This window comes from Heloderma suspectum, chromosome 2 (assembly GCF_057233095.1).
Source record: "Heloderma suspectum isolate Gila_16-S chromosome 2, 16-S_ref, whole genome shotgun sequence".
NCBI classification, from domain to species: domain Eukaryota; kingdom Metazoa; phylum Chordata; class Lepidosauria; order Squamata; family Helodermatidae; genus Heloderma; species Heloderma suspectum.
Window position 1 is genome coordinate 344,803,234 of NC_139459.1, and position 280,948 is coordinate 345,084,181.

The window sequence follows — 280,948 nt, forward strand, 5'->3', positions numbered from 1 at the left end:
GCCAAGAGAACACGCTGATCATAGCAAACACTCTTTTCCAACAGCACAAGAGGCGACTCTACACATAGACATCACCAGATGGTCAATATCGAAATCAGATTGATTATGTCCTTTGCAGCCAAAGATGGAGAAGCTCTATACAGTCGGAAAGAACAAGACCTGGAGCTGACTGTGGCTCAGATCATGAGCTTCTTGTTGCAAAATTTCGGCTTAAATTGAAGAACGTAGGGAAAACCACTACACCATTCATATATGACCTCAATTATATCCCTTATGAATATACAGTGGAGGTGAGGAATAGATTTAAGGGATTAGACCTGATAGACAGAGCGCCTGAGGAACTATGGACAGAGGTCCGTAACATTGTTCAGGAGGCAACAATGACATCCATCCAAAAGAAAAAGAAATGCAAGAAAGCAAAGTGGCTGTCTGATGAGGCTTTACAAGGAGCTGAGGAAAGAAGGGAAGCGAAAAGCAAGGGAGAAAGGGGAAGATATATGCAACTGAATGCAGATTACCAGTGAATAGCAAGGAGAGACAAGATGGCCTTCTTAAATGAACAATGCAAAGAAATCGAGGAAAACAATAGACTGGGAAAGACTAGAGATCTTTTCAAGAAAATTGGAGATCCCAAGGGAACGTTTTGTGCAAAGACGGGCATGATAAAGGACAAAGAAGGCAGGGGCCTAACAGAAGCAGATGAGATTAAGAAGAGGTGGAAAGAATACACAGAAGAACTATACAGGAAAGATCTGAATGTCCCTCATAGCCATGATAGTGCGGTCACTGAACTTGAGCTGGACATCCTAGAGAGTGAAGTCAAGTAGGCCTTAGGAAGCATTAGTAACAACAAAGCTAGCGGAGATGACAGTATTCCAGCTGAGCTATTTAAAATCCTAAAAGATGATGCTGTTAAATAGGTATGTACGAAAGTCACTTACCATTTTGTGGATCTGCTTCGCGATGGGGGGGGAGGCACTCCGTCCCTCCTCCCGAAATCCTCGATGGGGGGGAGCTCCGTCCCTCCCCTCGGAGTCCTGCCCAGCCGGCTCCACTCCACGGGGATTCCACGGAGCCGCCGGCCGGCTTCTCCTGCAGCCGGACATCCGGCCGCTGGGCAGCAGGGATGCAAATGGCGGCGACCATAGCCGCTGCCGTTTGCATCCCTGTACTTAACCGTGATAGGCTACGTAAACATTTACGTAGCCTATCACGGCAAAGTAAAAAAAAACATGAATGCAACTGGCGGCGGCTACGGCGGCCACCATTTGTGTTTGCTATTTTTCGCCGTTCTAGCCTACGTAAATATTTATGTAGGGTAGAATGGCGAAAAATAACAAACGCAAATGGCAGCCACCGTAGCTGCTGCCATTTGCGTACATTGTGCCCGGCCTCGGCCGGCCAGGAGACCAGCCGCTGCACCAGCCGCCACCGCCACACCCGCCGCACCAACTGCCACCACACCTGCCGCCACCGCCGGGTTCTACAGAATCCGGCCTCACTGGAATCCGTGGCGGAATTCTCCGCCATCCCTACTGTTAAAGTGCTGCACTCAATATGCCAACACATCTGGAACACTCAACAGTGGCCACAAGACTGGAAAAGGTCAGTTTACATTCCAGTTCCAAAGAAGGGCAATGCCAAAGAGTGTTCAAACTACCGTACAATTGCACTCATTTCACATGCCAGCAAGGTGATGCTCAAAATCTTACAAGCTAGGCTTCAGCAGTATGTGAACCCTGAACTACCGGAAGTACAAGCAGGGTTTCAAAGAGGCAGAGGAACTAGATATCAAATCGCCAACATTCGCTGGATCATGGAGAAAGCAAGAGAATTCCAGAAAAATGTCTATTTCTGCTTCATTGACTATGCTAAAGCCTTTGATTGTGTGGATCACAACAAACTGTGGCAAATTCTGAAAGAGATGGGGGTTCCAGATCACCTTACCTGTCTCCTGAGAAACCTGTATGAGGGTCAAGAAGCAACAGTAAGAACCAGATATGGAACAACTGACTGGTTCAAAATTGGGAAAGGAGTACGACAAGGCTGTATATTGTCGCCCTGCTTATTTAACTTATATGCAGAGTACATCATGAGAAACGCCGGGTTGGATGAATCACAGGTCGGAATTAAGATTGCTGGGAGAATGGTCAACAACCTGCGATACGCAGACGATACCACCCTAATGGCAGAAAGCGAAGAGGATCTAAAGAGCCTCTTGTTGAGGGTGGAAGTGGAGAGTGCAAAAGCTGGTTTGAAACTCAACATTAAAAAAACTAAGATCATGGCATCTGGCCCCATCACTTCCTGGCATATAGAAGGGGAAGAAATGGAGGCAGTGACAGATTTTATTTTCTTGGACTCCAAGATCACCGCAGAAGGTGACTGTAGCCATGAAATTAAAAGACGCTTGCTCCTTGGGAGGAAAGCTATGGCAAACCTAGACAGCATAGTAAGAAGCAGAGACATCACCTTGCCGACAAAGGTCCGCATAATCAAAGCTATGGTTTTCCCAGTAGTAACGTATGGCTGTGAGAGCTGGACTATAAGGAAGGCTGAGCCCAGGAGAATCGATGCTTTCGAACTGTGGTGCTGGAGAAGACTCTTATGAGTCCCCTGGACTGCGAGGAGGTCAAATCAGTCAATCCTAAAGGAAATCAACCCTGAGCGCTCATTGGAAGAACAGATACTGAAGCTGAAGCTGAAATATTTTGGCCACCTTATGCGAAGAGAAAACTCCCTGGAAAAGACCCTGATGCTGGGAAAGACTGAAGGCAAAAGGAGAAGGGGACAGCAGAGGATGAGATGGCTAGATAGCTTCACCGATGTAATGGATATGAACTTGAGCACACTCCGGGAGACAGCGGAGGACAGGAAAGCCTGGCATGCTATGGTCCATGGGGTCGCGAAGAGTCGGACACGACTTAACGACTGAACAACAACAATTAACTGGAGATGCCTTTTTAATCTAACTCAGCTGTCCCAAGCCTCTGATGCCCTCTGGATGTGTTGGATACAACAACTCCCATCATCCCCAGCCAGGATTACCAACATCTGGGGTACACCAAGTTGGGGAATTAATTGCTTAAAGGCTGCAGGCAACCTAAAAACAGATCGCAATGTGACATTCCAAGCGAAACCTCTAGAACATTGTACTTTGCTAGCTCTGGCAGCCTTTACTAGTGTTCCCAGATGTTTTGGTCTGCAACTCCCATAATTCCAGACTATGGGCTGTGCTGGCTTGGGCTAATGGTTACGGTAGTCTAAAACATCTGGAGGGACCCAGATGGGGAACACTGAGATATGGTTTGGGGGGTGCATCCACAAGTTCAGACTCAGGGACCCCTGGAGCAGTGCCATTTCAAGTGCTCTTCCCAGCAGTCAAGGACGGTGTAATTACAGCACTTTTACACCCTGCACTGTAAAATCTTTGAAGGGCACTATTCCTTTCAGTCCTTAAGGGTGCAGTCCTGTGCATGTTTAGGCAGAGAAAAGGCCTACAACTTCCAGTATGTCCCAGCCAGGATGACTGGCTAGAGCATGCTGGGAGTTGTAGGCCTTTTCTCTGTCTAAACATGCACAGATCTGTGCCTTAAGGGGTATGAGGGGAGGGGGGCAAGAACAGAGAGGAGGATCTCCCGTCAGTGCCACCAGAGAGCCCCGGCTGTTTCTCAGGGAAGGGAGGCAGTCGCTGTCTTTCTCCCTCTCTCTGCAGTAAACCCCCAGGTTAGGTTTCCTAGGTCAGGCGTCGCAAGGAGCAAGAGATGCCTGCGCGAGGCAGGCAGACTACAGCAGGGCGTGCCCGGGAGCATGCAAGCGCCTTTGTCCCCCGCCACTGCAGGTGGGAACTGCCTGCACGAGAACGGGGATTTCCAACACATCTAGAGGGTGCTAGGTTGGGGAAGGCTGTCAACTGTCAAAAAATCAATCATGGTGCAATCCTATGCACATCTAGGCAGAAAAAAAGTCCTACAACTCCCAGCATGCCCCAGCCAGCATGGAAGGCTCATGCTGGGAGTTGTAAAACCTTTTTCTGTCTAAACATGTATAGGATTGTGCCCTAACATGGTTTAACCTTTACCCTCTCCAAGTTCTGCGTTATCTTTCCTGTACCCCATTGAACCAGGAACTTTTTTGCCAGTTTGGTTCTGACACTGGAAGTGAGCCAGGCTGAGAGAAAAGTGCAGGAAGAGGGTGGGGCTCAACCCAAAAGAACTATAGGTTGAGCAACCCACGCCACACCACTCTTACCATAACACGCTATGCAGTGTGATGTCTACCTTTTCATCTGAACTGGCCCTTCATTCTGGAGGGAGAGAGATGGATAAGAGGATTGGTTCAGGTAGAGGATGATCAGGGAGCTGGTAGTGGTTTTGGAGTAGAGGAAACCAGAAACAAAAATCCACTTTTCATTCATTTGGGGCGCAATCCTATGGGGATAGGCAGCTGCCTCCGAACTCGGAGGTGACCACCTATCCAATGCAGAGCAGGAGAAGCATGGAAGGGATTGTCTGCTTTTTACACTATGTACTTTTGGATATGCCAGAATCATTGAGTGAATCCCCCAGGTTGAATAAGGAGAGTTTTGCTTGTTTGTCAGAATGCTATTGGTGCATTGTACCCACCACCCCAATGAAGCAGAACTGAAAGTATTGCACAGACCTGAAATTTGGCAAGATTTCAGCGTCGGAGGTTTTGAATTTCCAGCCTGTTCAGCGCTTGCTTGTGACAATTGACTTGACGTTATTTGTTTTAAAAGACTGCCTCCACCATCTATCCTTGCTAAGTGAGCCATTTCACACACAACACCCATGCCCCCCACCCTCCCCCTGCCCCCAGTGACCCCCAGCCAAATGTGTTGCTCCTGTGGTCATCATACTGGAGCACACCTGGCCATTAGCAATCAAGAGCCTAATTGTGCCTGGGCTTCAGAATGAATGCAGGTGGTGGTGGGGCTGGTCACATGATCAAATGCTCTTTCATGGAAAAAAGTCTCTGCACATAGAAAGCTAGTATGTCAATACAATGGTTTTAGCCTAGCCTCCCTCATATGCCAGCTTTCTACATGCACGAGTTTTGTTTTTTAGAGAGGAGCATCCAAAGGGAGGCGCAGCCAATCATACTTGCTGTCTGAGGTGCTATAGCTGAAATAGAGGTTTACTACTACAGTGCGCAGAAGGCCATGGGTAGTCCTTCCATGCTTCACATAAAAGATGTCCCCACAATGTGCAGGCTATTCCCCCACATGATTAAAACAATTTCTGTCCTACCTTTCCACTAAACATGCCTTCAAGGCGCCTTACAAAATCCATAAGAACAATTACAATGCCATTCAACAAATCAAGAGTTAAAAGATGTTTCTCTCCAGATGTTTTTAGCCTCCAACTCCCATGATTTTTTTATTTATTTTATTTACAGCATTTGTATACCACTCCACATCCAAAGACCTTGGAGCAGTGAACAGCAGACAGGGTAAAAAAGAAATACACCATGTAGAAAGAAAGAAAGAAAGAAAGAAAGAAAGAAAGAAAGAAAGAAAGAAAGAAAGGAGAAAGAGTTCTGATAAAATCAAATGTACTAAAACCTGGCTGGTCACTTGAGGAAGGCTTCCTGAAATAACAGTGTTTTCAGGAGGCACCAAAAGCAACACAATGTTGGCACCAGCCTGACCTCCAAAGGCAAGGAATCCTATAGGAAGGGGGGCACCACACTGAAGGCTCTTCTCCTGGTGGACTCCAGTTGGGACATAGGTCCATGTGGAACCACCAAGAACAAGCCCTCTGATGACCTCAAATGACCAGGCAGGTTGGTAAGGGAGAAGGCGCTCTCTCAGGTATCCTGGTTCCAAGTTGTTTAGGGCTTTGTACACTAGTACTAAAACCTTAAACCTGGCCCAGTAGCAGTAGTGTAGTGGCAAATTCAGCAGTGCAGGGTCCCTTCATGATAGTCACAGCCACACCCCCTTCTAAAATTATACAACCTTGTAAGATTATACAATACAAATGAGCTTTTAGTCACTTTGTTTAGAGTATCTGCTCACCCTAATTCAGAATTATTAAAAGGTCCATTTGAAACACACACACACACACAGTTGTGTCCAGCAACTTGCTAGAAAATAATATTGGTTAATCATAGAATCATAGAATAGTAGGGTTGGAAGGGGCCTATAAGACCACTGAGTCCAACCCCCTGCTCAATGCAGGAATCCAGGTCAGAGCATCCCTGACAGATGGCTGCTCAGCTTCATCTTGATTTGAATGCCTCCAGTGTGGACTAAAAAGGTTAGTTCTTTTTAATTCAAGAAACATGTAGTAGTAGTAATCATCACCATCATCATCATATTTATTATTATTAAGAGCCATTGCAACCCGGTGTGAAGCAATGCCCCATTAAAATAAATGGAACTTAAGTCCATGGGAACCCACAACTCTTTTAAGACTGCAATCCTATGTACACTTATTTGGGAGTAAATCCCATTGAACATAATGGTACTTACTTCTGAATAGACAAGTAGGATTGCCCTACAAGGCTACAAGCATAACTACACTCACTAGTGTACTTCCTGACTGTTAGAGCAACATGACAATGGAACCAATGACCTAGGGAGGTGGTGGGCTCTCCCACACAGGAGGCCTTCAAGACGAGGCTGGAGAGCCATCTGACAGGGATGCTCTGACTTGGATTCCTGCACTGAGCAGGGGGTTGGACTCGATGGCCTTGTGGGCCCCTTCCAACCCTACTATTCTATGATTCTATGATTCACTAGGGGAGTAAACTGAAGTCCAAATTAGTCACGCCCCCCCCCCCCCCGTCAGTAGCCATAGATGTAGACAAAACACACTCAAGTGGTGGGTTAGGAACAGACTATTACTGGAGATATAACAAACTTCCATCTCAAGGTAAGCTGGGTGAAGTCAGCATCACTTGCAGGAGGAAGAAGGAAGATGATAGGAAAGTAGAGGGAGGAGCAAAGGAAAAGGCAGAAGAGGGCGCTCATTCCTTCCCACCTTACACATATTAACCTTTCAAGTTCAGGTTAAGTCCCTCCAACAAAAACTCCACTGAATGCATTGGGACTTCTGAGTAAACAAGCCTAGGATCCTACTGTCAACCAGAGGGGCTGGATCCGACCCCAGGCCCCCTCCTGCACCTTGAAGAACAAACTTGACAAACAAACAGCAAACAAACAGCAGGTGAACACTTTTCACTGCATGGTGCTAAAACATGATCCCCTGCTAATGTCTGCACATCAAGCCCACTAAAATCCCTCTCCCACACACAGCAAACCCCATACAGAAGCATGAGCAGCAGACAATGGCTGTCGCAGTGCCCCCCCCCCCCGCCTGCTCCTGCCGTGGCCAGCAGCAGCCCTGAACAGGTGGCCAGTGCTGCAGAATGATGAGGGCAGCGCTGGGCACACAGGCACAGAGCAGGATGGACAGTAGGGTGGGAAAGGGGTCAGGAAGCTCAGAGACTGGCTGGGGATAGTCGAGTTGCGAGGCGTGGCAGCTGCTCGGGGGTTGGAAGGTGGAGAAGCCGAGAGCTGAGGAGAATAGGGGGCATGAGAGGAGGCTGCAGAGCTCCCTCAGGCTCCTTCTCTCACCCCCCTTTGTCTGGCCAGCTCTGCGTGGTAGGCGAGAGGCAGCTGCCAGTCACCCACACTCGCTTCCTCTGCTCCATCCTCCTCCCACAGCGTTTGCCCTACAGCAGCAGCAGACTGCAACCCAGCTGGGAGCTGGCTCCCATAAAAATGCAGGAATGAAGCCCCGGTGCGACCCCAGAGCACTACACTCCTGCACGGTAGCGAATAGGCAGCCAGTGCAGTTCCCTCAGCAAAGGAGTTGCATGCTGAAAAGGGGCAGCTCCTGACAAGAGCCGAGCTGCTGCGTTCTGCACTAGCTCCAGCTTCCGGAGCAGCTTCAAGGGCAGCCCCACATAGAGTGCATTGCAGTAATCCAGTCTGGAGGTTACTAATGCCTGTACCACGACGATCAAACTCTCCCTATCCAGGAGAGGCCTTAGCTGGCAAACCAGCCGAAGCTGGTAAAAGGCACTCTGAGCTGCCGCGACCACTTGGGCCTCCAGCGACAATGATGGATCTAGGAGCACCCCCAGACTATGAACCTGATCCCTCACCGACATTGATGGGAGCTAACTAACATTGATGGGAGTTGTCAGCCAAAGTATCTGGAGGGTAACCAGTTGCCCACCCCTGGCCTACAAAGATCTAAAGAAGACAAAGGTGCAGTGCAGCAGTAAAAACTACTCCCAACCACCACAAGATCAGAGTTCCACAGTCAGGGCACAACTGTGGTAAAGGCCTGAGCTCTGGAAGCCACCTGCACAGCCTCCAAAGGTGAGGACAGCTGGAGAAGAGCCAATGACAGAGTTCCTCCGCTGACGGGCAAGGACATATGCGAGAAGGCAAGCCTTTGGACACCCTGGTCCCAGGTCATTTAGGGTGCCTGGCTGAGGGGTATTTGGGAGGAATGGGGTGGCTCAAGACACAGGGCTCCTTCACACCGGGCTTTTATCCTGCGATTGAGATTGCTCCTTCACAGAAGTTTGCGGGCTCCTTACATGACACCATGACCGTCCAAGGCATCTCCTGCACTAAATGCCCTTTGTTCCATTTTTAAATAGATCACAGATAATGAGCTATCAAATTACCCTGTTGTGTTCCACTTGAGTTCCCCCCGTGAAAAGAGGAAAAACGGCAAGAAGAGGAGCGAGATCAGTGAAAGATATGGAAGACTGAGATACAGGGAGAAGGAGGGGGAAAGGGAGGGTGAAAAGGAAGCGGGTGAAAAAGGGAGTCATCATGATTCTGCATTTAAAGTGGAAGCAGAAAGCCCCATTTTAAATGCAGGATTTTAGGCTGGTGCAGAGATGCCCAGAGTTGAGGTTGGGCTTTTGCCAGGACCCCAAGACTGGCAAGCGGTCTACTGCCCCATTAGTGCCACCATTCTGTTTCTACAGAGCCCCAGCAAGGTGGAAAAAAAGCATGAGAGAATTCTTGAGTTTACATTACCCCCCCCCCCAGGTTAAGACAGCTCACTCAAGGTGCCTGCCCAATCCCCTTTCCCCTCTAAAAACCTTGATCCAGCACAGGACTTCCGATAGAGAACCCCTCCCTCATGCTCAGAGCTGCATGCACAGGAGGGGTGGACTGGGCGGTGCACTAACCACCTCCTCCCTGATTTGGCTGCTGCTAGAAGAAACGGAAGGCAGAACCTTTGTTCGAGCAGGAAGGTCACACAACATCAGAGGGATGACGCAAAGCTCGCCCCTTTGCAGTTTATTCCCACTTGCTGAAATGAACAGCGTAGGCTTTGATAGGTAAAAGCTACACTGAAGTTGATTTGCATCTTCCAATAATTCAGAGTCCTGAGACAAAAGCCATTCCTCACCTCAACCTGCACCCTCCTGGCAGGAGCCAAATGCCAGCAATATCGGATGTTGCTGCCAGGGACGTACCGATGCTGTTAAATCTGTTCTGTCTGAGTTTCACAGGTGGTCAGGCATCTTTTGTTCAGACGTCCGCTCATTGACAGAATAGGATTTTTGAGGGATGTCTGAGAATTTCGTTCCTGTATGCAAGTGCGCATTCGTGCTAATGTGCATTTACTAGGGATGGGTGGATGGCTTACCTGCCGTTCCAGGGGGGGTGTCCGCAGGGGGAGGGAGGTGATCTGTCCCTCCCCCTGGAATCCTCCCCGGCCAGCTCCACTCTGCAGCAAGTCTGTGGAGCCACCGACCGGGCCCGTCTGCAGCCAGACTTCCGTCCGCAGACCAGGGTAGCAGACAGCAGCGGACGGACCCAGACCGGCTGGCGGCAGGTAGGGTCCATCTAGGGGGAATTTTGCGGAGTGGCGGGGGGGAGTAGTCTGTTCCGCCACAGACTCCGGGGGGCCAGATTCTAAAGAATCCGGCCTCATTGGAGTCCATGGCGGATTTCTCCGCCATCCCTAGCATTTACACAAGTGCACACTTGTACTAATGCACACTTGCACAAATCCCACACACCCAAGTAAAAAAACAACCACAGTCTGCAGAATCTGCATGACTTGGAAAATACTGGTCTGCTGTGGAACCCACAGGCTGGATTCACAGAAATCTGAACTCATTTAATTCCATGACAGATTTCTCTGACATCCCTAGTTGCTGCACAGTTACAAAGATATGGGGGATTCCTTTTCTCTCCACGCCACTATTAACCCGAGTGAATATTTTGAACCATTAGTTATTGTCACATGTGAATTCCCAGATAGGAATCTTAATCATTGATACCGGCCCCCTAAATGACAGTAATGATTGCCACATGTAAATATCTGCAGTAATGACAGCAGAGGCTTCTTTTTAAAAAAAAAAAAAAACTGGCCCTGTTCCTATGCTTTATGGCTACTTGATGCACAAAAATTAAACACGAGAAGCTTTCTCCATAATTGGAATGGAAAGGATGAATCAAGCAACATAGACGTAAATACCTGTCTGGATCTAATTCCCAACCCTGGCTTTCTACTAATCAGGTCTCCACCTGCACTGATCAGGTTGCTGGGAAATCGCAGAAGAAAGGCAGCCACCCACCCAGCCACACCTGTACCTGCTTGGCTGGTTCAGAAGCAGAGGTCTGACGAGTTACAGAGAAGCACGCTGAGCCTTCACTGCACCTTTAGGGTTCTCCAAGACTGAATTCCACCCCAGGAATACTCCGCATCACTCCTGTATGGAATTCACTGCCACCAGGTGTGGAGACAGCCGCTGGCTGAACTGGCTTTCGAAGGGGTTAGACAAATGAATAGCAATATACAATACTGTATTGTATTCTTTTAAATATATGTACTGTGTTTTATATTTTTAACTGCTTGTACAGCATTTTAGTCTTTTAACTGCCTGCAATCTTCTCAGAGAACACTGGTTGTTGGGTGGATTAAAATAACAACAACAATAAAATTAATATTAGTAAACAACAACAACTAGCCAGGCTGGCGAAATAGAACCTCCATGTTCCAATGCACTATGCTGGGAGGCAGTACGAGGGAGGGGGATTGCCTTCAAGCCCTGCTTATGGGCTTCTCAGAAGTATCTGGCTGGCTACAGGATGCTGGACTGGATGGACCTTTGGTCTGCCCCAGCAGGGTTCTTTGTACGTTCTCAGAACCCTGGGGATACAGGGATTATGGGGCTGATGAATGAAGGATTCTGCAGCTATGGTTTTTGGAGGCAATGCAAAGGGCAGGGCTGGCCCCACCCTTAGGCAGAGTGAGGCAGCTGCCTCAGGTGGCAAATCCTGTGGCAGCAAGGTGTTAGAGGACAGGCTGTGGACAACACAGCCCATCTTGACCCCCTCCCCGTGCTCAGGTGCAGTAAGGGCAGCCAGCATTGAAGTAAGATTCGACTCCCAGTCTGGTTGGCTTCTGAACATGGAATGGGGACTGGGGGCATCTTGCCCTTCCCCTCAGGCAGCAAAATGTCTTTGGCCAGCCCTGGCAAATGGGGATACTGTAAGAATAGTAGGGTTGGACTCGACGGTCTTATAGGCCCTTTCCAACCCTACTATTCTATGATTGTATATGCACAGTAGCTGAGGTGATGCTCACCAGTCGCGCAATACTGTCTTGTTAGGGTTGCATGTGCACAATGACTGATGAAACAGGAAATGCAGCAGCCACAGGTTCTCCCACTCCTTTCCCAATCCAGTCACCTGACCTCTTCTCCAACTGCTGCACTGCACACCTGCTGGAGTCTTGTCAGCTGCAACAGGTCAGGAAGAGGAAGAGGAAGAGAAAACTCTGTTGCCAGATGTGGGGGTTCTGAGCCTGAAGAAGACTAAAAGATGTCTATTATCAACTAACTAGTGGTCATCTGCAAGCCAGGCTTGGTCCATGGGCCATCAGTTGCCCATCACTAGGTTTAACTGACAAATAAGCTTGTCCCCCGATTCCAATGGAAGGAAACTGACTTTACCATCTGGCATGTTCGTTTTGTAATTCCACTTCCATAATTGAATCAAGTGGTGATTTTAAGGACTTCCTCTTCTGAAAACTGTCATACTTGCCACTGACACTGAAGAAGAGCTCTGGAAGATGGAGGATGCAGAGGGATATATGACTATAGACCCAGGAAGAAGGGCCGTGTTCCAAACACCACCTGCTCCCAAACAGACCAAAGGTATTGAGCTTTCTCATTTTGTCCTCTCTCTGTGTGTGTGTGTGTGTGTGTGTGTGTGTGTTGTGCATGTGTGTAAGCAGTACAATTGCAGAAATTTAAAATGAGGACATGTAGATATGTTTTAAAAGAATCTTGACTATATAATGAACCTTGTCCATAGGACTTCTTTTTTTCTTAAAAATATATAAATCAGAAAGTGCTTTGTATTTGGGGTGCATGTAAGAGAGACACGCACAGAGAGAGAGAGAGAGAGAGAGATTTGAGTGCCTTCTTCCCATCTAGAGATTGTAGTCCCATTCCAGGAAAACAACAACTGCATTGTGTATTGAACTGAACACCATGAAGCTTAAATTGGTTGCCAATCTAGTCCAGCATTCTGTTTGCACAGTGGCCAACCAGATGCCTATGGGAAGCCCACAAGCATTTCCTGCCCTTCTTCTCTCCCCCCACCTCCCATCATCTACCAATAAAATTGTGTTAGACTAGGGATGGTGGAGAATTCTGCCATGGACTCCAATGAGGCCGGATTCTTAGAATCCCCCCCCCCAGAGTTCGTGGCAGAACGGACCACCCAACCCTGCCACCCTACGAAGTCCGCCCCAGCCGGATCCTACCTGGCACCACTGGGTCCGGGTCTGGCCGGGTCCATCCACTGCCCGTGCGCGGATGCAAATGGCGTCTGGCGTAGCAGACGCCATTTGCATCCCTGTTCTTTGTTGTAATAGGCTACGTAGCCTATCACAGCAAAGCGCAGGGATGCAAATAGCATCCACTATGCCAGACGCCATTTGTGTCCGCAAGCTGGCAGTCTGGCAGCGGATGGACCCGGCTGGCGGCTCTGCAGACTCGCTGCAGAGCGGACCCAGCCAGAGAAGATTCCGGAGGGGCAGAACGGATTGCTTCCCCCACACACACAGATCCCCGGCGGACTCAGGTAAGAGGGATTCGTACATCCCTATGTTAGACAGGACAAAGGATAAAAAGAGAAGGAGACGGAATGCAGCATGTCATCAGAATAATCCAAGGTCTCTGGAGATACACCCTTGAACACTTCAATATAATCTTTTCAGATGGGGGGGGGGGGTTGTAGTGATAGTAGAGTTGTATCAAATGTTCAAATGTAAAACATTTTTGTTATGGAAGTAGTATTTGATGGGGCGGGGGGAGGAATGCCCCTCCTAATCCCCCTGGAGCTCATATTTTACTTGTTGTTGTTTCTGAACTGCCCATATGGCATTAACAAAACAAATGGGCTCCTTTCATTTTCTTCATCCTTGGAAGTGATCCCAGCCAATCAGAGGCAACAGAGACAATAGGATCCCATATTCAGCCATCACACTGAACAGGACAGATCACCCGGGGAAAACATCAATGCTGGAAAGATCGCCAGAATCATTTTTTGCAGCTGGTGAAAGCTTTGTGACTCTGTCTTAATCTGGAAAGCCGCATCAGTGGTAATTACCTTCTCACATAATAAAAGACTGAGCATGTCTTGCTTACATTTGTTTATACCTGGAGGATCAACATCAGTATTATATGAAGCCACTTAGGATGCTTTGGTATTAGCTATATTGTCAGAAGTTAGCCTAGAAAAGCTGTATTTTAAAGGAGAGGGGCTGGGGCTGATTTTTCCACACGTGTTTGAGGGAAACAGACACGAACAGAAGGTTGAAAAGTAGAATTCAAATTCTGAAAACAGCCGAAATATTTTCACTAGAACCAAAATGCATTGGGGGGGGGGAGTCTTAAGCAAATTTTCTTATATACATTTATTTTCAGACATTCAAATGTATATCCAAGGTGTTCGGGTTTTAAAAATAACATTGGGCTGGATCCAGTTTTAGGTGCATGCAATTGGACTGACAGAAGTGGACCCCCACACCCCACACACAGAGCAGTCCCTTCAGCCCCTTGACAATGCCACACAGACAGACAGGAGACCCTGCTGAATGGGGTGAGCTGTCGTGTGGGGGAAAGATCCCTGAAAATTGGGCACAGGCAGCTTTCATAAGCAGAGTCCTTCCACCCATTCTTAAGGCTTCCTCACACGGAGCTTTTATCCTGCTATTGAGATTGCCCACTCACAGAAGTTTGCAGGCCCTTTAGATGATGTTGTTAACCTCCAGGGCGTCTCCCACAATTGAATACTGGGTTTGATCTGGGAGGAGGTCTGAGGGGCAAATTAAGTAAATTGACCTTTGCTGCAGCCTGTCTGTGTAGCATCTTTCCGAGATGGGCTTGCCTTCTTCCCATCTAGAGGCTGTAGCCCCAGTCTAGCCGAAATGATTCACGGGTATGTTCCAATCAATGTAATGGGACTAACTTGATTCACTTGTTCTAATGAAGAACTGAAATCAGTGGGTGTTACTCCCAAGTAGCATGACCAGGCTGCACAAGTATTCAAAATATGATCTTGTGATTACATTATTCCTACCTGTGCTGCAACTGAAGAATGGGGAATCACCTAATTTATATCTCATTGGTTCTTTTGTATACTAGCACATGGCCTATTTTTGTTATCTCCTAAGGGACACATCCGCTTTTTCTTAATGTTCAAGGAGGAAGGGGTCAAAAATGCTGTTTCAACCATTTTGATTGCCGTTTCAGCACTTCTGCTTACGGGGTACTTCCTGCCAGCAAAGCACATTGCTGGCAAAAATCAAGGGAATGCCAGCATGGTTTGTTTTTGTTAATGTATGTACCATTTCCGTGGCACTCCTACTGCTAGCTCATAAACCCTAAAGGCCTTCCCAGAAAACCTTATTTAAAAAGAAGGCCCCTATAGCTTTGCATCGCTTTAAAGAAAAGAAAAAACACAGTACGTTTCTTGAAAAAAGAAGACTGCCCAGAGAGTGGTAGGCAATGAGAGCATCAGGGCAGCAGAGGCAAACTCCATTTTATGCCTGTTGTCATCCTGGTGCTATGATTTAAGTGAGTTCAAATGCAAAACTGCACATGCTCAGAATATTATTATTTTTAAAATCAGGGTTGTTATTATTCCAACATATCAGTAATGTAGAAGCAGTTTTAAAGCACTGAATGATGGTTGGAAGGGGGCGGGATTGAAATGTTATAACCCCACCACCACCACCACCACCAAGACCATTAAGTCCAGGGTCTAAAATCACCTAGCTAAAATTACTCACACATGCATGTACAAAAACACAGAGACATGTTGTCAGTTTTTGGATGCAGGGCCTCTCAGCTGAGCATCCCCATTCCCTCTTAAGTGATATGAAAAATTGTCTAGAGAAAAGCTTTCCCTTAAGTGTGCTCAGCCTAAGTTGGGCAAGTCTTTATATCTCAAAAACTAGCATCTTGAATGGGGAATATAATTTACAGGTGAAGGAGTATGAAAGTATCATCATGTTTTCATATCTTCTCTGCATCATCGGACTCTTTTGTTAATAATCATTTAAACCAGGATTTGCCTGCTGACCTGCCTAAATATTTAGAAGAAGGGGTTATTAATAACCACTGCCTCTGGACATGTTATATTCAAAGAGAGCTTCTAAGTTTCGAAAGACTTATGATAGCACCTTCTGCAAAGAATGTCAAAGCTGTATAGCTGATTTGTGTGACCCTCGTATCTTGAACACTTCTTATGGGAAGATTGATTAAAGGAAGACATGGTTCAGGGGGCATTTGGCTGTCTATATAGCTTATCTCTAATACAACACATAGCGTCCTGTCACTAAGTTATAGGAGCAGGAGCATCCAATGGCCACAATTTGGGCTGAGACACTAATCATAGGTATCCAGTACATTTATGCTTTTGCCCATGTATGGTGGCTTACAATGGCCACCTTTAGCTACTTCAGGTATGAACATAATGTTATTTAATGGTCGTCGACACTGGCGTGTCAGCCTGCTTCCGTGTGTCAATCTCCCTTACTGGATTGGGACAGATGCCTTCCACTGAGCATTCAAGTCATTGGGCCGGTTCGCACGATGAGCTGTGCTGAGTGCACGTGATTGCTGTTGGACTGTATCACCCAAACCCGGTTATTGTGGGTTATGTGAGGGTTAAACAACTCTTGCTTAACCCCTACGGCAAACGGTGGGTTAAGTGAGGGTTGTTTAAATGACACAGGATGAATCAGCTGTGTCATGCGAATCGGATCATTAGGTCTCTCTTGGGCCTCAGTGGCCTTAGTAATGGAACCGAGCACAGCTACACACCCAATTGAAGTGTGTGAGGTGGGGGGGAGGAAGCTAATCCTGAATTTCACTGTTGACTTCCAATTCCACAGATTCTAACTTGAATCTTCTCTGGTGGAAAGTTGGTCTTGGCATTGCAGTGGCAGGAAATGTTGCTTTGGCCGTCGTTCTGATCCTTCTCACTCTTCTGGGTAAGACATTTCTGCTCTGTTCCTTCAGCTTCCTAAGTGCTTCCCCGTGCAATCAGGTTGTTGTTGTTTTCATGCCATGATACCCAGTGCTGCTGTGCCCAAATGGCCTCTTGAAATTTTCCACCCTATCTGTGGGCAGAGAAATTGGGGGTACAATTTCACCAAATTTCTCCAGCACAGGAGAAATTCTTTAAAGGTTTCTCATAGGGAGGGTACACTATCGGTAAGAGTTGTAGCAAAACGTATTTCTTTTTTCCTAAGGGTTTTTTGTGCTGCCACTGTAAGTGGCAACAGCATCAACTGTACTGGCAAACTAGCCCCCATTTTGCATCCACCACAATACAGCTGTGAGGGGAGCAGTGTTGTGTCTTGCTCCAAAGAAGAGGTGGAGCTAGTACTGTGCCAAAACCAAAATCTGTCCCCCAGTTTCCTGAAAGTTTTCTTCCCCCTATGAAAGAGGCTTCCATAATTCTGCCTCATTTTCAGGGCATTTTAACATTTATTTTTGTGGTGTGATTTTTAACTTACCTAATAAGCAAGAAATTGCAAGTAGATAAATAGGTACCGCCTCGGCGGGAAAGGTAACAGCGTTCCGTGCACCTCGGTGTTCAGTCATGCCGGCCACATGACCACGGAAGCGTCTTCGGACAGCGCTGGCTCTTCGGCTTAGAAACGGGGATGAGCACCGCACCCTAGACTCGGACACAACTGGTGGGGGACACCTTTACCTTTTACCTTTAATCATTGTGAGGCAGCCAAGGGTGCTGTGTGTGTGTGTTTTCTTTCTATTACACATCTCTCCCAGGCTGCCTGCACTTCCTTATCTGAAAAGCCCTGTGGTAGAAATTGCCTCATGATGTCTTTCTCTGGGCATTTATTGAAGTATAGAAAGCTGAGGATGCTACAGGCTGCCAGAGAGATGATGATACAATGAAAGACAGGACACTTGTGCACACTTTTCAGCCACCTCCTAAGTAAGGTAAGCACAAGAAACCTGAACCCAACCCACGAGAATTTCTCCAAAAATTTCTTCCCCTTTTAATTTCTTTGAAAGCAATTTCTTTTCTATCACATTAAATGAGAATGGTAAAAAAAAAAAAATGGGGGAGAAGTTTTCAGTGGAGCGCTAGTAATAATACCTAGTTGAAGTTAATTTGTTGAACAGGAACCAAAATTTCCCCCTTGCTTCTTCTCCAAGGAGACTGCATTTCCCCCAGTATTCAAATGCCAATATCTTGTTCTGGGGAAAATTGTGTTCTTCCCATTGCCGAGGTAGTATTGCACATTGTTATTTTTGCTACAGTGCCCTTGTTTGCTGCTGCCATTTTCTAACCCATCATGTCTTCCGAGCTTTTAGGACTCCCATGAAACATGTGGAAGGTCTCCTAACATCCAGTACTTTTCCCCAGTACATTTAATCCCCCAGTGCATTTAATGACAGTAGCTATTCCAGCCTTCCTCAACCTGAGGAAGTTGACATCTTCCTCCAGATGTGCTGGACTGCAACTCCCATCACCCCAGTCATCCGGACTGATGGGGTGATGGGAGTTGTAGTGCAGCACTAATGGAGAGCACCGGGTGGGGAAGGTTGTTCCATAACCTCAAGTATGCATGGGTAACCTCTTAATTTAGTTGTTATTTAGCATCTAGGCTTTACCGCCTGTCTGTATCTGACTGTATCCTGTTAAACTAGATAGCATGGAAAACTGAAATGTAGGGATTGTATCAGTCTTTGAACCACACTGAAAAAAGGGTTGAATATATGAATTTTATTAAGGCTCACCTGAGACTGCTGTCCATAGCCCAGTCCTGAAAGTATGCAAGTAGAGCTGAGTTTCCATGGTTCTCTACCTAATGCACAGTAGGGTTGTTCATCACTGGGAAATCTGTCCCTTTTGGGGCCCAACAGATCCCTGTGGTTCCCCTGGCTCAGCTTGAATTTGCGAGCCGAGCCACAGGCTAGTCCCAAACCCAGGAGTTTTATCGGTTTTAAAAAATGTGCACAAATTGTGCAAATTTGCACAAATTAGTTTTCACCCACAATTCTGTGCAAATTGAGCTGTTTACAGCCGCAATTTTGTGCAGATTGTGATTTGCACAGATTAAAAAACACCTGAAAATCTGCAAGCTGGCCCAACTTGTCACGCACTGAGTTGGGCCAGCTCATGGAGGAGCATGCTGGAGTCTGGGGGGCCAAGCTGGCGAAAATGTGCTGAACTCCACCCCCCGAGAGGAGACCTGTTCTCCAACATCCCTAATGCACAGACGGCAGGGGTTGTCTGGGTGCAGTCTTGCTCTCTCCATGCAGGAGGGATACTAGCATGGAAGGATAAACAGCTGAACACCCCCTTTCTATGGTTCTGTGGCAGGCGTCCAGGGTTTCCTTGGCCCCCTGTGTACATTGCACTTCAGAAAGAACAGGTCTAACAGGTCCCTACCCCAAGGGGCTTAAAGTCTAGAAATAAACCCAGGGAAACAAAGGAGGATTAAGAAGGAAATGGAGGTGGGAGTAAACACGGGAAGAATGTGTGATTATTTAATTTGACATATTTGGCTCAGTTACTATAGGATACTGAGGCGACAAGGTTGTTCCAAAGTGTTCTGGAAATGGAGAAGGGTTTCCTGAAAGTAGGAAGTCTGAAAGAACACACTTGTAGTGTAGGCCCACCTGTGCCACCTTTTAATCTGCCCAGCCCAGACATTCACCACAATGAATAAGGACATCAAGGGGCTTCTACGAAGCACAATGTCATCCTGCACCTCTAGTCACGTTATTTAATTATAAAACAAAGAAGGTCAATGCCTCTGTGGTAGGACACATGCTTTACACCTAAAAAAAAGATATTGTAGAGCTGGAAAAAGTGCATAAAAGGGCAACTAAGATGATCAGGGGGCTGGAGCAGCTCCCTTTTGAGAGAAGGTTAAAAAATCTGGGATTGTTTAGCTTAGAAAAAAGGATGGTAAGGGATGGTAGAGGTGTACAAAATTATGCATGATGTGGAGAATGTGGAGAGGGAGACATTTTTTCTCCCTCTCTCATAATACTAGAACCCGGGGTCATCGCATGAAGCTGATTGGTGGGAGATTCAGGACAGATAAAAGGAAGGGCTTCTTCACACAGTGCAGAGTTAAACTATGGAATTCGCTACCACAGGATGTAGTGATGGCCACCAATTTGGATGGCTTTAAAAAGGGGTTCATAGAATAGAATCATAGAATAGTAGGGTTGGAAGGGGCCTACAAGGCCATCGAGTCCAACCCCCTGCTCAATGCAGGGGGTTGGACCACTTCCTGGAGGAAAAGGCTATCAATGGCTACTAGTCTTGATGTGCTACCTCCAGTACCAGAGGTAGTGAGCCGATGTACACCAGTTGCTAGGGAACATGGGCAGGAGGGTGCTGTTGCGCTCATGTCATGCTTGTGGGTTCCCGGTCAACAGCTGGTTGGCCACTGTGTGAACAGAATGCTGGACTAGATGACCCCTTGCTCTGATCTAGCAGGGTTCTTCTTATGTTCTTACATGCAAGAGGTCCCAGGTTCAATCCCCAACATTTTCAGGTAGGTCTGGGAAAGACTCCTGACACCATGGAGAGCCACTGCCAAGCAGTGTCCACCAGTGGAGGCTGGTGTCTCTGATTTCAGTGAGGCTGTGAATCCATTCTGGGTTTCAGTCAGAAGCTGAAGCTGAACCCTGACAAGACCAAGGTACTTTTGGTGGGAGACAAGAGGAGGCTGGGGGATGTTGACCTGGTGTTGAATGGGGTACGGCTACCCTTGAAAGATCAGGTCTGCAGCCTGGGGGTCATTTTGGACTCCCAGCTGTCCATGGAGGCTCAGGTGTCAGCTGTGAGCCGGACAGCGCTGTATCAACTCCATCTGATACGGTGGCTGCGCCCCTTCCTTCCCGACCATCTGCTCCCATCGGTAGTACATGCCCTGGTCTCCTCTCGTTTAGACTACTGTAATGTGCTCTACGTGGGGTTACCCTTGAAGATGGTTCGGAAACTGCAGCTGGTACAGAACGCGGTGGCTTGCCTGATTAAACGCAGCCGCCGGTGAGATCACATCACTCCAGTGCTGAAGGAGTTGCACTGGTTACCAGTTGTTTTCCGGGCCAAATTCAAGGTGTTGGTTTTGACCTTTAAAACCCTATATGGTTTCCGGCCCAGCCTATCTTAAGGAGCGCCTCCAGCAGCACCAGACAGGCCGCTTAACAAGATCAGCCTCGGGTGGCCTTCTCTCTGTCCCATCAGTCAGGACACCTAGACTGGTGGGGACGAGGGAGAGGGCCTTTTCTGTGGTGGCCCCCACTCTGTGGAACTGCCTCCCTAGGGAACTCCGTCATGCCCCCTCTTTAATGAGCTTCCGTCATGCATTAAAAACGTGGCTGTTCAGGCAGGCATTTGGGGTGGGTTAGGGTATTTTAGAAAATGTTTTTATTGTAAAATTTTATTGTTTTAAACTGTTTTTATTGTATGTTGTACATCGCCCAGAGTGGCTGGGTGACCAGCCAGATGGGCGATTAATAAATTTAATAATAAATAAATAAATAAGCAGCCAGAACTCTAAAGTAGCTATCCAAGCTGCTCAACCCTATCCCCCAAAATAGGTTCAGCACCTTGGATAATGCCTTTAGAGGCCTGGCTGGTTCTAACTGAAATCCAGAATGGATTCACACACAGGCCCATTGAAATTGGAGCCACCGGCTTCCACTGGTGCTGACAATACTGAGCTAGAAGCTTATTAAGCAGCTTCCTATTCAAGACAATGTAGGAGACACAGTCTGCCAACCTGATTAATGCCACCAACTATCAAAGTGGCAAATACACCATCTGTGATTACTAATGCTTGTGAAATTTGTGCTGGGATCCTAAATGTGCGCATTTGGAAGTAAGTGCCATCAAAATAATTGAATTCTAGGTAAATGTGCTTACCACTGAATTTCTACTGTTATCCACTCGCATTTTGTTTCTTCTGCAAAATAAGTCACGACAACAACAAAGTACAAACAAACTCCATCCATAACAAGCTTTCTGCATATTAAAGACTGCTCTAAACAGGAACAAATTCTAAACATTGTGAATAGATGGCAATCCTATTCTAAAATCAAGCTTATTTTTCTAAGCTCCCCAGAATGTTTCTGAGCTAAGGCTTCCACACAACCAGATCCAGAGTTGTCTGAGAAAATGTACTCCCTGCAGTTCGGCTGTGAAGAGCATAACAGGTATCGCCTGCTCTTTCATCACCAAACAACATATTTCTTCCTCTAGGACAGGGGTGGGCAGCTGAAGGAGTTCCAGGGGCCATTTTCACCCCCCAGACTCACACACACACACACACACACACACACAGCCTGCTGGTAGCATTGAAAGAAATAAAAATGCAAATTAAAAATGTGCCAGTTTGCCACTGAAATTCAGTGGAAAACTGCTCTTGTAGTGCTCAGTAGCATTAAAAGGGTTAAATTTAGCTTGTTTGCAAGCTACACGTGAACCATTTAGTCCTCTGTAACAGCTGTGGAGCATGAAGTTTAGTTTGTGCTTTGTCTGTTTTAGCTTTCCAAAGCGGCTACAGAGTGCCATTTTGGTTTGCATTGTTTTGTTTTTCCAATTATTTTGCGGTATATCTGGGGGTGGCAGGACACAATATGTGGCCTGTGGGCCACAGGTTCCCCACTTCTGCTGCATGGCAACCTTCTAGAATGAGAAAAAAAAACATGCAAAAGCTGGGAAACCACTAAATGATGAATGAATGGTCAGTGGACCTAAATGTCTGTTGTGTGAGCAGTGGGTGCTGTTTGTGCAATGGAATCGGTGGGGCTGGCCACTTGTGGGACAGAAGCAACGGTGGAGTGGACTGCACTCGCAGGTGGGCAGTGTTGGATCCTGCCCACTGATTCAAAATTAAGCCCCACTATGTTCAGTGTATCTTACCAGATAAGCGGGAATAGAATTGCAGCCCGAGTCAGTTAGTTAAGAATAAAACAAAGGGTACTCATTTCTTTTACAGTCCTCGTTCCTGTGCCTTGAATTGCTGCCTGCCATAAGAAATTAAGCCAGGGACATTTCCCCCACTCCTTTGGGCATAATCCCGCTGACTGTTAAATACCTTAACTCTGACTTGTTCCAATGGAAGATATGTAGAATAGAGGTGGTCTCCTTTCTCCCCATTTTCTTTTTTTATTTTTGGAAACTTTTAAAAGCGACAGAGCAGCAGCTGAGCACCGGCTGTCACAGTCCTTTCCATCCCAGAGTGCCTCACAGATGAAAAGGATCCTTGCACAGCAGCCACCACTGAGCCACTGAACCACTGAGGCCAGTGGCTTTTTTACATTTCAGAATATATATATATATATATATATATATATATATATATATATACACGCATGCACACATGCACCAGTTGGGCAATATACACATCTAATAAATTGTTGTTGTTGTTAATGCCCAACTGGCAAATGCTCTTGGTGCAGTTCACAATTATAAAACCAAACAACAAAATCATGGTTGAATGCCCCTTAACCGGACAGATGAACCTTCTCCTAACAGAACCTCTGTCTTGTCTGGACTGAGTCTCAGTTTGAGTCTCACTATTTCTGTTTGCCACTCCTAAGCCCCCTAAATTTCTTTCTAAAATATCTCCAATATGTCCACCTGTCCCACCCCAAATTCAATGTGCACATGTGGAACAATGAGTTTGGATTTCTCAACAGCTTTCATCTAAAATTTCATCATCATCATTTGGTCAAAATTCGAGGAGTTCAAAGCTTTGAGGAAAAGAATAAGTTAAGGGATTGGGGTCTAGCCTTTTCATACTGGAGTCATTACACTCCATTACAGTCATTACAAAGTATCATCTCTGTATGGCTGGACTCTTACACTAAACACTAGTCTTTAAACATTCTCTGTAGTAATATTGAGCTCATTATCCAAGTGTGGATCTTAATGTAGCCAAAACTGCACCATCCATGCGGAAGGAGGAGGCTTCGGGGAACCCCAAGATTTGCAGAAGATACATACATACTCACACACACACACACACACACACACACCTCTAAGGGAGGAAAAGCCCTCTAAAACAACCCTATGAAGTCCAAGCATGCTCAGTCGAATGAAATGTTGTCTGTTAGTGGGGGGGAAACAGAAAGCTGGGTGGGAGGGGAATGGAATGGAGTATCCTGTAAAAGGGCATGGCATGTTGAAATGCTGAGCAGAAGCACTCTGCATTGCAAATGAATATTGTAATTCATATTTTACATTAGAATACCTGACACTCAAGCCTCCCTGAGTGCCATTTTTGGTAGAAAGGCAGGGTACAAATCAATCAAACAGTCAAAAATAAATAAATAAATAAATAAATTCCATGTTTAGAACTCTGACTTAATTGTGGTCTGATTCCATCACTTGTTAGCGAAGTGATTTTGACAAGCACAGAAGAGTTAAATGTAACTATGTGATGACCTCTGATTGCAATGATGATAATAATGTTTATTATTTCTTAAGTACCTAAGAAAAGCTGGATTGAATTCCTTCTGTCCCTTCCCCCCCTTTCTTCCATACAGCAAATCTAAGTCTGGATCCAAATACAGCTCATCCCCAGCTCTATGTGTCTGATGATCTGAAAAGTGTGAAATGGAAAGGCATGAAACAGCATGTGAATAGTGGCCCTTTGAGATATGATGTTATGGCCAGTGTTGTAAGCCATGAGGGTTTCACCTCGGGGAGAATTTGCTGGGAAGTTGAGGTGGTGGAGGGGGGAGAGTGGTGGGGTGTAGGAGTTGTTAGGGCAACTGCAAACAGAAATGGGCCAATTGTCCTTACACCTGGTGGAGGGTACTGGGGGGTACAGCGTATTGATGGACAGTACCAGTCAATCACCGATCCTAGGACGAACTTGTCTTTGTGCCACCCACCCAGTAGAATCCGGGTTTCTCTGGACTATTCAGAGGGGCTGGTGGAGTTTTTTGATGGTGATACTAATGCCCAACTCTTTGCTTTTCCAAAAGCCAGGTTCTCTGGAGAAGCAATCCATGCTTGGTTCTTGATCTATGGGTGGAATGGGGAGCTCATGCTCCATCCATGAGATAGAGGAACATCCTATTGGTTTCAGGAACCTTGCTCCTCTAGGATCTCGGTCTCGATGGCCATGGAGGGCTCTGGGCATGACCTCACCCCTCCTGTAGGAATATCCTTCAGGTCCCAATCTCAATCATATAAAACAGATCCTGGGGAGGCTTTGCTCTCCAGACAGGACTGTTTACCTATGTTTCAGGGCCATATAGGACATGTACCATTTGAAGTGTTTTGTGGCATTATTGAATAAATGTGTGGATTTTATCCTATGTATATGAACTAAGGAAGGGGCCCCTGATACCGCATCTCCAAGGGTGTCCTTGAAGTTCTCCACTCCCTGGCCTTTCAAAAATCTATTTTTAATAAAAATGTGAAAACTTTATGGCAAAGGGTTCCCAATATGGTGCCATGGGTGCCATGGCACCCATGAAGCTCTCCACTCCATGACCCATACAAAATTGTATTTTTAATTTTTTAAAAAAATTCAAAACCATTATGGCATCAGGTTCTCCTTCCTGTTCCTGAACTTGCAGCCAATTAGCTGGTTCAGCAGGCAGGAAGAGAAGGAAAGAGTTGTTTCCTGGCCACACCCAGTCTTCTTCTGTCCCCATAGACCTTTCCCCTTTGCTCTCTATCTCTCCACCTCACAGCCTCTAGCTTCACTATTCCTCTCCCCCAACCCCCTTTCCTCACTATTTCTCTCCCTTCCCCATCCCTAGCCTTCTTTCTCTTGCTTCCTGGCCCCTAGCCTTGCTCTTTGTCTCCCACTTGCCCCTTTATCTTGCTTTTTCTCTCCATTTCTAGCTTCTAGCTTTGCTATTTCCCAGACGCTCACCTCTTACCTCACTATTTCTCCTGTCCTAGCCTCTAGCCTCACTCATTCTCTCCCCTCTATCCCTTTGCCTTGCTATTTCCCCCTGCCTCTCAACCTCTAGCCTCACTATTTCTCCCACCACCACCACCTTAGTAGCTGGACCATTCTAGCACATCCTCCATGGGAGCCATTTTGTAGTGGCACCCAGAGCAGTTTCTCAGATTCCTAAATGTACCCAAGGGTCCAAAAAGGTTGGGGATCCCTGCACTAGGGTACTAAATCCTAGTTAAAGGGCAAATGGGTAAGGATCATTATAACTTCAAGAAGTTCCTTTGTTGATCTACGGCTGAGACAAAGTCTTGCTAAAACTTCTTATGGCAATAATTTCTAATGTATTATATTTTACATGAATATTATGTCTATATACTTGACAGCATTTGTAAGCATTTAGCAATTATGTCTTGTTGTATAATGACTGTGTTGATTTATTAACTTCTGCTCATTTGATTTTCCCTTCTAGTCATTCATGACACCTGAAATAAAAGAAAATACATTGAAATGTGATTTGCAGTTACGAAACTACATTCTTCATTCTTCATGAAATATCCAACATGTCTTGCAGAAGCCAGTAGCTTTCATTTGGCACTAAGCAAGATGCATTTTACACAACAGGACAATATGAGGAATTGTGTATGTAATCTATGTATTGCACTGGAAAAATATTATTAGGTTCTTGCACCCCAGTTCTTGGAGAGGTAAGAACTCCAGGGGCGCAAGTGTGACCTAGGTTTTTGTTTCCTTGCAGTTTTTTGTCATATGTGGTTTATTTACACATATGAACAGGCTGAGAATCAGTACTCTAAAAGATACTGTTCCCTCGTTACGTTTCGGGGCGTGGGAGCAACACCGGTCCCACAGGATGCTTGCAAACAGCAAATCAGCTTTCTCTGTGTCTCTTTTAGTCTCAGTCAAAAACCACAGGCTTGTCCTGTGGCTTACACACAGGCCTGGCTCACCCCCCCCCCTCCAGTGGTGGAAATCACATGGAATCATCTCCACCCATCACTGATGCCTTCTTGGGCCATCTAAGCTCCCATTGAGACACATCAGCTGAATACTACAGGCTATCATCAATCTTTTGCCAGGTCTGAAGAGGTGTTACTTCAGGGCACCCCAAATTGATAGCATCATCCACAGAAATTTTTAAAAGTCAAGCATCACAGAGTTGGAAAGGATCCTGAGGAGACATCTTGACCACCAACCCCTATCCCATACACTAATATGTCACTAGTGACATCATTACCTGTTATATGGCCAAGATGCAAGATGTCTACCCAGGTTTCTTTCTCTTTCTTTCTTTCTTTCTTTCTTTCAACTATACTCCCTTTAAAGACCCTACAATGTTTTCCTTTAAAGACCCTGTCTCCTCTGGACATACAGGTGTACATAGGCAGATATTCAGCTGCAGGGCTGTTGTGGATAAAAAGTCTCGGGGGGGGGGGGGGAGTCTACATGGAAATGGAATGAGAAGCCCTTCTGGTATTATCTGGATTTTCATGAAATCGTTTTTGGTCCAGCCCAGGCACATGAAGCAAAACATGTGGGGTAAACACAGCCTTGAAATCTGCTTTTCACATGTCAAACTGCACTTTAATCGGCCTTACTTTGCAGCTGGATGGGCGGAGTCCAGCTAGTAGAAGTGAACGTCATCAACCCCATAGATGCTGCTCTGCCAATGAGAGAGGCTTGCTCCCACCCCCCTCCACGCTCCACCACTCAGGGAAGTGAGTGAAGAGATGAGTAATGTTGGATAATTTACCCTACACCACTCCCCTCACATCCACCAACTGTGAACCAGTAATATTGAAGCCCAGGGACAGACTGAGGGGCGGGCGGGCAGATAGGAGGCGCCCAGGTCCTGCACAGGGGGAAAGGGCTGGAGTTGCCTTCCTCTGCTAGTGATCTGGAGTCAGCAGCAGTAGCTACTGCTACTCCTCCTCCCCACAAACACACAGGAAAATCACACACGCAGGGGACTATTCTGAAGAGGAGACATGAATGAATCAGCAGCTGCTATCTGTGAACGGAAAAAGCAAACTGCTGCATTACTGAAGGAGTGACCCAGTGCAATTCTGTAACTGGGGAGGCTTGTTTCCAGCCCTGTCCATGCTCCCTTGCTGTACTGGCCACCCTTTCTTCTTCCCTTCTGGGTATTCCTTAGTCGTAATTATCATGTAATTACCATGTAATTATCATGGTAACACAACTGCAAAATACCACTGCGTTTCTACATCAGCCTTTCCTAATCAGGTGCCACCCCCTCAGATGTTTTAGACTTGAAATCCCATCAGCCCTAGAAATAGGGGTGGGCAGATCACTTACCTGGTTCCGTTCCAGGGTGTCAGCTCGGGGGGGGGGGGGAGGCGATCCATCCCTTCCCCCGGAATTCTCCCTGGCCAGCTCCACTCCACAGCAACACCATGGAGCCGCCGGCCAGGCCCTTCCACAGCCGGACTTCCGTCCGCTGCCAGGCTGCGGACGCTAATGGCGTGGGGCGTAGCGGACGCCATTTGCATCCCTGCATTAGCCGTGATAGGCTACGTAAATATTTACGTAGCCTATCACGAAAAGAGTAGCGACACAAATGTCATAGCAGACGCCATTTGTGTCCACAGACGGGGCAGCGGACGGCTGCGGATAGACCGGCCGACGACCAGGTAGGGTCTGTCCAGGGTGAATTCTGCGGGGTGGCGGGGGGGTACCCCGTTCTGCCACAGACTCTGGGGGGCCGGATTCTAAAGAATCCAGCCTCACTGGAGTCCATGGCGGATTTCTCCGCCATCCCTACCCAGGAAACAGTAAATATCATAGCCAGGGATGGACCAATCAGTCGCTTTTGCTTTGTCCCACATTTGCTTTTTGCAAATCTCAAGGTCTTTCCATCCTGAATATAAGAAATTTGCAAATTTTGGTGAACTCTTATCAAAAATGAACTGAAACTAAACTCTTGCTTATCCCTAATCATAGCAAGAAGAATCGGGAAAACATAAAATGTAGTCCTCAGAACTGCACTGTTAATCTCTGATTGGCCCAGTGCGTGCTTTGCAGATCAGGGTATTCCTTTCCTGCAGTGCCCAGCTTCATGTGGCGCAAGAAGCCCCACGGCCTGAGGCGGGAGGGTACACACTGTCATCTCCCAGCACCACCATTGTCTCTGCCCCAAATACCACTGCTGCCATCAACAGTGCTGCCCTGTATCCCTCCCCCAAGCAAAATATTGGATGGGTAGCCTCTCTGCCAGAATGCTGTGCTTTGAGAGGACCTTCCGCAGAGTGAGACACTGTGGGTGAGATGGCTGTGGAGACTCCCTGTGCAGTGTCCCAGTCATGTGGTTGCTTGTTCACTGTAGATATCCATGCTAACATGAGCATGTCTGTGGAAGAGTGAGACAACTGCCTCTGGTAGCAGATTTGGGGTGCCGTGCAAAGGCAGCAAATTGTTCCTTTTTAATTTATTGTCGTTGCATTTTCACTTTCGGGGGAGGCATTTGTGGGCTTTTCTGTCAGAGTTGCCAAAAGAACTTGGCTGGCCTTGGGTATTATGCACCTTGACTTGGGGGGAACCACTTGTGGCTCTGTCTCAGGTAACGAATTATCTTGGGTGGCCCTGGGGTTTACTGTCTATCATTCAGGAACTATGACTGGGCTCCTCTGAGAAGAGGGGGCGTATTATTCTCATTATCCTCGCCACCATCTTCTTGACAGGGTTGACTTCCTGGGGTGGAATTTTAGATTGTAAGCTCCTCAAGGTCAGGGGCCTATCTTTTTGTTCCTTGATAAAGCAGCATGCATAGTGGCAGAGAGCTACTTTGGGCTTGCCCAGAAGGACGCTTGACTTCTGGCATGTGGCTTGACTTATGGCATTTGAAAAGAATAAGTTGATTTCTTAGTTGTGGTTTTGTTTGTTTAAAGAGCTTGCTGGATGTGGAGAGTAATTAGGGTTGCCAAGTGCCTGAAAAAAATTGCCTGCCCTGCTCCTGTGCCTTTAACCAGGGATGGGGAACCTGTAGTCCTCCAGAGGTTGGAGCCCCAACCAGCACGGCCAATAGTCAATGATGATGGGAGTTGCTGTCCATCAGCATCTGGAGGGGTACAGCTTCCCCATCCCCGCTTTAACAGCACCTTGGTCTGGAGGAATCGGCAAGTGAATCTTATCAGGGTGTGGAAAAACCTAACACTGTCCTGCTAAGCTTCTGTGAAAGGCACAGCACAGAACCTGGTAACAACCATGGCAAGCCCAGCAGAGTTCAGCTCATTTTTAAACAAAAGTTCTTTGAAGGCTGCTCATGCCTGCCGTGTAGCATTTCAGTGCACTGTGCAGATCTTACCTGCGTAAAAAAAAATAGCTGTCAATAGCTTTTGATAGCATGGCTGGCTAGGGAATGCTAGCGGTTATAGGACATTTTTCTCTCTAAACGTGCATAGGATTGTGAATGTGATGAAATCACAGGAATGTGATGAAATCACCAGACCCAAAGCTGTCCCTCAAGGAGAGCCCTGATGGAGGATCATGGAAAACAATGGTCTTCCGTGTAATCCCTGGCCAACTGTCTCATCTTTACAAGCAGCAAGTCAACAAGGGAAAAACAGAGCAGATGTCCTGGGGAGAATGAACAGCTGTGGTTGTTAAGAACATACAGTCTCATTGCTTAGGGAAGGAGAGAGACTCAGAATGACAACAGCAATTAGACAGAAATTAGCTTTCTGGAAAACAATACTAAGAGGCAGTCCCTTGGTGCTTGAGGGCACAGCCGCACAGTGACATCTTTGGGATTTTTAATAGAGCAATAGAGAGGAAAGCATCATGCCATGTATATACTAGCAAACCTATTGGGGATGTTTAGCTTGAGACAGTGTGCCCCAGCAGCGAGCTAAGGTAATTATGCAGAATAAAGAACAATTAAATGTGTTTTCGTCAGCACTGAACTTTATTTTACAGAGCTAGAGCCTATGTTTAAGACTGGAGAGAAACTCTTGGAACAATTCCACAGAGTGTAAAGTGCTTAACAATGCAATCTCAGGCATGTCTTCTCAGACACTGAGTTCAATGGGACCTATTCTCAGGTAAGCATGCATAGGATTGCAGCCTAAGAATACAAACCTATGTATGCTTACTCAGATGTAAGTCCCACTGAGTTCAATAAGACTTACTCCTAGGTAACTGTGGTAAGTCTTCTTGATTTCAGTGAGAGAATAAGCACATGCAGTTGAAGATTTTTTAAAAAAAATATATGTTATTGCTTGTCCATATTACATACACAGAATTAGTGTATAAGCATATTTCTTTTTCACTTCATATAGAATCAAACATGTCAGCAAAATACAAAATCAAGGCAAGGCATACTTACTAAGGAAAAATACAGTACATTATATAAAATCAAGTTCATAAAGTGTTGGGCACATTGGTCAAATGAACCAATGAACACAAAAGGGTTCATTGCTTCTGTGCATGGACCTGTATCAGGTTCTGTATAGCCACAAGAGTTAATCATGGCAGAAAGTCCTGCTTCTAGTACCCAGAGCTGTTTGTTTGTTTGTTTGTTCATGTATGTATGCATTTATTGCATTTCTGTACTGCCCAATAACCAAAGCTCTCTTTAGGGCCTGATCCGTTTGTCTTTGCAAGCTGCCTGTTTCATCACATGTGAGGATCTCCGCCTTTCTCCCAACGGCCAGCCATGATGAATATGTTGTTTTCTTTAGCAGTACTGGTCTCATTCTTTGCCTTTGTTCCCCAAGAACTGATCAGCATAGTTGGAAAGGAAAACACCAATCATATCTTCAGTAGGAGAAAGAGGGAAACTCTTGAAGCAATGACATGCTGGCAGGCCAAAACCACTAGTTCTTCTGAGCCAAATGAGTACACCCCTTTCTTAAAAAGACATTTACCAAAAAGAGCAATCAGAACTGAAGAATCCAATCTCTCTCTCTCTCTCTCTCTCTCTCTCTCTCTCTCTCTCTCTCAAAAAGTTATCTTTCAGAACACATCATTAAGGGCAAATGATATAGATATACATACATATATGTGATAATAACAACAAAAACAGTGGGTACCTAGAGTTATCTCAGTAAAGACACAATCCTAGGCATATTTAGACAGATGAAAAGGCTTGCAACACCCAGCATGCCCCAGCTGCTGGGGCATGCTGGGAGTTATAGGCTTTTGGCCATCTAAATATGCATAGGTGGTTGTTGTTGTTGTTGTTCAGTTGTTAAGTCGTGTCCGACTCTTCGTGACCCCATGGACCATAGCACGCCAGGCCTTCCTGTCCTCCGCTGTCTCCCAGTGTGTGCTCAAGTTCATATCCATTACATCAGTGATGCTATCTAGCCATCTCATCCTCTGCCATCCCCTCCTCCTTTTGCCTTCAATCTTTCCCAGCATCAGGGTCTTTTCCAGGGACTTTTCTCTTCGCATCAGGTGGCCAAAATATTTGACCTTCAGCTTGCAACAACCCGGTATGGTATAGCAGCATTGTGTTCCAATGATTACAGATGCAACACTGAAGCTGACAGGCAGAGACTTGTCCAAGGCTATCTAGTGAGGTGATGGCTGAGGAATGATTTCAACCAGGGATGTTGAAAGCCTTGCAGTTTGCACATTTACAACACAATCTTACCCGTGTCTGCTCCGCAATAAGTCCCACTGAATTTATTGGGGCTTGCTTCCAGGTAAGTGGATACAGGGATTGCAGCCTTCACAACTGTGCTATAGCAGCTGATTAATTAGCAACCCTAATGACACAGTTCTAAGTAACTATGCTTCTTGAAAAAGAAACAACAAGAAGAGTTTGAGGCAATAATCTGCGCAACTTTCAAATATGATTTTGCAGTTTTGAAATGTAAGTTAGTATGCACAATAATAAATCCAGGCAATGTAAGGACCCACATGGTGTATCAGGGGCTTTGGCAGCTCCTTCCTCTGTCCTCTCCTTTTCATTTCCAGTTGATGTGCACATCTGCCAGGTTTCAGACTGACTGTACAGTACGTTTTACTTCCAGTACCCAGAGCCCACATCTTCCCCCCAGATACGACTGATCAGCATGAGAAGCCTGATGCATCTGTCACAGCAAGTGACACATCTCTAATCCTTATTTAGTCCAGAGCAGCCTTCCCCAACCTGTTGCCCTCCCAGCACTCCTAACCGCTGGCCATGCTGGCTGCTGGGAGTTGAAGTCCAAAACATCTAGAGGGGACCAGATTGCAGAAGGTTGGTCTAGAACAAATAGAAGTATCTTAGAGGAAGGCAGCCTTGCAAATATTTACAAATGACTTTCCCTTTACATTCAAAGATAGCATGAGTCAATTTTTAAAATGGCATGACCTCCGTAAAACAGGGGGAGGCAACATGTGGCCCATGGGGTACGTGCAGCCCACATCCTCTGGTATGGCGCCTGCTGCAGCAGCAAACAGCTACGCAGGCTTAGAAAGGGCAAATTTAAAGAAACAACATTTCATATATAGCTCCTTTGAGGATTGAAAACTGCCATGCAAAGTCGCGCTTTGTGTAGGCTTTGCTACGGCCTGGTCATTGATTGGGGTGGGTTGGCAGTGGATGCTAATGGCACTAAACAGTGCGACAATATTGTTCCAAACATCTGGATGGCAAGTACATGGAGCAGACTCCCCCACCCTAGTGCCCTCCAGATGTGTTGGACTACAACTTCCATCACCCCAGCCAGCATAAGGCTGACCTTGAGTCACAGCCGCCTTGCAAGTTGGGTTCTGAAACCAATTTTGACAGATCTAACAGAGTGGCTAAGAGATTTCTGGAGAGAAGCAGCTTTTGAAAGGTGAAGTAACTGAAACTGCTTTGATGATACCAGTACCGTTGGCGCACTTGTTTCTGCACTCCATAAGGCCTATTCTTCTGTACTTTATAAATAAGCACGATATTGCATACAATGTAAGTATTCAATTCTCTTTCCTCCAGAGAGAGAGAAAGGAGAGCAAGAAATTCTATCTTTCTGAGGTGTGTTAAATTAAAAAGACTGTTTTCAAAGACATCCTTGCCTCCCCCCCACACACACACACACACACAAATGGGCTTTAATTCTACTGATAATTGAAGTGCTATTGTCGTGTGTTGCTTTCACAAACTAAAAAAACCATGCGGTAACTTACTGTTACTCCTATTTTGCAAATATGGGATGGACAGTGGTGTAGTGGAGCCAGCGCTCACAGGGAGACGGCACCGGCACCCTTTCGTTAGCAGAAACGATGACGTCATCTGCCAACCCCCGCAGAATTCCCTGTTCCCTCTGAGTTTGGCTGCAATCCTCACAATAACTCGGGGATTTTCCCAGCAACAGTATATTGCTCCCAGTTGTAATGTAAAGTATTTGGGGGTAGCCTGGTCTTGAGTGAGCAATTAAAACCCATTAGCTTTACAGAAGACCCGCTCTTAGCAGATTCAAACTCCTAGAACTGGTTTGTTGATGGATCAACACCACTGCATGCAATTTTGGACTCTCCGTAGGGGTGTGGCTATGGGGAGTGACATGATGAGCAACCACACTTCTAAATTTACCACTTCACCCCAGAATGGAGGCTGAAAGGCGGAGATTTGGCCACACCAAGATCCTGTGGAAGAAATGGGTCTTGAACTCCAGTCTGCTAGATTAAAGTCCACTCACAGTTACCAGCCACTGTGTTGCACTGGCTCGTAACTCCCTCCATTACAAAGATGCTCATCTGTGGCCAAATTCTGTGAGCTAGTGCATGAAAAACGGAATTCATGCTCGTTTGTTGTTGCTTCTGGCTTGGTTTGGTTGACTTCGTTCCATTGATACATCTGCTGTCTCTTTGCTATGGTAGGGTATGAAGTACAGAAATAGCATTATGAGAATGAAAGGAAAAACCTAACATGATTCATAACAATCAGACAGGTGTAATCAGAAGTGGGGGGAGGATGAATCACCTCCCCAAGACCGTCATACAACAATGCACACAGGGCTTTTGTGTTAGGGATGTCAGAGGAATCTGTTTGGGGGCGAGGAGTTCGACGAGCTTCCCTTGGTTTGCCCCCCCCCCCCGACTTCAGCCTGTTTTCTTCTCCAGGAACCCCCACCAAAGGAAGTGAGGTGGGTGGCTACCAAGAAGAGGGCCTTTTCTGCTGTGGCACCCCGATTGTGGAATGAGCTTCCCAGAGAAGCTCGCCTGGCTCCTACATTGTGCTCCTTTCAGCACCAGGTGAAGACCTTTTTATTTTACCAGGCATTTTACTCTTTTAGTCTGTTGTTTTAAACCTGTTATTGTATTTTCAATCTCTGCATTGCTGCTAGGTTGTATTTTGTTTTTTACTTTTATACTGTAGTTTTAAATGTTTAAATTTTATATTAAAATATACAGTATTTTATGCTGTATTTTGTGGTTTTCATTGTTGTGAACCACGCAGAGAGCTCCAGCTATTAGGTGTTATAGTAATGTAATCAATCAATCAACTGGTCCGACTCACTCTGCATTGAGTTGGGCCAGTCTGCGGTTTTTCTGTATTTTTTTTATTTGCACAAATAGAGATTTGCAGAAATTGTGGCCAGAATTTGCACAAATTATGTAAATTGTAGCTGCAGTTTGCACAAATCTCTCTTTGCGTAAGTAAAGAAAAATACAGAAAAAGTTCCTGGAATTTGGGAAAAACCTGTAGCTCAGCCTGCCAATGCGAGCCAAATCGGGCATGCTGGAGAACTCTTGTCAAGCCAAAAATGAAATGGATTTCCTGGCAACGGACATCCCTAATCTGTGTGTTTGGTCTGGATTTAGAAGGTTTTTTTATTTCCTTCCACCAAGGACTATTTCCCAGTTCTCCAAAATAGGTTGTTTCAGTGATTGCGGTTGAAACGAGGAGGAGTGAATTGGGTGGCCTTGAAAGAGGGGAGGGGTGATTTTCAAGGGGAATATTCAAAGTGGTTCTGGTAGACTGTGTGTCACATGAACCTTAGATATGTAGCAAGGTGAGGCAGTGGTGGTGATGGCTGCTTCCTCCCCCTGAAAAGGCAAGCCACTTAAAAACAAAAACAAAACCTGAACAGCAGCTTGCCTCTTCGAGTGTAGGAAATATTGCAAAGACAGCATCAAAGGAAGTTCTGGCTCATGTTCTGGCTTTCTCTTATATAAATGGTTTCTTTGGATTGTGGCCTTCATCTTAGCTTGATTTGCAGTAGCTTGGATCCTAAGTGAATGGAAAGAAGCTCACAAAGGAAATGTTCCCCTCCCCTCCTTGCCCCTGCAACCACCTACATTGCCCCCCACCCTTGCTGGCAGAGCTTATCTGGAGGATCAAAGAAGTCCTGAGCAATGTGGAATGGGGTCCAGGGGGCTGCTTGGGGAGAGGGGAATTACAGAGGGATCCAAGACAGTGTGATTAAACCCTAGGAACTGTATCCTTACACAGAATTCCCAATGAACTCAAGAATAGGGATGGGGGGAAATTTAGTTTGGTCTGCAGGTTTAAGTGAACCAACTTATTTGTACTTCCCGGAATAATATACAATTTGGGACATAGTTATTCTTCAGATTGTGCATACTTTGTACAATGGAGTTCTCCACTCCAACATTGTGTATATTAGCAAAGGTGGCATACACAAATGTATATATTAGAGGAAATTGTGTATGAAAATAAATGTGACTTTCTGTATGAATATATATGTTTAAAAATTGCAGACTGATGCAGAAATGGAAGAGAACAGACTTGTGACTGAATATGTGCAATACTGGCATGGATGGGAAACAGACTGATCCCTACACAAATGGCTTAAATCCCAATACACTGATCTCAAATGGAGTTGTGGAATTGGCTGCTTGAGTTTCCACTGGTTCTTTGTTTTGTCTGTTTTATTTTTAGTTTTGGGTTTAAAATAGAACAAATGCACTACTACGGGACCTGGCATATGAAAGGTGAAAAACAGACAAGGAAACCAACAAGTTCAGAAGCTCCCTCAGCTATAGTTACTCACCTCTCGCAGCAACGGCTTGAGAAATTATGTCCCCAACATTCTTCTGTGCTAAAAGTAGGTTTCTGCTTTCTTCAGGATCTCCTGTCATATGCGAAAGGGAGAGAGGGGAGCAAATTGCATGCATTGCTGAGAGGTTGGGGACAGATCAAGATGGAGAGAACCATGCTGACATGGAGATGTGCTGGGCCTGGAACTAGGGATGTTGGAGAAATGCACAACAGATTCAAATGTGTTCAGTTTTCTATGAATCCAACCTGCAGATTCTGCAGCACATGGGCTTCTTCTGAGTCATGTGGCTTCCGTGGACTTGCGGGCTGGTTTTTGACTTTTGGGGGGAATTGGCAGTATTGCACACTTGTACAAATGCACTAATGGGCATTAGGTGATGAACATGAGTACTAATACAATTAACTAATGCACATTTGTACAAGTCCACATTAGTGCTTTATGCAAGTTAGTGCTAATGTGAATTAGTGAATTGGATGAGGGCCAATAAACTGAAGCTGAATCCTGACAAGATGGAATGTGGATTGGTGGTTCCCGAGTCTGGGAATTGAATAAGCGACCTGTCCTGGACGGGGTTGCACTCCCCCTGAAGGAGCAGGTGCATAGCTTGGGAGCGCTCCTAGATCCATCCCTGTCACTGGAGCCCCAGGTGGACTCCATGGCCCGGAGTACTTGGGGCCAGCTTTGGCTGATCCACCAGCTACAGCCTTTCCTGGACAGGGATAATCTAGCCACAGTAATGTACATGCTGGTAACTTCCCGATTAGACTACTGCAATGCTCTTTATGTGGGGCTGCACCTGAAGATGACTCGGAAGTTGCAGCTAGTGCAAAATGCAGCAGCTAGACTGTTGACTGGAACATCTCGCAATGATCACATAATACCAGTCTTAAAGGAATGCTACTGGCTGCTGATATGCTTCCGGTCAGAACTCAAGGTGCTAGTGATATATTGAAAGCCCTAAGCGGCTTGGGACCTTGATATTTGAGAAAGCGCCTCCCCCTATATATGCGTGCCTGAGGTTTGAGATCTGTTGGAGGAGCCCTCCTCTACATCCCACCAGTGCGAGACATACGCTAAGGTGGGATGTGGGAGAGGGCTTTTTCTGCTGTGGCACCCCGGTTGTGGAATGCCCTCCCTCCTCTTGGAGGCCCAATTGGCACAGACTGGTTTCATTTCGGTGCCAAGTTAAAACATGGCTTTTTATCAAAGCCTTTGGGGGCTAAATGCATTCCCTAAAGTAGCACATGGTTTTAACTGTTCTATTGTTTTAGGTGTTAAATTGGTATTAGCTTGCTTAACGGTTTAATATGTTTTTAGCTGTTTAAATTATTTATTGTTTTATACTGTCTGCATTGATTTTATCTGTACGCTGCCCTGAGATCTTAACGATATAGGGCAGGATAGAAATGTTTTAAATAAATAAAATAAGTAGAACAAAATTCTGGTTAAAAAAATCTGAGACCATCAATGAGTGGATGATGGAATGAAAGATGCCTGACAATCTGTGAAACACAGATGGACAGATTTAACAAAATCCATACATCCCTAGCTGAAACACAAGAGCAGAAGAAAAGAGCTCTTCAAATGAGGCTGAAATAAGTTGTGTCAATGAACTGGAGCCAAATTAAGGTTTATTTGAGGCATGTTTGCAGGTTCTAGCTTGGCCAAAGTGTTTGAGGAATTTAATGAAAAACTAAAGCTGTAAATACACCTTTACCTGGAATTAAGCCCCACTGGATACTGCAGAACCTACTTCAAAGTAGACATGCCCTGGATTGGGTTATAAAGCTGCAATGCTATGCAAACTTACTTGGGAGTAAGCCCCATCAAATTTAACAGGACTTACTTCTGAGTAGACATGCATAAGCTTGTGCTTTAAGAGACTGGGGATGTACAGATTGTAACGTCTGTTCCATCTGCATTTCGTGGATTGTCAGGTGCCTTTCATTCTGTCATCCACTCATGGGCGGTATCGGATTTCCCCCCATTTTCCTGAATTTTGCATTTGCACAAATTCACAAATCCCCCCAAAATGCACAAATCCCCCAAAGTATTATGATTATTATGTATTTCATTTCTATACCACCTCCTAGCTGAAGGTTTCTGGGCAGTTTACAACAATTGCACAAATTCAACAAAATGCACATTTTCATGTGTTAGCCTATAGGGAAAATGCGCAATTTGGCCAGTGATTTTTTTTAATGTATTTTTCTGTGACTAGTTTGTGTAAATCCATGGAACCCATTCGACCCAGAAAAAGCTGGTCTGCTGCACAATCCGTGGGTCAGACTCATAGAAATCTGAACTCATTTGATTCTGTTGTGGATTTCTCCGACATCCTATGACACACCAGCATCTCTTTCTTGTAACATCTACCGACATCATCATGCTTACATTGCATCTCTCTGCCCCTGCTTTATATCATTGGGCCTTCATCCATAAGGGTCCCCAGGGCAGTGTACACAACATTTTGTGTGAAAGCACTGTGAGCTCAGTTCAGTTCTGAAAACAAACACCTAGGCTAAGCATGTGCTCAGAGGCACACTGTTCTTTAACTCTTAAGTGTATGCCTTCTGCACCTGGCCCTGGTTGGTGAACCTTGTCCTTGGGGTTCTAGTAAAAAACAAAGTAGATTCAACAAGCATGACTTCTGCCCACACCTGCTCTAAGGCAGCTTTCCCTAACCTGGTCCCCTCCAGATGTTTTGAACTATAACTCCCATCATTCCTGATCATTACTCATGTTGGCTGGGGCTGAAGTTCAAAATATCTGCAGGGCACCAGGTTGGGGGAGGTCACTTTAAGGTCCTTCTAACTTAGGTTATACATCCAGGACTATGTCAGACTGCAATTGGGGTTTTACATGTTTGAATGCTTCCTCATACCTATAGAAAACTAGCATGTCAGAGAAAGATTTCAATGTTCCTGAGGTGCTTATTTTTTTAAGGCAAGGATTGTTCTCCCACCCATCCGATGGGGGAGCATTTGAACTTCTAGCCCCCACTCTGCTACCTGAAGTGGTATAGTCCAGAAAAAAATATTTTCATTTCATTTCATTTATCGCATTTCTGTACCACCAAGTCCTCTGGGCAACTTACAAATATCTTTCAATTTATAACTTGCTCTAACTGTACCAAACATTCACAGAGCTCCACTGTCTCTTACCATCAGACACTGCAAGTTCCACAAAACTGCATGCATCTCTCATGTTGTTGGATCTCACTGTAACTTGGTATCTCCCAGCGTCTCTCTGTTGTACGTTCCAGATAACCAGCCAAGCATTCGTCATGACTGACTTCTTCCACTGATGTGTTGGCATCATTTCTAAAAAGAGGATGCAACTATGTTCCCACCACTTATGCGGGTTGCTGCTTGCATTGCATGACCTTAGATCAAACTTCAGAATGAAGTCATGCGGACTTCCTTTGATGTGGTGCCACTGGATCTCAATGAAGTCCCAATCAGATTTTGGGACTTCAATGAGTACCGTTTGATTGACTACTGCAGTGAAGGAGGCCTTAGGTAAGTGTATGCAGATTTCAGAAGGAGTAGCTACACGTGAAGGAAGGAAGAGCAACAACACTGTAATTAAAACTTTGCAGAAATTAAAAGCATGGTAGGTTCTCAACTTCTGAATCTCACTGTTCAATTTTTGATTTTTAAAAATTCACTCTAAAAGAATGTTTTTTTGTTGCAGAACCCAGAGTCAGAGAGACCACGGAGTGAAGGAAAAAGAGATTCTTTATTTAACGCGCGGGCTCAAGGCTGGAATCATTTCCAAAGAGCCAGAAGCCCCGAAATACATCAGCACATTGGTTTTATAGACATTGTGACACATATGAAACGGCTCCTCCTCCCCCTCCCACGTGGGGTTGCAGTCCTCAACATTTCTTCTCCTAGCACCATTGTTTATAATACAAGAACTGGGTTATAGGGTAGCCGTGATAAGGAGAGAACAGCAGAGAACAAGATATACAATTGTATGACCTTTGACAAGATAAGGAATTCCTGTGTCTCGTCAGCTTACAACAATATATTCAAGGGAGAAAGAGCTCAGCAAGAACATGAAGCATGAGACTGCATGAGGCTACTTAGTCTGACCCCCAATATGGCTGCTACATTCCCCCCTTAAATGCATAATTTCATTACAATTATAGCATTTCTGATAACCATACAAAGCTTTTTGTGACATACATATTACTTAGCCTCTTGTTGGGCTATTAGAGCGTAGAGGGCAGCAGTTTTACTAGCTGAGACATAAAACAGATTGGTTAAACAGCACATAAGACAAGGAACGCGTAGACATAACAGAACTTTTATGAACAACACTGGTAGAATTAGGATGAACAATGCTTCAAGCCAGCTAAGATCTGGAAGCCAAGGGGTTAACTAATTGAGCTAATTGTTTTGTCTTACTGTTTTGTTAGCTACTATATTGTGCAGCTTGTTGATCTGTTCATCTACAGCATCGCCATTATCAGTTAAGTTAAAACAACAGAGCTTTTGGTGTGTCTCACAACTTAAATGATGAAGAAGGAAGAGGTAATCTATACCAGCTCTATTTTCTAGAACTGCACCTCTTAGATCAAGCAACTCTTTATTTAACAATGACAATGCTCGTGAGGTGGCATTTATGCTTTTGGCTAAGCTGCAAGCTAACCGGTTGATCTCCAGACCATCAGCCAAGGCTAAACCTGGAACCCCAACCAGTGTCATTGCTAAGGCCAATTTTTCTGAGTCAGAATATAACTGCACATGACTATTACAATTTTTAGTTAGTTGGAGTGCTCGAGGCTGCCGTCGACAGATTTTCTCGGGCTACAGGGGAAGAATTGGCACCAGTTCAATTGGCGGTGGAGGCAACATGGGTGGTTATTAGACAAGTTGGCAGGAATGAATGACCAAGTGTGGGAACTACATGTCTAAAACCATCCATGAGGCAAAAGTATGTGGGCATCATTAAAAGATATGTTTTGAATTTTATTACAGTGGAAGGGGGCCAGGGATAGCTTTATATTTTCTGGAAATTTTTTGACAATTAAGCATTCGTTCACACGTAGCATTTGTTTCAGCAACGATGGGGGTGCGTAGAGTGAACTCTGTAGGGGGTAGGATCTTTGCAACTCCGCCCCAATTAGCATTTTGGGAATAAGTTAAACTTACACTATAAACTCTTAACATGGTATTTTTTTTAATTTTCTTAGGATGTCTACAGACAGGTATTAGGCAAGAGCTAATAAGCCTGTTTGCAGGTATACCTCTTGGCAAACAAATATGTTTTACTCTCGTGATGTTAGCCAGGTGAAGCCAGTAATTATCAGCAAATCACTGGGACAAACTTTCTTCCAGGGGCAGACCCCCCTTTTTGCACCTTATTAAGGAAACACAATGCAACACTACTAACACTACAACACGCATGTTTGATCTTCTTTGGGATCTGACCGTACACCGGGCAGCTATTCACCTGGCAAGCTGCAGTAGGGTCTAGTCCCCTTTTTCAATTCTCCAGTTGCAGGTCTGACCGTACGCAGGGGGACAGTTTCCTGGTGTGTCTACAGTAAGGTCTAGCCTGAGTCTTCTTACTGCTTTTTCAGAATGATTTTTAAAGGATTTTCAGGATTTCTGTTTACAGTCTACTCTCCCCCTCTCGCTCTCTTGACTCGTGTCCAATGTATCCAGGGTTTAACTCCAGCTGCTTTCATAGCTGCGGGGGTGGAAAGTATGACAGTTCTCAGTCCTCTCCATCTGGGAGTCAAAGGGTTATTTTTCCCTCTTTAACTTATACTTTAACTCTTGGTTGGAAAGGATGAACTTCTGTGATGGGAATGGCTTATTTTCTAAGACAAAGCGACGCTGGGCTTGAAGAACTTTGCTCAGTGTTTGGACTTCTTGTTTAAGGCTAACGTTTGCCTGCTCTTGATGCCACTCCAGTGTCAATCATGAAGTCAATGTCACGGCCCCTCACAGTCAATGTCACGGCCCCTCTCAAGCTGTCTCCCTCTTCGCCCATTCTGGCCCCTTTGGTTTTCTTCTTTGTATTTGATTTATTTTATTTGGGCATTCATGCCACTAATGTCCATCTTGTCCACACTGGGCACACTGGTTCTTTTTTAAGAATCTTTTGCCTCTGCCGGGTCTTCTTCTTTTCTTCTTTCGTCCACGTCTTCTTGGGCCTCTGGGTCGAGGGGGGTGTACTGGCGATAGGCATCTAAAAGACACTCCAAGTACGCTCTGGGGCCTCGGTGGCACCTTGCAGCACTTTAGACACTTTGGTCATATTAACTGACTTCTTCATACCTGCTTTCATGGCTTCTAACAGCAGGGTTTGATACTGGGTGAGGCGCTCTAGCCCCACTTGTGTTTTGGGATTCCAGGGGGGGGGGGTTACTTACAAGGAGACTTTATTGGGTAACTTACAGCACACAGGCGTACTTAATGGTTGGATCAGACAGCTTCTCTGAACCACGAGCTATTGGGCTAAATGGGTTTTATACCATACATGTTACCCATGAGGCAGCACAACACTAGCAAGCATTTTCAGCATAGGCTAGAAGTGTTTGGTTCTCAGGCACAGCTTCCTGTAAACAACTTCGCTTCCCAAAGTGCTTGATAACACTTTTATTCATTATTATGGGAAGACAAATTTTTTCTCTTTCTTTTGCTTTCTTTTTCTTTGCTGATCTGCCTGTATTGCAGATCATGTTTCAAACTTTTATATAAAACTTTCTGCTCTATGCACCAGCCTTGTCTCTTTATTTGTCTTTTTCAAGTTAAACTCACTCACTTAAACCTTTCTGCCTTACACTAGTCCCAATGACACACATTTGGGATAGGCTCTTCTTCTCTTTCTAGTTACATTTTTTTCATCTTAAAGAACTATTACATTATTGTGGCTACTTTATCCCAGGTAATAAGCTCCAGGCACAATCAGCTGCTTTTAATTCACCCTGGGGGCAACTATGGCCACGCTTAAATGTTCTTTCTTCTTTTTTTCTCCCTTCTCTATCTGTCTGCTACTTTCTCTATTCCCTCTTTTCTACTTGCTTCTGTCTTTCTTTACTTGTCTTTGTCTTTTTTCCTTGTCATCCATTGGGAGCCACACACTTAGTATCATTTGGAGTTGCAAGTAACTAATCTGCAAATATCACATATATTTTATGATATTTAAGAAATCATAAAATATACACAACAAACTTTTTCTGCAATTTAACACAATGAATGGAAAGCACTTTTAGCACGGTAAGGCATGATGGAGCAGATTCAGCAATTATACTGCTCTTCTGGCATGCTCAGGGCCCATTAAAATCAAGGGACGGGCATACCCACACACGCAAAGAGTTCTAGGTCACCATTTTTGCATCGGCAACTCTATGCTGCATGAGTTCTAGCAGAAGCAGGGATGGACAAAAGTCACTTACCTGTCCTCGAAGCTTTTCGCGGTGGGGGGGAGGCGCTTCGCTGCTCCCCCCGCGAAGTTCAGGCTGGGGGGGGAGGCTTCCCGCCTCGCCTGGCCGAAATTCAGGCCGGGGGGAGGCTTCCTGCCTCGCCCGGCCGCGAACTAAAAAGTTTTTTTTTTTTTTTAAACGCCCCCGTGATAGGCTACATGACGATTAATGTAGCCTATCACGGCTAGATCTGCAAAGTCAGCCATGATAGGCTACGTTAATCGTCATGTAGCCTATCACGGGTGACTTAAAAAAAAAAAAAGCGTGTACGCAAATGGCGGCCCCCATAGGGAGCCGCCATTCACGTTCCTTATTTGGTCGCTGTAGTCTACGTAAATCTTTATGTAGACTACGGCGAAAATAAGGGCAACGCAAATAGCGTTGCCCTTATTTTCGCCATAGTCTAAGTAAAGATTTACGTAGACTACAGCAACCAAATAAGGAACGCGAATGGTGGCTCCCTATGGGGGCTGCCATTATCCGTACGCGCTTTTTTTTTTTTTTTTAAGTCACCCGTGATAGGCTACGTGACGATTGACGTAGCCTATCACGGCTGACTTTGCAAATCTAGCCGTGATAGGCTACGTTAATCGTCACGTAGCCTATCACGGGGGCGTTTTTTTTTTTTCTTTGATTGGAATGGCGGCGGCAGCCGGTCGAAAGACCGGCTGCCGCTCCCGCCCCGGACGAACACCCGCCAAACCGCCGGCCGGACCCGCCGCCGGGAGGGACATTCGGCAAAGGTAAGTCCCGTCCCGGGGGGGGTGCGGGGGGCGGGGGGGTGCGGAGAATTTCTCCCCGAAACTTGTTCGGGGGGCCGAACACGTTGGCGCTCAGCCCCCCGAAGTTTCGGGGAGAAATTCTCCGCCAACCCTAAGCAGAAGGAAATCTAAAAGTCTGTGTTTGAGCTGACTACAAACACAGACACACGGTCCACAGAGATGAGAGTTCAAGTTTATCAAAAGCTTCACAGCACTGTCCATGGCAAGTCTTTGACAATTTAAAATTTTAGTTCATGTGCAGAGTGTCTCTAAAAAGCCCAGATGATGGAGGCAAACAGAGAAGGCTCTGGGCAATGAAGATGAGATGTTTCCAGCAAAAGCTCTCCACTTTTGCATCAGTTTAAAAAGGGAAAGTGTGGCCCTACACCCCTTCTGACAGACAAGGGCCTTTAACTTTTTAGCAAGGCTTCTGTCTAAACAGAGCAGCACAGCCCAGCTCTCTAGCCGTGACGCTTTAACCTGGCAACTCCTCTGTAAATTTTATTTTACTTCTGTTAGGTTCTCACTGACATTTTAAAAACTTACTCTTTTTTTTTTCTCTTCTAACCTGGTACACGAAAGCACTGAAACACTGAGTGCCGAAACTCAGGACGCTGGGGGGTGATGGGCATCGCCTTATACTTGCATTTTTCAGGCAGCCATTAATCTTTGGGGAGGCGGTGGGGTGATGTGCAGGACTTTAAAGGCAAGCTTCTCAGTTTGTTTGTATTTGTAAATCCCAAGCTCAAAACAGGACATGATGAGGTACAGGGCAGCTAAATCTTTGCTTTGGCACGGGCAACAAATAACTCGGGTCAGCTTTCTTCGCTGGGGTCTCAAACAGGAAAACAGTCTTAATTTAAAGTTGTAACATCACTGACAGTGTCAGCCAGCCAGCTACACAGATCTCATTGTTTTTTAAGACAGTTGCTCCAATATCTTCTTTTCTTCTCAATCAGGTTGGGTCTCCCAGCTTACACAGTTTATTGCAGCTTTCAGGAGCATGGTAGTAGCGTGATTCTGGCTTGGCCAGGAACATGCTGTCTGGCTTCTCGGTCTCTTCAGCACACACACTTAGGCAGTGTAACACTGGACACTCAAATCAGTGAGATTTTTTCATTGCAGGGAATCTCACGGCAAAAGCTTAATGGTTACGCTCTTCAGAAATCATATAGCCGATGGTCAGTAGCTACAGGCTCTATGCAATTCTAACACAGTTCAAAGCTAAACACGGTTACCTTGACAGAGATCTTCATCATGGTCTTTCCGCTTCATTCTGCTTTGGGACAGTCTTATGGCACACTTTTCACTCGAAGAGGGGTCTAGCCTGTGCTCTGGGGGCTGATTCTTCACCTTTATTTTCTATTTTGCCTTCATCTTCTGGGTCTTCATTTTCAGTTTCCATTTCTTAGGGATTTCATCTCAATTAGGCGAGGTGATGATGTTGCACAACTCAGAACGTTGTGGGCAATTTTCCTGCCCCCCCTCTCTCGGCGCGCTAGGCTAACAGCTACTTCTTCGGCCTTACACTCTCACGCTTTGTTAAAAGCCAGACTGTCCTGCAACATTTTTCTAATTAACAGCCTCAGATCTTGTTCTTTTTTTTTCTCTCAGCTCGACCTTGAGCTTTTTGCTGTTTTCTCTCTCTATTCTGAATCTTTTTTAAAAAAACCTTTTTCCTTCTTTGTTTGACATACATCTCAAGGGGGTGCAAGTCTTGAGCAGTAGACGAGCTTGCCTCCCCTTTTTTGTGAGAACACATCTTTTTAAGGGTCACTGCCGATTTTATTGAATCTTCTGCCCAACACTTCAATTCTTCAGTTTCTTTTATTAATGCTGATTGAGGTGTAAGAGGGGAACCTCTCGATCCCGTAGAGATGAAAGTCTCGGCAGACAATATCTGGGAGTTGAGGACCGTAGCTGAAATCGGCAAATTACTGCCGGTGGGGCTTGAAACTGATGGCGACAGTTCTAAGTCAAAGCGAAGGGCAATGCCTCTGTAGGGGGGATGGCAGGGGCTCAGGAGTCACAGGATCTGGATCTCGACGGGGCGGTCTTACAGTAACATGGGCCCGTGGTGGAAGCAGGGCATAAGCAGGTGGAAACGCCGTTAGCTCTGCCAGATCTTTACACGAGGCTTCTAACACTGGTTGTAATTTCTTTTGGGCCAATTTTTCTTTTCTGAGCACCAAAACGTTTGCCTGGGATTCTTGGCATTTCTTTAGCCATGGAGGAGAAGCGCGGACTATGGAATCTCACGAGTTTATGTAGGGAAATTGGTCGGGGTGCCCAGGTCTCCCAACCACAATGGCATATACACGGCTGATTTTGCTGGTCTCTAAAGAGCCTTTAGTAGGCCATCCTACACCAAAAGATGGCCACTCTATTTTACACAAAGTCTGCAACCGTTGAGGATTCATGGGGGGGTCCCCATATCTCCACTAAAACCTTTCTTAAAATTTGCTAGCATACATCCCAAGGGGGCGCAAGGTTTGCTTCCCTCACCACCCATAGCCTCCCTCCTAAATTGAAGACAGACATAATTAGGGAATGGGAATTGGTCAGTGAGTAAGGGGTCTCACTGGCCGACACAAGAGGATTTTACACACCACGCACTTTGCTACTGGCCTGGGCACCCGGACGGTCAACGGTATGCGTCAGAAACCGCAGTAGCCACTCACACAATCATCAATCTCTCTACTGCATCCATATGTCCCTGCCACTAGGGATGGCGGAGAATTTCTCCCCGAAACTTCGGGGGGCCAAGCGCCAACGTGTTCGGCCCCCCAAACAAGTTTCGGGGAGAAATTCTCCGCACCCCCCCCGCACCCCGCACCCCCCCCGGGACGGGACTTACCTTTGGCGAATGTCCCTCCCGGCGGCAGGTCCGGCCAGCGGTTCGTCAGGTCTTCGTCCGGGGCGGAAGCGGCAGCTGGTCTTTCGACTGGCTGCCACCGCCGCCATTCCAATCAAAGAAAAAAAAACAAAAACGCCCCCGTGATAGGCTACGTGACGATTAACGTAGCCTATCACGGCTAGATTTGCAAAGTCAGCCGTGATAGGCTACGTAAATCGTCACATAGCCTATCACGGGTGACTTTAAAAAAAAAAAAGCACGTACAGATAATGGCGGCCCCCATAGGGAGCCGCCATTCACATTCCTTATTTGGTCGCTGTAGTCTACGTAAAGATTATGTAGACTACAGCGAAAATAAGGGCAACGCTATTTGCGTTGCCCTTATTTTCGCCGAAGTCTACGTAAAGATTTACGTAGACTACAGTGACCAAATAAGGAACGCGAATGGCGGCTCCCTATTGGGGCCGCCATTTGCGTACACGCTTTTTTTTTTTTTAAGTCACCCGTGATAGGCTACGTGACAATTTACGTAGCCTATCACGGTTGACTTTGCAGATCTAGCCGTGATAGGCTACGTTAATCATCACGTCGCCTATCACGGGGGCATGGTTTTTTTTTTTTAACTTTTAATTTCGCGGCCGGGCGAGGCGAGGCGCCTCCTCCCCGGCCTGAATTTCGGCCGGGCGAGGCGGGAAACCTCCCCCCCGGCCTGAACTTCGCGGGGGGAGCAGCAAAGCGCCTCCCCCCCACCGCGAAAAGCTGCGAGACCAGGTAAGTGACTTTCGTGCACCCCTACCTGCCACCCACTTTTCCCACTTTTTACCAGAGCGGAAAGCGGCTTCCCCACCTTCCTCAGCTTCCTACTGAGTACTGGCGTGCTGGGTACTGGCGCCCACTCAGGGGTGTGATTAGGCCCCCCTTCTACCCGCAAGGAGTAGGTTCTTTTTGTATACGTATACCACCAACACTGACCTTCTTCACAAGGCGGGGCCCTCTTTTTTTCTGCCCAGTGGCCTGTCTCCCTAAAGACGGGGCCCTCTTTTTCCCATATACTTGCCTTTCTCCTGAAGGCTTCCAATGTGGGTTTTAACTCAATTGCAGCTGCAATACAGGCAGGGCTCAAGTTCCTTCCTCCACTTCTCAAGGTTCTCTTACTGCTCACTGCCATTTGGGCGATCCCGGTGCAGGCTTTCTCCCATTCACTCGACAAAAAGGTCGGTGGCGCCAAAAAAGGGAGGCATGCGCCAAGCTCGTCTTCCCGGTGTGGCGATTAAGAGCAGGCAACTGCCACCTCTCTGTCTCAGAGCCTGCCACATCCGTGTCACGGCACCATTTATGTTGCAGAACCCAGAGTCAGAGAGACCACGGAGTGAAGGAAAAAGAGATTCTTTATTTAACGCGCGGGCTTAAGGCTGGAATCATTTCCAAAGAGCCAGAAGCCCCGAAATACATTAGCACATTGGTTTTATAGACATTGTGACACATATGAAACGGCTCCTCCTCCCCCTCCCGCGTGGGGTTGCAATCCTCAACATTTCTTCTCCTAGCACCATTGTTTATAATATAAGAACTGGGTTATAGGGTAGCTGTGATAAGGAGAGAACAGCAGAGAACAAGATATACAATTGTATGACCTTTGACAAGATAAGGAATTCCTGTGTCTCGTCAGCTTACAACAATATATTCAAGGGAGAAAGAGCTCAGCAAGAACATGAAGCATGAGACTGCATGAGGCTACTTAGTCTGACCCCCGATATGGCTGCTACATTTTAACGAACCCAAACCACCACATAAATATTAAGATTTTGTTCAAAGGCAATAACCTTAAGCATCAACAGGTCATATTCAATATTTTCTATAATATTTTGAGTGGTGATGATGGGTAACTCTACCTCTCATCCCTGGCGAACTTCATGATTGGGCTTGGCAAACAGCTATTCCCATCTCTACCATCCCATCCCAACACTGGCATTAGCTCAATTTATTCTGAGGCCAATGATGAGCCAAATCACATCTAGTCATGTCTCTGTAGAGACTCTGTAGTCTCTGATCCTTTCCCAACACTTCCCTTCCCCTGAAATCTCCAGCAAGGAAGATGAAAAGGGAGGCTCACAGGTGGATGGGAGCAGGGGAAGAATAGATTGTCCCACCCTAGCTAGTGATTGGGTCAGCCTTGAGCAGGAACAAAGAAGGCAAAAGAAATGTTCTGACCTCTACTCTCCATGATCCAGTGTAATCTCCCCAGCCCATGCTATTACAGTATATACACTCCGGGAGAGAGCGCAGGACAGGAAGGCCTGGCGTGCTATGGTCCATGGGTCACGAAGAGTCGGACGCGACTGAACGACTGAACAACAGCAACAAATGATTCCTTCCCATGTTGAGGTCACACTTGACCAAACTGATTCATGCATGAACCAAATTGAGCATCGCACGCCATCCATGGAATCGCAGAGTTGGACTGGGCTTAGTAGCCCATCTATTTTGATCCAGAGGTAGAACAAACCTAACAGATGGCTGTCCAGTCTTTGCTTGAAAAACTCCAGCAACAGCAAGGGAGAGTTCACCCTGTCCCCTAGGTAATTGGGTCCATTGTTAAACTGTTCTTACAGTTAAGAAGTTTCTCCTAATGTCTACCCTCTTGTAACTTAAGTCTGTTAAGTCTTAATGGATGGCAGAGAAGAAGTCTTTGCCCTTTTCCATGTGAGAGCCCTTCTGGTATTATTTGAAGAGTGCAGTTGTGTTCCCCCTCAGTCTTCTCTTTTCCATGCTAAACATACACAGTTCCTCATACATATAAGCTTTCCTCATATGAGTACTGGAGGCAGTGTGCCGCTGTCACCAGTTGCTGGGGAAGATGAGTGGGAGGGTCCCAGTTGTGCGTTTCCCACAGGCAGCTGATTGGCCACTGTGCAAACAAAATGTTGGACTTGGTAGGCTCTGGGTTTGATTCAGCATGGCTCTTCTCATGTTCTTCTGTATGACTGGATTTCCAGTCATTGGTCTTCAACTGGTGGATTGGGACCCATGACTGAACTAAAGTAGACTGCAACAGCAGCACTATCAGCATACAAATGAAAAAAGAAGTAAGAAGTAGGTCCCCAAATTCATGTTTGGACCAAAGCCAGCATCCAGGTTTTTAAAGGCTGAAGGCTATTGCTGAAGGATCAGCTCACATCTTTGCCATTTTTTTTACATTCCCATTTCTGCACAACTACCTGAGCATATACTGGATGGTACCCACTACATGGCAACATGATTGTATGAATGGGCTTTGGGAATGTTTAAACGCTAGGAAACCCATGAATTAATGTGGAGCCTGAATAAAAGGTTCTGTGAACTTGCTTGAGCCTCTTTGTTGTAATATGGACGATGGGGGATTTGATGTGCCCTTCCCCATAGTGGCAAAGAGGGCCTGAAAGAATTAATAACTGTAATGGTGAAGCTGGAAGTCAGTGATGGGGAACCTTTTTCACTCTTAAGGGCTTGATTGCCTCTTGGGACACCTCCCAGGGGCCAAATGACAGCAGTTGGTGGGGCCACGCCTTAAAGTGAGCAAGGCCATTCTCTTTCACACACCCACGCCATTCATACACATGTCTCTCTGTACATGGAGGTAGGGGCTGCCCTGTTCTTGGTGCACAGAGAGGAAAATGGGCAATGGGGGAAGAGACTCGGCTGGAGGTTCCCTGTCAAGTAAGGGGAGGGGAAGTTTCAAGAAACTGCAGCTCATGATGACACGGGAATTTTCAGAGCAGGATAGTGACCCTCCTGCTGCTGTTGCAACTTCAGTCTTGCCCAGCCCACAACTGTCAAAACTCCTATGAGCCATTAAGTCCTCAAAGACATGAAAGGGGTAAGAAAGTCATGAGACCTGGATCAGATTAAGCCCACTTGCTTCACAGGATAGAAAATTTCGCAGGATAGAAAATCTGAAATGGACCCTTCTTTAAGTGTAAGGCTGCAATTCATACAAAAAAATAGAAGACATATGATTCATATGAGAAGCACTTGCAAACCAACAGACTATAATATATTGCAAGGATGGTAATCAAACTGCAAGATAAGAGCCTGCAGCGTTTCTCATGTGGCCTGGTTCGTGAGAGGTTTCCTTGCTCAGCCGTTGACCTTGACGTGACCTAAGCTTTTCCACAGGCCCTGTTTGTTCATCTCTGTGAAGAAGTATTTTGCTCATGTAGGTATATCATTGCACCAGTTCAAGTTCAGTGAAGGGGCAGGTGCTCAGGTTTTCCCAGGCAGGTTTTTATATGGCAACGTTAACATGCTCTGTTACTGGGGGAGGGCCATAGCTCGGTGGTAGAGGCCCCAGGTTCAATCCCCTGCATCTTCAGGTAGGGCTCAGAGAGACCCCTGCCTAAAAATCTGGAGAGCTGCTGCCAGCCGGTATAGACAATACTGGGCTAGATGGGCCAATGGTCTGACTGAATATAAAGCAGCTTCCTTTGTTCCTAACGAGTTGCACATGGGACTGTCTTCCGAAGAGGACTAGGAAAATGCTATGGGTCCAAAATACAGATAGGGTGTTGAATGGGACTGCTTGAATACAACATCTTGTCAGTTCCTAAACAACTTTACTGGTCACTGGTCCATGTCCAAACACAACTTTTTGTATGGTTTAACCATGTTTAAAACCCTGTACAGCATAAAGGACCATCTACTCCCTCATGTACCTGTCCAAAAGTTGAAGTCATCTTCAGAAGTCTTTCACCGCATGCCTTCGCCTTCGGAGGTGAGGCAGGTGTCAGCCAAAGTGAGGCACCCCCATCGGTGGAACTCTCTCCACAGAGAAACACACAAGCTTGCCCACAATTTTGTACCTATTTGGTTGGACCTAAAAATCCACGGTATTGCCTGACTGTGGATTTTGGAATCTCTCCACTGAGAGTCACACTTGGTGCTGAGTCTGATGTCAGGCAAAGACCCTTTTATTTGCTCAGGCTTCTTAATCTGCCTCTTACTGTGCATATTTACTCAGAATTAAGTCCCACTGAGGACTTACTTCCAAGTAAGCGTGTATAGAAGGGGTGGGCAACTTTGGGAGTTCTGGGAGCCGTTTTTGCCCCTTGGACCCTCCTGATGGGCTGCACGTCCCTCCCTGTGGTGTTGAATGAATGAATGAATGAATGAATGAATGAATGAATGAATGGTGTCTGGAGCAGCTACGAAGTGCCAAAAGGGTCAAAATTAGCTTGTTTTCAAGCTACTTTGACCTGTTTGGTACTTGGTGGTAGCTACAGAGTGCCAAAAGGGTATCAACGACTTCAAACTGGCCACTCCAAACATCATTTTGTTTTAAGATTTATGTAGTTTTACAACTTTGGGGGGCAGCAAGGACCATACGCAGCCCATGGGTTGCACATTGCTCACCCCTGGTGCATAGGGACTGTAGTCTCAATCTGCCTTTTCAGTTTGCTTTTAGATTTATGTATCACTGCTGCTCTTTTAGGTTGCCCGTTTTAGCAATTGTCTTGTATTTGATGTACACTTCTTGATTTTATTGTTTTATTTATGAGCTGTAAGCCTCACTAGACATTTTGTTTAAACTGAAGAGTGAGTTATAAAATATTTTAAATTTAAAAACCCAAACAAATAAATAAAATAATATAATTCCATCTTTTCATTTATTTACTCCACTCCTTCCGATCTGATGCCCCATTAATCCAGTTGATGAGACCATTCTCACTTGAAGCCCAAGCTAAAGGTCGATTAAAGACCTTGAACAAAGATCCAACTAATGCCACATTCTGTCTTTGACAGTGTCCTGTCAAATACTTATGGGAAATTCTTAGTGAAGTCATGAAGGGCTACAGGACTTCCCTGTTTATTCCCAATATCTGGTATTGAGTAGGGGTGGGTGAGAATTTTGTTCAGTTCTTTTTTTGTTAAGAACTTACCAAACTTGACAAACTTTTCAAAAAGGAACTCTTCAAAAAACACCCTCAAATGTGGGACAAAGCAAAACTGACAGATTCATCCATCCAGCCCCAGGAATTGAGTGTTTAGCTCTTAAAAGTCTGGGTTTGAATACATGTGTGGTGCTGAATTAGGATCACTGATAGACTCCTCATCTCTAATAGCTACATGGCAGCAGGTACAACATGGGCCTCTCCTTGCTGGAAACAGGTGTACCTATTGAATTTGACTGGTGCAGATGGCTGATAATTTAGTTTCAGTTAGTTTTTTATTAGAATTTTCCAATGTTCACAATTTCTTCATCAAACAGGGTGGAAAGAACTTGAGATTTTAAAAAAATCTCATGAAACAAATGTCCGAGACACTGAAAATGACATATTTGACCATTCCTACTACTGAACAGTATATTGCCTCTAAGCCTCGTTGTCCCCTTCACTATCATGGTTAATGCTCCAAGAATCTATTTGATTCTTTCTAGCAATATACTAGGAATTGTTAGAGCTTGCCATGGCCACCACAACATCTTGGGACAGTGAATGGCATTGTGAGAAGCGGCAGCAGCGGCAGAAGCTTGATGAAAGTTTGTATTTCAGAATGAAATAACTCATCTATCTGATGTGTACATGCCACACAGAGCTGTACTTACATAAACATGAGGCAGAAGCTGATGTACACGAATTTTGTTTTGGGAGTTTATTGAGACGTTCTGTCATACTGCTTTCATTTTAGCCATATAAATGTGTGGAGAAAACCACTGGATGTTGCACGACCATCTGTCTTGTTTCAGAGGAGCCTTGTTGGAAGACACAATGGATTAGAAAATGGCAAGTAGCAAAAAGTAACAACATGCATACTATCTGATGTGATGTGCTGTTCCTTCTTGGCAAATTTTACTTCCTGTTTCCTGTTTGACTCTCAGTTCAATAAAATGAAGCTTACCACGGTGGTTGGACTCCTGTAAATTACTTAGGGTGCAATCCTATTGGGATGGCTGTAAGCCTCTGAACTCGGAGGCTTACACCTATCCAATGCAGAGCAGGACCCCTTTCCCTCCTCTCCAAGGTTGGTTTTGTGAGCTCAGAGAGGCAGCCAGTGCAGTTCTCTCCCTGCTGGCAGGGAGGGGGCAGGGGCAGGGAGCTCAGATTCCTGGCTTCAAGGTTGGAGCGGTGTTTCCGACCGAAGATCCAGGAATCTGAACCATCTCATAGCCCCCAAGACTCTCTCTGGGGGCCATAGGATTGCTTCCTCCAAGGCAGATACATCACATCTGGGAAATGGGAAGAACCTAATTTTCTAAGCAACAAAATGTTGTTGTTCGAGAATTATTTGTTATTGTACCCTGCTTTTTTGGTACCCTTCCCATGGTAGCACACAATTAAAATCTGCAAAAAGTATGTTATATCATGGGTAACTGAAATGTTTATGGCATCTCTTCTGATCCCTCTTCTGATGACATAGTCCAAGTTCTAGGCTCCCCCCCCCCCCGAGGAAGTGTGGCAGAAAGAACTGCAGATGGACTCAGGGGTTGACTGATGATCTGCAGAATCTTCTGGTCCCTGACAGCTGAAGACACCCAGCCTCTTTCCTCCAGAGAGAAGAAACTTCACAAAACAAATCTGTTGCAAGGGAGATTGAAGAAGTGCAATATACCTCTGCAGGCAAAGCAAGGGGGCGGGGGTGGATGTTTGGTTCATGCTCAACAAATAAATAGCAACTAGGTATTATTAATTGTATGAAAACAACCACAACAATGTGTATGGAGAAGCCTTTTCAGATTAGAAGAAGCAGAGCAGGAATAACTTACCAGGAAGACTGAGAAAAATCAAGACCAGGGGCAGAGCAACAATTCCTGCCAGTGAAACGCCAAGACCAATTTTCCACCAGAGAAGGTTGGAGGAAGGTTCTGTGGAATTGAAGTTCACGGTCAGGATCGGCAGTAGCTCCCCCACCATTGAGTGTATACCACAGCTGTTACACAGCCTGGTACAAAGGCCGTTTGAGACCAAAGAGAGGCCCAGTGCTTTGTGGAAAACATAACCTCACTACCCCATTCAGTACGGAAGCAGATGTTCATGAGTTCAGAAGACACCAATGTGGATTATTGCTTTTTTAAAAAATGTCATAACTGAAACAGCTAAGGGTGCTCAAGCCATTGAAGAGGCCCAAGCATTTGCTTGTGAATGACAGTACAAGCTGGACCGATCCCCTATTTGTGTTCCAGAGCTTCAAACATTAAAGAACCTTCAGAAACCAAAAGCACCAGAGGTGGATGGTAGGTGCATATGCCTGAACGTTATAGGGACCTGTATGCACATTCTGTGAGCTGCATGGAATGGGTGCCCCACTAGCTCAAGGACCTGAAAATGGAAGTGACAAACATGCGGGAGGCAATGCACTCACTTGCTGCCACTCAGCCTTGACCATTCCTGGTTTAAACAACCCAGGAATTGTTGTTATGTGAGGACCTGGTCCCAAGCAAGTGTGCATCATTAGAGGATTGCTCCAGTGACCTTGTCTATGCACAGGGTGAGGGGCTCACATCAGCCTAAAAAATGCTCTCCAGCAAAGAGAGAAAGGGAAGGGCAGGGAGAAAACTTAATTGCAGACACGAAAGGTGCTTCCAGATGGACGGCTCTTAGCGCTACCAATTAGAAGGCATTGTGCAGCTATTCCATCCTTTTTTTCTCCCTAATGGATTTTTTGTGGTAACAAAAATGGTGGGGAGTGTTGGGAAAGCATGGCAGGGAGCGATGACATCTGGATGTCCTGTAAAATTCTGTGAATGAGGCAGGGTGAAATAAAAGTCTTGTCTAGAATCAACCTAAGAGTAGTTACACCATAGACTAATTGGTGTGATAGTCAGCAATTCAGTTTTTCCTGTGAACTGTACTTCTGGATGGGGAAGTGGATAGAGTTAAGACACTTATGAAATCATTCTCAGTTGACACCATCACCAAATTAAAATTCCCAGCAACTTTGCAGGGAGCCATTACAGTGACATGTTTTGCAGAAGTAAGTTACTTAAAGATGCAGCTAGCAACTATGTCTTTTTTCTTTTTTTATTCCAGAGTGAGGACAGGGCCCTCAGTCCAGATCTGGACACTAGCAGGAGAGGTAGGGGGCCTTTAACTCTCCCCCCTGCTGTGGTCCCAACCCCAAACATTGTTTTCCTGACCTTGCCTTGTGACAGAACCTCTGTGCTACTGACCTTGGACTCCTGCTTGACTCTGCTTCGTAGACTGCATTTTGTTTCTGACTGTTTATCTGTGCTTGGGTCTTGGCTGCTCTTCACACCTCTCTTTTGGTACTCTCCCTCTTGCCTGGTAAAACTGTGCCTTTGACCATTGCCTGTTTATTGACTTGCTTTTGGATTGCCCCTTAGTTTAACCTAACACTGATCCTGATCCAGCCATAGCAGGACGGATTATTATGATTAATGTTAATATTATTATTTAGTACATTTCTATACTGCCCCATAGCTGAAGCTCTCTGGGCAGTTTACAGAAGTTAAAACATTAAACACAATATAAAAAAGTTTAAAAGCCATTTACATGGAAGCACACAGGCAATATACACAAACATATAATTCCAAACAACTTTGGATAGGATTATTGTGTCTATAGCATATATATTCTTAGAAAGAACTTGTCCTTGGCATCATGGCCATGCATCAAAGGTTTGCTGAGAACCTTCTGCCCACCCCCCGAGCTCTTGAATAACTACAGAAATAAATAAATGGAGCTGACCTCACAGTCCTGACAACACCTGCTGATTTTCCCCCCTCATCAATTAAATAAGCTCTCCGTACAACAACCCACTGATGGGGCCTTGAAGATGCATCTTGCTGGGCACAGTGTCAACAGCTGGCAGGACAGGGCATTTGCTCTGGCCCTCACTGCATCCAAGTGAGGTCCACTGATATACTGGTGCCTGAGGTCAAAACTAGACTAGACCTTTGTCATGTAGTTTCGGATTGTGCAGCTGACTGTCATTAAACCAATAGCTGGTGCTAGTGAAGGAGGGAGCTGGGCCTGGACCATGGTGTGTGTGTGTGTGTGTGTGTGTCGGGGGGGGCTTTAACCTTCTGCCTGTTGAGTCTACCCCCCCTCCCCATCCCTCCAGTCACAGTGGAGGTGAGCTCCCATTGGTACCAATGGGAGCTTTTCTTCCATTGTAAATAGCAGGTACAGAGGGCAGGATCCAATCAGGACTGCGGGGGGGGGAGCGTTAACTTCCCCCCAAGCCATGGTCCCGGTCCAGCTCAGGACCACCATGCCAGTTCTTCATTCCACAAAAATCAGCTACATAACGGCAAACTAGATGTTAACTACCCTGTTCTGTGCAATGACAAGCTTGGTATATATATATTTTTTTATCCCGAGGATTTTCAAACCTCCTCTGCCCGCTCAAATGCTGCACAAATTCAAAGTGAGTCAAACTTGATACAAATATTTAAAATCAAAATCTGGATTTTAAAATTTGACTTTGAGGGGCACTTTATTGAAACACAGGTGCACACATGCATATCTTGGGCACATCCACACATCACAATAAGCCAGAATTTGAAAGGATTCTGGCTTATTCTGAATGAGCCAACATGCTTGTTTATGTTGCACAATCACTCCTGCTTAGCTCCTCCTGCCAGCAGGAACATCAGAAGAACCCTGCTGAATCAGACAAAGGAAAGGTCCATCTGTTCCAGCATTATGTACACACAGTGGCCGACAGATGCCTGCGACATATGCCAAAGCTGGACATGAGTGCAAGAGCACCCTCCTACCCATATTCCCCAGCAACTGGTGTACATAGGCACATGTACCGCCGCTGATACTGGAGGTAGCATATGGCTATCAGGATTAGTAACCATTTTATAGTCTTCTCCATTAATTTGTGTAATCCTCTTTTAAAGCTATCCAAGTTGCTAGCCATCATCACATCCCACAGAAGCAAATTCCATAGTTTAACTGTGCACTGAATGAAGAAGCCCTTCCTTTTATCTGTCCTGAATTTCCCCCCAATTAGCTTCATGGGATGACCCCAGGTTCTAATATTATGAAGGAGGAGAAAAGCTTCACCTTTTCTAGTATTATGAGGGAGGAGAAAAGCTTCATAATGGCTCATTCACTTATTGCGATGCAGAAATGTTGCTGGTCTAATTGGTGATATATAATTAAGTATTAAGGCCCCTCTCTCTCTCTCTCTCTCTCTCTCTCTCTCTCACACACACACACACACACACACCCCAAACGCAAATCACTTTCTGATTCTTTCTTTTTTTTTAAGAAAAAAGAGACATCCAATGGACAAGGTCAAGCTTCTTCCAAATCATGTCTACAGGTTTCTTTTTAAGTTACTGCAACTGTCTTGCATACAAAAACAGGACAAAGTGAGAGACATTTAAGTCAATACCTTTGATCTCATTGTTGTGAGCTTACCCTGTGTATGTTTGACTCCTTCGGTCTATAGTCATATATCCCTCTGCATCCTCCATCTTCCAGGGTTCTTCTTCAGTGTTAGTTATGCATATGACTGTCTTTGGAAGAGGAACTGGGAGTTCCTTAAAGTTCCTGTGAGTGCCAATCTAATGCAATTATGCAAATGAATTTACAACAACACCTACCTAGTGATGCAATCAGTTTTACAACTCAGTTGGAAACAGTGGACAAGTTTGCTAGTTAAAACTACTAATAGGTAATGGATGCCTCATCGGCCAAATCTGGAGCGCAGATGACCACTACTGACTTAGCTGAGAAAAGAAGGGCTTCTCCACACGATGCTTTTATCCCATGATTTACCACCCTTCTTCTTCCAGATCCTCTGAGGGATTTTAAATGGGCTCTTTACACAGCTAGTTTTTCTTTACTGCATAATACTACCTGCCATTTACACTGGTGGGTGGAACCTGGCAGAATGTTATTGGATGTTAGCAGGATTGTATGCTCCACTGTCCACTCCCTCTGGGGTAGCCCCTCCCCACTCTTGGCATGAACTTTTTCATTTCAACTTCCTTGCCTCCCCTTTTCACTTCCGCTGCCTCTGATCCCTACCTCAGCCACTTTATTCCACAGCACCTATGCAACGTTGGAAGTCTGCTCCCCACCACCACCCCATGTCAGGGTGGACACTGAGCCCATAGAATCCCAGAGTAGTTCTGATTCTGAGGTGGAGCAGCCGCTCATGGGAGAGGAGCGCGCTCATCCCACCCAGGGCCAACAGTGGGCAGAGATTCCTCCCGCCGGCATTCCTGACATAGATAGCAGTCCTGGGAGTGAGAGAGTGTGGAAAGCGGGCTTGCTGGACGCACAACGCCGATTCAGGGAGCGGCGCCAAATGGAGGGCGCGGAAAGGAGGCGTAGTGCCCGGTTGGCGCACAAGCAACGGTTGCACCCAGAGGATCCAAGGGAAAAGGGGAGGGACTCTCCCTAGCCCATAAATTCAGGTTCTGCCAGTGATTCTCCTTCAAACGGGGACCAACTGTTCCAACTCAGGGCATAGGTACTCTGCTGCTCATAGCTAGTCGCTGATAGTAGAGTTGTTAAGTTGTAAAAGGAATAAAGCTTTGAAAAGAATCCCTTTGTCTGTGTCTGGACTTGGCTACTGGCTTAGACTGAAAGAGGCCGCCAAGGAGCTCCTGACACCCCAAAACAAGCAGCTGCACGTGTTATTGAATAGAAAGGGTTAAAAGTTTTCCAGGCAGCACTTGCGGAGCAGAGCGATCTCCCGATCCCATTGTGAAGTGCTGAAGCTTGGCAGCTTTGGTAGTCCCCCCTGCCGCTGCCCAAATGCACAAGTCAATATTGTCCTTCTAAAAGCACGCAGTACCTCTTTTCTCATTTGTATATACCCTGGGGGAGGGGATTGAATGGAAAGGGGTTACACTTGTACATAGGGATTGGATAGAAAGGGTAAAAAGCTCTCCAGGCAACACTTGCAGAGCAGAGCAATCCCCCGATCTATTGCAGAGTGCTGCTGGGGTGGCAGTGGGAGCAGGCAAGAAGGAGTAATAGAGGAGAGGCAGCAAAGCCACTCTACCAGGGTTGCAGACTCCCACCACGTTGGGCTCTGCAGGCAACTAACAGAAGAATGGCAAAGAAGCCAAAGGGCGCAGGCGAGGCAGGGTGACACTCCCAGCCCGTCGTTGTCACAGGCATTGTCATGATAACCGTGCTCCAAACAACCACCCACAAAAAAGCGGCTCATTGCGCTATGGCAGAAGTACATGGGCAGGAGGTGGTGGTTTGATGGTGCTGCTTGAGAAAATACTGCATTTCCCTGTTAAGAAATAACACGGGGAAACCTGGGGGAAGAGGCGGGACAACAGCTGCAGGGCAACAACGTCGTGTAAAGCATGTGGGAAAAACCATGACCAAAGAATGACAATTGCACTAAAAAAAACTCAGTGTGAGTGTCTTAAACTTGCATAGGCTCAGATCCCCCCACTTCTGGCAAACGGTGGTGCAGCATGGGCTGAATTTGGCCTGCAGATGACCATTAATTAGCTGATAAAATCATATTTTTAGCCTTGTTTAGGCTCTCATCCCTAGGCATGTCAGAGGAATCCAAAACAGATTGAAATGAGTTCAGATTTCTGTGAGTCTGACCAACTTGACGAAGCCGGTCTGTTTCCGGGTGGACCAGCCTCTGCAAGTCATGTGGAATTCCTGGTTGTTTTTCACTTTTCCAAAATTTCCACAAATTTATTTGTTGGAAAGTACAAAAATTACTAAGGGGAAGAAATGGAAGCAGTGGCAGATGTTATTTTCTTGTGCTCCAAGATCACTGCAGACGGTGACTGTAGCCATGAAATTAAAAGACGCTTGCTCCTTGGGAGGAAAGCTATGGCAAACCCAGACAGCATAGTAAGAAGCAGAGACATCTCCTTGCCGACAAAGGTTCGTATAATCAAAGCTATGGTTTTCCCAGTAGCAAGGTATGGCTGTGAGAGCTGGACTGTAAAGAAGGATGAGCACCGAAGAATTGATGCCTTTGAACTATGGTGCTGGAGAAGACTCTTATGAGTCTCCTGGACTGCAAGGAGGTCCAATCAGTCAATCCTCAAGGAAATCAACCCTGACTGCTCATTGGAAGGACAGATACTGAAGCTGAAGCTCAAATACTTTGGCCACCTAATGCGAAGAGAAAACTCCCTGGAAAAGACCCTGATGCTGGGAAAGATTGAAGGCAGAAGGAGAAGGGGACAGCAGAGGATGAGATGGCTAGATAGCATCACCGATGCAATGAATACGAATTTGAGCACACTCCAGGACCGAGCAGAGGACAGGAAGGCCTGGCGTGCTCTGGTCCATGCGGTCACGAAGAGTCGGACACAACTTAACGACTGAACAACAACAACAAAAGTTACTTGACATATGGTAATACTTACACCATTCTGGAAAATTACAGAAATGTATATGCTACTTTTATTTAGTAATACACAAATACATCCACCATTTCTTAAAAGACACAACTCCCCCCCACCCTCCAGTAGTACTTCACTGATCTCTCTTTTCAGTCTCCACATGTAGCACTCTTTTTATTATGCGCTGTGCTCATCATTTGCATGCTGAGTGTGTGCAAGGCAACATGGTGTTCGTGGAAGCGGATAATGATCCACAGATACTGTCTGAGACATGACCTTTGTTATCTAATTCAGGCTGCAGCTGTTGATTTTTTAGTATTCAGCTGGCTGGGTGATGATCTGTTGTTGTTGTTGTTGTTGTTGTTCAGTCGTTCAGTCGTGTCCGACTCTTCGTGACCCCATGGACCATAGCACGCCAGGCCTTCCTGTCCTGCGCTCTCTCCCGGAGCGTGCTCAAGTTCATATTCATTGCATCCGTGATGCTATCTAGCCATCTCATCCTCTGCCGTCCCCTTCTCCTTTTGCCTTCAGTCTTTCCCAGCATCAGGGTCTTTTCCAGGGAGTTTTCTCTTCGCATGATGATCTGTATCACTCCCTTAATTGTTGGCACTCCTTGGCAGTTAATGTGTTGCTCATTCACTGCTTTTGCAAGCGATTGAACAGCCTCCCCCTGCTTTTGCTGCAATGATGCGATCCTTTCGCTTGCAGAATGGCCCCAAAAGGTGTGATCATTTTTTATTACATTGATTGACTAATGTCTGCCCCCAGTGTCTCAGATTATGCTGCTTTTGCCATTAGTGTCACATATTCACGGAAAGAGTGTTGTTGGATTAGCAACAATAAAACAGCATATTCAGGATGTGGTGAAAGCCCATCACGACAGTATGATGGCAGCTTCGAATAGAGCGTTGGACACCTTTTTTTTCTACTTCTAGTAAAGTAATAAATAGAGCTTGATAATACCATCGCTGTACAACCACCCATAAGTAGAACAGACTCAGAAAGTCTTTTTGAATAAAGACACAAATTTCACACATAAATATAATGGGGGGGGTGAGTGAGGGTGGAATCATGTCCTGTACGCTTCCCTCTCCATCCACATATTAAATGTGGTGCACTGAATTGCATTTTCAACCTCGTCGTGTCTACGGTGATGATGTGTCAGCCTGAGTGTGGTCCACTGTGGTTCTGCCCATGGCGGTCGTTCCTGTTGAATCTTTGAAGATTCACTTATATTTATATACTTATTACTTATTTATTTATATACTTATTTATTTATATTTATATTCACTTTATATTCACTCTTTTCAGTTCCACTTATATTTTCTATGTGTGCACAGTGCAGCATATCCATTAGGAGGAAGAGGGGGGCATTTCTTCATCTCAGTGCAGTCACTCTAATTCCTAATAGGCGCTGTTTGGTTGTACTGCAATCACTGAAATTACATAAGAGTAGATGCAAATGCAACACAACCTGTTTAGTTACCAGATTTGCTATCCTCTTCCAAAAAGGCAACGTAATAAGGTCAATCGGGATTACTTTGGCAGTGGGTGTGACACTCCTGCTGTGGTCTACTGCCAATTTGCTGCACTATTAAGTTGCTAACACACATTCACTTGATCTTTTTTTTCAGGCATTGTTTGTGTTCATCCAGAGCATGATGAATAGAATGTACCAGTAGCCATCTTAATGACCTCACTTAACCTCCATTTTAAGCAGTGCCAAATTCCATCCTTAGTGATTAACATACTGAGGATGTCTACAGCAGGGGTCCCCAGCCTTTTAGCAGACCCCGGTTGTAGGGGGACACATTTGGGAGTTAGAGAAACTGCTCTGGGCACCACCACAAAATGCCTAATCAGTGGAACACCACTCTGACATCTGCCTGTCCCATCTATGGATCTTAGGCTGCGTCTTATTCAGCAAAAACTTTTGTATCTATTGAACACCGCAACATCTCTTTGATAAGGGATTGTCTAATTCAGCTAATTGCTGGCGGTGCAATATAGCTAATGCTTCTTTTAAACATACATTTTGGCAATGTCCAGTACTTGTTTCATTTGAGGGGAGGTTATTACACATAATTTTGTGCTGGAACAGTCTTTAATATTCACTGATGTACAAGCTCTTTTAAATTATTTACCTGCTTCATGGAAATTAACAAACGTAAGCGTAAATTGATTCTCCGTGCCCTTTTGACAGCTAAAAGACTGATATTACAACATTGGAAAGATAAACACTCATCTCCTATAATGCAATGGATTGAGAACCTTACAATGCTTTCAGTATTTGAATGGGTGGCGTATAGATGCTATCTTCAAATGGATACTCATTTGGATATTTGGTCTGATTTTGTTGAAGCCTATGTATAATTGCTAGACTGCTGTATGCATTTCATATATATTCATTGCTGCGGATATAAACAAATCCATGTACCTATATTTAAAAAATGGGGGAAAATTAAAAAGTCCTATGGGTGCCCACAGGCACCACATTGGGGACCCTTTCAAGGGCACCACTGGAGGTGTTCACAGGTGCCATGGTGCCCACAAGTGCCATTTGGGGATCGCTGGTCTACAGGGAGGACTTGAGTGGAATTGTTATGGCAGCATGTGGAACACTTACACCACTTGTTGGCTATGATGGCACTGGGGCCACAGAGAATCAGTGGCCACAGCACAATGTTTATATAATTCCAAAGGATGATCATGACAGTGATGCCAGCGTCAGTCAACCATCCCACAGCACTGATGGGTTATTTATAGGACCATGCATGAGCATGCTGTCTAACAGAGAGAGAGAGGGAGAGAGAGAGATACAGGAGAACCCCCATATGACTTTTCCCTGGAGGGCAATAGTGCCAATAACATTGAAGCATATAGGCCAGTATTTGATTCCACAACAGATGTACAAGTTGGAAGGGCTTGCATTTCCACTGCTCCTGAGCCTGTGAACACCAGTTCCACAAGGTCTGTGCACAGAATTCCCGAGTCTGAGCAACTGAGAACCTTGGGTTCAGTCACCACCCTCAGCAGGCACAGATGAGCAAACCAGAGTTCTTTGTGCAGCTGCTACTCCCATCAACCAGTAACAAAAAGATGGTGGGAGAGTGACCTCTTATGTGTGGCGCTGATGAGAATGACAGGTATGCTGTGAATTCCACTGTTTGCTGGGATCATGTGTGCCTAGGAAAGGAGGGTGGCTGTGGATGAATGGGCACCTCTGCCATGCTGTGACACATGGAGGTGCACCCTCCTTGTACCAAAAGACAATAAATGCAAGTCCCAGCAACAAAGAACATAGCAGAACTGGCTTCTTCATGTCATCTCACAAGGACCAGGTAGCAAACACTACTAAGACTTTGGGGGAGCACACAGAAGGCAACTCACCAGAAAAGGGACAGGTTGTCAGTGGAAAAATGCCTCATGCTAACACAGAAATTCCCTTCAGACAGTGTCCAGGCAGCAAGGCTGAACCGTGAGCTGACAGAGCACATTGCTGGGTGCATGCTGCCCTTCTCCACAGTGCAAGAGGAGGCCTGTCTGGATTTTGTGAAAGAACTGTGCCCTCACTGGGAGGCTCCTACTCGCCTCTATAGTAGTGAAACAGCCATTCCACCTTTGCTTCTAAAACTGGAAGGCAACTCAATCATCATTTGAAATGTGCAGTTGGAGGCAGTGCGCATATCACTAGTGACACATGGAAAAGAAAACAAAGTCATATCTGTGGTTGACCACACAGTGGGTTTCTGCAGATGAGAACTCTAGATTGGCTAGACAAACAGCCACTTTGACCTTCACTATGTTTTCAGAGACTCGCACAGCAGATAACATTGACAAAAAAACAACAACCCACCAACCCTTGGCGAAGTTGTTCAAGACTGGTTCACTCCACTAAATCTAACCATGGGATGTATAGTGACAGATAATGCCTCCAGCTGGCATAGTGTGATTTTATTTTTCCTATTTTTTATGTTGTCTTCAATTTGTGCAAAATTTGGGAGGGTTAGAAAATTGGTCTGCAGAATTCGCCTGACAGGGGAAAAGCTGGTCCACTGCAGAATCTGCAGGCCAGATTCATGAAAATCCGAACTCATTTGGTTCCATTGCGGATTTCTCCAACATCCCCACCTAGAATAAACAAACTACTTATGATGGCCCAATCCATTTACAATGGAACCAGCTCCAGTTCCTGCTCAGCCACATCTCCCCATAACCAGCATCTGGCCTGTGTCTTTGTGCACTCTTATCCTGTGCTGTAACGCCTGGTTCCATTGCCAGCGAGGAGTACATGAAGAGGAGTACGCCTCGGTATTCCTGTTGTTGAAATTGGGTGTGCTGTTGCTGCTGCAGCTGTTCTCTTCAGGGCAGGAAGTACTGTCACTCTGCAATCCATCATCTGGCACAGCCTGAGAGTTTCCTATTTGAACGGTCTTCTTCTCGTAGCATTCTATGATTTTTTTCAGTTATATGGTCATGTAAACTGAGGAAGTCGCGGTCCAATTTTTTGCAGCAGTTCCTTCCTCATGCTGTCGTTGAACCTTGGTTCAAGGAATAAAGCAGCAATGTACTGTATATCCCTCCCCATCAACAGGATGTGTACATTGGCAGAAATCTCCTGTAGAAGAAATTTAGAAAACGGGTGAGGGACTAGAGACTTCTTATAGTTGATTGTAAAAATTATTAGGGGGTGTGTGTGATCTGTTTATATGTTTGTATGTAAACAGTCTTTATATTATGTACAATATTGTATTTTTAAGGTTTTGAATCTTTGTAAACTGCCCAGATAGCTTTGGCTATTGGGAAGTATAGAAATGTAATAAATGAAATGGGTATTTTTGCTGTGGTTAGAAAGTCCAGAACTCCCTCTATAATCTTTAGCCGGGGTAGAACTTGGCCAAGTGTAGCATTCTCTGTGCTAAGTAGGGTTGTGCATTCATCAAAGACCCTTACTATGTCAACCAGGCCCTGCATCAGTACGCACTGATCTGGTTTGACATAGAATGTTGGACACTGATTCTCTAAAACATAATCCTTAACAGCTGCTTTCTGCTCACAGAGCCTCCCCAGCATGTGCAATGTGCTGTTCCACATACAGGACAAATTTGTGTTCTGGAAAACCATGGCTACGTTGGATGGCACATACTGCCTCCATTGAGGTGTAAATGGATTGGGCCATCATAGGAAAATAAGAAAAAGGCCATCATAAGAAAATTTAAGGTGTTGGTTTTAAAGGTCAAAACCAACACCTTAAATTTTCTGGGCCAAATTTAAGGTGTTGGTTTTGACCTTTAAAACCCTATATGGTTCTGGCCGAGCCTATCTCAAGGAGTGCCTCCAGCAGCACCAGCCAGGCTGCTCAACGAGATCAGCCTCAGATGGCCTTCTCTCTGTCCCATCAGCCAGGACAGCTAGGCTAGTGAGGATGAGGGAGAGGGCCTTCTCTGTGGTGGCCCCCACTCTGTGGAACTGCCTCCCTAGGGAACTCCGCCATGCCCCCTCTTTAATGAGCTTCCGCCACACATTAAAAATGTGGTTGTTCAGGCAGGCGTTTGGGGTGGGTTAAGGTACTTTTAGAAATATGATGTTTTAATGTAAAATTTTATTGTTTTAAAACTGTTTGTATTGTTGTACATCGCCCAGAGTGACCGGCCAGATGGGCGATTAAGAAATCAAATAATTAAATAAACAAACGAACAAACAAACAAATAAATTGGATGTTGACATGGAAGAATGACTTTTGCTTTCTTCCTGAAGGACAAAAAGTCCCTAGTTCTTGAGAATCAAGCGGTAACAATGGACTCCTTCACTCCGGGCTTTTATCCTGTGATTGAGATTGCTCCGTCACAGAAGTTTGCAGGGTCTTTACATGATGCCATGACCCTCCAAGGCATCTCCTGCACTAAATGCCCTTTGTTCCGTTTTTAAATAGATCGCAGATAATGAGCTATCAAATTACCCCTGTTGTGTTCTGCTTCAGTTTCCTCCGTGAAAAGAGGGAAAGCGGCAAGAAGAGGAGTGAGATCAATGAAAGATACTGGAAGACTCAGATACGGGGAGAAGAGGGGGGAAGGGGAGGGGGAAAGGGAGCGCATGTAAAGGGAGTCAGTTGTGATCCTGCATTTAAAACAGAAGCAGAAAGCCCCGTTTTAAATGCAGGATTTTAGGCTGCTGTACAGATGCTCAGAAAGACAACTTCCGTCACATATCGCTCTGCCTTTTCTGCTGCCCCCTTCTAACACCAATTATTTGTGTTGTGCTACACCATTTTTTACACTTTGCTATGCTGCGGAAGTGGCTTCTCAAGTGGAACACAGGGCTACTACTGATTTAAGAACATGCAGCATATCAATGCAGTAAATAAATAAACCAAAATCTGTTAAAAAGCAGCAGCAGCAACACCTCAGCAACTTCGGAAGCCACTTTGCACATCTGGAAGTTGCTACGGGGCCCTCTGGTTGTGTCCATAATCAAGAAAGCGTATCTTAGTTCTGAACTCCAGTGCCTGACAAAGAAATTGGTGTTGTTTAAGAGGTTGCTGAACTATTTTTCCGTCAAAAAACTGAAGTTATATAATGGTATAATTCCCTATATTTCCAGGGAGGCAGGCCCAAAACAGCCCAGTGAGGACATGCTCAGTGAGTAACCGCAGAATCCTGGCTGGCTATTAAAAGTGGGGGAAACCAGAAATGCAGAGGGGAGAGGGAATGGAATAGAGTGCCCTGGGAGAGGTCACGGCTGTCTGGATTCCTGAACAGGAGCACTCCACACTGCAACATTTTGTTGCAGGTCTCACTTGTTAAAGCTACTGGCCATGATCTGAAAATACACACAGGTAAAATAAGGTTGTGGGCTTTTTATGTTGGTTTCCTTTTTACTTCAGCAGAATCCCCTTGCACTGAGTTGCCTTTTTACTGCAACAGCATCCCCCTGCCCCACAGCTGCATTGCTATCTACAGTACACCCACAAAGGAGCTCATTTGATTACAGCAATGTTCTTTGACTTTTTTTTCCCCCACCTCTTTTGAGCACAGATAACTATAACCACAACTGTACTTAGGGCAGAAGGATAGTTTTTTAACTACACTCAGATAATGTGGAGGTGATATGTAAGCAAGATAACATGATCAGTAACATTTCCGCAAAACTATGTGGGTGTAAAAAAAAACCCTTTTTGATTTATACATAGACTCACTCCTCAGTGTTTCAGTTCGCCATGGATGCAGCCATAGTCTATGCAGATATAAAGCTAGCAGAAGATACCCTATCCAAAAGAAATGTAGGCTCTGTTCAGCAGCCAGGTAAGTTGAATTTATTTCAGGGCATTCTCCTGAACTTTCTGTCTGTGGGAATAGGGGGCTGAGAAAGATGGCCAGTTTTCTGAAAGATGCTGTTTGATGCCTCTCAGCCTCACTTGGAACAACTTGAGACATACAAAGGACATGGTGGCACAGGATGCAAAGGCCTCTTACCATGTTTCTGAAGGAATGTCCACAAAAGGACTTGCGTAGGTGGAACAAGCAGGTGTTTCTGCATTTCAAGTTTGTCTGTTTCCCCAAAACAAGCTCCTCTTTGAATGTTTCATCAGAAGTGTGGTAATAAGACTTCTTCCATCCTCTCCTCCTGATGCAGAAGAGAAGAGGAACTGCCTGTAGGCATCCTGTAGGCCGTATCAGGCCCACGGTGGCCCTACACATTTTAATCAAGGTGTAGTAGTCAATCTTGCTCACAGATTGACATGTAAAGGAATGGAGCATTACCTCTCCATGTATATTTCATATAATTATTATTGTATTTCTACCTCATGCACATTCTGGAAAAGCAAAGGACCGCTAAGCAATCTGGCTCAAGTATGGGATCTTGCAGGAATCACAGTGGTTCCTCAGCTCTGCTCCCCAGCCAATAACTTGATACTGTTTCAGTGTGTGTCTTTGACTCCTATGAATTTTCTCAGTGACAGGGGTGTCATTAAGGGCACATCTGGGCACGGCCCCCAGATATTTTTTTGAGCTGTACCCCCGATCTTTTGAGCTGTTCTAATTGCTATTTTTATTTTTACATTTTCCCATTGACTTGCATTGGAAAACAGAAACGGCCATAACTTTTTTATTTTGTATGATAAGTACATGACGCTTGGAGACCTGATAGGCCCCATGGAGCTGATTGAACTTGCCCAATTTCAGGCAGTTAGGTCCAGTGGATTTTGTGCTAGTCACAGGTACAGTTTGCTATTTTCAAGAAAATCTGTCAAAGCAAAGAGCTATATATTCTGTGTACTTCCACATCAGTGCATAGAGTTTGGGGATCTGGCAGCCCCTATATAGATGACAGAATCTGCCAAATTTCAGGCAGTTAGGTCAAGTGGCTTTTATGCTAGTCACAGGTAAAATTTGCTATTTTCAAGAAAATCTGTCAAATCAAAGAGCTATATATATATATTTTTGTGCTTCCACATCATGCATGGAATTAACCTGGCAGCCCCTATGAAGCTGACTGAACCTGCCAAATTTCAGACAGCTAGGTCCAGTGGCTTTTGTGCTAGCCATGTGTAAAGTTTCCTTTTCTCAAAGATTAAAACAATAAGTAAAAACTGCCAAGTCACCTAGTAGATTAGAGATCCTAATTAGAAGGTGTTTAAGGTGACTATTATGCAATGAATATGAACTTGAGCACGCTCCAGGAGAGAGCGCAGGAAAGGAAGGCCTGGCGTGCTATGGTCCATGGGGTCACGAAGAGTCGGACACGACTGAACGACTGAACAACAACAACAACAAAGGTGACTATTAGGAGGTCACTATCCTTAATCTCTGGTGTAGGTTTTTTTGGAGGTGCAAAAAACACCTCTCCCCCTACTTTTCTGCTCTTACATGCCCACTGTTGGCAGCTTGCTTGCAATTAAATTTTGAAGAGGGAGAAGGGAGGGAAGAAAGAGCTCCATGTGAAATACTGGTATTCCACACAGCACCTGATTTTACTGCCCCAAACTGGAACCTTTGGCTTCTGCAGAAGTTTAGTAGCTTCAGTACAGCAAAGGATCCAATCAGCCTCCACAAACTTCTTTTGGACTGGGAGTTGGGAGATCCGGGTTCTAGTCCCCACTCGGCCATGGAAGCTCACTGGGTGACTTTGGGCCAGTCACAGACTCTCAGCCCAACCCACCTCACAGGGTTGTTGTTGTGAGGATAAAATGGAGAGGAGGAGTATGTACACCGCCTTGAGTTCCTTGGAGGAAAAAAGGCGGGATATAAATGTAATAAATAAAAATAAAATAATAAATAAATAGCTGTAGGACTCAAATAATCCCAAAGGAAGAGTTAGGACTATGTGGCGTCATGATTGAGAAACTGCTGGGGCTTTTAAATTGGTTCTACAGTTTTAAAAAAGCTAGAAAAAACCCTCAGACACCTCACCTCATAAAGTTCATTTAAGTATGTGCAAGTCTTGCAAACCCTGCACAGCCTCCTACATTCCTCTGAAGTACCACCTCTCTGAAAGGAGCCACTTGGCTTAGGGAATTCTCTCTACCCCCCACCCCCACACACATTTCCAATCACCATTCTTCTTTTCTTCTTCCCTCCCCTATCCTGTTCTTTCTTTCTCTTCTTTATTTCACCCAGAGCATATCTTGGGGAATTCTTAAAGAGAATTCTCTTCAGTGGGCAAGAGAAGTTCTGAACTGTATTTGACTTTATACAAACAGACAAGAGGGTTGGGTTTTCTCCTTCTCACTCAAGACTTTGAGAAAAATGCGTTCACATGATTGCAGAGAAACAAATCTGGGGCTGTTTTGTTTGTCAGTTGCCATTATCCAGCAATAGGAAGGGCCGTAGCTCAGTGGCAGAGCATACGCTTGGCATGCAGAAGGCCCCAGGTTCAGTCCCCAAGGCTAGGAAAGAACCCTGCCTGAAACTCTGGAGAGCTGCTGCTGCCAGTCAATGTCAACAATTCTGTGCTAGATGGACCCAGGGTCTGACGCAGTATAAGGCAGCTTCCTATGTTCCCATGAACAGAAAGCTTTAATAAAAATAGGAGTTTGGGGTTTGTTTTTTTAAGTGGAGGGAAGATAAATACTGCTCATTTATACAATCCTATGTATGTCTACTCAGAAACCCCATTATGTTTAATGAGGCTTACCCTCAGGAAAGTGTGCATAGCATTCCAGCATGAGTTACTTTTGCAGGGAGGTTTGCACCTTGATGCTCTGCATGTATACTCAGAAATAAGACCTGAGTTGTGAGCATGGCAGGCTCAGTACAGTGCCTAAGTAGTGAAAGTCGGTATCTCTCATCAAACTCTAAACCACGCCCCTTTTTCAAAAGTGACAGGTGCCCCGTCCCCTTTGGGAGAGCAGATGTCCCACCCTAGCCGGAAGTCCCACCTTTGGAAGTCCTGCCGGTCAACTCTACCAGCATATACCCCCACCTTTTGGAATACACAGGGGGTGATGATTGGATTACAGCACAGGATGTTTGTAATAGGCTTTGCTTGGCAGCCTTTGTGATTTCTATGCTTATTGCCCTCCTTTTAAGAATACACAGAGAGTGAAGCTTGGTCCCAGCAAACTTAAAGCATGTCCACCTTGAGGGTTGTTGTAACCCTTGTAACCTTTATTTTCTGATTTTTACAAAATACTTAATTTTGTCTACCTTACAGAGTTGTTGCAACCCTTGTGATTCTTACAAAAATGCTTACTTTCCCCACTTCAACTTTACCACTATATCCACCTCCCAGGCACCCATGAACACAGTTGATAGGCTTAAAGCATAGCTACTGGAGTTACTTCATTCAGTATTGTTTACTGAATGAAGCAGGATCTTCTCTATTTTACGTATATATAAAAGCCTGCAAACCCCACCCAACTCTGACTTGCTAATCAGAGTCTCCAAGCACCAGTTGCATTGTTCTACACAGTACAATTTTCCCCTACATATAAATAGATGGGCTGCATGCCGTCTATTTTTATTAATTAAAATGTCACTTTTGTTTCCTATGTACATAACAGCTATTGCAAAATCTTCTGTCTCTCAGGAATTAGGGAACTCCACAATCTCCAGGATCAGATGCTTGGATTACTAAATTTACCATACTGCTAACAGCTAGTTTACAAGCAAAACAGGCAAAGCACATTTAAAATGAGAATTTATTTCAATTTTAGTCTCCCTATCCCAACTCTTGCTAAACAGCACCTCTTGATTCTCCCCCTCCCCTGATTTTTTATTTCATTTTACAAAATCTTAGCGGTGTTTAAAGCATGTCTACCTTGAGGGGCTGTTGTAACCCCTGTGACATTTATTTTTATGGTTTTTACAAAATGCTTAATTTTGTCTTCCTTACCGAGTTGCTGTTTTATTTTTATTTATTTATTTCCTAAATTTATTAATCACCCATCTGGCTGGTCACCCAGCCACTCTGGGCGATGTACAACAAAACAGTTAAAACAATAAAATTCTACATTAAAAACATCATAAAAAATACCCTAACCCACCCTGAATGCCTGCCTGAACAACCACGTTTTTAATGTGTGGCAGAAGCTCATTAAAGAGGGGGCATGGCAGAGTTCCCTAGGGAGGGAGTTCCACAGAGTGGGGGCCACCACAGAGAAGGCCCTCTCGCTCGTCCTCACCAGCCTAGCTGTCCTGGCTGATGGGACAGAGAGAAGGTCATCCAAGGCTGATCTTGTTAAGCGGCCCGTCTGGTGTTGCTGGAGGGGCTCCTTAAGATAGGCTGGGCCGGAACCATATAGGGTTTTAAAGGTCAAAAGAAACACCATGAATTTGGCCCAGAAAACAACTGGTAACCAGTGCAACTCCTTCAGCACTGGAGTGATGTGATCTCACCGGCAGCTGCCTGTAATCAGGCGAGCCGCTGTGTTCTGTACCAGCTGCAGCTTCCGAACTGTCTTCAAGGGTAACCCCCCGTAGAGTGCATTACAGTAGTCTAAATGAGAGGAGACCAAGGCATCTACTACCGATGGGAGCAGATGGTCGGGAAGGTAGGGGCGCAGCCACCGTATCAGATGGAGTTGGTACAGCGCTGTCCGGCTCAAAGCTGACACCTGAGCCTCCATGGACAGCTGGGAGTCTAAAATGACCTCCAGGCTGTGGACCTGGTCTTTCAAGGGCAGCCCCATTCAACACCAGGTCAACATCCCCCAGCCTAGGGATGGACGAAAGTCCCTTACCTGATCCCGAAGCTTGCTTTGCGGTGGGGGGGAGGCGCTCTATCCCTCCCACCGAAATTCTGGCCGGGGGGGAGGCGCCCCGTCCCTCCCCCCCAAAATTCTGGCCAGGGGGGAGGCGCCCCATCCCTCCAGCCGCGAAACCTCCTCTCCTGCTGGGACGCAAATGGCGGCGGCCGTAGCTGCCGCCGTTTGCGTCCCTGCAGTCAGCCGTGATAGGCTACATAAATGTTTATGTAGCCTATCATGGCTGACTTTGAAAAAAAAAAAGCGCGTACACAAATGGCAGCGCCCATGGGTGCCGCCATTTGCGTTCCTTATTTTGGCACGTGTAGTCTACGTAAACATTTACGTAGACTACGGCGAAAAGAAGGGGAATGCAAATAGCGTTCCCCTTATTTTTGCCGTAGTCTACGTAAATGTTTACGTAGACTACATGTGCCAAAATAAGGAATGCAAATGGCGGCACCCATGGGCGCTGCCATTTGCGTACGCGCTTTTTTTTTTCCAAAGTCAGCCGTGATAGGCTACGTAAACATTTACGTAGCCTATCACGGTGTTTTTTAAAAATCTAGTCGTGATAGGCTATGTAAATCTTTACGTAGCCTATCACGTTTGTTTGTTTGTTTGTTTACTTGGAAATGGTGGCGGCAGCGGCGGCCAGTTGGAAGACCGGCCGCCGCCGCCGCGCCACCGCCGGAGCCGCCACTGCCACTGACATTCGAACAAGGTAAGTCCCGTCCCGGGGGGGGCGGGGGGGGCGGACCGTTTCTCCACCAGTTTCAAGGGGCCAAATGCGCTAGCATTCGGCCTCCCTGAGATTCGTGGAGAAATTCTCTGACATCCCTACCCCAACCTCCTCTTGTCTCCCACCAAAAGTACCTCGGTCTTGTCAGAGTTGAGCTTCAGCTTATTCCTCCCCATCCAGCCACTCACCGTCTCCAGACATTTGGACAGGGATTCTACGGCCAACCTTGGTGAAGATTTGAACGAGAGGTAGAGCTGTGTGTCATCCGCATATTGATGACACCGCACCCCAAACCTCCTGATGATAGCCCCCAGAGGCTTCACGTAGATGTTAAATAGCATCGGGGAGAGGATGGAACCCTGTGGCACCCCACAAGTGAGCGGTCAAAGGTCCAAAACCTCCTCTCCCAGTGCTACCCTCTGGTACCTGCCGGAGAGGAAGGACCGGAACCATCGCAATACGGTGTCTCCAATGCCCAACCCCTCCAGGCGGTCCAGGAGGATACTGTGGTCAATGGTAAAAGCTGCTGAGAGGTCGAGGAGAATGAGGAAGGCGCATTCGCCCCTATCCAGAGCCCTCCTCATATCATCCACCAAGGCGACCAAGGTCGTTTCTGTCCCATGCCCAGGCCTGAAGCCCGACTGAAATGGATCTAGATAATCAGCTTCTTGTAAAAGGATTCTTTTGCTTCAGATCTGAAATAATGCAGCTTTTGTTTTTCTGCTTTTTATAAAATGCTTACTTTTTCCCAACGGGAAAATAAAAGGCTGCTGCACTTTGAATAATATAACCCTGATGATCTGCGGGGTAGCTTATACATCTCAAAATGGGAATTAATGATGCAAAGTCACTTTACAGGGGTGAGCATATTTTTGGGGAAACCCTAGCAGAATTTTAAATGTGTCTAGCCACCGCGGCCCCTAAGCTTATAGTAGGTTTTAAATATAAAAACAAGTGCTCTGCAAAAAGAAAAAAAGAAAGAAAGAGGGGTGCTGTTAAGTAAGACTAACACAAAACTCTCTAACAAAAGTGTGTGGGAGGGTAGTAGTTGGATCCTGACAGTTCTATGTAGTCCCTTGCTTGATCTGTGTCTTCTCCATCTCAAAAGTCATGTTAAGGGGTGAGCATAGTTTTGAGGGAAAACTTTAACAGCTTTCTAAATATGTCCAGGGTGATGGGGCAGATTGCAGGTAAGCTTGTAGTAAGTTTTAAGCATAAACACAAGTGTTCTGCAGGGAGAAAGAAAAAAAGGGTGGGGTGCTCCTAGACAGCTTAATATAAAATGCTTTTTTGACTAGGAAACCTCTTTTTCTGTCTCCATAAGGCTTCCCCCCTAGTAGCTCTGTGAAAACTGCAATTATAACTTTTGTGGCAGTACATCTATATAGATGTATGTATTCTCCATAAATGAGCCCTAGTTTTGAAACAGACTCATTGGCTGAAACCTGGTGAAGTCTTGGCACAAATGAAGTTATGGGGAGGAAGATACATTGACAGCTTGTGCATAACAAGGAGGAGGTAGAGGAGAGTTGCACAAAACAAGACATCTGTTTTTATGAAGAGTTGCTGGAGGATGGTAGGATGAGGAGGGATGGCAGCATAGAGGGGAATAAAATTGGTAGGGGGAGACTGTAAGTGCTCAGTGGTGAAAGAAAAACATTCTGCAAATGCTCAGAGGCACTCTATATTTAGGCACTTTATATTTAAGAACATAAGAAGAGCCATGCTGCATCAGACCAAGGTCCATCTAGTCCAGCATTCTGTTCATATAGTGGCCTACCAGATGCCCATTGGAAACCCACAAGCAGGACATGAGTGCAATATAGCACCTTCCCAACCATGTTCCCCTGCAGCTAACATTGGTGAAATGTAAATAAATTCTAGTCATTCTAAATTTGCATGCATGTATATCCTTCAGAAACTTTGCAGGTTTCTTGCCTGGGAGACACTTCTAATGACCTGTGCATTTTCATACAAATTTACCCAAAAAACTATTGGGGAAGGCAAATCACTCCCTTCCCCAAATTGGAGAACTCCCCTTCCACATGAACTGCTGCACCTATCCTTCTGAAACTTTGCTGGTTTCTTACTTAAGTACAACTCTAGGCTGTCTGTAATTTTCAATGGTCCACAAGGAACATAAGGAGAGAAGTATGTCCTCTTTTGGAGACCTCAAAATGTCAAGGCCGCCCTTGCACAAAAACCCTTGTGGCTAGGGATGGCGGAGAAATCCGCCACGGACTCCAATGATGCCAGATCCTTTAGAACCCGGGCCCCTGGAGTCCGCGGCAGAATGGACTGCTCCCCCCCGCCACCCCACGAAGGCCTGTCGGGACGGACCCTACCTGGCGGCGGCCAGTCCGTCATCTTCGTTCTGCAGTCATCCGCTGCCGGGCTGTGGACGCAAATGGCATCCGGCGTAGCGGATGCCATTTGCGTCCCTGCCCTTGGCCATGATAGGCTATGTAAATATTTATGTAGCCTATCTCAGCAAAGAGCAGGGACGCAAATGGCGTCCACTATGCCAGACGCCATTTGCGTGGCAGCAGCCAGAAGTCCGGCTGCAGACGGGCCCAGCCGGCAGCTCCGTGGACTCACCGGGTACTCACAGGAACGGAGCCAGCCAGGGAGGTTTCCGGGGGGAGGGACAAATTGCCTTCCCCCCGCCATGGACCCCTTCAGCGGACGGGTAAGTAGGTTTCGTACACCCCTACTTGTGGCTATCATTCTGAAATTTGGCAGACATGATCTCCTCTGATGGGGCAATGAATCCTGAAATTTTTATCCAATTCTTCCAAGAAATTAAAATGTTATTGGCTGTTCCCTTTAAAGGAAAATCAAAATATAAACCCTGCACCTATTTTTCTGACATTGGGCAGGTATAATCCCCTTCTAGGGGGCTACTATGCCTGAATGATCATCCAGTTCTGACCAAGAGAAAAAGTTACAGGTTTTTAAAAAAATTTCCAATGGTAGTCAACAGGTAGCATAAAGACTCATTTTTCCAAACCTTGACTCAGGTTAGGTGCTGAGCACAAATTGGCCCGAGCAGAAGCCGGATGTTTTCCAAAAAGCTGAATCAGGGTCTGAGTTGAAGTGGGTGGAGGGTCAATGCAGACTTCCTATGTATGTATGTAATCTATACACACACGCAAGCACACCACATGCACACACCACACACACACACATATACATATTAGAGGTGCGCTTAGACACGGATATATATATATATACCCATATATATATGCAAATGTGTGTTATGGGCCTGGGCCTGGATCTTTTAAGAACCTAGCAACGCCCCTGCTCAGTGGTTCAGCTAGGGCTGGACCTTGGGGCTGAGATCCAGGGCCCCACAGCCCAGGTAGCCCCCAAATGACTCCCGAGAGAACAGGAAGTGATGGGAACAGGGGAAAACAGGCCCAGTGTCAGCGCTTGGGCTGGCGTGAGCATACTGGGGCGCACTGGGATGGACACAGGTTGCATCATCCTTTGGTATTTATAGTCACGGGGCAGCCAGCTGCACATGTACATGGTTACAGATGCTCATTTTAAGATTTTGACTTTAAAAATATTTTTGTTATCTACAATAAAATGGTGCTTATTGTGAGGTAAATGTTCTTAGCATCAGGGCAGTAGAAGCAAAGGCCATGTTATTCCTGTGGTTATTATTGTGTTATTGTTTCATTTTATTGTATTATTGTGTTATTATTTCTGAGTATGTACACTTTTGCGTTTTGTATCTTAAAAAAACAAAATGGGTGTTTTTTGTGGGGTGGGGGTTTACTCTAACATATTAGGAACATGTAAACCATAGAATGGTGGGAGTGGGTGAAAGAAGATAATGTTAGTTATGTGCTTTACAATTGTAAAGCTGCGTAAAGCCCCACGCCAGAAAGACCATTAAATCGAGGGTCTAAAATTACTTTGCTGCACCACTGAATTTCCTGCTGAGCTGGAAATTGACCGTAACAACTATTTTAAAGTATACTGTTCTCTCATTGTCTTCCTGTGGGTTTTCAAGCACAATTCAAGGTGCCAGTTATTACTTATACAAGTATAAAGCCCTACATGGTCTGGGACAGATATATCTTTTGGCATGTGTCTTCACCCATATGAATTAATTCCAGTTATTAAGATCTACAAAGAAGGCTTGACTTCAGGTCCTGTCTATTTGGGGTATCAGATTGATGGGAAGGCAGCCTAAAACCATCACCATCTCTCACTCTTTCTGCATTGAACCTCTGGAATTGTTTTCCAGATGAAATTCCCCTGAGTCAGGGTACTTCCAGATGATGTTTTTATCACATCACCCCCTGCCTCATTCACAGAATTTTATGGGCAGTTCAGACATTGTTGAGCATCTCTACACCAGCCTAAAATCCTGCATTTAAAAAGGGGCTTTCTGCCTCCATTTTAAATGCAGGTTCATGAAGGACTCCCTTTTTACACGTGCTTCCTTCCACCTCCTCTTTCCCCCCTTATCTGAGTTTTCCATATCTTTATTTGGTCTAGCTCCTCTTATTGAGGGTTTTCCTCTTTTCACAGACGGAACTCAAACAGAACTCAAATGCTGTACTTTGATAGCTCATCAGATATCTCTGATCTTTTAAAAAAGGGAATAAAGGTCGTTTAGTGCAGGAAACACCCTGGAGGTTAGCGACATCATCTAAAGGATCCACAAACTTCCATGAGTAACCAATCTCAATAGCAGGATAAAAGCTCCATGTGAAGAAGCCCATTGTCTTCCATTCATAACCTACCCGTGTTTTCCCACCATTTCTTACAACTTTTTTCGTACCATGGAAAATCCGTTATAAGAAAAAAGATGGAACAGCTACTCAGGGCCTCCTGAGCAGTAGTGCAAGGAGCTCTCCATCTGGGAGCACTGACAGTCTCTGCCTGCTTTTAGGAGATGTGTGAAAACTTTTCTCTTTTGGTTAGCATGTGGCTTATGAGCTGGTTTGTAGCTTGCTGTTGAGTAGTTTTGTTTTTCTTGATGCTGCTGCTGTGGTTTCACTGAGTTTGGTTTTATGCACTTTCCTGTACATTGCTTTGAAAATTCTCTGGAAAGGTGTGTCAGAAGGAAAGACGTTTCTGTTATTATTAACGTGCAACCCTATGCTTACCGAAGAAGCACTCCGATGTTGGAGTGTTCCAAAAATCCAACGCTCTGCTGTCAGATGCCTGGCAGAACAGAAGGAGCACGGAAGGAAGCAATCTTCGCCTCTCCGTTCTCTTTTCGGTTGCTTTTCTCACTAGATGCGCTTTGGAACTGTGGGGAAAGGATTGGAGCTGGGAGGCTTCAGAATTCTACAAATTGTCAGGACCTCCTCTCCTCTCCTCTCCCCGCCCCCTTCCCCCTCATTTGCATCCGCTTCTGAGGTCAGAGCTCAAACCTTGGGTGAGGAAACCACTACGGTTCTTTCCATGGCACTGCTGGGGGCGGGGGGACACAATCCCCATTCAGGTTTCCCCTTCTGAGGTCATAGCACTGTCTTCAGCCTCAGAAGGTGTAAAGGTTTTGGAATTTTGATCTTTTTAGGTTTTAGTCAAATGAAACAAAGCCATAGATGCATCAGATTAATAGTTTATTGATTATACATAGGTGATAAATGGATGTAGAAAGAAATGCAGAGATAGCTCACATGTCTTGTCAGCCAACAGAAGAAGGCCTTTCTCACAGCTGGCTGTGCTCTGGGGTCCCTACAGTACACAAGATGCCCCTTTACAGTCCAACAATCTTCTTCAACCTGACTGTGCACGTTTCTCCTTTGAGCGAGACCAAACTGGTTTGCTCTTAGCACCAGCTTATATAGCCCTCCAAGCTGGGAGACAATCCTGCCTTCTAGAAGGTGCTCAAAGCATCTAGGCTAGGAGATAAATCACTCTTTCCCTGAGAACAGGGCCCCAACATTCAGGGACTGTGTTTCCATGACAACGGAAGGAGAAGTGAATGGAGGAGTACCGTATATTTTAAAAGGAATCAGCTTTGCTGCGATTTGGTCCATGGAGGGCTCCATGACAGAGTGTCCCACCAGTAAAAATCACTTCACAGAACATACTTCTTGGTCAGGATGGGGGTTGGAGTGAACATCTTCTGACTGGCAGGAGCAGCTCAACCAATAAGAGAGGTTGTGCAAGTTCCGGCTGAACATCCGGAAAAACTTCCTGACTGTTAGAGCAATACGACTATGCAACCAATTCCCTAGGGAGGTGGTGGGCTCTCCCACACTGGAGGCATTCAAGATGAGGCTGGACAGCCATCTGTCAGGGATGCTCTGACTTGAATTCCTGCACTGAGCAGGGGGTTGGAATCGATGGTCTTGTAGGCCCCTTCCAACCCTACTATTCTATGACTCTGATTCTTCTGGTGTTAAACACACTACAGAAGGGGAACTCCAAAAAATCCTATGACCTCTGAGCCACTCTCGGTATGTTTAGCCTTGAGATGAGAAGACTGAGCAGGGATATGATAGCACTAAAGGCAGAAGTGGTCCACAACTTGTTCTCTGTCATCCAAGACTGTAGGACACAAAATAATGGGCTTAAGTTACGGGGTGGGGGGGACAGATCTTGGTTGAACATCAGGAAAAAAACTTATCAGAGAGACTGCTCTGAGGGGCAATGGAACCAACTGCCGTGAGAGGTGGTGGGCTCTCCGTTGCTGGAGGTATTAAAGCAGAGACTGGACAGCTATCTGTCTGGCATGTTTGAAGCTGGATTCCTGCACTGAGTGGCGGGTTGAACTTAATGGTCTAAATGGTCCCTTCCAACTCCATGATTCTGTGATAAATAAGCATTAGAAAGGAGAGCGGGGCATTGAGGTTGTCCATCAACAGTTAGCGCCTGGGCAGCAGACTGAGCAAACTTTTCCCACATATGTATCATCTTTTCTCCCCTTTCTTGGTGATGCGTTAGTGGCCATCCTAATACTCACTAACCTCAGATTTGTCTGAAGATCTCAATGTGCCAGCAGGCTCATATGGGAGGAAGTGATCCTTTAAACAACACTGGACCAAACCATTCAAGGCAGCCTTCCCCACCCTGGTGCCCTCCAGATCTTTTGGACTATAACTTCCAGAATTCCTGACCATTGGCCATGCTGGCTGGGGTGGATGGGAGCTGAAATCCAAAACATCTGGAGGGCACCAGGCTGGGGAAGGCTGATTTAAGGCTTTAAAGGTCATGACTGGCACTTTGAATTGGGCTCAGAAACAAAACAGGAGCCAGTGAAGTTCAAACAGTTTTATATATAGTGGGCCCCGATAACACCCTACCAGCAGCATTCTGCACCAGTTGTAAATTCCAAATTCTCTTAATATTGGAGAAAGAGCTGTAGTAGTTCAGTCACAGGACTCCCAATAATTATGCAGGAGAGATGTGAGAGGTCATGCATGCTATAGGCAATCAATATGCTCCACGGAGCATGGGCAGCAAGGCAAGAGTCTGCGGTACCCCTGGACAGAAACAGGAGACCTATGTCCCAGCTAAGGCATGCAGTCAGGTCTGTACTTCTGCCTTCCTTTCCCATGTTGTACAGCAGGATTGGGAACCTCTGACCTATGGGCCAAATGCAGACCTCCTGGCCTTTCAGTGTGGACCTCCAGATTTTCCCCAGGCCAGACTCCCACACTGGCCCTACTCTGAGTCTTCCATTCCACTCTGTCCCCCAACTACAAAGCTGAAGGAGGGAGCGTTACACAAGATAGGAAAGGAGAATGCCTGGATGCAAATATTTCCCCCACCCCCACCCTGCCGCCACACACACACAATTGCTAAGATTCACATCTGTAACTCCGCTCACTTTTGGCTATGTCCATGCCCACTGCTGGAACATGGACCCCAACAGGTTTTGACCGAAATAATATGGTCGAACTTTGACATAAACAAGGTTCCCCACCGCTGCTATACAGCTCAACAGTGCCTGTGGTGGGGACTGCATATGGAGAAGTGGCTGTGCTAAAATGACACTGCCTTGGGCTAGATCTACACTAGAGCTTTTAATCGCCGTTGTAGTGCACTGACAACTGTTGAGTCACATTACGTATTCCGTATACTGCTTTCCTAGCATTATTTCCTGCTTTTCATTCCGTACTATCCAAAATACCACAACAGATGTCATTGTGTGTGCTACAAGGTATATCTACGCAAGAGGAATATGGCACCACCGTGATAGGATTGTATCGATATGACATGCGGTGTAGATCTGCCCTCGTACTTTGGAATTGCTTTGTGGCACACTTGCCAAAAAAGTTGCCCACCTCTGATCGGTGGAATGGGGTGGTTGTTCCCTCATCACAAAATAAGGGAGAAGGGGTCAGGCACCCAGCTGGAGAAAGATTGAAAATTGTTTGGCCAATGGAGGGTGCAGTGCACTATGTATGCTGCAGAGAGGTTTAGGGCACATTTTGATCTATGGCCAAACGTTGGGCTTAATATCTGTTTGATCTTTTTTCAAATCTGTCATTCTATTATCTGAAAATCACCCTCTTGTCTCTCAGTAGCCCTGTTTTGGCTCCAACTCTGTGACCACCCAACCCCTGAGTTTGCCATTAGAGGGAGCAATGCTTTCCATGTGAAATGTCTCAGTTCAGTCCCTGTCATGTCTAGGTAGGGCTGGGAAAGACTGAAACCTTGGAGAGCCACTGCCGGTCAGTGAAAACAATACTGAGCTAAACAGGCCAATGGTGTGACTTGGTATAAGAGAGCTTCTTGTGTTTCTAGTCCATAAGTAGTATTCCCAGTGGTTGGAGCCCTGCAATGTAGAGTATCATAACATTTGATCCAGTTTGCCTTGGAGCATCAGCCCCAATATTTTCCCCTGCCTTTGCATTGCAGAACACCGATTTTGTCCTCGCTGGCATCGGATTGTCCTGCAGGTTGGATGGACTGGAAACATCATCTTGCTGGTAGCAGTGATAGTGATGGGAGTTTGGGGTGAGTATCATAATGGGAGAGATTTGCATGAGACTCCACAGTTAAGTCAGACATGCTGTATATCAGAGGGAAGAGGGAAACCCAGTGATCTGGGATTACAGCAGCTTTGGATTCACAAAGCCCCTCTGTTCCCCAGAAAGGCCCTAGGATCCATTCCCCAGCCTTTACAGCCCAAATAAAGATTTATAGATAATGGCTCTCAACATAAGAGTTAAACCAGGTTCAGTTCAGGAGCAGTGACACAAAACTCCATGCAGTCCTGTAACAAGCTGGCAGAATAAATCCCAATAAGTTCAGAAAGTCCAGTACAACATAGGGAAGCTTTGCAGGTTATCTAAGCATTGTTTCTAGCAAAGGCTACTGCTAAAGGCTCTGGCTTAAATATAGGGGAGTGGCCACTAAGGATCAGTACTGGACATTTTGTCCTGGCAGGGAAACCGGCCTCTTAGGCGACTGCTGCATCTCAGAGGACGGCTCTGCTCCGCTCTCTTTAACTGACGCCTCCGTAAAGAAGACACCCCTGAGCCACCCTCTCCTGGAGAGATCTCCTCCTGTTGCCCTGTTCCCATGGAAGGCTCCCCTGGTTGAGAAGCGGGGGTCTCCGTCAAGGTCAGGTCTCTCAGCTGTGGAGATAGACAGGCTGTATCAGCGTTCTGCGTCTCTTCCCCTCCCAGCTGGCAAGCCAGTGGGAGGCCTGGTAGCACTGAGTGCTCAGGCTCCTGGCTTCCCACAGCTGGGCCTGATTCTGCAGCGTCTTCTTCTGACTCAGAGTCAGAGCCTATAGCTCTCCCCGAACTGGGCCAAGGTGGCTGCAGGGCAGAGAAGGGGGAAGGAGGAGTTTTCTTCTGTGAACTTCCTTAACTTACCTTAGGATACAAGCCAAGGATTTTAGGGTTTCTCATGGTTTATACTTATGATGTTCTTGTGCCAGAAAACTTACAATCTAGATAGCCACATTTGGGAAAAGGAGAATCATATCACTGGTGTAGAAAAGCATTGAATAGTCTCACTTGCCAACTATAGCTGGAAGATAAAGGCCTCCTTTTAATAAACCATGTCCTTGGTGGTTTCACATGGACCTATGGCCCAGTTGGAATCCACCAGGAAAAGACCCTTCAGGGTGGTGGCCCCCTTCCTATGGAGCTCCCTGCCTCTGGAGGTCAGGCAGGTGCCAACGTTGTGTTGCTTTTGGCACCTCCTGAGGACACTGTTATTTTGAGAGGCCTTCCTTATTTGACCAGCTGTGGTTTATTAAGTTTGGAATCTGTTTCTTTTAATTGTTTTAATATCGTGTCTTATTTTTTTATCTATTATTCACCGCTCTGAAATCTTTGATATGGAGCAGTATATAAATATTGTAAATAAATATCTTACAACATTTCTGAAAAAGTTGAAAAATGAAAACACTAAAATACAACCTCACTTGAGTTTGCTAGATGTAGTGATATAAATGGACAACAATCCAATGTGATAAAATGTAACTCTTAGATTATTTATTTATTTTAAGCATTTTTACCCCACCCTTCAGCTGTAAAAGGGTCCCAGAGTGGCTGACATAAAATCAATAACAAGCGAGACTGTTCCTGGCCACAAGCTTACAGTCTCAAATGCATGACATAAAAGTGATGGGGGTGGGTGGGGTGCTCAGACACCAGTTATAAAGTGACATTATAAGTTATAAAGTTCTTATAATGATCAGACTGAATGGAAACTGTTGAGGGAGTTGAAAAGTGAAATGGAGATGATGGAGTAGGGCCTATTTCTCATCTCTAGGAAATTTTGTGATTGAGTATAACACTCTTATCAAAGTGATCAAATGATAATTGATGGTATCTGAAAATTTGTTTCAGAGCCTATTTCTTATAGTTGGCTGCATTTGTAAATCATTTGATTGTGGTTATATTTTTATAATGGATTATGATGTACAGGCTAATTGCTGAATCAACAATAAAACTAGACAAATTCAATTGACTGATTTATTAGACCATTTTTATGCTACCTTTCCAGTTCCAAACAGTGGTGCTCAAAGCCTGTTACACAACTAAACATAATTAAACAATAACAATATAAATAATAAAAGATAGGCTTGGATCAGAGCTGAAATGAATTTGCTTTTGCACATTTACAATAAGTGCAATACAGAGTCTTTTGGCACTGTTTGTCTTCAAGATGCTACCAGACTTGTTATTGCTTTTGCTGCAATGCACACTATCCCTCTGGAATTTTTAAATGTGCAGAAGAAGATTTAGAAAAGGTTGCCCCTACAGTCTACAAAAGTAAAAAATTACTCCTAAAAAGAAGTAACTTCTACAGGTTTCGTTTTGGTCTATTAAAATGAAAATGCACACATTCTGAGCATGCCCACTTGAAGCCAATCTGAGGAATCCCGGTTTAGGAGAAGGTTGGCACATTAAATCGAATGGTATCAGTCAAGAGTGTCAGCTCATTCCTATCAAGAGCACATGGCCAAGAAATGCCTGAGGGCTCCTCAAAACACTGTTGGGAGGAAACATATTAGCATGGGCATGCAGAAATATATTGGCCTCTACAGGTACTGAGACCTGGATGGTGAGGATTAGGAATATCACTTCATTGCTCTCACTTCTTCAGTGACTCCTCAGTGGTGAAGGAGAAAGCCCAATCTGTGGTATTCAGGCTTAGAAAGGCCCTAATATAACAGTGGGTGACCTCCAGATCTGGACAGAACTCAGAATGGATTTTGATGACCACCCCCATCCCCCAATCTGCAGTGGCTCGCACATTGATGCTGAAATATGGCATGAGTTCTGGCTAAGAGGAAATTGATAGTATCTTTACTTTAAAATACTTTAAGTGTTGAGGCTGTAGGCTGACACTTTCTCTTATTTTATACTCTGCTGTGTTTCGTTTTATGTGAGTTTTATGATAGATTGTTTTACATGGAGATGTCTAATTCCTATATGTGCCTTGACTCTGTTTTCACCCAGTTATGAATAAAAATTCACAGCATCTGGAACAAGGAGCCACATTGTCCTCACATAATGCACATGAATGCAGTCAAGCCAGAGATGAAAGTAACAAAACATTAGAGGATTTCAGGTCTATTCTGAAACAAAATTTGTGTGAGGCTGCAACGGCATCAACAGGTAAGCTCCTTGTAACTTTAGCCACCATGCCCCAAGTTACTGATATGTCCTTGTGCCCCTCATAGGCCACTGCTATAATTTCCAAGACATTACCAAAAATTGTGTTACATATTTAGGGCGCAATCCTATGCAGGTTTAGACAGAGAAAAAGCATTGCTGGCTGGGGCATGCTGGGAGTTGTAGGCCTTTTCTCTGTCTAAAGATGCAAAGGATTGTGCCCTTATTTACTTATTTTCAACTTATATTATATTATATTATATTATATTATATTATATTATATTATATACCAGCCACCCAACATAGTCTTCTTGGTGGTTCACAACACTTAAAATCATAGAACACAAAAATCAAAACATCAAATAGATTAAAATCTCCACTGCAGGACAAACTAAATAGATAAAATAAAACCAGCAACAAGAAACAATAACCACAGCAGAAAGTTAAACGCTGGTAATCTTAAAAACAATCTTAAGAGGACCTTTAAAAGCTCTTAAACCACCTGGGAGAATAAAAGATCTTAACCTGGCACCAAAAAGACCACAACACAGATGCCAGGCAAGCCTCTCTCAGAAGGGCAGTCAACAATTGGGACAGCACTGCTAAAATGTCCCTATCTCTGGTAGCCAGCTGCCAAGCCTCACTTGGCAGGGGCACTCTGATAAGGGCCTCTGAGATCTTTTCCGCACAAGGCATTTATTATGCGCGTATCATTCCTTACTCATGGTTGCTTACAAGTGCTTTAGATGATGACGTGACCCTCCAGTTTTGCTTCAGTTTTTTAAGAGTACTTTCATGGGGGCTTTTGGAATGAGAAAAAAATGCAGTATTTTTTGTTCACCCCAAAACAAAACATGTTATCCCACTTGTGCAATTGCATTATTCTGCTATGCCACGGTGCAACTTAGCAGTTACGTAGCAGAAAAGCAGGAAAGGGAAAACTCTTTGTGCAGAGCTTCGATCTCAGTTCTGCAACAAAACCGGAAGTGGATAAGGTGGATTAACAGCCTCCCATAGAAAAGCTCTTCATGTGCCCTTGGGTAAATATGGAAGGAGGCCATCCTTCAGGTAACCTGGTCTCCAGCCAAAAATTGCATCCTCAACATCTAGGCCTGGCTGGCACATAATAAGCCAGAATTATTTTATTGTGAATGAGCAAGCTGCTCAACGGCTTCCGCTTGGCTCCTCCTGCCAGTGGGAGTGGCAGTGGTTTGTTTAGTATAACATCTGAATCAGGATCTCTGGCTTGTTCCTCCCCTAATAAGATGGTCATAAGCCAGCATGCTGGCTCCTTCACACAATAAAGGGCGTAACAGTCATTACATGCAAATCAGTTCCAGAACGTGCGCCCCAGAAAGCTGTTTTCGACTGAAGTGCTGTTTCTATGGCTCGTATTTTAATATTGTTAGAAACACTGTAGACAATATAAGAGTGGCATCTTCCTTGCCCAGAAGTCTTATATTCTACATTAGAAGGAAGGAAGGAAAAACAACAACCTGCCATTTGTAATAAGTAGGAATAAGCTTACTATAAAAAGTCATTTGACGGTGAAATTTCAATTCCTGTGCATTCCCTCCGTCCATTCAGGGACATACCTTTGCTTGTGTTCTGTGCTTCAGTCCTTTAAAATGTCTAGAATACTTTCACATCATTCCCTCAGTTTCTAATGTCCAGGTGTGAATGGTGTTGCTTATATAGCCAGAACGGCACAATCTATGTACAAGAGGGAGGTATGAGCAGACCCCACATTTTGCAGAAGTACATAAAATATTTCGAAAAATCTTAAAACAGCCAAATGTGAATTGAATATGCTCAATGGCCACAACATTTGGGACCCTAAGCAGCAGCACTCCATGCTACAATATTTTGTTGCAGGTCACACTTGTTTTGTTTTCCTATTGAGTTAACTGTCTTCACCACTTTATGGGAGCAATCCATTGCTGGGAGTTGTAGGCCTTTTCTCTGTCTAAACATGCATAGGATTGCGCCCTAAATCAATTATATTCAAATGAGAAGGAACTGGATGGAAAGATTTGCTAGCTCAGGGGGAACCAAATTTGCTGTCTTTGTTTAAAAATTATTATACTGTTAAGATTTTTGTTATTCTTCTGCCAATAATGAATAACATGTTAACAGTGTATTGTAAACTGCTGAGAGCTCTACTCTAGAGCGTATTGCAACTGAATGGATGAAATAAAATATATTTTAAAACCCACCCACTCTCTTTACCTTTCAGGATGGTGTTAACCTGCCTGAAAGGCAGAGGGAGGGTAGGATATAAATCCAATTAAAAACAATTATTTTCCTTCTTAGAGAGTGGGAGTTGCCGCCTGTGCCCTGTGACGTGGCTGTTGCACAAGCATAAATGTTACTGGTTTTCTAACTCACTTCAAATCTGGGAAAAGAGCAAGGAGGACTGTATAGCAAAGAAGTCTCAACTGCTAGTGATACATGATCAGGAAGAGAAGGTAAACCAATTCCGTTTCAGACACAGGGTTTACACCCTTGTTACTGTGTCACCCTTAATTTCTAAACAGAGAGCACTATGGAAGGATCATTATAAAAGTGAGCTCACACCACATGGTGCTTTGTGCATGCAGGAAACTTGCACGCTCTGCCATACATATGTGCGTGTAACTTCATGTCTGTCCCTGCTGACCGACACTGCAGATGATGATGTGGGACCCATATGGATTGTGGGAAGCTGTTTTTTGTGCCTGTCCGTTGGAAGGCAATGTGCCCAGAGTTCGTTGCACCTCTAAAACCTGTGAGGGTGCAGCACCAAATGACGCTGTTCACACTGCTCCTGACTGTGTACTAATGCAATCACTCCTCTGATCTTGTATGCATGCTGGTGGCCACACAGGCTAAGTTGCGCTGCTTTGCAATAGAAGACGGTAGGGAGGCAAGTTAAGCATTCCAGGTAGGTTTTGGTCTATCATCTCTTTAAGAATCTCCTTTTTTCAGAAGTGAGGCTTAAAATGACTTTTCAGCTTTTCTCCCATCATTTATTTATGTTCATATCTGATCATTAATAATGTGGCAGAAAAAAGAGGGAAGAATAAGAATTTGTAATGTGGGTGAGAATTCTGGCCAGTGTTTTACATTGCCTGCCGCTGCTGTTGCTTGCTGCTGCTGCCACCACCACCACCATCACCGCTCTCCCTGTGAACTTCTGCCTGGCAGACCGCCATTCCCTCCAGGACCAGGCCCCCAGGTACCGAGCCAGCTGTGCTGACTCCCTCCACCTGTCCCTTCTTGGAAGGGCTACATAAGCTGGCTGGCTGAGGTGGCTTGGGAGGGCCAGGATCTGCAGGAGAAGCCACTGCCCAGGGAAGAGGGTGTGCTGCTGCTGCTGCTGCTGCTGCTCTCCCTGTGGACTTCTGCAGGTAGTACTTGTAAAAGGGATGTATTTTGTTGATTTTTGTTTAAGTGTTGGTGGGGGGTGGGTTTTGGGGGGTTCTGTTGTGTTTTTAGGGGTGGGTAGTCTGCCTGATAGGTGGGAGCGAGGGGGCATGTGTCCACCTGATGGAGGCAGTGGGGGGAGTGTTGGGGGCCAGAACATACCAAGGGTGGCAGGTGCTGGGGGAGTGCTAGGGGCAGGCCATGCCAGGTAAGGGGAACAAGGGGGAGATGTGTAATATCTGTGCCCTGTTCCGGACCTGTCCAGAGCCAAAGGATGGCTGGGGGAGGCGTGACTCCACCTTCTGGCCTTTGTTTGCTGCTCTGCAATGCCAGGTCTGTTACCCAGAAGACATCTGTCATCCATGACATGATCCGGGATGAGGGTGCAGACCTGGCATGTATTACGGAGACCTGGCTGGCCAAGGCCACTGCCCCAACTCTTGCGGCCATGTGTCCGGCTGGATTTTCATATGCACAGCAGCCGAGGGTTAAGGATTGGGGACGGAGAGTGGCTGTTATCTACCGGGAGTCCTTGGTCTTCACTAGACCCCCTCTCCGGGAGACCAAGGTTGCTGAGTGCATGTACTGGAGGTTGGGCCTGAAGGGCAGTCTGGGGATTCTGCTTGTGAACCGTCCACCCCGCTGCATGACTGACTCCCTGGCTGAGGTGCTTGAGGTGGTGTCTGATCTGCGTGTGCAGCCCCCTAACTTATTGGTGTTGGGAGACTTCAATGTACTTTCAGAGGCTGTCCTCATGGGCGCACCTTGGGACTTCATGGAGACCATGGCTTCCTGGGAGCTATACCCTGTTCCAACTGGACCCACCCATGTAGCCGGTCATGTGCTAGACCTTGTGTTTGTTTCTGGAGAAGCAGGGAGTGATCTGGAAGTCAGGGGTATATCCACCACCCCCTTGTCATGGTCAGATCATTATCTGGTGATGTTAGACTTCTCGGTTCCACAACCCCTTCGCAGGGGTGGAGGACCCATTAAAATGGTCCGCTCCAGGCGTCTTATGGATCCGAATAGATTCCTGAACACGCTTGGTGTCAGGATGCCCTTTTGTCCCTGCTGAACTTCAAAAGCCAAATCAAAACACAGCAAGAGGCTTCTATCCACGGCTCTTTAATCCTTTACTTCAGTGGGTCATACAGATGCAAATTGTCAGTAACTCACAGTCTACAAAGGAAAAGCTTTCAGGGAGTTCAAGGCGAAGCTATGAAGGTTGAACATTGCCCACCGTTTGAGAAAAGGCAGGGATGCTAATCTAACTTAAGGGGTGGGGGGGATCTCCCTCTATCTCATGAGGTCTCTATGTGTAGCTGTTCCTGCCGGGCCAATCGGGCAGATCACCTACGCTCCGCTCCAGCCACCTCTCTCTTGGCTCTGCGTCTGCGCCTGGCATCTAAGAATTCAGGCTGTCCAAGCCTGACCTCTCCCTGTTTGCTATCTCTCACAGGGTTGTGTGAAGAGAGGCCCTCTCCATCCAGCTTGGCCTTTGAAGCCTGAGGAGTCTCTCCCTGTCTGGAAGAGTCTGGGAAAGTTCCTCCCCCACGTTTTGCGGTTCCTCTTCAGAATCTGAGCTACTCTGCCAGTGCCTATGTTCAGAGGCACCCTTGACACTTGGGGATTCTCTGGAGCATGCAAACAGCCACTTGGTTGAGACCCGGGTGGGTGGGTGGAATGCCGCAATCACTGGAGCATTAGATCAGGTGGCTCCGAAACGCCCTCTCCCCCTGAACAGGGTTTGAATTACACCATGGTTCAATCCACGGTTACGAGCTCTGAAACAGGAGGTGAGAGGATCAGACATGGGCTAGAGCTGTATCTTCAGCCTATCACGTGGCGGTGAAGGCAGCAAAAAAGGAATATTATGCTGCCTCTATCACATCCGCAGAGTGCTGTCCCAGCAGGCTGGTTGGTCCAGTTGCTCCAGAACCGCTGGAGCATTCTAAGGCCTCCTGTGAGGCCTTGGCAAGGCACTATGTGGATAAAATTGATCGGATTAGGAGTGTTATTCCGTGTGCCATGGATACAGTTAGCAAGCAAGAGGAGGCCTGTGGGAAACCAGTTTTGTGGGATAGGTTCCAGGTTCTTCCTTCTGATGAAGTGGACAAGGTGCTTTCATTTGTAAAGCCGACCACCTGCTTCCTTGATCTCTGCCCATCTTGGCTCATTATGAGCTGCAGAGTGTCAGGAGGTGCCCTAGCAGCCTCTTTTGGTAGACTCCAATAGCCAACACAAGACACAGATGAAAGGATTCTTTTCAAGGCTTTAATCCTTTTACAACTTAATGACTCTTTCAGATGCTAATCTCCAGCGACTAAAGCAAGGAACAGCAGAGTGGCCAATGCTCCGAGTAGGCAGTTGATCCCCATTTGAAGGAGAGTCACTTGAGGACCCTGAATTTATGGGCTAGGGAGAGATCCTCCCTCTTTCCCTTGGGTCGATGGGAGGCGGCCGTTGCTTGCGCGCCAAACGGGCGCTACGCCTTCTTTCCGCGCCCTCCATCGCTCGTTGCTCTTTGCGTCTGCGTCGAGCGTCCAGCAAGCCCCGTTCCTGCACTTTCTCACTGCTAGGATCATTATCTATCTCAGGAATGCCAGCAGGAGGAATCTCTGCCAGCTGTTGTGCCTGTGAGGGATGAGCTGGCTCCTCTCCCAAGGATTGCTGATCCTCCTCAGAATCAGAACTGCTCTGGGGTTCTATCGGCTCACTTTCCACCCTGACATCGAGAGAGATTGGGTGAGGGGATCAGGGTGGTGGTAAATGCCTCCCTTGAGGAGGGACTGATGCCATCAGCCCTCAAGGAGGGAGTGATAAGACTACTCTTAAAGAAGCCCGCCTTGATGGGCTTGATGATATGAGGAGGGCTTTGGGTAGGGGCGAATGCTCCTTCCTTGTTCTCCTTGACCTCTCAGCAGCTTTTGATACTGTTGACCACGGTATCTTACTGGACCGCCTGGAGGGGTTGAGCATTGGAGACACCATATTACAGTGGTTCCGGTCCTTCATCTCTGGCAGGTACCAGATGGTAGCACTGGGAGAAGAGTTTTTGGACCCGTAGCCACTCACTTGTGGGGTACCACAGGGTTCCATCCTCTCCCCAATGCTATTTAACATCTACGTGAGGCCTCTGGAGGCTATCATCAGGAGCTGATGGGAAGCTGCAGCTGGTGCAGAACGCGGTGGCTGGCCTGATTAACGGCAGCCGCTGGCGTGATCACATCACTCCTGTGCTGAAGGAGTTGCACTGGTTACCAGTTGTTCTCTGGCCAAATTCAAGGTGTTGGTTTTTACCTTTAAAACCCTATATGGTTCCAGCCCAGCCTATCTCAAGGAGCGCGTCCAGCAGCACAAGACAGGCCGCTTAACAAGATCAGCCTCAGATGGCCTTCTCTCTGTCCCATCAGCCAGGACAGCTAGGCTTGGTGAGGACGAGGACCTTCTCTGTAGTGGCCCCCACTCTGTGGAACTCCCTCCCTAGGGAACTCTGCCATGTTGTTGTTGTTGTTCAGTCGTGTCCGACTCTTCGTGACCCCATGGACCATAGCACGCCAGGCCTTCCTGTCCTGCGCTCTCTCCCGGAGCGTGCTCAAGTTCATATTCATTGCATCCGTGATGCTATCTAGCCATCTCATCCTCTGCCGTCCCCTTCTCCTTTTGCCTTCAGTCTTTCCCAGCATCAGGGTCTTTTCCAGTGACTTTTCTCTTCGCATTAGGTGGCCAAAATATTGGAGCTTCAGCTTCATTATCTGTCCTTCCAATGAGCACTCAGGGTTGATTTCCTTTAGGATGGACTGATTTGACCTCCTTGCAGTCTAGGGGACTCGTAAGAGTCTTCTCCAGCACCACAGTTCGAAAGCATCAATTCTTCGGCGCTCAGCCTTCCTTATAGTCCAGCTCCCACAGCCATACATTACTACTGGGAAAACCATAGCTTTGATTAGACGGACCTTTGTTGGCAAGGTGATGTCTCTGCTTCTTACTATGCTGTCTAGGTTTGCCATAGCTTTCCTCCCAAGGAGCAAGCGTCTTTTCATTTCATGGCTACAGTCACTGTCTGCGGTGATCTTGGAGCCCAAGAAAGTAAAATCTGTCACTGCTTCCATTTCTTCCCCTTCTATATGCCAGGAAGTGATGGGGCCAGATGCCATGATCCTAGTTTTTTTAATGTTGAGTTTCAAACCAGCTTTTGCACTCTCCTCTTTCACCCTCAACAAGAGGCTCTTGAGATCCTCTTCGCTTTCTGCCATTAGGGTGGTATCGTCTGCATATCGGAGGTTGTTGATAATTCTCCCGGCAATCTTAATTCCGACCTCTGATTCATCCAACCCGGCATTTCTCATGATGTACTCTGCATATAAGTTAAATAAGCAGGGTGACAATATGCAGCCTTGTCGTACTCCTTTCCCAATTTTGAACCAATCGGTTGTTCCATGTCTGGTTCTTACTGTTGCTTCTTGACCCTCGTACAGGTTTCTCAGGAGACAGGTAAGGTGGTCTGGTACTCCCATCTCTTTCAGAATTTGCCACAGTTTGTTGTGATACACACAATCAAAGGCTTTAGTGTAGTCAATGAAGCAGAAATAGACGTTTTTCTGGAATTCTCTTGCTTTCTCCATGATGCAGCGAATGTTGGCGATTTGATCTCTAGTTCCTCTGCCTCTTCTAAACCCAGCTTGTACTTCCGGTAGTTCTCGGTTCGCATACTGCTGAAGCCTAGCTTGTAGGATTTTGAGCATCACCTTGCTGGCATGTGAAATGAGCGCAATGGTGTGGTAGTTTGAACACTCTTTGGCGTTGCCCTTCTTTGGAATTGGAATGTAAACTGACCTTTTCCAGTCTTGTGGCCACTGTTGAGTGTTCCAGATTTGTTGGCATATTGAATGCAGCACTTTAACAGCATCATCTTTTAAGATTTTAAATAGCTCGGCTGGAATACTGTCATCTCCGCTAGCTTTGTTGTTACTAATGCTTCCTAAGGCCCACTTGACTTCATTCTCAAGGATGTCCGGCTCAAGTTCAGTGAGCGCACTATCATGGCTATCAGGGACATTCAGATCTTTCCTGTATAGTTCTTCTGTGTATTCTTGCCACCTCTTCTTAATCTCATCTGCTTCTGTTAGGTCCCTGCCTTCTTTGTTCTTTATCATGCCCGTCTTTGCACAAAACGTTCCCTTGAGATCTCCAATTTTCTTGAAGAGATCTCTAGTCTTTCCCATTCTGTTGTTTTCCTCGATTTCTTTGCATTGTTCATTTAAGAAGGCCTTCTTGTCTCTCCTTGCTATTCTCTGGAACTCTGCATTCAGTTGGGTATATCTTCCCCTTTCTCCCTTGCTTTTCGCTGCCCTTCTTTTGTGAGCTACTTGTAAAGCCTCATCAGACAGCCACTTTGCTTTCTTGCATTTCTTTTTCTTTGGGATGGATTTCGTTGCTGCCTTCTGAACAATGTTACGGACCTCCGTCCATAGTTCCTCAGGCACTCTGTCTATCAGGTCTAATCCCTGAAATCTATTCCTCACCTCCACTGTATATTCATCAGGGATATGATTTAGGTCATACCTGAATGGTTTAGTGGTTTTCCTGACGTTCTTCAATTTAAGCCGAAATTTTGCAAGAAGCAGCTCATGATCTGAGCCACAGTCAGCTCCAGGTCTTGTTTTTACTGACTGTATGGAGCTTCTCCATCTTTGGTTGCAAAGGACATAATCAATCTGATTTCGATATTGACCATCTGGTGACGTCCATGTGTAGAGTCGCCTCTTGTGCTGTTGGAAAAGAGTGTTTGCTATGATCAGCATGTTCTCTTGGCAAAACTCTATTAGCTTTTGTCCTGCTTCATTTTGTACACCAAGGCCATGCCTGCCTGTTATCCCGGTGATTTCTTGACTTCCTATTTTAGCATTCCAATCCCCTATGATGAAGAGGACATCTTTTTTTGGTGTTAGTTCTAGAAGGTGTTGTAGGTCTTCATAGACCCGATCAACCTCAGCTTCTTCGGCCTCAGTGGTTGGGGCATAGACTTGAATTACTGTGATGTTGAATGGTTTGCCTTGGATTCGTACTGAGATCATTCTATCATTTTTAAGATTGTACCCCAGTACTGCTTTTCCCACCCTTTTGTTGACTATGAGTGCTACTCCATTTCTTCTAAGGGATTCTTGCCCACAATAGTAGATATGATGGTCACCTGAATGAAATTCGCCCATGCCTGTCCATTTGAGTTCGCTGATTCCCAAGATGTCGATGTTCAATCTTGCCATCTCATGATGAGCTTCTGCCATGCATTAAAAACATGGTTGTTCAGGCAGGCATTTGGGGCGAGTTAGGGTATTTTTAGAAATACAATGTTTTAATGTGGAATTTTATTGCTTTAAATTGTTGTATTATTGTACATCACCCAGAGTGGCCAGGTGACTGGCCAGATGGGCGATTAAGAAATAGAATAAATAAATAAATAAGTTTGTGATCCAGATCTAATGGAACTAAAAGCTAGGGTTGCTGCTTCATATCCCAGACACCAGATGTTGCCCTTTAACTATCTAGTAAAAGCAAGCTACAAAACCTATATGGTGCATCTCTCTCCTTCCCTTGTGCCTGTGGGGAGTAGGACCCTCTGTGCTCCCTACAGCAAATGAAGACGGGGAGCAGACTAGACTGTAGAGAAAAAAGTGTCCGCACCAAATGTTACTAGGCAGTAACCTAGTGACCCACATCACTAGGTTTGCACATCATGGTGGCAATTCCTGGGTTGCCATTTCTGATTTTAATTAACAAACTGTGGTTTATTGTTGGGTTAACTCTGGGTTGTTTAACCCATAATCAACCCAGAGTTTCCAGGTTCAAATGTCAGAAAACAACGCAGGAATGGGGCATTCCTGAGTTGTCCTTTCTGCTTTTAATTAACATGTGTGTAGCTCACACATGTGACTCATCACTGCAATTCCTGGGTTAAATTGGGTCAGCAAGAGCTACTGTAAACCTTACGGATGAAAATTATCTAAGACTTCAGACACAGAAACAGAACCTGTTAAACTGGAGGGTTTCTTATCTTACCAATAAAAGGTGGTCAAATTAACCAGGTGGACAAATAGTGTGGCTGAACCACCATTAAGGTATTTATAGTGGACAGACTGACTTTATGATACAGTGTTGTTGCTCGGCTTTTAAAGTGACACCGCTTCTGTGCCTTTAACAGCAGCCTATACAGTTTCTCCTAGCAGTGAAATAAATGGATACGGAAAACTTTGCTCACTTAGAGTGAAATCCTGTGCATGTTTAGACAGAAAAAAATGTCCTACAACTCCCAGCATGCCCATGCCAGCATGGCTGGCTGGGGCATGGTGGGAGTTGTAGGATTTTTTCTGTCTAAATTTGCATAAGATTGCACCCTTAATTTCTGTATCTTAGGCTGCTGTTAAAGGCACAGGAATAGGAGAGCCAGTTTAAAAAAAATTGCCAAACCTTACTTATGAACAAGGACTAGATAAGGATATAAAGGCCATCCAAGAAAAAGGAAAGCTAATTTAAAAAAAAATTAGCTATTGCCCCCCTGTTGATACAATTGCTATAAGGTTTTGATACTCTAGTAAAAACTCCAGGAAACTCCAGGATATACATGCATTCAGGCTCTGGAGTTGAATAATTGAAGTACCTGTGGTGCCTGTGTGCATGGTGAGGGGGTTCTTCTGTTTTAAGCATATTTATTCCTCCATGCCTTGGAAACTTTAAAGGCACAGGAACTTGAAACCACTGAGAGATGAAGACTCTGTTTTAAGGAGGAACCACCATGTGTTTCTGTTGGCTCAACAGTAATGCCCAGTCATGGTTTCGTGCTACTGCAGGAACATGTCCCCTGCTCATGCATGCTGTCCTCCCTTTACACACTCTGATTTCCTCCCTCACTTCCAATTTAGCAGCAGACCATAGTTTGCTGTTATGTCTGAACTTGGCGAGCCTCCACAAGATCTTTAGAAGTTAGGGCATTTCTACACAAGGCTGTTTATCCGCTGTATCTACTTTCAGTTTTGTCACAGAACTAAGATCCGAGCACTACACGAGGAGCACTTTCCCGCTTTTCTGATACATAATCTCTAGGTGGAACGGCGCTATAATGGAATAGCGCAAATACACAAGAGGAAATCATGCTTTGTTTTGCCAATCAGAAATAATACTCCATTTTCCCTGCTCTAAAAAAAAAAACTCACAGAAAGTGCTATTTACAGACAAGAGGCAAAACTGGAGGATCACAACATTGTGTAAAGAACCCATAAACAAATGTGAGTGCACAACAAATACCTCATGTAGAAAAGCTCTGAATCTCAGAGGGGAGGTGATGCATTTTGTCTCTAGTGCACACTCCTATAAATGCACACACTTGAACGCTTCAGCAGGGCTGGACCTGCCACATAGCTGGGTGAAATTACCTGCTTCAGGGGGCACCATGGGTAGGAGGATAAATGAAGGCAATAATTGGTGTCTAAATGGTGGTGGAAGACTTTTTCAATGCCCTTCCCTGTGTGCTGCAGCCCTGCCCCTGCCCCATGGAAATTAGATGAAAGAGGTGTACGAGTCTGGGGAATGAGGCATTCCCAAATCTCTCTTCTCCTATATGAGCCTGCCTGGGTTGTAATATCTATGAGAGAAGCCCTTCCTTCTGTCCCGCCAACATCTGCATTTGGCAGGACCTTGAAGAGGGTCTTCTCAGCTGCTCCCAGACCTTCCAAGGAGAAGTGTCTAGCCCCTTCTCTGATGACCTTCTGCTGGCAGGTAAAGACATTGTTATTCAGACAGTTTTTTTGACCTCATAAGCTGGCTTATGGTGACGGTAAATCCACTGAGGGCCTATTCACAAGTGCACTGGAGGAGGGTGGTTAGGGTAGCTACGGGCGGGGGGGGGGGGCGTAGCGGAACCATGACAAATGGACCCATCACACAACCAGGAATCACGCACACCATGTGGTTCTGCTACAACCTACCCCCCATTGCCTGGCAAACAATACATCCGTAGAGGACAGGCTAATGCTGAGGAAATGAATGCACATACTGCGAAGTAGAGCTTTTGGTAATGCATAATCATGTGGGAAGGCTCAGGCAACAATCCTTGTTATGAAAATTAAATTGCATTTTACAGGAATTCATCCTGAACAATACAACGAAGGTGGTATGGATTGGACTTAGTGTCGCATTGCCAGAAAAGAAATGGACCTGGGTAAATGGCTCTCCCTTAAATCAGACATTGTGAGTATTCAGACACCCATCTAAAGCAATAGATTTGCAGGATAAACTCACAAGATGGGCTACAAATAATAAAAATGGTTGAAATTACCATGCGTATACAATTCTTAAAGGCATAGATGCTCTGACCACTTTTTCAACTGCCTACTTTGCACAGAGCATACACCAGAGAGTCTTATAGCTCCTTAAAGAGTAACAGATTATTATGGAATGCATTTCATGAATGAGTTCAATTTATCAGGTGAAGTTTCATCCATATGGCCAAACTACACCTTGCATTAAGCACACATGTAAATAAGCATGTTTAAGACTGACACTTTTTATTTTTACCTTCCCCTGCTGCTGTTTGCTCCCAAAGGTTCTGCACCTTCAGGGGCGTAAAGTGGTGGGGAAGGGGCCATGGCCATGCTGGCTGAGTATGCTGGGAGTTGTAGTCTAATATATCTGGAGGGCACCAGGTTGGGAGGGCTGCATGTATCTGGGAGGTATGTTATGTTAAGCATGCTTTTTTTAAAAAAAGCGTGTTTGATGCTGAACCCAGAGTTTTCCACAAAATGCAGTTTCTTGTGCCCCCAGCCTGACTCATACCCATGATGTGGGAGGAAAAGGAGTCAACAGGTTCCTCCTGTTTCCAGTTCCTCCCCAGGAATTGCCCCTCCCTGGTTATTACTTGCTCCTAATAGAGCTGTTTTCAGTAAGCAGCATCTTTGAGAGCAAATACCAGCAGGGCAGGGTAAATAAAATAATGTTGTCAGTCTTAAGCACACTTGTTCACATGTGGATTTAATGTAACATGTAGTTTGGTGACATAGATAAAACTTCATTCACCAGATGAAGTGGATTTGTTCATGAAGATGTATCCCATAATAAATCTCTTGCTCTTTAAGCTCCTACTGATCTTGTTCACCACCTTTCACATGCTGACAGTGGTTTAATCCCTCTCCATAGGGTTCCAGGAATGCAGCCTGAGAACAGCTGTGGTGCCTTAGCAAAGAAGCCTGGCATCTCTTCCGACCTGTGCAGCACAGAGCTTCAGTGGATTTGTCAGAAAGAATCTGTACTCATTTGATGTATGCAAAATAACCAGATATGTTGCCCAGATGTTGTATGACAATGACAGTGCCACCATAAAGCAAATGTGGGATGCTTTCTCCTCTCCTCCATCTCCCTTTGTAGCTAGTGGCCACTGTTACATCTTGTGAATGAGGATTTTGTTACAAAAACTCTATTCAGGTGTTCCACTTACTGTTTAGCTTGACATGTGAGCCTGCAGTGGGGAATGCTGAGTACCTCTGCCCCTGGCATTGTGTAGCCCTCTCCCTGGCATCCACGCACGCATACATTTACAGAGAGAGGACCTCCATGAGTACAGCTGGGCACAGACTCGTGTGGAGGCCTTGTTGGGAATATTGCAATCCCAGCTGCAAATTACAGGAAGGGGACAGTTTGGCAGTTAACTAGTTAAGCACTCTATAGCCCGCAGTGGCTTTCTGTTTCCTGCTCCTTCCATTGCTGGAAGTGCACAAGTGTGCTTGTGCGCTCTCTCCTGCCCAAACACAAAGAAATGCACTAAATAAACTCTTCTTCGAAACTGCAAACTGTGCCTCAATCTTGTGTGCAAGAATAAGTGCGTAAAGCTGTTTTCTTTCTTAACTAAAGAGTGTGGTCTCTTTTTATTAAGATAGCCTTGTGTGTGCAGGTGAGCGGGTAAATGGCTCATTCCGTTTGTGCCTTTCTGCCAAATTGCTTTTCTAAGAAAAGGTAGCAATACCATATACGTAAAACTCATCAGGCCTCTGCATGTGCAGCTGTATGCACGGATGCCAGAGGGAGGGGCTATGTGACATGTGGAACACCAGGGGCAGAGCTACTCACAACCCCACTTCTGGGCCATGTATTCAGCTAAACTGAATGAAACATCTGCATAGGCCTAAGATAATGAGAGGAACTGAAGCTGCTGAATGTTGCTGTCATTCAGAGTACTTAAGAGAGGTGATCTGTATCTTTTTGAATATACTGTGATTTTAAGCTTTATATTGTTTTATGCTGCACTTTGTGGATTTAATTTTTGTGAACTGCCCAGAGAGCTTCGGCTATAGAAATAAATAAATAAATAAATAAATAAATAAACATAAATAAATAAATAAACAAACAAACAAACATATCTGTTATAGCACCGAACTCCTCTGCAGGGTCTTTTTTTACATTTAGGTTGGCACAGAATAACATTCTTCCACTCTGACACCAAGCTCAGGCTATACCACCAGGCTCAAAAGGATTCCTCTTACAGGTGGAGACTGCTTGACAGACACCATCTGAGGGGGCTTTCCAAACTCTCATGCAAAATCCTGCTCCGGAGTCTTGTGCTACCTTAAAGGCTAGCAGATTACGGCACCAATCCTCTGTGTGCTTATCTGGGAGTAAGCCCCAGTGAGCTCAGTGGGACTTACTTCTGAGTAGACATGTGTAAGACTATACTGTAAGGCTGCAATCTTATGGACACTGACTAGGGAATAAGTTCTGTTGGAACCAGTGGAACTTCTGAGTCAATGGGCTTCACCACACAAGGCTAAATTCCTGCATCTTCACTAGTCTTTTGCTTCCAGATTAAGATCGGCTCCTTTACAAGGGCAGGTATGTGCTTTCAATCGTTTCCTGGCAAGTTCTATATGTTTCATTTTACAGCCACTAGATAGCACTGTGGTTATAGCGCAACTCAGCCAATACATTGGATTAATGTTCTTTATTGGGTTATCGCCGATCTTTTTAATGGTGGGATAAAGGTCAGAAAGCGTGGGAGGTGCCCTGGAGGTCAACGTCTTGTAAAGGACCCACAAACGTCCGCAAGTGACCGATCATGAGCATTCAATAAAAGCCTCACAGAAATGCTCAACTTGATTGGCCTGTCACACATACACACAGGAATTGTAACAAGTGGGGTCAAAAGTTAAATAGTCATGAAATACAAGCAAGGTGCCACCAGATCCATTGGTATTTTGTATAGTTCATGCTTCTGCGTATCAGCAGTCATGCTGTACCCACCACCCCGCTCATATTCAGTTGCTAGGCCTGAGGAAGACAGGGCTGAAAATGGGGGTACAGAAGCTCGGGTGCAATGAAAGAAAATGAACATAAGAACATAAGAGCCCTGCTGGATCAGGCCAAGGGTCCATCCAGTCGAGTCAGCATTCTGCTCACACAGTGGCCAACCAGCTGCCCGTGGGAAACCCACAAGCAAGGCGTGAGGGGAACAGCACCCTCCTGCCCATGTTCCCCAGCGACTGGTGTACTAGGCATACTGCCTCTGAGGTAGCATATGGCCATCGGGACTAGTAGCCACGGACAGCCTCCTCCTCTGTGAATTTGTCCAATCCCCTCCTAGAGCCATCCACGTTGGTGGCCATCACTACGTCTTGCGGTTGTTGTTGTTCAGTCGTGTCCGACTCTTCGTGACCCCATGGACCATAGCACGCCAGGCCTTCCTGTCCTCCGCTCTCTCCCGGAGCGTGCTCAAGTTCATATTCATTGCATCGGTGATGCTATCTAGCCATCTCATCCTCTGCCGTCCCCTTCTCCTTCTGCCTTCAATCTTTCCCAGCATCAGGGTCTTTTCCAGAGAGTTTTCTCTTCGCATTAGGTGGCCAAAATATTTCAGCTTCAGCTTCAGGATCTGTCCTTCCAGTGAGCACTCAGGGTTGATTTCCTTTAGGATGGACTGATTTGACCTCCTTGCAGTCCAGGGGACTCGTAAGAGTCTTCTCCAGCACCACAGTTCGAAAGCATCAATTCTTCGCCGCTCAGCCTTCCTTATAGTCCAGCTCTCACAGCCACACGTTGCTACTGGGAAAACCATAGCTTTGATTTGACGGACCTTTGTCGGCAAGGTGATAGCGCATTCCTTTTAAAATGGTTTAAGAGATCCCCCAAAGGCCACAGAGGGCCAAAGAAAAGGGAGCCGGCCCTGCTAACCCGGGGCCACTGGGGCGCGCTTGACTTGCAATTTAATAGTCTCCAGAAAACCCGGAAGCTGCGAGCATAACGGGAAAAATCCGCCAAGGAGGGCGAAGAACCGACCTTCCGGTGGGAAGTCAAGCGGTTCCCGTGCACGGGAGGAGGAGCGCCGGCGATACGCTGCTGCTTCGCTCGGTCGCTGTGGCTGAGACTGTGACGAAGCGCGTTTCGCTGCTGCTGCTGCTGCTGCTGCTGCCTGGCGGAGTTCTCCTCGAGGGATCCCGGGCGACGAGGTTCCGGGACCCCTCGGCAGAAACGCACGGAGGTTCGAGCCTCTTCGGTGGGTTGGGCGCAATGTTGTGGGGCGCGCCCCGCATTCCCGGGGGCGGGACGCGGCAGGGGTGGGGCTTGCCTGAGCGCAGGACGCGGAGGTTTCTCATCCTCTGTCCTCAGTGTGTGTGTGGGGGGGGGGTGCCTGGGGGTCGCCGGCTGTTCGTTAGAAATCCCCCCCCCCGAAACATTCGCCGACCATTAAGGGACATCGACCCTCCCTTTTGCCCCCTGAAGTCCCTCTCGTCCAAACCCCAGAGCCCTTCGCAGCCATCCTGGAGCCGCCATGTGAGGCAGCGCCTTGCTGTCTGCATCAGAGACGCGCCCCGCCTGCAGACTTGTGGGGCCAGCAAAGGAAAGGGGCTCGGAGGGTTGAAGAGGAGGTAGAAAGAGGGATCCCAGAGTGCTCTCGCTGTGGCAGGGCCGCACGCGGTGCCAGGTGGTGGGCCGGGGGCTGCATGCGCATGTGATATGCACACGGGCTCGCGCGCAGATGCGCACTCAGAGATGTGTGCGAAATTATTTCATTAAATATGACATTCTGCACCACCCGATAGCCGAAGCTCTCTGGGCGGTTCGCAAAAATTAAGACAAGTGCACCGTAAAAACAATATAGAATATAAAAGCATTAGGACTACACTATAAAAGTACAACCAGCATAAAACCTAGCAGCAATGTAGAGATTTAAAATACAGCAACCAATTTAAAACGGCAAAGCTAAAAGACTAGAATGTTAGAATGCTAAAGTTCCTGGGAGAATAAAAGGGTCTTCGCCTGGTGCTGGAAGGAGTACAGTGTAGGCACCAGGCGAGCCTCTCTAGGGAGCTCATTCCACAACTGAGAATGCACATATAAAACACCTGTGTACACATACAGTCACATACACACATGCATATGCATTCACAGGGGATGGATTTGCTGGGGGGGGGGCAAAGCCTCCCCCCACCTGAGACCGCAATTGCCGCTTCCCCACTGCCATCAGCAGCACTGCAACAGAGATCCTGGCTACACCAGGGACACTCAAGGGGGGGGGGAGCGAAAGCCACTCCCCACTGCCCCCAGCGACCTTGACTGGGGTAGCTGTTGGCACTGCTAATAGCAGCGTTGGAAGAGCGGTCTTTTCCCCACCGCCCACCTGATCAAATGATTGAAGGTGATTGGTGGTGTAGTGGCAAGAGTGTTGGACTGGGAGCTGGGAGATCCGGGTTCTAGTCCCCACTCAGCCATGGAAGCTCCCTGGGTGACTTTGGGCGAGTCACACACTCTCAGCCCAACCTACCTCACAGGGTTGTTGTTGTGAGGATAAAATGGAGAGGAGGAGGATAATGTAAGCTGCCTTGGGTTCCTTGCAAGAGGAAAAAAGGCAGGATATAAATGCAATAATAAAAAATTTAGGGCATAGTCCAGTGGGGATAGTGGGCAGCCTCCGAACTCAGAAGCGACTGACTGTCCAATGCAGGGTGGGTGGGGCATGGAGGGGATCTTCTCCTCTGCACTCCAGCTGCCCTGCATTTGTGGCTAGACAGCCAATTTCTGCTGTCTAGCCAGGGCCCCTCGGAGCAGTGGGGAGGCCGGAAGGTTCATAGGAAGTATCATACCAGCGCTGCTGCGGTCTCCTCCCCGCCCCCAGGAAGGCCCCCTTTAGGTCACTCCATGCTGCTCTTCCGAGCGCGAAGCCAAAGATGAACCACTCTGCCTGTGAGGTGGCGGGGGGTGTTGGATTTATGGGAACCAACGTGGGAGAGTTGGCTCCAAGCTCGGTTCCCATGAACTGAAAAATCCTATGACTGTCTAGCAGCCATAGGATTGTGTCTTTAAATGACAAGAAAAAATCACTTAAAATAAACCAAGATAAAAGAATTGAAAACACAACTCAAAACATGGCAGCATTAAATAAATCAGACTCCAGCAGCCACACATTAAGAATTAAAAGCCACAAATAGTTTTGTAATTAACTGTTTTCCTACGGCATCTGAAGTAAATTAAATATAGTGCCAGCCAGTTGAATGCATTTGGTGGAAGTATTCTATAACATGGTGCCACCACAGAGAAGGCTCTGTCCCTGGGGACTATCCCCCTTACTTCTGAAGGCAGGGACACCTAGAGCAGGATTTCTGTACATGCCCTCAACAAATCAGCAGGTTAGTACAGGAAATCATCTTTCAAGTATGTAGGTCCCAGGCCCTTTAGGGTCAGAAGAGATAAGGAGTAGCACATTGCATTGCATCTAGAAATGAATTGGGATGAGCAGATTCCTACTATTGCCCTCTTTGTTATTCTGCATTTCCATTAGAGCCTGGCTGGGAAATGAACTAGAGATCTGGGTTCTAGTCCCCACTCAGCCATGGAAGCTCACTGGGTGACTTTGGGCCAGTCACACACTCTCATCCTAACCTACCTCACAAGGTTGTTGTGAGGATAAAATGGAGACAAGGATCATGTAAGCCACCTTGGGTTCCTTTCAAGAAGAAAAAAGGCGGGATATAAATGATATATATGCACATGCGCGCGCGCCCACACACTGATTCCACTCCAATTTACTTCCAGCAAGAAAGGAACATTTTGGAATCTTGTTAATGGGATCCACTCTCCGCTTTCGTGTTTGCACATGTTAAAAAATGCACACCCCCTTCCCCGTTCACATTTTCCTCCAATGTATTTTTTTAAGAGTCTCAGCCTGTCCGAACAGAGCAGTTATGCAGAGTGGCAAAATAAAAACTTAAAAATAAAGAATACATCCCCAAACATGCTTTCTCCTGCTCTTTTAAATATTTTTATTTTCTCTGCAAGAGTGGAGCTGTACACTTGCAGACTGGGAACATGAAAAAAAAAACATAGATAAAAAGAGCAGGAAAAAATTATTGGCAAATCTGGTGTGTGTGGGTATATTAAAAAAAAAAAAAAGAGTGAAAGAAAATGTGTTTGGCTAGCCTCAGTGTTTAGAGTAGTGTGCCTGTAAGTAACACATGCTGGAGAGCATGGGACAGCTTCAGGAGTTGGCATCACTGGGCAACTACCAAGGCTTCAGTGTCCTGGAAGGGCCAGCTGTCAACTCCCGACTTGCCCACAGCCACAGCGATCATTACCTACTCCCTCTCTCTGGGCAACAGTGGGATTAAGCCCCCTTCTGTTGTCCTCTCCATTGAGCATAGGAGCATAGAAGTCTGCCTTAAACAGAGACAGACCACTGGTCCATCTAACTCAGGGGGCCCTAACCTTTTTGGACTCGTGGGCGCATTTGGGAATTTGAGAAGCTGCTGTGGGCACCGCCGCAAAATGCCTAATCTCTGGATCGCCACTTTGAGGTCTACCTGTCATGTCTATGGACCTTAGGCTTCATCTTATTCAGCAAAACTTTTGTTTCGTGTCTGTTCGACCCTGCAATGTCTCTTTAGTAAGGGATTGTCTAATTCAGCTAATGGCTGGTGCTGCAGTACAGCTCATGTTTCTTTTAAACATATGTTTTGGCAATGTCCAGTAGTTGCTTCTTCTTGCAGGGAGGTTGTTACACAGAAAAAACAATTGTACTGGAACAGTCTTTAATATTCACTGATGTACATGCTCTTTAAAATTATTTGCATGCTTCGTGGAAATTAACAAATGGTCCATTTAAATGGATTCTCTGCACCCTTTTGACAGCTAAACAACTGATATTACAACACTGGAAGGATAAACGCTCACCTCCTATAATGCAATGGATTGAGGGCCTAATAATGCTTTCAATATTGGAACGGGTGGCATATAGACACTACCTACAAATGCATACTTATTTGGATATTTGGTCTGCTTTTGTTGAAGCCTATGTATGATTGCTAGAATGCTATATGCATTTCATATGTATTCATTGCTATGTATATAAACAAATCCATGTACCTATATTAAAAAAAAGTTTCGCGGGTGCCCGCAGGCACCACATTGGGGACCCCGTCATGAGCACCATTGGAGGTGTTCACAGGTGCCATGGCACCCACAAGCGCCGCATTGGGGATCCCTGGTCAAATGGATACTTATTTGGATATTTGGTCTGCTTTTATTGAAGCCTACATATAATTGCTAGAAAGTTGTCCATGGATTTCTATAAAATGCATACATGTATTTAAAAGGGTGGGAAATTTGCGGCTGCCCATGGGCACCACATTGGGGACCCCTTCGCAGGAGCCATTGGAGGTGCCGGTGGGCACAGTGTTGAGGGACCCCTGCTCTAACTCATATATAGCCCTCCGGATTCTGCTTTGGGGTATTCATTATTTGATGCTTTCACTTTGCGCTTATGTTATATGTAACTGTATTGTAACTTATATTTCTGCTATGGACAGATAATACATAAATAAACAAACAAACATGTACATGTATTTAAAAAGGGTAAAATTTGCAGCTGCCCGCAGGCACCACATTGGGTACCCCTTTGCAGGTGCCATTGGAAGTGCCCATGGGTGCCGTGTTGGGGCCCCCCTGCTCTAGCTCATTGGCCCACCTTTTGCATGTAAAGCAGCTCTTCCGCTGCCCTTCTTCATCCTAGTGCTGTGCCACTGCCATAGGAGGTGGCAAATCCTCTTCTTCCTCCACCTCTCTACCCTCTTCTGGACAGGGAGCAGGCACGGCTTCTTCTGTCACTTACCGTTACTTACCACTGCTGCCAGCTGTGGGTGGGCAACAAGGGATTCTAGCCGATGGGAGCAGTAACAGGCACCCCCACCCAAAGACAGAAAGGAGGCTGCTACATGGCTTATCTTTACGTGCAGACTGGGAGCTCCAGCTTGTCTCTCCCCCGACAAGCCGGAGTTAGAGTCAAGATTCGTTCCAGTTCTCGTTTAACAAGAAACAAGCCACAGATGGCGGCTCTGTGGTTTGTTTAGCTGTTCCTGCTTGCAGCAGGAGCGATTGGCAGCAGGCATGAGCACTTTGCTTTCTTTTTTTCAAGTAATCCACTCCAAATTTGGATTTTTATTTATTTAACTTTATTCTGTTTTGAAAATTTTTATCTGCTTTTCTTAAGGGTTTGGACAAAAGCAACATGTGACAATAAAAATACAAAAATCAAACATGCAATACTACCAATCAAATTACAAATTCAGAGCAGAAAACCTCATAAAGCAAAGCAGCAGAAAGGGATGCAAATCCCCAGGACAGCAAAAAAGCCCTAAATCAGTCAGCGGAAAGGACTTCCTGGAAGTTTAAATGCGGAGGCTGGGGCAATCACGCAGTATACAGCTCAGTTTTGTAGCCTGACTGGATTCCTTGAGAAGGGCATACTATATGCTTGGCACCACAACTGACAAGGCCCTGCTCCTAGTAGACATCCAGTCTACTATGCCAGTCAGTCAGGGCACATGAAACAGAGCCTCAGATGTTGAATGGAACACATGAGAGGGTACATATTCTGAACCGGTGCCTGGATGCAATTATGGCTGGGATGAGGGCCAATAAACTGAAGCTGAATCCTGGTAAGACAGAGACCCTATGGGTTGGCAGTTCCCAGGTTCAGGAATTGGGGTGTTTGCCTGTTCTGGATGGGGTCCGTAGTCTGGAGGTCCATCTCTGTCATTGGAGGCCCAGGTGGCACGGAGCACCCATTACCAACTTTGATTGTACGCCAACTACACCCATTCCTGGATAGGGACAGCCTAGCCACGGTGATCCATGCACTGGTAACCTCACGATCAGACTACTGCAATGCAGTCTGTGTGAGGCTACCTCCGAGCGTGGTTCAGAAGCTGCAGCTAGTGCAGAATGCAGCAGCCAGGGTGCCCCCTGGGGCACAGAGCTATGCCCCCATAACACCTGTGTTAAAAGGACAGCACTGGCTGCCTATCAGCTACTGAGCCACGTACAAGGTTGCGTTATTATCATATAAAGCCCTAAACAACTTTGGGCCAGCATATCTAGCAGACGGCCTTCCCTTATATGTACCCAGGCGACATGTAAGATCATCAGAGGAGGCCTTGCTGGTCATTCCAAATTGAAAGGCATGTTGCCATGAAGAACCCTGATGGCGGCCTTCCCTGGAGCGGCACCCACCCTCTGGAAAACCCTCCCCTGTGCAGTTCGGGAGGCAGAGAATGTGGTATCTTTCATGCCCCTTCTGAAAGCACACCTTTTCACCCAAGCTTTCCCTGGGTTGTAACTGCCATTGGGTTTTACCTTGTTTTTACATACTACTTTTACATTCGTATATTAGGTTTTATCGTGTTGCATTTTATGGTTTTTAATTGTTGTGAACTGCCCAGAGAGCCTTGGCTGTTGGGCAGTATATACATGTAAAAATAAATAAAGGTAGGGAACGGCTGTCTTTAAGGGACTCGGGTTCCAATCCATTGACGCACTTCCCCTTTCGTATGTTTCAGGTGTGGGTGGACCCAACCATGTGAAGGCAGGTGACACCACCCTAGAGCTCAACTCTGAGGTGGGAAGTTTTTTCTGTGTGAGCAGCAGACAGGAATGGCTCAACTATGATTCCTCTAGCAATGCAGATTTCAGATACTTCATAAGGCAATACAGGACCAAGACTACGTGGGGCACCTTCACAGATCCCAGGCCTTCCATCTTGCCCATCTGGATTTGGGCTTGAAAGAGCCCGGAAAAATCTGGGAGCATGGCAGGTAAGTTGTAAGCAAGCACCAGTGGTGATATTGCACAGCAGCATCACTGCTCATGGGGCACGTCGGTTAAAGCATTGGCCTCAGCCTTCCATTCCCTGGCTTGTGGCGCATGAGGCAACATGAGGTGGCCTTAACTGTAGCAACAAAACTAGCTTGGGCGTACTGGTGACAGTAAATATAATTAGAACCAAATCTAATTATGATTTTTAATCCATACAGTTAAAACATATACATAAAGACAATATAAATACACTGATTGTGCTGTAAAAAATATGCATCAAACCAGTGAGAGAGAATACAGTGGTTTTGTGTTATAAAAACCTAACCATACCAAAAATAACCAATACCAAATAAACCAAACGCATTTCAAAGTTCAGTCTTCCTCAGTGGTTCAGTGCTAAGTATGTTGTTGTTGTTCAGTCGTTCAGTCGTGTCCGACTCTTCGTGACCCCATGGACCATAGCACGCCAGGCCTGCTTATCCTGCGCTCTCTCCCGGAGTGTCCTCAAGTTCATAGTGCTATGTATATGGTCTAGCAAATAAGAGGCATGCTCAAAAATATACACACACATATATAGAAATACATTGTATATCACACATACAGCACAATTATCAGTATGGACCACTGCAGTATTTAAACCTGTGAATACACAAATACTGCTACTTAAAACAATATAAAAACATTTTTATTAAAAGTTAAGGACTCATCAGTTTAAAACCCTTGCCAATCCTTCCTCTCGTACATGTACCTGCAAAGGGGTGTTTATGTTATAATAATGAATAAAGGAGGCCAAAGGCTCCACTATGAAAAACTGTTTGGGGGAACGGCAAAGAACTACAGTGGTCCTAAAAGCAAATATGTAGGAGTAAATACCAATTTTAAAAATAAACCTCAACGTACATATAAATAAAACTGCTTACTCACAAGTGGTGGGCTGATAAGAAAAGAAAATACTAAAACAGCTCTGAACGCTGTCTGGAAAGGAACTTTCAGGCTATCTACACAGCCTGTAGAAGCTTGGAGCTCTCCCTAAGTTCTTAAAACAACTAAGGCACAGATGTAAAGGATGGAGCCTGATAAAGTTGTGATTAGTTCCTTAAAGGGTAATCATCCAAAACTAACTGATAACCATGATTTATTTACAAACATCACCAGTACAACTGCAAATCAACCACATAATGACCAAACATAAAAAAAACACGTACAGAGCGCTGTTCATAGCCCGTCCTAATACATGACCGGCCAGTTCATCTCTTCATTCAGGCCAGCTGGAGATTTGGTCTTTAAAGTAAAAAATCCAGAACATTTCCTGCTGTAGAAGTCTGTGGTACAGCTGATGGCCTTGAGGTTCCACTTTCTCCAAACAGCAGAATGTAATGATGGCCACCAATTTGGATGGCTTTAAAAGGGGGTTAGAAAATTCCTGGAGGATAAGGCCATCAGTGGCTACTAGTCTTGATGGCTATGTGCTACCTCCAGTACCAGAGGCAGTGAGCCTATATACACCAGTTTCTGGGGAACATGGGCAGGAGGATGCTGTTGCACTCATGTCCTGCTTGTGGGTTTCCTATGGGCAACTGGTCGGCCCCTGTGTGAACAGAATGCTGGGCTAGATGGACCCTTGGTCTGATCCAGCAGGGCTCTATTTATGTTCTTAACTTCAAGTTGTTGAGGCTCTTGCAGTCATTCCCACATAGATCTTTTTACAATGGCATATATCACACCTCTAGTACTGCAGTTAAAGCGACCTTGGTATGGATATTGTACATTGTCTGTACGGGTAAATAAAACCTTTGCCTCTATGACAGTTGACACAGACACTGCAATGACCACAGGGAAAATTCCCTTTTACTTCTGCCTGTAGAAGCGTTCTGTCTCTCGATTTGGGCTTAGGCCTGCAGGTACTGTGTACCAAAATACCCTCAAGGTTCTGTTTTGCTTTATATGCAAACATAGGGCCTCCCTGACAGCCAGGTATATCTTTCAAGAGGTGCCAATATCTGCTGATGATATCGCGAATCTTACTAGCATGTCCATCATAAGCTGAAGGGACAACCATTCTATCTGTCTGTCGATCTATCTATCTTTCTGATTGATTGATTGATTGATTGATTGCATTTATACCCCACCTTTTTTCCTCTGCAAGGAACCCAAGGCGGCTTACATTATCCTCCTCCTCTCCATTTTATCCTCACAACAACAACCCTGTGAGGTGGGTTGGGCTGAGAGTCTGTGACTGGCCCAAAGTCACCCAGTGAGCTTCCATGGCCGAGTGGGGACTAGAACCTGGATCTCCCAGCTCCTAGTCTAACACTCTTGCCACTACACCACACTGGCTCTCCATCCATCCATCCAATCATCCATCTATCATTATCATTATCATCATCATCATCATTATTATTATTATTATTATATTTATATCCCGCCTTTTCCCCAATACTGGGACTTAAGGCAGCTTTACAACATTAAAACTTATACAATTAAAACCTATAGATAGAAATATAAATACAAGTGTACAAAAGTTAAAAAATATAATTAAATCATCAATATTAAAATTGTAAAAATATCAAAACATTAAAAACAAAAATAATATCCATCCATCATATTTTCACAGTTCCAGACTAGTTATCCCCAAAGGCCTGCCAGAACAAAAACGTTTTGACATGCCTACGAAAGCATATCAAGGAGGGTGCCACTCTAGCCTCCCTGAGAAGGGAGTTCCAGAGCCTTGGGGCAGCCACCGAGAAGGCCCTCTCCAGTGTTCCCACCTGGCGTGCCTGTGGTGGCGGCAGGACAGCGAGAAGGGCTTTCCCTGAAGATCTCAGGGCATGAGTAGGCTCATAGGGAAGCATAATAAATATGAAATGTAAAATATAAAATATAGACAGGAATATTACAAATGTATGTCTAGGTTACAGATATGGTTTTTTACTTTTGTTGTCACCGCCAGGAAATCAGCAATGTAGGCTCAGTTTTGACACGCTGTCACTAAGTGTTGGATAGTTTGTTTTTCAGCCCCACAATCACAATTTGGTGATGTTGTTTTGCCCCATTTATAAAGGGCATCTGCACATCTACCATGACCTGTGCGAATTCGGTTCAAGGTTGTCCATATCGCACGGGGCTGGTCAAATCCAGGTGGTTTTTCCAAGATGCAGGGCAAGCTTCGGCATTGTGGAGGGCAATTTCCTAGCCAATGTTGTTTCCACGTGTTGTGGATATTGAAATCATCTTCTAGAAGAGCTTTAGCAGTAGAAATGGCTGGATGTCTCGATCGTAACCTGTTTCGCTCCAAGTAGGTTACGTCATTTAATATTGGTAGCTGGAGAATGTCAGTAATCTTCTGGTATTCTTGAAGAAGGGCGCTCTTTCATCTTGCATCCAGAGGTGGTATATGGCTCAAAACAGGCAGCCAGTATGTGGGAGTAGATCGTATCATCCCACTAACAATATGCATTGACTCATGCAGTAGTGTATCGATCTTTCTCGTGTGCGGACTATTAAGCCACACTGGGGCACAGTACTCTGCTCCTGAGTAAACCAGACTGAGTGCGGTCGTTCTTAGCATATCCGCTGTCGAGCCCCAGCTAGCGCCGCATAGTTTGTGTAGAATGTTATTTCTACTTCTCAGTTTGGCAGCAGTTTTCATCAAGTGTTCTTTATAGGAAAGTGTCCTATCCAGTGTGACCCCAAGATATTTGGGATGCATGTTGCGCTTGAGCCGGTTTCCCTTAAATTGAACGTTGAGCTCTCTGCATGCTGATCTATTACAAAGGTGGAAGCATGTTACTTCCGTCTTTGTTGGATTGGGCTGTAACCTCCACTTACAGAAATATTTATCCAGTGTGTCTAGATCGGAAGTGAGGACATCTTCAGTTGTCTCAAAGGATTTATGTTGTGTGGCTATAGCCCAATAATCCGCGTAGCCAAACTTCCTAGACTTTGTGTGTGGTATGTCAGCTATGTATAGATTGAAAAGGAGAGGTGCAAGAACCGAGCCTTGTGGTAGTCCATTGTTTAAAATTTTAGGGACGCTAGTATCCTCTTCTATAGTCACAGAGAAAGTTCTTCCAGCAAGCATATTATCAGTAAGTTGGGCATTTTTTCGGCACGAGGTTACTTGTATTAATTTATAAAGTAGTCCATGTCTCCACACTGTATCATATGCTGCACTTAAATCTATAAAAGCAACTGATGTTTTTTGCTTCGCCTGATATCCTGCTTCTATATAGGTTGTTAGTGAAAGCACTTGGTCAGCGCAGCTTAGTGCGGGGCAAAATCCCTCTTGTTCCACTGGAATTATCTGGAGTATCTTCTGGCTGATTCTGTTATGCAGAAGCCTTTTGAGAAGCTTATAGACAGTGCTTAGCAGTGCGATTGGTCAATAGTTCTTTGGTTGGTCATTTGTTTTTCCCGGTTTGAGTATTGCAATGATTTTTGCTTGCTTCATCTTGTGTGGTGTTATACCTGTTTCCATAATATCTGAAAAGAATTCTGCCAACCATCTTTTTGCATATTTTCCACAATGCAGGAGGAATTCAGGATGTATACCATCATGTCCAGGTGCCTTGCCAGCTTTTACATCCTTGAGTGCGTTTGTAATTTCAAAGGGGGGGAAAGGGCGTGAATATTCAGAATGTTTAGGACAATTAGTTTTAAGAGCACTAAGTTTTTGTCTAATTTGTCTTGTATGGACTTTGTCCCTTGTAGCTCTAGATGTAGACAATATGTGTGCCACGATCTGATTGGCTGAAATGTGTGTCTTATCATTTATTTTCTTCTTACTTCCCCCTAATTTCTGTAGCAAAGACCATGCTTCTCTACTAGACGTTTTAAAATTGAGCGATTCTGTGGTCTCCATCCATTTCTTTCGCTGTGCTATATTGAGGCTATGTAACAAGTCATCTGTGATATCATGGTCTCCATTTTTAAAAAATTCTTGATACAGGTTCTCGCAGGTATCATTCCATCCCAGAATATATTGCTTGCGGTATCCTCTAGGAATACCCTTTCTTGCTGCACATATAAATGCGCCTGTAAGTCTCTCATAATTGTTGGATTTAGGGGAGATCCAGCCCAAGCATTTGTCTAGATTTTCAGTAAAGACATCCCATTTCGCCTTCTTGAAATTCCACCTTGGGCGGGGAAAGGATGACATCAGAGGTATACTTCTGCCAATTTCAATCAGAATTGGGCGGTGCTGGCTATGGGGGAAGTCTGCTAGTACCACTTGAGAGGTTTTCACTGGCGGTTTTTCCTCGTTGGTGGTCACAAAACACAAATCAGGGTTGTATTCCTTTCTCCAAGCTGCTGACTTATATGTTCCTCTGTCCTTTGCATCCAATATCAAATACAAGCTGTTTTCTTCTGCCCAGTTTACAAGTGCCTCACCATTTTCGTCAGGTTCACTGTACTTCTACTGAGTATGATGACTATTAAAATCTCCAAGGTAAACAGCTGGATGTGGGGACAGAGGTATAACTTGTAGGGGCTAATTAATAGCTGGGGGTTTATATATGTTAGTTATTGTTAATTCCCCTATTCTTACAGTTACCTCATGTATATTGTTGAGATTAGAGGCTGAGCACAGTTGGGCATTTTCAGTTGATGACCTCACATATGTTGCCACTCCATAAGCATGGTGGTATGTTGCTCCCAGCAAGTCATAGCCAGGGGTCCTGCCTCTCTGTCTGACTTGGTCCTCATTTTCAGCATGAGTTCCCTGGACTACAACTACGTCGATGTCGTTATCTGCTAAAATCCGTTGTAGGATTTGGCACTTAGATCTACTTATTCCTTCTATATTGATCTGGCAAATCTTGGTAACAGGACCAAGATTCTTTGTCATGGGGTCCTGAGAAGGACCAGTTATGTTCATGCCTTGAGGCATAATTTGATGCAATGTAATATAGCCAGGAGATCACTAGGATTGACTGGCTGCCGTAACTTCGAAGCTTCAGATGTTTGCTTCGAAGTGCTCCCTGTAACCAGCCCCAGTCAGCAGTCTGGCCACAGCTCTTTGAATCAGCTGAAGTTTCTGAACACTCTTCAGAGGCAGCCCCATGTAGAGCGCGTTACAGTAATCCAAATGGGATGTAACAAAGGCATGTGTCACTGTGGCCAAGTCAGACATCTCAAGGAACGGGCGTAGCTGGCGCACTAGCTTCAACTGTGCAAACGCACTCCTGGCCAGCGCTGAAACCTGGGCATCCAGGCTCAGGGCTGAATCCAGAAGTACACCCAAGCTGCGAACCTGTGTCTTCAGGGGGAGCGTAACCCCATCCAGCACAAGCTGAATCCCTATTCCCTGATCTACCTTTCAACAGACCAGGAGCACTTCTATCTTGTCTGGATTAAGCTTCCATTTGTTTGCCCTCATCCAGTCCATTACTGCCAACAGACACCAGTTTAGCACAACATTCCTTGGAATTAGATGGAAAGGAAAAGTAGAGTTGGGTGTCATCGGTGTACTGGTAACACCAAACCCCAAAACTCCAGACAGCCTCTCCCAGTGGTTTCATGTATATGTTAAATAGCATGAGGGACAAAACAGAACCCTGAGGGACTCCACAAGCCAATGGCCAGGGAGTCGAACAGGAGTCCCCCAGCACCACCTTCTGGGTCCGCCCCTCCAAAAGGAATGGAGCCACTGCAAAACAGCGCCTCCAAGTCCCGTCCCAGCGAGGCAACCTAGAAGGATACCATGGTCGATGGTATTGAAAGCCGCTGAGAGGTCCAGCAGAACCAACAGGAACATACACCCCCTGTCTAGTTCCCGGCGTAGGTCATCCACCAAGGTGACCAAAGCTGTTTCTGTCCCATAACCAGGTCTGAAGCCAGATTGAAATGGATCTAGATAATCTGTCTCATCCAGGAATCCCTGGAGTTGGGAGGCCACCACGCACTCCAATATCTTGCCCAGAAATGGAATATTGGAGACTGGCTGATAATTATCCAACATGGTGGGGTTCAGGGAGGGCTTTTTTAACTAAGGTCTCACCACCACCTCCTTCAAGCAGGCTGGAACTCTGCCTTGCCTAAGGGAGGCATTAACCACTCCCCTTACCCACTTGGCCAGTCCACCTCTGGCTGCTTTTATGAGCCAGGAAGGGCAAGGATATAGAACACAGGGGTGGCTCTCACCTCTCCCAGGATCCTGTCCACATCCTCAGGCTGTACAAATTGAAAAGTATCCAACAGCCCTGGACAAGCAGGCGCCAAAGTTACATCCACTGGGTCTCTATCAACTATAGCGTCCAAGTCAGCGCGGATCCGAGCAATTTTATCTGCAAAGTGCTGAGCAAATTGTTCCCAGCGGGCTGTCGAGAGGTTTTAAATTATCCTCTTGTGGACTGGTGTGTAAAAGACCCCTAACCACTCAAAACAGCTCTGCTGGACAGCTCTTTGCAGACGCAATAGTGGCAGAAAAAAATATTTTCTTTGCTGCCCATATTGCCACAGAGTAGGCCTTCAAGTAGGCTCTAGCCCGTGTTCAGTCGGATTCATTCCGAGTTTTCTGCCAATGTCGCTCCAGTCATCTTCTCACTCGTTTCATCGCCGCCAGCTCCTTAGAAAACCAGGGTGCTGGTGCGGCTCCACTTCGTGAGAGAGGACGCTCAGGAGCGATTGTGTCCACAGCCCTGGTCATTTCTCCATTCCAGAGATTGGCCAGGGCTTCGACAGAATTGCCTGCCGAGGCAACAGGAAAATCCCCAAGAGCCATCAGGAAACCATTCGGATCCATCAGCCTCCTGGGGCGGACCATCTTAATCGACCCTCCCCCCCTGCAGGAGTTCCAAGTGCCAGCAAGTCTAAACCCCACCAGGTAGTGATCTGTCCATGACAACGGAACTATAGAGAGTTCTTCCACTCTCAGATCACTATCAGCCCATCCAACACAGAAAATGAGGTCCAGAGTGTGCCCAGCAGCATGGGTGGGGCCAGATACCTTCTGGGACACATCCATGGTTGTCATGGCCAACATGAAGTCCTGAGCCGTTCCCAACAGGGCAGCCTCAGCATGGATGTTGAAATCCCCCAGTACAACAAGCCAAGGGGTCTCCAACACCAACCCCAAGACTACCCCGGCTAGCTCAGGAAGGGAGACTGTTGAGCAGCAGGGTGGATGGCACACCAACAGAATCCCTATTCTGTCCCGGGCACCCACCTTCAAATACACACACTTGAACCCAGCAGACTGCGGGATAGGGCATTTGGTCAGGGGGATCGAATCCCAATAGACCACTGCCACTCCACCTCCCCGCCCCCCAGGTCTTGCCTGCTGCTGGGCAGAGAACCCTGGAGGGCAGAGCTGAGAGAGATTGACCTCCCCCCCCCCCCAGCTTCATCCAACCAGGTCTCTGTAATACAGGCCAGGTCAGTGTGCTCATCCAGGATCAAGTCCTGGATAGCAGTTGTTTTACCGTTCACTGACCTGGCATTCAGCAGCAGCAGCAATTCCAACCCAGGGGGTCTGTTGCCAGGGCCATCCAGGTTATTTGAGTTGGGGGACAGTTTAGGGACAGTCAGCACCCTGTTGTTACACACTTTGCCTTTAGAGTGTGACTGTCTCCCCCCTCCGTATCTCCCTCTGGCCTGTAGAACTGTAACGGCCATTCCCTGGCTCCCAACACCTCCGCCCTTCTATAAAAACACATGTTTAGTGCAGGCAGCCCAGCAGGCCACACTGAGGCAAACAGTCCCCTCCTTTCAAGCAGGGAGACAGGCCCTCCCCCGAACTGGCTCCCCCAAAGGGGCAACCCCTTTTGGTGTCACCCCCTTAGGCGGCAGCACCCACTGGCAGGGGTCCTGCCCCCACCGGGGCCTGGGTTTTATGCCCCAGCTCCCACAGGTGTTGCAGCTGGGAGTGGGGTGGTGCTTGGCTGGACCTGGGTCTGCAAGGAGGCAGAGTAGAAGTCCCCCAGGTGGAGGTAGAGCTCCAGCAAGGCAGCAGCAGCACCGGATCCCACCTGCCTTGCAACACTGATGGATGCTTGCATCCCACCTGCCTTGCAGCAACGATGGAAAGAGTCCTTTTTGCTGGCCCCTAAGCTTTAGAAGCTCCTTCCTATTGCTGTTCGGGGCTCTATGCATAGCCCTTGTCAGTACTTTCATTGGGTACCCTCTCCTGCTTAGCTGTGTAATGAGTGTTTTGCCTGCTTGTGAAAATCTCGTGTACTGCTACAGTTCCTTCACAGTCTCAGCATTTGTGAGTGATGCAAATTGTGTTGCATGCGGATAGGGTGATAGCTGTCCTATTTCAGGAAAGAATTTGCACCTGTGTTTTTTTTAAATACAAATCAGTAGTGAGAGACCCATTTTGAGCTATAACAGCAGCATCCAGAAAATTAAGCCTCAATTTCTTGTAATTAATTTCAAACTTAATGGTTTCATGTTTAGTATTTATATGTTGGAGAAACTCCTGAAGAGTCTCCTTATCTCCTTTCCATAACATAAAGATATTCGGCACATGTTTGGTTTATTTGGTATTGGTTATTTCTGGTATGGTTAAGTCCCTCTCTGAAAATAGTAGAACCCAAGGTCATCCTATGAAGCTGATTGGTGGGAGATTCAGGACAGATAAAAGGAAGGACTTCTTCACACAGCACATAGTTAAACTCTGGAATTCACTGCCACAAGATGTAGCGATAGCCACCAATTTGGATGGCTTTAAAGGGGCGTTAGATAAATTCCTGGAGAAGAAGGCTATCAATGGCAACTAGTCCTGATGGCTATGTGCTACCTCCAGTACCAGCGGCAGTAAGCTTATGTACACCAGTTGCTGGGGAACATGGGTGGGAGGGTGCTATTGCATTCCTGTCCTGCTTGTGGGCTCCTGGTTTACAGCTGTTTGGCCATTGTGTGAACAGAATGCTGGACTAGAAGAACCCTTGGTCTGATCCAGCAGGGCTTTTCTTATGTTCTTAAGGTGATTCTAACAAACCTTTAAAAAATGTCCAGTGTAAACATTAACAGTGCAAACTTATGCATGTTTACTCGGAAGTCCCATTGAGTTCACTGAGGTTTTCTCACAAGTATGTGCACATAGCTTTGCAGCCCAAGTATTCTCCACCAATTATAGACATTCTTAAAGCTTTTGGAGGCCCCCTGTTTGGGGAAACCTGTTTTAAATAGAATGCCAAGCCAAAGAGTAGCCAGGTGACTGCCAGATGGGGGCCTTTGACAGCTGCCCTAAACTGCAGACTCCTTTTGTGAGTGTTAGATGACATTTCTCTCTACATACGTTCTTGCCCGTTTGCAGGCTGGAACTAATGTGAGATGTTTCAACAAACCTGCACCCTACTGATGTTGTGAAATAAACTGGCCCCATATGAAAAGAAATAGGCATTCTGAGAATCTCAGTCTCCCACCTAGTCATTTTCACATCAGCATGTTTCCTGCCCACACTTCAGTATCTGCTTTCTGGGAGATCCTTCAGTTTATGCCTTAGCAACATATTGTTTTCTGTTTCCACACAAACAGAGACTGCTTACCCAACAGAGGAAAGCACTGTTAATGCAAAATATTGACTTCAGTGTCAGGGACACAGCTGAAGTGGAGGAGGGATCAGAATGTGCTCTATAAAGGGACAGGAAAACCCAAATCAGTTACATGGTCCAAGAGCCAAGATAAAAAAAGACAAAGCCCTTAGGCCCACAAGAGCTCCTAGAGTGCTGCCCCCCTTCTTCCCTGTCAGTAGTTTTTAAAAAAAATCTGGGGCCCCTCTCTGCACAGTCACTTTGGATTCTGGCCATTTTGTTTTGGCTGCTTTTAATCTACCAAAAGATATTAACAGATTTAAAACACCATGTTTAAGGTGCTGTTGTTGACATATGAAGCCCAAACAACTTGGGAGCAGGTTATTGTCAGGACTGCCTCACCCCTTATGTCCCTGCCTGATCTTCGCCATCATCAGAGGAAGGACTCCTGAGGGCTGGTTCTTACGACAGGGTGGTGGGTGCTGCACCAGGAGAGAGTCCTCTGTATCTGATGAGCCAGGTGAAGATCTGGAAGGACCTGCTAAGGGGATTGGAGATGCCTCGTCCAGGTCATCCTCTGAGATGGAGGAAGGGTCCAGGCCATCAAACATGACAGTGTCCCAGCTGACACCTGGGGTTCTATCCTGAGTGCCAGTTCTGTCCTGAGTGCCATCAGCATACTGAATCAATTAAAAAGGATGAGGAGGATTTTGCATGTGGCACCCTACAGGCAAAGAAAATTGTCTGTGTATGTCTGTGATCATAGCTCTTGACCTCTTCTGCTCTTTAACAGAGAGAGAGACTGCAGGCTCTGAACCACTGAATGAGGAAACAGAGAGTGCAAGGCCTACTGAGACAGCTGGTAGAAGGGGACCAAGAAATGATGGTAAATTTATTTTACATATTCTTATATTGTACTCTTCTTCCAAAGAGTCCAGAACAGCTGACGTTCAGCAGTAGATATGTGTCCTGTACCATTAGACCTTCTGTTTCACCCATTTGGGGCCTAATTAAAATAGTTTCATGGACTAATAGTTTCAAAATAGAATACCACTTCTTTTGTGGCAGGGCTCCTGTGCATGTAACAGTTGCCTGACTCACAGAAAATTATCATACCTCTATACCAGGAAAGGAGGTACCAGCTGAGTTTCTGCCTATCATGAATGAACTTAAGCTGATAAAGGCATGGGAGCCTTCCTGAGAAAAAATTGGCAACTCTGTACTTCAGGGCATAGAAACCATAGTGTTCCTTTTCTCTTGCCTTTTGATTATAGATCAGCGGCGGGCAACTTAATGGCCCTGCAGACGTTTTGGCCTACAACTTGCATCATCCTTCACCATTGGCTATGCTAGCTAGGGCTGATGGGAGTTGTAGGCTGAAGGATCTGCAGGGCCAGAAATTGCCCCCTTGTTATCGGTGAAAAAGATCGCTAGGCTGTGGAGAAGAATTGAATTAGCCCAAATAAGCCTCTTTGAGTTTGGGTCCTCTGTCCCTAAACTTAGTTTAGGGAGTACTCCTAATTTAGTGGTAGAGATCTTGCTGTGTGTATCAGTAAAGTCCCAGGTTCCATGTCTAGCATCTATAGTTAGAAAGGTCTCAGGAGCTTGTCAGTCAGTATCGACCACGCCGGCTTAGAGCTCTGGCCTGTGTTCGTATGCTTACAGAACGGTTACTAAGAAATAGCATTAGGAAGCATGAGGCAGACTATTGTGATGGTTGATGTTTCCAAAACTGACTATGACTTTGAAGTAGCAGGAGGAAACAGTGGGCAGGGATTGTGAGGGCTGAAGGGTTTTAAAGTAAGTAGTGCAATTTGTACTGTAAAGCATCAGCTCAGGAAACAGGCTGAGAGAAGCTAGTCTCTTTCACATTGTAAGGGCATATACAGATGGTGTTATCTCCTGAGTTTGTCCCCAGGAAGAGATTGCGAGGCTTCAGGGGAAATCCTGTTCTGGGGATCATTTCTCACAGAACAAGAGAAGCAACAGAAGGGTGGAGGAAGGGTTTATTTATTAAACCTTTGTACCACAAAGCTCCCTGAGTGATCCACAGCCCCAAGACCCACCCTTGGTCTCTCCCCTAGGGACAGTCTTAGGGTGAAAATGCTACCCAAACATGCATTAAGGATGGTTCTGTGCATTCCTTTCATGCATCCTTCCCCAACCTGTTTCCCTCCAATGTGTTCGACTGCATCTCCCAGCATCCCCCAGCCAGCATAGCCATGTTCATGTGCTTTTGCACTGCCCAACAGTTTGCTTGGGAGGCCCTGCTCCATTGCAGAGCCACGCCACTGGTACATATAGACAGGTTCAGTCAGATCTGTTGTTTTACCCTATAAGTATTGTTTCCAAATCTTGCTCTGATTCTTTTGTACATTATCCCCTTTCCCTTTTTGTAAATAGACTTACCACCTATTCTGATTGACCGTGTGTGCTTCATTCCAATTAAGCTTTAGTACTAAGTCCAGAGTTTCCCTCTTGTTTATTGCTTCTGTTCAGGTTCCAGGCCAAGGACTTTGAAATAGAGGGCGTTGTTGGGCCCTTGTTTCACAAGCCTAGGGGTGTCCTGTAAGGTCTGAGAGTTCCCTGGCTCAGGCTGAGTTGGATGTAAGGCGTGGCGGCAGCCTACCTTGCTGGGTTGGCGTTCAGTCCAAGCAACCTTTTGTCCCTGCCTACATGGCTGGGAGTTCAAGTACCCCCCTTCCTCCCTTCACATAGTTGGCAGGGGGATGCTGGGGGTTGTAGACCAACAAAACTGGAGGACAACAGGTTGGGGAAGGTCGCTTTAATGCACTGTAATTGCGTCTTTCCTTCCTGCATCATGTTGTCTGATGTGCTGAGAGGCACACACGTGCAGCACAAGACTATCATACGACTATCGCCTGATAAAACAAAGAACTGAGTCCTTAATCATCATTGCATGGAAACTGTGGTATGCCCTGGGACATACCTCGTGAAAATCAGCTGATGCCAATATAGCCTAAACTTTGGGGTAAATGTGCCATGTCTTGTCCTGAAGAACAAGTTCTGACAAGTTTGTCGTAACAGTGGCTGATTATTTTGCTTCCTGTGACCATGATTTATTCAGCCCCTTGTGCTAATTGTTTTTCAGCTTTCGTCCAAAAGTGCATTGCAGACAAAAAATACCCTTTAGCAGCAGTTGTCATCTTCATAGCTTTGGTCATTGCTATAATTTCATTGGCTGGTAAGTGGGGAGAAATGTATGTTTTAACGTTGTCCATGGTTATTTGTATTAAGTTAAAATATGTGGATAAAATAAAAGCTAATAACACGACATGCTGCACACTTGAAAGATCACCTCTAAAGTATAGAAATATTTGAAAGGAAATACAGTTGTATGGAAGGAAAGGAGATGATGGATGAATGGATGGAAAAAAAGAAAAGGAGACAGCCTGATCCAACCAAAGTTAAATTATTTTAATCTGGTTGATTTCAAGTGGAGGAGATTTGAGCACATGCTTAAGCACATGGTTAAATCTTTCCCAGTGACATCATGAGGAATTAAAGCAGTTTACCTTTGGCTGGATCTTATCCATTGTTCTGAAATGGCCATTAAAACAGAACACTAGTTAAGGGACATATTTAAACACCCACTGGGTTACAAAAGTGATTTTGGGATTGGCACAAAGGCAGTGTCCATTCAGACTGTCACCAATGTACATACAATATTCAGTTATGCTGAAGAGGGGTGCTAATAGAGTTTTTATAAATTAACTCCCCTCCTGCTAAATCCCCCCAAATTACCAGTGGAGAGAGCTTTTGGACAAGAAGCTCTGAAAAATAAAAGGATCAAATCAGTGCCATAGCTTTTGGTGCCATCACAGGAGTGTATGACAATTTTTTGTCCCCATTTTCTCTCTCACATAAATATATATTTTAATTAAGCAATGTAAACCACAGCAGCATGGATAGATATAAATCCTGTAGTGCAGAGATAGGTTTGGATCCAGACTCAGTCATGACTAACTTAAGTCCCATTGATTTCTGTAGGTGTGTTCTAAGTAGGATTAGGTCTGGATCTGACCCACACAGTATCTACATGACAAACATAGGTCAGTGTGTGTGTGTTTTAAACAAGATTTAATTGTCATGCCTTCCCCAGAGAATCATGGGAATTGTAGTTTTGGTGAGGGTGCTTAACATAGGATGGAATCCAGTGATATTCTTCTGCCCATGGAACTGCTTCCGTCAGTGGAACCAGGAAGTGGGATGAATCTCCCTCCCCTGTAGCCCCTCCACACACTGTCAAAACTTGCACTGGAGACCCTCCGGAGCAGACTTTCAGGGATTCCAGGGGAGAGGGAGGAAATTACATTCCACCCTTTATTGGATTCCACCCGTTATCTATTAAAATCCCCCCAGCACCTCTGAATTATGGATCCCAGGGTTTCCTGGCTCCTGCCCTCAGAGTTACAGTATGATTGTGCACTCTCACATTTGGGCAACTTGTTTTATTTTCAGTTAAGAAAACACTGCCATGTCCGGCTTGTACTCCACCAATTGATGCTGCCTGCCCGGACGGCTGGGTTGGGTACCGAGGAAAATGCTACTATATATCAGAAGAGGAAAGAGATTGGGACATCAGTGCAGCGAATTGTTCCTCATTTGGTGCTTCCTTGGCTGTGATGGATACCAAACGGGATTTGGTAAGCAACAAGTATGTATCATGAGTAGGGATGTCAGAGGAATCCGACTGGGGGGTCAAGACCCCCAGGATTTGGCGGCTCGGCCCCCCTGGACTCCAGCTCACTTACCCAGGAGCTGGCACTACTCGACCTGTGCCAAGTTGGGCCAGCTCACGGACTTTGGCCGCTGCTGCTGTCGGCATTGCCGGCCACTCTGCACAATTCTCTCGCTCAAGAGAGTTGTGCAAAGTGGCCAGTGGGCGATAGCGGCAGCAGCAGGGAGGGAAGGAGCTGTGGCTTTGCCTTTCCTGCCGCTGTCGGCCGTGGTGCGTGAAAGTCTCCCTTCTCCCTGCTGGGGTGCCAGCAGGGAGAAGGGAGACGCTTACACACAACGGCCGGGGCTGGAATTGCTCGCTGCTGGTCGCTGTGCGCAAGTTTCCCTTCTCCCTGCTGGGGCCCGGCAGGGAGAAGGGAGACTTGCAAAGTCTGCAAGTTCAAAGGGGGAGCCTGTGGTTCGGCTCGCAAATTCAAGCTGAGCTGGGAGCTCCAGGGAAATCCACGAACCCCAATAGGGATGGATTTTCCTGCGCTGGACATCCCTGATTGTGACTCATGGGCGAATCACCTGAAGCAAACCAACAGGTTCTGCTGTATGGCAGTTCCTCAGCTCTTCTACTATAGCTTGTATTCTGGGTTTCTTCTTCTGTACTACTGCTACCGCCACCACCAAAGTTCACCGTGCTTTACAGAGAAACATTAGCAGAAGATACAGTTTCCTGCCCCAAGGAATTTACAGTCTGCCTTTCAGCAGTGGCTGAGACAACAAAAGGGGTGGAGCAAAGCGGGGAATGAGAGATAACAAGGGTAAGGATGGTGTCTGGAGCAGACATTCTCATGTTTTCTCACTGCTAAGCTCCCTGAGGCTGTGATTCTTAACACATTTTCTCAAATGCAATGGGACCTAACTTCCAAATGAGTATCTTTAAAATTCTTGCTTTCCTCAACCCTTCACAGTTGGAAAGGAACCCAAATGGAGAGACCGTTTGCTTCTGTGTGGTCCCCTTCGCTCATGATGTTCATGCGAGTGGCCCAGCGAAGAAAGGTGCACTGGAGGGAATAGGCTGCTAACTGACCAACATTTCTTTATCCAAATAAAATCCTTAGGCCAGATATTTATGTAAAAGCTAGAAATTTTGCTGGTTGCTAAAAAATTGTCTGACTAAAGATGGGGTGGGTGGGTGTGCATATAAAGGTAAGCAAAGCGTTTTCAGAGAACATATGAGAAGGAATTGCATCACTGAGCTTCCTGCCTCAGCACTCCGTTTCCCGCACTGCGGCATGGGAGACTCCAGCATGTCTGTGTCTCGCTCCTCTGTAACTACCTGCACAGGCTCTTTTGAGGCGAGGGTAGGTGGCATTGTGGTGTTGCCTGCTGTGTTTCACCTGCTGCCAACCCACTTGAGCTTTCGTCCTGAGGTAAAAAATACTTTTATTTAAGGTAAAAATACCTTTATTTGAACAGCGACGCTGATATGCTGTTTTGCCAATAGGCATTGGTTCTCTTTAGATATCAGAAACAATAAACACAGTAATGGGTGAATGAACTGGCTACTGGTTCATTTCTGGACACAATTCAAAGTGCCAGTTGTGACCTATAAAGCCCTACACGATTTGGGACCAGGCCAGTTGAAACACTATATGAGCCTGCCCATTTACTATCCTTGGAAGAGAAGGTTCAATCTGTCCTACCACCAGTGGAGAGCGGTGGCTCGAATGTCAGTGGGGCGATGAATCCGCTCCGGGTTTCAGTCAGAACTCTAAAGGAGCTATCCAAGGTGCCTGCTGCCAGCAGAGGCATGTTTGGAGGGAGAGGCCTCCTTGGTGGCTGCTCCCAAGCTCTGGAACCCCCTGCCACAGGAGGCCAAGCTAGCTCCATCTTCATTGTCCTTCCACGAACAACCAAAGACATTCTTATTCAGACAGGCATTTGGCCTGTAAGCTGACTTGTTTGCTCAAGGAGGTTTTCACTGATGGGTGCTGTTTATTTCTTTTTTTATGGATCTAATTGATTTTTTTTTGTGATCATTTTGTATTTTTACCTATATTTTATTATTGTTGGCCACCGTGAACTCTGATTTCTAGTGTAAAGATAGAATATAACTTAATAAATAAAAAAATCATTACCTAATTTGTCTATCCTAGGAGTTTGGTATGAAATTGACTCGGCCCTATCATTACTGGATTGGCCTCTCAAGACAAACTCTGGAGATGGCCTGGAGATGGCCCAATGGCACAGAGTTTAACAACCAGTGAGTGTTTTTTCTTCATGCTCCCTCCGTTTGCTTGTTAATATTTGCCTGTTGTGAGTTAGATTGTATAGACGGTTTCCAGCATTAGTTTCCAGAGCTTGAGTGTGTCAGCCACAGTTCCCTGTGTGGATATGACATTATGAAACACTATAGAGGGAACCAAAAGGCACCATTCTTTAGGCTGCTACCCAGGTCATTTTCCATGATCTGCATTTTAAGAGAGTTATTGGGAAGCATTGCAAGGATGAATGAAAACCTGGTAGATACCTCTCAGAACTGACATAGATATTCACAGATAAGTGAAATTTTCCTAAACTTCCAATTTACCATTGAGTTTTTGAATGTGAAAGTTCAGGTTTGCATTGCTAAGTATTCATTTCTGTTCCATCCAGTAGCCAAAGCTCTCTGGGTGGTCCACAACAATTACAAAAACTTAACGTAAAAACTTTAACATACAAACTCCAAAACAATTTAAAGCAGTTAAAAACAGTTAAAATAAGATAAGAGGACCTGATCAAACAGATCTTCAGTATTAAAATTCTGAGTGCCGCAGACTCACTGGCGTTTCTCAAGCGTTTTGGCACATGACAAATCTCATAAACTGTCATCTGTCAGGATACTGTTACATACTACATGCAATTGCTCGCCGTCCAGCAATGCTGTCAAATACTAGTACTACTAAATGGTGACTATCAAATACAGTCAGCTACTAAATACCATTAGATGTCAACTTTCAAATTATGTCAAAAGTTGAAACCAAACATTATACCCAGATATCAAATATTTAGCGAGTATTAAAGTATGAGAATATTCAACTTCAAACTTTGCAGAGAATTCTGTGAACAGTGCTTTGGAGCAATTTCAAGTTCAGTCTAGTTTATTTCACACACACGCACACACACACACCCATATTCACGCTCAGTTTTGGCCTGCCAACTCCCAAGTTCCAGGTCCCGTTGGCAGTTTAAAGGTAGCAGCGGGCTGTATTCTGAACAGTCTTCTTGTTGTATTTCTCATTGTGTTTTTAATTTAATTGTTTTACTACTGTGTTTTAATTAATGGAGGGAGCAATCCTGTGTCCCCTAGACAGCATCTGGGGGGACATAGGATTGTGCGGTTTCCTGGCTCCAAGCTCATAGACAGGGCTCCTAGCAGGGAGCCAGGAAACCGCGCTCCCTGCCTCCTCTCCCTCCTCCTCATAGCTGGTGCAGTGAGAACTGTGCCGGCTACCTCTCCGCGCTCACAAAATGGAGCAAGGAGATGGGGAAAGGGAGGTGTTCCCAGGGGCGGGGAGAGGAGGAGACCGGGGACATGGGGCTACAAGGTATCCCCAGCCATCCCCAGCCTCCTTCCTTCCCCCTCCCCAAGGCCTCCCCTAGATGGGCAGAATCAGCCGGACTCGCCCATAGAGCTAAAATGCAGAGCAGGAGGTGCCAGGCATTGGATACACGTACGCCTCTGAGTTTGGAGCCTCACAAGCATCCAGCGTGCATCCCACAGGGTTTACACCCTTAGATTTTGTTTTTGATCTGGATTTTATTGTTAGCTGCCTTGAGCACTATTCTTTGGCAGACAGGTGGGATGTGAATTAAATAAATAAATACAAAGTGTTCTAACAATAGGGGGAATATGAGTAGAAAAGAGCAGATGCCCACTAGATGTCTCAGCTGCCACCCTTTGAAATCCCTGTTGTGTGCCGAGTGCAAAAAGAACAATATGTTCCATCCGCTAAACTACAGAGCTCTTGGGTGCCTCTAACCCACCCTTGCCCAACCTAGTGCTCTCGAGATGTGTGAAGCTATTTATTTATTTCAAGATTTCTAGCCCACCCTATATCAGGTGGGTGCAGTATTAAAAACAATGACACAGACAACCAGTCCAATCAACTGTCCAAACAAAAAAACCCTGAGCTGCAGTCAGTAAGACCCCAAGGCTTGGGTGAACAGCCAGGTCTTACCTTGGCCATGAAATGAGCTCAGCCTTGGCGCCAGCCGGGTCTCTGAGCAGAAGGCATCCCATAATGTGCCTCCACATAAGTACAGCTCCCAATGGCGAGACACAGAGGAGAGCCCCCTTGGCATATTTCAGTCCTTGGGCGTGTAGTTAAAGGGACAGGCAAATTCCTACAACTCCCATCATCCCTGATCATTGGCCATACTGGCTGGAGATCATGGGAGTTGTGGTCAAACACATCTGCAGGGTGCCAGTTTAGGGGAGGCCGCTCTAACCTATCCTAATTTAACGGAAACTACTTGGAAAAACATGTGTTGCAGTGTTCACTCCAGGCCTGCAGATGTCACTGCAGTGCAGATAATAATACCTTGTGTGTACCGGTGCCTATTCCAGGTTTCCAGTGCGAGGACAAGGTTTTTGTGTGTACATAAATGACGAAGGGCTCAGTAGTACCAGGTGCTCCACGGAGAAGAACTTCCTCTGCAGCAAGGACGATGCCTGCACCAGGAGGAGAACAAGAGATGCCTCATCATCTACATCCGTGTAAGTGCCAGCTCTCCAGAGATCCAGGACACCGTGGAGGAGCCGTCCTCTTTCTGTGGAAACGTGTTCCCGATGCTGGAACGCCCAGGCCCATCGCTATATTGTTCCGCACCTTAAACCCATTGTCTGTCCATAACTCAGATTATGAATGTGAGCGATAGCATCACTGCAAGGCCCAAGGGCCACCGAGGGCTCCCAGTCACCTTTAGTGAGGCTCTCCCCCTCCTTTTGCAGTAGCTCTCATTCTCAGCCCGCGCTCTCCAGCTTTGCCTCGTCATTTCCTATAGCTGCTGAGGTTTGGGGTACTAGAGGAGGCTTCGGAGGTGGGGGGTCAGGAGACCTGCCGCTCCTGAGCTGTAAGGGGGCGGCGGGGGGAGAAGTACTGTCAATTACCTGTGGTGGGAAGGAGCCCAAGAGGTAAACAGCAACGTGACTGGCTAGCTGCAGTGGGGCACTGGAGAGCGGGAGGGTAAGTTGAACAGGCGGGCAGGAGAGAGAGAGCAGTGAGGACCTGTACTGGGATATTCTGCAGGACTATGTAGAACAAAACACTACTGGTGATGAGAAAAAGATCCATCCCAATCTAAGGTCCAAGAATGAGCCTGCAGGAATTCGCCTACCTGGTGACTTGGAATATGACTAACTCAGGTTTTGCTTGCATTAAATGGAAGGGGGTGGGGAGGAGACGCCCCGGAAGGCTTCCAGATGAATCGGGTGCCTAGTGTCACCACTGGATGGAGCGGGGAGAGGAGAGCCCCCCCCATAACCCAGGAAAGGCCCCCCAGTGGCCTCAGCAGCAGCACTTACAAGCAAAGTGGCTCATGCTTGAAAAATATTGAAGGTCACTGGCATAGGGGCCACAAGGCCGAGCTGTGAACTGGGAAGCTCCTGTGTTCGAATCCCACTGGTGCCATAAGCTCACTAGGTGGCCGTAGGCGATACCATCCTACCTTACAGGATTGTTGTAAAGAACACTAATTCACTTAATGTGTGAATTAATGTGTGTGCATGTGTGTAACATTTATTTATTTAAGGTACTTCTATCGTGCTTCTCCATCAGAAGAGGTTCCCCGAGCAGCTTATGTGCAAACCAAAATCCCTGCCCACAGGCTTACCGTCTAAAAAGACACAATGCACAAGGAAAAAGGAATGGGGAGGGAAGAGGAAAAAATTAAGCAGTCTGTCAGTAGGGCTGGTGGAATGGCCCTGCTCTCCCTCTCGTCCCTCTCTGTGCAGCCAGTTGGAATGGCTTGCCTTTCATAATAATGAATAACGCTGTTAATGGACATGCCAACCTGTGTCAGCTGTAGAGATAATTTTATGCGTGAAATACTATTGCTTTAGGTACAGTGCAGTCCCACCACATAGTGTCAGGAATGCCTCTGTTGCCTACTAATTCCTCCAAATAGCCAGAATCAACAGTCATACAAAAGGGCTGCTTTCCGAGGCATTAATTCCATTCAGCCTAATGAAGTTTACAGATGCTAATTGCCTGAGACTCAGGGGGAATACAAAGGGACAGCCAACTAAGGGAATCTAAGAGTTAGGACGTCAGTTGGTCTCCGTTTGGGGAAAAGTGCGGCAACTCTCCGAACTTAAGGAGTGGGAGGAGAAGATCTCCCCCTCTCCTGTGGGGCGCAGCTGTTGATGTTGAGCCAATCGGGCCGAGCACCTAAGCTCAGCTCCAACCCTGACACATAGAAAAGATAAAAACAAGATGTCCCCCACTGCATCAGGAGATGAAACATCAGTGTGTCGTCGTCGTCCCCCAGCTTCCTTTGCATGCTGTGTGGAGTCCTGCTTTACACAGCAGCACAAGGAATGCTTGTAGACATAAAAAGAAAAGGTGAGCAATGAATAGGAGAAGCTGTGGCTGCCTTGTCTCCCACTGCATCATGGGATTTAAGGATACAGGGTTGATCTTCCAGTTGCAACCTGACAACCCCAAGATGTGAGTTATTGTTAGAATAGTTTGAATGATTTTATTAAGGGCATTGTGTTTGAATTTGCTGTGCACTGCCTTGCTGCCTTTTGACAGAGAAGGCAGCTTAGAAATAGTAAGTTGTAGTATAATGGGAGGAGAGAGAGGAGCATTTCTGAGGTTATGACCTCACTGTCAAATGTATGAGGGCTTACAGTGGGGTGGGGATTTGCAGGCGCTTCCCAAGACTGGGCCTCTTCAATAGGCTTGGGCACCTTACGGGTCTCTTGTGGATTTTCTTAAGCCTGGTTTCCGCATGCATGAGTGGTAAAATGCCAATGTGGAAGAATGGCTCATACCATTTCAGACTGCAGGTGGGGGAGGGGAACATTTTTAATGCTCCGCTACATTAAGCAAAACATAACTCCATCCCAAAAACAAAACTCGAACAGCACTAAGGGGTGAGCTGGGAGTGTGACGTCTGGGGTTGACTATTCCCCAAAATTCAAGTGGCTGGTTTCACGTCTCCTAGTGTAATGTCTCCTAGCTTATGTATGCATTTCAATAAATCTCAAGGCATCTAAGTATTCTTCAACATTTCTTTAGGCACTCGGTAAGAGATATTTTACTGTATGTCTATTGTATGTTTATGTTTTGTTTTTAAAAAATAAAAAATGACTATGAAAAACAACAACATTTATTTAGATGGCCAATACAGGAAAGACCTCAACAAAACACTCAGACCAGGACTACCAAACACTGAGGATCTTTTTGCTAGTTTTGCATCTATATTTGCTGGATGAGAATTTCCTACAGTTCTCTTAAAGAAACACGTAGAGACATGAAACATCCAGGCAGCCTCCCAGCCGGGGCATGCCCGCCTCAGAGCTGCCGAAGTTCAGAGAGGATGAGGTCCAGCATTTTCAGACCATTCTCAGAGCTACCTAGGAATACAAGATTAATAGGGTGGACACCTAAGAATCACCCAAAGAAGAGGACAAATGGGGACAGTGATTTTAATAACATTTGCATATGCCAATTTATACATACACATACTAATTTAGAAATTATTATAATTTAAATAGGAATGCAGCTCATCTCACCACAGTGTGGAAGACTGTGTCTAGGTCACCTGTGGGCTTGCCTATTCTGTGTGCTGTCCAGGTGCGAACTTGATGGGCAAACAGTTCTTACGGTTCATTACCTTTAAACCGGAATTGAACAGGGCAGCCCTTCCAACACAGGGCGGCTTCAAGTAGAGGCTAATCTGGCAGACCTTCAAATTGAGGACTGTCCTCTGTAAAAGAGGACACCTGGCCACGCTAGGTATTGTATGTGGGTTCAGCTGAGCAAAAAATACAATATTGTATGTTTCTACTTTTTGCCATTTTTTGATGTATTTTCTCTCTATGTGTGTGCGTGTTACTTTCATGCTGTGTTAACTGTTTTCCTGTAAAATAAAATTTACCTTTTAATCACATACCATGCTGTGGGTTATTAAAGCCACAGTTGCTCCATATCACCTCATTGGTGCATGTGTCCCAGACTTGAAGAGTCACAGAGCCACCAACAGACTTTGGTTTATGTTTTATTCTTGTTTTTACTTCCTGGTACCATTTATCACAGCAACTTGAGTCTTGCAAATTGTCCAATCACTCTTTCTCACTTCAGCCCTATCAGAGTCAGGTGTGCCTAAGCCCATTGATCTAAGTCTGCACAAGATTGGGTTACATGTCACAGGCCAAGATCCAAAGAAGTTATCTGTGCATGCAGCCATGACACATGAGCACTGCTGGAGTTTTGCATCCTGTTTCTTCTGCAGAATTTCATTCTCCCCCCATACATCCACGTCACTCCTGCAGATCTTTGCCCCAGTGCTCTAGCTGCAGTCTAAGCTTGTAAACATCCTCTTCTCCTTCACCTTACACACCCACATCCTTTTCCAGCAAGACCATTACGCAGAGGAGGCCATTTCTGGTTGTAACTATAGAGTTTGTCTGCCAATCAGTCATCACTCGCTAACCATTGTGGCCTGTTCCCTTTCTAGCTGCCCAGCAGAATTATGACTCATTTTTTCCATTGCAACCTAAGGCCAAGTTTGAACATTTCATGGTCACAGTGTTTACCACATAAGTTCTTTCCACTTCGGTTTTAAGTCTCTGTTAAAGAGTATACGTCTTGATTTACTATTTGATTTTTAAAAATAAAACTTAGGGAGCAAATTAGCAAAATACAAAGTTCAGTCTATCCAAAATTTCAATACACTTATGTTAAAATGTCCATATGCACGCTTCTCTGTTGTCCAAGCAATTCACAAATGTCTATTTGTAAGTTGTCTCATTACTTGCAAAATAATTTGCAAGATTATTTTGTTGATAACCGTTCAACAGTTTTCCCTATTTGTATCCTTCTAGGCAGCATTTTATGGTTCAATCAGTCTCCATCTCCATTCCACTTCTACATCTCCATTCCACTTCTACGCCAGGGCCAGCCCTACCATTAGAAAGAATGAAGCAGTTGCCTCGGGCAGCAGATGCTGGGTGTTGGCAGCAAGGTGTTGGGAGAACAGAGCTGTGTGCCATGTGATCTGCTCTGCGCCTCCTAAATTAGCTTGCTACCTCCTGGTACAGCGGAGAATGCTGTCTTATCAGTGTTGACGAGAGATTCATCTGCCAGTCCAGTCAGCTTTTGTACATGGAATGGGAGGGGGCGCCTTCTTGTCCTTTGCCTCAGGCAGCAAAATGTCTTGGGCAGCCCCTGCTTACGTTATTAATTTTGTTATATTTCTATTTACAAAGCCAATTGTGGATAATCTGTGATGGGACCTACTGGACAGAAATCCTGCCCATAGGTTCCAGAAAATCCTTCCCCCTGCGTAAGAGGGGGAAATTTTGCTGCTTTAAGGGTTGTACAGCGAGGGAGTTAATGTAATACAAGGTGTGCGAGGGTTCCTTTCCTCATTTTTTTTCAGTTTTATAAAAAGCCTTGTGTCATAAGAACATAAGAGCTGTGCTGGATCAGACCAAGGTCCATCTAGTCCAGCATTCTGTTCACACAGGGGCCAACCAGCTGCCCACAGGAAACCCACAAGCAGGACAAAGTGCAACAGCACCCTCCCACCCATGTTCCCCGGTAACTGGTGTACAGAGGCTCACTGCCTCTGATCCTGGAGGTGGCATATAGCCAGCAGGACTAGTAGCCATTGATACTCCAGGAATATGTCCAGTCCTCTTGGTGGCCATCGCTACATCTTATGGTAGTGAATTCCATAGTTTTAACTACGCATGGTATGAAGAAGTATTTCCTTTTATGTGTCCTGAACTTCCCACTTCAATTTCATGGGATGCCCCCAAGTTCTAGTATTATGAGAGAGGGAGAATAATGTCTTTTCCACTTTCTCCACATCATGCATAATATTGCATACCTGTGTCATCTCTCCTCTTACGTGACTGTTTTCCAGGCTAAACAATCCAAGCTGTTGTAACCTTCCCTCATAGGAGAGATGTTGCAGCCCCTTGATCATTTTAGTTGCCCTTTTCTGCACTTTTTCCAGCTCTACAATATCCTTTTTAGGGGCGGTGACCAGACCTATAAACAGTATTCCAGGTGTGGTCACACCATAGGTTTGTAAAAGGGCAATATGATGTTGGCAGTTTTACTCTCAATTCCTTTCCTAATTATGTCTAACATGGAATTTGCTGTTTTCACAGCGGCCGCACACTGGGTTCAACATTTTCATTGAGCTGTCCACCACATCCCCAAGATCTCTTTCTTGGCCGGTCACCATGAGCTCAGATCCCATCAAGTGTCAGCTTGTAGTGAGTTATGTCTAGGGAGGCTGGCAAAACCCCCGACACCCAGCCCCTGCTCACCGACCTCCAGGGAGCTGATGGACTCAGCTGACAAGCGCCCTGGAGCTCAGCAAGTGGCCAGGAACAGCTTGGATCTCTTGCCGCATGCGCCCCAATGGCAAGAGCAGCTAGGGCATGCACAGCGCCTCTTCCTCCTCCTGCCCAGCTGGCTATCTCCCTTGACAGCCGACAAGGCAGGAAGAGCAGGAGGAGGTCTGGCGCACGCTCTAGCTTCCAGGAGACGGGTAGCGACTGGGGCTCCAGCCGAGGCCCCATTCTGCCCAGTCGGCTGTCAAGGAAGGCCTTGACAACCGACGTGGGCAGGAGGGGCCTTGGTTGCCCCCCAGCACTCTAGCCCTGGCCTCTTTGGGAGGAGGCCGGGGCTAAAGCACTGGGGAGTGGCTGTGCCGAGACACCCCCCTGCCTCTGCTGGCTGTCAAGGAAGCCCTTGACAACTGGCACAAGCAGGAAGGGCCTCAGTGGCACCCCAAAGCACTTGCCCTGCCTTCCTCCTGAGGAAGCCGGGGTGAGAGCACCGCGGGGTGGCCATGCCAGGGCCTGTCCTGCCTCTGCCAGCTGTCAAGGAAGCCCCTGACAACCAGCGTGGGCAGGGAGGGCCTCAGCAGCACCCCAGTGCTCCAGCCCTGTCCTCAGGAAGAGGACAGGGCTAGAGCACTTGGAGGGTGCGCCGTGCTGAGGACTCTGGCATCCAAGCCCATGTGCACATAAAGCACAAGGGCTTGACTTCCAGAGTCCTTGGCACTGAGACGAGGGGCGGCTCGGTGGGCGGTGTGAGCAGGGAGGCTCGCCGAGCAGGTCCAGGCCTCGCAAGCAGGGCAGGAGGGGGAGCTCGTCAAGCTTCCCCACACCCTGGACGGAGGGGGGTCCGTCCATCCCTAGTTATGTCCCCTGTGATGGACACGATGTTGGAGATGGGGACCCAGAGCTATCTAGGGGAAATGCAATTTAGGGATTTTATTTTATTAAGCAGTATATAAGTATTACAAACGAACAGGTGATCGCAGCCGCTGGCCAGCCTGGTGCTTCTCCATGCAGCATAGGGCCTTTAAAATAAGTATTTCTTAAAATATATGCAAAAATTACACTTTCAGTGGCCCTCTGGGGCGCCAGCACTTGCCCCATGTTCACACCAGGCCCCAAAGCGTCCAGCAACATTGCTTCACACAGAAACAGGCCACCGGGCGCAGATTTCCTTGCTGGATTTGATTTACTCAGAAGGATGGCACAGAGTAAAAACAAAAGCCCTGTATTCAGCGTCAGGTGTATCATGTTCAGCAGAAGCAGAGGGACAGGGGGCACTGTGGGGGCAGCCCCAAATCTTTGCTGCGGGGGGCGGGATCTAGGGCTCGGTGCATGCACACTGCCTTTTTCTTGTTCGAATATTTTTCTCTTTCCCCAGGGGAAGGGCGAAGGCGGAGCAAAGGAGCCAACTGTGACCATCTTCTCCTCACTGCTGTTTGTTTGTTTGTGATTGATTGACTGGTGGCGAGAGTGTACTGGGGCTCTCTGATTGATTGCCATGGGGCCAGTCAATGGCTACCAGCAGCTCAGAAAGAGAGAGCGGCAGGGCGGCATTTTATCTCCCTCGGCCTCCCCCTCTCAGGTCTCGGTGCAGCATGGGCCCAGTTTCCACGACAACGGAAGGAGAAGGGAGGGGTGGCTCACCCGCATTTTTGCAGGAGCCGCTTTTGGTCCGGGCAGGGCTCCACAAGGGTGTACATCGCACCATTCTAAGTGGCTTCACATAACGTACTTCTGGGTAGGAGTGTGTGTGTGGAGTGAACGTCATCTGAGCGGCAGGGGCTGCTCAACCAACAAGAGAAGCTCCCCCCCACCATAAGGAAGGTGCAAAGTAGTTACTTCCCCTTGTGTGCTTTTGTAAGACATGCCTCCCAACGAGACCCAAGCCTCATTGAACACAATGGGTGTTGCTTCTGAGTAGACACACATATCCTTGTGCTGGGAAAGGTGTGTGTATGGGGGGGGGGAGAACACAGGGATGGGAAACCAACCAGTCCCCTTCCTAAGCAAACCGATACTGCGCAGGATCTCTATAACGAAGCTGTGAAGTAGTTACTTCCTAAGGCAATAAACCAAACAATAGAGAATCGGAGCTTCGAGATTGTGCTTACCACACTTAGGGAACTGGGCTTTAAGCAGTGCCATTTCAGAGGGGGATCTCTGTAAGTTCTGATGTGGGCATTCAGAGGGCAAGTCTCATTCAGCACAATGGGAGTTACTTCTGAGGAGACACTAATGGGTTTGTTGTGGGAAAGAGAGCAGTAAGCACAAAGACAGAAACCAGCCCCCATTCTAACCTGCAGGATCTCTGTAACGAAGCTCTGAAGTAGTTACTTCCTAAGGTAGTAAACCAAACAAGGCGAATCACAGCTTCAGGAAAGTGCTTTACAGACTTTAGGGAATTAATGCTAAAACATGTCTTTTTAGCACAGCCTTTGAGGGCTAAATTCCCTAAAGTAGCATACCGTTTTAACTGTTCTATTGTTTTAGATTTTAAATTAGTATTAGCTTGCTTAATGGTTTAATATGTTGTAGCTGTTTATATTATTTATTGTTTAATACCGTCTAAATTGATTTTATCTGTACACTGCCCTGAGAGCCTATAGGGCGGGATAGAAGTGTTTTAAATAAATAATAAAATAAATAAATGTGTTTAACATCAGGGTAGCAGAAACAAATTCTATTTCAGTCCCAAAGGTGTGATGGTGCTATGATTTAAGTGAATTTAAAATGCAAAACTGCACATGCTCAGAGAGTATATCTTTTAAAAATCTGTTTTGGGAAGCTATGCTACCTTAGCTGCTAAGTGACTGATGGTATGGGCGTAGAACACTTGCTCTCCATCTGATCTTATACTGGGCCTGCAGTCCTATGTACACTTACCTGGGAGTAGTAAGCCCCACTGAAAATAGTAGTAGTTACTTCTGAGTAAACAAGCTTGTGTTGTGTGGACAGCAGAACTCCCGGAAAAGGCATCTTGAGAGTGAGGGGCATACAATATACAAAAGGGTCGCTGCACAAATGTAATGGCATATTTGGGATACCTTTCTATATTTGTTTGATTACAGCAATTTTGCAGAAATCTCTGGGATGGGGCAAAAGAGAGATAGCATAGGGACAGGGCTGTAGAGCCCTGTGGGTTGGGAAAAGGTAGCTGGGATGGTACAGGAAATTAAGTGGTGTAGGAAAAAACTGGGGGATCTGTGGATGGGGAAATATGTTCAAGATTACATCAGTTGTATTGTGTAATCCTAAACATGTTTATTTAGAAGTAAGTCATATTGAGTTCAGTAGGATTTACTCCCAGGTAATTGTATGCACCTAAATTGTATAACCTAAATTGTATGACCTAAATCATATCCCTTATGAATATACAGTGGAGGTGAGGAATAGATTTCAGGGATTAGACCTGATAGACAGAGTGCCTGAGGAAGTATGGACGGAGGTCCGTAACATTGTTCAGGAGGCAGCAACGAAATCCATCCCAAAGAAAAGGAAATGCAAGAAAGCAAAGTGGCTGTCTGATGAGGCTTTACAAGTAGCTCACAAAAGAAGGGCAGCGAAAAGCAAGGGAGAAAGGGGAAGATATACCCAACTGAATGCAGAGTTCCAGAGAATAGCAAGGAGAGACAAGAAGGTTTTCTTAAATGAACAATGCAAAGAAATCGAGGAAAACAACAGAATGGGAAAGACTAGAGATCTCTTCAAGAAAATTGGAGATCTCAAGGGAACGTTTTGTGCAAAGACGGGCATGATAAAGGACAAAGAAGGCAGGGGCCTAACAGAAGCAGATGAGATTAAGAAGAGGTGGCAAGAATACACAGAAGAACTATACAGGAAAGATCTGAATGTCCCTGATAGCCATGATAGTGCAGTCACTGAACTTGAGCCGGACATCCTAGAGAGTGAAGTCAAGTGGGCCTTAGGAAGCATTAGTAACAACAAAGCTAGCAGAGATGACAGTATTCCAGCTGAGCTATTTAAAATCCTAAAAGATGATGCTGTTAAAGTGCTGCATTCAATATGCCAACAAATCTGGAACACTCAACAGTGGCCACAAGACTGGAAAAGGCCTGTTTACATTCCAATTCCAAAGAAGGGCAACGCCAAAGAGTGTTCAAACTACCGCACAATTGCGCTCATTTCACATGCCAGCAAGGTGATGCTCAAAATCCTACAAGCTAGGCTTCAGCAGTATGTGAACCGAGAACTACCAGAAGTACAAGCTGGGTTTAGAAGAGGCAGAGGAACTAGAGATCAAATCGCCAATATTCGCTGCATCATGGAGAAAGCAAGAGAATTCCAGAAAAACGTCTATTTCTGCTTCATTGACTACGCTAAAGCCTTTGATTGTGTGGATCACAACAAACTGTGGCAAATTCTGAAAGTGATGGGAGTACCAGACCACCTTACCTGTCTCCTGAGAAACCTGTACGAGGGTCAAGAAGAAACAGTAAGAACCAGACATGGAACAACCGAGTGGTTCAAAATTGGGAAAGGAGTACGACAAGGCTGCATATTGTCACCCTGCTTATTTAACTTATATGCAGAGTACATCATGAGAAATGCCGGGTTGGATGAATCAGAGGTCGGAATTAAGATTGCTGGGAGAATTATCAACAACCTCCGATATGTAGACGATACCACCCTAATGGCAGAAAGCGAAGAGGATCTCAAGAGCCTCTTGTTGAGGGTGAAAGAGGAGAGTGCAAAAGCTGGTTTGAAACTCAACATTAAAAAAACTAAGATCATGGCATCTGGCCCTATCACTTCCTGGCATATAGAAGGGGAAGAAATGGAAGCAGTGACAGATTTTACTTTCTTGGGCTCCAAGATCACCGCAGACGGTGACTGTAGCCATGAAATTAAAAGACGCTTGCTCCTTGGGAGGAAAGCTATGGCAAACCTAGACAGCATAGTAAGAAGCTGAGACATCACCTTGCCGACAAAGGTCCGTCTAATCAAAGCTAGAGAAAACTCCCTGGAAAAGACCCTGATGCTGGGAAAGACTGAAGGCAAAAGGAGAAGGGGACAGCAGAGGATGAGATGGCTAGATAGCATCACGGATGCAATGAATATGAACTTGAGCACGCTCCGGGAGAGAGCGCAGGACAGGAAGGCCTGGCGTGCTATGGTCCATGGGGTCACGAAGAGTCGGACACGACTGAACGACTGAACAACAACAATGTATGGCTGTGAGAGCTGGACTATAAGGAAGGCTGAGCGCCGAAGAATTGATGCTTTCGAACTGTGGTGCTGGAGAAGACTCTTACGAGTCCCCTGGACTGCAAGGAGGTCAAATCAGTCCATCCTAAAGGAAATCAACCCTGAGTGCTCATTGGAAGGACAGATACTGAAGCTGAAGCTCCAATATTTTGGCCACCTAATGCGAAGAGAAAACTCCCTGGAAAAGACCCTGATGCTGGGAAAGACTGAAGGCAAAAGGAGAAGGGGACGGCAGAGGATGAGATGGCTAGATAGCATCACTGATGCAATGAATATGAACTTGAGCATGCTCCGGGAGAGAGCGCAGGACAGGAAGGCCTGGCGTGCTATGGTCCATGGGGTCACGAAGAGTCGGACACGACTGAACGACTGAACAACAACAACAAAATTGTGTGCAGGATTTGGAGTCTTACTCCTTAGTAAATATGCTCACAGCTTCAGCCTGCCTTATCTGCACTGAAAACAGTTCCAGGATCTGGATCTGGAGAGAAACGCAGGGAATGAAAGCTTTCGTAATTTGAAAAGCAAACAGCCAAAAAGCCAATCTTGTGGTGCTAGTCCATGGTGGTAGTGGTGGGGACACCAAATCCAAAGCTGAGCATACCTTTAGAAGGAAGTTTGGCAGGTCCTAATAAAGATATCCAACTACACATTCTAGTACTTTCAGAGTCCTATGATGATGAGGTTGCAAGCAATTTAATACTGCAACATTTGGTGTAGATTTTAGGATTACAAGAATTTGGGCCTGAAAGACCCAGGAAAAGTTTGGGTACAGGGAAGGTAAGTTGGAAGCATGCACAGTTTGAGACATTGCACAGTTCTGTCCTGAGAGCAAGCAAGAAGTAAATAAGGTTGCCTTCTTTAAAATGTAAACTATAGTAATTAAGTCTAATTGTGCACATATATTTGCATATGTAAATTAGCACATGCAAATTTGTGCATTTTTTTGCCCTTATGGGCCTGAGCCCATCTTTTAGGTACCTAGCGCCACCCCTGATGTTCAGTAATCTGAGACAGATCACACTGGTGTGGGTTTATTAACAAATAGTGGCTGAATGGTGCCCAATACCGTCTGCTCTAGCCAGCCTGACCAGAAGGGAATATGGTTCATTGATTCAGAGGGGGTAGTGACATATCTGTGGCACTCAACAGAGGCTTCTACATTTAGCCATGACTTAGAAACTGGGTGAAGGCTGGGGAGGAAAGGAGACAAAGTGAGAGATGCAGTGGGAGAAATCCTAACAGGAGCCACAGGTTGACCACTATGGGCCCAGCAGCAGCACAGCAGTAACAACGGGGGCAAAGCCATCAGCAGTCAATTTGTGGCAATACCTGTTCCATGATCTGACTTGTCCTTGAACAAAAGAACTTCAGAAACAGGTTTCAAATGGGGAATTGTTGAAATACAATTCATCAGGAGGTTCAACTCTCTCCTGGGGCTTGAACAGGGACAAAGGTTTTTTGTTTCAATCATACTACATGTGGGTTTGCATGTTCACAGAGTTCACACGTTGCACCTTCCTGCGCATGTGGGTCATGAGCCACCTAATTAGCATCGTTGCCTTTGCTGGGTGCGACTTGTTGTGATGTCCGAACTTGCCACGGATGGGTGGCCGGGGTGGTTAACGAACAACCTTGAAATCCCCCCTCCACCCCCAACAGGTTCTGAGACATCATGACAATCTGTGTCCAGTGAGGGTAATTCTGCTAATTAGGCAGCTTGCAATGTGCAGGGAAAGAAAATAAGTCACTTCGGCTTGTTAGTTTCCCGCCATGATCCAAGGTCAACATGTGTTAATCAGCTCATCATTTCAAGATTGTCAGGTCATCATCCAGCAACTGTTTTGTGAATGGCCACCATTAAGGTAATTACCACCGCTATACACTTTCTGCATTTCAGTTCCACTCCCACTGTTTACGGTTCCACCCCACCCCCCACCACATAAGACAGGAAAAACTTTATGCATCTGATGAAGTGGACTCTAGACCACAAAAGCTTATGCCATAATAAATCTGTTATTCTTTAAGGTGGCACAAGACCCTTTTAAGAGTGTCCACTGCAGTATTGCATCTATCTGGAGTCTTGGGTATAAGCCAGGCTCAGAAAGTTACTAAATAAATAATTACAGCCCCCACAAACAGCAGGCGGAATTCAGTATCTGGGTGTGTTTAGCACTTCCTGACCATGGATTGTGTCAGGTAAATTCACATACCACTCACTGACACTAGCTGGTTTCCCCTTGACACAGAGAGTCTACTATACTTATTCACTGCTTCTACCATGGCTGGAGAAATAGTTTATGCTGATCTCAACGTCCCTTCTGAACCACACCCCTCAAGGCTGCTGTCCCCATCTCAGCAGCTCAGTGAGTATTAATGTCATCTGCTTGTTTCTTTTTAAAAGTTGGTTGTCTTGTTGACATGAAGCCAGAAAGCAGGTACCTGAAGCCCCCATCAGTATGTTGGGTTCCTTTAGAATCCCATGATTCTATCATTCTGTACTGATTTCTATGATGCTGTGTATGTGGTTGTGTTAGTACAAATTATAGGAATTATCCTAGTTTCTGCAGGAAATATATTCTGTCCAGATATAAGCTGCACTACTCCACAGTTGAATATTGCTTTTGAGGGATAGAGGGAAGGATGAAAGCCATGTGTATATGTAAGGGGTGGGAATGTGTGTACGTGGAAATGTTGGTCTGATTGTTAGGTAGCTCCTATGTGGAATGGGAGCCTTCATAAATGTTATCATAGTCTCAGCTTCAAACTTGGAACAAAATGACGTCAGTGTCATACTTGGAAAAATATAGCAGATATGTGCATTGCAATGATCGGAGCTCTATAAATTATAGCTCTTTTTCTGCGGCAAATTAGGGCTTTTAAAAATTAAAAATTAGGGTTTTTAAGATGTTGTTGTTGACAGTAATGATAATTATGAAAAGCAGCTACAATTCTATGTGTGCTTTGATTATTTTCCTTGAAAGAACTCTGCAGTTCTACACCCAGTGATCAAAATTCAGTCTTTGATTCAGCAGCTATTTCTCGGGAAAATTTTGTGTTTGTTATTTTGGTTTGCAGAACACCATTTCATTACATTTATTACATTTCTATACCACCCAATAGCCAAAGCTCTCTGGGTGGTTTACAGAGATTAAAACTTTAAAAATACAATATTGTACATAATATAAAAACCATTTACATACAAACATATAAACAGACATGACATCCGAGCATATCTAAACAATTTTAATAATCAATAAGAAATTCAGGACCAAAATTAAAAATGTTTTATCACATGCTTCCAAATGCCTGAGAGTACTAAATTTTGCTGCCAGAAAATGGAGCATAAAACACAAACAAAATGGTGTGACCTAGCCATTAATTAATTAATTATTTATTGGGATTTGAAAATGTCTGTGGGTTTGTGAATTACACTGCCAATAACTATCCTTAAACCTGCCGAGGAGCAAATTCGGTATATTGGTAAATGTGTACATGTGAATGTCTGATGTGGTAACTTTCTGTAGAAAATCCCTTAGCTTCCTAAAGCAACTGATCACTGCAGTGTACCTCATCCTACAGTCAGTTGGAGGGAAGCAAACTTAAGATGCTTCTTACACACATCCTTCAATTAATAAATTAGCTGTCGCTCTTTACAGCTGCTCCCAAGCATCCCCATTGGCTCCTGATCACTCTATGCATTGGGAATGTCATTCTTGTGGCAGCTGTGATAACCCTGGGTGAGTATCCTAGTGCAATATATTTATAATTACTTGTGCTTTTAGTGGGGTCCTATGAAAAATATTTAGATGCATTAAAAAAAACTACCCTACTCTTTTCTGATGTTTTTATTATGAAATGAAAATAACAGCTCTTGTGAATATTTCTGTGAAAGGTTTAAAGTCTTTTAAAAATATTATTCTATTTTAAAAAATAAACCCTTGTTTTAAAAAAGTATTATCAGTTGTTGATGAGAGCTTTCATGCCCTTATTACAGTTGTTTGTTTTGTTTTAAACATTTTAATGATATATTTTCATAACACAAACCGCCTTTGTGTGCTTGTGCATTCCATGGAGCTGACTGGAAACTGAGATTCAGGACAGATAAAATAAAGCACTTATTTACACAGCACATAGTTAAACTATGGAATTTGCTACCACAAGATGTGGATGGCCATCAATTTGGATGGCTTTAAAAGGGGGCTCGACAAATTCTTGGAGGAGAAGGCTGTCAATGGCTACTAGTCCTGATGGCTCGATGCTACCTCCAGTATCAGAGGCAGTATGCTATGTACACCAGTTCCTTGGGAACATGGGCTGGAGGGTGCGTTGCACTCATGTCCTGCTTGTGAGTCTTCTGTCGACAGCTGGTTGGCCACTGTGTGAACAGAATGCTGGACTAGATGGACCCTTGGTCTGATCCAGCAGGGCTCTGTGGGAGGTCATTGGGGGCTGCTGGGGGGAGGGAGGATTTGCAAAAATAGCCTCTTTCCACATCTGCAAGTAGAAGCCTCTTCTGGATCAGAATCTCTTCCATGGATGGAAAGGCAAATCAGGATCTACTGACTGGGTTCACAATAACCCATACTCAGTGGGTTGAGTGTGGGTTGTCGTTGAACCATAGGTTGTTGTTGAAATGTGGGTTATCATTTTATCTGAACGCAGCTGCATTAACAAATTATAGCTTGTTAACTATAGCTTGTTAACAAACTATAGCTTGTTAACCATGCACAACCCATGAATAGAACCTATAGGCTGGGTTTGGACCATCACAGGGGGAAAAGATGCCACCGTGACTTCTTTTCCCTGCTCCACACATGCCAGTCGCATGACCATCATTTCCTGCAATGCAGGGCGGGTTATCGTGTCATCCGAACCTGGTGAGACGCCCGGCAGAGGTTGCTTCTAAATCACCCCACAACCCCTAAAACAAGCCATGGGTTTAGAAGCCCCCTCAATTGTGCATTGTTACTGGGTTCAGACGACACAATAAACTGTGCCATGTTGCAGGTAATTAGGTAAATGGCAGTTGCACGAGCAGCACAGGAGGGACAGGGACAGAAGCCACAGGGTGGCTTCTCCCTCCCCTCCATGATTGTCTGAACCCAGCCATAGTTTGCTGTTGGTTTGTGAACTGTGGGTTGTTCGTGGTTAACAAGCCATGGTTAACAAGTTTGTGCTTAACAAGACAACATGATGACCCACATTTCAACAAGAACCCATGGTTCAACAACAACCCACACTCAACCCATACTCAACCACTCAGTGCGGGTTATTGTGTTGCGTGAACCCAGTTACAGGACCTCCTTATTCCTATGGCAGGGGTGCACAACCTGCTGTACGCATGCCGCCCACCACCACCTCCTGTGTGGAATGCTGATCCTGTAGGTGCCCCATCCATTTTTCTCTGCAGACCAGCTGAGGGGGAGCCTCCCCCTCCCTCACAAATCCTGAAGCAGCCAAGAATGCTGCTTTCCCACTGCTAATGGCAGCAGGCAAGCAGCGATCCCTCCCAAGTGATCCCAAAGCAGTGATTCCAACTATGGTCAGTGTAGAGATGGTGGAGAATTCCGCCACGGATTTCAGTGAGACCAAATGCACTGGCATTCGCCCCCCCGAAATCTGTGGCGGAACGGCCTGCCACCCCCCGCCCCCGCACGGATTCCTCCCGGGACGAGGCTTACCTGGGGCGGATGTTCCGGACAGTGGCGGCTACGGTGGTGGCTGGTCTTTCGACCAGGTGCCACGGCCGCCATTTGCATCTTGGTGTTTGCCGTGATAGGCTACGTAAGTATTTACGTGATAGGCTACGTAAGTATTTACGTAGCCTATCATGGCAAGCCAATTAAAAAAAAAACGCGTACGCAAATGGCGGCGGCTATGGCAGCCGCCATTTGCATTCCCTATTTTTCGCCGTTTTAATCTACGTGAATATTTACGTAGGCTATTATGGCGGGAAAAAAAGGGGAATGCAAATAGCGTAGTGGGTGATATTTGCGTTCCTTTTTTCCCCGCCGTTTTAGCTTACACAAATATTTACATAAGCTATTACGGTGAAAAAAAAAAAGGAACGCAAATAGCGCCCACTACGCTATTTGCATTCCCCTTTTTTTCGACGTAAATATTTACGTAGGCTAAAACGACAAAAAATAGGGAATGCAAATGGCAACCGCTGTAGCCGCCGCCATTTGCATATGCTGTTTTGTTTGGGTTTTGGGGGGGTTGCCGTGATAGGCTACGTAAATACTTACGTAGCCTATCACGGAAGCCTGTCTGGACACAAATGGCAGCCGCTATGGCAGCTGCCATTTGCGTCCGCAGCAGCCCGTCTGCGGCTGGAAATCCGGCTGTGGACAGCCCTGGCCAGCTGCTCCACGGAAGCAGGAATACTGTCATCTCTGCTAGCTTTGTTGTTACTAATGCTTCCTAAGGCCCACTTGACTTCACTCTCTAGGATGTCCGGCTCAAGTTCAGTGACCTTTCCTGTATAGTTCTTCTATGTATTCTTTCTACCTCTTCTTAATCTCATCTGCTTCTGTTAGGTCCCTGCCTTCTTTGTCCTTTATCATGCCCATCTTTGCACAGAACGTTCCCTTGATATCTCCGATTTTCTTGAAGAGATCTCTAGTCTTTGTCATTCTATTGTTTTCCTTGATTTCTTTGCATTGTTCATTTAAGAAGGCCTTCTTGTCTTTCCTTGCTATTCTCTGGAAATCTGCATTCAGTTGGGTATATCTTCCCCTTTCTCACTTGCTTTTCACTTCCCTTCTTTCCTCAGCTACTTGTAAAGCCTCATCAGACAGCCACTTTGCTTTCTTGCATTTCTTTTTCTTGGGGATGGATTGAGTTGCTGCCTTCTGAGCAATGTTATGGACCTCTGTCCATAGTTCCTCAGGCACTCTGTCTATCAGGTCTAATCCCTTAAATCTATTCCTCACCTCCACTGTATATTCATAAGGGATATGATTGAGGTCATACCTGAATGGTTTAGTGGTTTTCCCTAGGTACTTCAATTTAAGCCGAAATGTTGCAATAAGAAGCTCATGATCTGAGCCACAGTCAGCTCCAGGTCTTGTTTTTACTGACTGTATAGAGCTTCTCCATCTTTGGCTGCAAAGGACATAATCAATCTGATTTCGATATTGACCATCTGGTGTTGTCCATGTGTAGAGTCACCTCTTGTGCTGTTGGAAAAGAGTGTTTGCTATGATCAGCGTGTTCTCTTGGCAAAACTCTATTAGCCTTTGTCCTGCTTCATTTTGTACACCAAGGCCATGCTTGCCTGTTATCCCGGTGATTTCTTGACTTCCTATTTTAGCATTCCAATTCCCTATGATGAAAAGGACATCTTTTTTTGGTGTTAGTTCTAGAAGGTGTTGTAGGTCTTCATAGAACTGATCAACCTCAGCTTTTTTGGCCTCAGTGGTTGGGGCATAGACTTGAATTACTGTGATGTTGAATGGTTTGCCTTGGATTCGTACTGAGATCATTCTATCGTTTTTGAGATTGTACCCCAGTACTGCTTTTCCCACCCTTTTGTTGACTATGAGTGCTACTCCATTTCTTCTAAGGGATTCTTGCCCACAGTAGTAGATATGATGGTCACCTGAATTAAATCCACCCATGCTTGTCCATTTTAGTTCGCTGATTCCCAAGATGTCGATGTTCAATCTTGCCATCTCATGTTTGACCACCTCCAGCTTACCTTGATTCATTGATCTGACATTCCAGGTTCCTAAACAATATTGTTCTTTAATTTAGAGTAAAAAATAAAGTGTAGCTTGGTTCTGAGCTGACATTTTCACTGAGCTATCCACAACAACTCCAAGATCCCTTTTCAGTCACCACCAGCTCCAACCCCATTAGCGTATATGTGAAACTGGGATTTTTGCCCCAGTGTGCATCACTTCACACTTGCTTACATTGAACTCCATTTGTGGTTTTAATACCTGTTTCCCCAGTTTGGAGGGAACTCCTTTTGGAGTTCTTTGTTGTCCCTTTTTATTTTATCCACCCTAAATAATTTGGTATTGTCAGTAAACTGGTCAACTGGGGGAATGATAGGAATTGTAGTCCAATATCTGGATGGCACTGGACTGGGGAGGCTGGTCTAGAACTCTATCATGTAGCACCACTATTTGATTCAACAGCTCAGACTTTTTCTGAAAATATCAGTTCAGGCATGGCATCTGCCCTACATTTTCTGCAGTGAAGCCAGATGAAAACAATTCATTCAGCTTCTCTGCAATCTTCATATCCTCCTTTGGTATTCTTTTAACTCAGTTGTCATACACCAGTCCAATAGCCTCCCTAGCAAGTTTCGTGCTTCTGATGTATTTAAAGAATTTTTTATTGTTGGTCTTAAAGTTATTAACAATATACTCCTCAAAATCCTTCTGTGCTTCCTTTATTGTCTGCTTGTATTTCTTTGCTGGTACTTCTGGTACTTCCAGATGGAGGGCTCTTAGAACTACCAATCAAGAGGTATTCCTTAATGGATTTTCTGTGGTAAGGAAAAAGACAGAAGATGTAGTGGGAAAACAGCATGGATGAAGACATCATCTAGACCCTCTATAAAATTCTGTTAATGAGGCTGGGCAGTGGCACAATGAAAAGGTGAAAATACCTTTTATGTTCTTTTTGTGCAAGTTTGCCCTTCAGTGCGAGTTTTTATGCAAGATTTCCATTACCTAAAGGAAGCCTTTTTTCTAATAGTTTGCTTGACGCTGCTCATTAACCACAACAGTAATCTGTTGGACTTGGTGCTACATTTCCTGACCTGTGGTATTCATTCTAGGTGAGCCTTTATTACTGTGATTTTGAGTACCATCCAGTCCATTCTGAAAGGATTTAACCCTTCTTGGGTTAAACCCTTCTTGACTCTCCCTTTCAGTTTCCTTTTTACCAGTTCCCTCATTTTCAAGAAGTTTCTTCTTGAAGTCAAATGTGACTTTGTTAGATTTCCTTGACAATTTTCCACTTAAATATATATTAAATCTGATAGCACTGTGGTCACTGTTTCCAATCAGTTCAGCAATACTCACATCTCACATAAGGTCCTGAGCAGCACCATTTAGGATTAAGTCCAGGGTCACCTCCCCTGTAATTGGTTCCATGACCAACTGTTCTACGGCTTAGTCATTTAGGGCACTAAGAAATTTAACCTCTTAGTTGTGACCAGAATAGATATTCCGTCAATGTGAGGTTAATTGAAGTTTGTATCCAGCAGAGATTACTTTGGATCCTTGGTTTATTTTATTTTTTACATGAGTTTGTATGGGTTAATTTTATACTTTTCCTACCTTTGTATTCTAGTTATTACCCAAATGAACATTGGTTGGTTGCAGCAGCCAGATTAGGTAGCAGTTGTATTTTACTTAAGGACAAAAACATGCGGTTTGGCATTTCAAAATCTATTGTACCTCCCTATTTTCAAAACTGTTGGTATCTATCCAGGTTAAATATCAAATATAGCAAATTCATTTTTAAAAAATCATCATCATCATCATCAGTTCTAAACTTCAGTTCATCGTTAGCATATAAAAATGATGTCAGATTTCCAAAAGAGAATTTCCAGTGCACATAAAACTTAATGTGACTGAGTAGGATCACCATGGAGTCAAATAGTTGGAGTCTGCTGGTTTTGCTTCGGCTACTTAGAAACATAATTATTTTAACTGGGTCAGCTGCTGCCCACACTTTCTTCCTGTCACCCTACCATTCAGACACTTCTGCCCAATCATTTAACACCATCACAGAAAATAAGGCCACCATATCAGCAAGTCTATACATACCTTCCTTTTCAGGAAGATGCTTTGCTAACCAGCTTCTTAGAAATGGAGTTGAAGGGGAAAATCCTTGTGCAATTTCTGACTTGTGAGGAGCCCCATTCTATATTCAAGTTCAGAGAATAATGGGAACAAATCTTTTCTTATCCAATTCTGCAGAGCCAGGGATTTCTGTTTAGTTCCTTTTTGTGTGTTAATTTTTTGTATATGTATGCCCCCTTTACATTTTCATTAATTTTAGTAGAATGCAAGGTGTGCGTTCACACTCTTTTACTTCTGGCAGGGGTGGGGAACCTTTTTTCTGCTGAAGGCCATATTCCATTGGGGGGGTGATTTTTCTGAGGCTGTATGCTGGTGGTGGGTGGCCCATTCATTCAGATGTCAATGAAAGGATCACTGACAACTGAAGCAGATGGTCTTTTCTCCCTCCTCTGTCTGACAGCCCTTTCTCTCTCTCTTTCTGACAGACACCCCCTTTTCTCTCTCTTTCTCTCTGAGACCCCCCTATTTTTCTGAAGCCCCTCCTCTCTCTTTCTGACACCACCTCCTCTCTCTCTCCCCCTGAAATACTCCCTTCTCTCTCTGAGAATCCCTTGTCTTTCTGACACCCCTTCTCTCTCTTTCTGACACCGCCTTCTCTCTCCATCTCCCTGACACACCCCCTTCTCTCTGAGAACCCCCACTCTTTCTGATACCCCTTCTCTCTCATTCTGACACCTCTTTTCTCTCTCCCTGAGACACCTCTTTCACTTTCTAAGAACCCGTCTCTTTCTGACATCTCCTTTTCTCTCTCTTTCTCCCTCTCTCTCTCCTCCATCTTTCTCCCCACCCAGCAGATTGCCAAAGGAAGGACAGATCACTTGCAGTTGCAGACAGCTATTGAAGTTAGGCAAAGAATCACATGAAATTAGGCTAAGGGCTGGATGCAGCCTTAGGGCCACAGGTTGTCCACCCCTGACTTGTAGAATATATCCCAACAATGGCTAGTGCTGTTTGCAGCAAATCCCAGATGGAGTCACTGTTTAGTGCTCTGCTTACGGGTTTACCATAAAGAAGATGTCCCCATCCTCAGAATGTTCTGCATAATAACTGAACACACTTCTCAATGAATGTCAGATCTGCTGGCTGAGAGGATTCCACCTCGAAATGGACCCCTCCCCAGCTCTTCTTGTGAACTGCCCAGAACTGCTATTGGGTGGTATAGAAATGAAATAAATAAAAATAAATTCTATAGCTCTTGCAAATCTACCAGTTGGGGAGGATGCTGATTCAACTGGCAAACCCTTCCCCATTGGGCTCCATTTCAACAAGACACTGGGTGTATTGTAAACTATTTGCCCATGCTGAATTCCACATGGCTGAGGGTCGTTTATAAGGGGCTATTGATTCTGTGCTCAAGACCTGTATATGTTTGCCAGTGTTTTCCTGCCAGCACAACTTTCCTCCAGGTCATAAATTGCTGGTGTGCAAACCCTGTACATCAGTGCACAAGCTAAACCTCTGTTAAAAATTTATGGAGCAGTCTTTTGTGGCTACAGGTAGGGAGGAGAGGAAAGGAAAATGCTATTGCACGAGCAGACGTGCACTTATGCAATGTTGGATGCAACTCAGTATGTTCCCTTTAAAAATTGAACATAGAAAATATTGTTTGACACATTGCTTTTATAGAGTTTTTTAAGGCTTCTAAAAACCCAAAAGAAATGGAAAAGGAACTTAGGAAAAGATAGAGGAGCAGATAAATTCCAACAATAACGTTAAATACTGAGTTAATCCATACAAATTTAGAGAATAAATATGTTAAACATAAAATATTGATCTTCAATATATATAAAGAAAAAGAAAAGGGAACACAGGTGGAAAAGTTACAAAATGAAGAAGGGCCCCCAGGCCAAGCAAAACCTATGAAAATTCAAGAACAGCCCAATCCTAAGAATAAAGTCAAATTAAAATGCAATACACTCAAAAGCAAAAAGAACAGCACAAAATATATTTTAAAAAACCCTCCACAAGGCTTTAGCAAATAAAGCATTATTTACTTGACACCTAAAAGAAATCAGAGCTGGTGTCAGGAGAATATGTTTGGGGAGATCTTGTCCCTGGAAGCCACCCACCTAACTTCTCAAGGTGGGGCACCTGGACCAGGGCCTCAGTAGATTATCTCCATGGAGGGGCAGGTTCCCACATGACAGGGGTGCACAACCTTTTTGGACCTGAGGGCTGCATAGGACATTGGGTGGTGGGTTGGGAGCAGCACGTATGCGCGCACACACACACACACACGTGCTAAAGCCTCCTCCCCGCCCCACTGATCTAGGGATGTACGAAAGTCACTTACCTTTTCGCAGAATTTTTCGCGGTGGGGGGGAGGCGCTCCGTCCCTCCCCCCGGAATCCTCGACGGAATATCGAATCCTCGATATTGAGCTTCAAATATTTTCAAAAAAAATATTTGAAGCTCAAATATTTTGGCCACCTAATGCGAAGAGAAAACTCACTGGAAAAGACAAAAGATTGAAGGCAAAAGGAGAAGGGGACGGCAGAGAATGAGATGGCTAGATAGCATCACCAGTGCAATGAATATGAACTTGAGCACACTCTGGGAGAGAGCGGAGGACAGGAAGGCCTGGCGTGCCATTGGTCCATGGGGTCACGAAGAGTCGGACACGACTTAACGACTGAACAACAACAAGCTTGGTGAGTCCAAGCTAGATAGAGGACCCTAGCATGGGGATTGGGGAGCTTTAATTCTTTGCCCCTGCTTCAATCCTGATCCAGATTGGGTTGTTCACACCTGCAATTTATATTGCCAAAAAGTGATCAATTTATTTTAAAGTAAAGTGTCGTGTGCGTCTCATTATGAAATACTATAAACGCAAGACACCATCATTCACAACATCCCAATCCAGACCAGTCAAGATAAAACACAGAGCAATGAAAGTTTAAAACTTATCTAGTAATTACATTTTTAATCTATTATTTTATTTTTATAAATGAAATAAACACTACCAACAACATAATCAGAATCTTCAGTTTCGAACATTACAGTATTCTAAGAAAAAGAAAAAAGGGAGGATAGCAAAAGAAGGAAGAGGAAAAAAGGAAAAAAAGAATTATATTAAACTTCAATAAGACCAAACCAAATATCCAAACAGTCTTATAGCAAAGGAATAGGAGCAAACAATCCATTTCCATTAGCCAAGCCATATGTTACCATTCAGTTAACACGTATTAATAAACATTAAAAGTTTAGCCAACAAGAAATAGTAATAATAATAATCCCATAATAATATCAATAATAATACTAATGAAAAGAGGGGGGAAAGTTTAAGAAAAAGATAAAAAAGCAAATCATTTGTATATTTTAAGTAATATCATATCTAAAAACATATTTATATGTATACCCATACACACACAAATAGGCATTCTATTACAATATAACACAAAAAAAAAGGAGAAAGGGAAGAAAAATATGCAAACATTTATTCTGGCATACTGCCTCGACATCTTATCAGCTATAGTCCAAGCAACACTTCAAAAGATGGCTAAGTTCCAACTCTGGAGGCTGAGAGAGTTAGTTCCCTTATTTTTTAAATACCAGTTAAAAATGATTCTGCAGCATCAGGATCCAAACATCTTTTCATCTGGCCTTCAAAAGAATACAAAATGTAGCCGGATATAAAATTTGTCTAGTAATAACACTGAGGCTTACATGCAGGGTTGCCAATATCACATCCGAGTTCTTCAAATCTAGTCTGCATAATTTGCACATTATACACATTATTTGCTAATTATGCAAAAATTACCCTGATAGTGTATGATTTTTACAAAATCAAAGTTGATTTTGTCCAGTTTTTAAGCATCCAAAAAATCTGGCAGACATGTGCTTCCCTGCATGTAAAGTAGCTTGCATCTCTCTAACGCTGGATATATTTTTATTTATTCTGCCAGTAAAAACTAAATAATGTATATTTTAAAGATGCAGTACAATTTAATGTGTTTTCTTAACTTATAACTAAGTTATACTCAGTTATTTTATGCTCTTACACTGTAATCCTATACATTACTAAATCCTATTTAGTTCAATGGGTCTTAGTAGTCCTGATGGCTATATGTTCCCTCCAGTATCAGAAAGACAGTATGCTCTATACCAGTTGCTGGGAAACATGGGCGGGAAGGTGCTATTGCCCTCATGTCCTTCTTGTGGGTTTCCTGTGGGCAGCTGGTTGGCTGCTGTGTGAACAGAAGGCTGGACTAGATAGTCCTCTGGTCTGAGGAAGCACAGCTGTCCTATTCACTAGACAGCGATATCAGAGACCTCCAACAGTAAAGGCCATTTCCTGAACATGAATATGAATAAGATAATCATATTGCTTGTAGGGTAGGCATGCCAGCAAATTGACAAGTCAGCTATGATGTAGCAGTGTGTTCCCAGCTTCCCCCCACTTTGTTGCAATTTCTGGGTGGTGGAGGTGAAAAAAAAAAAGTCCCCAAATGCTGAGATGGGGCAAGAGACATTTTTATGAATTTTGAGGGATGGATGTTGGAATTCCTTACAGATGAGGTGCTTGAGGGAGGCTTTTCTTCTCTTTTTTACAGTTTAAAACAGAGGTGGGCAACTGTGGCCTTATGGACACATGGAGCCTAATTTCACAGGCCCCCTGCATGCAATCAGTTCAAAACTCCAGCAAGAGCGACCTGTCTTTTCCCTGGCAGTCTGCTGCATGGGAAGGAAGAGAGAGGGGGAGGAAAGGGGTGGCAGAGAGAGAAAAGAGAGTGGCAAAAAGAGAAAAGAGGTGACCCACACTCTTTTGACTTTGCTCACACCCACCCCTGACATGTGGTCCCCAAAAGATTACCTACGAGGGAATGCAGCCCTGAACAGAAATAAGCTTGCCAGGCCCTGGTTTAAAAGCAGGCTCACTAGCCACGATCTGGCCGCATCCCTCTTCCTGTGCCAGATCACCATGGAAACAGTCCTAGATTGTGTACTTTCCATAGTGATCAGGATGAATCAGGAAAAAAACTCAGAAGGCTGCAAAGACGGGAGGCTACCAGCTGCTGCTCACAGCTGGTGAGACTTCTTTTAAAGTCTCTTTAAAACAGAGTCTCTGTAAAGTCTCTGTAAAAACAGAAAAGAAAAAAACCTCAACCACCTCCTTTGTTGGATAAGATAAGCCAACCCCCACCGTGGAAAATTTCTTAGAAATTCTCCTGCCTACCATGAAAACAACAGAAGGTATTTCCTCATGCTCCCCACCACCACCACGCCATGATGGACCCATAAAAATAGAGAGGGAACTGAGGCCTAGCACTAAATTTCTCATGTCCTAATAGGAGCACTCCTGTCCGGGGTCCTAATCAGCCATGCTCCTTCCAGAATACTTTGTTCCACCATCACATGCTCAGTCTCCTTGGCCTCCTTGGGGGAGCACCCTTAGGTGTTTTTGTAAAGGCTTTTTGTAACCTTGGAATGCCCCCAAGCATGCTGGAACCTCTTGTTTCTAGGTGACCCTCTTTTTGGCTCCATTTTTGTCAGGACTCAATACCTAAGATTGCTATTAGAGAGAGTGATATTGTCAACAGTCCACAAAGACAAGAATGCCTTTATTTCATTTCACCGTGGCAGGGATGGGCTGTAGGCCAAGTTCAGTCTGCCAGTCCTCCCCATCCAGCCCCCAAAGGCCTCCTCTGAGGCCCTCCCCTCAAAGGCACATAGAAGCTCCCAGGGCTGGCACAAGCTCTCCTCCTGCCTGAGGCAGGAGAGCACACGTGGGTTTCCCCTGTGCCCCCCATGTGCCATGTCCCCCCCCGCACACTGCACACCGCAACTCCCTTTGGTATCAACCCACTATGCCTTCCCCCCACCCCCACATCTTCCATCTTCAACCTACCTCCTCATTGCCACTGCCGCCACTACTGTTGTTGTTGCTGCTCTCTAAAGAGTCACGTCAGCCATTAAAAGCAGTGGTGCAGCTCTGCAGAGAGATGGCCAGGCCCAAATGCCTGGCTCTGAGGTATCGTTCCTTAGCATAAGGCATTGTGGGAGGAGGTGTCTCCAAAAATCAGCCCTGTCACAGGTGGTCTCCAGGGACACCCTCTCCCACAATGCCTGACTCTAAGGAAGGATCCCTCAAAGCCAGGCATTTGGGCTGGTTGAGCTGTGCCGGCTACTTTTTACAGTTGCTTCGGCTTTTCAGAGAGACCATCTGCTCACCCGTCCTCTGGATCACCCTGAGAGGATCCTTAGGGCGAGCCAGGAGGCACATGTCTGTTCCAGAGAGCACCACTGGTTGCTCACCCCCTATGGTAGTGGGGGAATGGGCCCGTCTGGCCTCTCCGGAGCACCCTTTGTTGTGCTGCTGGGCCAGGCAGCAACTCCAAAACAACCCCGGTAGTACCCACCCAGCGGTACCCGTGAGTGTGTGTAGGGGAGGTTGCAGTGGTGGAGGGAGTGTGTAATTCATCACTTTTCCCACTCCACCTGAGGTGGGGATTCACCTGGAAGCCCCTTTCATACCTTGTTGCTCAATGCAGCAATGTTGGAAACAGAGGGCAGGACTGGTGCACATGGGGAAGCTGGGTTGGAGGCAGCTCCTGTGTCTTTGTCCCCTCTATACAGGTTCAGATATCCTGTTCAAGGCAGTGCCCCGACAGGGCTGCAGAAACGGGGGAGCAGGGGTGAGGTTTTTGGTCTCTGCAAGTTCTGGAAAGTGCATTTTGGGGGATGATGTCTCTCCCTGGAGATTTGATGTGGGGCAGGGATTTGACTCTCTGCTGGAGTGTTAGGTTGTTCCTCCATCTTTGTTCTGCCTGCATATTTGTAAATAAATATTACAAAATGCTGCAAGCCTCCAGGGGCCTCCTTCAAAAGGAAGCCAAACCTGGGTTAGCCCTCCACCCCAGGAACTTCTCTGCACTTGGAGGAGCAGTGTGAGTGTAATATTTAGCCTTTGAAAGAAAATGGGTTTTTCAAAAACTCTATTCAGGTAAATTCTCATTAGTAGGTGGCGTAGCCAAAGAAGGCCAGGACTCCTTAATAACTTTGTAGGAGGGAATTCTGGCTCGTGCAGCTTCTTTCATCACTGCATGACAAACTGTACCTGCCAAATGCCCTCATCATCAGAACTACAGGAGTCTTGTCCTCTTTTGCAGCTTGTCCCCCCATCTTACTGACATTCATCTTGTTTTCCCAGTCTCTGGCATCCATATTTCAAGCCTTAACCGTATGCCTATTTATTTAAATGTCTGGATTTTCATTTTGGGTTTTTGGAAGCTCTGCAACTGGAGGCTGAGAAAGGAAAACCTGGGACTGAACTTGGCAGATCTATTGGCACATGCTCAGCAAACTGCAGTGTCTCTTTGGAAAAGTTCCAGTCTCGTCTAAGAAGCAAAATATGCAACCAACACCAAAGCAGCTCCTCAGGTAAACCCGATGTATTGTAGTTTTCTTCTGTTGTCCCTTTATCAACAGTTGACAATGAAACACAGCAGTTGTGTGAAAGTGCTTGTCTCTGCTCCATTACTGGACATTGTTGTTGTTGTTCAGTCGTTCAGTCGTGCCCGACTCTTCGTGACCCCATGGACCATAGCACGCCAGGCCTTCCTGTCCTGCACTCTCTCCTGGAGCGTGCTCAAGTTCATATTCATTGCATCGGTGATGCTATCTAGCCATCTCATCCTCTGCCGTCCCCTTCTCCTTTTGCCTTCAGTCTTTCCCAGCATCAGAGTCTTTTCCAGAGAGTTTCCTCTTCGCATTAGGTGGCCAAAATATTTACTGGACATTAATCTGTGCTATTTTGTGGCATCTGACCTTCTGTGAACAAACATGCTTCACTCACTATGGGTATTTGTGCCGTTCTCAAAAACTAGTAGTTTTGCAGTAAAGAAATTCAGTTTGTACTGCTCACACAATGCCAACTCACTCTCAGATACCAATTTCCAGAGGACTGCTTAAATTAAGGTGCCACAAGACTCTTTGTTTTCTCAGATATCAGTAGCGTGACATGTATGTTCCATGCGGAACCTTGCCCCCTAGAGGGCTCCAGTTTGCCTCTCTGTATGCTAGCTCAGACCCACCAAACATGTATGCAAGCAAACCAGCCAGCTAGCAATGTATTTGCCTCCTGAACTTCCATTACCTAATGCAAGGCTAGGGGGCCGGTGGACCTCCAGTTGTTATTGGACTACAACTCCCATCAGCCCTAATCACTGGCTGGAGCTGATGGGAGGCACAGGTTCCCCACGCCTGACTTAAGGGCCAGACTAGACATGATGTGGGTGATCCATGATCTGATTTCTCCATATCTTTTTTTTAGACTTAAAAGCTGTTGGAGAGCCAGGGGTAGGGGGCATGAATTGCAATTTGGCTGCAGTGTTGTGGGAGGTGGTTAACCCTTTCCACTTCACCATTTAGCATTGCCCATATGGGAGTAGGCTTGAGATCCAGTGGATGCTAAGGTTGGTCTGTTATGGCTTTTCCAGCGTATCTTCTTTGGCTTCATGGCAGTGTGCATCCAATATGTATTAGCTGCACCAAAATCATTTGGGAAGCAGCACCAAAATAAATCACATTTCTTAGGTTTTGCTGGATTCTCCCGTTGGGGTGATTATTTGTATATATTGTATTCGGTAAATACAGGTGCTTCAGTGGTGCAAAATGTCCTTGGGAAGTGGCAATTTGCATCATGTATGCAAGCTGCTTCCCCTTTGAAATTGCTACCCAAGCTGTTCTCTCTCTCTCTCTCTCTCTCTCTCTCTCTCTCTCTCTCTCTCCCTCTCGTTCTCTCCCCCCACCCCATCCCAAATTGGGATTCCAGACCCTTGCTTACAAAGCTAAATCTAGGCCACCGCCACTCTGGATTCCAGAACCCCAATGGGAACGAAATCCACTTTTCCCACTGCAAGTCACTCCTTCCTGAGAACACTTTGTAGTGGAGCAACTGTCAGTCAGGCTAATGTTACGTGTAGATGTATTGCAATATGTAGTTTGGCCCAAAGATGTCTTACAATTGGTTTAATATGCCTTTCTCATTTTCTGTGACTAATTCGGACAGCCAGTAATATCATCTCATCTCCCCGCAAACCCGGCCTCCATGGGTGCTTCTAGACAAGGCTTTTATTGCACCAACGCCTTGCCTCATGCTTTCTTCCTTCTCCCCCGCTTTCTCCTTTCTCCTGAAAGTCCAGATGCACCTGCATTTCAGGATCAAGCCTCACTGAGCACAATGGGAGTTACTTCTGAGTAGACACACATATGCTTGTGCTGGAAAAGTGTGTGGGTGGGGGAAGAACACAAAGAGGGAAACCAGCCCCCATTTTAACCCAGAGGACCTCATTGACCACAAAAGGAGTTACTTCTGATAATGGGTTTGTTGTGGGAAAGAGAGTGAAAGCAGCTCCCATTTTACTGCACAGGATCTCTATATGGAAGCTGTGAATGAGCTACGTCCTAAGGCGTCCAAAAGCTGTGAATGAGCTACGTCCAAAGCCTCGCTATCCCGCTTAATCTCATTTAAGGAATTGGGCTTAAAAGTGTGCCATCTCAATTGAGTGGGAATCTCAGTAAGTTCTGATGTAGACACTCAGAGGCAAGCCTCAGTCAACACAATGGGAGTTACTTCTGAGGAGATACTAATGGGTTTGTTGTGGGAAAGAGAGTAGTAAAGACAAAGGCAGAATCCCCATTGTAACCTGCAGGATAGCTATAACGAAGCTGCGAAGTACTTTTTTCCTAAGGCAATTCATCTGGGCCTTGGTCGCTTAAACACATTTAAGGAATTGGGCTTTAATGTGTGCCATTTCAATTGAGGGGGAATCTCAGGCTCATCCACTGCAATGGGAGTTACTTCTGAGGAGACATTTTAACACACAGGATCTCTGTATGGAAGCTGTGAATGAGTTACGTCCTAAGGCAATGGACTGAAGCCTCCAGATCAGGCTTAATCGCATTTAAGGAATGGGGCTTTGATATGTGCCATGTCAATTGAGGGGCTTCTCTGTTATTTCTGTCATCATTGAGAGTGCAAGCACAATGGGAGAACAACGCCCCCCCAATTTGGGTCGGGGGCTGTGTTCTAGTGCTTATTTTCAATGATGTTTTAAAAGTTGGTCCCTCAGCATCCTGCTCCAAAACAGAGATGAAACTTCGGGAAAACAGGGAGGGAAAGGGCTGGGTCACTGAGGTCAGAATGACACACCCACAAAGGCTGGGCTATACAGCCCATGGGCAGGGCTAAGACAGCGAACCCAGTGCGATTGTAGAAATAGGTCAGTAATGGAGCCGCGGTAAGCTGGAAAAGTTGGACTAATAAGCAGTCTCAGAAGTGGTTTTTCAGCGATAAAATGAGGGACTGGTGCTGAATGGCCACAATGTCATGGAAACACAGTGACCTCACCGCACAGCCAGGTTGGAGCAAATCGCTGGTGGAAACACAGCCATGGACAGAATTTTACAAGGGGTCCAGATATCTTCCACTCTCACTGTCCTATGTTTCCTCACAGCCTCTTCTGTCTTTTTTCTCACTGATGAATCTATTAAGGAAAAAAAGAGGAAATAGCTGCACAATGCCTTCAGATTGACAATGGGGCTAGGAGTCCTCTGTCTGGAAATACTGCAAGTAATCAGTTACCAGTTTATGGAAGTAGAGTAGCAGAACTAGGTTGAGTGAAATGATCCCAAACTGCAAACATTTAGCTTGCTGAAACGCTGCAGCACGCTAGAAACCACAGTATGCTGGACGACTGTGGGTAGCCTAAAGTCACTGGATTCCTACTTTTGCTGACTTCTAAAGAATATTCCACATTAGAAATGGAGGCCTGGCCAGAAATATTAATTATGGGGGTGTGTGCGTCCCTCTCTCCCCTTCCCAGTGAATTCCACTTGCAGACTCTGCCCCACACGCTGGCACCTCCACAGGGACAAGTGCTACTGGACATCAACAGATATTACATCCTGGAACAAGAGCCGAGATGATTGCACAGCAAGGGATTCTCAGCTGCTCGTGATCCAAGACAAGGAGGAGATGGTAAAAGAAACAACTGTGCATTCATACAATGCATTTTCTACAGTGCACATGCTTATTCTGAAGAAAGTCTTGAGTCTGAGGTTGATTCCAAGTAAAACTACATAGCAGCACAACCTTACATCAGTGGCATGATGGTTAGTGAACCATCATGTGAGCAATCATGTGAGCGTAGCATCCAGTTCAGTGCTCCATCCTTTCCCAAGCTATGGTCCATTCATCAGTGTTTCAATAATTCCATGAAACCCCAGTAGAACAGGGCTTGAGAACTTAATTAGAGCCAAGGCAAAGCTTCATCTGGTTCCTGCCTGGTCCCATAACTAATAACAACGAACAGACAGCATGGAAAATGCAACTAAACTAGACCAAGTGCTTTGTCCCTAAGAGTGGCCATATCGAAATTACTAAATTGTATAGTTAGGGAATGTTTCCAAGTACCCACAACAAGATATTCCTCCTGATATAACAAGTGCATAGACCAGCCTCGTGTTCAAGCACTCATCTGCTAGCCAGAAGCGACATGGAATCGTGTGCAGATGGGGGAGTGGGCCGGTGGAGGAAGGACAGACTGCTCTGTCCCTCCCTCTCTGCCCAGTTTATAAAGGAAATGGCTGCCAGAGGAGGGAAACCCCCTCCTCTGCCCCAGCATAGAAATGCAGTGGGTGGGACTGTTGCAGGAGGGGCAGAGCCTCTACACATGTCCCTCTACACACTTCACAGCAGGGATGCATATAAAACCTTGGCATCACTGATTTCCCCATTGTGGCGATGCTGATAAGCTTCCAAAGAACTTGGTCTGAAAACCACTGCTGTAGACAAACAACTTGCCATATGATAAAAGGTGTTCCTGAACTATCACCTGAAACGGTGGGGCGTATGTGTGGGGGTGTTGCATGATAAAAAATGCAGCTCACATTCTTTAAAAACATCCGCACTGTATATGGAAAACTCCACATTAGGAAGGAGGGTTCCTGTGTGGCCCTTTCCCTAACACGCTAGCTTTCAAAATGTTCAGGAAGGTTTAATGGAAGAACTTTCACCTGGAGCCTGAAGCGGAATAGTTCAGTTTTCAGAGGCCAAAAGCAAAATAGGTGGGGCTAAAGACAAATGGAGCAGGGCCCCAAATACCAGCATATTCTAGTTGAAAGCTCTACTGCCAATAACTAAGCCTTAGGAGAGGCATTTCAGCCTTTTAGGAAGGGGAGGAAAAGCTGCACAAATGCTGAGCATCCAAATTGGTGGTTGGGAGGAAGGGGCTGAGGCCAGGTGTGTCTTTCTGGGGAACCCGGGCTAGCGGGCTGGGACCTCCCATGGGCTGGATTTGGCCCCTGCGTCTAAGATTCTGCACCCTTGCTCTAAGCAGTCATCTGAGCTGGTATTTATTTAATTTAAAGTATTTCTTAACTGCCCTTCATCAAGGGATTTGAGCAAAGAGGAATTCCATCCAGTAAGATTAGCTTATGGACTTGGGCACGCTCCAGGAGAGAGCACAGGACAGGAAGGCCTGGCGCGCTATGGTCCATGGGGTCACAAAGAGTCGGACACGACTGAACGACTGAACAACAAGAAGATTAGCTTTGTGTTGCCCCTGGTTTGGGATCCATAGCTGGGGCTCCAAAGGGTAAGACACAGTTCTAGAAAGGCTTCTGGCTCATCCAGGACTGGAGCTGCAGCCTTGGTGCTGGTTGGGGTGGTGTTTAACTACATCCCGACCCCAGAGCCAGAACTCTGCTGTCTGGAGCGTATACCTGGGGCTGATGCAGAAATAATAGAATACACATTCAGATACAAGAAACCCAACTAGTAGGGGCTGTGATTGGTCTGGATACACAGTTCTGCTTGGATGGAGACACGTGGAGGGGAAAGGAGTTGGGCAGGAGGGAACAGTAGATGGAACAGTAGATGGAACAGTAAACAAACAAAAAAGCATTAAATGGAAGGACACAGGATCATACTGAATTCATGAACAGACAGGCAGTAGCTCTGGTGCACAGAACCCCTCAGCTTTCCTGCAGTAGGCAGAAAAAATGCATGTAACAAAAGAGCAGTAGTGCCCCCAAATGCTTCCTCTTTGATACAGGAGTTCATTACAAGCATTATAGCGCCCGGACAAAGATACTGGATTGGACTCCACCTATCCTCATTAATGGAGAAGAAATGGGTGTGGATTACAGGCTTGCAGATTGATCCCAATGTGTGAGTTTCTCTTTTATAGTACCTTTCATCTTTTGGTTGATGGAGGAAAGTATGGAGCTTTTAGAGCTGAATATAACTGGGTTTCGTCACAGTCCAATATGAAGGCAGTGGTCAAACCCTGGCTGAAAAAAAATCAAAATTGGATTCTGATTCTGGATAATTATTGCCCAGTATCTCATACTTTACCTGAGTAAGATACTGGAAGAGCTGGTGGCTTCTCAATCCAGGTGGTCTTGGAGGACACTGATTACCTGGCTCTGCTCCAATCCAGATTCAGGCCTGGTTTTGTGACAGGCCTTTAGCCAGGAGTGTTCTTAAAAGGCCCAAGACACTCATGGGAGTTCCCGCCTTTGCTGTCTTCCCCCCACCCCGAGGCCTGGCAAGCTACCCGCAGTGGGTGTTCTCAGGCTCCTTGTGGAGAAGCCGCTGCTGTCTCCTTCCCCTGGACGTCAAGGCAGAGAAAGGGGGAGGAGTTGACAGTCACGGTATCAAGGTGAGCAGGGATTTGTTCACCCTCTCTGCTTTGATACGACTTGTGCATTTTTGAACTATTCAAATTCCCACAAAGACCTTATCGCGAGGTTTGGCACCATCCCCGCTTCCTATGAAAACAGAAGAGTTGCTGCAGCCCTCAGCTCCGCTAAGCAGGCTTTCCCTTTTCTTTCACAGCTTGCAAGAACCAAAGGATGCTACAGGAAACTATTGTGGTATAGTGAAGAATACAAATACAATAAAGTCTGAAAACTGCCAAACAGAACTTTGTTGGGTTTGCCAGAAATTTGCTGTGATATTTTAGTTGATAAATAAGAATTATGTAGTTTTCTTATTTGCTACAAACACAAAATAAAAACGGTGAAGAAACAACTGTCCTTATGTAAGGAACTTCTTTGTCTTCATCAAAATACCTCTTTATGAAACTCAGGAAAACAGACTACGAGGGAAATCCTATGAGCCTCTGATATCAGAGGCTCAGACCTACCCAAAGTCCTGAGTGGTTCTTGACGGCAGGGCAGATGTCAGGAGGAAGGGAGGGTTTCCTGGTTTTTTCTTCATACATGGAAGGAGAAAAAAAATTCCCTCCTATTGCAAGTAATGGGAAGGAATACATTTAGATCAGCTCCTGAGTTGGTCTAAATATTCCACGTGGGGTGTGGTTGGGGATGGAGAGGGTTGTGGAGCCAGCGGATTCAGGTCTGCCCCCTCCCCCAACACACCTCTTTCCCTCACTCTACAGTCAGAGTTCCAACCTAGTAGAGAAAACCTCCACAGTGGCTGGGAGGTTCAGGCAGTCCTGTAGTAGTAAATTTGGAAGTGCAGGCACATAGCCACATCCCCAAGAGTCCAAAAATACAGGCAGCTGTGTTGATCCATATGAACAAACCAGTTCCACTCCGCTCCATCAGGAGCAGGTCTTTTGTAAAGCAAATGGGACTTACTTGCCCATTCAAGACCAAGCCACCCCAAAATATTTGCATTACAACAGGGAACAAGATATTTCTGGGAAAATCCATTCCTCCTCCTCAGCTACTGTGAGGGTTGCAGCTAAGCCCAGAGGAAACAGGGACATCAGAGAGGTGGCGGAAGACATCAGCATCCCTGCTAATAAAAAGTGCTGGTGCTGCATCCCTGAGCCCTGGGTGCACTACACCACTGGGTTCAGGGAGTGGGAAGTGGGGCTCAAACCCCGATTCGTTGGGCCCCTCAGCTGCTACCCTAATATGCAAACAGCATACTATTTGTGTCATGCATCTAAAGGGTTCCTGATCCTGTTGGAGGATTTATGCCGGCATGTTATGTCAGGTAATTTTGGTCACTAAAGTGTATGGAGCAGGTACTTCAAAACAAGACCCAAAAGGAATTGATGTGGGAAGGGTGTCAGGGCCTATCTACATGTTTAAGTTTCTACCACTGGGCACAGTACCAGGATCTTCAGTGAGTAACAGAATATTGAGCAAGCTCAGCTGCGTGAAGAATATGTCATTTAGGGCACAATCCTATGCATGTTTAGACAGAAAACATATGCTGCCTGGGGAATGCTGGGAGTTGTAAGACTGTTTTCTGCCTAAATATATATTACAATCCTATGCATCCGTGAGCATGGTCAGGTCCTGGCAGCCCTGATGGGCAAAAGCGACATCAAGTTAGCCTTCCAGCTGCTGCTGTGTACATGACCTTTTGTAACATCCTACTGGTGAGTACTATTGTCTCCAAACTTAATCTCTGACATCCTGCACCCCTGCCAGAATACACACACACTATTGCAAATACAGAAATGTATATATACACACCTAGGGCACAACTAGCTGAAATAAACATTTACCATTTCTGGATGTTTATAGGCTTCCGTTTCATATGTTGAAAGCAGCTTATAAATAGGAAGAAATAAGCTAATGGTCACCAAAAAGCACTCCAGCTCACCACTTATAGCTGCCATCAGCCAAAATAACCCAAAGCCTGTCAGACTACATAAGTCTTCCAGGTCCTCCTAGAAATGTGTGACACATCTCAGGTTGAGAGCAGGAGGTCATTCCATGACCTCAGGAGTCACTAAAAAAGCAGAATGGATCTCAAACAGCAGTAAGAATATTCAGAGAAAGAAAACTGCATGGATTGTTCTTTTTGTATTGAAATGTATTGGGAATTATCTTTTTCAAAGGAAAAAATGTTACCTGTAAATACAGACTCAACAATGAGAAATAGTCAACACCCATCAGAATAACTTTCATACATTTAAACTGAATATGATAATCTAAAATCCTAATAGGTTTCATCTGAAAACTCTTGTAATATTTTTTGAGTCCCTTCAAAATAGCCCCATGTACAGCATGTTATAACAGTTCAATCTGAAAGTAACTTAGGCATGTGTCATCATAGCGACTGATATTCCTCGGAATGAGCACAGTTGATACACTAACCTAAGCTAGAAAAGCAGCAAGATCAGGAACGGACAGACCCCATGCAATAAACACAACTGATAAAGTGCAATCCTAAATTAGCCACCTCAGCTACCTGCTTATCAAAAAGCAGGGCCAGGAGTTCTGAACCTTATCATAGAGAAGAATCGCACCCCATCCATTTCAGGCAGATTAGTCTCCCCACCCACCCAAGCCCCAAGAGATACCCACTAGGACCAACTCGGATTCAGTTTCCAAATACGTCTTTGTTCACCTGAACACTGCCTCCTTGCAGGGTCAAGAAGAGACAGCAGTACATATATAGATAAAGATACTGAGCTAAACAGTACGCTGCAATTATGTATGCCATCTACAGTACAGCACAAAGAAAAGGAAAAATTGGGTCTTATGACAATTCTTTACATGGTTGACACACATGAAAATACGAATGTATTCATTTGCTTTTTAAATCATTTATATTGGTATCATTGTAAGCTGTTTTGATGATGATTTGGCAGAAGAATTGCATACAAAGGTTGTGTTCCTCCTTTTGTTTGTTAATTCGAAAATATTTGTTGAAGCCAGTTAAAAACTTAATGTAAGCAAAATTTGTAGCTTCACCAATATTTCATTAGGAAAAGAAACAAAACCAGACCACAATTCCTCTTTTTTCCTCCCCTAAGAAGTAAGAACATAAGAAGAGGCCTGCTGGATCAGACCAAGGGTCCATCTAGTCCAGCATTCTGTTCATACAGTGGCTAACCAGCTGTCGACCAGGAACCCACAAGCAGGGGAAGTAAACTTGCTGTCTAATGCTTCACTAATTTCATGACAAAAGGTTTTTTCTCATCCTAAAATTGGTCAAACTGAAGTTCTTCTTCACTGAAAAACTACATAAACTTCACTAGAAGATCTGATGAAGATCAATATAGAAATATTTTAAATAAAGAGGGGATTTCCTCAGCCCCCCAAAGTGAGTTTCTGGTGAAGTTGGGCATTCAATGAAAAAGTTATGTGGCTGGCACTTCACGGCTGCAAAACCATCCAACAGTTCAGTGAGACTCATGGGACCTCATTCTACTGGCAGCGTATAGTCTCTGGAAATCTGCTCTTGTTCTTTCAAGGTCCACAAGCCTGGAATCATGGAGGTCCACTGCTTCCCTCCTTGCATCTCCCAACTGCTGCACTTGCACCACTGGAAGGCTGTGCAAATGGCTCATCACATCTGAGGAGAAAGAAAGGGACACGTGTGCATGTTCAGGTCTTAAACTGATTTAGTAGCATGTCTTTTAGGAGTCATTTACATCATCCTAACTTCCAAGGGTGCTGAGCTTCAGACATGCTTTCAAGAGTTATCATTCCCAAAGGGACTATTGGATATAATTAGGCCCAGAGAGCATGCTTTGTATATTGTGTGTATAACTTTTCTGCATGGCATCAGGTAAAAAGTAGATTATCCAGTTTTGTTTGACTCTTTTTTTGTTCCAGATGTTAGGACCTACTATGATTCTGCTCTTCTAAATGCTGGTGTGGAAATCCCTGACTTGTCCCAAAATGTGGGCAGCTAGACATTATTGGCTATTTCTTCTTCCAGGAGGCAAAATTCTCAGCTATTGTAATATTTTCCCAATGTCCTAGCTGCCCATGGCAGAAGTGATATTGTCATGCAAAGCACATGCGAGTTTAAAGACATAGCTAGCAACTATGTCATTTTCTTATTTATTTTACAGTTAAGTGCAGGGGTCTCAGTCTAGATTTGGACCACAGACTGTGGGGGGAGGGTATGGAGGGCTTTAATCTCCCCCTCTCCCATGGTCCTGATCCAGATTGGGTCCCTGTACTTGCAATATGTTGATAAATAGTGACCCATCTGCATTAATGAACCAGTATTTGGCAGTGCAAATTGCAAATTGTCAGGGTCCCAATCCAGATTGGGTCCACAGCAGGCGAAAATGATCAAAGCCTCCTGCTTCCCATGCTATATTGCAGGTATGAGAAGTAATCCTGATCCAGATTGGGACCCCTGTGCTTATCCTAGAGTAAACAAGAAGAAATATGTGGCTGCTAGCTACATCTTAAAGTAACATATTCTTTCACTCTGTAAGCTGCAAGATCCCATTATGCAAAGTGGCTCCCCCTTTGGGGTTTGGATAGCTAGTTAACTACTGGGGGACAAATTATACCCATCTGTCAAGGTGGAAGCAGAAAGCAAGTTTTTCTGCATCTAGAGAGTGTATGGAAGGACTGCTGAATAAAAGCAGTTTTGGATGGGGAAATGCCTTAGAGTTCTGATGCAATACGATGCATAGTGATACAGTATTGTGAACCACCCTGGGAGCTGCTGGGTTTGGGATGATATGCAAGTATACTAAATCAATATGCTCTGCCTATTTGCTTGTTTCCAAATCCCTGTAATTATATTTGTAAGTAGATTATTACAAAGGCTCTTCTCTTCTGAAGGAAAGAATAAAGGCTACATTACTGTACTTCCCACTCCTTGGTAAAATGGAAAATGCAAAACAGCATTAAAGCATAAATTCAGGACTTGAATCCTTGAAAAATCAAGTATGGAGAGTTTCCTCAGCCAACATTCACAGATTCATCACACAAATTGCATAGTTAGGGCTGTCGTAGCACAATGGTATTATGGTCTCTCATGAGTACCTGAAATCAGTGTGCTCTGTATCACTTAGAAGAAAGCTGCACAATGCAGCATATGTGATGCCTGTTGTCATCTGTTTACTGGCTTGCTGCAGATCCAGGGCAGTTCTGTTACACAGCTGGAGCTGGCAATTCCTTTATGGTTCACGTAAGCACATTTTCCTCCTCCACGAACTGAGAACCTGAAGAGCAACAAAACAGATGTCCAAACAATTTGCAGAAACAGTAACCCTGGGAAACAGCATAGAAAAGACATAGCAGAACTGAATCCCAAAACATCTAGTGGCATGACAACCTGGAAGCTAATTTTCACTTGAAGAAACTGCAGAGAGCTTCTTCAGTTGTATTAATAATATTCCTATTTCTAGGCTGCTTTTCCACCAAAAGGCCATCAAAGCAGCTTAGAAAAATCAGAATAAGACAACATTTTACCATCATATGGAGGACCCAGGACGGCCCAGCTTTCTCCTGGCCCTTTGTAGGGTTACAATGGTGGTTAATAAAAATGTATACCACCCTTCAATCATATTCCAAGGGTGGTTTACATGAAAAATAAACAAAACCCCAATAAAATATATAAAAAAGCTGATTTCAAAGCAGCATAAAACAGTCACCAGAACAGAAAATTAAGGGCTAAAAAGCTAATAAACACTCATTCACTTCCAGTCTTAATATTATAGAGTTGGAGATTTCCTTTCCAAGCCAGATCCTCAAGACAACCTTTGGATACTCTCCTTGTATAGAAAATAATTCAATATATAGTGTTCTGGACTTGCTGTGAGTAAAGGTGGAACTGTGTATATAAAGATATTTCTTTAATATCAATCCTTTGACAATTCACACAGCCACATGTACCCACGGTGAAACTGTAATGCAGTTATGACAACAGAATTTGTGGTTATAGGGCTGTGTACATAAACCCAACCTTCTCTCCATATTGACTCCAAAATGTTCACCTTCCATCCTTTTCATTCAGTAGAGGAAAGCCAAAAATCACATATTGCATGGACCTGGGAATTGGCCTAGGCCTGGAAAACTGCCAGAATAGGATGGGCTCGAATGCCAACATTACCCTTCCAAAATGACAGAAATCTAAGGATGTACGAAAGTCACTTACCTTTTAACGAAATTGATTCGCGGCGGGGGGGAGGCGCTCCGTCACTCCCCCCAAAATTCTGGCCGGGCGGGGGGAGGCGCTCTGTCCCTCCCCCCCGAATCCTGGCCAGCCGGGTCCGCAAATGGCGGCTGCCGTAGCCGCCGCTGTTTGCGTCCCTGCAGTCAGCTCTGATAGGCTACGTAAATGTTTACGTAGCCTATCACGGCTGATTTAAAAGAAGAAAAAAAAACTCGCCCATGGGCGCCCCCATTTGCGTTCCTTATTTTGACACGTCTTAGTCTACGTAAACATTTACGTAGACTACGGCGAAAATAAGGGGAACGCAAATAGCGTAGCGTCTACGCTATTTGCGTTCCCCTTATTTTCGCCGTAGTCTACGTAAGTGTTTACGTAGACTAAGACGTGCCAAAATAAGGAACACAAATGGCGGCGCCCATGGGCGCCGCCATTTGCGTATGCGCGTGTTTTTTTTTGTTTTTTACTCAGCCGTGATAGGCTACGTAATCATTTACGTAGCCTATCACGGTGTTTTTTTAAAATTTAGCTGTCATAGGCTACGTAAATCTTTACGTAGCCTATCACATGGGGGGGTGTTTTTTTTGGAAACTTGGAAATGGCGGTGGCGGCAGCCGGTCGGAAGACCAGCCACCACAACCGCCGCCACTGAACCGCCGCTGGAGCCGCTGCCACCAGGAAGATTTGCCGAAGGTAAGTCTCGTCCCGGGAGGGGGGCGGGGGGGTGGCAGACCGTTTCGCTACCAATTTCGGGGGGCCGAATGCGTTGGCATTCAGCCTCCCCAAGATTCGTGGCGAAATTCTCTGACATCCCTACAGAAATCCAGATCTTGGGCCTATTGGAAGTTCATTGAAATTGGGGAGTAAATGAGAAAAAAGTCCTAAAGCTAGCCAAGGTTTAAGGCCTGGTCAACAGGGTCATTAATGGCATTGTCAATGGATACAGCATGATAACAGATATTCTTTCCTGGATATCCTTTTGCTCTCTTTATATCATAAGAACGTAACAGCCATGCTGGATCACACCAAGGGTCCATCTAGTCCACACAGTAGCCAACCAACTGTTGATAGGAAACCCACAAGCGGGGCATGAGCGCAACAGCACCCTCCTACCCATGTTCCTCAGGAACTGGTATACGTAGGCTCACTTCCTTTGGTACTGGAGGTAGCACATAGCCATCAGGACTAGTAGCCGTTGATAGCCTTTTCCTCCAGGAAATTGTCCACCCCCCTTTTAAAGCTATCCAAATTGGTGGCCAGCACAACAGCCTGTGGTAGCGAATTCTATGGTTTATGCACTTGTGTGAAGTACTTCCTTGTATTTGTCCCAAATCTTCCACCAATCAGCTTCATAGCATGTCCCCAGGTTCTGCTATTTCTGAATTTCTAATGCTTTTTAGACTAGATTTAGATATAAATGGAAATGAGAGAAAGGTGTGGTGTTGATAAGGAGCTCTAAGCTTTCTTGATGCAAGTATTTTGCAAGAGCGAGAAAAATGTCTCCCTCTCCCCATTCTCCACACCATGCATAATTCTGTAGACCTCCATCATGTCTCCCCTTACCCTCCTTTTTTCCAGGCTAAGCAATCCCAGCTGTTGTAACCTTCTCTCAGGGGAGATGCTCCAGCCTCTTGATCATTTTAGTTGCCCTTTTATGCACTTTTTCCTAGCCCTACAATATCTTCTTTTAGGTGTGGTGACCAGAACTGGACACAGCATTCCAAGTGTGGTCACACCACAGATTTGTATAGGAGCAGTACGATATTGGCAGTATTATTCTCAATTCCTTTTCTAATTATACCTAACATGGAGTTTGCCTTTACAGCACACTGTGCTGACATCTTCACTGAGCGGCCCAACACAACCCAAAGCTCTCTTTTCTGGTTGCTCAGATCCCATTAGGCTGTATTTGAAGTTGGGATTTTTTGCCCCAACGTGCAACACTTTACACTTGCTTACACTGAACTGCATTTGCCATTTAAATGCTCATTCTCCCAGTTTGGAGAGATCCTTTTGGAGCTCCTTTTTGTTTTAACCACCCTAAATAATTTGGTGTCATCTGCAAACTTGGCCACTTCACTGCTCATTCCTAATTCCAGAGCATTTATGAACAGGTTGAAAAGCATTGGTCCGAATACAGATCCCTGTGGGACCCCACTACTTACTTCCCTCCATTGGAAGAATTTACCATTTATTCCTACTCTCTGCTTTCTGTTCTTTAACCAGTTACTGATCCATAAGAGGACCTGTCCTCTTATTCCATGACTGCTAAGTTTGCTCAGGTGATGGACTTTGTCAAAAGCCTTTTGGAAGTCCAAGTAAACAATGTCTACCAGATCACCCGTTTACATGTTTACTGACACTCTCAAAGACTTCTAAAAGGTTAGTGAGACAGGACCTACCTTTGTGGAAGCCACTTTGATTCTTTTTCAGCAGAGCTTGTCCTTTTATATGCTTACTAACTTTATCTTTTATACTGCCTTCAACCAATTTACCCAGAACAGACGTTAAGCTAACTGGCCTGTAATTTCCCAGATCCCCCTGGATCCCTTTTTGAAAATTGGTGTTGCATTGGACATCTTCCAGTCCTCTGGTATAGAGGCTGATCTTGGGGACATGTTACGCAGTTTTGTTAGAAGATCAGCGATGTCATATTTGAGTCCTAGGATGGATACCATCTGGGCCTAGTGATTTGCTTTCAGTTTATCAATAAGGTTGAGAACTTCATCTTTCGTCACCACTATTTGCCTCAGTTCCTCAGGCTCCCTTCCTGAAAACATCAGTTCAGGCACAGGTATCTGTCCTATATCTTCTGCAGTGAAGACAGATGAAAAGAATTCATTCAGCTTCTCTGCAATCTCTTTGTCCTCCTTCAGTACTCCTTTAACTCCATTGTCATGCAATGGTCCAACTGGTTTTCTGCTTCTGATATATTTAAAGAATTCTTTATTTTTGGCTGTGATGTTGTTAGCGATATGCTCTTCAAAATGCTTTTTTGCATCTCTTGTCTACTTGCATCAAGAAAGCTTAGAGCTCCTTATCAACACCACACCCTTCTCTCATTTCCATTTATATCTAAATCTAGTCTAAAAAGCATTAGAAATTCAGAAATAGCAGAAATCCTCAGAAATATGCTGATTAGCCCTGACAGTTTCATGGTTGGTGTTTCTGAATACGTAGCAACACTTCTGGTGTCTGGGCTGCATTTGTTTCTTGAAATACATAGAAAAGTGACTCACCAGTTACTGAAAATGGTACCATTGATCCATCTCCAGGGATCTGTTTCTACATCTCTTTGGAGACCAATCCAGTAGTCAGAAGAAGTTTTATAGCGTCTCAAGAAGTCCTTGATACAGAAAAGAAGTGTGCACACATTACCAACTCCAGTCTGAGTAAGCCCATTTGATTCTGAGTTATTGTACAAGAAACTAGAGGCCAATCAAAATAATCTGAAGAGACACTCTGAACCTTAACAAGACAGAAGAATGCCAAATGGTATGGCTGCACAAAGCCTTTGGCTAAAAATTATGAACCAACTGACATTTTATGATGAACAGTCAAATATCTGAAGTCTGGAAATGAATGAAAAATTGGACTTTTAAAAAATGGGCAGAGGGTAAAAATGCACTAGCTTTCACAGAGCCTGATGAAAGATTTTAAATCGAGGAAGAAATGGATCAGATGTTGGGCTTTTTCACATTAGTTGGGAAGCCATATTTCTCTCTATGTGATCTCTATCTCAGTTATGGGATTGTGTGGAAAAACCTCAGCAGGAATTAACACTGCCCAAAGGCTCAGTTCAAACATAACATCCAGATCTCCAAATCAATCCCAGCTGACTGGGAATATGCTGTGGGCTTGCCGTAGGTTACAGTCCATATTATACTCACCATCTCTTCTTGGGAGTCAACCACAGCCAAAGAGGCATTGAAAGAAGAACAGTTGATTCTGCTAGATGTCCAGTTTCTTTCTGATTCTACAAAATAGTAGCATATTCTTCGGTACGCAATCCAGCCATCAGGACAGCCGTCCACTGGAGCGGGAGTAGAAGCTGGCAACGGTGCTGGTTTTGTCACTAGTGCCAAGAAGGGTTTTGGAAGGTGAGACAGATTATTCTCTATATCTTATTACTCTTCCAATCATGTGGATAGCTTTGCCAAAATTAGAGTGCTGGGGCAACAACGCTCTACCTTTCTAGCTACCAGGAGTGTCGTGTCTCAGCATCTGAGACTAATATGCATTTAAGGCAGGTAGCTCAGTGGTAGATCACATGCTTTGCATGCAGGAGGTTCTGGGTTCAATCCCCAGCACCTCCAGGTAGGGCTGGGAAAGACCCCTGTCTGAAACCCCAGAGAGCTGCCACTAGTCAGTGTAAACAACGCTGAGCTTGGTAGACCAAAGCTTTAAAGGCAGCTTCCTATGTGCCTGTGCATGAACTCTTAGGGAACAGGTTGGATAGATCATGGTGGAAGGGGGACTGGACAGCCTGGTGCCCAACCTGGGAAGTTGCTGGCAGGTGAAGCAGGTTCTGCCATGGCTGCTACCCCTCCCAACCAGGGCAGCTCCCAGGCCAATCAGGGTTCCTCTATTCACTCTTCTTAAGAAACCAGCCAATGAAATGCACAGCCACCCTAAAGATTATTATGCATTTATTTAAAATATTTCCAGGCTACCTTTCAGGGCAGGAGTTATTATAACTCTTCAATGAGATGATGATTTTATTATTATTATTTATTAAATTTCTTAGATGCCTTTCTCCAAAAAGGCTCAAGGTGACTTGCAAAAAAATTAAAACAAAATTTGAACAGCTTTAATAGATTAGCTTTACTAGAATTGTATCCAGCCATGACAACAAAGCAATGAAAAGAACACTAACAGCAAGCTCAGGAAATCTTGAAATTCTAGATAAGAGTAAGACGGTGCGTGGATGGTGTCATGATATAGTTTAGTCACTGGGTGGTGCTGGATGCAGCTGTATCTGGGTGGAGACGAGAGTTTCCTGTGGCTGTTCTGTTCTTGTTTAAGAGAGATAAGGAAGTTCTTGTTTGGCCTTCTGAGTGGTGTGTCCTCTAAAAATCCTTCCATGGCAGTTGGTTTAAAAACACAGAGACAGCATAGACAGCCAAGTTGGTCCATTCAAAAAAATGGAAAATCCATAGAACTTGAAAGCTTGCTGGCTATTTTGTGATATTTTAGTCATAGGAACATAAGAAGCTGCCTTGTACTGTGTCAGAACATCTAGCCCAGTATTGTCAACACTGATTAGCAGTGCCTCCCCAGGGTTTCAGGCAAGATTCTTTCCCCACCATACCTGGAGATTCCGTCATTGAACCTAGAACCTTCTGCATGCTCTACCACTGAGCTACGATCCCTTCATTATTAGTCAGTGCTAATAAAGCTATTGACTTATTGTGGGCTATGATTTAAAGAGTAACCAATACTGTTCAGGAAACTTCCAGTCTTTGAATGTTTGCATGTGGCACTGGCAGAATGAGACTGCTGTAGGAACGAGAGTACATTTTCCCCCATTTGTTATGGACATGACACCTTGCGCAGTGAGGTGGAGAAGGTCAAGCTTGCACACTTCAACTGGCAGCCTTAACTTTCAGGAAGTGCAGGTGTGGGTTCTGAAGAGCGCTATTTTAAATCTCTTTCTGAAACTCTTGCTAACAGTTTCTGGGGGATGTGGTAGAAGCGGGAGGCCAAGCAGAAAGGCAAAATGGGAATTTTGACTGTTATCTTGCTTGTAATTTCATGGTAGTCACAGTTTTGACCAAGACGTCTATCTTGAGCATGCTTATTTGAAATAAGTCCCAGTGAAATCTGTGTGCTTCAGCTCTTAAGAGACATGCTTAGGATTGGGCTGATAAAGGGGTTTCTCACTAGGCTCTTGCTAATGCTCACATCTGTACAAATCTGTTGTTTTGTTGGTGGAATTTTTTTTTGTTCAAGTTTATTACATTCACTTCCGCAACACACTAAACCACTTGAGCTTTGGCCGAGCGCAATAGTGGCCCATCATAGTAGAACATGAAGGCTGCCCTGACCGGGCTGTGGATATCCATCCCTGAGTGGTGCCCATTTCTCCTAGGCCATCTCAATGAATATTAATTATTACATTTATTCCCTGCCTTTTTTCCTCTTGCAAGGCTTACACGGTCCTCCTCCTATTTTATCCTCACCACAGCCCTGTGAGGTAGCTTAGGCTGAGAGCCAGTGACTGGTCCAAGGTCACCCAGTGAGCTTCATGGCTGAGTGGGAACTAGAACCCAGATCTCCTGCGTCCCAGTCCAACGCTCTAACCACACCACCACGCTGGCTCTCACCACCAATAAAGCTAGCAAGTAATATCTGAAGGGAAGAGGAAGACATGTTTGCAAGTGCTGGAAGGCCTGCAGTTAAAGTGACGGACGACACAGCACAGTGGATCAATGCAGCTCTTCACTCACCTGCTAATACAATGATGGTTATGATCAGAATGACATTCATTAGCAAGCTCCCAATTGCTGTATAAAAAGCTGCTCTGGGTGTGACAGAACACTGCAACCCTACAGGAGAAAACAAAGGGTTAATACTTGCCGGGTTTTCCAGCCTAGTTCCCAACAGGCTCTTACAGAAACTCACAGAATGCATAGAGCATATCCAAAATGAATCCATATCCGAGGTGAGTCTATCTAGTTTTTGTAAGATATTTAAAATAAAACAGCAGCACAAGGGAAACACATGTGCTATACAGTCTAGAGCTGCCAACTTCCTATTAGCTACTCCAGATTTGGATTAGTAGGCCTGACAGCAAGTGGAGACACAGTCCTACCAACATTAATTGTAACTCACTTACCATATGGAGAAAAAGTCAAAGGGTTTCCTAGTTTCAGATGTTTCTTGATGTTTCCGTTAAGTTCTTTGATGCTTCCATTAATTCTCCCATTCTCTATTGCACATAAATTCATAGGAAGATATTGCTCTGTCTTTTCATTTCCATGCACAGCCATCTTTTCTCTCTCACCCAGAAGGATGCACAGACCTTAACAGTAAATGCTTCTCAGGCTCCAATTACACTGAATTTCTCAGTTCCTGAACTCCACAGAAAACAGTTCAAAACAGTTCGCCGGATTGCACACTCAAGCACAGTTTGGCTATGTGATGTGATCAGAAAAAACACTTTAAATACCACTTAATTGTGTGTTTTGCTCTGATAACTTGTCCAGCTAAACTGTGCTTCACATGGATTCCACTTTCCTGTTTTAAAATTGTCTTTGCAACTGATGCTATGGTGTAAGCAGAGCCTCTACAACGGGTTGAAGTCCCAGTCTCTAGTTGTGTTGCAATACTTTCACCAGGAGGTCAGTTTCCCTGTGGAGATAAATTACAGAGTAGAAATACTTCCTGTTTCACAAAAGGCTTTCATAGGTGACAATTTTCCTTCCATAACCGGTGTAGTTTTCCCCACTACATCCTAAGAGTGAGTTTATTCATGTTGGTGTTTCTAGGAAAGATCTGATCTAAAAAAAACCCCGCAAAACAAAAACAGCAATATATTTGTTGCCAAAGACTGTGTAACTCTGCCTCTACAACTACATGACAAGACAACACATTTGGCATTGAGATAGAGTAACGGGGGGAAGTCAACTGATTAGGGTCTGCATATTAAGGAAAGATTCCTCCTGTGCAAGCACCGAGTCATTGCTGACTCCTAGAGGGACTCCGCTTGCGCTGGCGTTTTCATGGCAGACTGTAACAGGGTGGTTTGCCATTGCCTTCCCCAGTCGTGACTGCCTTTCCCCCAGCAAGCTGGGTACTCATTTTACCCACCTCGGAAGGATGGACGGCTGAGTCGACCTGAGCTGGCTACCTGAGACCCGGCTTCCACTGGGATCGAACTCAGGTCGTGGGGAGAGTTTTAGTTGCAATTCTGCCACCTACCACTCTGTGCCACATGAGGCTCAAAGGAAAAGTTCCTCCTGTGCAAGCACCGGGTCATTACTTACCCCTAGAGGGATGCCGCTTATGCTGGCGTTTTTGTGGCAGACTATAGTGGGGTGGTTTGCCATTGCCCTCCCCAGTTGTGACTACCTTTCCCCCAGCAAGCTGGGTACTCATTTTACCCACCTCGGAAGGATGGAAGGCTGAGTCGACCTGAGCTGGCTACCTGGGACCCAGCTTCCACTGGGATCGAACTCGGGTCGTGGGGAGAGTTTCGGTTGCAATACTGCTGCCTACCACTCTGCGCCACACAAGGCTCATTAAAGATGCTGGGGCAGGATAAGTAAGTTGGCAGCTCTAGCTGGGATAATTATTTTAGATTGTAAGCTCCTTGGGGCAGGGACTTCTCTTCTTGTTGTGTTTCTACCACACTTGAGACATGGCATGCTTGATGGCATGGCACACTCTTGGCTCTCTTCTTCCCAAAGATTGAACTGATGGCGCAGTTCTTAAGGGGCCACCTACTGCAACAGTATTAGGCAGAAGCAAGGTGGACTGTTGGCTGGAATCCTGCAACCTAGCAATAGCCAGTGCTTTTCTATGATATGTAGCAGAACAGCAATAAATACTTCATGCAGCATCCTTGAAGCTATAAACATGGGGTGGGGGTGGGCTTCACATGACACACAGACAATGAAATAAAGAGGGGGTGGGGTTGCAGGATGTATCTCTGCCCCTGCCACTGATACACTTGGCGGCCACGCTCCCAGCAGTATGCATACTTGTAGTGCACTGGAAGGTGCTCTATCCACATACCAGTGTATGCACATAGAGTTCCTCCGTGTGAGGGGCGGGAGGACCAAGAACTAATCAGGGAGCCCACCACCCAAAAAAGGGACGCATGGACATCAGTGGCAGGATTAGTCTGTATGGCCCCATGAACCCTCCGCCAAGCATTCTTTCAGTGAACCCCCTACATCTGAGCCCCCTACTAAGATTAACAAGGATACATTTCCCACAGTTTTATAGAGTACAACATGATCCCAAGGCACACAACACAAACACTCCCTAGAAGACCACAGATCCCTCCAGAAAATGTTTATTTATGTTTTAATTACATTTCTATACAGCCCAATAGTCACAGCTCTCTGGGAGGTTCTCAAACAAAACAATACGGAGAGAGTTCCCTCAGACACAACTACAAGACCTCAGAGCCGCCACTGAAACAGACTAGCCGCTGGTAGGTGCGGGGCTATCAAGAGGGAGCACGGCACAGAAAGCACAATTAGCTCGCCCGGGTTACAAGCTTCGCAGAAGCGGCTGGCTGGTCATTGTCAGAATCAAAATACCGGGTTAGGCGGATTTATTTTTTCTGATCCAGCAAGGCATTTCCTCCATACTTTAAAGAATGCTGACGTCCAGACACTTCCCCCTCCCGGCTACTTGTGTTTTTCGCAGTATTGAAAAGAGCACAGGTCATATTGCAGAGTTGTTATTTAAAAAAAAAAAAAAAAATTACCTTCAGCAGAAAGCCTGTTAGAAACTACTTTCAGGGGCGTTCAGTGGTGCTGAGAGAAAGCCGATGCCCGGTGCAAGCAGGCTTATATGCAAAGACGAAGGGAGGCGCTGGGTGGGTTGGGGCGGAAGGAAGGAGGCAAGCGCGATTGGCTCATTTGAGGCTAACAGAAAGGGGCCAACGAAGGCGAGCCGAGCTGTTGGGACTCGTCGCCTGCCCTCATTGGCTTAGAGCGGGGCAAGCATTTTTTTAACAGGGCTGGCGCCGCTGTGCCAGGCTCACAATCTCTTGTCAGCTTTTCGGCGGGCAGTCTCAGGGTAACCGAGACTTCCCGAATACGTGTAGGTTCGCTTGGCTTTGTGATCCCTTTTTACAAATGCCTCATATGCATAAATATAAAGTCAAAATGCGACTGCGCACGTGCATCGCGTGTACGTTTGGCCAGAGACTAGCGTTTGTCCAGTCCGGTTTCTCGTGTCCTTCCTCCCCGTATAGTTAGTTCTGCCATTGCTTTCAACAGAAATGTCCCCCTGCCAAAGAGTTTCCTTCTTCGAAACGGGTCGGGGAGCCATGTGCCCCTGCTCCGCGCATCTCCCCCACCGCGCCTCTGGTGCCCGGCGCGATGCTGTGGCCAGTACTCAGGGTGCCACCGCAGCATGCCAGGGGCCAAAGATGCGGCGGGGGGCCACGTTCCCTCTCTTCATCCTGACCCCGCCGCCAGACCAGCAAGCCAGGTAAGTCCGGGGGGCTTCCGGGTGAGCCTGTCGCCCTTGCTCCTTCATGGGCATTTGGGGAAGGGGCAGGGGCGTCGTTAGGAGAAGGCCCACCTGGGCACGGCCCGGATGTTTGTTGAGCTGTGCCCCGGATCTTTTGAGCTGTCCTAATAGCCATTGTTTTTTTTACATTTTCCCATTGACTTGCATTGGAAAACAAAAACGTCCATATCTTTTTTAGTTTGAATGCTAAATACATGATATTTGGAGGCTTGGTAGCCCCCAAGGAACTGATTGAATCTGCTGAATTTCAGGCAGTTAGATCCAGTGGTTTTTGTGCTGGTTACAGGTAAAATTTGCTATTTTCAAGAAAATCTCTCAAAGCAAAGAGCTATATTTTTTTTTGTTCTTTCACGTAAATGCATGAAATTTGGAGACCTAGCAGGCCCTATGGAGCTAACTGAACCTACCAAATTTCAGACATTTAGGTCCAGTGACTTTTGTGCTAGTCAAAGGTAAACTTTGCTATTTTCAAGAAAATGTGTCAAAGCAAAGAGCTATATATATATTTTTGTCATGCATGGAATTTGGGGACCTGGCAGCCCCTATAGAGATGACTGGGCTTTCTCCCCCTCCACTTTAATTTCTCCTAAATAGCTGTAGGACTCAAATAATCCCAAAGGGAGGGTTAGGACTATGTGGCGTCATGATTGAGAAACTGCTGGGGCTTTTAAATTGGTTCTACAGTTTTAAAAAAGCTAGAAAAAAACCCTCAGACAGCTCACCTCATAAAGTTCATTTAAGTATGTGCAAGTCTTGCAAACCCTGCACAGCCTCCTACATTCCTCTGAAGTACCACCTCTCTGAAAGGAGCCTCTTGGCTTAGGGAATTCTCTCTACCCCCCCACCCCCACACACATTTCCAATCACCATTCTTCTTTTCTTCTCCCCTCCCCTCCCCTGTTCTTTCTTTCTCTTCTTTATTCCACACAGAGCGTATCTTGGGGAATTCTTAAAGAAACTTCTCTTCGGCGGGCAAGAGTTCTGAACTGTATTTGACTTTATACAAACAGACAAGAGGGTTGGGTTTTCTCCTTCTCCTCACTCAAGACTTTGAGAAGAGTGGGTTCACATGGTTGCAGAGAAACAAATCTGGGGCTGTTTTGTTTGTCAGTTGCCATTACCCAGCAATAGGAAGGGCTGTAGCTCAGTGGCAGAGCACATGCTTGGCATGCGGAAGGCCCCAGGTTCAATCCCCAGTGTCTCCAGGTAGGGCTACGAAAGAATCCTGCCTGAAACTTTGGAGATCTGCTGCTGCCAGTCAGTGTCAACAGTTCTGTGCTAGATGGACCCAGGGTCTGACTCGGTATAAGGCAGCTTCCTATGTTTGTATGAAAAGAAAGCTTTAATTTAAAAAATAGGAGTTTGGGGTTTGTTTTTTTAAGTGGAGGGAAGATAAATACTGCTCATTTATACAATCCTATGTATGCCTACTGAGAAGTCCCATTATGTTTAATGAGGCTTACCGAGTGCTCATTGGAAGGACAGATACTGAAGCTGAAGCTCAAATATTTTGGCCACCTAATGCAAAGAGAAAACTCTCTGGAAAAGACCTCCCTTGCACCCTGGAGCTGTAGTTGGCTTCTTTGCCGTGAATAAAATAAAGAGTTTGTGTTTACTGCTGAGACTCCTCCAGGCTGCCTTCCTTTTGAGTCAAGGGCGCGGGAGATGAATGTGCGCTTGTGTGGATGTGCGTGCAAAGCGCAGGCCCTGGGTTAGAGCATGCCACACTCAGGGAGCCGCCCTGGAGCTTCTCTCTTGGTCCTGAGTGGGGACAGGCACGTGGCATCACCTGGCCCCACCGAATGCAGGGCAACCCCCCGAGCCAGACTTTCCAGAGGAGCCCACTCCCACCCCCCTCCCATGGACCTGGGCTAGTCCGGATTTGGCCAGGCCGCAAGAGCTACTCCTGCTGTCTTCCATGCCCTTGGGGAAGGGGTGCTGCATTCACCTGTCCTCTGTTCCTCCTGCTGCTGCTGAGAACTGGAGGCAGTGCAGCTACTATATCTCTTGGGGGGCAGCACAGGGGCACGTGGGGCTCCTGGGCCCCGACCCCAACCTGGGTCGTCTGCCCTCTCTTGCTGGTCCGCAGCCCCAGCTGGCCTGGCTTCTCCATTGTGTCCGATGCTTCAAAGCCCCGCTTCTCCTTATGGCTGAGGTGCACGAGGTGCTCCCCAGAGAAGAGGGGGACGTGCTTTTGCCAAGGGAGGAAAGGGGGGGGATTCCTTGACAACAGTTCCCCCTCAAGCTGTGCCAAGCCCCCACTTCTGGGAAAGACTGAAGGCAAAAGGAGAAGGGGACGGCAGAGGATGAGATGGCTAGATAGCATCACTGATGCAATGAATATGAACTTGAGCACACTCCGGGAGGGAGCGCAGGACAGGAAGACCTGGCGTGCTATGGTCCATGGGGTCACGAAGAGTCGGACACGACTGAACGACTGAACAACAACAACAACCCTCAGGAAAGTGTGCATAGGATTCCAGCACAAGTTACTTTTGCAGGGAGGTTTGCACCTTGATTTTCTGCATGTTTACTCAGAAATAAGTCCTGGGTTGTGAGCATGGTATTGCAGGCTTAACACAGTGCCTACTCAATTCCATCTAATGAATTGACTACCCTTTCAGCTCAGTCCTGTGCATGTTTTGTCATCTGTGGCTTTGGGGTTTTTTTTGGCATGAACCCTAGCTTCATTGGTGGGGGAAAGGCACTTAGTACATGCTCAGAGTTTCTCCATAACTGAGCCCTAGTTTTGAAAACAGTCTCATAGGCTGAATCCTGGTGAAGTCTTGGCACAAATGAAGTTATGGGGAGGAAGATACAATGAGAGCTTGTGCATAACAAGGAGGAGGTAGAGAGGGGTTGCACAAAACAAGACATCTGTTTTGATGAAGAGTTGCTGGAGGATGGTAGGATGAGGAGGGATGGTTGCATGGAGGGGAATATAATTGGTAGCGGGAGAATCTAAGGTCCCAGTGGTGAAAGAAAAACATTCTGCACATGCTCAGAGGCACTCTATATTTAAGAACATAAGAAAAGCCATGCTGCATCAGACCAAGGTTCATCTAGTCCAGCATTCTGTTCACACAGTGGCCAACCAGATGCCCATGGGAAAACCCACAAGCAGGACATGAGTGCTGTATCACCTTCCCACCCATGTTCTCCTGTTGCTAACTTTGGTGAAATGTAAATAAATTCTAGTCATTCTAAATTTGCATGCATGTATATCTAGGGGTGTACAAAACCCCCTTACCTTCCGTCTGCTGGGGGCCTGGGGGCGGGGAGGCGATCCGGTCCTCTCACCCCGGAAGCCTCCCCGGCTGGCTCCGCTCCGCAGTGAGTCCGCAGAGCTGTTGGCCGGGGCCAGCTGCTGCCAGACTTCCAGACACGGCCATCTCCGGACGCGAATGGCATCCGGCCTAGCGGATGCCATTGCAGCCCTTCCCCTTCCATGATAGGCTATGTCAGCTTTACGTAGCCTATCATGGAAGGGGAAGGGACGCAAATGGTGTAGCGCATGCCATTTGCTACTACCAATGGTGTAGCGCATGCCATCCACAGCCGAAGACCGGCCGTGGATGGACCAAGCCGGATCCAGACCTGGCGGTGCCAGCTCCCCCCCCAGACCCCCAGCAGACGGAAGGTAAGGGGGTTTCGTACACCCCTAGATATACATGCATGCAAATTTAAAGCTTACGTAGCCTATCACGGAAGGGGAAGGGATACAAATGGCACCCGCTAGGCCGGACCCATTCGCATCCAAAGACCGGCTGTGGATGGACCAAGCCGGATCCGGATCCGGCGGTGCTAGCCTGCCAGGTAGAATCTGGCCAGGTCGGACTTCGCGGGGTGGTGGGGTGGGGTGGTCCGTTCCGCCACGGACTCCGGTGGGGGCGGATTCTTAGAATCTCCCCCCCCCCCCGGAGTCCGTGGCGGAACTCTTCACCATCCCTATGTATCTCCTTCAGAAACTTTTCAGGTTTCTTGCCTGGGGGACACCTCTAATGACCTGTGCATTTTCATACAAATTTACCCAAAAACTATTGGGGAAGGGGTGAATGGAAGGGAAAGCAAATCACTCCCTCCCCCAAACTGGAGAACTCCCCTTCCACATGAACTGCTGCACCTATCCTTCTGAAACTTTGCTGGTTTCTTACTTATGGACACCTCTAGGGTGTCTGTAATTTTCAGAACAATGGTCCACAAGGAACTTAGGGAGATAAGTATGTCCTCAAGGCCACCCTTGCACAAAAACCCTTGTGGCTATCATTCTGAAATTTGACGGACATGATCTTCTCTGATAGAGCAATGAATCCTGATATTTTTATCCAATTCTTCCATGGAATTAAAATGTTATTGGCAGTTCCCTATAAAAGAAAATCAAAATATAAACGCTGCACCTATTTTTCTGACATTGGGCAGGTGTAATCCCCATCTAGGGGGCAACTATGCCTGAAATGATCATCCAGTTCTGACCAAGAGAAAAAAGTTACAGTTTTTTTCTAATTTCCCATAGTAGTCAACAGGAAGCATAAAGATTCATTTTTCCAAACATTGACTCAGGTTTGGTGCTGAGCTGAAGTGGTCCGACTACAAATTGGCCCGAGCAGAAGCGGGATGTTTTCCAAAATGCTGAATCAGGTAGGGATGTCAGAGAATTCCACCACGGACTCCAGTGAGGCCGGATTCCTTAAGAATCCAGCCCAGTGGAATCCGTAGCGAAACAGCCTCCCCCCCACGGAATCCCCCTGGGACGGCGCCTGCCAGCTGGTCTCCTTGGCTGCTGCCGGGCTTCTGCGGCCATCGTAACGGCCGCCATTTACATCCTTGCAGTAAGCCGTGATAGGCTACGTAAGTATTTACGTAGCCTATCATGGCAAAGAGCAGGGGCGCAAATGGCGTAGCAGCCGCCATTTGCGTCCCTGTCTTTTGCCGTGATAAGCTACGTAAATACTTACGTAGCCTATCATGGTTTACTGCAAGGACGCAAATGGCGGCCGCTACGATGGCTACCATTTGCGGCCGCAGCAGCCCGGCAGTGGCTGGAACTCCAGCTGTGGCCAGCCCCGGCCAGTGGCTCCGTGGAGCCGCTGCGGAGCGGAGTCAGCCGAGGAGGATTCTGGGGGGAGGGACGGAGTGCCTCCCCACCACCACGGATGCCCCTCAAGGGAGCCAGGTAGGGGTTTCGTACATCCCTAGAATCAGGGTCTGAGTTGAAATGGAGTGCAGGGGTCAGTGCACACTTCTTATGTATGTATGTATGTAATCTATACACACACGCAAGCACACCGCATGCACACACCACATGCACACGCACACACATTAGACGTGTGCTTGGACTTGTGTGTGTGTGTGTATGCAAATTTGTGTTATGGGCCTGTGCCCGGATCTTCTAAGAACCTAGCAATGCCCCTGGGAGGGCGTCTGTCCAGATGTCGTCTTCTGTTTGTAACCCTCGTGTTTTCCCACCCCTCGTCCGTCTTTTTTTCTTACCGCACAAAAACTGCAAAGGAGGGAAAGGTGGAACACCTGGCCTTCGATTAGTGATCTGGAAGCACCTTAAGGCGCAATCCTATTATCCTATGCATGTTTAGACAGGAAAAAAGTCCTACAGTTTCCAGCATCTCCCAGCCAGCATGGCAGTAGGACATTTTTCTGTCTAAACATGCATAGGGTTGCGCCCTTAAGGGTCTGAATGGGAGTGGGTGGGGGGAGTTTGGAGACTCGCCCAGCATAGTTCCTGATGACATGAGGTGCAACAGGCTGGAATTAACTAAGCTGTTTCTTAAGTTGCCAAAAGGAGTTTGGTTCAGTGGAGGCTGGTGGCTCGGATGTCCGTGGTGCTGTGGATCCGCTCTGGGTTTGAGTCAGAATTCTGAAGCAGCTATCCAAGGTGTTGGTCCTATTTTGGGGATAGGGTTCAGCACTGGGTTCAGCACCTTGGACAGCTCCTTTAGAGTTCTCACTGGCTGCAACTGAAACCCCAAGTGGGTTCACAGCCCGACTAACATCGGAGCCACCAGCCTCCACTGGTTTTTTGTGGGGGGGGTTGTTGTTGTTAGTTTTGCTTTTTGCTAGTAGATTTTTTCAACATTAGCAGTCCCAGAAACTGTTGCCTTGCTGATAGCTGATTTCCCAGAATTGTGTTCCTTGAAAAGGCACAAGTCTCTAACTAACAATTCTGGGAAATCAGCTTTAGCGGCAACCAGCCAGAATAAATATGTTTATGCGGTTCCTCCGAGTTCAAGGAGAGACTAAAATAGGGAGCCTCCCACTTCTGTACATAGAACGAAGGGCAGAGGCTGGAGGCTCAGAGCCAAGAGCTGGGGCAGCAGAATCCAGACTCAAAGGTGCCGAAGGAAAAGTGGGATCTGACCCAGGTTTCCGCATGCGGCAGCAGGCTAGATCTGATGGGCAGGGAGGTGGATCTGCAGTGATCCATATGGGCCTATCTCCCTGTTGAGGTACCTTGTGCAGAAATCTCCAGTACGTCTTTTTTTAAAATGTATCGATTGATTGATTGTAAGTTGTGCCTTCATCCGAAAAAGGATTCCAGGGCAGTGTACATAAAATGACCTAAAAACACTACAGTACAAAACACCTAAAATCTAAATAATTAAAATCAAGATGCATAAAACTATTTCAACCAGCTAAATTGTCAGACTTTTTTTTCACTGAGGCAAGCACCACATGTCTTTGAAGTTTCAATTAGCTCTAAAGCTCAGACCTTTTGCCTTGATCTTGCCATTTTCACGTGGTCAGGTCCTATGCGACATCAGTAATGGCTGAAATGGGGAAATGCACGGGGCAGGCAGAAGACATGATTTGTACTTTCCACACCAGCATCAGTTTTCCCCCTGTTGCCTAGCAGCGTGAGAGAGGTAACTATGTCATACACACATCCCACATGATCCCCCTTTCATATGTTTCAGCAACGGGTGGTACCCACCCACATGGAAGCCTTGACACCACCACACAGTTTAACTCTGGGAAGTTATTTCTGTGTAGGAAGAAAAATGTCATGGGTAAAATGGCGTGAAGGTGCGGCTGGATAGAATGCAAAAGATCTATGAGCAGGATCTTCTGCTTTTAACGTTTTTCATTTATTTTCTGTATTTATCGCCTATGAATGTTCTCAAGGTATTTAAATGAAGAGCAGCCATGGCAGGTGGGGGTGGAGAATTGATTTAGGGCTACAGCACAGTAGCAGGAGGTGAACCCTTCCCCTCTGTGCCATTTTCCCAATTTAAAACCCACCCGTGGCCACTATTTGCTTGCAGCATTTCCCAACCTCGGGTCCTCAGATGTTGCTGGACTAAAACTCCTGTAATCAGCCATACTGGCTGGCGATGATGGGAGTTGTAGTCCCAAAACTTCTGGGGACCCACAGTTGGGAATGGCTGGCATATAATTCCCATAGAGATACTTGTATGATTTCTCTGCAGGGCAAATGGCAGGTTCCAAGGGGGCAGGTGCTGTAGACTGGGAAAACAGCACAGGGGGTAACCCTAATCCGAATCTTCCCCTACCCTGTGGATTTAACTCTTAACTCAATATAGATCCTGATCACGGATGAGTTGAGCCATTCGCTGATTACATGGAAAACAATAAGTGACCCACATCATTCTGTTTCCATTTGGCAGGCTCACTGACGCTAGTGATATTTAACCAGAAAATATGCGCCTATTTCTATAATACAATGAAACCATCTTAATGGTTGACCGGTTTGGTACAAGGACTGTTTTGTGCGTTCCCTATCTCTGACATGCAGCTGGACTCCTGGAGATCACTGGTGTTTACAGTTAAGAACAGAAGAACTGCTGAATCAGACCGAAGGCCTATCTAGTCCAGTATTCTGTTTCCATAGTAGCCAACCACAAGCAGGACATGAGCATGATAGCACCTTCCTGCTCATGTTCCCCGGCAACTGGTTTTCGGAGGCACATTGCCTCTGAAACTGCAGATAATATATAGTCCTCATGACTGATAGCCATTAATAGCCGTATTCTCCATGAATTTGTGCAATCTGCCTTTAAAGCTGTCCAAGTTGGTGGTCACCATTACAACTTGTGGTAGCAAATCCCATGGATTAACTATGTGCTGTGTAAAGAAGTCCTTTCTTTTGCTTGTTCTGAACCTCCCACCGTTCAGCTTCATTGGATGCCCTCTGGATCTAGTGTTATGAAAAAGGAGAAAAATGTCACCCTGTCCACTTCCTCCACACCATGCACAATTTTATTCGCCTCCATGATTCCCCTCTTACTTGCCTTTTTTCTAAGCTAAAGAACCCAAAATATTTTAACCTTTCCTTGTGGATGAATCGCCCCTGCCCCCTGATCATTCAGTTGCCCCTTTCTGCACTTTTTTTAGCTACACAATATCCTTTTTTGAGGTGTAGTGCCCAGAACTGTACACAGTATTCCCAGTCTGGAGGCACCATAGCTTTGTATCCTGGGGTTGCCTCCAGGAGGCTTTGTGATAATTCCCCCAAGGGCTTAATTGTCAGACTTTTCACTGAGGCAACTACCATGCATACAGTTGCCTCCTGCTATATATGGTTAACATATGTACGTTGCCATGTTCTGATGAGCTAGCAGAAAATACGCTGGCACAGCAACTCTATCTCTCTTTCTGTAAAATAGAGATAGCACCCTTAGCAGGTCCCACCCACCCCCATCTGACAGTAGGTGCTTCCAGATGGACAGCTCCTACCACTGTTAATCAAAACAAATTATGCCACAGACCATCTTTCCCTCCATAGCATTTTTTGGTGGTAGGAAAAAGGAGAAATAAGCAGTGGGAAAACACAGGAGGGCTTCAAAAGGAAGATGATGACATCTCCCCGCCACCGCAGGACTGGCCCTATCATTAGGCAGAGTGAAGCAATCTCCTTATGTGGCAGATGTTGCATGGTGGCAGGAAGGTGTTGGCAGAAAGGCCTCTGTGTCCCCTGAGTTAGTCTGCTGCCTTCAGGTGCAGTGGAGGATGTTGTAATAAGATCAGTCTTGAAGACACATTCATCTGCCAGTCCATGTGCATGGCTTTTGTACATGGAATAGGAGGGGGCACCATCTTGTTTTTTCGCCTCAGGCAGCAAAATCATTTGTGCCGGCCCTGACACCACCCCCCCGTAAAGGTCTGTGAATGGGGCAGGGGATTGCACAATACAAGTTTATTTATTTATTTATGTTATTACATGTTTATACTGTCCAACAGCCAAGGCTCTCTGGGCAGTTCACAATCAAACCATGAAATACAACTTGAAAAAAGCATGACATTAAAAGTTTAAAAATTCCAGGGAAAACCCAGAAAAACCCAGCAACAGTTACAGCCTAGGGAAAGCTTGTGTGAAAAGGTATGCTTTCAGGAGGCTTTTAAAAGATGTTACATTTTCTGCCTCCTGCACAGGGGAGGGTCTTCCAGAGGGTGGGTGCTGCTACAGAGAAGACCCGCCGTCAGGGTTCTTCATGGCGACATTCTCTTCGTTTTGGAATGACCAGCAAGGCCTCCTCTGATGATCTTACATGTCGCCTGGGTACATATAAGGGAAGGCCGTCTGATAGGTATCCTGGTCCCAAGTTGTTTAGGGCTTTATATGATAATAACGCAACCTTGTACGTGGCTCAGTAGCTGATAGGCAGCCAGGGCAGTCCTTTTAACACAGGAGTTATGTGGGCATAGCTAGGTGTCCCAGTGAGCACCCTAGCAGCTGCATTCTGCACTAGCTGCAGCTTCCGAACCACACACAATGGCAGCCCTACGTGGAGTGCATCACAGTAGTTTAATCGTGAGATTACCAGCGCATGGATCACCATAGCTAGGCTATCCCTGTGGGCATAGTTGGTGTACCAACTGGAGTTGGTAATGGGCACTCCAGGCCACTGAGGCCACCCGGGCCTCCAGTGACAAAGATGGATCCAGGAGCACACCCAAACTACGTACCTACTCCTTCAGAGGAAGTGCAACTCCATCCAAAACTTCCAGAAGTTTTGTCTGGAAGCACCAAGTGCCAGCCCCATTCACTCTTTTTCTGCTCAGCTATTCTCTGCCTCACGGGTAAGCAGAAAATATATCTCTCTTGATGGTCCTGACCAAATTACTAGTGCAGCATTCTTTATGAGAATCCCAGCAAGCAAGAGGAGCCCAGTGGAAATTGGGTGCTGGGTAGCTGCAGTCTACTTTCTGTTCTGCCCAACCTTGCCCTTGGTTGCTCCAGAACGATTTGTTGTTGTGTCCACAAATGCTGTTGTGTCCACAAACAAGAATAATGGATTCTTCACCAAGGCAACTTGCCACGCACTAGCCTTGCTCTATCATAACTGTTATGAAGAATAATCTCACTGGCTACAGATCAATGTAAATCATGAAGCTGTGTTGATGTAAATGAACTTCAGTGCACTAAACTGTTAACCATCAATCACGATCCAGAGTCTTGCAATCAGAATACAAACAAGTCAAAAGCAGGGTTGTGCAACTAAAAGTATGTAAAAAGTACAACTGGTAGGAAAGCTAATATAATCCATTTAACAGGCAAATTGCAACATCAGTTAAGATGTCCTACACAGCAACCAATCCATATAAGACAGACTCTGAGAGGAAGCCTCCTGAAGACCTCTTTGAGGAGGATCTCAGATTATCTACATGTTGTAATGAGACTTGATCAAAAGGGCGTTGATCAAAAGGGCCTTTCAGGGATCTCTTACAGCAGTACTAGGCAACCTGAGGCTGCCCAGATGTTTTGGACTACAACTCCATGATTTCTAACCATTGGCTGTGTTGGCTAGGGCTTATGGGAGTTGTAGTCCAAAACACCTGGAGGACACCAGGGGTAGTATCCAATTGTGCCCTTCCACGTGCAGCCCAAGGATGGTGGCAGTGGTGTGTGCGCAGCCGACCCCACCAGCGGTCCCACCTGCCCCTTCCAGAAATGAGCATTTCCACTCATTTCGGTGCTTCTCCTTGGAAGTGGTACATGGGTGCTGCCATTGGTAGGGGCTGCGCGTGCGCCACCACCAGCAAGCCTGGACCGCCCATGCAAAGACACAGTTGGATGCTACCCCAGGCTGCCTACCCCAGCCTTACAGCCTCATGACTCTGATTGTGAAAGATTCAGGATAAGTGGGAGCCCAAAGCTGGTTGAGCAAATTTTGCCTGGCAGATTTCCAATGTTTTAGGCGAATGGATCTTAATGGCCAAGCAAATACCTAAAGGAATGCTTCTTCCACCAGCTTTCCCCCAAGGAACTGCACTGTGCTCACTACCGGGCTAGGTTTAAGGTTTTGGTACTAGGGTACAAAGCCCTAAACAACTTGGGACCAGGATACCCGAGAGAGCACCTTCTCCCTTACCAACCTGCCTGGTCACTGAGGTCATCAGAGGGCTCACTCCTGGTGGGTCCACATGGACCTATGGCCCAACTGGAGTCCACCAGGAGAAGAGCCTTCCCCTTTCTTTGGAATTCCCTGACCCTGGAGGTCAGGCAGGCGCCAACACTATGTTCCTTCCGGTGCCTCCTGAAAACAGTTCTGTCTGTTCCAGGAAACATGCCTTAAATGACCAGCCATGGTTTTTATTGACATTCTGTTTTTAATAATTGTAATATAGTGTTTTAGCTTTTATCCTTTTTACTATTGTACTTCTTGTGTTCACTCCTCTGTAATCTGTTTTGGCTGGGGAGCAATGTACAAATGTTGTAAATAACATAAGTAAAATAAATAAAATCTTTCACTCCCACTTTGAGGGTTGTGCTAATGCAAAGGCCTGAGAAAATGCAGTGAGTTGCTGCTGGGAGAAACTGATCTTCTGATCAGGCTGGAGGGACAGAGAGTGAAATGGAGCTGCAGAAGCCTCAGTTTTGCCAATTATTTTGTCAATAGGCAATGGTTCTTTCTGGCTATTCAGAGGCAATGAACACACCAGTGGGAGAAGGAGAGAAGTTTATTTAGCTAAAATAGGCTAATAAAGCAAGAAAAAGCAAGACAGTACATTCAAAGCGTAAAGCATACGTCCTTTCAGCTACTGGGAATGCCGACATCTTATCAACGTAAGATCAACAGCAAAGGTGGCTCCATAATGGCCTGCACCTGCTTTGGACTGGCCCTCGGTGAGGTTCTACCTTGGGGCGAGCGGGGACGGGGGCGTTCCCAGGGAATCATACTATTCCCTTGATCCCTCCCATTCTGGACATGGTCCAACCCTTCAGACTGAATTGGGAGGCGGCCAGCCCAGCAGAGAGCTCCCATCTGCTCTGAGCTGGCCTTGACATCTTGCCCAAGGCCTTATCTACACGCCCCTTCCTGGGATCCAAGAGTGCAAGGCTCTGAATTCACTGGGGCTGTGAATCCATTCTGGGTTTCAGTCAGAACCAGCCAGAACCCTGAAGGACCTATTCAAGGTGCTGAACCCTAACCCCCAAATAGGTTCAGCACCTTGGACAGCTCCTTTAGAGTTCTGTCTGGTTCTGACTGAAACCCAGAATGGATGCACAGCCCCACTGAAATTGGAGCCACCAGCTTCCACTGGTGTAAGGCACAGCTAAACATGCTCAAACAGCACTCTGGATATGGGCAGGAGAACGGATGCACCACTAACTTTGAAATGCATGGTCTTCCACATTTCCACTACAGCATCTTAAGGTGGCCCTATGTCCTACGTTACAGAGGACAGTCCTCTATTTGAAGTGCTGTCAGGCGACCGTCCACTGTTTGAAGGTGTCCTCTGTTTAAAAGAGGATAAAGAACTAAGAAGAAGGGGGAGCAGGGGCCCCCGAAATTGCCTGTCAATGCTTAGGACCCAGATGGAAGACTTAGCAGTTGCATGGGTCTCCCGGTCACATTCTTCCCGCTCTGATGAAACGCATTGCTTTTCTAAATTATAGCCATTATTTCTAAATTTGCACCTATACAAATGGCAGCAAAATGATTTGAGAGGTTTCGAAGCTGAGCCTGAGAAGCTGATAGCACCAGGAGGGGAGAGGGAAAGAGCACAGCCCGCTGGCAGTTGGGACTTGGCAGTTGGGAGTAGGCAGTTAGCCTGAGCGGGAGACGGATTCAATCTAGGCCTGTCCATGCCCCACGTATATATAGTTGCATTGCCCTCTAAGTGGCCCCAGGCGTAGAGTCAGTGTAGCTGGGGCTTGTAGCAAGGGTTTGTTTTTTTTCATTTGCTCTCGAGTTAATGTTCTGGATGTTGATCTTTGTTCTCTGTCTGTAAATGCTGCCTTTTTGCCTATGAAGAAATAAGCCCCGCTTTGAGTATTTCGTGAATCCTGTGGTGTGATCTTAGAGACCCCTTCCTTGCAGACCTCCCCCCTGATGCCTTATCCCAGCCAGGGAAATGTGGCAAACCAGAAGTGGTGGCCGTGACACTACCTGGGCAGCCCTGGGCATAATTAGTTACTTAGTAATGCTATCCAAACAGTCCTTTGGTATTCATTAGTTACTTAGTAACCCAAGCAGCCCTTGAGTATAATTAGTTACTCAGTAGCCCAAGCAATCCTTGGGTATTCATTAGTGACTTAGTAATGCTACCCAAGCAGCCCTTGATTATAATTAGTTACTTAGGGTACAATCCTACTGAGATAGTTGGTGGCCTCCAAAATAGGAGACTCCTGATTTTCCAATGTAGGGAGGATGAAGGACAGAGGAGTTCCTCTCCTCCATGCCTTGCCTGCCCTGCATTTGTGGCTAGACATGCATTTTTGCACATCTAGCTGTGGCTTCGGGGAGGAGGAGGCCTGAAGTCTGGATAGGAAGCTATCGGAAACAGCTTCCGCGGTCTCCTCCCCTCCCTGTCCCTGGGAACACCCCATTTTCGCCCTCTCTGTACTCCGTTTATGAGCATGGAGATGGAAAAAAACCATGCTGGCTACAAGGGGACTGTGGTTTCTGGAAACTGAGGTCGTCCAGAAACTGAAACATCCTATGGCTATCCAAACAGTGTCTAGAGGCGATAGGATTGCTCTCCCCATAATACTGGAGAGCCTCCTTAGTCATAGGGAGTGGTGTGCATCGCACATATATATTCGAATATGCAAACCTGCATCCTCTTTTCTGCTTTTTGTTGGTGATGAGTAAGTGGCCACCCTAAGCATCCAAAGGTCCCGCTACAAACATAATGTGGGAGCAGTATCTGGTAGGGTGTTAATGCTGTGAGCCTTCAACTTATGCTCAGCCTGTTTATTTATGTGTAAATAAACCATATGTTGCATAAATTGCCATAAGCCTCCTGTACCTCATTCCAAGGAAACTGATATCCTGGCTTATGCTCACACCTCTAGAGTTCACACCGCTTGGGCAATTGGTGTGCAAGGAATAATCCATGCCTCAATCATCTCTCACTGACGTTACTGCAATGAGATCTATGTGGGGCTGCCCTTGAAAAGTGTTTGGAAACTCGTGCAAAATATGATAATTAGTTAAATTTCTATATCTCCCAATAGCCAAAGTTCTCTGGTAGTGAGATTATCTGACATGCATTTTACAGACCATGGGTTGGATTCAGGACCTGCCTTCCACAAGAGGAAGGACTCCAATTGTGCAAGTTTTCTCCACCCAATTTTGGGGGATCTCCCCTTTGCCCCACACACCACAGCTTGCCCCATTTGGCAGGGTCTCCTGATTTTTAAGGGGGTGGAAGGAAAGGAGGGGGTGGGAAACTGGATTCAATTCCACTGGCTTCCAGTTTTTCTGAGCCCAATTCAAGGTGTTGGCTTTGACTTGTAAAGATCTAACTGGCTTGGGGTCAAATATCTGAAGGAGCACCTCTCCCAGTACTGGCCTGTCCATGCCTTAACATCTTAAGATCTTCAGAGTAACTTGACATCATCAAAGGAGGCTCTTCTTCGAGGATGCAAGTAAGTGTTATTAAGAATAACATTGTAATTTATTTATTTGATTGTCCTTGCAAACTGTCCTTGCCCTTAGTTTCTCTTACTGCAGCAACTTCCCATCTCAGGACAGTCAGATCTCTAGCCTTTAATTTGCACACACTCTCAAACACACTCTAATTCTTATTAAAACTATAATATGTGGTTTACATATAATTTGTTATAAGTCACTAAAACATTTGTGAGATATTAATACATGAGTATTGCCATAACATAAGCGAGTGTAAAGTGATGCACATGGGGGCAGGGAGGGAGGGCAGGAATCCTAACTTTACATATAATGTTGATGGGAGCTGAGCTCATGGTGAGTGATGAAGAAAGAGCTCTTAGGGTTGTGATGAATAGCTTGATGAAAATGTTGGCCCAGTGTGCTGTGAAAAAGGCAAATTCTGTGTTGGGCATAATTAGAAAAGGAATTAGAAATAAAACTACCAATATCATAACACAATATCATAGTATCCCAGGTGTTGCGAACATGAGCAGGAGGGGTGCTGTTGCACTCATGTCCTACTTGCCACTGTGCAAACAGAATGCGGGACTAGATAGGCCTCTGCTCTGATCCAGCACAGCTCTGCTTATATTCTTATGTTCTTACATTATGTAACAACAACAGAGAGAGCCTTCTCTGTTGTGGCACCTTGATAGTGGAACATCCTCCCCATTGAGGTGTGACTGAAGAGAATGTTATCATCTTTTTGCACCAGGTCAAAATCTATTTGTTTGCCCAGGCATTCTAAGTTGTTTTATGAAGCCGGGTGGTGTAGCTGCCTATTTTATGTATCTTTTGCCTTTCTTGTTGTAGTTTGTTGTGGGTTTATTAGGGTGTGTGTGTGTTTATTACAGTTTGTAAACCACCGTAACACCATAAAATGAAGAGCAGAATATAAATAATGTAAAGAACTAAATACATATCTGAAAGGCTGCCTCCTCCCATATGAGCCTGCCCATAGTTTATGATCTTCATCAGGGCACCTGTTACAGGTCTCCCTACCTCAGGAGGTTAGGTTGATGGGTGCACAAGACAGGGCCTTTTCCGCAGGTCCCAGATTCTGGACCTCCCTCCCTTGGGAGGCTGGATCGGCTCCCTCTTTACTACATTTCAGACAGGCAGCAACAACTGTATTGTTCTGTTGCGCTTTCAACGGATTGAAATGTGGTTGTCGGTGTTTATTGGGGGGAGGCCGCTGGCTGCTCCTGCTTTTAAGCTCAGGAGGCAGCATGCAAGCAGTCCATTCTGCGAGCGGGGCCACCACTGACTCCGCCCCACTGGTGGCAGCCACGGCTTGCGCAACGGGGACTTGGCGCTTCCTTTAGGAAGTCCCGGAATGGGTGGAAACGCTCATTTCTGCATTGGGAGAGTTGGTCGGCAGAGCTCCTTCGTGCGGGCTCTACTGGCCATCCCGTTCCAGGAGTACGCATTTCCGCTCATTTCCCATTCGAAGAGGAGGCACTAAATCCCTGATGCACAAGCGGTGGGCACTGCCTGCAGGATGGGATCAGCGGTGGCCCCTGCTCATGCAATGGCCTGCCTGGATACTGCCCATTGCTTTGATGTATTCATGTTTTCTTTCATTTTATTATCATTGTGGTTGTATATTAAGTGTATGTTGCCTTGTGAGATGGTGAGTATGGTGAGATGCCTGATACCAGGCCAGCCTATTTGTCCGCTTCGCCCAGTATACTCTACTCTGACCAGGAGTGGCTCCTCAGGGTCCTAGGTAGAGTCTTTCCCATTGCCTGTTCTTGGAGATGCCTTTAACTGGAGGTGGCAGGGATTGAGCCTGGAGCCTTCTGCATGTAAGACGTGTGTTCTGCTACTGAGCCATGGTCCCTCCCCACTGGACCTGAGACTTGTGGTCCCCCCTCACAAACTAAAAGTCATCCAGCTGGATCCTATGCACATTTACTGGGAAATTAGTCTCACCGGGTTCTGTGTCCAGTTCTGGGTGCCTCATTTTAAGAAGGACATAGATAACCTGGAGCGTGTCCACAGAAGAGTGACTAGGACGGTGAGGGGTCTGGAAACCAAGCCCTATGAGGAATGGTGGAAAGAGCTGGGTATGTTCAGAACAGAAGATAAAGGGAAGACGTGATTCTTGCCTTCTCACATCTGAAAGGCTATCATGAAGAAGGTGGAGCAGAGTGGTTCCATCTCTAGAGGCCAGGACCAGAACCAATGGGTAGAAATTGCAAAGAAGTAGATTTTGCCTGGACAGTAGGAGAAACTTCCTAATGCTACTTGATGAATGAGTACTCACTTCCTGCTGAGGGGGGACCTATTAAAATGGTCCGCCCCCGGAGATTAATGGATTCCGATGGATTCCAGAGGGCTCTGGGGGATTTTCCTGCTGGTATGGCTGGTGCTCCTGTCGAAGCCCAGGTCGCTCTGTGGAATGCAGAGATGACTCGGGCGGTTGACACGATCGCGCCCAAGCGCCCTCTCCCTCTGAGCAGAGCCCGGCCAGCTCCTTGGTATACACCTGAGCTGAGGGCAATGAAGCAAGAGGGGAGACGGCTAGAACGCAGGTGGAGGAAAACTCGTGCTGAGTCTGACCGAACACAGGTAAGAGCCCACTATCGAGCCTACTCTGTGGCGGTGAGGGTGGCAAAGAGATAGTTCTTTTCCACCAGCATTGCATCTTCTCAGTGTCGTCCAGCGGAGCTTTTCCGAGTGGTTCGCGGCCTGTTACATTCTGGGCCAGGGAGAGAGACGGTGGAACCCTCGGTAGCACGAGGGTGACAAGTTTACACGGCACTTTGAGGATAAAGTCGCTCAGATTCATCATGAATTGGACACCACCATTAATGCAGTTCCATTGGTAGAGGCGTTCAGAGCACCGTCTGGTCCAGTTTTATTGGATGAGTTTCAGTTACTGAGGCCTGAGGATGCGGACAAGGTGCTTGGCCAAGTCCCATCGACCACTTGTGTGCTTGACCCTTGCCCTTCATGGCTTATTAAATCAAACAAGGAGGGGTTGTCCGGCTGGGTCCAGGAGGTTGTAAATTCCTCCTTGAGAGAGGGAGTGGTGCCTGCCGCTTTAAAAGAGGCAGTAATTAGACCACTCCTGAAAAAGCCTAACCTGGACCCAGAGGATGTTAACAATTATAGGCCAGTGGCCAACATCCCCTTCCTGGGCAAGGTGCTTGAGCGGGTGGTTGTAGGACAGCTCCAGGCACTGTTGAATGAAACGGATTATCTAGATCCATTTCAATCGGGCTTCAGGCCTGGTTTTGGAACGGAAACTGCCTTGGTCGCCCTGTGGGATGACCTCCGCCGGGAGAGGGACAGGGGGAGTGCGACCCTGTTGATTCTCCTGGACCTCTCAGCGGCTTTCGATACCATCAACCATGGTATCCTTCTGGATAGGTTGTCTGGGTTGGGAGTAGGAGGCACTGCACTACAGTGGATCCGCTCCTACTTGGATGGCCGATTTCAGAAGGTGGTGCTGGGGGATTACTGCTCTGTGCCATGGCAATTGTGCCATGGGGTTCCACAGGGCTCTATTTTATCCCCCATGCTGTTTAACATCTACATGATACCGTTAGGGGAGGTTATCCGGAGGTGTGGGCTGAGGTGCCATCAATATGCAGATGACACCCAGCTCTACCTCTCTTTTACATCAAAACCAAGTGAGGCAGTGACTGTTCTGAATCAGTGCCTGGGCACGGTAATGGACTGGATGAGGGCTAATAAACTGAAACTCAATCCAGACAAGACGGAGGTACTGTTAGTGGGTGGTTCGTCTGCCCAGCTAGGTGATATTCAACCTGTTCTGGAGGGGGTTGCACTCCCCCTAAAGGATTCAGGTTCGTAGTTTGGGGGTGCTCTTGGATCCAGAACTGTCACTTGAGGCACAGGTGAACTCAGCACTTTTTATCAGCTTAGGCTGGTATACCAACTACGCCCTTATCTGGACAGAGATAGCCTTGCTACAGTTATCCATGCTCTGATAACTTCTCGTCTGGATTACTGCAATGCGTTATACGTGGGGCTGCCTTTGAAAACGGTCCGGAAACTTCAGCTGGTCCAAAATAGGGCAGCAAGATTGTTAACAGGGACTGGCCTGCGAGCTCATATTATGCCAGTACTTTTCCAGCTGCACTGGCTGCCAGTCCATTTCCAGGCCCAATTCAAAGTGCTGGTGTTAACATTCAAAGCCCTTAACGGCTTGGGGCCAGGTTACCTGAAGGATCGCCTCCTCCCATATGTGCCTGCCCGGACCTTAAGATCATCATCAGCGGCCCTTCTCCGTGAGCCCCTGCCAAAGGAAGTGAGGCGGGTGGCTACTAGGAGGAGGGCTTTTTCTGTTGTGGCACCCCGGCTCTGGAATGAGCTCCCTAGTGAGGTTCGCCTGGCACCTACATTGTATTCCTTTCGGCGCCAGGTGAAGACCTTTTTATTTTCCCAGGCATTAGAATTTTAGCTTTCTAAATTTTTATCTTTGCTGTTTTAAATCTGTATTTTAAACTCCTGCACTGCTGCTAGGTTTTATTGTGGTTGTATTGTTATATTGTGGTTTTAATGTTCTGTATATTTTAAATTGTTTTATTGTATGTTGCTTGGATTTAATTTTTGTGAACCGCCCAGAGAGCTTCGGCTATTGGGCGGTATAGAAATGAAATGAAATAAATAAATAATAAAAATGATAGTGAAACAGAATGCCTCAGGAGGTGGTGCGGTGTCCTTTGCTAGAGGTATTTAAGCAGAGGTTGGACAGCCATCTGTCAGGGATGCTGTAGCTCCATCCTACATTGCAGAGCTAGCCTTGAAAGGGGGTTGGACTAGATGATCTTTAAGGTCTTTTGCAACTCTGTGATTCTTTGAATGGGACTCCAAAGTAAATGTGCATAGGTTGCAGCTTTAAAGGTAATGTAACAAAGTAGGATTTTTGTTATAGGCCAGATCATTTGTTAAACTTTTTTTTTTGTTAAATTTCACTAATATTACTGGTTCTCCAGGATGAGTGGGAAAAAGCAGCAGGATCAAGAAGTCTGGGGAAGGGGCCTTTACAGCAACAATCCCCAGGCATTTCTCTTTGGGTTGTCAATGCAAGAAAATGGGCTGACTCCTATATTAAGTTTCGTTTCTTGTCTGACTTTTTGAGCGATAACCATTCACAGACTCACAGACATCCTTCTCGAAACCAGAGGTTTAATCTAACAAAAGAGGAATCACAAGTCTGCTTTCACATTCTCTTCTCTCATGAGAGAGCTGCTTTGTGGCTTGTGATCCCATGCTTGAGGTATGTGAATAATGTAACCCCTGTGGACAGGGTCAACCATGTAGATTTTCCCCCATGCAGTCATAATCTCCCTTCCTGGTGAAAGAAGAAAGACCCACTGAATTCCCCCCAGTGACATGGTAGGGCTCAGCTGGCTTCAGGCTTTGGGGGACGAATGGCCTTTGGTGGGAGCCCCTATTTGTGGGACCCCTGCTCCTCTCTGAGGCACCACTGCCTACTCATTTGCCCTCTCCCTCCGGGCCAAAGAGCGAGTGACTTGTGCTGAGGGCATCTGATATTTTATTTCATGAAAAGCCGCTTCAAGGACTCCCAATTTGGACTGAAGCTCCTGCTCTGGACGAGGAGGGGTTTCCTTCCCACAACTGAAATCCTCCCTTCCATGGATCAGTAGTAAACTACATACTTTGGTTGCAGAAGATCCAAGGTTCAAGCACCAACATTTCCAGTTAGAAGGATCAAATAACAGGTAATCCACATAACAGGTAATTCAGTGTAATAAACCACAATGAGATAAATGAACCGAAGGTCAGATGCCAAGTTGCTATTAGTCACATATATTACATGTTGTTGTTCAGTCGTTCAATCGTGTCTGACTCTTCGTGACCCCATGGACCATAGCACGCCAGGCCTTCCTGTCCTGCGCTCTCTCCCGGAGCATGCTCAACTTCATATTCATTGCATCCGTGATGCTATCTAGCCATCTCATCCTCTGCCGTCCCCTTCTCCTTTTGCCTTCAGTCTTTCCCAGCATCAGGGTCTTTTCCAGAGAGTTTTCTCTTCGCATTAGGTGGCCAAAATATTTGAGCTTCAGTTTCAGGATCTGTCCTTCCAATGAGCACTCAGGGTTGATTTCCTTTAGGATTGACTGATTTGTCCTCCTTGCAGTCCAGGGGACTCGTAAGAGTCTTCTCCAGCACCACACATATATTACATAGAATCATAGAATAGTAGGGTTGGAAGGGGCCTAAAAAACCATCGAGTCCAACCCCCTGCTCAGTGCAGGAGTCCAAGTCAAAGTAAGTGGCTGTCCAGCCTCGTCTTGAACACCTCCAGTGTGGGAGAGCCCACCACCTCCGTGGGTAATTGGTTCCATTGTCGTATTGCTCTAACAGCCAGGAAGTTTCTCCTGATGTTCAGCCGGAACCTGGCTTCCTGTAACTTGAGCCCATGATTCCATGTCCTGCACTCTGGGATGATCGAGAAGAGATCCTGGCCTTCCTCTCTGTGACAACCTTTCAAGTACTTGAAGAGCACTATCCTATCTCCCCTCAGTCTTCTCTTCTCAAGGCTAAACATGCCCAGTTCTTTCAGTCTCTCTTCATAGGGCTTTGTTTCCAGTTCCCTGATCATCTTCGTTGCCCTCCTCTGAACCCTCTCCAGTTTGTCTGCATCCTTCTTAAAGTGTGGTGCCCAGAACTGGACATAGTACTCCAGATGAGGCCTAAGCAGTGCCGAGTAGAGGGGAACTAGTACTTCATAATTTCATCGTCATGCATTAGTGAAGTATGCAAATGACATTGAGGGGTTTCAGGGGAGTGAAAAGTTCCACGGGAAACACTATGACCCAGTTTGCACATCATAGCTACCCAGGGTGTGTTTACACCTGGGGTGGTTGTGAACGAACGGGAGTGAGCGAGCAAGCATTCTGACTCCCATCCACCCGCCTACTCCTGATGAGCAAAACAACCCAGGGATGCTCTCCACCCCTGGGTTGTTTAGCATGATGTTCAAATATAGAATTGTTGGGTTTGGGGAGAGGAACAACCCAGAATTGTAGCCCACTGTTTGTCTTGGGATACAAGTCTGGATTGTTTGTTCCCCAACAACCCACAATTCTGGGTTTGGATATCATGCCAGCATCCCTGGGTTGTTTGGCTCAGCAGGAGTGGGCTCTCTCACCACTTGTTCATGACCACCCATGATGTGGTTATAGGGTCTATAATACTTAGCTCTTCTTTGTGGTCTCTGTGCAGTCCCACATATGGCTGCTCTGCCTATGCAGATCAACACTAGGAACTTGCTAGAGTAAGGTGAAAGAGTTTTGTTGGGAATCCTGCCCACAATTTTCAGTGCGCATGCTCAGAGGGGTGTGGCTCCCAAAGGGAAGATCATTCCCCATTGGGGATGCCACAACTGAGAAGACCCTCCTCCAAACTACCATCAGATGAACCTTGGAACAATGAGCATGGCCTCCCCCATAGAATGTAAAGACTAGGGGCAGGGGGGCTATACAGGAGAAGGTAATCTCTTAGATAACCTGATCCTGAGCTTTTTAGGACCTTGTAAACCAGCAATAATACTTTGAACATGACTCTGTAGCTAATTGGCACCCATGCAGATCCTTCAGCATAGTAAGGAATCATAGTTGTGTGGTCAAAACTTTCACCGCACCATCTACATTAGCTACAGCTTCCAAACCAGTATGAAGGGCAGTCCCACATAAAGCATGTTACAATAGTCCAATGTGGAGGTTACCAATGTATGTATCGCTGTAGCCAAGCTATCTTGTCTAGGAATAGCCACAGCTGTCATACCAGCTAAACCTGGTAACAGGCACTCTTTGCTACCAAGGCCACTTGGGCCTCCGGTGACAATGATGACTCTAAGACCACACCCAGACTAAGTACCTGACCCTGTAGGGGGAGTGCAACCCCATCCAGGACAGGTGAATTACCTAACTCCTGGACCTAGGAACAGGCCATCCACACAGCCTCCATCTCACCAGGATTCAATTTCAGGTTTGGGGGCCTTCATCCAGCCCATTACTGAATCCAGGCACCAGCCTAGGTTGTGCACAGCCATACCTGACTTGGATGTCTCAGAGCAATAGAGCTGGGTGTCATCAGCATACTGGTGACACCTCACTCCAGATCTCTTAATGACCACATCAAATGGCCTGCTGTAGATGTTAAATAGTATGAGAGACATGATTGTCCCACGCAGCACCCTACTGCACGATTGCCAAGGGGCCGAGACATCTCCCAGTGCTACTCTCTGGAACTCTGTTCTGCAGGTTGGGGTGGAACCACTGCAATACAGTGCCACCTACTTAAACCTCACAAACCTGGTCCAGAAAGATACCATGGTCAATTATTGGTCAACCAAAACCTGGTCCAGAAAGATACCATAGTCAATTATTTCAAAAGCCACTGAGAGAAGCAGCAGGATCACACTTCCCATGTCTCTCTCCTAGTAAAGGTTAGGGAGACCAAAGATGAATCCTAAAACCAGGCCAGAACACAGAATGGAATGGGTCCAGATATGCCATATCTTTCAAGAACACTGTAGCTGTGCCACCAGCAGCCTCTGGAACATTTGTGACTGGGCAGCAAAGATTAAAAAAAACTCTGTGTCCAGGGGGGGCTTCTTCAGGAGTGGTTGCACAAACACCTCTTCAAAGGTAGGCGGTACTTCCTTGTGTAAAGGTGCATGGGAAAATGTTTTTCAAAAAGCTTTTCATCTAGGGATGTCAGAGAATTCCACCACGGATCTCGGGGAGGCCGAATGCCAGCGCATTCGGCCCCCCGAAATCGGTGGCGGAACGGTCTGCCACCCCCCCCCCGCTCCCCCCGGGACGAGACTTACCTGGGGCGGATCTTCCTGGCAGCGGCAGCTCCGGCGGCGGCTCCGGCAGCGGTGCGGCGGCCGGTCTTCCAACCGGCTGCCGCCGCCGCCATTTCCAGTTAAAAAAACAACAACAACGTGATAGGCTATGTAAAGATTTACGTAGCCTATCACGGCTAAGTTTAAAAAAAAACTGTGATAGGCTACATAAATGTTTACGTAGCCTATCACGGCTGACTTAAAAAAAAAAAAAAAGAGCACGTACGCAAATGGCGGCGGCCACGGCCACCGCCATTTGCGTTCCTTATTTTAGCACATCTTAGTCTACGTCAAGATTTACGTAGACTAAGACGGCGAAAATAAGGGGAACGCAAATAGCGTAGCATCCGCTACGCTATTTACGTTCCCCTTATTTTCGCCGTCTTAGTCTACGTAAATCTTGACGTAGACTAAGACGTGCCAAAATAAGGAACGCGCCGCCATTTGCGTACGTGCATTTTTTTTTTAAGTCAGCCATGATAGGCTACGTAAACATTTACGTAGCCTATCACGATGACTGCAGGGACACAAACGGCGGCGGCTACGGCCGCCGCCATTTGCGTCCCTGCTAGCCAGTGGACGGACGTCAGGCTGCTGGCGGAGCCGGCTGGCGGCTCCGCAGAATCCCTGCGGAGCACAGCTGGCTGGCCAGGATTCTGGGGGGGGGGGAACGGAGCGCCTCCCCCCCCATCCAGGATTCTGGGGGGAGGGACGGAGCACCTCCCCCCCCACCATCAACATAATCCGCGAAAGGTAAGTGCCTTTCGTACATCCCTATTTTCATCTGGCACCTGCATACACTGCAAGATTAGCTGTCCTTTCACATTGCACACCATACTTTTATGGGAGTGGAGGCATCATATACTACAGCAGTGATATTGTTCCAGACTGCTATACATTTCAGAGAACTGTTTTGGTTGTGTTTAGAAAATATGACCATCCCAGTCACTTTTGAATATTGCTGGGAGCGTTGACATATATTTTTATTGGTTGGCTCACTTCCTCTTCCCCTGAAGCACCAGAAAAAAGGATGACTATATGAGGATTGTAATGGGAACAAAAGAAAGAGAATCCAAACAATAAGTAGGGTAGGGGGGAGAGACATTCCCATTGATTATAAATCCCCATTACGTGATTTCCCCTCTTCCACTTTCCTAACCATCTCATGCGATCGCTTCCTGGAAGAGCTGAGCCTGAGGGCTTTCCATCATTTCCCCTGTTGTCCCATATGCAGCCCCGTCACATGTAGACCAGCTTCCTACTGAGAGTCCAAAAATATCTTCCCACTCCTAAAATTACCAAAGGCGGTATCTCTGAATCCAAACCCAATGGAGCGATATTATGCAAAAGATGCTAACGTAACAATGAGAATGTGAACAAAATACCATCTCAAGATGTTGACAAATAAGGGTCAAACTACAGGTCAAAGTACAGGTTACAACAGTGTTCAAAGTGTGAGAAAAGAGGAAGAGAGATGTTTGCAGGGGGGAAGGGAAGTGGGATGGTTGGTGCACACTCCTAGTTCCCAGAATGCAACACCCAGCATCTAGACATTGTATTGTGGAAATATGGCAGCTGATCAGGGTTGAGAGACTACCCAGCTCTCATTCCAATAGCACCATTGGTGGGAACACCCATTGGGGTGGGGTGATTGATGACTACACAATACTCCAAGGCTAAGAGATAGCAGGCACCATGGGGTGGGGAGAGTGATGTGTGCCTGGTAGTTCCAGGCAGGGCAGTTAGTGGCTCAGTATCAAGACCACACTCAAGGCTGGTGCTAGCCTTACTCCACTACGCCAGTTAAAAAGGGGTGGTTTTAGCGAGGGCAGGTTATCCTTATGGCTGAGAAGGCAGAGCCCCACCTTTGTCCCCCTCAAACCAGATTTGCCGGAGTCCAACTAGATTTTAAAACCCTCAGTTTCCTACTACCAGCACAGCAAGCAGATAGTCCTCTCCTTTTGTGAGGGATCCGACTGGCTGTTGCTCCATCTGTCCCCAACCTGCGCATGCACAGAGAGGACGAGCTTTGTCCGAACTCCATTCTCCTTCTTCTCTGTCAGGGGAGCACTGGCTTGGAAGGCAAGCAGGTGGAGGCACGCTACCAGACACCAGGCAAGGGCGCTATGTGGCTATGCAATCCCCTGCCACCTGCAAGCACCCGATTACTGCTGAAGGCGAGGAACAGAAATGGATGGTAAAGGAGATGCCCACAGCCAAACAGAAAATGAGTATTTATAGAAGATTTCTTCCCATGTATGCACAGAGGAGCAGCAAACTGGTGGCCATTTTCTGTCCCAGTCTGAGAAAATTTTGTGAGAACCAGCAGCAATGCAATGATGAACAGAATTTTAAGTTTTAGGGACAGTGAGTGAGTGTGTTACATTATTTTAAAAAAGTGTGTGTGTGTGTGTGTGTGTGAGCACATCCACAGTAGCCAGGCAGGGGCACCTGAACTCACTGAATTCAAACCTAAAAAGTAGGTAATATTTCCTATTTTGGAGCTATTTTTATTTCAATATTTTTCTGGGTTTTTTTTAATAATTTGTCCTGGTTGGGCTTGGGCCTTTTTTCCCCTTTTAAACAATCTGGTCATGGTTGGTTGGACATGCAGTTGTGGAGGGCGAAAAGAAATTGCACGTGGAAATTGTGGGAAGGGCTGAGAATTTCAGATAAATTTCCCAGGGTGCAGGGCATCAGTGCTTACCTTACTGTGAGGAGGTGGCGGGGGGGAGTCTTTCTTGTACTATCTCCCCCCTTCTGTCCCTGCAGCCCCTTGGGCTGCTTCAGCTTCTCAGAAAGCCCCCTGGAGGGCTTAGCCAGGCCTTCCGCCCTTGGGGCTTCCCAGTGCTGCTGCCTACTGAGTGCCTGAAGGCTGAGCAAGGTGTTAGCCAGGCAGGGGCACCCAAGCTCACTGAATTCCAACCTGAAAAGTAGTAGTAGTAGTAGTAGTAGTACTTCTTCTTCAACAACAACAATAACAGACTTTTAATAGCAACAAAGCAAAACCAAAAATGCCTCTCCCACTTTTCAGGCACTCAGTTGGCAGTGTCACTGGAAAGCCCCAAGGGAGGAAGTCCTGGCTGAATCCTCTAGGAGGCTTCCAAGAAGCTCAAGCAGGCAGAGAGGCTGCCAGGGCGCAGCCGGGCAGCGGGGAACGGTAAAAGAAAGAGCACACACCGCTGCCGCCGCCGCCGCCTTCCAGTAAGGCAAGCACTGAAGCCTTGCACCCGGAACATCCCAATGAAACGTGGAGAAGCCCCATCCTCCGCACTTGGAAGAGGAGCGTGGAGCAACTGAAAAGGGGTGGGGCTGGGGGTGTTCCAGGGCAGGGAGGGCGGAGCTGCATGTAATGTGTCGTACAGAAGCCTCCTCTCCCAGTCGGCGCCCCCGCGACTAGACAGCCAAAAACGTCTGTCTAGCAGAAAATAGCAGGGCAGGAGAGATGCGGAGGGAACGATCCCCCTGTGCCTCTCCTGCCTTGCTTTGGATAGGCGGTTGCCTCTGAGTTCGGAGGTGGCTGCCTATCTTGGTATGATTGCACCCTAAATTTCAAATCCTGGGGTGTTTATCAAGTAAACGTTAACAATATAAAAGGTTAGACTTTTGTGGCATGACCACTGATCAACCATTGTGTCACTCACACTGGCTCTCGAGATAAGCCCTGGAAAAATTTTAAACATATTTAAAATTGCATATGTATATTTATATATATTACACATCACAGCATGTTCTGTGATTCAGATTCACAGCTGTGTCAGTCTCATATTTCCAATTAACAATAAAAATTATGCCAGTTTGCTACAAATAAATAAAAAAGGGCTTTGGATCATATACTTAATATATAGCAACATATAATTATCATGGAAATAACCTTGGGGAGCAAAAAATCATAGTGAGGCCGAAGTTGGTTAGTAGTCCCCATTAATTTCTTATTCCCATGAAACTGATACAGAGCTGAATGAACAGCTGTAATAAGAAAATGAAGTTCAGATGACCCTGCATACACTATAATGATACCCCATGTAATATACACTCAGGGCCAGAAATATCGGAACAAGGATAACTGTTTTGGCAGTTGGCCTCTGTACACCACCACATTGAAGTTGAAAGGAAACACACCCAGATGGGAGCAATGTCAGGACTTTCAGCTGTAATTCAAGGGGCTTGACAAAAGTGGGGCACTAACCACTCAGGCAGTACAGCCAGTGGCATACACACACAGCCATCGTTGGTGGCTCATAAGTGATGGAATGAATGGCTGACAAGCAGCTGCATGGCCAGGTGTGGCCTGTTTCCTGGGCACCCCATGACCAATCAAGCAGATAAAAGGCCTGGAGGTGGTTCTGAGTGTTACATTTGCATTTGGAAGCTGTTCACTGGAACTCCCAACATGAGGTTGAAAGAGGTGTCCATGTGAATGAAGGAGGCCATCATTAGGCTGAGGAAACAAAATAAACCCATCAGAGAGATAGCAAAAACATTGGGAGTGGCCAACACAACAGTTTGGAACATCTTGAAAATTTATTTATTTATTTATTTATTTATTTCATTTCTATACCGCCCAATAGCCGAAGCTCTCTGGGCGGTTCACAAAAATTAAAACCAAACAACACACAATAAAACAATTTAAAATATATAGAACATTAAAACCACAATATAACAATACAACCACAATAAAACCTAGCAGCAGTACAGGAGTTTAAAATACAGATTTAAAACAGCAAAGATAAAAATTTAGAAAGCTAAAATGCCTGGGAAAATAAAAAGGTCTTCACCTGGCGCCGAAAGGAGTACAATGTAGGCGCCAGGCGAACCTCACTAGGGAGCTCATTCCAGAGCAGGGGTGCCACAACAGAGAAAGCCCTCCTCCTAGTAGCCACCCACCTCACTTCCTTTGGCAGGGGCTCACGGAGAAGGGCCGCTGATGATGATCTTAAGGTCCGGGCAGGCACATATGGGAGGAGGCGATCCTTCAGGTAACCTGGCCCCAAGCCGTTAAGGGCTTTGAATGTTAACACCAGCACTTTGAATCGGGCCCGGAAATGGACTGATGAAACCAAGATTAACTTGTACCAGAATGATGGGGAAAGTATGGAGAAGGAAAGGAACAGCTCATGATCCAAAGCATACCACATCATCTGTCAAACATGGTGGAGGCAGCGTTATGGCATGGGCATGTATGGCTGCCAATGGAACCGGGTCACTGGTGTTTATTGATGACCTGACTGGTGATGAAAGCAGCAGGATGAATTCTGAAATGTATAGGGCTATACTTTCTGCTCAGATTCAGCCGAATGCTGCCAAACCGATAGGACGCCGCTTCATATTGCAGATGGATAATGACCCAAAACATACAGCAAAAGCTACCCAAGAGTTTCTCAAGGTAAAGAAGTGGGATGTTCTTCAATGGCCAAGTCAGTCACCTGATCTCAACCCAATAGAGCATGATTTTCACTTACTGAAGACAAGACTGAAGGCAGAACGACCCACAAACAAGCAGCAGCTGAAGGCAGCTGCAGTGAAGGCCTGGCAAAGCATCTCGAGGGAGGAAACTCGGCATTGGTCATGTCCATGGGTTCCAGACTTCAGGCAGTCATTGACTGCAAAGGATTTTCATCTAGGTATTAAAGGCGATCCTTAAGTTTGAAATGATGTTGGTTTGTTCCATTATTTATGAGCCACCAACGATTGGGGGGGTGTATGCCACTGGCTGTACTTCCTGAATGGTTAGTGCCCCACTTTTGCCAAACCCCTTGAATTACAGCTGAAAGTCCTGACTTTGCTCCCATCTGGGTGTGTTTCCTTTCAACTTCAATGTGGTGGTGTAGAGAGGCCAACTGCCAAAACAGTTATCCTTGTTCCAATATTTCTGGCCCTGACTGTATGTTGATGACCAAAGAATTGTCGTCTTCTAGATACACAAGATTTGTCTCCATTCAAAACTATTGATTTTGCTCAGCACTCTAAAACATGATGACCCTTAGACAACACAAATAACAAACTGGTGTGAAGGCACTCCAAACTAAGTTTTGGGCAACCACAGATCATGCAACTACACTTCCGGGAATGTTTCACCTACGAGACACTCCAGCGTCTTGTCCTGCCCAATGCTTTGTTTTGACACACACCATTGTCAAGCATGCTGGGTCAATCACAATTGCCAATATATGTGGAAATGAATTAGAGGTCTGCACCCCACAATAAGAGAGAGTGACAGTGTTTTGCACACAAATGAAGCACTGGGATGGATATATCGCTAGGGCATCTCATAGAGTACGCACTCCATGAGCTTTTCACACTTACATAAAATGCAGCAAGTCATTGAAAGCCTCCTGCATTTGCACATTATTGTGTAGCTTATTTTGCACCAGCACATCGGCATGTTTTGCAGTTCTTCTGATAATGGCATAAAGCACTTAGATGGACACCTACTTCCTCCCAGCTGTAGTCCAGCTGATTCAGTATTTTGTAATAAACAAAGACCATGAGTGACTCCTGAGAGCAAGGACTATTCTTTGGACGTGTCCCGCAATCGAACTGAAGATTCACGGAGGCTCAGCAAGAGATTCAAGTGTATACTGAGGACAAGTAGGGAAAGACACCATCCCTTCTTAGTACCACAACATACTGGAAATAAGGAAGATGTACAGCATAGGATGTGGGTGCTTTGTAAAGTATTTGCACCCACTGGACTTGTCTGTGTCTGGACTTGGCTACTGGATTAGACTGAAAGAGACCACCAAGGACCCCTTGACAATGCCCCTTCGATGGCCGCATTCCCCAGCTCCAGGCCTTCCACACTCAGCCATGGAACCAAGCAGCAGAGACAGCAGTGAGTCCAAACTGAGGGTCAGACCAGAAGATGCAATGCATGTTTGAAGCGTAGGGCCTTCCAGCACTGAGCCATACTCGGGATCTATCTAGCACATGTTCCAGATCAGGGCCGTACTGATGCTCCAGGAAGAGATAGGGCAGCCAAAGCGGCTATAAAACTGCTCAGTTGGTGGCAAGCTATTGCTGGTGCCACACTGCATTCTGCTCTGCTCACAGTTCTGTGTGACTCCAGGGCTGGGCAGCTATCTTGCTGCTTCAGATCAAGGTGTGCCAAATATTGCCCCACCCAACCACTTTTGAAGGGCCATTTCCCCCCCGTAAAAGGGGAGGGGGATATTTTGTGACTTTGGGGTGATGGGATGAGCAAGTTGAAAGAATTTTCAGTTTACCTTAAGTACGAGGCGGTCAGGTTGTTGGTTTTTTCCTTCTCCCCACCCCTTTTTTATTAAACAAGGAAAAAACCCTTGCTAACCACTTCCAAGTTGAGGGTGGAGAGAGAGAAAAGACACCCCACAGCCACCTCATATTTAAAGTAAGCTGAACATTCTTTCAATTTTCCCACCCCCAAAAGATTATGTACTTAATTCAACTGAGTTGCATCCTTTCTCTTTTGTGGCCTGCATTCCTCTTCTCGATTATACTGTCAGTTGAACTTTTGGGTTGACGTGATTCAGTGCTAAAAACTGGGGCACAGTTGGACATTAAAACAAAGTTAAGGGACACTCAGTGAGAAGTTAATGAATAGTTTTCATGGATTTGTGGTGGTATTATCCATTCTCCCCTTCTCCAAGCAGAGAGAAGTTCAAGGGGCAATAATGCATTACTTAGTTATGTTTGGATGAGAGAGCACTGGAGATTTAGGGTGTCTTTGTAATATTTGTTTTATTAACAAATAAATATACAGACAGAGAATACTGAAAGCAAATTGGCATTCCTACAAGAGAGAGCCTAACCATGCAACAGATTCCCCCACACCCCAAAGGCGCTATGCTTTAGCCATCTCACAGCTCTCTGCCCCCATCTTTCAACTCAAAACTGCAAACTAGTTCTGAACTGTGTCTTTATCCCCTCCCACAGTCCAACAGAAAGCAAAACATCAGCAGAAAACAATATGAAACAGTTAGCAGAAAATAAAATAATCAGCAAAAAAACAAAACCCAAACTGCCAATACACAAAAAACACCAGAGAAAGAAACAGTCAGCGGAAAAGTGGGTTTATCCACTTATGAACAGCAAAGTGCCACCTGGTCAGCCTCACCCCAAAAACTTACTTAGGGAGCAATCCTATGGCTACTAGTCAGTAGCTCCAAGGTCGGCTCCCGGAGAACCAACCTTCCCCCTCTACCGCACTACCTCGCAGGCAGCACGGAACAGCCCCATCCTCCGTGCTTGCAAGAGGAGCACGGAGCGGCCAAAACGGGGCGTTCCAGTGTGGGGAGGATGGAAATGCCAGTACGACACATCCTATGTGTTGTCCGGCAGCCTCCTCCCTCGCTCCGCCCTCCTGCCACAAATGCAGGGCAGGAGAAGCACGGAGGGAACGATTCTCCTGCCCTGCATTGGATAGGCAGTAGTCTCCGAGTTCAGAGGTGGCTGCCTATCTGCATAGGATTGCGCCCTTAAAGAGCCACGACTTGGTGAGATGGCAAATGAAGATGGGTCCAGCTGGGCTTCCCTGGGGATGGAATTCTATAATGTTGGTGCCACAACTGACAAAGCTGTGGTCCTCTTATTCATGAATTATTTCTCAGTCAACAGGGGAACCTGGAGCAGGATATCAGATTTTGATTGTGGTGGACTGGAAGCAACATCTGGGAGGAGGTGGTCTTTAAGGTAGAGAGGTCAGGACCACTCTGGTGCTGATCACATGCCTTTGTGGCTAATAAAAGTGAGCTGGAGAGTGGGGCCAGTATGATGATGCCGTGCGTGTGGTAGATGTGTCCTTATGTGATGGGATTGTGATTTAAGGAAGTATGAAAATGTGAACCAAACAAATTCATTCCCCATCCCTAATATAAACTCCACGTACACTAGCTTCCCTTCACCCCTTCCACAGTCATATGATCACTTCCTGAAAGACTCTTTGTTGTTTGTGTATTAAAATGTGTAAAAAATTTGCAGACAAATTTTCATGTCTACAAAATGTCTAGTCACATGATGGGTGCTATACAAACAATATAAATGATAAAGAATCTCTAAACCACCCTGAAGGAGCAACGTTATATAAAACACTCAAATCTCATAAGAAAATGTCAAGAAATCATGCCAGAGAAATAAAGGCTCAACTATAGCACTACTCATTCTCCGCTCCCATGATTATCCCATCACTGGCCCTGTCCTTCTATCACATCCCCATCACTTGCCTTCACTGCCCTCCATGTATTGCAGCGGGAAATGTCTGAAGCGGGGAGACTTCTCTACATGAAGAGGCTTCCTATATGATTTAGGACTCTTCAAAATTAGGTTTCCCAGTTGTGTAGGGAGCCTACATGTATACAACAGGTTCCCCACTTCAGACTTTCAGCCACAACCTGTGGATAGTATGTGTGTGGGGGGGAGGGGGGCTAGCAGGCACAGCTCTCCTCTCCCAGTCCATGTGATTGTAATTGCCTGAATAGGGCTTATATGTCATGTGACAAGCTCAAGTGACATATAAATCCTATTCAGGCATTATGGTATGTGACAAAGCTCCAACATTTGTTTTCATCCAAAGCCGTTTCACAACAATGCAATTTTGAGCAGAGGACGGGCAATGTAGCCAATGAGTGGCTCACCTGGCCAGGTGAAGACTTTTTCATTGCCCCAGCATTTTAGCACTCTAGTCTTTTAGCTCTGCTGTTTTAAATCTGTATTTTAAACTTCTGCATTGCTGCTAGGTTTTATTCTGGTTGTTGTACTTTTATATTGTAATTTTAAGCTTTCATATTTTATATTGACTTATGTTGTACTTTGTGGTTTTAATTTAATTTAATTTTTGTGAACCACCCAGTGAGCTTCAGCTACTGGGCAGTACAGCAATGAAATAAATAAGTAAACAAACAAACAAATAGATGAGTGATCTGCAGAACAAGTGCCTGTCTGCGCTTGTCTGAGTTAGCTATGATTAACTGTCATGATTCATGATGAATTCCTTTTTTTAAAACAGCCATATTTTGCAAGCATGAGCTTGAAGAACGCCCCTGGATGTTGCTTGTCGTGTCTTGCACGGAGAATTAGCCAAAGGATACCAATTTCTTGGGATGTGTCCAGGGCTGGCATCAACAACTGCTGATGCCTGCCCTGGGCCTTCCTTTCATTTCTTTTTTTCTCCAAGCAGTGCCGGGCGGTTGGACCTAGCCACCATTTAAGTGGTATTTATATTGCATTAGTGTATATTGTTCATTTGTTCTTGTATTTTGTGAGCTGGCCAGGGAATTTTTTTTCTTAGAGGGCAGCCTATAAATAAAGATATGCATTTCCACAGTGCCTATGGTGTAATGTCACTCCAGGGCCTGGTGGGAGATGAAAATATTACAAAGACTAGGAATGGGCAACTTGTGGCTGCATTGGCACCCACAGAACCCTTCAGGGGCCACAATCTTTGGATAATGTACCCTCACCCCATTCACGTGCCCAACAGACTCCCAAAAGTGGAGCCAGCCCTGGGTGTGTCTCTCAAAGCCATTTCTGATGCTGAAAGCTTCATTTGCAAAAATGCACCCATGAGTTGCTTCAGTCAGCAGTAATATCAGGGAGATCTATACATACAGGACTATTTGTGAGCCAGAGAATCCAAGACATGCTTGCTCATGATAAGTGGGCAGGTATATAAGGCTGTGATGCTGAGTGCACTTCTATAGAAGTATTTTTCTCGGAAATCATTGAGACTTATTCCCAACCAAATCAAAGTGCTTAAGATCCATGGGTACATCCTCCCCATATTATGCTTCTAATCATCATGGAAAATGATGATTAATGCTCCCCCTATATCTGATGTGGGTGATTTAGGAAGATGAGATGTTTATTATGGGATAGCCATACCTTTATTCACTCGGGGGGGGGGGGTTGGGTTGGGGGGGTGTCCAGAAAACATCACCCTTGTATAATCAACCTGTGTTTTTCTACATTGAAAAATCCGGGTTTTTTAAAGAAAAACAAAAGGATGGAACAGTAGCAGAAAGTCCAAAGGTGTGAATGTTTCTTATCACTATTTCCCCTTAAAAGCATCAGGAATAAAAGAAGTTTATTCCTGCTGGTTTCCACCTGATTAATTACTTTCACTTTCCACCATTCCCAACCTGATTGCCCCACACCCTGTTGTTGTTGTTGTTCAGTCGTTCAGTCGTGTCCGACTCTTCGTGACCCCGCCATGGACCATAGCACGCCAGGCCTTCCTGTCCTGCGCTCTCTCCCGGAGTGTGCTCAAGTTCATCCACACCCTGTTAGGGAGTTTCTTTTCCCCAGTGTTCATGTGTGTGCTTAATTATTTGGGCTGAAAAAAAGAGGAAATGAATTGCACCCTCCCACTTATGTTCCCCTGTGACTGATAGTCATAGGAACACTGCCACTGATACCTGAGGCAGGCAGTATATAGTCATCTTGAATAATAGCCATTAATAGCTTCCATGAACTTAACTACTCTCTTTATACATGCAGGGGGCGGGGGCGGATGACCCTTCACTAATGTAGACGATCTGTTGCAATTCTGGATGCAAAAAAGATGCCCTCCATCTGGAAGCACCCTTAGCAGCACCCAACTGCTGTTGTTTTGTTCCAAGCTGAAAGCAGGACAACAACTCTGCTTCCAGACCTCTGCAATCCAAGTGGCATACTGTTCCCTGGCAAGCAATCCCCCTTTCCCCAGCCCCAAATGCTGGAGGGGCACTTTTCATTGGAACCATGCCATGAGGGAAAGGGTTGGACACTCCCTCGCCCTTCACTGCAGCCCCAGTGATGTTCGGTGCCACTGTGTGGCTGCATTGGAGGGCATGGGGGAAGAAATAAATACAAAGGCAATTCTATTTGGAAAGGGAAGGGTTAAAATGATATCTTTGGTTTGTAGAGAGAAGGAATTGGCCACAGAGAAGGAAATAGCTAGCGGAATCTATATTGGTCATAACCAGAGAAGACAACTGTTGAACACCCGTGTGATGAGTCGTTTACACCTGGGGAGTTTGTGCAGCTGTCCCATTGTGCTTTAAAAAAAAAAGCTGGCTTTTTGGGGCTTTGAAGAAAAGCAGAAGTTTAAGAGGGAAAATATGGGAAGAGAGTGAACAAGAGAATAGTTATTCTACGCTAAATCCCCCACTGTGGAAGCGGTCTTGGCCAGACCACTGCTTTTAATTATGGGTAAGAGCTTCAGGCTGAGATAGTCTCTGAGACTAACACTTCTAAAAGAATGCTTTGAGTCTAGCTTTTCTTTTAATTAAATGTCCACAAGTGATGACTCATGAGCTACATGGGATTATTTCAGAGCCTATAATTTGAAAGGAAATGAGCACAAGTTAAGAATCTCAGGCAAAACAGACTTTTCTAAATCAATACACCTTGAGTCAACTGAAACAGTCCAATCCTGTCCATGCTTACTCAGAACTAGTAAGTCAAGTTTCACTAAGCTCAATGGAAAGTTGGAGCCCTCAAAGGCCTGCTGAGATAATTTTGCAAGGCACTTTGAGAATAAAATTAGGGCTGTGCAGGGACACCCCCCCCCCCCAATCCACCTTAGAGGCCACTTTGGGACTTCTGAGGCGGGCCTGATTTGCTTCGGGGGGCCTTTGGCCTCCAGAGCTGAAGCAGGATTCGGATGGCCAAATCCCGCTTCACCCCTCCCCCCCCGCCTCCATGTCACGCGAGCCCCCAGCTCCTTACCTGGGCCCTTGGGACATGCGCCCGCAGCTGTCCTCCTGTTCCAGGGAGTCATCATTTTTAATTTTCAATTTAATAATAATAATAAAATGGCAACTCCCCATATTTCTAGAAATAGATCCTGCATAAATGGCACAGGAACTATTTTTGGAAATACAGGGAGTCGCCATTTAAAAAGTGGTGACTCCCTGGAACAGGAAGATGGCTGCTGGTGCGCATCCTGAGGGCCCAGGTAAGGAGCTGGGGGTTGGGCAGTGGCGGCACTGCTGGGCTTCAGGACTGCTCTGAAGCACTGCCGAAGTGCTTCAGAGTGACCCGACCTGCTTCGTGCCCCCTCCGCCTCGCCTCTGAAGTGGCTCGAAGCTCCCTGCTTCGGCTGAGAACTCAGGCTTTGGGCTGAAGCGGTGCATCGCCCTAGATAAAATTGCTCGGCGTCATGGCGACTTGAATGCTGCTTGTAGTACAGTATCTGGTGAGGTGTCCAATACACCATGTGGTTCAGCTGTATGGGATCAGTTTCAGTTTTTGAGGCCTGGGGACATAGAGAAGACACTTGTAGCTGTTTGGCCTATGACCTGCCCTCTCGACCCTTGCTCTTCCTGGCTTATTCGAGCTAGCCAGGAGGAGTTGGTTGAGTGGATCCAGGGAGTGGTGAATGCATCTTTGCATGATGGTGCCTGCCGCCTTGAAGGAGGCAGTGGTGTGTCCACTCCTGAAAAAGCACTCCCTGGATCTGGAGGCTTATACCAACTACCACACAGTCACAAATATCTCAAGCAAGAGAAAGTGGTGGCTAGGCAATTACAGGTGTTCTTGGAGGATACTGATTATCTCAACCTATTTTAGTCTAGGTTCAGGCCTTGTTTTGGGAGAGAATTAGCTTTGGTCGCCCTGATGGAAGACCTCTTGTGGGAGAGAGACAGAGGGAGTGTGATTCTGTTGATCCCACTTGATTCTTAGCAGCGTTTGATATCATTTTGGATCGTCTCTGAGAGGTGGGATTTGGAGGCACTGTGCTACAATGGTTCTGCTCCTAACTGCAGGGCCAGTTCCAGAAAGTAGCATTGAGGGACTGTGCCTCAGCTCCCTGGCAATTGTGCTTCAGAGTGCCACAGGATACCATCTCTCCCCCCCTACCCCCCCATTTAACATCTATATAAAGCCCCTGGGTATCAGTATGACACCCAGCTCTATTTCTCTGGAGCAGCTGACTCAGGAGAGGCCGTGAGTGTTCTGAACTGGTGTCTGGATGCCGTGATGGATTGGATGAGGGTGAACAAACTGAGACTGCATCCTGACAAGACAGGGACTCTATGGGCGGGTGGTTCCCAGGAACAGGAATTGGGGAGTGTGGCATTCCTGCAGGGGTGTGGCCCTCGGCAGGTGCCCAGCTGTGCCGAGCCTTGATGCCAGCTCCGCCTAGGCGTTTTCGCACTGTACGCGGGCCAGCCCTGCTCCCTTTCCCATGAGGTGTGTGCACTCCCTTGTTCTTCCTCCTGAACAAGAGGGTTCCACTGCTGCAGGGCAACATGTTGCTCTCAAGACAAAATGCTCCCAACCTTTGGAAAGAACCGCAAGCAGCGGTTCTTTTTTGCTTCACTGTGTGCATCTTACGTCAGAGGGAGCTGTTTGGCCAGCAGTACCTGTACCTGGAGCAGCGTGTTTGGTGGTCACCACCTGGAGCCGGCAAGACACAGATTCAACCAAATATTCATGAGATTGACCCAGTAATCCCAGGAGAAATGGTTTCATGAAATCCCCCCCCCCCACTGAATGATCAGCATGTTTACTTGAGAGCAAGCCCCATTCTTAAAGGCCCCTGACTGAGCGAGCAGGCAGAGAGGCAGCCAAATCTAGCCCCTTTCTGCAGAGGAGACATCACATGTGTACATGTGTTACCCTCCGCGCACACGATACCCACTGCTGCTGCTGCTGCATAGCAACGTCTGGTTGAGTGGGCCATGAGCTGGTGCCAAGTGAAGCAGTGGTGAGGTGCTGGAGGACGCAGCCGCGCATGCCACGAGGGCTGGCCTTAGGGGTGGCCGAGCTGGGTGGTCTCCTGCAGTGCCGAGCTGAAAGGGGCACCAAGGTGAACTGAGGGGTGCTAAAGCTGACCACGGGGGTGGGGGGGGACCAAAGGCACTCCTCCCTCAGGGCGCAATTTATCCTTGGCCGGCCCTGCCTGCCTGCCCCCCCTACGTTAGCCAGCCACCCTCAGGTGCAGCGGAGGACATTGTCCCATCAGCAGTGTTCCAACTGATCCAACTGCCAGTCTAGGGGCATCTGTGCCTGGAATGCTGAGGGGCGGACGGCGTCTTCTCTTTTACCTCAGACAGAAAATCCTCTTAAGCTGCCCCTGCCCCTCTCTGTTCTAACAAGGAACAGTTATTCATCAGAACATCCTGTATTTGTAAATCACTGGAGTTCCTTGTCTGAGCAAACTTCCCTGTGTTGTAACTTTCGGTTGACATGGGGAAGAGTGATGTGTCCTCATACCGTGCATCTTGTAATTTGTACACGTGACTTGAGGAAACCAAATGTCCAAATATTTTAAGGCAGAGCTATGGTGTTTAGACATCACATACTTAATATTTTGGCACTCTGTGGCGAACAATTTTCGAAGGATAGCCATGCTTTGTAAACATTTGTGTTGTATCATTAAACATCTTTGGCTAAGCCAGGGGTGGGGAACCTCTCCTGCCTGGGGACGGAATTCTGTTTCAGAGAAGCACATTCCAGTAGTCCTCAAGGCCAAAGGCCAAAAGGAACAGGGCCAAAATATCAATAATAACTGCATATTTTTGCTTAAAAGCTTTTATTTCCAGTAACTAAGCCTTAGGGGAGGCACTTCCACTTTTTAGAATGGGGGGGGGTGTGACTGCACAAAAGCCAAGAAACCAAGCAATAGGTAGCCAGGGGAACGGGGGTGGGGCCTGGAAAGGGGGTGGGGAAATGGGCAGAGCTGGGGAAGGGATAGGGCTGGGGAAGGGGGCATGGCCATCTGGGGACCCCAGGAGGGCTGGATTTGGACCCTGGGCCTGAGGTTCCCCAACTGTGTCCTGAGCCTATCTTTTTGCCCACATGCTTATTTGTTATACCAGCCCCATTCAGGCCTTCCAAATCTCCCATGTAATAAGGGAGAAGAGGGATGAGCATGTTTGTTCTGCCTCCTTCATTGCCCTCCCCAAATTGGAGGGTGACTGTCAGTAGCAGAGAGCCGGCTCTATTTGTGTGGGCTTCCCATGCAATTTAGAACTGCAGTTTTCCAGGGTCCTAAATTGCCTACGAAGCCTACAAAAGGAGAGCAGTCTCCCAGCTCCAGACACTTGTCCTCCAACTTGTGGAGGATGACAAAGGGGGGCAGGCTAGCATGCTCAGTCCCGCTCCCTCGGGCGCCATCACATGAGGCTTTTATCATGCACTCGTGGTGGGTCACTTATAGAAGTCTGCGGGTCCTTTTCATGATATTATCAACCTCCAGGGCACATCCAGCGACATTTCCCGGTTATTCCATGTAAAAAAGATCTGGAGATAATGAGGTATTTAAATATATCCCAGGTTTTCCCCACGGTGTACATTCATTGTTGTGTTATTAAACAGCCACTAGATGGCGATGTTTCATTGAGGTCAGTGGAACATTGAACATTGAAAACTTCTCTCAGCAACCATGTGGTCACCGTCTGCGAGCCCGCGGTAAACATGGAAGGGCTCCCCAACAAAGAAAGCCTGGCTGGACTGCGGGCTTTTTCTTTAATGTAGAGATGCCCCTTGCATCGCATGGGAGATTTCGAAATGCCTGAACATGACTTTAGTCTTCCTATAGTTCTTCAGTCTTCCAGTCCCCCCACCCCGGGTGTTCTCTTCATCCTATCCTGGTCTGCCTTACTTCTAATGCTTATTCAAATATACAAATGTTTGTACAAATGCTGCCTTACGACAAATGCTTATTGACCATAGCATCCCTTTTGGGCATCTTGCTGTGATGGGACTTGGAGGCTAATAATGGCAGCAGGAAAGCAGTGATCCCAGTCTCCCCCTCCTGCAGTGACCCTAAAGCAACCTCCACACCACCCCCTGCTGCTTGATCAGAATCGCTGGGATGGGTGCAAGTTATGCATCATTATCATTATCTGTACTGTCTTCCTGGAACCAGCCAAGGCAGTTTACAACAGTTATTTATTTATTCATTTATTTATTACAATATTTATATACCGCTCCACATCAAAGATCTCAGAGCGGTGAACAGCAAGATAAAAGAATAAAACCCCATAATTAAGACAATTAAAACATTTTAAAAGAACAGATTCTGAACATAATAAGCTGCGGCTCGTCACTCGGGGAAAGTCTTTTGAAATAATAACATCTTCAGGAGGTGCCGAAAGCAACACAACATTGGCACCTGCCTGACCTCCAGAGGAAGAGGGCTGCCATGCTGAAGGCTGTCTTCCTGGTGGACTCCAATTAGGCCATAGGTCCATGTGGAACCACCAGCCCTCCAATGACCTATCTTCAAAACGGGCAAAATGGAGGAACCTGGGAACTACAGAACAGTCAGTCTGATATCAATCCCTAGGAAAATACTGGAGTAGATTATAAAGCACTCAGTCTGTAAGCACCTTGAAAACAATGCAGTGATTACTCGAAGCCAGCATGGATTTGTGAAGAACCAATCCTGCCAGATGAATCTGATCTCATTTTTTGATCAGGTAACCTCCCTTGTGGACTGTGGGAATGCTGTGGACATAATATACCTCGACTTCAGCAAAGCTTTCGACAAAGTGCCCCATGATATCCTGATTAGCGAACTAGCTAAAAGTGGGGTAGATGAAACAACAATCCGGTGGATCCACAGTTGGCTACAGAATCGGACTCAAAGAGTGCTTATCAATGGGACCTTCTCAAACTGGGGAGAGGTAACAAGCGGGGTACCGCAGGGCTCAGTCCTAGCCCAGTGCTCTTCAATATTTTTATTAATGACTTGGATGAGGAGGTGCAGGGAATGCTGATCAAATTTGCAGAGACACAGAATTGGGTGAGATAGCTAATACCCTGGAAGACAGAAACAAAATTCAAAGTGATACTGATAGCCTGGAGCGCTGGGCAGAAAACAACAGAATGAAATTTAACAGGGAGAAATGCCAAGTTCTGCACCTAGGAAAAAGAAATCAAATGCACAGTTACAAAATGGGAGATACTTGGCTCAACAATACTACAAGTGAAAAGGATCTTAGAATTGTTGTAGATCACAAGCTGAATATGAGCCAACAATGTGATGTGGCTGCAAAAAAGGGAAATGCTCTTTTGGGCGGTATTAATAGATGTAGAGCTTCCAAATCCCGGGAAGTCCTAGTTCCCCTCTACTCAGCACTCGTTAGGCCTCATCTGGAGTACTGCGTCCAGTTCTGGGCGCCACAATCTAAGAAGGATGCAGACAAACTGGAGAGGGTTCAGAGGAGGGCAACAAAGATGATCAGGGGACTGGAAACAAAGCCCTATGAGAAGATTTAAAGAACTGTGCATGTTTAGCCTTGAGAAAAGAAGACTGAGGGGAGATGTGATAGCACTCTTCAAGTACTTGAAAGGTTGTCACAGAGAGGAAGGCCAGGATCTCTTCTCCATCATCCCAGAGTGCAGGACACGGAATAATGGGCTCAAGTTGCAGGAAGCCAGATTCCAGCTGAACATCAGGAAAAACATCCTGATTGTTAGAGCAATATGACAATGAACCCAATGACCTAGGGAGGCAGTGGGCTCTCCCACACTGGAGGCATTCAAGACGAGGCTGGACAGCCATCTGTCAGGGATGCTCTGACTTCCCCCACATTGTAATGTGATACTAGGAATAAAAAGGGTTTTCCCCTGTGTTATAACTGTCTCCATGGGACTGTTGTAACTGTCTATGTGCATGACATGGGAAAGTATCAGATGGTAACCACCGAAATCTCTCTTGTCAGAACAAGAAGAGGCGGTCAAGAGGCAACCTTAAAGGATGTAAGTTGTAAGGCAAGCTTCACCATAGATGAAGCTATTAGGAACACAGGAAGCTGTGCGGTACCACGAGAGAGACCGTTGCTCCATCCAGCTCAGTATTGCCTGCTCAGACTAGAGCAGCAGCTTTCAAGGGCTTCAGACAGGAGTCTTTCCCAGGCATACTTGAAGGTGCCAGGGATTGGACTTGGGACCTTCCACCTGCAAATTATGTGTTCTGCTACTGTGCAACAGTCTGTCCCTGATGGGCCAAAAATATTCTTGTGTCCTGGGGTGACTGAAAATAGCAGACATCAAGGCTTGAAGTCAAAGGTCAGTGCACATTGGAGAATTTTCAGTCTTCCAAGTTCCATGTAGGCAATTAACAAAAGAACTCCCTGGGTCTTCCCGGAATGCTCTCTGTTCCAGTCGTTCAGTAGAAGACATTCCATGGACTTGTGATGCACTGACTTGAAATCAGAGCCTTCTAGAATCCTGGCTAGGATGAAGGGAAAGATCCATCATGAATACAACAGCTACTTCATTCACATGCTATAACACTGAAACTACAGCATAACTACATGCAGGGCTGGCATCTAGGATAGGCATGGTTGGGTACCGGTTGAGGGCCAGCACCCTAGCAGGGGCCTACTGACAAAAGGCCCCTGGAGTTCTTCCTCCTCATCACCATTGCCACCTGCTTATTCATTTGCTTCTCATTCTTGTCCAGGCAATGGAGGTGGTAAGAAGAGGTACAGTAGATGCTACTGCCTATTTGCTCACTGGGTCTCTGCTTGTCAGGCACGCAAATGGTAGCTGTGATGAGAAAGAGGATGAGAAGCAGTAGCAGCTTCTGGCAATGGCAACAAGAAGGTGGACTCACTAAGGGAGAGAGCCCATTGAAGGTGGGTTGCCCAAGGGCCCTCCAAAACTTAGAGTCAGCACAGGCTACATGTTCAACCATGTCTTTAAGGCATAGCCACTGCTTTTCCTTAAAAAAAAAAAAAAATCAGGATGAAGACGAAGAGGGTGCATTTTGCAGTGGAGAGGTTTTGCATTGGAGGTGAATGATGAAACCTTCCCTCACGTATTGGTTTCGCCATGTAATTTTCCCTTCTAGCTGCTTTTCTCCCTGCCCAGGTTCCAGGCTCATTTCCATTGCAAATTCTGTGTCTCATCCTGGGCTGGGAAACAGCAGATGCTAATGGGGAAGTTTAGTGTGTGTGTGTGGGGGGGGGGGACCAGCAGCTTGGCACATGATTAGCTGACTTCTTCCTGCCCAATTTGCACGAGGGAAGCAGCTGCTGGGCTTCAAAGGCACAAGGCGTTCTGCCCTCTGGGCCATGTTGCTTTGAACATGTCACTGGAAATGGGTTCTTCCAATGTGCATAAATGAGGATCAGCATACAATCCCCAAACTGTGGGGAATGCTGTGGGAAGTGCAGATGTGATGCTCGATTGAGCTGGCTTGTGTCCAGTGTCGTGACTGTTATAGCCATGCAAGTTTCACTGCCCTGACCTGGAAGGAAATCCTGTCAGACAGTTCTGGGCAGTGACCAGGCTGAACATGTCAGGGCTGTGAATGGAGGCATCATAGCCCAGTGGTGGAGCACATGCTTTGAATGCAGATGATCCCAGCTTCAATCGTTGGCATCTCCTGTTATCTCAGGTAGTCAGCCTTGGAGAGATGCTGCCTGTCAGAGGAGGTAATACTGGGTGGATGGATCAACACTCTGATTTGGTATAAGGCAGCTTCATTTCTGCATTTACCAGTGACAGCTTTGGAAGTCAGCCTGGCTTTGGAAACCTCTCACCTCAGTCACCCAGAGATGTCCCAAGTATCTGCACCGGTGTTCTTGGTTGGCCATGCAGCTGCACACTCCACTCAAGGTGGTCTCCCGTATGTCCATTCAGCAGTCACAAAGGAGCATGAACACATTAGCCCCATATCTCAATCAGCAGCCTCCATCCAGAGCTTGGTCCAGAGCAGAGGGCTTCCCAGCTTTTGTCATTTCCTTCCAGAAAAAATGAAAGTTCTTCTGCTGGGGCATCTTGAGGCTGATGGGAATACACTGAGTGCATGCAGGATGGAGTGCCTCTCCTAAAAGGACACTTGCTGCCTTCAATTTTATATGGACTTCCATAAAAATAATAATGTTAAAATGTTAAAGAAACATTCAATTAATTTTAGACAATTACAGTTGCAATCAAAATTGTTCAACCCCCATTGCAAATAAGGGTTATTGTCAAAATTTACAGACGTTCAGCTGTTTGCAATGAACAAATTAACAAAAGCAATTGAAATAGCTCAACACAACGAACGCTTCAAGTGGTTTCCCCAAATTCAACTGTAAATGCAATTTATAATGACTTCTCCAGTTTCAAAATTATTCAACCCCTTCATGGCAAGAATCTTTAGTACTTAGTAGAGCACCCTTTTGCTGTTATGACCTGCTGCAAACGAGAGGCATAGCCAGACACCAGCTTCTGGCAGTGTTCCTGAGGAATCTTAGCCCATTCCTCATGAGCAATGGCCTCCAGTTCAGTAACATTCTTGGTTTGTGTGCTGCAACTGTCTTCTTCAAATCCCACCAGAGATTTTCTATGGGGTTCAAGTCAGATGACTGTGATGGCCACTGTAGAATCTTCCAGGACTTCTTCTGCAACCAAGTCTTGGTGGAATTTGAGGTATGCTTGGGATCATTGTCCTGTTGGAAGGTCCAATGACGCCCAAGTTTCAGCTTCCTCACAGACAGCATGACGTTTTCTCCTAGGATTTCCTGATAATTCAATGAATCCATCTGGCCTTCCACACGCTGCAGGTTTCCAGTGCCAGAGGAAGCAAAGCAGCCCCAGAGCATCACTGAGCCACCACCATGCTTAACTGTAGGCAGAGTGTTCTTTTCAGTGTATGCTTCATTCTTCTGCCTCCAGACATACCGCTGATCCATCGGGCCCAAAAGTTCCAGTTTTGTTTCATCGCTCCACAGAACAGAATCCCAAAACTTCTGTGGCTTAATTATTTGATTTTGAGCATATTGGAGCCGACATTGCTTGTGCTTTTGGGTCAGTAGTGGTGTACGTCTTGGAGTTCTGGCATGGAAACCTCCTGCGTTTAGTACGCACCTTACTGTGCTCACTGAAACCTCAGTGCCTGTTGCCACCAAGTCTTGCTGCAGGTCTTTTGCAGTCACTTGAGGGTTTTTCTCAGCCTGCCTTCTCAGAAATCTGGTTGCAGCCATTGATAGCTTCCTTTTTCTGCCCCGTCGAGGTAGTGTAACCACTGTTCCTTTAACTCTGAACTTGCAAACTATGCTTCCAACGGTGTCTCTAGGAACATTCAGTGCCTTCGCTATCTTTTTGGATCCTGTTCCTTGTTTGTGAAGGGCGATGATCTCTTCTCTTAACTTTTTGGACCATTCTTTTGACATAGCCATATTTCTCACATGCAGTCAAACGTGACACTCAACAAACCCCTAGCCAGTTCAGGCATTTCATGTGTTCCAGCTCAAGCACACCTAATGCAACTAATGAAGCCCTTGATTCGTTGCATCAGGTGTGCTTGAAACAACACCTGTTTTGCATATTTGTGCTGTTGTGAGGGATTCTGTTCAGGGGGTTGAATAATTTTGAGACTGGAGAAGTCATTATAAGTTGCATTTGCAGTTGAATTTGGGGAAACCACTTGAAGCATTTGTTGTGTTGAGCTATTTCAATTGCTTTTGTTTGATTTGTTCATTGCAAACAGCTGAACGTCTGTAAATTTTGACAATAACCCTTATTTGCAATGGGGGTTGAACAATTTTGATCGCAACTGTAAATGCTTTTTATCAGTTCATCTAATTGTTTATTTGTAAGACTTCTGTGGCACCTCAGAAATGTGTTTCCTTTCCTCCATACCCTTCTGACAGCTAAAGAAGTGATATCATAACATTGGAAGGATCTATGTTCATCTCCTATAATGCAATGGGCAGAGGACTTAACGACGCTTTCAATATTTGAACAGGTGGCATATAGACACCACCTTCAAATGGATAATTATTTGGATATTTCATCAGCTTTTGTTGAAGCTTATTTATAACTGCTAGAAAGTTGTATTTTCCTAAGTATGCATTTCATATGTATTAATTGCTATGGATACATGCAAATCTGTGGGTTTATATTAAAAGAAAAGAAACAGGAAAACATGTGTTTCCTCTGCCATGCCACATTATCTACTGCAGGAAGCGCAGCTAGAATTTGGGGGATGTAGATACACAAACTGTAATATAAGGAAGGAAAAAACATGCTAACCACATGGGACCTGGCATGCAAAGCACAAAAATGGATAAACACAGGAGACCTTTCCAGGCATTGTTGCTATGCACGCTGCTCCTGCTCCAATGTCCCCTTGCTGACATTGTGAGCCCAATCTTCCCACACTGTGTGTGAGGGTCTGAAGGGAGATTTGTTGCACATTCAGCTGAACATGCTGAGAATCCTTCTTGTGACTGGGAATCCCCGTTGTGCAAGGTTCTTGATAGCAGGGAGGATTCTAAGTGCATTCATCCAAACGTTCAACCTCCCCTTCAGACCTTCATGCTGAATGTGTGAAGGCCTGCAATGGGGACCCTGGATGTTTGCATGCTACCCCCTTCATACATTTGCTATAAACACCAGAAGAGGGCTAGGGTGAACCATGGATATAATAACTATTCTAGGATTCTCCCTCCCCCTTCAGATTAAGAGTGTAGTTAAGGTGCTTCCACAGTCACTCATGCATCAAAAAGCATAGCCACTGTAAGCAGGGGTGGGGCAAAATATCGTGCTACCTGAGGTGGGAGGACACATTCCCCCACCCCCAGGATCTCCCCCCTCAGTTCCTCGCTCTGAGGGGTCCTTCCTCAGAGTGAGGCATTTCCTTGCATGAAAATATGCTTACAAGACCTTTGAAGGGACAAATCACATGTTATACCCAAACATATGTAACACTGTCCCAAACGGTGGAGGCTGGTGGCTCTGATTCCAGTGGGGCTGTGATTCCATTCTGGGTTTTAGTCGGAACCAGCCAGAACTCTAATGGAGCTATCCAAAGCACTCCAAAATAGGTTCAGCACCATGGATAGCCCCTTTAGAGTTCTGGCTGGTTCCGACTAAAACCCAGAATGGAATCACAGCCCCCCACCCCGAAATCAGAGCTACCAGTGTCCACTGGTCCCAAATAGATGTTTTTGTTAAGCAAAGCAGGTATGGAAGGCTATAATTTTAAGCAAATAAACAGTGGGCTGGGAGGAGAGAGCAACAGATGCTCAACACTTTCTGCAGAAGCCACTTTTCTGTTCCAAAACACTTTCCTGGTTGTTGCAAATGAGGGTAAAGAAGACACACCTGGAACTCTGAAGGATAGGAGGGAGTGACTTTATCTCCTTTATCTCTTGCTACAGGTTTTTCTTTTTCTTTTCATCTAGAGTTGAGCAAAAAATTGCCTCCCCAAATTATCCTCTCTATCTGCAGGCAAGTATTCTTATCTAGGGGAGGAGAGGAAAATTTCTCCAAACATTTCTTGGAGTGGGGCTGCCTAGCAGCATCAGTAACAGCTTTTTTTCCCCTAAGGGGCTATGTTGTTGTCGTTTGCTGCTCCAATCTGTGCTGACAGCCAACCCTCACCCCAGAGCATTGTAGGAGAGAAATGGCAGCTGCTGCATATACACACACGAAAGGCTTTGGAGAATGTTCTGCAAAGCGGACCCCTCTTTAGGGGAAGAGGCAATAAAAAAGAAAATTCTCAGACACTGTCTCAGAAAAAAAGATAGTCTGAGAAACCTATCTGCACCAATATTGATGAGCTGCTTTCTGCTTAACCGCAACATCCACCCACAGTAGCATTTGGTCAAATGCGCTTTCCTGTTACACACACATCTTTATCTTACCTTATTATTTGACAGTCCTGAGCAGGTTTATGCAGAAGTCCCCTCAAGTTCAACAGGACTGACTCCCGAGTAAATGTGCATCCTGCACACAACTGCATCCCCATATCCATTCCATTGTTCTCAGAGTGACAGCACAACTCTGAAGTCCTTCTCACAATAGGTTGTGTGCTGAGGATAAGCTCCACTCTCTTAGAAGAGGTACAGATCCCAACACAGTTATAGGAGAAGTCCCTACAGATGGCGATAATGACCTATATGTCCTGTATAGAACATCTGCTAATGGGCAGTATAGAAATGTGATAAATAAAGATATTTAACGCAACACACCCTAACCTACTGGGTAGTATTCAGCAGTGTCATTCCATTAGCGCAAATGGTGTTGCACTAGGGGAAACTGGATTCTGAACTATGGGCAAGAGAAGAATCCAACTACAGTTGCATTTGCACAAGTGTGGGCGTGGAAGTGATTTTGCATGATGCTTGTGCAACGCGTTGTGCTACCTGTTGTACAACTGGTTGTGGAACAGCTTGCACAACCAATCATGTAGTGGGCAACCTCTTACCCAACAGGAACATTCAGCAGAGTTCTGCAAGTGTGATTTGAGTTTGTGGAGTTTTTCCAGCCCTTCCTGGAGATGCTGGGGATTGAACCTGGAACCTTCTGCATGCAAAGCAGGTGCTCTACCACTGAGCTATGGCCCCAACAGATAACTGATCAGATACCCGACAGATCATTTTTAGCCTTTCATATATATTGTAAAACTGGAAGACAAATGAAGACCAAGTTCTCTGCAACAGCAAGGCTGCTACCCTTCAGGTGAATATCTCTGGAGAAGGAGTCTCAATAGACTTATACAAAAACTAAGGGTTCATTGAGGGCTGGCTTTACAGTGGCATCAAATCGAAATGCCTCCTGTGTTTGTTCTTTATTTATGAGAGAAAAAGAGAAGCTTTGTCCTTTCATTTGTATTTACTTAGCAACAGCTGGCAGATGGTGCAGGTGGCTGGCCAATAAAAACAAACAAAGCAGAACAAGCTGTTCAGCTGCAAAATAAGTACTACTGGTTTATAAGAACAGCATACTACATTTGCATTTCCCTTCCATGCACATGAGAATAGACAGCTGTTTGTGGCTACCAAGGTCCAAATTACATTTTACATGCAAACACATGGACAAGAACCCAATGGATCATTTGGACCAAGGAACCCCATATTAGGGGTGGGGAGAGGGAGACTGGGGGTGCTTCCGGGGGGGGGGCTCCAGTGCCACAAATCGGAAGGCATTGTGCAGGTATTCCACCTTCTCTTCCTTAACAGATTTTCCATGGTAAAAAAAAAAAAATGGAGAAAGTGGTGGGAAAATATGGGAGGAGAGTTTCAAGCGGATGGCAATGACATCTGGATCCCCTGTAAAATTCCACAAATGAGGCAGGACAATTGCACATAAAAGCCTCATCTGAAAGTACCCCTCAGGGTATGATGGGAAGTAGGAAAGCCGGTTTTGTATTTTCTTCTCAGTCAGGAGAACCCAGAAACAAGTAATGATTGAATGTAAACAGAATTTACTGAGTTTTTCCTTCCATTCACTTCCTCCTTCCTTATCCTATCCCCCCCCCCCCCCCCGTCTATCCACTGTTTCTCCCTGCCTCCATTCTGGGGCCCTCAGTAATCTCTGTAATGATAACTTCTTCTCATCCTCCAATTTCACTTCATCATCTGAGTAAACGTGATAAGCAATCAACAGTCATATTCTTGGCTCCGGGCAGATACATCGTTTCCAAATCAGATGGTTGCTCGGGAACATAGGCGAGAGAGTGCTGTTGGACTCATGTCCTGTTTGTGGATTCCTAGTCGACAGCTGGTTGGCTGCTGTGTGAACAGAACGCCGGACTTGATGGACCCTTGGTCTGATCCAGCATGGCTCTGATGCTCTCATGTTCTTAAAATCCATCGTTCGCACTGCTCATTTAGCAATCCTTGGGGTGGCTCAGCCTGAACCTCTTGTGGTAAAGAGAGCTGCTAGAAGTTTATGGTCAGACCTTAGAATAAATTTTCTGCCCCATATGAAGATCTTAAGTGTCTCACAGCCCAAACAAATGCCAAAGCCTCTTTTTTGTATATCTCAGTAAAATTTATCTGAATTAGTCACAGCTTAGGAAGCAAAAACAAAGGTAACATCACACCCATTTTTACCTGAGTCAAAAGAGTGCTTAGCCCATACCCAGAAGCATCTACAGTGACTATCATTTGCTTCTCAGAGTCAAAAGGACTTAGTGCTGGGCTAATGGAAATGGAATGTTTAATTCCTATGAAACTTCTTTTGCATCCTATGTCCCATTCAGATTTGCCATCTTTCTTAGGAGATGCTTGTCTCTGCCTCCACTCTACTGGGGCCCTCTAGAGACAAACCTTTTCACAAACTCAAAACGATGTGCCTATAACAAGACAAAACAGGTGGGTGCTTAACGTTTTCCTCATCTGCCATTTCCCCCATCCCAATTGCACCCCTCCCTCTGTGGGGTTTCCAGTAGGGCTGTGCAGAGATCCCCTGATCCAATTCGGAAGCCGCTTTGCAGCTTCCGAGGCGGGCCCGATCCGGCTCGGGCAGATTCGGGGGGGCCCTGACCCACCTCGGCCCCAAACCCACAGCGGGATTCGGATGTCGAACCCCACTTCGGGTCCCCCGACACCCCTGTGCAAACCCCCTTACCTTGCCGCCGCCTCCTCCTCCACCGTTGTCGTCCTCACCGCCTCCTCCACCGCCTTCTCCACCATCCTCGCCACCTTCTCTGCTGATATCCTCGCTGCCTCCAACTGCTGCGGCCTGGATGTGCATGGTGACTCTTGCTGTAGGGAGTCGCTGCACGCGTCCAGGTCTCAGCAGTTGGCGGCGACAAGGACGGTGGTGGCGGTGGCAGCAGTGAGGACAGTGATGGTGACAATGGCGGCGGCAGCTCAGGTAAGCACCTGGAGGCAGTAGGGGGGCCGGGCCAGGGGGGATGAAGCTCTGAAGCGCACCGAGCACTTCGGAGAGACCCCCAACCCGCTCCGGGTCACTTTGTGCCCCCTCCACTTCGCAGTGGAAGGGGCACAAAGTGACTTGAAGTGGCCCGCTTCGACTTGAGGTTTGGGCCTCGGGCTGAAACGGTGCGCAGCCCTAGTTTCCAGCATGCACTTGAATCCATGCAGGGAAAACAAACAACAAACCCTGCTTGGGGACAATTTGGAGCAGGAAAACAGTGGACTGAGTACAGCTTAACATGACAAGCACAGAAAACCTCAGGCATGCATTGAAACCCAATATCTTTATTTTCATATTGCCAGTGCCAGCTGATATAGACAATACCGAGCTAGATGGACCAATGATCTAACTCAGTATAAGGCAACTTCCTGTCTTCCTATCAAAGTTATTACTATGTGCATTGCACTGCATAAGTGGCATTTGCGGGTAAAGAGGGAAGAACCTGGCATATCACCCGATGTGTAGAGGAACAGTGAGGACACTAAGAACCCTGGTAGCTGGAAGCCATCATTTGCTTAAGGGACAGCTGGTAAGGCCTCCTGTGAATATTTTACCCCAAATTAGCCAAATTCACAGAGAATGAGTTTATTAAAGTTTATTAGCCAAGATAGCCATACTTCTCTGAGCTACTGAGATGTTAGAGACAAACAAGAAAGCATGGCCATTAACTACATTCCCTAGTTCTGAGATTCCAGAGACTTCTCAAGTGAACAGAATGGGGAACTGTTTGGCCCGACATTTCCATATGTTGCCTCCCAACTGTGGAGTGGTATAGCCCAGACATGGGTTTACCCACTGAGAATTAGAACAGTGTGATTACCAGATGCTGAGGCTGCCTCTTCACAGCAGGAATTGGAGATTGCTGTCATATCCTGCTTTTGAATTGCCATTTGGCGCCACTGCTCCTCCTCCCATTTCATATTTGCCATCATTCCCTTCCCTCCCTTCCTTGTATCATTCCCATGACCTTCCTTTGTATGTTATTTTAATTAGATTCCCCATTTCTCTAGCTCTCTCGCTGGACAGAAGATCAACAGAGCTGCTCTTTGCTTTGGCCACTCATGGGAACATCCTGCCTAAGTCCAAAGACTCCCTCACCCCATCTCCAGCTTCAGCCATCCATGGCATTGTAACTATCCAGCATACTCCCACGAATATAGTGCATAAGGATGAGCTGCCTTAGCAATGACAAGCATGAGATTTGCTGCTTCCCCTGAATTCTCAGCTATGGCTGCTGAGCCAATTTGCTGAGCTAATCCAGATTCATTCCATCTGCTGTGGTTAGGACATAAGGCAAAGGGTTTGAATTAAAGGGTTTAAATTCAGCATGAGGAAGAACTGGGAGTTCCAGCTTAGGAAGATCTTCTTCCTGGAAAAAGGTTGGGCAACCTGAGCTGGACTGAGTTGATCTCACTGGTGGTCACTGATGATGATGATTTCATTTCTATGCGGGCCCATAGCCGGAGCTCTCTGGGATTACTTCAGTCCTATCTCAATAGGATTTTCATTCTATAAGGCTCCATTGTGAATGACCAAAATCCGCCTCTTTCAGTCTGTGAGGATGCCACCCACATCCAGGCCATTGTGATTTCAAAAAAATATTTACGTATCTGCATGAAGATTAGATTAATCTGTGATCTTATGCAGGTGTTTTGCTAGGCAGATAATTAGCTGGTATGAGGCAATGAATAACATGCTCACAGGGAAGGATGGGCAGCAAGGAGGTTATGGGAGGACAAGCAGCCAATGCGTGGAGACTGAAGCAGCTTGGATGAAGGGCTGTGGAGTGGCACCCCACAGCAGAGGAAATCTGAGAACACAATGTCCATCTGTTTGGGAACTGAGTGTACCTGGCCGTCAGGACCATTGTTAAGGGCAGCCATGGTGGGGCATCTGCCGAGGTCCCACAACCACCACCGTGGAGGCCTGTGGCATCTGTTTGTCTCTCTCTTCACCCACTCCCCATTTTTTCTACCCCATCCAACAGGGGGTGCTATTGCTGCTCATAGGCAGGGGTGCAAAAATTGTGTCCCGCAAGCCACAGGCAGCTGTTGAAATCTCCAACATTTGTTCCGACTATTTACATTTTGTTTTCTTGGAATTGCCTTCATCGGGTAGGTACATCCCTGTCAACACATGTTTTTAATCAGAATAAAACAACAGCTTTTACGTTTGGTTTTCATTTTGCAAACTGTCGCTCTTCTTGTGCTGCAAGCTGCAAATTGATGCAGCTACATCAGGGTTCCTACAGCTGGGAGCCGCCCGCCCCATTCCCCCAGTCCAAGAAACTGACTACTGTTAGGGGCCATCCACAGGTTCAATGAAATTCTGCACGTTCAGTCTAACGTGATACAGGCCTCTCTGCTACCTCAGCATTCTAGCCCCTCAGTCTCTGCTATGCGTGGACCAGGCCTCAGAGAGACTCTTGTCTCTGTGTTATCATGTTGCATGACAAGGTCTGAGCCCAAGCTTTCAAAATAGATTCACGGCCTGAGCCCTGGGGATCTTTGCAACTCTTAAGCCCTATCTAGTTACGGATCTGAGGGTCAAACTAAATGTTCGGGTAAGCCCACGTAGTGGAGCTATGCATGCTAGCTTTTCCTACTCTCCTGTAAGCACATGCAGCCCCAATTCAGATCAGGACTATGGTGGTCCAAGAGGAGGGTTAAACCTTCCTCTCCACTCATTTTTGAGCAAAAAAGAAGAAGTCTCGATTGACTCGTTTTTTAAAAAAAAACAAGATACAATACAAAATGACAAACAGCACAGGAATACATCAATATAAAAATATATTAGAACAACCACAAAAATCTAAAAACTAAGTCTCTAAAATGCCTGGGAGAAAAGGAAGGTATTTGTCTGGCACTAAAAAGATAACAATGTAGGTGCCATGAGAGCTTCCTTGGAAATGGCATTCCATAAATGGGATGCCAGCACTGAGGAGGCCCTCTCTCTTGTAGGCACCCACCTAGTTTCCTTCGGCAGGGGCTCCCAGACAAGGACCTCCAAAGATGATCTAAAGGTCCAAGCAGGTACAAAGGGGAGCTACTCTGCTCCCAAGCCTTTTAGGATTTTAAAGGGCACCACCAACACTTAAACTGGGCTCAAAAAATGAACCCAGTGCAGCTGATGAAGCACTGGTATCACGTGATCATATTGGCCACTCCCACTTCGTAACCTAGCAGCTCTGTTTTGAACTAAGAGAAGTTTCTGAGCCGTCTTTAAATATAGCCCCCCACCCCCCATACACACCACACATTGCGGTAATCCAACTGGGAGGTTACTGAAGTGTGCACCACTGCTGTGAAGCTATCTCTGTGCCCATAGGGTCGCGGCTGGTATATCAACCTGTGTGCTTTTATGTAAATGGTTTTTAAACTTTGTATATTGTATTTTAATGTTTTAATTTATGTGAACTGCCCAGAGAACTTCAGCTAGGGGCCGGTATAGAAATGTAATAAATCATCATCATCTAAGCTGAAAAAAGGCTCCCCTAGCCACTGAGGCCACCTGTGCCTTGATGGATGTTCTGGATCCAGTGATGGATCCAGGAACACCCCCAAGATGCACATCTGATTTGGGCGGGGGGGTGAGTGCTACCTCCTCCAGAATAGATTGAACACTACTCGACTGGGCAGATGAACCACCCACTAATAGTACCTCCATCTTGTTTATTTATTTTATTTATTTATTGAATTTCTTAATTGCCCATCTGGCCGGTCACCCGGCCACTCTGGGCAATGTACAGCAATACAATTTTAAAACAATAAAATTCTACTTCAAAACATCATATTTCTAAAAATACCCTAACCCACCCCAAATGCCCGCCTGAACAACCACGTTTTTAATACGTGGCGGAAGCTCATTAATTGTTTGGATTGAGCTTCGGATTATTGGCCCTCATTCAGCATTACCCTGCTCAGGCACCAATTCAGAACATCTACTGCTTCTTCTGGGCTAAATGAAAAGGAGAGGTATTGCTGGGTGGCATCTGCATATCGATGACACATCAACCCACAACCCTGGATAACCTCCCCCCCATGGTTTCATAAAGATCTTGAATAGTAAAGCAGGAGTGGGGTGGGGGGTAAAATTGAAGCCAGCCAAACCCCAGGACATAATTGCCATGGAACAGTGCAATAATCCCCCAGCACCACCGTTTGGAAACAACCATTCAAGTAGCAATGGCACCACTATTAAACTGTGCCCCCAGCCAGCTCCCAACCCAGCCAGCTGATTCAGAAGGATACCATGGTCAATATACCTGCTGCAGTCCTGCTTCTCTCCTCTAGTTTTGTGTGCAGAAGCAGGGTTATATATTTAAAAAGTAAACTCAGCTGATTGGGCTCTGGGGCCCCTCATGGCTGCCCATTTCCCAAAGTGAAAAGCTGCTGCTGTCCTTCATAACTCTGGGGGCTGATTATGCCCATATACGGAAGTGAGGCAGAGTGGCTCAGGAAAACGCCCTACCTGTTGGCAGATGGCTGACTGGCTTCAGGGAACATTCTGAGCATGTGCAATGAAGAGGAAATGCGGATGCAGCCAGCTAGAACCAAGGATGGATGGGGAAATCTGAGAGTGCACTGTGCACTGAGAAAGTTGTATACTAGCAAGGCAGAAGTCTCTTTTGGAGGTCATTCTCCATGTATAAGTTGTAGGGCTGCCTCTGCCATCCTGGAGATGGAGACTGGAAGACTGAGCTGGGGTGTAGAGAGTTCTCAGTGTTCGTACTCAGCGCACCAGGATGGAGAAAGTCCACCAGCCTCCGTGGAGCCGCTGCTAGTATGGCACAGTGAACAAGCAGTACAAAGCAAGGAAACGAACTTCTTGTTTAAAAGTTCAGCCGTATTAGCCCCTAGAGATGTCACTTTCCAAGGCTCAGTCCTCCCCCCGCCCCACAACTCCTCTCCCCCTCCCTTCTTTAGCAAGTTGTTACATTTGCTCAGACAAGCTCTCTGGGTTTCAGAATTGTCCGAAGCAATCCAAAGCACTTTGGATCTCTCTCACTTGCTTTGGACCACTTCAGACCACTCCGGACTCACTTTGGATTCGGACCAAAGTGGTCCGAATCACCCCAGTCCACTTCAGAATTCAAGATTCGGACTGAAGCAGTGTACAGCCCTAACAAAAACCTCACCTGAAGTAACACCCTTGGTATGAGAAAAAGAGGAGATATTATTGGGTAAATGAAACAACTTCCAGACACTAGGGGGCAACAGAGAAGGTGTTGCATCAGCAGCTGTTTGTGCTATTTTATACAGCTGTGCACAAATGGCCTCCCAAAATTCTCCAGCCTATTTGTGGGCAGAGAAATTGGGCGGACAATTTCACCGATTCTTTCCTAAGGAAGTAGAAATTCTCCAACAGTTTCTCTGTTGGCTGTAGCACATGTTCTTTCTTCTTTCCTAAGGGTTTTTGGTTTATTGCACTGCTTCTGTAGGTGGCAACAGCATCAGTTGTGTTGAGGTTTCCATTTTTCTGAGGCAGAATTGTGACTCTTTCGGTGGTATTTTTGAGCGTACATAATCACTGCGAGGTGGCCAAGGGTGCTGTGTGTGTTTTCTCGCTCTGTTATACATCTTTTCGTTGCTCTGCAGCCTCCCAGGACACCTGCACTTCCTGAACTGAAAAAGGCCCATCGGAAGAATCGCCTCGTGTCATGACGTCTTCCTCATGATGGCTTTAACAGAAGCATGGGAAGCCAAGGAGGCTACAGGCTGCCACAGAGATTACTGTACAATGATATTACTCATGCACACCCCTCAGCCACCTCACAAGTAAGGTAAGCACAGGAACCCCAAACCCAAGAGAACTTCTCCGAAATTTCTCCTCCTTTGAATTTCTTTTTGAAAGCAATTTCTTTTCTATTGAAGTGAATGAGAATGGTTAAAAAAAATGCAGGATAAATTTTCGGCACAGCACTAGTTATTCATTCCCCTTGTTGTCTGATCAGTTCCTTTTTCTTCTCCCACCCCTTCCTCTTTCTACTTTCTCCTTCTCCCCTTGCCTCTGCAACAAGCTCCTTCACACCAGACTTTCCAACAGATATAAGCACATGAAGTGTGCCACTCTTTATCTGTGATATGTTGGAGGGTACAGAATTAAATAAATTGAAGCAAGCCCAGGCAGCTGGTAAAAAAGTGCATCTCGTGCTCATAAACATTCTTCATGGATGTCATAATTACCTGTTTGGTATCTGTGACACCAAGGAATGTAGGATGAAGTTCCACATTTTCAAAGCTGACTTGTATTTTTCCTGGGAAATCAGGTGCCCTTTTCCTGAGGGTGTATGGAAATCCATGCACTGAGAAAGTCACAGGGGGTCATAGCAAAAACTATTTCCTTCTGTTTATCCAAATAGGAGAAGGCGAAAATGACATCTTTAAAGCGAGTTCGGGAGAAGAAAGAAAAAGAACCATTTCCAGTCTCATCATGCATGTTGGCAGCATATATAAAGAAATGAGGCATAATTTCCAAGAAATACTAATACTTGATGGGACAAGAAGGAATAGAGCCACTGAAATCCTGAGAATGTTGAAAGTGGATAAGCACCAAAGGCTGCCATCTCTTGGGGAAACAATGGAAGTATGAAAAGCCCCAAAGTGAGAAATATTCCCCCCATGGGCCCTGAAATGGTAGAGGCATAGCAGACAACAGTGGAATGTGGCCCCCCCTCCGTTCAGTCCTCTGTGTGAGCTAGTTTGGGGGGGACACACAAATGCAGCCTAAACAAAGGAATCACTGATGATTTTTCCCCAAGGGGCTAAGTCCAGCATCTTCCCACCCCTCACAACATTAATTATATGCCAGCAAATATGACCTGTTTTTTTCTCCTGTTATAGCTAGATAAATGTTATTTTTATTTATTTAAGCTGTTTCTATACCACATTTATTTATTTGTTTGTTTGTTTATTTAAAGTATTTTTATGCCTATCCTCAGCCAAAAAGGCCTCCAGAGCGGCCTACACAGAATCACTTAAATCAGTCAGTCCCGCCCACAGGCTTACCATCTGAAAAGAGACGGCACACAGGGGAAAGGGATGGGGAGGGAAGAGGGGGGAGATTAATGTTTTCAGCAGGGCTGGCGGAATGGCCCTGCTCTCCCTCTCATCCCGCTCAGCCCAGTTTGCTGGAAGGGCCGGTGGCGGTGCCAGCTGGGGGAGGTGGACCTTCATGGGGGAGAGTGGGTGCTGGTGGAAGGGCCCACTTCTCGCTCTCTTCTCCCTTAGCTCAGGATTTCCAAGCAGTTCATGTAAAACACATACAATGCAATATAAAACCCAATATAAAAACAGCATAAAATACCTTTAAAACATTACAACAAAAGCAGGAAAACCGAGCAGTGTCCTGGTTGATTTCAAGTCAGGGAAAGCCAGAGTGAGCAAATGTGTCTTCAGCAGACGTTTGAAACTCGCCACAGTTGCCACCTCTCAGATCACGCATGGGGGGTGTTCCAGAGGGCGGGCGCCGCTGCCAAGACGGCCTGCTTACACACCATTACCTGACGACACACCATTGGCTGTGGCACGACTGATAAGGCCTCCTCGGAAAATGCGGGTCAATTTAGGGGTGGGGTGGTCAGCTAGGCATCCTGGCCTCAAGTTGCTGAGGACTTTGGATATCAGCCACAAAACTCTGAACAGGGCCAGGGGCTAATAGGAGCCAGTGCAGTTATTTTAACACAGGCGCAATATGTGTATAGCTGGTCGCTTGACTGAGCATTCTACCCTAGCTGCACCTTCTGAACCAGGCACAAGGGCAGCGCTACAGAGAGTGCATTACAGTAGTCTAATCATGATGTAGGTACACAGGAAGGAAGATCCCTCTTCAAACTAGGGGTGTAAGAAGTATTTACCCCGTTCTAGTCTGGAGCATCTGCAGGTGGGGGGAGGCGATCCAGTCCTCCCTGTCAGGGTGGACACTGAGCCCATAGAATCCCAGAGTAGTTCTGATTCGGAGGAAGAGCAGTCGCTCCTGGGAGAGGAGCGCACCCCTCTTTCCCAGGGCCCGCAGCTGACGGAGATTCCTCCCACCCACATTCCTAGATTAGAAAGCAGTCCAGGGAGTGACCCAGCACAGATAGCAGACTTGGTGGATGCGCGGCGCAGACGCAGAGAGTGGCGCCAGATGGAGGGCGCAGAAAGTAGGCGTAGTGCCCGGTTGGCGCTCAAACAACAGCTGCGCCCAGAGGATCCAAGGGAAAAGGGGAGGGATTCTCCCTAGTCCTTAAATTCAGGGGTCTGCCAGTAATTGCCTTTCAAACGGGGACCAACTGTTCCAACTTAGGGCATAGGGATGCTGCTGCTCAGATCTAGTTGCTACCTGTAGAGTTGTTAAGTTGTAAAAGAAGAATAAAGCTTTGAAAAGAATCCCTTTGTCTGTGTCTGGACTTGGCTACTGGATTAGACTGAGAGAGCCCTCCACGGAGCCCTTGACACTCCCCCTGGAATCCTACCCAGCCGGCTCCGCTCCATGGGGAGTCCATGGAGCTGCCGGCTGGCTCCGGCCACAGCCAGACTTCTGGCCGCGGCCTGTCTGCAGATGCAAATGGCTTCCCCTACGCCATTTGCATCCCTGCTCTTTGCCGTGATAGGCTACGTAAATATTTACATAGCCAATCACGGCCAACGGCAGGGAGACAAATGGCGTCCCCTACACTGGACACCATTTTCTTCCGCAGCCCGGCAGCGGAACGAAGACAGCGACCCGGACCACCCAATGTCAGGTAGGTTCCATCCTGGGAGGGATTTCGGGGAGTGGCGGGGGGGTAGTCCGTTCCACAATGGACTCCAGGAGGCTGGATTCCAAAGAATCCGGCCTCATTGGAGTCTGTGGCAGATTTCTCCGCCATCCCTACTTCAAACTTTTTCCTCATTGCATTCAAGAATCACCTGCAAGGCACCAGATTGCACAGAAGAGTCTATGTGTGCTCAGCTGTACACACATCACCTCCCCCATCAGACCTTCTACCCAACATGTGGAGGTATTGTGTGTGTGTGTGTGTGTGTGTGTGTGTGTGTGGAGTCCGTAGCAGATGACAGGGATGGCAACACTGGGGGCACGCCAGCACAGATGTTCATGACAGTCTGACTAGGAGTCATTTAATGTGCAGCTGTTTACATCTCTCAGCATTTAAAAAGCTACCTCAGCAATCCTCACAAGTTATCCTTGTTGTCCCCCTATGGGCTGTTATTATTGTCCCCATATGGGGATACTGAGGCTGAAAGACTAATGGCTTACCGAAGGCCAACTAATGAGTTCAAATCAGAGGTGAGTGTGAACCAGGGATTTTCCAGCACCCTCCCTGCCACCACATTCCATCACTAAAGCTGCTCACTTTGCTTCAGTAGCCACATAATGACAGAAAACAATAGTCGTGTGGCACCTTAAAGTCTAACAAATTTATTCTGACATAACCTTGTGTGGACTATAGCTCACACCATCAGATGCATGGAGTATTATGGAGAGTTTTAGGTTTTTATACAGTACATGTGGTGGTGGAGGAGAAAAATTGTAAACAGTGAGGTCACAACAGTGAGGTTACAATTCTCCGGCCACCCCCACCCCCCACTCACTCCCACCACATGTACTGTATATAAACCTGAAACTCTCCATAACACTCCATGGCTCTGATGAAGTGGGCTACAGTCTGTGAAAGCTTATGCCAGAATAAATTTGTTAGTCTTTAAAGTTCCACAAGACTCTTTGCTGTTTTTGCTGCAACAGACTAATACGTTTACCTTCTGGAAGCTGTTATAAGGAAAGAAAGAATTCAGACACCTGGAACTCTCTAAACAGGACAACGTTCTGCCCTATCCATTATCTGCCCTTGCTCTCCTTTCACTAGTTTTGTAAACAACAGAAGTCCGATCTTCCTCTTTATTCTTGACATTCTTTCAAGAGGCTCTCCCACCACTGCCTGGCACATCACTCCACCTTGGACTCCCACCTCAGCCAATAAAGGGCTTCTTCACATGGAGCTTTTATCCTGCTATTGACATTGCTCACTCACTGAAGTTTGTGGGCCCTTTAGATGACGTCATGAACCTCCTGCACTAAATGACCTTTATTTATGTTTTAAAAGATTGAAGATAATGAGCTATTAAATTACCCCACTTGAGTTCCACTGGAGTTCCCTCCGTGAAAAAGGAAAAGCCACAATAAGAGGAGCAAGACCAATGAAACATAAGGAAGCCTCCGATAAGTAGGAAAAGGAGGGGGGAAAGGGAGGGAGCAAGCGTGTATAAAGAGAGTCCATCATGATCCTGCATTTAAAATGGAAGCAGAAAGATTAACAAAACGACGTCAGGCAGCCACAGGTTGCCCACATTTATTCCAACAGTGTGTAGGGGGATTCAGATGAATCTCAAGCATTCAAAGAAGGGGTCTTAAGCATGTATCAGCATATGAGTATAGAGCTTCTCCACATATTGAGGGATCCTGATTAGAATCATGGAATAGTAGGGTTGGAAGGGGCCTAGAAGACCATCGAGTCCAAGCCCCTGCTCAATGCCGGAATCCAAGTCAGAGCATCCCTAGCAGATGGCTGTCCAGCCTCGTCTTGAAGGCCTCCAGTGTGGGAGAGCCCACCACCTCCCTAGGGAATTGGTTCCATTGTCATGTTGCTCTAACAGTCAGGACGTTTCTCCTGATGTTCAGCTGGAATCTGGTTTCCTGAAACTTGAATCCATTGTTCCGTGTCCCGCATTCTGGGATGATCAAGAAGAGATCCTGGCCTTCCTCTCTGTGACAACCTTTCAAGGACTTGAAGAGCACTATCATATCTCCCCTCAGTCTTCTCTTCTCAAGGCTAAACATGCCCAGTTCTTTCAGTTTCTCTTCATAGGGCTCTGTTTCTAGTCCCCTGATCATCTTTGTTGCCCTCCTCTGAACCCTCTCCAGCTTGTCTGCATCCTTCTTAAAGTGTGGTGCCCAGAACTGGACGCAGTACTCCAGATGAGGCCTACTCAGTGCTGAGTAGAGGGGAACTAGTACTTCCCAGGATTTGGAAGCTATGCTTCTATGAATGCAGCCCAAAAGAGCATTTGCCTTTTTTGCAGCCACATCACATTGTTGGCTCATATTCAGCTTGTGATCGACAACAATTCCAAGATCCTTCTCGCTTGTAGTGTTGTTGAGCCGAGTGTCTTCTAGTTCTTCTGCTCCTGTCACTCTTTTCCAAGGAGTATCCTCTACTTTATTTTTCCTCACCTCAGCAGTTTCCCCTTCTCCCTTAGCTTGCTGTTGCTCTTCTAGTTTCTGTTCTTCGCTTTGCTGCTGCAGTTCCACCATTCTGTCCAAGAACACTTTGTGGTCTCTTATTCCCTGGAGGGTTAACAGTTGCTGCTCCAGTCCTCTTACTTTTTCTTCCAGCAACAAGTGCAAGTGTGATCAACTTGCACTTGTTGCATGTGTAGGCCATGTTGTTCTCAGGCAAGAAAACAAACATGGCACACACCTTGCAGGTCACCACCACTGGAGAGTCTTGTCCTTCCATAGTCTGTTTTAGGGATGTACGAAAGTCCCTTACCTGAACCCGAAACTTGATTCGCGGTGGGGGGGAGGCGCTCCGTCCCTCCCCCCAAAATTCTGGCGGGGGGGAGGCGCCCTGTCCCTCCCCCCAAAATTCTGGCTGGGGGGGGAGGCGCCCCGTCCCTCCCGCCGCGAATCCTGGCTGGCCGGGATACAAATGGCGGCAGCCGTAGCTGCCGCCGTTTGCGTCCCTGCAGTCAGCCGTGATGGGCTATGTAAATGTTTACGTAGCCTATCACGGCTGAGTGAAAAAAACAACAACTGCGCATACGCAAATGGCGGCGCCCATGGGCGCCGCCTTTTGCATATGTGCGGTTTTTGTTTTGTTTTTTCACTCAGCCGTGATAGGCTACGTAAACATTTACGTAGCCTATCACGGTGTTTTTTTAAAAATCTAGCCGTGATAGGCTACGTAAATCTTTATGTAGCCTATCATGTTTTGTTTTTGTTTTTTTAACTTGGAAATGGCGGCGGCGGCGGCTGGTCAGAAGACCGGCCACCGAACCGCCGCCGAACCGCCACCAGAGCCACCGCCGCCAGGGACATTCACACAAGATAAGTCCCATCCCGGGGGGGGCGGGGGGGCAGACCGTTTCGCCACCAATTTTGGGGGGCCGAATGCGCTGGCATTTGGCCTCCCTGAGATTCGTGGAGAAATTCTCTGACATCCCTAGCTCTGGCCCTTACTCACTGGAGGTTAAAAACAGAGTCCCACTGGTATGGAAGTGTATGTTACAAGACAAATCAATGAAAAAATGTGTGTGTGTTTTAAATATTAGGGGCCTCCCCCTTGACCGCCCGTAGCCAACTTTTGTTTGCTCTCCCGTCCACTCGCTCTGATCGCTCGCTCTCTGGGAGCTTGCTTGCTTCTGTAGTTCCCAGACCAGCTGGAGCAGCTTCCTCTGCTCTGCTCTGCTCAGCTGAGAGGCAGGAAACAGACTGAAGCTTCCTGCCCACACAGCTGCTGGGAGTACTCAGCCCCCCCCCAATTCAGTTGGAGCTCTCAGGAGCACCTGGTGAGCTCAGAGCCACTCCAAAGGACAAAGGAAAGCCCTCTGGGCTTCCTCCAGCCCACTTACCTCTTTGCCTTTGTCTCCTTTGTCAGATTAGATCAGGATCTGACCCCACTCCCCCAATTTGTGTAGAGGAGCTCTATGCACACACACATATCAGCACATGCCTTGGACTCTTTCTCAAATATGCCAAACATAAACTGTAGGGAGAACATGGTCAGCAGGGACAGGACCAGCCTCTGCAGCCTCACACCCCCCTTGTGTGTTCTTTGAACACAGAGGGTTGTCTGAATCCTCCTAGAGCAACCTTCTCCCAACCTGGCGCAGACCAGATGTGTTGGACTACAACTCCTAGCATACATAGCCAGCATGGTGATGATAGTTGTAGTTCAATACATCTGGAGGGCGCCAGTTTGGAGAAGGCTGCTTGCAGGGGGGGCAGGTATACTAGCAGTGGAGTGGCTCCAACTGACTGCAATTCAGCAGGCCCACTCCATAAAATCCCTAGAGCCCTATTCAGGTGTTCTGATTCTGTGTAGAGTAAACACATGAGGGGAGTCATAGAATCAGAATCATAGAATCACAGAACAGTAGGGTTGGAAGGGGCCTACAAGGCCATCGAGTCCAACCCCCTGCTCAATGCAGGAATCCAAGTCAGAGCATCCCTGACAGATGGCTGTCCAGCCTCGTCTTGAACGCCTCCAGTGTGGGAGAGCCCACTGCCTCCCTAGGTCATTGGTTCCATTGTCATATTGCTCTAACAGTCAGGAAGTTTTTCCTGATGTTCAGCTGGAATCTGGCTCCCTGTACCTTGAGCCCATTATTCCGTGTCCTGCATTCCGGGAGTATGCTATCCCTGTTCCCCTCCATCATTGCTTTCATCACCCTGAACTCTCTGAAGAGGAGAGCCGCCTGTACTGTCGAAGCTGTCCACGCGATTCAAACACTGATTTCTCTTGGCATGCTTACCCTTCACAGAATCAGAATGCCTGAATAGGGTGTATCTCTGTCCCCTCATTGAACTCAGGAAACTAGCAGTTTCTAGCACTGCTAGAAACTAGCAGTGTTGGGAAACTAGCAGTGTTGAGAGTGAGGCAAGACTCTCTGCTTGGAAACACATTGGTGTCCTCTAGGCTTACAAAATTTCTACTTCTCATTTCTCAACCTTTTGTTCTTTAAACAATCTGGGATTCATCTTTATTGTGAAACACACCTCTCATTATTCGTTTGAGTGGGAAGATGACATCAGGAGAAAAAGAACAGAGTAAACCTGAGGCATCATTTTCTGGAGGAACTTAAGGCCCCAGTATTCGTTTTTCATTCTTTGGGATTCTAAGGGAGGAATCCCACAGTCCCGCCATCCTGGGACCTGCTAATATTGGAGCAATGCAGAAGTGTAGCCTACGCAGGATTTGATGCACTCTCAGCAGCCATGCTGAGGATAAGAGGGAACAAATTCCCCTGCCAGCAGCACAGAATGTAACGCTTTCCAGAGGGGCAGTCATGTTCATCTGTGGCAGCAAAAACAACAGTCTTGTGCCACTTTAAAGACTCACAAATTTATTATGGAATAAGTTTTGATGGACTACAACCCACTTTGACAGAAGCATGAAGGGTTAGCCTGTGTTAAGTACATATACTAGGGATGTACGAAAGTAACTTACCTGTGACGAAATTTGATTCGCGGTGGGGGGGAGGCGCTCTGTCCCTCCCCCTGAAATTCTGGCTGGGGGGGAGGCGCCCCGTCCCTTCCCCCCTAAATTCTGGCTGGGGGGGAGGTGCCCCGTCCCTCCCGCCGCGAATCCTGGCCGGCCGGGACTGCAAATGGCGGCGGCCATAGCCGCCGCCGTTTGCGTCCCTGCAGTCAGCTGCGATAGGCTACGTAAACATTTACGTAGCCTATCACGGTATTTTTAAAAAATCTAGCCGTGATAGGCTATGTAAATCTTTACGTAGCCTATCACATTTTGTTTTTGTTTTTAACTTGGAAATGGCGGCGGCGGCAGCCGGTCGGAAGACCGGCCGCCGCAGCAGCCGCTGCCGCACCACCGCCGCACCGCCACCGGAGCTGCCGCCACCAGGGAGATTCGCCCAAGGTAAGTCCTGTCTCAAGGGGGGGGGGGCAGACCGTTTTGCCACTGATTTCGGGGGGCCGAATGCACTGTCATTCGGCCTCCCTGAGATTCGTGGCGAAATTCTCTGACATCCCTAACATATACACATGGCTGGGATCAACTCTCAGGTCAGTGGGAAATTACATGCAAAAAGAACAGGCAGCAATAAAGTCTCTCTTCCTGATTTTAAGGGATCCCACACACACACACACACACACCACAGCTCACCCCATTCAGCAAGAACTCCTGACTCTCTGTGCAGGGCCAGCCCTAAGATAATTGTGCCCTGGGTGAAGAGTGTCTTTGGTGCCCCCACCTCCCTGTGGTCAGCTTTGCAGGGCCACCCAGGGGGTTTATGGGGCTGGTGCAGGTGTGATGTTGGGGGCCCTGCTGCTGCCCCCTACAAGGACCCCTTGCATATGTGTACAAAGCTGGGGGCGACATGTGGGAATTACTGCATGCATGGACTACATCAGAGAATTCTTGCCTGCAGCTCCTCCTTGCCCTTGGATCAAGCAGAATGACAGATGTGCTTCAGTTTTTCTTACATGGGGACAAGGAATAGGGATCGGTTGTGCTTCTCCTGAATACCTCTTCCAAATTCTGACAGAGCTTCTTTCTGCTTCCTGGGGCTCAGTCTCCCAGGTCTTCTGGTTGTGTCCTGCTACTGGCCTTCTCCGCTACTCAGGAAGGAAGGCTTTCTCCCTTAAGGCCTGGCCTCACACCACTCCTATGCCTTTCCCTGTGGTAATGACCACCAGTGGTGTAGTGGGGCTGGACTTGCAGGGACACAGCCCCGGCACTTTTTCATTAGCAGGGACTCTGATGTCATCTGCCACTCTGCTCAGAATTCCCTGTTCCCTGTGAGCTTAGCTGCGATCCTCACTGTAGGTGTGTGGGGGGAATGAATTTTCCAAGCAACAATATATTGTTCCATGTTGGAATGCAAAGTATTTTGGATGACTTGGTTTGGAATGGGCAATAAAGACCTACTCACTTTACCAAAGACATGCTCCTGGTGGAGATGAAAACTCCTAGAACTGGTTTGTTGACATGGGTTTGTTAGAAACTCATTTGTCCAACCATGACCTGTAAAATAACTTCGTGACACACATTCAAGCAGCACTCTAAGTTTATTAAGCACATTTGCAAAGGTGGGTGTCCTAGTTGAGTAGGCACACCTGACAATCGAAGCACACAGTTTTTATTCTCTTTCCCCGGCCGCTGAGTCCCTCCCTTGTTTCCCCATTGGCTAGTTACTCCAAGGTTCACAACTTTCCGATCCGCCTATTCACATTATCTCCTTGACATGTTCCCCCTCCCTTTACATACATCGCATGTACATTATAATTACCTTATTAGCTATGCAGGGTGTGTAACATAATATTCATGAGCTCTTTAAGCACGCGCAGTTCTATAATAACCATGTGTCCTAACTCTGGGTTTTTTATCTAATTTTCTAATGTGGTTTCTACTTTGCTTAGCTAACCACACTTCTAACTTCATTTTAAGTTTCTTACCACAAAGTACTGTAGACATGTTTCCACATCCTGTCTCAGCTGAGTTACTGCTCAAAAGCATTTGCAACCTATTTAATGCAAAAGCAACATTTAACTCTTCCCTACAGGTTGACACAGCTGCCTGAAATTTTTGGACTGCCCTTGGAGACTGTCACAATGAGCTTCTGCATTTCCAAATTTACCACTACACCAGTGTGTGTGTGTGTGTGTGTGTGTGTGTTTGTAGTTCAATCCAGCTGGGTGTGTGGTCGTTTCTGTTGGAGGGGGAGTGGGGAGATATAATGAAGGAGCTTAGGGTAGGCTAGTGGGTAATATTGGGGCGCTATGGGAGTGTGCAAGGGGGCTGTTTAAATGAGAAGGGATCTGTCCATGAGGGCTGAGCTGAGAGGGTGAAACTTCCATAGAGTATCATATTTTGAAAACCTAAAATATTTGTGTGTGAGGTAGCGGGTGAAAAACATTAACACCCCTGCATTTTTTCCACAGACGCCCAATTGAAATGCCACTGCCTTACTCTCAGCTGCACTGTTTTTGGGTTCCAGTTGAAGGCGGTATATCTTACAAGGTTGTACAATCTGTGAGGGGGCGGGGCTGTCACTGTCACAAAGGGACCCTGCACTGCTGAATTTGCCACCACACTACCGACGACCACAGAAAATTACTGTGCAGCAGCGCCTTGCCTGGAAATCTCAGGTGCTGTTCATTCATTCACTCCTTGACCTCCTTCCTTGGCGGGCCTGGAGCTTTTCCTGTAACCAGAACAGGCCGCTTCCTCTGCCACAGAATCACTCCTGAAAGCCTCCCCTGGCAAGGGCGAGGTGCGGGCTGGAGGGGTGGGATTGTGGCTTGGGATCGATGGGCATGTGGTCAGGGAGCACCTCATTGCTTTGAATGAGTTCAAATCTCCAGGGCCAGATGAACTGCATCCTAGAGTCATAAAGGAACTGGCAGAAGAACTCTCAGAACCGCTGTCTATTCTCTTTGAGAAATCATGGAGGACGGGGGAAGTGCCAGATGATTGGAGGAGGGCTAACGTTGTCCCTATCTTCAAAAAGGGTAACAAGGAGGAACCTGGGAACTACAGACCAGTCAGTCTGACATCAATCCCTGGGAAAATTCTGGAGCAGATCATAAAGCAATCCATCTGGAAGCACCTTGACAACAATGCCGTGATTACTCGAAGCCAACATGGATTTGTCAAAAACAAGTCCTGCCAGTCTAATCTGATCTCATTTTTTGATCAAGTAACCTCCCTTGTAGACCGTGGGAATGATGTAGACATCATATACCTCGACTTCCGCAAAGCTTTCGACAAAGTGCCCCATGATATCCTGATGAGCAAACTAGCTCAAAGTGGGCTAGATGAAACAACGATCCGGTGGATCCACAGTTGGCTACAGAATCGGACTCAAAGAGTGCTTATCAATGGGACCTTCTCAAACTGGGGAGAGGTAACGAGCGGGGTACCGCAGGGCTCAGTCCTGGGCCCAGTGCTCTTCAACATTTTTATTAATGACTTGGAGGAGGAGGTGCAGGGAACGCTGATCAAATTTGCAGATGACACAAAATTGGGCGGGATAGCTAATAATTTGGAAGACAGAAACAAAATTCAAAGTGATCTGGATAGACTGGAGCGCTGGGCAGAAAACAACAGAATGACATTTAATAGGGACAAATGCCAAGTTCTGCACCTAGGAAAAAGAAACCAAATGCACAGTTACAAGATGGGGGATACGTGGCTCAACCACACTACAAGCGAGAAGGATCTTGGAATTGTTGTCGATCACAAGCTGATTATGAGCCAACAATGTGATGTGGCTGCAAAAAAGGCAAATGCTCTTTTGGGCTGCATTCATTGAAGCATCGCTTCCAAATCCCAGGAAGTACTAGTTCCCCTCTACTCAGCACTGGTTAGGCCTCATCTGGAGTACTGTGTCCAGTTCTGGGCACCACACTTGAAGAAGGATGCAGACAAACTGGAGAGGGTTCAGAGGAGGGCAACAAAGATGATCAGGGGACTAGAAACAAAGCCCTATGAAGAGAGACTGAAAGAACTGGGCATGTTTAGCCTTGAGAAGACTGAGGGGAGATATGATAGCACTCTTCAAGTATTTGAAAGGTTGTCACAGAGAAGAAGGCCAGGATCTCTTCTTGATCATCCCAGAGTGCAGGACACGGAATAATGGGCTCAAGTGACAGGAAGCCAGATTCCGGCTGAACATCAGGAAAAACTTCCTGACTGTAAGAGCAATACGACAATGGAACCAATTACCTGGGGAGGTGGTGGGCTCTCCCACACTGGAGGCCTTCAAGACGAGGCTGGACAGCCATCTGTCAGGGATGCTCTGACTTGGATTCCTGCATTGAGCAGGGGGTTGGACTTGATTGCCTTGTAGGCCCTTTCCAACCCTACTATTCTATGATTCTATGAGAAAAAGACACAATGGGCATGTTCACATGATCATGGAGGGTGAAATAAGCCACTGTGCCTTATTTTACCCTCCCTGATTGCAGATTTCCTCTGCAAAAATAGAATATCTCTGAAAACACTGGAGGACTGGCAGCATTCCAGCTTCAAAGTGAAACTGAGCATGCCCAACATAACTTTGCCAGCAGTTGCTGCCATAGACTTTCATTGGGCAGAAAACCCTTAATAACTCTTGAACTGCTACTCAGCATTTCACCAAACCAATGAAAAGGAGACCTCCTCCACAAGCCAGAATAAGGTACTTCAGTTTTCACCCAGATCTGAAAAAGTAGATCATATGGCGAGCTGCAGCTTGGAATACAAAGTACAAATGTGTCAATTATCAGCACTTTTTAATTTCCTATCAGATAGATCTGACAACTGTTTTGCGCAACTGTAGACCTCATCAGGAAGATCACGGATGCCACGTTGCAAGTTATTTGCTCAACAGGTGTCATTTTGATAAACAGTAGAACTTCAAGGCCTATAACAGCAGAACATGTGTGTGTGTGTGTGTGTGTGTGTGTGTCTCGCCTTAACTAAAGGGGCAGTCCCATGCCCCATAATCCTTTATTTAAGAAGACAAACAAAACAAAAGCTCTAGGTCCTGTCATATGTGGATTTACTTGCCAACAGCTGGCAGGAGGAGCAGGCAGTTTGCCACTAAAAAACCCCAAGGCAGAGCAAACAGCCCACTGAGAAACGTCTGCATATAAGAATAGCATACTATATTTGCATTTCCCTTCTGTATGCATGAGAAGTTAACCACAGAGTCTAAATTATATGTTACAGGCAAAGAGGTGGATGAGAACCCAGTGGAGCATTTAGACAAAGAGAAGCTGGGGGGGGGGGGATAACTGGGAGGGATGAGCAGAGAAGCAGCAAGGGGGAGAGGTGCTTAACCCTTTCCTCAGCTGCCATTACCCCAATCCCAGTTACACCCAGCAGCAGCAGCAGCTTTTCCTTCGGTGGGTTTCCAACCTGCACTGGAATCCCTGCAGAGCAAAAAACTGCTTGGGCACAATTTGGAGCAGGAAAACACTGAGCAAAGAGGGGCAAAATGATGAGACTGGAAATCCCAGACATGCACCAGAACTGACTGAGCCCAACCTGTCTGGAGCTGGTAGCTCTTCACGCTCCTATTGCCTCTGCCTGTCAGCATGGACAATACCGAGCCAGATGGACGAATGGTCTGACTGTGGAGAAGGCAGCTCCAGAAATGGCATTTGGGGGAAAGGGGGAAGAATCTGGTTGTCGGCTTCCAGAGGCATCTTAGGTGGGCAGAACTGGAAATTGTTTGTGAGGCTGGACGTTTAATCATGTGAGCCTTCAACTGCAGTATGGAGAGATATTGCCCAGACATGGATTTACCAACTGAGAATTGGACAACTGTGGCCAGCCGGTGTTGGGGCTGCTGCTTCACATCAGGAAAAGGACGTTGCCATCCTATCCCGCTTTTGAATTTTGGCACCACTGCAACTCTTTCAGTTTCATATGCCTGAAGTACTATATCCCCCACATCTTCCTCTCCTCCCTTCCTCGTATTGTCCCTTCCTGCCCCACCTTTGTAAATTCCTTTAATTAGCTTTTACTTCCACTTCCTTTCTTTGTGACGAATGGAAGACCTTCCTCCCCAAGGCGCTGAGCAAGCCTTACAGATGGCAGTTCCCAGATGGCCGTAGATGGTCCCCTAAGGAGGAGCCAGCTTTTGCATCTGATGAAATTGACTCTTTAAGGGGCCACAGGACTCCTGGAGCCACAGTGTGGATAACCGCCGTGAGGCTACCTCTGTGCAGGGAGGGTCACAGCTGGTATATTGACCTAAACTGACAACGGGTGCCCCAAGTCACTGAGGGTACCTGTGCTTCAGTTAGGGCCGCATGAGAGTCCTGTTTAAGGGGTGACATCTCAACGGATTTTACCAGTTCAGCCCTGGCGGATTTTGCTCCGTTTCCCTCCGCTGGAGTTGACTTGATCTGTACTGCGTCAATCCAATACACGCCATTTCAGATTTTTTTTTAATGTGCACAATTGGCGCAAGTGGAATTGTGGGTTTTGTTCAAATGGGATGCTGGTTCCCCACCCCCACCCCTGGTCTTTAAATTTGTGCAAATGAGGTCATTTTTAAGTATATATATATATATATGCGCGCGCGCGTGTGTGTGTGTGTGTTTATCGGTGGCCTTGTGCAAGTCTGCCTGTCTGCTCTGTACTCCCCTTCTAAAAATCCTGGCCAGTTTCACACCCCACCCCACCCACCCCACCCCACCCCACACACAGTTTTGTTTCGCCCAGCAGAGCCATATTCCACACATGTCAAGGAAAGTGTCAGTGGGGCTCCTGCCAGCATGGCTCAGTGATATTTAATGCAACAGGGAAGAACAATGAGCAACAGGTAAAATCCAGCTGCTAATGAAGAAAACCCCGTAGTCTCCATTGAGACAGAAATCAGAACAAAACCATAATTTCCTGCAGACTCCCTTGGGGAACCAGTCCCTGGTAAAACACTGTCATTATTTTCCTTGGAGGGTGGGACGGAATTTTTGACAACACCTTAAAAACAAGTAAGTAGCTCAAGTATCTTAATTCTATACATGCATTTAAACACATGCACGCAGGCTCAAAATGCCATTTTAAGCCTCCCCCACCCCGTTACTTCCTTAAACATTGCATTTAACACCCTTAATTCCAAACAGCACCAGCAACAACCACCATTATGGTGAGCTCAAGACACAGCAGGCAGGAAAGATGCCTGGAAGCCCTGTAGAATTCTATGAATGAGGCAGGGTGATTTATGACCAAAACCTCATCTGGATGAACACCCTTGGTATGAGAATACAGGAGATATAAGTACAAAAAGTGTTCCTCTCTTTATATGTGATATGTTGGATCATATAGAATCAAATAAAATGAAGCAAGTCTAGGCAACGGATTTTTTAAAAGTGCATCTCCTATTGATCAACATTCTTCATGGATGTCATAATTACCTGGTTGGTATTTGTGTCACCAAGAAATGTAGGATGAAGTTCCACATTTTCAAAGCTGACTTGTGTTTTTCCTGGGAAATCAGGTGCCCTTTTTCTGAGGGTGTGTGGAAATCCATATCGGAGACACTGAGAAAATCCCAGGGGGTCATAGCCAAAACTATTTCCTTCTGTTTATCCAAATAGCAGGAAGGAGAAAATGAAATCTTTAAAGCGAGTTCGGGAGAAGAAAGAAAAAGAACCATTTCCAGTCTCATCATGCATGTTGGCAGAGTATATAAAGAAATGAGGCATCATTTTTAAGAAATACTAACACCTGATGCGACAAAAAGGAATAGAAGAACCACGCTGAAATCCTGAGAAAGGTGAAAGTGGATAAGCATCAAAGGCTGCCATCTAGAGGGGAAACCGTGGAAGTATGAAAAGCCCCAAAATGAGAAATGTTCCCCCCAGGGGCCCTGAAATGGTAGAGGCATAGCAGACAAGAGTGGAATGTGGCCCCCTCTCCGTTCAGTGTGAGCTAGTTTGGGGGACACACAAATGCAGCCTAAACAAAGGAATCACTGACTTTTCCCCAAGGGGTTAAGTCCACCATCTTCCCACCCCTCACAACATTAATTATATGCCAGCAAATATGACCTGTTTTTTTCTCCTGTTATAGCCTGATAAATGTTATTTTTATTTATTTAAGCTGTTTCTATACCATATTTATTTATTTCTCTAAAGTATTTTTATGCCTCAGCCAAAAAGGCCTCCAGAGCGGCCTACACAGAATCACTTAAATCAGTCAGTCCCGCCCACAGGCTTACCATCTGAAAAGAGACGGCACACAGGGGAAAGGGATGGGGAGGGAAGAGGGAAGAGGGGGGAGATCAATGCTTTCAGCAGGGCTGGCGGAATGGCCCTGCTCTCCCTCTCATCCCGCTCAGCCCAGCTTGCTGGAAGGGCCGGTGGCGGTGCCAGCTGGGGGAGGTGGACCTTCACGGGGGAGAGCGGGTGCTGGTGGAAGGGCCCACTTCTCGCTCTCTTCTCCCTCAGCTCAGGATTTCCAAGCGGTTCATGTAAAACACATACAATGCATTATAAAACCCAATATAAAAACAGCATAAAATACCTTTAAAACATTACAACAAAAGCAGGAAAACCGAGCAGTGTCCTGGTTGATCTCAAGTCAGGGAAAGCCAGAGGGAACAAAGGCATCTTCAACAGTCATTTGAAGCTTGTCACAGTTTCCGCCTCTCGCATGTCGCATCACACATGGGGAGTGTTCCAGGGGGTGGGCGCCGCTACCGAAACGGCCTGCTTACACATCATTACCTCACGATACGCCATTGGCTGTGGCACATATGAGGCCTCCTCGGAATACGCGGGTCGATTTAGGGGTGGGGTGGTCAGCTAGGCATCCTGGCCTCAAGTTGCTGAGGGCTTTGGATATCAGCCACAAAACTCTGAACAGGGCCGGGGGCTAATAGGAGCCAGTGCAGTTCTTTTAACCAGGCGCAATGTGTATAGCTGGGCGCTGCACTGAGCATTTAGCTGCTGCATTCTACCCTAGCTGCAGCTTCTGAACCAGGCGCAAGGGCAGCCCCACAGAGCCTGCATTACAGTAGTGGTTAAGACGCTGAACTGCAGACCGGAAGGTCGGCAGGACAGCAGTTCAAGACCCGAGTGCCACGTGATGGAGTGAGCTCCCGTCTTCAGTCCCAGCTTCTGCCATCCTAGCAGTTCGAAAGCAAGAAATTGCAAGTAGATAAATAGGTACCGCCTTGGCGGGAAAGGTGACAGCGTTCCGTGCACCTCGGTGTTCAGTCATGGTGGCCACATGACCACAGAAGTGTCTTCGGACAGCGCTGGCTCTTCGGCTTAGAAACGGGGATGAGCACCGCACCCTAGAGTCGGACACGACTGGTTGGGGACACCTTTACCTTTACCTTAATAGGGGGCGGCCAAGAGGTGGTTTGGCAACCATGATTTCAGTTGATTATAACCCAAATATTTCCCAGATTGATGTAGGTACTAGTAAAAATATTTTAACCCTCCAAATTATTTGGCCTTCAGGTTTAAAAATGGTTCTGATTAATGTATACTGCCCCCCATACAGTTCAAAGACTGAGGGTATTTCAGTCTGGTCAGTTAGATCAATTTGAGTTAGATCAAGTTTATCAGATTTTTGAAAGCAGAAAGAAATGATGGCTTTTCATTTTAGTTTAGATAGTTGCTTAGTCTGTAAAATAACTTGCTCAGAAAAATCACATGAAATGGTATAGTCCTCTTGAGACTACATAATTTCAGAATGCAGGTATGGGATGACATGCTCAAATCCCCCTCTATGTAAAATACTCCATTCACATGAAAAACTAGCATACCAAGCTTTATGGTCATAGCCTAACCTTCCTGATGTGCTAATTTTCCATGTGCAGGGAGGCAGGGGCAGTGCTAAGTACCTAAAAGATCCGGGGCTCAGGCCCATAGGGACAAGAAATGGCACAAACTTCCATATGCTAATAAACATATGCAAATTATGTGCCTAATTAGAAATTACTATAATTTAAATTTTTATAGAAGACAAAGTAATTAACCTCTTGCTTACTTTCAGGACAGATGGTGCTTGCTTCCAACTTATCCTCCACACACCCACACTTTTCCTCTGTCTTTCAAGCCCAAATCTAGGTGGGGAGGATGGAGTGTCTGAGACCACCAAAGAGCTATATGGCACCTTAAACATTGACTGATTAATTGCAAACTAAACATGGGGACACTGGCAAGGGAGAGTGTGGGAATGTTATTTGGACTATATTAAACATACTCTTAAAGCCAATCTACATGGGCGATTTAATGCAGAGGGAGAGCACATCAGGGTCATTTGCAACAGATGACGCTGTCACCAATCCACAGCCAACCAGCAGCTTCCCTCTTGAAAAGGCATATTTCAGAAAGTCCTTTTAGTCCTATGTTTACTTAAGGTGGCTCCCAGGCAGTTCCGCTGCAGTGTGCCCCATCCCCCTGCATTAAATCCTGGGTGTGCCTCTGTGACGTGGCTGTGACCTGGCAGTGTCCTGGTCAAGGGGTGAGGCTACCATTTTCCCCCTGCCCCCATTCACTCTTTTTCCCCATTGGCAGTAGGGCACACAGTCTGCAGACTGTGTTTCATTCAGAATACCGCACTTGCACATTTTTGAGGAGTCAGGATAGTGAAGTAGTGGCTTTCACCAGTCAGACTAACTAGCCCACCTTTCCCATTCATGAAAGCAGTATAGCAAGGTTTCAGAATTGCGCAGTTGTTGCTTTCACCAGTCAGAGTAACTAGCCTGCTGTACAATTCATAAAAGTGCTACAGTGCTGCTCCTAGCCTTCAGAATTGCTCAGTATTACTTTTTTTTTAGCTTTCCCCAGACAGAGTAACCAGCCTGCCTTTCCAATTCATAAAACCACTACAGCACTGTTTCTAGCCTTCACAATTGTGCAGTAGTAGCTTTCACCATTCACAGTAACTAGCTCCTATTTCAAGTGCACTTCCTGTCCTCCCCCAATCAGCCTCCAGTCAGTTAAGTTCGATTAGTTCAGTTAAATCCTGGCATGAGATTGAGCAACATCAACCATGCCCAGAAATCCCAGGCTATACATAAAATATGTGTGTGTGAGGGGGGGAGGTTTGCAGTATATAAAGTTCCAGCCATGGAAAGGGAATGCAGACAGAGGAAAGCTGTGTTCCTCTGTGCTCTTCCCAGGGAGGAAGTCCTGCTGAATACAGTGGGACTTACTCCCAAGTAAAGAGTCATAGGATGACACTTCATGGCTGCAAAACTCAGGTACCTGCCTCCCTTGAACAGCATGAGGTTTACTTCCAAGTAGACACATGCATAGAACTGAGCTGCATGGAACTAAAAAGGGGGGGGGGCTCCCGGCACTGGCCACCCCGATGTCAGGGTGGAAACTGAGCCCAGAGAGCCTCAGAGCAATTCGGATTCTGAGGAGGAACAGCTATCCGTGGGAGAGGGGCCAGCTCATCCCTCACAGGCTCAGCACCTGGCAGAGATTCCTCCTGCCAGCATTCCAGAGATAGAGAGCGACCCGGGTAGTGAGGGAATGCAGAAGGGGGGCTTCTTAGATGCTCGACGCAGACGCAGGGAGCGACGAGTCATGGAGGGAACGGAAAGGAGGCGTAGCGCCCGTTTGGCGCGCAAGCAATGGCCGCCTCCCGTGGACCCAAGGGAAAGAGGGAGGATCTCTCCCTAGCCCATAAGTTCTGGGTCTTCAAGTGACTCTCTTTCAAACGGGGATCAACTGACTACTTGAAACTTGGGCTACCCTGCTGTTCCTTGCTTAGTCGCTGGTGATTAGCATCTGAAAGAGTCATTAAGTTGTAAAAGGTTTAAAGCTTTGAAAAGAAATCCTTTCATCTGTGTCTTGAGTTGGCTATTGGAATCTACTGGGAGAAGCCGCCAGAGCGCTCCTGACACCCTTCTCCTTTTGCTCCCTGTATTGTTTACTTTTCAGCAGATCGCAGTAACACTAATGCGAAATGCCGCTAGTGAAGGCTCCCGCTACTGGCCACCCCCTCGCCTTCACATCTGTGCATCCTTTATTGTGCACAACATATTGTGAATAGCTAGCCCAGGGACAGACGTCCTGCATGGAAGGAAAGGGCTGGAGTTATCTCCCTCTGCCAGCCCCGAACTCTTGTTTCTGCAGGAAAGCCTCTTCCTTACCCTCCCACACACACACACACATGCAGGGGGAAGCATGGACAGGGGCGGGGAACAAGCCTCTCTCATTTACTGATCAAGGTTGATGATGTTCAGTTCTACTCCGCCCACACAGAATGAGAAGCGCTTTCATGTGTCCCAGGAAAGCAGGTTTTTAGATGCTGTATACTCTGCTTTTCCTGCTTCGTGTGCCCAACGGAACAAAGCAATTTCAAGAAAATCCTGGTATTACTAAAAAGTGCTTCTTATTCCCTTTCCGTGTGGATCCCCCCCTTAGGCTGCAAACCCACACAATTACTAGGGGGTAACCTCCATTAAACAGTAGTAGTATTTACTTCTACGTAAGTGCTCACTCACTTCTGACTCCAATCATCAGTAGCACCAGAAGGAAATCCAGAAGCTGAACCCAGGAGCTGCTTTGCTGTGTCTGAGCCCTGGGCCAGATCTACATGGCAATGGAATGTTGTGAAGCGCTTTCATGTTTAATGCGAATTTTCATGCAATCGGCTTTGGTCCATCAGGGACACACGTAGCCAGAAAAGCAGAGTATACGGTACCTTAAATTGCACTTTCACAGGTCACACTGCATGTCACTCCTCCTTACTTTGGGGTCATGCGAGCGGAGCCCCGCCACTTTCACTGAACGTCATTGAACACGTCAAATGCTGCTGAGCAAATGAGAGGCTTGTTCCCCACCCCTGTCCATGCTCCCCTGCTCAGGGAAGTCTGGAAGCGCTGAATCAAGCCCCTGTAGCTGAACACTGCACCTCTCCCCTCTCATCCACCATTGGGATATTATGAAATATTAAAAATTAAAACTGCACTTTTATGAATAGAGAAAACGGGCCGCATTCTATAAATGGGTCAAGTCGCTATCCTGACACACTGGGATTGTGAGACTGCGCCTTTAAGAAGGGAGAAAACAGATTGCATTCTATGAATGGGTCTAATATGAAAGCAGCTACTCAAGGAGGCAGTGGGGAGGGCAGGCAGCAGCAGAATAGTAGCGCCTTACAGCGCCCCTTCACCACGGCTTTGGTTTGCTTTCTTGCCTCTTCTCCTTACTTCTGAGTAAACCTAGCAGGCTATTCTTCCAACCCCTCCCAACCAGGCATGGCCAGGCACAGACACACCCCTAGGCATGCCCAGCATGCGGGTTTTAATTTGGGTGAATAGGGCACACTGAAGCTGAAGCTGACAGGAGCCACATTTAAGGTAAAATATGCACTAAAATGACTTTCAGAAAATGCACGTTTTAGCAGGTGGCTGTGGGGTGGCCACAATGTCTTGTGTCCTGAACAACCCTGAAGCGCTTTCCCTCTGCAGTAAATCACACATGTAGATTGGCTCCTGGAAAAATGTTGAGGATTGTGTGATGACTTCAGGTAGGAAGACTGTGTTCATAGCAGCCTTTACAATACCGTATGCTCACCTGGAGCCCAACAGTTTACTAGAGAGACTGCAAGAGCATTGCATGCACCATGACACAGATTCTGTGATATCTGCAAGTCATGAGGGGCAGTGGATGCCACCTCTAGGAGATTACTTAGGAGATTTCACAAGTGAAATCCCCGCAGATCCATTTATCACAGAGTTTGTGTCAGCAGCAGATCCTACATCCTATAGTTTCAAACTCTCAGGAGGAAAAGTCTTTCTAGAGATCAAAGGCATTACATGCTAACAGTGAAAAGAATAATTTCAGCAGTCTCAAGGACTTGGTTTTTGCCCATCTCCCAGATAGGGAACAGTGCCCACCCCATGAGATTGCCATACAGCAACCAGGTATTGTAAGGAACAAAAGCCAGTGGACTCTTTAAACAAAGTCACTCAGGATCAAAAAGTGGTATATGATAAAAGAGTTATTACCGAAGGGTTTAACACTCTCCCTTATGGTTTTTGAAAATGGATACAAGCTGGCACCCCTTCATGGATCACTGCCTTGTTGTGGCGAAGGGGCTTGCGTAACTCAGTGAAGCCATAAGCTATGCCGTGCAGGGCCGCCCAAGATGGAAAGGTCATGGCAGAGAGTTCTGACAAAATGTGGTCCACTGGAGAAGGAAATGGCAACCCACTCCAGTATTTTTGCCAAGAAAACCCCATGGAACGTATCACAAGGCTAAAAGAGATGACGCCGGAAGATGAGCCCCTCAGGTCGGAAGGTGTCCAATATACTACTGGGGAAGAGCAGAGGGCATTTCCAAGTAGCGCCAGAAAGAGTGAAGCGGCTGGGCCAAACCCGAAAGGACACTCAGCTGTGGATGTGTCTGGTGGTGAAAAGAAAATCCGATGCTGCAAAGAACAATATTGTTTAGAACCTGGAATGTAAGATCAATGAATCAAGGTAAGCTGGAGGTGGTCAAACATGAGATGGCAAGATTGAACATCGACATCTTGGGAATCAGCGAACTAAAATGGACAAGCATGGGCGAATTTAATTCAGGTGCCCATTATATCTACTACTGTGGGCAAGAATCCCTTAGAAGAAATGGAGTAGCACTCATAGTCAACAAAAGGGTGGGAAAAGCAGTACTGGGGTACAATCTCAAAAATGATAGAATGATCTCAGTACGAATCCAAGGCAAACCATTCAACATCACAGTAATTCAAGTCTATGCCCCAACCACTGAGGCCGAAGAAGCTGAGGTTGATCGGTTCTATGAAGATCTACAACACCTTCTAGAACTAACACCAAAAAAAGATGTCCTTTTCATCATAGGGGATTGGAATGCTAAAATAGGAAGTCAAGAAATAACTGGGATAACAGGCAAGCATGGCCTTGGTGTACAAAATGAAGCAGGACAAAGGCTAATAGAGTTTTGCCAAGAGAACACGCTGATCATAGCGAACACTCTTTTCCAACAGCACAGGAGGCGACTCTACACATGGACATCATCAGATGGTCAATATCAAAATCAGATTGATTATGTCCTTTGCAGCCAAAGATGGAGAAGCTCTATACAGTCAGTAAAAAAAAGACCTGGAGCTGACTGTGGCTCAGATCATGAGCTTCTTCTTGCAAAACTTCGGCTTAAATTGAAGAACATAGGGAAAACCACTAAACCATTCAGGTATGACCTCAATCATATCCCTTATGAATATACAGTGGAGGTGAGGAATAGATTTAAGGGATTAGACCTGATAGACAGAGTGCCTGAGGAACTATGGACGGAGGTCCGTAACATCATTCAGGAGGCAGCAACTCAATCCATCCCAAAGAAAAAGAAATGCAAGAAAGCAAAGTGGCTGTCTGATGAGGCTTTACAAGTAGCTCACAAAAGAAGGGAAGTGAAAAGCAAGGGAGAAAGGGGAAGATATATCCAACTGAATGCAGATTTCCAGAGAATAGCAAGGAGTGACAAGAAGGCCTTCTTAAATGAACAATGCAAAGAAATTGAGGAAAACAACAGAATGGGAAAGACTAGAGATCTGTTCAAGAAAATCGGAGATATCAAGGGAATGTTTTGTGCAAAGATGGGCATGATAAAGGACAAAGAAGGCAGGCACCTAACAGAAGCAGATGAGATTAAGAAGAGGTGGAAAGAATACACAGAAGAACTATACAGGAAAGATCTTAATGTCCCTGATAGCCATGAGAGTGCGGTCACCGAACTTGAGCCGGACATCCTAGAGAGTGAAGTCAAGTGGGCCTTAGGAAGCATTACTAACAACAAAGCTAGCGGAGATGACAGTATTCCAGCTGAGCTATTTAAAATCCTAAAAGATGATGCTATGAAAGTGCTGCACTCAATATGCCAACAAATTTGGAACACTTAACAGTGGCCACAAGACTGGAAAAGGTCAGTTTACATTCCAGTTCCAAAGAAAGGCAATGCCAAAGAGTGTTCAAACTACCATACAATTGCGCTCATTCCACATGCCAGCAAGGTTATGCTCAAAATCCTACAAGCTAGGCTTCAGCAGTATGTGAACCAAGAACTACCGGAAGTACAAGCTGGGTTTTGAAGAGGCAGAGGAACTAGAGATCAAATCGCCAACATTTGCTGGATCATGGAGAAAGCAAGAGAATTCCAGAAAAATGTATATTTCTGCTTCATTGACTACGCTAAAGCCTTTGATTGTGTGGATCACAACAAACTGTGGCAAATTCTGAAAGAGATGGGGGTACCAGACCACCTTACCTGTCTCCTGAGAAACCTGTATGAGGGCCAAGAAGCAACAGTAAGAACCAGACATGGAACAACCGATTGGTTCAAAATTGGGAAAGGAGTACGACAAGGCTGCATATTGTCGCCCTGCTTATTTAACTTATATGCAGAGTACATCATGAGAAACGCCGGGTTGGATGAATCACAGGTCGGAATTAAGTTTGCCAGGAGAATTATCAACAACCTCAGATACGCAGACGATACCACCCTAATGGCAGAAAGCGAAGAAATTCTAAAGAGCCTCTTGTTGAGGGTGAAAGAGGAGAGTGCAAAAGCTGGTTTGAAACTCAACATTAAAAAAATGAAGATCATGGCATCTGGCCCCATCACTTCCTGGCATATAGAAAGAAATGGAAGCTGTGACAGATTTTATTTTCTTGGGCTCCAAGATCACCACAGACGGTGATTGTAGCCATGAAATTAGAAGATGCTTGCTCCTTGGGAGGAAAGCTATGGGAAACCTAGACAGCATAGTAAGAAGCAGAGACATCACCTTGCTGACAAAGGTCCATATAATCAAAGCTATGGTTTTCCCAGGAGTAATGTATGGCTGTGAGAGCTGGACTGTAAGGAAGGCTGAGTGCCGAAGAACTGATGCCTTTGAACTGTGGTGCTGGAGAAGACTTTTACGAGTCCCCTGGACTGCAAGGAGGTCTAATCAGTCAATCCTAAAGGAAATCAACCCTGACTGCTCATTGGAAGGACAGATCGTGAAGCTGAAGCTCAAATATTTTGGCCACCTAATGCGAAGAGAAAACTCACTGGAAAAGACCCTGATGCTGGGAAAGATTGAAGGCAAAAGGAGAAGGGGATGGCAGAGGATGAGATGGCTAGATAGCATCACCGATGCAATGAATATGAACTTGAGCACACTCCAGGAGAGAGCGGAGGACAGGAAGGCCTGGCGTGCTATGGTCCATGGGGTCATGAAGAGTCAGACACGACTTAAGGACTGAACAACAACAACATGCTGGCAACACCCTTTCTCAGCTGTTCTAGCACAGTCTAGCAACTGTGGGGAAAAGCTTTTTCATAAAAAATATGCTGGACAATGCTCCCAGGGTGTTTTCACTGAAAATATTGTATGGTGCTGTGGTTCTTGGTAACCTTTGTACAAATATCTCCTATGTAAATGCCCCTTCATTCAGTTTGTGTCAGGTTTGCTGGAGAAATTTGATGATAATTTGCCACCCCTCAATAACGTATTTTTTTTGGTAATAAATGATAATGTTGATGTCTGATAATAGTGAAGTTGAGAAGGCCTTTACTCAGTATGCATACCACAGGATTTTTTTTTTCATTATGCAGAAAAGCAACCGCATCATTGACCTCATGCAAAATATATGGCGCTGTTCAAAACCCCCAGGGATAAATTACAGATTGCTACTGTAGCTCACCAAATGTACCCACAAAACAGCTAGTTCTTCATGGAGACATTTGCAGCATCTACAAGCAAACCTTATGGTTATCTGGTGGTGGGTTTCAATGCAGCCACCACAGAATCTTACACACTAAGAACAGGTCTTTTTCTTCCAGGCTGTCCTGTAGTGCAAACCATGGAAAAAGCCCCATCTGGTGACATAAGGCTTCGCCTTTAGCTCTGTGCCATCTTTTTCCCCACAGCTACTCTGCAAGGCAACATGTCTACCTGTGTAAAGAAAAATCTGGCCCTCTTAAAACTTCTTATTAAGGCCCCTCCACACCAGACGAACACCATTTGATGTGCAGCTTCCGATGACCTGATTGCAGCTGTCTTAGAAACAGCATGCAGTACTTTAAAAGGCAACATTCCTCTATCTCCCCAACAGGTGCACATATTAAGAAACCTCCCAAGAAGGAAAACATCAGAATTGCAGCAATCAGTCCCCTAGATATCGAAACACAGGGTATTCTCCACAGGGGTGACCTACCAGAATATTAAAAAGTTGAATGTTATGATTCTTTGCTTCAGAAATATCTAACTCATGCTAAGAAAGAAAGCCTAAACCTGTTTCTATGTCAGCCACAACAGACCTCTGCGGAAGCATCACTAAATTCTGACACTGTCTTCCAAGAAGTACTGGACAGCCTCCTTGCTAGATATAAGAATAATGCAAAATTTCTGTTAAACAAAATGAAGCAAAACACGGATGTTTCTTTGTGTACAAGGGAGAAGCTATATCCGGTTCCAACATGCTGGATTTGCTTAGCTGGGGTGGGGTGGGGGGTTACACAGAGTCATTCTGTGGAATGGAAGTGGGCCAGACAAGACAAACATACCAAAGAAGAAGCCCACTAAGAGGCGTCAATAGAAATAAATAAATTAATATCATATCATAATATAATAAATTGTAATGCCAAGATGGTGGCGGGTAACTGGGAAGTGCTTTTGGAGAAAGAGGATTGAGTGGAGGTCCTTCCTCCCTTAGTCTGGAGAGCAGAAGGCTCTCTCCCCAGGAGGACATATACAGAAACACGGCCTGGGGCTGGAAACAGGACAACAGTGCCCAGCCCACCAGGGCATATTATTCTTGAGAGAGGACCGTGCTTAGCCCACCAGGCCATATTATTCTTGAGAGAGGACCGTGCTTAGCCCACCAGACCATATTATTCTTGAGAGAGGACCGTGCTTAGCCCACCAGGCCATATTATTCTTGAGAGAGGACCGTGCTTAGCCCACCAGGCCATATTATTCTTGAGAGAGGACCGTGCTTAGCCCACCAGGGCATATTATTCTTGAGAGAGGACCGTGCTTAGCCCACCAGGGCATATTATTCTTGAGAGAAGACCGTGCTTAGCCCACCAGGCCATATTATTCTTGAGAGAGGACCGTGCTTAGCCCACCAGGGCATATTATTCTTGAGAGAGGACCGTGCTTAGCCCACCAGGGCATATTATTCTTGAGAGAGGACCGTGCTTAGCCCACCAGGCCATATTATTCTTGAGAGAAGACCGTGCTTAGCCCACCAGGCCATATTATTCTTGAGAGAGGACCGTGCTTAGCCCACCAGGGCATATTATTCTTGAGAGAGGACCGTGCTTAGCCCACCAGGCCATATTATTCTTGAGAGAAGACCGTGCTTAGCCCACCAGGCCATATTATTCTTGAGAGAGGACCGTGCTTAGCCCACCAGGGCATATTATTCTTGAGAGAGAACTGTGCTTAGCCCACCAGGGCATATTATTCTTGAGAGAGGACCGTGCTTAGCTCACCAGGGCATATTATTCTTGAGAGAGAACTGTGCTTAGCCCACCAGGGCATATTATTCTTGAGAGAGGACCGTGCTTAGCCCACCAGGGCATATTGTTCTTGAGAGAGGACTGTGCTTAGCCCACCAGGGCATATTCTACATGGGGCTGGAAAGAGGGAAACATACCAATCCCAAATGTGACAAGGGGGCACTTTAATTGGGGAGTACCATGAGGGGTGACCGGGGCTGGACCAGCCTGGGGCAAGGAGCAAGAGCAAATGAAAAGCAGATACAGAAAGAAAACTCCCTACATGCCAAAGGGTAGGGGGAAGGGAGCAACAGCGCATTACTCATCGGGACTTGAAACTGGAGAATGACCCACTCTCGTGCAGCTGAAGTAATACAACAGCATACTGTTTGGGAAAAAGAAAAAAAACCCAAGCAAGGCAGGCACCTTGAACTTGAAAATAAGACAGACAATTGTCCTGAGACTCTTTAACTGAGGCAGGAAGCAAACATCCACATAGCAGACCCATGCCATGGGGGTATAAGGCTGTGGTGTTGGAGGAAGACACAGAGGTGCTACAGCATCCCCTTACATTCAGAGGTACTGTCCTGCACTGACAGCACAGCCTTGCATAACGAAGTGATGATGATGATGATGATGATGATGATGATGATGATTTATGCTCTGACTGGAGGACCCACAGGGAGACAGAGATGCTCGGAGCATCCCCTTGGTTTCAGTCAGAGTTGAATTAGTGCAGGAGTTCGGGCACCACCAGCCTTCCGCTTGCCCCTGCTGCCTGCCTGCTGCAGTGTGGGGGCCTCTTCCCCGAGCAAGACCAGTCGGTGCTGCCTCCTCAAGTGCAGGAGCAGGCTGCTGGTGCTGTAGTGCCCTGGCTGTTCCCCCCTGCTCAGAGGTGCCTTGCAGTGGTGGCACACGGCAGTGCTGGGATCCCCTCCCCCCTCAAAGTGGTCCCACACGATGCTGCCGTGACATTTCGGTGGAGACACAGACTGCCTGCCTTGAGTCTCGGGGGTCACCACACGAGCAGGGGAACTATGGAAGAGGGCTGTGGTGCTGGATCCTCTGCCTGCTCTCGTCCTCCCCCACACCCTGGAGGATCTCCTGCTCTTGATCCTCCACCACACTGAGGACATCAGACACCTCTGACATAACGTCCACCAGCGGGCTCCCTTCTTCCACGACAGAAGGAGAAGTTACTCCTTTGGCAACAGTGCTACTGCTGCCGCCTGCACCAGCCTCCTCAAACAGTGACCTCCGGGCACCGCAACTGGCCTCTGCATTCTGATGCCCCAGTGCACCAGGACGCACTGTCCAGATTGGAGAGAGCCAACTTGGCTAGCAGTGCTGCTAGTCCTAGCAGAGCAGAACCTCGCCCACCTCTGCCCCTGCCAACAACACCTCGAAGAGGCCTCATATTGGGCTGGCTTGTTTTGCCACACAGTGGAGTCGTACTGGAATAACAGAAGATAATAAACGTGTGTGTAGTGCTTTGCCCACTGTATTGCAATGTGGGCGTGTGTGTAGTGCTTTGTTTGACCACACCAAGCACATGCACACGCACACACATACACAGACACACGAGCAAAAGAAAAGCAAATCGGAACTCCCTACAAGCAAAGAAAAGGGTTTATTTATTATTTTATATTCAATTTTTTTTAAGGAAAAGATACAGAATTCAAAAATGGGATGGGTAGAAAGAAGTACAGGAAATGAAAAGGGTGACGGGGGTGCGGGATGAGAGCCAAGAGGAAGTAAAGAAAAGGAAACTTTTTAAAAAAATTTCTTTTACGGATCCAGACAGAAAAGGGGATGGGGGGACTTTAAGGCAAGGATGGGTAGGCTACTAGTAATATTTAGTAGTAATGCTTCTTGATTTTTTAATAAAGAACTTATAAAGACAGAAAAATATAAATAGTTGAATAATAATTAAGAAGGACGGGGGAGGGGAGCAAAAGAAGAAGCCAAGAAGAAGCTAACTAATACAGTAAAAATGTTTGTTTTTCAGTTAAAAATCTAGAAAAGCAGGAAGGGTTCAATGGAGAAGGACTGGGTGGGAAAGTATAAGAATGAGGTGCACCCCCTTCCCCCGATCTAACCAAACTCAGCAAACACATGCAGCTCTCTCAGGAACTGAATGAACCAACTAGCTTGCACTCTTGCAATGAACAATAAGAAATGGGGGGAGTGAAAGAACAAGTCAAGAAGGAGCTAACTAATACAGTAAAAATGTTTGTTTTTCAATTAATAATCTAGAAAAGAAAGAAGAGTTTAATGGAGAAGGACACCACCACCCCCAACCAACCAACCAACCAACCAACCTTAACAAACACATGCAGATCTCTTGGTGGTGTTTTCTCAGAATGAGAGGTGGTGAGTAAAGCGGAATCTTATGTTCCTTGTCACGTAACCTAATTCCTTGTAACTCAGAGGATGGGTTTATACATTACGCCAAGCCACCCTGAGAATAAGCCATTATGAGTCGCTTGCTTGATACCCGGACAGAAGATCGGATGCTCTGTAGCTTGCCATGGTTTGTTTCTCTCCTCAGGCCCCCTCATTCCTCCCACTGGCTCCCGGCATGCATCCCAGGTGCCCAGGTGCAGCAGAGGTCCGCATTTCCTCAGTCCCTACATCAGCACCCTTCCTGCAATTGGTCCACTGGGGTTGTTGGCTCCCACCCACCCACCCCATCAGATCACCAAATGGAACTGATTTTCTGAGCCCTGATGAATGTGCTAACACATTCAAAAATATTACAAAAAATGTTCAGGGTCTTGCAACCTTGTGCAAGACTGCCTGTCCACTATTTAGCCAAGCATAGTGATATCCCCCTCTTGTCACTGTCCTTGTCAATTTCATCCTCCATTTCAGGGCTTCCCTTGCTAGAGAACAACTTTTTTAAAAGTAAGGATATGGTAGTAAGAATACCCGCCCCTAAATCTCCTTCCAACCTGCAGCCACCAGCCACTTTGAGCTCCCTCCCCTCCCCCCTCACCCCACTTTGTGCTTGTTGCCTTCCTCCACTGGTCTCCATTGCTAGCTGTCACATATACATATGAGTTGCAGAGCAGTGAGTGGGGTCATATGCAAATGTCATGTCAAAGCAGTAAAACAGAGGGGGAAATTGTGCAAACCTCAAGGCAAAACAGTAAAATTGACAGGGAAATTACACAAATTTCCTAGCAGCAGACATTCACCCCTGTGCACTTGCACAGGACCAGGGGGAAAAGTTGTGAGTGCATTTGGGACACTCTCCACTGTCCTTTCTTCTCAATGTTTAGGAGCAAGGGTTGGAGGGCACCAAGAAGGGATAAGGGAGGATGGTGGCGACACTAGTGAGACCACGAGGAGTGGCAGGGGTTTTCCCTGCTCCTGCTGGGCAGCTCTCTAGCCATTCCCGACAACCCACAATGAAGTTGCCCTGCTGGGTTCAGACATTCATACTCATGGTGGCTTCTTGTGACAACTCAGCAACAAGCCATGGGTTCTCAGTAGGGATGGACGGACCTCAACGTCCGGTCGGGGGGGGAGGTTCTGATGCAGGGAAATCCAGGCCCCTTGGGGCGCTGCAGGTTTCCCCAGGGCCAGGGCGCGTCCACTGGAGTTTGCAAGGCGGCTGTCCAGCATTGTAAAAGGCTGATCAGCCATGGTGGGTTGTCATGTCCTGTGAACCAGGTCAAAGTGTTGCAGGCCAAAGGATTCCAGTACTAAAGGAAAAGGTAATAGAGGGCAACCCTGCCTCATTCCTCTGTACAGAGGAAACAGTGGAGCTCTGAGCCCATTTGTTATTCCCATGACAGCTGTTTTGTTTTGTTTTTATGATATGAATTACAATATTGTAAGCTGCCTTGGGAAAGCTTGGAAATATTTTTTAGGGACGTACGAATCCCCTACCTGCCAGTCCGGGGGAGGGGGAGGTCCGCAGGCGGGGGAGGCGATCCGTTCCTCCCCCCAGAATCCTCTTTGGCCAGCTCCACTCCATGGCGATTCTGCGGAGCTGCCAGCCAGCTCAGAAATGCCAGTGATACAGACACCATGCCGTATCACTGGCTGAAGGGAACTACTGACTGCGGACGCAAATGGCATCCAGGATGCCATTTGCAGCCATAAAGGCCTTAGTTTAGGCTGCAAATGGTGTCCCGGACACCATTTGCATCCGCAGTCAGTCCCCTTCAGCCAGTGATATGGCATGGCGGCCATAGCGCTGGCAATCTGGAGCCAGAGGATCCGGCCAAAGAGGATTCCACACAGAGGCGGGGGTAAGTCTTCCATTCTGCCATGGACTCCGGGGGGGCGGATTCTTTAGAATCCAGCCTCATTGGAGTCCGTGGCAGAATTCTCCGCCATCCCTAATAGTTTTAACAACAACAACAAGAAGAAGAAGAACAATAATAACAAACATACAGAATTGTTACCAATCAAATAAAAGGTGGGCTTGAGCCAAAGTAGGCATAACAGAAACAGATCTGTGTGCAGAATCAGGTCTTCCACCAAATCCCACTTAAGTGGCCGAACAGAGCATGGGCAGGCAGATGTGTGTTGGGGGGAGGATTGAACTCCCCAAGTTGAAACTACTTTTTAGTTTTTCTCCCAGTGGGGCTCCAAGAATTAACCTGACTGTATGAAACCAGCTTTCAAAAGCAATTTGAGGGTGGGGAAACCATGTGCAGAGAGGCCATTCAGCTCCCTTGGTTTCCCGCCTCCCAGCTGAGCAGAGCAGAGCAGAGTAGAGAAAGCTGCTCCATCTGGTCCAGGGACTACAGAAGCAGGCAAGCTCCCAGAGAGCGAGCGAACAGAGCAAGCGGACAGGGGGAGCAAACAGGAGTTGGCCAGGGGAGTTCGGCAGGGGAGGTCAAGGGGGAGGCCCCTAACATTTTTTTGTTATTGTTATTTTTTATTTTTTTAACTAACTTTTTTCCATTTATTTGTCTTGTAACACACACTTTCACACCAGTGGAATTCTGCTTTTAACCTCTCCTGAGCAGAGGAGCAGGCACAGGCTAGACTAGAACAATCACAAAGCTAGACACAAAAAGGGAAAAGAGGCTATGGAAGGACAAGACTCTCCAGTGGTGGTGACCTGCAAGGTGTGTGCAATGTTTGTTTTCTTGCCTGAGAACAACATGGCCTACACCTGCAACAAGTGCAAGTTGATCACGCTGCTGGAAGAAAAAGTAAGTGGACTGGAGCGGCGACTGTCGACCCTCGGGGTAATAAGAGAACATGAAGAGTTCTTGGACAGAATGGGGGAACTACAGCAGCAAAGGGAAGACCAGAAGCTTGAAGAGCAACAGCAAGATGAGGCAGTGGGAAATGCTGAGGTGAAGAAAAATGGAGTAGAGGATACTCCTTGGAAAAGGGTGACAGTTAGGAGAAGAAGAACTAGACGCCACTCTGCACCAGTGGAAGCAGTGGAGCTGTGGAACCGATTCCAGGTACTTGCGGATGAGAATGGAGGACAGCCTGCAGAGGAAGAATCACAGGGGAACCTGCATGAGAGTGAGCAAGAGGCTGAAGGTCAGTCAAACAGAGGCGATGAAACCCAGGCCTACAAGAAGAAGAAGAGAAGAGTGGTAATAGTGGGAGACTCCTTGCTGCGTGGGATCGAGACCCAAGTATGTCGCGAAGACCCGTGGACTCGCCAGGTATGTTGTCTCCCGGGAGGACGGATTAGAGATGTGACTGAAAGGTTGCCTGCACTCATAAAGCCCACTGACAGATATCCCTTTCTTTTCATCCATGTGGGAACAAATGATACCGCCAAGCGGAGCTACGAAGAGATCACGTCAGACTTTGAAGCTTTGGGAAGGAAACTCAAGAACTTTGGGGCCCAGATAGTTTTCTCATCCATCCTTCCAGTAGTTAGAAGAGGGATAGAAAGGGAACGAAAAATACTCCCGGTGAATGACTGGCTACGAAGGTGGTGCCGACGAGAGAGATTTGGATTCTGGGACTACGGGCTATACTTCCTGGAAGATGGGCTGTTGGCTAGGAACGGGTTGCACCTCACAAAGGATGGGAAGAATGTGTTTGGCCACAGCATGAAGAACTTCATCAGGAGGGCTTTAAACTGAATCTTACGGGGAAGGGAGATGTAATGTTGGGGGTAACAATGGACGTAGGCGCATGCACTGCAACAGAGAGAACAGCTCTGATAGCGCCCAATAATAGTCTTCAGACACATGTAGGAAGAAAGCCAGACTATGAAGCACATGTTCTTCGATGTCTATATACTAATGCCCAGAGTATGGGAAACAAACAGAATGAATTTGAACTCTTAATACAAGAGGGAAATTATGACCTGATAGGTATAATTGAGACTTGGTGGGATGACTCTCATGACTGGAATACAGCAATTGAAGGATATAACTTGTTCAAAAAGAACAGGAGGAACAGAAAGGGAGGTGGGGTTGCACTGTATGTGAAAAATACATATATCTGCACAGAAATACAGGAGGAGGAGCTTGGTAGCCCCATCGAGAGAATCTGGGTTGAAATAAATGGAGGAAAGAATAAAAGGAATCTGGTGGTCGGAGTCTACTACCGGCCACCCAATCAAGGAGAAGACAAGGATGAAACTTTTGAAAAGCAAATAGCCAATGTTTTAAGGAAGCATGATGTAGTAGTAATGGGGGACTTCAATTTCCCCGATATTTGTTGGGAGACAAATTCTGCAAAACATGGCCCCTCCAGGAAATTCCTGAGTTGTGTGGCGGATAACTGCCTCCTACAGAAAGTAGAGGAAGGAACTACAGGATCAGCTATCCTTAACTTGATCCTAACCAACAGAGATGACTTAGTGGATAAAGTAGCAGTTACAGGAACTCTGGGGGAAAGCGACCATGTTGTACTTGAGTTCTTGGTTCTAAGGGAAGCAAAAGCTGAGTGTAGTCAAATGAGTACCCTGGATTTTAGGAAAGCTGATTTTAATAAACTCAGAACAATGATCAGTAAGGTCCCATGGCAAGCGACGCTAACGAGAAAAGGAGTCCAAGATGGGTGGGAGCTTTTAAAAAAGGAAATTCTCAAGGCACAATCACAAACAATTCCAACAAGAAGAAAAGGTGGAAGACACCAGAAGAAGCCAATGTGGCTTCACAAAAAGCTTAGGGATGACCCGAAAACAAAAAAGGACACATATAGGAAGTGGAAAGAAGGCCAAGTAACAAAGGAAGAGTACAGGCAGATAGCACAGAATTGCAGAGATGGCGTCAGGAAGGCTAAAGCTGAGAATGAGCTGAAGTTAGCAAGGGATGCTAAAAGCAACAAAAAGGCTTTCTTCAGCTACGTGCATAGTAAAAGGCAGAGGAAAGAAATGGTGGTTCAGCTATTAAATAAGGATGGCAAAACGATAACAGATGACAAAGAAAAGGCAGAGGTGCTCAATTCCTACTTTGGCTCAGTCTTCTCCCAAAAGAGGGACTATAACCCCCCTGGCAAAGGCGAAGTACAGGCTGAAGGGGCAGGATTGCAGCTTGAGATCGATAGGCATATGGTCAAGGAACACCTAATGACTTTGAATGAGTTCAAATCTCCAGGGCCAGATGAACTGCATCCTAGAGTCATAAAGGAACTGGCAGAAGAACTCTCAGAACCGCTGTCTATTCTCTTTGAGAAATCATGGAGGACGGGGGAAGTGCCAGATGACTGGAGGAGGGCTAATGTTGTCCCTATCTTCAAAAAGGGTAAAAAGGAGGAACCTGGGAACTACAGACCAGTCAGTCTGACATCAATCCCTGGGAGAATTCTGGAGCAGATGATAAAGCAATCCATCTGTAAGCACCTTGAAAACAATGCAGTGATTAGTGGAAGCCAACATGGATTTGTCAAGAACAAGTCCTGCCAGATGAATCTGATCTCATTTTTTGATCAAGTAACCTCCCTTGTAGACCGTGGGAATGCTGTAGACATCATATACCTTGACTTCAGCAAAGCTTTTGACAAAGTGCCCCATGATATCCTGATGAGCAAACTAGCTCAAAGTGGGCTAGATGAAACAACGATCCGGTGGATCCACAGTTGGCAACAAAATCAGACTCAAAGAGTGCTTCTCAATGGGACCTTCTCAAACTGGGGAGAGGTAACGAGAGGGGTACCGCAGGGCTCAGTCCTGGGCCCAGTGCTCTTCAACATTTTTATGAATGACTTGGAGGAGGAGGTGCAGGGAATGCTGATCAAATTTGCAGGTGACACAAAATTGGGCGGGATAGTTAATACTTTGGAAGACAGAAACAAAATTCAAAGTGATCTGGATAGACTGGAGCGCTGGGCAGAAAACAACAGAATGACATTTAATAGGGATAAATGCCAAGTTCTGCACCTAGGAAAAAGAAACCAAATGCACAGTTACAAGATGGGGGATACGTGGCTCAACCACACTACAAGCGAGAAGGATCTTGGAATTGTTGTCGATCACAAGCTGAATATGAGCCAACAATGGGATGTGGCTGCAAAAAAGGCAAATGCTCTTTTGGGCTGCATTAATAGAAGCATAGCTTCCAAATCCCGGGAAGTACTAGTTCCCCTCTACTCAGCACTGGTTAGGCCTCATCTAGAGTACTGTGTCCAGTTTTGGGCACCACACTTGAAGAAGGATGCAGACAAACTGGAGAGGGTTCAGAGGAGGGCAACAAAGATGATCAGGGGACTGGAAACAAAGCCCTATGAAGAGAGACTGAAAGAACTGGGCATGTTTAGCCCTGAGAAGAGAAGACTGAGGGGAGATATGATAGCACTCTTCAAGTACTTGAAAGTTGTCACAGAGAAGAAGGCCAGGATCCCTTCTTGATCCTCCCAGAGTGCAGGACACAGAATAATGGGCTCAAGTGACAGGAAGCCAGATTCCGGCTGAACATCAGGAAAAACTTCCTGACTGTAAGAGCAATACGACAATGGAACCAATTACCTGGGGAGGTGGTGGGCTCTCCCACACTGGAGGCCTTCAAGACGAGGCTGGACAGCCATTTGTCAGGGATGCTCTGACCTGGATTCCTGCATTGAGCAGGGGGTTGGACTCGATGGCCTTGTAGGCCCCTTCCAACCCTACTATTCTATGATTCTATGATTCCCTCTCCAACCATCCCAGACTTCACTTTCAATCCCCCCTCCATTCACCTCCTGTCCCTTCTAGCTATGACCTAAGAAAGCCCAGAGTTTTCCAGTAAAAATACAAATATGACCACCTGACATGATCAAAGGCTTTCTTCCTGTCTAAGGAAAATGCAGCCAACTTATGGAGTTATTTGATTTCTGAAGCAGCAACTGTAACTAACAGAAACCTCACTTGGTCACTGTCCCCCGGTTTTATAACTGTTTAATCTTATGAAGTAAAAAACAACAACAAAAGAAACCAGATACCTCATTGTTGTCTAGTGTCTATTTGCCAAAATGGCTATAAGATCATTTATATCTGTGTTCAAAAGAGAAATTGACTGTAATGTATATTTTGCCCGGGGGGCGGGGGGGGAATAGTATGATTCCAATAATGTAGGAAGAGGATGTAACATGTTGATTAAATGTAAGGAAACATATTTCTGTTTGAAATGTTTCCAAAAAGTTAAGTCATGGAATAAGAAGATATGGGCAGAGCAATCCTCTGCACTAGATTTACCCAGAGGGGAGCACTTACCAGTGCAACATAGGGCCGGCCCTACCAATGGGCAGGGTGAGGCAGCTGCTGTGGATGGCAGATCCTGCAGGGCTGGGAGTAGGGATGTATGGATTCCCCACCGTCCATTCCGGTGGGGAATCCGCGGGGTGTGTGTGTGAGGCGATCCGTTTCTCCCCCCTGGAATCCTTGTGGAGCGGCTCCGCTCCATGAGGATTCCACAGAGCCAAGGGCCACTTACCTGAATCACCCGGAGCCCTTCGCCTCCATGCCGATCGTCATTTAAAAAAAAACAAAACGAATCGGCAGGATGTCCCCATAGACTTATACGCAAAATAGAGCCATGAATCTTGCATATAAGATCACTTAAAAAAAAAAAAAAGCGATTGGCGCAGAGGCGAATGGCTCCCAGTGCAACAAGCAGCTGTGTCATCCTGTGTGGAATCCTCCAGGAGAGGAGGTAAGTGGGGCCGATCCACCGTGGATTCCTGAGGCCAGATTCCAACGAATCCAGCCTCATTTGACTCCGCAGCAGATTTCTCTAACATCCCTAGCTGGGAGTGACAGCCAGGTGTTGGAGGACAGAGTGGTGTGTGTGTGAAATATAGATTTCAATTTACCCAGGACCACTCAGTTGATCAGGCTGACAGGTTTGGGATCTTATGAGGAGAAGAACACACACACAACCAATGTAAATGAAAGAAGATTTATTGAAATAAAAGAAATAAGCAAAAGTAGAACCTCCCCAGAGAGTTGCATGCTCTCTGAGGCTGAAGAGGTTACACACCTCTCAGGCACAAACTTCATTACAAACAAATCTCAGAGAGTTTCAGGCTCTCTGAAGCTCAAGACTGAAGAGGTTACACGCCTCTTAGGTACAACCTTAATTACAAAGAAATCTCAAAGGGTTTCAAGCCCTCTGAATCAAGAGGTTGCATGCCTCCTAGATAACAGCCCCAAACCAACAATCTTCAAGAAGTTGCACCCTTCCCTGAGGCTTAAGAGGTTACACGCCTCCCAGGTAGAAATTTAGTTACCCAAATGTGGTGCATTAAATGACTAAATATACAGCCAGCCCGTTTGTTGCTCAGCTCCAGATCGCGCCACTGCCGCAAATGGCCCACTGGGGCAACAATGATACAGTGTCAGCCAGGACCAAGCCTGCTGTCTTACATCCGAAACCAAACAGTGCATATGACAGAACAAAGATAGCTGCGCCCTATCTAAGCCCCAGACAGTAAAATCTTTTCCCTGAATTTTAGCCAACACATACTCACCACACACTATCAAGTACTTGGCCAGAGCACTTAATACGTGTCCCATGGACTGAGGGTACTGTTGGTATGTGCACATACGAACAAACCAGACGCAACCACGCCCCTCCTGAACTATGGCAGATTCAGGAGTTTTATTCTCTTTTCCCTCGATGGGGCTCATGAGATCAAAGAGGGGTTCAGTATGTCCTTTGTTGATAATACATCATGTCCCCAATTCCCAAGATTGACATTTGTTGTAGACAGCCTGGCACCTCCTTCCAACTCCCCAACATCTCCATGATTGTAAAGTGCCGTCCTTGTTATCAGAACATCTGCAGATACCCCTCTTTCATTGGCCCATGTCCATCTTCTGTAACTGATACTTTGGCAATCTTCAGCACATACCAGAGCACCCTCATCTGGCCCTCTTGCAATAAAACCATTCACTCTCCATTCACACCTCCCCTTCCTGGTCTGGGCTATTCACATGACACAGACTGGTTTAAAATGTTGACTTTTTCACATTTCATAGTGTTCTAATTCACATTCAGATATCATGAGTCAAAGATTACATTTCAGGATGTTTTCAATTCAGACTTGTATTCAGGGTCAAACTTTGCATTCTATTTCTTTTCTCACCACATTTGTTACATTGCAAAAGAAAACGAGAGTACATTGTGGTGCCTGAAGTCTACAAGATTATCTACTATGAGCAAGTGGGGGGAGTTATGGTGGGAAACAATTTTCATTGACAAAATCAAGTAAAAGTGGATTTAAGAAATGAGAGAAATTAATAGAAGTGATAAAATATTAGAAGTAAATAATTAAGGGAAATATACCAGAAAAATGTCTATTTCTGCTTCATTGACTACGCTAAAGCCTTTGATTGTGTGGATCACAACAAACTGTGGCAAATTCTTAAAGTGATGGGAGTACCAGACCACCTTACGTGTCTCCTGAGAAACCTGTACGAGGGCCAAGTAAGAACCAGACATGGAACAACCGAGTGGTTCAAAATTGGGAAAGGAGTACGACAAGGCTGCATATTGTCACCCTGCTTATTTAACTTATATGCAGAGTACATCATGAGAAACGCCGGGTTGGATGAATCACAGGTCGGAATTAAGATTGCTGGGAGAATTATCAACAACCTCCGATATGCAGACGATACCACCCTAATGGCAGAAAGTGAAGAGGATCTCAAGAGCCTCTTGTTGAGGGTGAAAGAGGAGAGTGCAAAAGCTGGTTTGAAACTCAACATTAAAAAAACGAAGATCATGACATCTGGCCCCATCACTTCCTGGCATATAGAAGGGGAAGAAATGGAAGCAGTGACAGATTTTACTTTCTTGGGCTCCAAGATCACCGCAGACGGTGACTGTAGCCATGAAATTAAAAGACGCTTGCTCCTTGGGAGGAAAGCTATGGCAAACCTAGACAGCATAGTAAGAAGCAGAGACATCACCTTGCCGACAAAGGTCCATCTAATCAAAGCTATGGTTTTCCCAGTAGTAATGTATGGCTGTGAGAGCTGGACTATAAGGAAGGCTGAGCGCCGAAGAATTGATGCTTTCGAACTGTGGTGCTGGAGAAGACTCTTACAAGTCCCCTGGACTGCAAGGAGGTCAAATCAGTCCATCCTAAAGGAAATCAACCCTGAGTGCTCATTGGAAGGACAGATACTGAAGCTGAAGCTCAAATATTTTGGCCACCTAATGCGAAGAGAAAACTCTCTGGAAAAGACCCTGATGCTGGGAAAGACTGAAGGCAAAAGGAGAAAGGGACGGCAGAGGATGAGATGGCTAGATAGCATCACCGATGCAATGAATATGAACTTGAGCACACTCCGGGAGACAGCACAGGACAGGAAGGCCTGGCGTGCTATGGTCCATGGGGTCACGAAGAGTCAGACACGACTGAACGACTGAACAACAACAAAAAGTGGATATGGGGAGACATTAGAAAGACAACTTGAAGAAAAATAGGAAAAATAAAATCAAACTGTGTCAAGTGTCACAGCTTGCTCTGCACCCCCTCAGCTACCCAGCTGCCCTCAGATGCTGTCAGGTGAAGCAGAGGCAGCCGCCATTGAAGTAAGATTGGTTGACCTCTCTACATCAAATTGGGGGTGGGGGGAGATCTTGTCTTTCCCCTCAGGCAACAAAACATCTTCGGCCAGTCCTCATGCAACATCAGCACAACTTATGACATGTCCTATGCACATCTGGCACAGAAGTAGGGGGGGGAGACCATTACAAAAAAACACAGAATGGAGCAACACCACACGGCACACACCTCCAGCATCCAGGGCAACAAAACTGCCCCCCACACACACACACTAATCCCACGGTGCAATGGTACTGACACTCCCATGTCACTCAGTCAGGGCAGGAGCCAATCCACTCATGGCAATGGGGAAACACCCCCAGAACACTCCCCCTACACTGCAAGTGAGATCGTGATGCAGGGTAAGACTATGTACAATGGCACCACCTGCCCCAAATGTCCTAAAAGAGGTATTGTGGTTGCTGGTTTCAAAGATGTTTACACACCTTTTATCTAGGTGCTCCTTTTACAGTCTGGGTATGACAGACAAGTAGCGTTTGGGAAGGGCATTGAAGATGAAAAGAGGTGTATGACTAGCTATGTCTGGTAGTTTTCAGCGCTAAGGGTGGCAGCAGTTTTAGTTTCGACCTACCACGTGCCGGCTGTTACTGGATATGGTGGGTGGTACCACCCAACACACATACCGCAGAGGACATGCTCTGAGAGGTGAAAAGGTATAGATAAAACATGTTTATTCTTATGAAAAGACCTGTCTCACACAGATGTGACACTTCTCAGCACATCTTCAAGCAAAAGCTGAGGCTCAATAATTTCAAGGTTAATGTCGTTGTTTTTAAAATGCTTTTAGTTAACAGTGACCTCCAGAGAAAAATGGTGTTTTGTTGGACTACAAAATGGTCCATGGGGTCACGAAGAGTCGGACACGACTTAACGACTGAACAACAACAGGCAAATATGACCTTTTTTTCCTCCTGTTATAGCTAGAGAGATGTTATTTTTATTTATTTAAGCTGTTTCTATACCACATTTATTTGTTTGTTTGTTTGTTTGTTTAAAGTATTTTTATGCCTCTCCTCAGCCAAAAAGGCCTCCAGAGCGGCCTACATAGAATCACTTAAATGAGACAGTCCCTGCCCACAGGCTTACCATCTGAAAAGAGACAGCACACAGGGGAAAGGGATGGGGAGGGAAGAGGGGGGAGATTAATGCTTTCAGCAGGGCTGGCGGAATGGCCCTGCTCTCCTCTCATCCCGCTCAGCCCAGCTTGCTGGAAGGGCTGGTGGCGGTGCCAGCTGGGGGAGGCAGACCTTCATGGGGGAGAGTGGGTGCTGGTGGAAGGGCCCACTTCTCGCTCTCTTCTCCCTCAGCTCAGGATTCCAAGTGGTTCATGTAAAACACATACAATACAATATAAAACAGTATAAAAGAATAAATGCCTTTAAAACATTACAACAAAAGCAGTAAGACAGAGCAGTGTCCTGGTCGATCTCCAGTCAAGGAAAGCCAGAAGGAACAGATGTGTCTCCAGCAGGCGTTTGAAGGTCGCCACAGTTTCCGTCTTTCGCATCACGCATGGGGGGTGTTCCAGGGGGTGGGTGCCACTACCAAGATGGCCTGCTTACATGCCGTTACCTGATGACACACCATTGGCTGTGGCATGACCGATGAGGCCTCCTCGGAAAAACCTGGGTCGATTTAGGGGTGGGGTGGTCAGCTAGGCATCCTGGCCTCAAGTTACTGAGGGCTTTGGATATCAGCCACAAAACTCTGAACAGGGCCGGGGGCTAATAGGAGCCAGTGCAGTTCTTTTAACCAGGCGCAATGTGTATAGC

At 46.1% G+C, this 280,948-nt stretch overlaps 4 protein-coding genes and 1 long non-coding RNA gene across 5 annotated transcripts; 3 read left to right on the top strand and 2 right to left on the bottom strand.

Moving 5' to 3' along the window:
- The first annotated feature begins 11,625 nt into the window (after positions 1 to 11,625).
- On the top strand, positions 11,626 to 25,972 carry LOC146355326 (butyrophilin subfamily 1 member A1-like). Its single transcript, XM_084832547.1, has 4 exons — positions 11,626 to 12,171; positions 16,425 to 16,523; positions 21,649 to 21,747; positions 24,085 to 25,972. The coding sequence occupies exons 1-4, from the start codon at positions 12,087 to 12,089 to the stop codon at positions 24,603 to 24,605; spliced, it is 804 nt and encodes a 267-aa protein (XP_084688673.1). The 5' UTR covers positions 11,626 to 12,086; the 3' UTR covers positions 24,606 to 25,972.
- A 27,709-nt stretch (positions 25,973 to 53,681) lies between these two features.
- On the bottom strand, positions 53,682 to 58,960 carry LOC146355327 (uncharacterized). The gene is made up of 3 exons (XR_014787152.1): positions 58,865 to 58,960; positions 55,234 to 55,332; positions 53,682 to 54,222 (listed from the first exon to the last, which is right to left on the bottom strand). It is a non-coding gene; the product is annotated as an uncharacterized LOC146355327 (long non-coding RNA).
- Positions 58,961 to 66,403: 7,443 nt separating this feature from the next.
- On the top strand, positions 66,404 to 99,429 carry LOC146355328 (killer cell lectin-like receptor subfamily B member 1B allele C). Its single transcript, XM_084830466.1, has 6 exons — positions 66,404 to 66,430; positions 68,978 to 69,089; positions 83,553 to 83,651; positions 86,618 to 86,776; positions 89,087 to 89,241; positions 99,315 to 99,429. Exons 2-6 carry the CDS (start codon positions 69,005 to 69,007, stop codon positions 99,423 to 99,425), a joined length of 609 nt encoding a protein of 202 aa, XP_084686592.1. The 5' UTR covers positions 66,404 to 66,430; positions 68,978 to 69,004; the 3' UTR covers positions 99,426 to 99,429.
- A 4,125-nt stretch (positions 99,430 to 103,554) lies between these two features.
- LOC146355329 (uncharacterized) lies at positions 103,555 to 165,764 on the top strand. The gene is made up of 15 exons (XM_084829871.1): positions 103,555 to 103,709; positions 110,044 to 110,298; positions 121,571 to 121,663; positions 123,890 to 123,982; positions 125,260 to 125,444; positions 127,626 to 127,732; positions 130,079 to 130,228; positions 134,564 to 134,731; positions 136,032 to 136,245; positions 137,421 to 137,484; positions 144,928 to 145,008; positions 158,329 to 158,478; positions 161,925 to 162,079; positions 164,157 to 164,272; positions 164,942 to 165,764. Exons 2-15 carry the CDS (start codon positions 110,292 to 110,294, stop codon positions 165,066 to 165,068), a joined length of 1,710 nt encoding a protein of 569 aa, XP_084685997.1. The 5' UTR covers positions 103,555 to 103,709; positions 110,044 to 110,291; the 3' UTR covers positions 165,069 to 165,764.
- A 1,118-nt stretch (positions 165,765 to 166,882) lies between these two features.
- On the bottom strand, positions 166,883 to 180,460 carry LOC146355330 (C-type lectin domain family 2 member B-like). The gene is made up of 7 exons (XM_084830465.1): positions 180,402 to 180,460; positions 177,798 to 178,312; positions 177,409 to 177,507; positions 174,850 to 175,034; positions 174,199 to 174,305; positions 169,831 to 170,009; positions 166,883 to 168,391 (listed from the first exon to the last, which is right to left on the bottom strand). Exons 2-6 carry the CDS (start codon positions 177,949 to 177,951, stop codon positions 169,898 to 169,900), a joined length of 657 nt encoding a protein of 218 aa, XP_084686591.1. The 5' UTR covers positions 177,952 to 178,312; positions 180,402 to 180,460; the 3' UTR covers positions 166,883 to 168,391; positions 169,831 to 169,897.
- Positions 180,461 to 280,948: the final 100,488 nt, after the last annotated feature.

What these genes read in the sequence shown, in the direction of transcription:
- LOC146355329 (XM_084829871.1), top strand. An exon ending in GCCTCATCATCTACATCCGT is followed by an intron (nt 130,229 to 134,563) that starts GTAAGTGCCAGC and finishes GTATCCTTCTAG; the next exon opens with GCAGCATTTTATGGTTCAAT. An exon ending in CTCTAGCTTCCAGGAGACGG is followed by an intron (nt 136,246 to 137,420) that starts GTAGCGACTGGG and finishes CTCTTTCCCCAG; the next exon opens with GGGAAGGGCGAAGGCGGAGC.
- LOC146355328 (XM_084830466.1), top strand. Translation starts at nt 69,005, where the DNA reads ATGGATGCAGCCATAGTCTATGCAGATATAAAGCTAGCAGAAGATACC. An exon ending in GGCTGCAACGGCATCAACAG is followed by an intron (nt 86,777 to 89,086) that starts GTAAGCTCCTTG and finishes TTTCCTTCTTAG; the next exon opens with AGAGTGGGAGTTGCCGCCTG. An exon ending in TACATGATCAGGAAGAGAAG is followed by an intron (nt 89,242 to 99,314) that starts GTAAACCAATTC and finishes TGCATTTTACAG; the next exon opens with GAATTCATCCTGAACAATAC.
- LOC146355330 (XM_084830465.1), bottom strand. Translation starts at nt 177,951, where the DNA reads ATGGCTGTGCATGGAAATGAAAAGACAGAGCAATATCTTCCTATGAAT. An exon ending in TTTGACTTTTTCTCCATATG is followed by an intron (nt 177,508 to 177,797) that starts GTAAGTGAGTTA and finishes TTTCTCCTGTAG; the next exon opens with GGTTGCAGTGTTCTGTCACA. An exon ending in GGTACCATTTTCAGTAACTG is followed by an intron (nt 170,010 to 174,198) that starts GTGAGTCACTTT and finishes GTTGCTCTTCAG; the next exon opens with GTTCTCAGTTCGTGGAGGAG.
- LOC146355326 (XM_084832547.1), top strand. Translation starts at nt 12,087, where the DNA reads ATGGAGGATGCAGAGGGATATATGACTATAGACCCAGGAAGAAGGGCC. An exon ending in TGCTCCCAAACAGACCAAAG is followed by an intron (nt 12,172 to 16,424) that starts GTATTGAGCTTT and finishes CCAATTCCACAG; the next exon opens with ATTCTAACTTGAATCTTCTC. An exon ending in GATCCTTCTCACTCTTCTGG is followed by an intron (nt 16,524 to 21,648) that starts GTAAGACATTTC and finishes TATTTTTCTAAG; the next exon opens with CTCCCCAGAATGTTTCTGAG.